Raw genomic sequence first — 253,767 nt, 5'->3', positions numbered from 1 at the left:
CCTATCCTGTAGTCGCCTCTTACGAACTGGGAACCACACGGTATCAAGCATAAATACTTATACAGATAAACATCCAACATCGTGGTAAATCAGATAAAAATAGTGTCGGGGATTTTTAAATGTTTAATTATATATGCCGTGTGGTTCCTGGCAGCAATAAAAAAAAGAATAGGACCACTCCGTCTCGTTCCCATGGATGTCGTAAAAGGCGACTAAGGGATAGGTTTCTAAACTTGGGATTCTTCTTTTAGGCGATGGTCTAGCAACATTGTCACTATTTGAATCTCAATTCTATAATTAAGTCAAACAGCTGAACGTGGCCTATCAGTCTTTTCAAGACTGTTGGCTCTGTCTTCCCCCGCACGGGATATAGTCGTGATTATATGTATGTGTATGTATGTTATAATTAACATTATTATTTATTATTAATTATGTTGGTACATGTAAAATGTGCACGGGCCCATAGGGACCCGGTCATTTGGGAGGCGTTCATGGGGCCGAAGCCAACATGAAGAGGCCCTTTGGTACCTTTTGTTCTAGAGTGAGATGGCTGCAGCTGTGGAGATCTGTCCCTTGATGAACCATTGGGATACACCAACGGACAGCCCTCCCCAACTGCCAAACTATTGCCAGGTAGGGATTTACTTAGTTATTATTGTCAACAGCTGGAGTTGGGCACAAGAGAGACGGCGACCTCGTGTCCGAGCCGCGTGGCTCTGAAACATTCCGCGGCCGCGCCGCAGCTGGCGCCTTCCTTCGCTCCCAACAAGTGCACATTCACACTGCACATTGGCACACTCGTGTTGTCCGACGAGGTTTATAGTTTGATATTAAAAAGAGGATACTACTCTTCAGGTTACTACAGGATACTAATGACTCACATATCAACGCCGTGCCGTTTAGTGCCGTGTGGTACCCGGCATTACAGAATAGGGCCACTTCTAATCGTTTCCATGGATGTTGTAAAAAGCGACTAAGGGATAGGCAAATATGCTTGGGATACTTTTTGTAGGCGATGGGTTAGCGACCTGTCATTTTGATGATCTCAATTCCATTATAAAGCCATACAGCTGAACGTGGCCTTTCAGTCTTTAGACTATTGGCACTGTCTACCATGCAAGGGATATAGACGTGATAATATGGCTTTGGAATGGAGTTGTGATTCAAAAAGTGGCAGGTTGCTAGCCCATCGCCATACTTTTACGATATCCATGCGAAAGAAATGTGTCCTATTATTCAGTGCCGGGAACCACACGGCACACCACCAGAAGAACTGCCTAATAATAAAATCTAGCGCAATCAAAAGTTCGTGTTCTTCCCGCTTATATTTTTAATTTCTAGGACTAATTCTAGGTTATATTTGCAATAGTCTATAATTTCTTAAATAATTCCCGAATTTAACAGGCCGTAGTGTACTCCCGAGACAAATCTCTGCTGCTGACGTGGAAGTTCTTCGACCAGCATGTGGCCATGACGCGCATGCGCAGCGGACGCGTCATACTGTTCGACTTCACCACGGAGTACGACACATATTTGGATGAGCGGTTCACGGATTACCTGAAATACGTGAGTTTTGTTTATTATAGTAATGTTACATACATACATATGGGTCACGTCTATATCCCTTGCGGGGAAGACAGGGCCAACAATCTTGGAAAGACTGATAGGCCACGTTCAGCTATTTGGCTTAATGATAGAATTGAGATTCAAATAGTCACAGGTTGCTAGCCCATCGCCTTAAAAAAAGAATCCCAAGTTTGTAAGCCTATCCCTTTGACGCTTTTTACGACATCCATGGAAAGAGATGGAGTGGTTCTATTCTTTTTGTATTGGTTCCGGGTACGACACGATACGTATATTTATGTATTTGTAATGTATTTTGTATGTGTTTTATAAATATTTTATGTATTTTGTTTATAATGTATGTATTTTGCAGTACGCATGTGCACTTTATACTCGTAGCACCACCAACTTAAAGTTTTTCTTATTGGTCAGCTGGTTGACTGGTAGAGAATGCCAAACGGCATTAAGTCCGACCTTTGTACATTATTTTTTGGGCAATAAAGTGTTAAAATAAATAAATATACAACTTTCTGATAACAACAAGATTGTTACAGTAGCATTTGTATAGTTTTTCATATAATGGTCTTCGGCCAAAAAAAGGAGTTCACGAATAAAGAGTAAAATAAATCTACTTACCACTCTCACCGACTAAACGTCTATTTCGAGACTCGTGTTATACTATTTTATATATTAAACGACCAAGCACAAGCGAAAAATAAAGTTTTGTCATCATGTTTCGACCGAGGATTGAACTCCAGACATAACTGCCCAGGGCAGGACAACATTACGCGTCGATAATGCGATTAAAAACATGGAAATTTGAATCTCAATTCTATCGTCAAGCCAAAAAGCTGAACGTGGCCCGTCAGTCTTTTCAAGACTGTTGGCTCTGTCTACCCCGCAAGGGATATAGACGTGATTATTTGTATGTATGTACCACTCATTCCACAGATTGCCATTCCAATTCGGTTAAATTTAACTTTTTTATTCACACCTAAAATTAGAGACTTGAAACATACTTGCGTCTTGATTAAGCGATAAGTACTTTCTTCATCAGTAACTATTGACTTTATTACAGTAATAGTAAAAGAAACCTGTCATTGGCCTTATAATAGCATAAGATTAATACTGTATTAATATTTAATGTATACGCTGTTGGTTTCTTTAATAAAATAAAATAAAATAAAGTATGAAAAACATGGAAAAAAGTGGGGGTTGAATTAACCTGACGGTCATCCGTCGCGTTCCGAGGACTTTTAATCTCACACATTTAGTCGACGAGTATTAAATCTTCGAGTTAAATTGAGCGATGGCCACCTTCTTCCAGCGTGGCCCACTGGCTACCCTGGAAACGACTGACCCCCCGGGGGGTGAGGGGAACAATGACGCATTTATCCGTGGACATTGAGAAAATTTTGATAGCGCGATTCAGGTTTTGTTCGTTTTTGGTATTGATGTGGAGTTACGAAGAATTGAACAGATATTGATAATTGAGTGTTGTGTAGGTATTAATTTGTAGGAATGTTTTTTGTTTATGCACTGTATTATTTTAGAATTTATTATTGTTGTAATTTATAAAATCCCAACATCGGTATAATTTAGTGCAGCGAAAGGTCGGATAATATTTATTTTATATTAAATGAGGGTAGTTTAAATATTAGTTGCTACTTATTTGTGACATTGTGAAACGAGAATATTTATTTGTTGGTGTACCACTTCAACAATGCGTTCAATCTACATGTTTGCTGGCACATATAAACAGCTAAATTGATTTTAAAGGGTTGGTCGTCGTAAAAAATTAAGTGATTCACAAAGGCTTAATATGATGTTCCCGTGAGAAACCAGGTTGAGGAACAAGTATGTATGTATCTATTTATAAAATGTACTACTTCAATAATAGTCGAATTATTGCAAGTATTGAAATTTTGTAATAATTTTTTTCGTAAATCCGTTACCGGCATTTTAAGATAAGACAACTCCATCTCTTTCCCATGGATGTCATAAAAGGCAACTAAGGGATAGGCGTATATACTTGGGATTATGAGAAAATAACTTTTTCTGATTGGCCTGGGTCTGGGATGTTTATCTATATAAGTATTTATTATAAAATATAGTATCGTTGAATTAGTATCTCGTAACACAAGTCTCGAACTTACTTCGAGGCTAACTCAATCTGTGTAATTTGGCCCGTATATATTTATATATATATTATTCTTTTAAGGGATGGGCTATCATCCTGTCACTAATAAAATTGGATCAATAAGACATACAGCTAAACGTGACCGTCCAATCCTAAAAACGGATTGTATGTATCTATGTATGCTTAAGTGTATTTTTATAACTGCCAATCATCATAGTGTATTCTCGATCCGATTAAAAACGTGGCATTAACTAAGACAAAATTTAAGTAACACCTTTAATTTTGTTAACTGTCTGGTTCCTTAACACACATATATTAAGCTAGAGCCTTGGTTGCTATTTCTCGTACGAAAAATGGTGACCAATCGACCTCTTTTAATACTGAAGAAAGAGGTCCATTGATCATTGTTTAAGCTCAAAAGTGTTACTCGTATAAGGGCTCATTCTCACCAGCGGGGAGGTATGGGAGGGCCATTATAATCAAAATAGCTAAGTCTACTGATGAAACTATGCGAAAACCAATTTGAATACATACATACATATAATAAAGTCTATATCCCTTGCGCGGTAGACAGAGCCAACAGTTTTAAAAAGACTGATCAGATCAGATCGTTCAGCTGTTGGCTTATTGATAGAATTGAAATTCAAATAGTGATAGGTTGCTAGCCAAATCCCAAGTTTATAAGCCTATCCCTTAGTCGCATTTTACGATATCCATGGAAACGAGATGATGTGGTCCAATTCTTTTTTTTTATCAGCGCCCAGAACCACACGGCACTAAAGGGTGACGGTAATATTGGGTACTCTTTACTTAACGTCGCATAAATGATACATCCATGAGAAAGAGATGGAGTGGTCCTTTTCTTTTTGCTAAAAGTGCCAGGAACCACAAGGCACGATTATTTGAAAAAAAAATACAAATTAAGTATATAATGTGGTGTTAATTCCAGGAGGAGATGCCTATAGTGATCTGCGAGCTGAACAAACAGAACTTCCCGTTTGCCACGTGCTCGCTGCCCTTTAGAGATGTGCTGCTAAATCCCAATCATCGCGTCGATATGTCGCTGGCACTGGTTAGCTGCCCTAATCCGAACTATTCACATTTACCTAAAATTTAATCATCGCGTCGATATGTCGCTAGCACTGGTTAGTTGCCCTAATCCGAACTATTCACATTTACCTAAAATTTAATCATCGCGTCGATATGTCGCTAGCACTGGTTAGTTGCCCTAATCCGAACTATTCACATTTACCTAAAGTTTAATCATCGCGTCGATATGTCGCTAGCACTGGTTAGTTGCCCTAATCCGAACTATTCACATTTACCTAAAGTTTAATCATCGCGTCGATATGTCGCTGGCACTGGTTAGCTGCTTTAATCCGAACTATTCACATTAACGTAAAGTTTAATCATCGCGTCGATATGTCGCTGGCACTGGTTAGTTGCCCTAATCCGAACTATTCACATTTACCTAAAGTTTAATCATCGCGTCGATATGTCGCTGGCACTGGTTAGCTGCTTTAATCCGAACTATTCACATTAACGTAAAGTTTAATCATCGCGTCGATATGTCGCTAGCACTGGTTAGTTGCCCTAATCCGAACTATTCACATTTACCTAAAGTTTAATCATCGCGTCGATATGTCGCTGGCACTGGTTAGCTGCTTTAATCCGAACTATTCACATTAACGTAAAGTTTAATCATCGCGTCGATATGTCGCTGGCACTGGTTAGTTGCCCTAATCCAAACTATTCACGTTCCTAAAATCACGCCCGCAGGGGTAGGCATAGACTACATCTTTCCACTTGCCACGATCCCTGCATACTTCATTCGCTTCATCCACATTCATGACTGTCTTCGTTCTAGCGTCTTCATTTTACATTCGGCGGTTTCGGGTACTCTTAATCCGAAGTAAGTATCGAAAGTTATTCCAATTAGTGCAATGGTCAAAGTGATTTTGAATTGTATACCTATTCGCTTTGCTTATAAATAATTTTCTTATGCCGTGTGGTTCCTGGCACCAATAATAAAAAAAAAGTAGGACCACTCCATCTCTTTCCCATGGATATCGTAAAAAGCGACTAAAGGATAGGCTTGCAAACTTGAGATTCTTTTTTTAGGCGATGGTCTAGCAACGTGTCACTATTTGAATCTCAATTCTATTATTAAGCCAACTGAACGTGGTCAATCAGTCTTGTCAAGACTGTTGGCTCTGTCCACCCCACAAGGGAAATAGACGTGACCATGTATGAATGTATACAAGGAGAGTGTGGAGGGAAAGGTCGGAGTGGGAAGACCTAGACGAACGTATCTTGATCAAATTAAGGACGTCCTGGTAAAGGGTCAGGTCAAAAGTACCCGAAACCGCCGAGCTTGCATGAAGAGAGCTATGAATGTGGATGAAGCGAAGGAAATATGCAGAGATCGTGGCAAGTGGAAAGAGGTAGTCTCTGCCTACCCCTCCGGGAAAGAGGCGTGATGTTGTGTATGTATGTTTGTATGAAATGAATGTATTCCCAGACGGTAGGTCCGGATATGCGGCGCAACATAAACACCCACAGCGTGGAGAGCCTCGTGACCAGCGACGAGGTGGGCGTGCTGGACCTGTGGTGCATGCTGCGCAGGCGCTCCCTCGCGGACGACAGGCCGGTGTGTCGTGTCATTGTTCTTCCTGACATCTTTACCGTGCCGTGTGGTTCCCGGCGCGTATGTAAAAAAGAATAGGACCATTCAATCTCATTGCCCATGGGTGTCGTAAGAGGCGACTTAGGGATAGGCTTATAAACTTGGGATTCTTCTTTTAGGCGTTGGGTTAGCAACCTGTCACTATTTGATTCTCAATTCTATCATTAAGCCAAATAGCTGAGCGTGGCCACTCAGTCTTTTCAAGACTGTTGGCTCTGTCTGCCCCGTACCACCGACCATATGTATGTATATATGTATTGGATCCGACCTACACGCGTTAATCTTAGATCGAAAACTCTGCTGCCTTACCATTTCCAGAGATTTTGAGTTTAATGAGTCAATTTATAGATTCTAGATAGACATATTATTGAAATCTGTCTTTACAAAGCTATAGGAAATACAACTTCGAATAAAACAAACCTATCAAGCCGCGTACGATTAAGATGATATTTTTTTTGTTCTCAGAGCACTATTTAGTCTTAGTTTGTTTGTTTGTTTATAATATCTTTATTGCATAAAAATTTACACAGTAACAAGAAAACAGTAAGTACATAGTTATAAAAGAAACAAATCACTTGCAATGGCGGACTTATCCCATGAAGGGATCTCTTATCTCTTTTATTAAATCAAAATTCAGTACACTCTGTACATAAATCTATTTAAAATTGGCAAAAAAAAAACAAAAAGAAATATATATATATTTATTATTATTATTAAAATCTCATATAAATATATTAATCTGAACAATGTATTCTCTCGTCCACATTCTATTCTAAGTTTGGATATTTGTGAAGTTGACGTTGTTAAAGAAAATGCTGCAGTGCAGTTTGTTACCGCTTCTTCCGCACTGACGCTTTGGAAGCGGCAGAGTTTTTAAGTAATTTATTTGACGTCAACCAATGTTGTTAAACTAAACGTTTTGACAATTATTAAGCGATATCAAGTATCCTATAAAAATGAATAAAAATTTTGAAATTTTAAATTTTTTTGAATAAATGTTATTCAACTTCACCAGCCACTAAACTCAATGCCAAACGCAGACCACACTGACGCCCTGATGGACACGAGATCGGACGAATACAGAATGTCTGCGGAACCATACGGCAATGCACCTTGTTTGTCTAACACCACGCCGTTCGCCATTAGCAGAGTGAGTGTGTTCTTTATATATATATAGGTAGGTATACTAATATTGTAAAGCTGAAGAGTTTGTTTGTTTGTTTGAGCGTGCTAATCTCAGGAACTACTTGTTCGAATCACCCCGCCGTTCGCCATTAGCAGAGTGAGTGTATTCTATATATATAGTTACACTAATATTGTAAAGATGAAGAGTTTGTTTGTTTGTTTGTTTGAGCGTGCTAATCTCAGCAACTACTTGTTCGAATCACCGCGCCGTTCGCCATTAGCAGAGTGAGTGTGTTCTACATGTAGGTATACTAATATTGTAAAGCTGAAGAGTTTGTTTGTTTGTTTGAACGCGCTAATCTCAGGAACTACTTGTTCGAATCACCGCGCCGTTCGCCATTAGCAGAGTGAGTGTGTTCTACATGTAGGTATACTAATATTGTAAAGCTGAAGAGTTTGTTTGTTTGTTTGAACGCGCTAATCTCAGGAACTACTTGTTCGAATCACCGCGCCGTTCGCCATAAGCAGAGTGAGTGTGTTCTACATCTAGGTATACTAATATTGTAAAGCTGAAGAGTTTGTTTGTTTGAGCGTGCTCATCTCAGAATCTACTTGTTCGAATTGATGGAAATTCTTTTTGCGTTGAACAGACCATTTATCGAGGAAGGCTTTAGGCTATATAACATCACGCTGCAACTTTTAGGAGCGAAGAAATAATGGAAATTGTGAAAAAAAAAAACGGGGAAAATTATTCATCCTTGAGGGCTTCAATGATGCCCAAAATAACTATTCCACGCGGACGAAGTCGCGGACACAGCTATTGTTAACTAATCAACGAGTTCTATAGTTTTATTTAAAGGCTATTCTTTGCCTTAACGGTTTTTATTTATTGTTTAAGCTAAACAGCTGAACGTGGCCTATCAGTCTTTTTAAGACTGTTGGCTCTGTCTACCCCGCAAACGAAAAGGACGTGATTATATGTATTGTATATGTTAATGCCACTTTGATTTATTGTTTGATTAACTGTACGGAATTTTATTATCCGGGTGTTTTAAAGAAACAAATAATTATAGTTTTAATCTTGTGATTTGATCACCCAGGTGATTTGCTATGACACAAAAATGAGAAATTTAATCACCTGGGTGATCAATCACACAGCATTTTTATTCCATTTACAGGCGTCGCAACTATTCGACGACAGCAGTTTAGCAAAATATTCAATCCACGAAAATAGGGTAAGAAAAATTTGAAACTTAATAATATTATGTTCTTCGTGATTTGAAGGTCCAGCCTTTTCTTCTGAGGGTCCAGTATGGCACGCGCGACGCCGTTTTTATCGCGCGATAAACTATTACTGTCCCGTTTCACGTCGTTATAAAAAGTGTAACAGCGATAGTTTATCGAGCGATAAAAACGGCGTCGCGTGTGCCATGCTAGCCCCGCTGGTCCCAGACACTTAAAAAAATTCAAATATATTTTTAATTTCGTTCGATGCTTTTCATAGTTCTCAATATGTACCTATGCAAAATTTCATGGAGATCGGTTCAATTATTTATTTATTTTAATTTTGTTTAAAATACCCTGATAATTTTTTCATTCCTTACAGTTGAGTTCCGTTATCCCGAATGAAGTGGTAAGTAATGATATTTTAATTTTTTGTGTCTATCAGAACGCACTATTTAAATCTCTTTTTTCTTTTTTACTCCGTCCGTCTGAAAATGTAAATAAATAAATAGCAGACGACAATTTGATATTGGATTGTCATAAGATCATTATTTTATTGGGTTTGTTTTCATTCGGCGTTACATACATACAATCACGTCTATATCCCTTGCGGGGTAGACAGAGACAACAGTCTGATGAGCCACGTTCAACTGTTGTTTGCCTTAATGAGGGAATAGAGATTCGAATAGTGACAGGTTGCTAGCCCAGAGACTACAAGAGGAATCCCAAATTTATAAACCTATCCCTTATTCGCCTTTAACGCCATCCACGGGTAAGAGATGGAGTGGCCCTATACTATTAACGTGCCGGGAACCACACGGCACCATTGGGCGGTAGATTCCGTTATTCCGTTTTATTTTGACGGCCTCTGTGGCGCAGCGGTAGTACGCTTGTCTGTGACACCGGGGAGGTCCCGGGTTCGAATTCCGGCCAGGGCATGATTGAAAAAGAACATTTTCTGATTGGTCTGAGTTTTGGATGTTAATCTATATAAGTATTTATTATAATTTATTATAATATATAGTATCGTTGAGTTAGTATCTCGTAACACAAGTCTCGAACTTACTTCGAGGCTAACTCAATCTGTGTTATTTGTCCCGTATATTTTTATTTATTTATTTATTCCGTGTCATCGGATATTGCCAATGCGTCGTATCATCGTAAAAGGTGGGTAGTACCGATCTTGTGTTAATAATGACCGTAAGATGGCGACCATAATAAAACAGCACTTTTTTTTTGTTACAGCCTACAAACATAAGGACTTCAAACGAAATGAGAAAAGCAATGGACGATAAGGTTTTCAATTTCATTACACAAGTTTAATTTCACTTTTTCTTACTTCTATGAGTCACTTTTCTATATTTCTATGAGTGTTTGTCAGCTTTTGAGTTTTAACTTTTGCGCGCATTGGTGGTTTTTAAACATTGGGAATACAAAAAAAAAAAAAACTATATTTTATTCAGAAAATAGGCATTTTTTGCGTCATTTTAAATTTCTATTTCTATAAATTAAATTTAAGTTATACATAATATAATTAGTATTTGTCAAAAAGCTAAAAGCTATCATTTTATCATTAAGCCAAACAGCTGAACATGACCTTTTCAAGATTGTTAGCTCTGTCTACGTCGCAAAAGATTCAGACGTGATTACAATGTATGTACATATGTTGTTTCAGAGAAATGTCCCTCCGGTTGAAATGCAGTCTATCAAGGGATTAGAGAAACTGGAAGATGTTAGTATTTTTAGTCTTCATAATCATGTCTTACAAGCTATCACTTTCTGTGTCTGTCTGTATGTATGCGCTATCTCGGAAAGTTGTAAACGGATTTTGTTCCTGTTTGAAATGTTTGGGCAAGGTTTATAATTCTGTTGCCCGCGATTTGAATAACAAACTTAAATCTTTATTAATTTATTATTATATACGTATATATTAATTACTAGAGGCCGCCCGAGACTTCGTCCGCATCGAATCCCTATCAATCCGCGGGAACTCCGGGATAAAAATATAAAAATAGCCTATATGTTATTCCGGGTCTTCAGCTACCTACATACCAAATTTCATCGTAATCGGTTCAGTAGTTTTTGCGTGAAAGAGTAACAAACATCCATACTGATATACTCACAAACTTCGCATTATAACATTAGTAGGATATAGCTGTATTATTGCATAATTTCACGAACATCTGTTCAGTACTTTTTGTATGAAAGTGCACGAAATAGCATTTTTACAATCTTACACATTTATTGTATCAGTGGAATTCCAATGAGGCTTTGACCTGCATTTCATGGTTACCGCTGAACGTTGCATTTCAGTCTTCAAGACCGTTGGCTCTGTCTACGCCGCCATGGATATAGACATGATAATATGTATCTTTTAGGTTTATATGAGGATATAATATTTTTTAATATTCTTCGGCTTATAAGAATAAATTAAAAAGATATAACCCGCTTATAATAAATCTAAAATTTCAAGTGGAATAATTCCACACTAAAAATGACGAAGTTTCATACAAACTTGCAACCCCTATTTCACCCCCTTAGGAATAGAATTTCCGAAATTCCTTTCTTAGTGGATCCCGCCTAATTAAAATCATCTTTACTGGCTCATTATTTCGAGATTTCGTGATTCCGAAGTGAGTGTTTTTCGCTTTTATATACATACTAGCGACCCGCCCCGGCTTCGCGCGGGTGCAAAAAAAAGTGCAAAAAACCTTCCTCTTGAATCACTCTACCTGTTACAAAAAACCGCATCAAAATCCGTTGCGTAATTTTAAATATTTAAGCATACAGACAAACAGACTAAAATAGCGACTTTGTTTTATACTATGTAGTGATATAGATAATTTTTTTTATAATTTTCGGCTTACAACAGGACGTGCTCTCGAGTCAACCCCGCCAAAGCGTCAGCTCTTGGGTAAGAAAAGATCAGAAAATTGGACATCACGTACATTGTAGGTGTATAATGAAAGGTTAGATTGTAGATCTGTCTGTCTGTCTGTATAGTATCTTCTATGATATAGTTTATTTTTCAATTAATATATCATGTAGTGTTTATTTTCATTCATACTTGTATATGATCAGGTGTATATCCCTTGCGGGGTAGTTTGAGCCGACAGTCTTGAAAGGACTGATAGGCCGCGTTCGGCTGTTTGGCTTAATGATAGAATTGAGATTCGTACGTATTCATATGATTGCAACGCAAAGGCAGAATTTGCGCGTGCACAGAATAGAATAGATTTATTTTCAAAATTGGATACCAGATATCACTTATTGACGTCACATCACTTAAATCTAATTATAACTTCCAAAGCGCATGTGTAGAAGAAGCGGCGGAACAAACTACACTGCAGTTCTTGCATACTTCAGGCTTATTGTAACCATAATTTAAGGAATAAATGATTTTGATTCTGTATAAAGATATACATATATAGTCACCCTCTTTATTTCTGTCTTTATGTACCTACGCTCTATCTCGGAAAGTTCTGGATCATTTTGTTTCAGTTTGAAACATTGGAAAGAGGATTATCTGAGGAAGGTTCACATCTATGAATACAAATTATTTTTTAAAATAAATTTTGAATTGCAGGCAAAATTCCTAAAGCGACAGTCCACGTCCAAGAAAAAGGCGGTAAGTTATTTTAAGAAAATATTTTTAATTTTATCACCATTTTAATTCTACATCTCTTTTCCTTTTACGTGATTTCATACATACATACATACGGTCACGTCTATACCCCTTGTGGGGTAGACAAAGCCAACAGTCTTGAAAAGACTGATAAGCCACGCTCAGCTTTTTTTATTAATGATAGAATTGAGATTCAAATAGTGACAGGTTGCGAGCCCATCGCCTAAGAGAGGAATCCCAAGTTTATAAGCCCTATGTCGCCTTTTACGACATCCATAGGAAAGAGATGGAGTGGTCCTATTTTTTTTGTACTGGTGTCGGGAATCACACGGCGATGATTTCATACATTGCTTATTATTTTTTATTTTATTTACCAAATACAATATTAGGAACATATCAACGAGCGTTGGTGGTCGAATTGGTAAGGTGCTTCCTATAGAAAGTGACGAGCTTAGTGGAAGGAAGTACCCAAAGGTTGACTGGAAGAGATCGCATTAGCGATAAGTCCGCCTTTGTACCATCTCTATCTGCTTTCTGCTGTTTTGTATGTTTTACTCTTATGGTGCAATAAAGAGTTTTATCTATCTATCTAAGTAAAATATTTTAAAGAATCGTAGTAAGTATTTATCATATTTATTGGGTGCATAAGAAAAATTTAAAAAAAATATTGTTATTTTCCTATTGTTTTCAGAGAAAAAACACAAATTCCAGTGAAGCTTACGAAACGATTAAAAACATTAATAAACCTTGTAAGTATGAATAAACATTATTATGTATACAATAATGATTGTTATGAAGATCAGACGCGAGTCACTTCATAACATGTAAACATAAATACATAAAATCACGCCACTTTCCCGGAGGGGTAGGCAGAGACTACCTCTTTCCACTTATCACGATCTCTGCATACTTCCTTCGCTTCATCCACATTCATAACTCTCTTCATGCAAGCTCGGCGGTTTCGGGTACTTTTGACCTGACCCTTTACCAGGACGTCCTTAATTTGATCAAGATACGTTCGTCTAGGTCTTCCCACTCCGACCTTTCCCTCCACACTCTCCTTGTATATCTGCTAAGTCAACCTGCTACATGTAAACTTAGGATAAATCTGTTCTTATAATTCTATTTATCGATCTACATGTCCAATCTTGGATAATGCGGACACTGATAGGAGACTGCATCAAATTGTAAATAGATTTATACGTCTATATCCCTTGCGGGGTAAACAGAGCTAACTGTCCTAAAAAGACCGAAAGGCCACGCTTAGCTGTATGGCTTTATAATGGAATTGAGATTTAAATAGTGATAGCTTGCAAGCCCATCGACTACAAGAAGAATCCCAAGTTTATTAACCTATCCCTTAGTCGCATTTTTACGACATCCGTGAGAAAGAAATGGATAGTTCGATTTTAATGCTTGATCGAAGTATACCTAGGTCATTTTTCTTAGTGCCGGTAACCACAAGGCATTAAATTTATATCTACCTACGATGTTTTGCAGCAAAATCGTTTAAAATGAACACCCCGGGGCCACCCCGCGGGGACGAGTCAGCTGACCCAAACAATGACAAAAGTGAGTTAATAACATACATGCATACATAAAATCTCGCCTCTTTCCCGGAGGGGTAGGCAGAGGTACCTCTTTCCACTTGCCACGATCTCTGCATACTTTCTTCGCTTCATCCACATTCACAACTCTCTTCATGCAAGCTCGGCGGTGAGTTAATTCTTTACAAAAATAATTATTTCATTTATTTATTTATTTATGTACACAAAATTATATACAGGAGCATTCAATACAGTAATTATAGTACAAAGGTGCTACTTATTTCAAAAGAAATCTCTTCCAGTAGACCAATGAGAGGAGATTCATCGTTTGGAAACTTCTTTTTCCTAATTTTTAAATGAATACTACTGTAGAAAGTATAGTGGAAAGTACAGATACATACTAAAATATAAAAACAATGATAAATATATACGGGACAAATTACACAGATTGAGTTAGCCTCGTAGTAAGTTCGAAACTTGCGTTACGAGATACTGACTCAACAATATTTTATAATAAATACTTATATAGATAAAAATCCTAGATCCAGTCCAATCAGAGAAAGTTCGTTTCTCATCATGCCCTGGCCGGGATTCGAACCCGGGACCTCCGGTGACACAGACAAGCGCACTACCGCTATTTGTTATAAAATATAGTATCGTTGAGTTAGTATCTCGTAACCCAAGTCTCGAACTTATTTCGAGGCTAACTCAATCAGTGTAATTTGTCCCGTATATATTTATTTATTAATCATTATTTATTTATTTAACTAATTTTACATCAGATCTGCATCAAAGAAAATCTGTATCAATGAAGCCGAGATATTCACAATTTGGATGGGAACAGCCGCAGCAGGTAAGATCTTTTCACGTTTCCCAAATTTGAAATGGGTATGTTAACATATTCCTATTATGGAAAAGTAACTTGTATGTAACTTCTTGTGGTATATTTTAATTTCAGTTGCTAGCCTATAAGAAAAATCACAAGTTTATAAGCCTATCCTTAAGTCGCCATACAACTTTGACAACAGGACAAGGCCAAATAATAACAAGTGCCGTGTGGTTCCCGGCACCATTACAAAAAAGAATAGGATCACTCCATCTCTTTCCTACGGATGTCGTAAAAGGCGACTAAGGGATAGGCTTATAAACTTGGCATTCCTCTTTAAGGCGATGGGCTAGCAACCTGTCACTATTTGAATCTCAATTGTATCACTAAGCCAAACAGCTGAGCGTGGCCCATCAGTCTTTTTAAGACTGGTGGCTCTATCTACCCCGCTAGGGATATAGACGTGATCATATGTATGTACATACATACATACCTACATAAAATCACGCCTCTTTCCCGGAAAGGTAGGCAGAGACTACCTCTTTCCACTTGCCACGATCTCTGCATACTTCCTTCGCTTCATCCACATTCATAACTCTGTTCATAAGTATGTATGTATGTAAGCATAACAACAGGACACAGACAAAGCGAACGAGTTGCCGAAAGAAAGCATCGTGATAACGATACTGTGGCTCGCACTGAACGAGGAGTGCGGCGCTATGTCGGACTCCGCCGTGCAGCGGCTGTACGTCGCCTTCTCACTGCTGGGGCGGAGCGGCGCCGAGCTGGAGACACCCGTCAGCCTGCCAAAGCCCAGGAATTATGTGGAGAAGTGCATCTTCAATTTTAGGAAGAGTATGTTCATCTTATGTCTTGAACTTGATAGATTGATTAACTGCCGTGTGGTTTCCGGCGTCAATAAAAGAAGAATAGGATCACTATTTCTCTTTCCCATGGATGTCGTAAAATGCGAATAAGGGATAGGCTTTTTAATTTGGGATTCTTCTAGACTAGCAACCTGTCTCTATTTGAATCTCAATTCTATCATCCAAATAGGTGAACGTGTCGTATCAGTCTTTTCAAGACTGGTTGTTGGCTCTGTCTACCCCTCAGGGGATATAGACGTGACTATATGTATGTATTAATTAACCTTTGAGCCCGCTTCAGCGACCTAGCCTGCTTAAGAGAAGTAGGTAAATAACTCTTCATTCTGGACTTTCTGCAAAGTAGATTGAGTGATTATTTGGTCTTCTTAAGAGTGAGTAACATCTTTAGTTTTATCTCCTAGATAGCCTCAAATATATGTAGACCTTTTGACCGTCTCTAATTAGAATAAAGATTTTTTTAAAATCTCTACTTAGAGACACGAGGTACATTTTATCATGACATGACTTCAGTAACAACACATTAAAATTTTTATCACACAGGTATTCAGCTCCGGCAATGCGACCTGCCCCAACTCGGTCATATGGGGCGCTGCAAAAGCAACGATTTTCGGAAACATGATCCCAAGGACTGCATCGTGTTCACCGTCATCAGCGAGCCGGCTGAGGACCCCCTGGGGTTGGCTGATTGCGAGGATATTGGGTAGGAGTCTATTTCCGAAGCTGAAATAACTCCATCACCACTCCATCTCTTTCCCATGGATGTCGTAAGAGGCGACTAGGGGAAATGCTTAAAAACTTGGGTTTCTTCTTTTAGGCGATGGGCTAGCAACCTGTCACTATTTGACTCTCAATTCCATCATTAAGCCAAATAGCTGAACGTGGCCATTCAGTCTTTTCAAGACTGTTGGCTCTGTCTACCCCCCAAGGGATATAGACGTGACCATATGTATGTATGTATGTATGAAATAACTCCACGCGTATAGTGGCCTCTTTTGACAGTAGTTCAAACGAAACGATGTTAGGAAAGTTGCCTCCAAGGACTGCATCGTGTTCACCGTCATCAGCGAGCCGGCTGAGGCCCCCCTGGGATTGGCTGATTGCGAGGATATTGGGTGAGTCATTCCACAAATCTGGCTTATCCTCAAATATTTGGAGGCATTGGTTTACTTAAGACAATGGAAACATCCCAAGGACTGCATCGTGTTGACCGTCATCAGCGAGCCGGCTGAGGACCCCCTGGGATTGGCTGATTGCGAGGATATTGGGTGAGTCATCCTTCAAATCTGGCTAATCCTCGAGTATTTAGAGGCATTAGTTTACTTAAGACAATGGAAACATGCCAAAGACTGCATCGTGTTCACCGTCATCAGCGAGCCGGCTGAGGACCCCCTGGGATTGGCTGATTGCGAGGATATTGGGTGAGTCATCCTACAAATCTGGCTTAGCCTCAAATATTTGGAGGCATTGGTTTATTTAAGACAATGGAAACATGCCAAGGACTGCATCGTGTTCACCGTCATCAGCGAGCCGGCTGAGGACCCCCTGGGATTGGCTGATTGCGAGGATATTGGGTAGGAGTCTTATTACGAAGCTGAAATAGCTCCAGGCATATAGTACCACCTTCAGATAGTGGTACGAAGATATGATGTTCAGAGACATGATGCCAAGGACTAACATGTCAGTACAGGTGTTCATCAGTGAGCCTGCTGACCTGCACTGATAGTGAAGATATTGGCCACGTCTCCTTGTGAAATCATTATATTTTTTAGCCTGAACGCTCGTTCACAAACTACAATTTTTAATGGCTTATATCTATACTAATATTATAAAGCTGAAGAGTTTGTTTTGTTTGTTTATTTGTTTGTTTGTTTAAACGCGCTAATCTCAGAAACTACTGAACCGATTTGAATAATTCTTTCACTGTTAGATAGTCTATTTATCGAGGAAGGCTATAGGCTACATTTTATCCCGGATTTCCTACGGGAAACGTCAACAATGCAGGTGAAAGTTGAATGAGTCGGCCATCTGCGAGCTTTCCACGCGAACGCTGCGCAAACCAACAAAGATATAGTAAAACAATGTACTAAAGATGTGAAGTACTCATTTTTTGCCACAAAAAAGTCCGCGAGAGCATATATCTATCTCTTAAGGTTTACTTACAATAACCACTTTTATGTTCATTTTTTAAGATTATTTTTTCATTATAAACATAAGTTATTTTAAAACCAATTTTCTTTAATTCAGTATTAATCCTTATCCAAATAAATATGTTTATTACTTTCGGCTTTTAATGTAGACTAAAATTGCCATTTACAGTATATAAATCAGACGAATAGGTTTTGAGATATAGTCGTTATAAGCAATTTGCAGCGAAACATTTAATACGGTGAACCAGCGTTCTTTCTAATACCGCCTGAACCCCCCCCCCCCCCCCCCCCCCCCCTCACACCGCATATTTCGATCGCCCTGCTACATATAGATAGGTATCATTCTACTTATAATACTTCCTTTGTATGTTTGTCTGTTAACTGATTATGTCTATCTTTTAAGATTGTTGTTGATTATATGAGCATTTCGAGTGTTGATTATATCACTTAATTTCAATGAACATCTTAGAAGATAGGTATTACTATTTTAAAGTAAAGTATCAGCCTGTAAGATCCCACTACTGGGCAAAGGCCTCTCATCTCACTATACGGTCTCCGTTCCGTCGCGGGTAATGATGTGGGCCAAGTCGTCGCAAAGTCGCATAACAATTAGCAGCTATAATTGATAAAGCCGAGGAGGATGTTTGCAAAAATAAATATGATGCCCAAAATAACTATTCCACGCGGACGAAGTCGCGGGCACAGGTAGTCTGATATATGTATGCAATAAATATGTCAAATATGACTCCAGCGAAGTGATGATGAATAATCATGATTTCATAATGGGGAATAATTTAAAAATACATGTACTTACATATAGTCACGTCTATATCCCTTGCGGTTGAGACGGAGTCAACAGTCGCAAGACCATTACTGTTAGAACTTATAATACATACATACATACATAAAATCACGCCTCTTTCCCGGAGGGGTAGGCAGAGACTACCTCTTTCCACTTGCCACGATCTCTGCATACTTCCTTCGCTTCATCCACATTCATAACTCTGTTCATGCAAGCTCGGCGGTATCGGTTACTTTTGACCAGGACGTCCTTAATTTGATCAAGATACGTTCGTCTAGGTCTTCCCACTCCGAACTTTCCCTCTTCTTCTTTCGAACTTATTATAAACTATTCCTACAAATTTCTTTCTTTGTCAGATACGCATACCTGTATCTCGGCGACGTGTTGTCTATAAGCGGCGGTGACACGTACGTGGAGGTGGTGGCGGTGCACTCCGCGCGGCGCGGGGACGTGGTGTGCGGCGTGCTCTGTGTTCAGGTCGGCGGAAATCTACATACGTACTTACATATGGTCTCGTCTATATCCCTTGCGGGGTAGACGGAGCTGACAGTCTTGTAAAGACCGATGGGACACACTCAGCTATTTGGCTTGATGATAGAATTGAGATTTAAATAGTGACAGATTGCTAGCGCATCGCCTAAAAAAAAGAATCCCAAGTATGTAAGCCTATCCCTTAGTCGCCTTTTACGACATCCATGGGAAAGAGATGGAGTGGTCCTATTATTTTTTGTACCGGTGCCGGGAACCACACGGCAAAAAGCGAAAATCTAACCTAAACGATATACATGCATAAAATCACGTCTATATCCCTTGCGGGGTAGACGGAGCCGATATTCTTGAAAAGACCGATAGGCCATGTTCAGCTATTTATTTGGCTTTATGGTATAATTGAGATTCAAAGAGTGACAGGTTACTAGCACATCTCCTAAAATAATAATTTCTAGTATATATGCCTCCATGGAACATCCATGGAAAGGAGATGGAGTGGTCCTATTCTTTTTTGTATCGGTGCCGGGAACCACACGGACTTTCTCTTTGACACAAATTAGTTTTTTCGACACACTAGCATCCAAAAAAAGAATAAAGTTATTGTCCAGTTGGGCTAACATGGCACGTGCGACGCCGTTTTCATCACGCGATATACTGTCGCTGTTTCGCTTTTTATTATGACTTGAAACGGGACAGCTTTATTTTATCGCGCGATAAAAATGGCGTAGCGTGAGCCATGCTATCCCAGCTAATAAGATATAAGGATAAAAGTCTTTGATTGAACACAGGTGGACGGGTTGGAGGTGGTACGCAAAGCCAGGCTGCTTGACCTGACAGAATATTAAGGGTAAGTGTTGATGACATAACATGTGATGACATAAGTATGACGGCCTCTGTGGCGCAGCGGTAGTGCGCTTGTCTGTGACTCCGGAGGTCCCGGGTTCGAATCCCGGCCAGGGCATGTTGAGAAACAAACTTTTTCTGATTGGCCTGGGTCTTGGATGTTTATCTATACAGGGTGACATTTAAAACAATTGCATCCTTTTAAACATAGACTATACCCATGCTTCTGAGCTGTTTGAGCCTATTTTAATTTAAATTAAACGTCATCATTTTCACATTTAAAAAACCCTCAAAAACTAAGTCACACGCTTTATTAAAGACCAATACTACAAAATAAAATTAAAACTAAACATGTAAATAAATGTCTTAAAAAAAATATATTTTTCTAGTATCAAGATCGAGGAAAGTACAGAATTGTCGAGATCACTCAGCTGAGTGAATTGTGTTGTTGACCTCTGAATCTTACGCGTCGCTTTTCCGCCGGCCGGGGTGATATGACGTATTTAGGATCGTGGATTTTGATACTTTTATTTTTTTTCGTACTTTCTGAAATATGAACCGATATTTTTCTTTTAACGTTTTTAAATATTTAGATGAGTACACTTAACAGTTAAATTAATGCAGTTAAATTAAAAGTCACCCTGTATATGTATTTATTATAAAATATAGTATCGTTGAGTTATCATCTCGTAACACAAGTCTCGAACTTACTTCGAGGCTAACTCAATCTGTGAGAGATATTTTGTTTGTCGATTTTCGTATTCGATTTTCGAGACAATTTTAGTAGCTACTCAAATTATGCAAATTTAATAATTTTAATAATATTCTTTACAGATAATCGTTGACAAGTTTAGAACTTCCGTTAAGAAATTTTCCACAATGAATAATATTACATATATATTTCTTTTATTATTTTTTTTCCTGTATTCATGTTTGTTAATAAATTAACACGATTTGCACATTGTTTTTTGTTTTAATTTTTTGTTATGAATTAGAAGTACTATATATGCGTAGGATGTAAATTCTTGTCTCAAATTAACAGATATTTTACTTTGATTTAATTATACTTTTCCATGAAGTTGCAATGACTTTGATGTGGCATGTAATTAACCGGGTGGATGTGAGCGTACATACATACATACATATATGTAGTCACGTATATATCCCTTACGGGGTAGACAGAGCCAATAGTCCCGAAAAGACTGAATGGCCACGTTCAGCTGCTGATGTGAGCGTCCAATTATAAATTCTATAATACCTACTTAAAATTCAGAAACATCAATTCCGTCAATCAGGATGTCAGGATAATCCCGCGCAAATCAAATTATAAGCAATCTGCGCCGATCGAAATACTCGTTTATCTTAACTGCGTACGCGCACCGCAGTCCGTGTCCCTCGCCGTACAAACGCGCACGCGGCGACTCGCGGCGACCGATCGAGAATCGAACCCGTTTCGTAATACATCCCAGTTTTACAATCGCCCCATTTTACCCACGTGTAAATAACCCTAATCAGCCATTGTTTACTCACATGGCACAGTGGAGTGACGGAAACCTTAAACAAAATACAGTAAACATAAATTGTACAGATCAAGAAAACGATAATGCTGAAATTCATAAAATTTGAAGCACGCACATAAAGTTACATGGCACAAAGTATTAACAATTACATACAGGACCTACAGTTAGATTGCAAGTTGGTCATAAATCGGTCGATTTAATTACTTTTTTTGCGATCCATAATTTGTGGGATCCTAGAACAATATTAAAAAAAATATTAATTAAGATCTCCAAAATGCAAATAATTACAAATCAACAAACATATGATAATAATTCTAGATTATTTATGACTAGAAAATAATAGCAAACCTTTGGCAAACTATATTTTAATATAGTTTAAATATTATAGATATAGAATCTATTATTCTGTTTGATTAGTTTATTAATTTTTTTTCCTAATTTTTGTAATTCTCGCATTTTCAATCATAAATATGAATTTGTTATTTAACTTATTAATCTGCAAACTGACACATTCGACCGCGAAACTAATGTTTTCAGCTAGGTGAAGGTTAAAACAGTACCTATTTAACATGAAAAATCTTATTTTTAACAGTGTCCGTTTCAGTTCTTGGTAGTTTTTTAGATTTGTCACCCAGCAAAGTTTAATCGGTCAATCAATCTGCCGGTTGCATTGGCGCTATGCGTCCTTGCCCCAGTGCCGTGCCAGAGACGTGGACGCTTTTAGACCATCCTATCCGGCTTCCAAACAAACTTTCTTCCAATCACTGTCACTCAATTCTAAACTCTATTCTTTTGGATCACAGTCTTCATCGATAGTAAACTTAAACTTGTCAACTATAAACCCGGCAAGCTTTCCTCTTATTGAGTAATGGGATTTCAAACCTTACTCGTTTGAAATAAAGTCCGTTATTTGAATGAGTTATTTATCGTGGTGTAGTAAACAGACAAGAACGCGGAGCTGATTGGCGGGACCTCGTGCGTGCACTGACATTTGAACGCTGAAAACTCTTTCGAAAAAGACATTATCATTTATTTCAGCTTTGAAAAATCCCTTACTGTCAGCTTCTTCCAGATTCCTAAAGAAAGAGACGTTCATCTGATATGTTTTATATAAAAGTATCTATATTTTCTTTGGCGCTTCTTGACAAGTATAGTCAAGTATAGACAAGTGGGTTTACCTGGAGGTATCACCGATTGTGACTACAACCAGAAACAACAAAAGTTTTCAATCCCACTACTATTTTCCCAAAATTCTACCCTGTTGTCCTCCTCTCAAGTTATTTCATATGGACACTATAGATTGCCGTCATTGTTCATATTGTTAGCAGGATCTTCGAATTCCAACGTTTCAATGGTGTGTAATATGTTTTCTTCATTTAAAGTTCTAATTTTATCCCATTCAAGATTTCAACCTCTCGAGATTGAAAGCGTTTTGCACAACGCATGTCTGTTTTGTATATTTACAAATGTTTCGGCTTGTATAAATCACTTAAGAGCCGTTTATCATGCGTAAGCATTAGCGATGGTAAAATGAGCGACTAAATTGATAGATTCTACTTTATCGGTCTAATATTTTTTTCTTGTTCAAGAATAGGACAAACTAAAAATATATGTAACAGTTTGAGTAAGTTTAGTAAACTTAAAGTGTAAGATAATAAAGTGTTCAGTGTTAATTGGACAAAAGTTCAAGCTGAACGTAATGTGCTTTCAGTTTTTTTTGTTCCAATTACTCGTTAAAGATCTCTTAGAGAAAAAAACATCATGAGGACAGAACGAAACGCATTCCAGTCAGCCATGCTGATCTGATCCAATAAAATTATTATTTAGTATATTCGGCACGAGAAAAGAGAGGTGTTGACAATTATTTGTATTATGTCATTACGCGAAAATTTGTCAATTAGTGTTTCATATTGTCGGCTTCATCCCAAACAACAAACTAAGCTCATGATTCATACGTTCGATTTATTTTCTCCCGCGGTTGACATTTCTGCGCTGGGGCCAGTGAGTGATTGGGATTTATTGCTTTCGTTAAATCGATTCGCGCACCTCGATATTAACTATCGGTATTTTTTTATCTATGAAAGGATTTCCTTAATTATTATAATTATTTACTAGATAATATTTCGATTGGGTTTCTTCCGCGTTAGAATTCTTCGCTACTTGAAGTGCCTATGGTGTTTTGTTTTCCTTCTTGATGAGTATTATAATCATAGTTAGTTTTACCTTGTATGATTTTACCGGTATTACTAAATATGTTTTATGTAAATCCACACTGTTGTATATCAATCAAATCATTGAGTATGCTTACGTCTGCATAATATGAGTCAGTATACTCGCCGCGATATTTAGAAGCGCGTCGTAGGTGGCTCTATTTATACTTCCAGCTATTTCAAGTTCATGCATTTAACATCTTCCCTTCGCCACTGTTTATTTTGACTTATTTATTTTGGTCACGGTTTTCACAATATTTGTGGCACTTTAATCGAATAGTGTTTGTTTTGCAGTCATTTCTTTTTATATATCGGTCTTAATATTATTTACATATTTGATTGTCTAAGAAGTTCTTTTTCAAACTATACGTCGCTTGTTTTTGTTTTTTTGTTTTTGTTATCATATTCTATTTCATATCATATTTTAAATTATCATCATACACTTAAACCAAATCTTCAATTCGATCTATTATGTACAAATAGACAAAAATTTCATTTTTATATCATTGCTGTTAATAATTAACTCAAATTCGTCCCTGTTTTGGTAGACATTGCCAGCTCTCTAAGTATTAAATCACAGGCGGAAAAATTATGACTGCAATAATTGCGATGACATGAGCTTATGATGATATATCGATGCAGACATTTACGGAAGGAATAATTTTGGTCTTAGTCATGATATTGGAATGTTAACAAATCGCTTTGACGGCCTGTTTATCGCAGTTGTCAGATTATCGCCTCTGAACCAAAAGGACCCGGGTTCTATCCCCAGTCAGGTCACGATGGGGAAAATTAACTTTTCTGATCGGCCTGGGTCTTGGATGTTTATCTATATGATTATTTATTATAAAATATAATATCGTTTAGTTAATATCTCGTAACAAAAGACTCAATCTTACTTTCAGGCTAACTCTTACAATGTATGTAGTTTGTTCCGTATGTATTTGCTTTATTAGAATCGATATGTTACTCTTCCTTCTGAATTTTATTAATCGATGGTTTATCTTATCTATTTTTTTTAAGTCTTGACTTTCTGGTTCTTGCAAATAAAAGAACCTTCGCATGTCATGCTACATGAGAAGGTTCTTTTATTTGCAAGCAATCATTTGGTTAATTCACATATTTCCCTCACCTCATGGTTAGTTTCAAAGCTTTTTAGCAAATAAATAAAAAAAAGCTCAAAAAAATTATCTTATGACCTTCTGATATTTCCCGACTGCATATATTTGACGTTACGCGATGTTTGTCACAGCTATTTCTTCTGTCGCCAAATCCAATAAACCGGATGTCACTATCGACTCATCTAGCTCTGAAATACTCCAGCGCAGGTCATCAACCATTGACTTATTTGATTTGTTCAACTAGACTGTCAGCTCTTTTTTATGTTGATCTACGGAATAGTATAAAATATTGATGTCATCTTATTTGATACAATGGGAAACATACCCTCGCTTAAGACATCATCTTAGGGAAACTAATGGTGTGTGATAAAATTATAGCAAAGTTTCTTTTTTTGGGCTGCTTGTCTAAAGGAATTTTTAGTCCGCTCGAGATGAATACTTTTATCCTTTGATGGATCTGCATAAAAGCAAATACTTTTGATAATATTTTTGATTTTGATAGGCTGACAACATGAAATGTCCTAAACCTGAACACAGAATAAATTCTCATCTGTAGTTCAATCCATTTTTGCGTCATAAAATGCAATAACGGTTTGAATTCTTAGTCGTAAACTCTATATTATGCACTTAACATGTATGTACTGTGTATGAGTTTTCCGAACTACTTTTGAACATAATAATACCTTCTTATGACTAAAGATATTCAAACCAGCGTTACGTTAGTTATTGACGTCAGTGCGCGCTATAAATCGAGGTGATGGAACGTAGAACCTTGTCACATAAATTCAGATATATAACTTTATGGAAGTAGAAAATTTTGCTCGTTAGAATTGATATTCGAGGTTGTTTCATGACAGACTTACGTCTAAGGCCTTCATGCGAATAGTTATGAGTTGTAGCACAAGTTTAACAGTGTTTGCCAAATATATTTCAACAGCAGCCTTTTTTAATAATGATATAGGAAATGGGAAATTGGTAATAAGCTGGGTTGGTACGGATACATCATGAGAAGAAAGGAAGGTCATGTTACTAAAAGAGCCTTAATGGAAGTGGAAGGTTTAAGAAATAGGTGAAGACCGAAAAAGAGATGGATGAACGGCGTGAAGGATAGTATGAGTAGAAAGGAAATGACAAGTAAGATGGCAAGTGACATAAGTAGTTTGATAAAACTTACATACATACAGTATCTTTAACTATTGTAAACCTTAAAACCAATTTTGGAACCAGCAGTCGAAATTACAATCGGTAACCTGGGAGCACAGTGGCATCAGAATCAGAGATTATTCGACAATTTGTCAAAAATACAACAGGCCAAATGAAGCATAACTGCCAAGCGGTATTTGGCAAATGTCAGTATAATGCACCTGCATTATGTGATTCCTTCAAGAATGATGTGCATCTAGCGCGGCCAGTTAGTTGCGAACGTGTGGCGCAACCACCTGTCAGCGGGGTGCCAACTAATGCATGCCAAATTGCTATACTTGAACTTGTAATTTTGGATTTTGGAGACTATTTGTATTTTACTATAGGACTACATGTTTGGATATGAATCATTAAAGTTTCTATCCCATTTTTGCATGTTCTTTGTCGCTTTGTTTTGGGACTTTCAGACAGTTCTCTTTCTATTTCATCCGGTCCACAGCATCAACATTCAGTTTTAACAGCATTTATTTACAGAGAATTAGACTATTTGTATTGTACTATAGAACTACATGTTTGGATATGAATCATTGAAGTTTCTCTCTCATTTTTGCGTGTTTCCAATTCCACCCTTTGCCGCTTTGTTTTGGGACTTATATTCCGTTTCAGACATTTCTCTTTCTATTTCATCCGGTCTACAGCATATTCAGTTTTAAGAGCATTATTTTATTGAGCTGTAATTTATGGATGTTCTTCTTTTCTTCGTAGCGTTCTTCTTGACTACAATCTCAGCCCCAGTGCCCTTATATGATCTTCTTAAGACGAAGTGGAAAAAATTGTTCACATGTTGCGAACACCCAAGAAAATTTGGTTTGTCGAAGATTGCGATTCAGAAGTGGAAAGCTCACATTTTAAATTATATTCATTTTTTATTACGTCTACTATTTATTTTTTTCAACTAATAAAATTTCTAAGGATCTCACTTATTATTTAAATTGTAATTTAGATTTTTTAATTATATATTTTTAGCATATGATTTATAAACGGAAACTTAAGTTAACGAAAACGACCGATATATTATTGAGTAATAGTGGATTGATATTAATGTGATGGTGATAAAGTTGAAAGTGTGGTGAAAACTGAAGACAATCATAACATATATACTATTATAAGTAGTGATACAGACGCACACAAAATGGATACCGCACACAACACACAAGATATCATGACAAAAGAAGCGATAGGTCAGTGGTCACAAATTGGAAAATTGTAAGATGAACAGTTACAAGAAATTGCATAATTTTAGTTTTCGCGCAATCAATGTTTTTACCAGTATCATAATTTTTATAGATGATTAGCAAAAGAGACATGATGAAGCAATTTCTAATGAACTTTTATGATACTAAATTTGTTTGCTGATAAAACTTTAATTGGTAGTAAGGCTGCAAATCTACATAATGTTTCCATCATATGGCCAGACCATATTAGTATATAAAATAGTCACATAGCTTAAATATATCGTGCTAAGTATTATGACAGTTATGTTTTACTACACATTAAATTATTATTTAGGTGTCTGTAACTGTTCATTTTATTAAATGATTCAAAAATACAAACACAATACAATTGGCATGTCTGATATAACTTTATAGCTGTAACTATAAAGACATTCTCATTTAAATCTGCATAAATCTAATTATATGTTGTTTCTAAATTTCATATAGAATTTCCATTAATAAAATTCTTTTTCTTATCAATTTAAAAGGTCTTTTTGGTTAACACTTCGTTTGTGATAATAATTAGTAAAAAAAAATTTGCATGTTTTTATATATATAGGATGATCATAAATCTTTGTAACAATGCAATATCATTTAGATATATCGGAAAACTATATACAAATAGTTTCTCAAGCCATAGCAAACTAATCTAATAATGATCTTAAGTACTTTATAAATGAGGTAAAATAATATTGACTTTTTTCTACTAAATTTTAAGACGCTGACCGTCTAAATTCTTATCCACAGAGCCTGAAAGATCACGACTGGGCGTTCTGTGCTCTGTTTTCTATAGCTACACTTCTCCAAATCACACATCAACTAAATGGCTTAAATAACACAAAAATAATGGTACAACACAATATTGTTGCAGAACTTAAGCACTATACGTATTCTATACTTTTGTAACAATCTTTACAACATTCCTTTTGTCTTCATAGTGATATAATCTTGTGGTCATATCTCCATTCCTTTAAATATAGTTGCAAAGTCTGTACAGTCACGAGTATACATTCAGTCAGAAAAGTATCGGGAATGGATTATTTATTTATGGTTCCAAATTCAAATTTTTGTTTTTTTTGTTGTTGTTAGATTGGCACAACTGTTTTCCATTTTGGCGCGGAGTTTGAGTTGCATCTGTTGTTTACATTAAATACAGTGCTATTTTTAGTTATATCATATCTAGTGTGTATTGCTAATTTCATAATGGATAAAAACATCGAACAAAGAGTTTGTCTTAAATTTTGCATTGCCAATGGAATATCGTGTTCGGAGTCACTGAAAATGTTACAGAAGGCTTACGGTGAATCGACTTTATCAAAAACTCGTGCTTATGAGTGGTACAAAGCGTTCAAAAGCGGTCGAGATGTGATGGAAGATTTGCCTCGCTCTGGTAGACCATCAACGTCTGCAACTGAAGTTAACATCGCAAAAGTGAAGGAAATAGTGACTGAAAATCCTCATTCAATTTTGAGAGAGATAGCCACCGAACTTTCTGTATCTCACGAGTCGATCCGTACCATTTTAACTAATAATTTGGGTATGAAACATGTTGCCGCTCGGCTAGTCCCAAAAGACCTGAATTTTTTTCAAAAACTCAATCGCATGAGAGTCGCTGAGGACATGCTAGAACGAGTCAATTCCGACCCAACATTCATGAAACGCATTGTTACTGGTGACGAGACGTGGGTTTACGAGTTTGACATGCAAACTAGTCAACAAGCTTCGGAGTGGCGCCTTCCAACTGAACCGAAACCGAAAAAACCACGCCAAAGTCGTTCAAAAGTCAAAGTCATGTTGACTGTTTTCTTTGACTATCGCGGTGTTGTGCACTCGGAATTCTTGCCGGAAGGTCAAACGGTAAATAAGGAATATTATTTGAGTGTTATGCGGCGTTTAAGAGAGCAAATCCGACGAAAAAGGCCAGATTTGTGGAAAGAAAATTCTTGGATTTTGCACCATGATAATGCACCTTCGCACAAGGCCATCATTGTGAACGAATTTTTAACCAAACACTCAACAAATACCATCGAGCAACCACCATATTCACCAGATATGGCTCCAGCCGACTTTTTTCTTTTTCCTAAACTCAAATTACCACTTCGTGGCACCCGTTTTCAATCGGTAGAAGACATAAAAGAGAATTCGCGGCGAGAACTGACCTCAATTCCGGAAACAGCGTTTAAAAAATGTTTTGATGATTGGATTATTCGTTGGCGTAAGTGTATCGTTTCTAAAGGAGCATATTTTGAAGGTGATAAAATAAATTTGGATGAATAACAAACAGTTTGTGTATTATTGATCTTTTCCTGCTACTTTCTTGACAGAGTAGTATATACATTTTTATTGGTGAAATTGTTAAATTAATCTTTCCTGGATATAATAATTTTCATATTCAGTTCCTTTAAGTATTGAATTATTATTATATTTGACGGCCTCTATGGGGCAACGGTAGTGCGCTTGTCTCTGACACCGCAGGGCTCGAGTTCGAATCCCGGCCAAGGCATGAGAAGCGAACTTTCTCGGATTGGCCTGGGTCTTGGATGTTTATCTATATAAGTATTTAATAAAATATCGTCTTTTTGAGTTAGTATCTCTTAACACAACGTCTCGAACTTACTTTGAGGCTAACACCATCTGTGTTATCTGTCCCGTATCTTATATATAAAATTCTCGTGTCACAAAGTACGTTCCCGTACTCCTCCAAAGCGGCTTGACCGATTCTCATGAAATTTTGTGAGCATATTGAGTAGGTCTGAGAATCGGCCAACATCTATTTTTCATACCCCTTAGTGATAAACGTTGTCCAAACATAACATTTTTTTTAACTAAAAATTAAAAAATATTTATATGGTAAAACAACGTTTGCCGAGATAGCTAGTATATTCATATTTATTATCAACCAGGCAGTAACCATTGGATCGAAAAGTAAGCTGATGTCAATCGTTTACAAACAATTTTTGCTCTTGACTGTACAAGTCTTGTCATTTGTATATTTCTATTTAAGTTACTAACCGGTAGTTAGTTTGGCATTGTTTTTAGTTTTAAATTAGTTAATAAATTAATAAATTTCATGTTCCTACTTAATTTAGAATCTTTGAAGTAGTTTAACCTTTTAGTCATTTATGCTGCGCGAAGGAGGATTATGTTGTTTTTTTGCTTAAACGGATATAAATATTTTGTTCAAATACATCTTATGTTTTAAAGGAATTTTTAATAGAATAGAATAGATTTATTTTCAAAATTGGATACAAGGTATCACTTGTTGACGTCACATAACTCAAATCTAATTATTACTACCGCTTCTAAAGCGCATGTGTACAAGAAGGGGCGGAATAAACAACACTGCAGCATTTTCACCGGACATCAATTTACAAATATAGTCAATTTACAATTACATTACCTATTAAAATTTTAAATTTCAATGGCGTCAGGATTTTAATAGTAAATATTTTTATTTGCTCCAAAATGTTTTGATAAATGTTATCAATGAATAACAGAAACCAAAATTTTAAACCTTAAAGGATATTATTTTTAGATGTTTTGTATCCACATCACATACAGCTATCATAATCCTTCTTTAGGGCTCTGTTAAAGATATTTTCCACACACAATTTTTCATCATATAAATTAATAATCACTTCACCTGTGCTAACATGCCGTTAAGCATGTGCTCACGTCCTGACCCGTGACGGTGTGTACAGAGTTCGGTGAGTGGCTGAGCCGGGTAGCGGTGCCGGCGCTGGCTCGGGGCCGGCGGCTTAGCGAGCGGGAAGCCAGGGCGGCCACCTTGCGGCTCATCATGGAAGTAAGTACAAACATTTGTCTACCTACTACTTGTTTCGTTTTCTTTACATACATATGTATAACTAGCTTCCGCCCACGACTCCGTCCGCGCGGATGTCGGTCTTCGCGTGGATGTTTTATTTCTCCATTTTGAGTAACTCTGACAATGACATCTTATAAATATCTGTTGGACCCAAATACGGCTAGGCTTCGCCTAGCATGTTTCGATGTTTTAGTAAGAGAAGATCGCTAAAACTGTAAAGTTAAGATTTTTATTATACGTATTTTTCCAGGATAAAAAGTATCCCAATTTATGCCCAGGATAATAAGGTATGATTATACCAAGTTTCATCGAAATTGAACCGTTAGTCTTCACGTGCTGCCTGAACATACAGACAGACAAAAAATCGGATCGATAACAAACCCAAATATGTGATTAAAAAAATCACATATTTGGGTTTGTTATCGATCCAGTAACACCCCCTGCTATTAATTTTTTCAATATTTTCAAAGTACAGAATTGACCCTTCTACAGATTTATATTTATAGATGCTGTCGTTATCCCTTACGGAGTAAATAGCGTCTGTCTGAAAAGACTGAAAGTCCACGTTCAGCTGTTTGGCTTAGTAATCTGTTTGAGATTGAAATAGATAGATAAAACTCTTTATTGCACCATAAGAGTAAAACATACAAAACAACATAAAACAGATATATATGGTACAAAGGCAGATTTATCGCTAATGCAATCTCTTCCAGTCAACCTTTGGGTGGAAGGAAACCAAACAGGAGATTGGCGTTGGCGCAGAGCAAGATAAATAAATGTTTTAACAAGATAAAAAGTAAATAGTGACAGTTTGCCAGCCCATCGCCTCCAAGAATCCAATAAAGCTTATTAGCCTTTTATAACATCCATGGGAAAGATACCGTGTGGTCCTATTCTAAGTGCTGGATACCACAAGTAATTTTTTTATTGGACATCAGTTTTCAAAGTATAAAAGACTTGCACGCAGCCGGCATAAAGCAAGATGAACAATAACTTCTTTCGCCACAGAATAGCTATTATCTCTCGTTAAAAGCCACAGAGTACCGCATGAAACGATTTACGCAATTTCGAATAAAACGAGTGTTGTGTTTGGCGTCGTAAATCCTTCGTGTAGTTAGAAACCGTAATAATAGTTTACGATCGCCAATATATCCGGCTGTGGAGGGTTTAATATACTTGTGAATATTTTAAGCCATAGTCTATTTACTATATATAACAATGTTTGTATGTACATGTATACATATAGTCACGTCTATATGCCTTACGGATAGAGGGAACAAACAGTCTTGAAAAGACTGTAAGATCACGTTTAGCTGTATGGCTGAATCATGGAACTGAGATTTAAATAGTGACAGATTGCTAGCGCATCGCCAACAATGGAAATCCTTAGTTTATGAGCCTTAAATACTTAAAAAAATATTGCCAATAAGTCGATATGGGGAATCTATATATATATATATATATATATATATATACGAGTATGCTTAGAATTTATATTTGTCACTCTGTCTGCTGCATGTTTGTAGGTACTTGCAACCAGTTTTCTTAGATATGTTTAACTTGATTTATCTTAAAAAACTAGTAAAAATATCTCTCCTCACCCCCAATTATTATTATTGGTTTATTGACAATCTCAATACTCAATTATACCTATGCGTATGAAGTCGCGGGCAATAGTGAGGTAGTGATAATCATTCACATGGCAAAATATCGATAATTTCTGTAAATATATCAATAAATATATCCTAATTTAGTAAGATATACAATATGTTACACAGACAAATGATGAAATAAATTAAATTGTGGTTTATGTAATTTTGTAGGTACTTGGATTGTAATAACATCGTAACTAATTTCGTATCGAATCTGTGCCCTTTCTGAAAATAGCATCGTGAAAAGCGACATCTGTTGGAAGTCGAAGAAGACATTACTGAAAACTACTTGCTTACAATTTTAGAATCGAACCCAACATTCAGTGAATTGTTCCTTTAGTTACGGCTTATGATAACAGATGGCGCTATATCTTTTTTTTAATAAGACAGACATCGAATTTAGAAAAATATGTACCATGGCGTATTTATGTCAAGTAGGATTTCTATCAGTAAACCAAAATATGTATAAAGGAAAATCCATGATAAAAAAAGGCAGCGGACGTAAAATAAATTTCTAATTAATTAATGATAAACATACATAAATAAAATAAATAAAGTCACATAAATATGAGAACACTCAATTGTAAGATGCATCAGAATACACTCTTTTATGGTGTGCCCAGGAGATATCTGTGCCAACTCGCCCTGATTGGTTTATTGGAGGTATCTCCTGAGCCGTGTGGTTTTCGGCACCAATAAAAGAATAGGACCACTCCATCTCGTTACCATGGATGTCGTAAAAGGCGACTAAGAAATAGGCTTATAAACTTGACATTCTTCTTATAGGCGATGGGCTAGCAACCTGCCACTATTTGAATCTCAATTCTATCATCAAGCCAAAAAGCTGAACGTGGCCTATCAGTCTTTTCAAGACTGTTGACTCTTTCTACCTCGTAAGGGATATATACGTGATAATATGTATGTATGTATGTATCTCCTGAGCCATATGTACTTTGGACATCTTCTTGCGTCGTATTCCTCATTACTGAGGGTCGTGAACTCCCCGGAGACAAGTCAGTTTAGAGCGCACCACGTCTCTCCACCTTGCCCGGTCCTTAGCGGTGTGGAGCGCCTCATGTAGGTCCTTATCCAGCGTCGAACGTATCTGGTCAGTCCATCTAAGTCTAACTTTGGACATAGGATAAAAACAAAATGTCTTCTCTCGCCTGTCACTTGCAATAGTATAATTAGCAGGGGATCACGACCGCGCCCACCTCGCTAACGACGCGTATACATCATTCGTCAAATGTTTGGTACATCTCCGTGACTTGTTCTGACCTGACGGGTTTATTTTAGACTCGTTTATTATCGAAACGAAAATAAACCCCCTGGGAGAGAGTGTACACTTATTTTCAGAGGCAGGAATTGAACGTAGAAAGGTAGGAGGGAATCGACGAGCTTGAAGGGAGTTATCAACGTGGATGAAGCGAAAGTAGTATGCAGGGTTCGTGGCAAGTGGATAGATGTGGTCTCTGCCTACCCCTCCGGGAAAGAGATTTATATATGTATTATATGTAGGAAGGACGGTAGTAGTACACCTATTAAAGTATTTGGCAAGGAATTCTTATATAACAACAAAATAAAATCTTGACAGTCTTCATTTCAAATAAAAAGGACAAATAACAAGTATAATATGGGCAAGAGACAAAGAAGTTACTTACATAAACAAACAGGTTGAAGAACATTAAAATAGAAAGACATGTCGTCAAGTTAATAAAATATACATAGGTTTTACTTATTATTATTATATATATAGCATGGGCGTAATCTGCTATATATATAATATATATATATGATTACGCCCATGGCTCCACCCGCGTAAAACGTAAATTTTTCCCGTGGGAATTTCGAGAAATCATCTCTTGGAGTAACCGTAGACCATATTTGGACTACATGCCAAACTTCAAGTTTCTACAATGAGAACCACCTCTAAGACAATTTTTTTTTTATAAAATAAGTATTACCTTTCGCCCGTGGTGCCGCCAGCATTAAAAGTAGGTACTCTTTGTCCTTCTCTGTACTCCTTATATGTATGTTAAATTTCGTTAATATCGGTTCAGTGGTTTTGACGCGAAATACAAATAAACAAATACACTTTCACATTGCATGCATGGAATTTGTAAGTTGTTGTCTTTTAAGAATGTTGTGGAGCTACGCATTGGTTTAGTAAAAAATATATAAGGCTCGGCTATCATGAGTTAATTTCTAAATCGGATAATTTCTTAAAAATTTCAATCGCCACGCAAACTATTGGAATTCACACGTGATACGTGGGGCTCGTGTATAAAGCTTGCAATCCAATGCCAGCTACGAGTAAATAAGTTCGCTTACCTGACAACGCTATCAAATAATTCATTATTTTATGTCAACAAAATCAGGAACTCTTTATTAACGAACTACCCACCCTGGCTTCGCACAGGTAGCATTTATACATTATAAACGTTACTCTTGAATCAATATACCTATCTATAAAAAAATAAAATATTAATCAAAGTTCTTTACTTCATACTTTAAAAGGTAGGACAGACTTTTTATTATTTGAATCAGAAAACCTAAAATATTATCATCGTTAATAACGTTATATAATTTACATATCCAGATAAACTATGTAGGTACTTCAAAAAACAATTCATTTCTCAGTTGTATGTATTGAGCGATGACCATAGTTATTTCATTTGTCAAAATTATACTACACAATGTTTTAGCGGTTCTTTGAGTACACCAACTTCCATATTTCAAACTAACAGTTTTAGTCCCTGTATAAAATGGAGTTTAATTTTTGAACCATAAAAAAGGGGAAAATAATGATCGCGATGATTGGCGTTAGCTTTCCTGGCAATGGAACACCGCCCTGAGGAATCCCACGGGCTCTGGCCCACAAACCTGTCGTGGGCGGAATTAATCTAACGCCGTGATATTTTCAGATCGCATTTCTTGCATTCTTCACTTTGTTTGTCTATAGGTTTTTTTTTTATTTTATTTTTTAATGTTTCCACCACTGTTACATACCAGAATTTGTGTAAAATTTTAGTTTAAATTGATTATAAGCACATTATAAAAATCAGCAGCACCCATGAACTTGAACTCAGTCTCTTTATGGATGGTTTTATGGAAAGAACGCCGAAAAAATTCTCATGAACGTACTCAGATAAGCATAAGACTATGTTTGCTTGTCATCCTTGAATAGAAGTTGTTACAGACTTCAGTACTGTGGACAAAACACAGAAAAAGTATTATTGAATAAATCCCAATTTTGAGAAATGTTTAAATGTTCAAACTATACCTATATTTTTTTTATATCTTCAAGACTGTTGGCTCTGTCTATCCCTTTAAGGATAAATAAACTTGTAAAGTAATAATAGAAGAAATTAGGTAAATGACCTACTAGGGCTTGTTCCCATTAAAAAGCGATATATCCATCTGTAATCTAAAACCCTAAGCCAGATCTCACTGAATCCCAAGTGGCCGCATTTATTACAATAACAAACGTAATCTCACTCTTCATTGCATAATTAAAATGTTCTGAAGAGTGTTTCGGTGACGTCACGGGAGTATTATTAGTTAACTGGTTCAGGGCCGGTTCAACTGGCAGTGGAACCGTCCGTTGTAAATAGCGGTTTCTCGGAAACTCCTCTTAGCGGGGTTCCTCGGTTTTAGACCGGTGGTGACAGGTGTTGCCAACTTGACTGTTGTTCAGTTTTTTATTATGTTTTATTTTTTTATGTCGTCCCATTTCTGGCCTGTTTGCTACGTTCCCTTTGGTGTTACCAGTATCTGATTGAATAAGTTCATGATAACTTGATATTTTATGATCCTAATTTGATATTTTATCTTATATATAAAATTCTCGTGTCACATTGTACGTTCCCGTACTCACGTTTTGTGAGTAGTAGTAAGTCTGAGTATCGGCCAACATCTATTTTTCAAACCATTCAGTGATAAGGGTTGTCCACCCTTAACAAATTTTTTTTACTAGCAATTACTTAAAAATTGCGAAACAGCGTTTGCCGGTACAGCTAGTGTATGCATAATGTATTTATGTATTTTATTTGTAATGTACGTATTTTGCAATTTATCGCACCACCAACTTAAAGTTTTTCTGTTTGGTCTGCTGGTAGATTGGTAGAGAATGCCAAACGGCATTAAGTACGCCCTTTATACATTTTTTGTGCCTTGGAAGCGGCAGTAAACTTAGTTTTTAAGTAATTTATTTGACGTCAACCAATGTTGTTAAACCATACGTTTTGACAATTATTAAGCGATATATAGTATCCTATAATAATGAATAAAAATTTTGAATTTGAATTTGTGCAATAAAATTTTAAATAAATAACTTTAAAAAGTTTTTTTTGACTAGGCTTGACACTTTGTCACTGTCACACACTCTTCTCCAAGCTTTCCCTTTGTCCAAGCGTATTTTCGGGATTTATAAAGTACAATAGGCGGACTTAATGTTAATATATCTAACAGTCTACCGTTGGGTTAAGCAGAGAACCTTAATTTAGTTATCATTTCATATAAGCTCGTCGATTTCAGATACTTCTGACCTGACCTTTTGCCACGAAGTTTCTGATTTGATCAAGGTTGGGTCTTCTGTTACAATGTCACAGGCAAGCAATTCAACAAAAGTATAACACCCCTCTTTCAAGTTAAGGAGGTTAATAACAACCAATACTGACCGTCGTCTGTCGGCTGTTGTCAGCGTACGTATTACGCAAATGTCATCGTGGTTCTTTGATCGGCTTTAGAACGCTCCCGACATATGTGGTGCCCTTGGCTGCACGTATTTCTTATTAATTTAATTTTGCTGGCCGTGATGATCGCGTGTCGTGAACAAAAATAAATCCCTGACGATTAAAGATACCAGTAGATGATTAAACCTTATTTGCTCCTTTCAAATGAAAGTTAGTTTGTGTTTGCCGTGTGGTTCCCGGTACCAATACAAAAAAGAATAGGACCACTCCATCTCTTTCCCATGGATGTCGTAAAAGACGACTGAGGGATAGGGATAAACTTGGGATTCTTATTTAGGCGATGGGTTAGCAACATGTCACTATTTGAATCTCAATTCTATCATTAAGTCAAATAGCGGAACGTGGCCATTCAGTCTTTCAAAGACTGTTGGCTATAGACCCCTCTACAAGGGATACAGACGTGACCATATGTATGTATGTATGTTAATTTGTGTTCTGTGATATTAACGACTCTCAAATATAATTGCCGTTCTCAAATATGGTTTCATGTACTTAATAATAGGACCACTCCACATGTTTCCCAACAATGCCGTATAATGCGACTAAGGGAAAAGCTAATAAACTTTGGATTCTTCAAGTAGGCGATGGGCTGGCAACCTACCACTATTTGTATATGTTTATATGCAATTTCATCATAAGCCATGCCTGAAGGTGGCCTTTCGGTCTTTTCTACACTTTTGGCTCTGTCTACTCCGAAAGGGATATAGACTTAATGATACGTATGTATTTATATTAAATGGAATTGAAAATGCCAAAGCCCCATTTTATCAACTAATTATTGTAAAATAAGATGATGATTATTGTTTTAACTGTGTGTTTGAACTGATTTTTCCAAAGAAAATATAATAAAATAATATTTTATCCCATTGTAATATTAAATGTGCGCTTTTTAGGTTTGCAAAAGTAAATCGAAATAACTCCAAGCAGCAATATGCGATCTGAAATGAAAAATTTGCATCAGAACATAAAATACGAGGGCACTAAACGACCTGACAATACCCGTGAGTTATGTCCAGCTAAGTGACATAAATCTGAACACGAATTAGGGCAGACTCGTCCTGATGAGGCCATGCGTCCCGGTGCAGTCTCCAAAAGACAATCTCATTGATATATTACAGAAAGTAACTTGATTTATACTTGGAACGTGTAATTTTAGTGTAGTGCCGTGTGGTTCCCGCCACTTAAGAATAGGACCAATTGTCAAAGTATACTTCCTAACTAAGTATTACTAATCACATCTTTACACTATCTTATACGATGTGATTGTATGTACATAGATACATACAATCACGTCATATCCCTTGCGGGGTAGACAGAGTCAACAGTCTCGAAAAAACTGGAAGGTCACGATCAGGATGGAATTGAGATTCATATAATAATAGATTGCCAGCCTGTCGCCTACAAGAAGAATCCCAAGTTAATTAGACTTTTCTTAAGTCGCTTTTTACGACATCCGTGGGAAAGAGATGGATCTGTTTAAAAAATTGACAACCCAATACAAGGCAATGAGGTGCAACGCACCGTAGTTGAAAATAACGTTCTTCCTGGAGATGACAAATTCTTCAGCAGATAATTTGCCGTCAGCCGTCCCATTAACAAGAGCCACGCTTCCTCGTCGCTTTTTGATTTACGAGCTGCATTTGCAACCGCTGGCTGTTCTAATGTAAAGATTGTTGTACACATGGATTTCACTTCTTCTTCTTGTGGTTTCTCCTATATTTATTTTTCTTTAACGTCAAACGAACTTCAATGCTTATATACCGTGAACAAATCCTTTGAGGCGTCTTTTTTCTTATAATTTCTTAGTCACATAGTCATAGCTCAGCAAATAACTAAAGAAATTTCTAATAGTGTAAAAAGGGCTTAATTCGCGTGTTATAATTTTGGATGGCGCCCAACTCGATGCACCGGCCCTAATGCAGATTTATCTGATCCAATGTTTCTTCTTTGAGCTTTACGGCTAGTTAAAAGAAATTTTAAATGTTTGTTTGGGGCGTTATTAATGGCCGAGTTAAGCTGGCTAAATATATGCAGTCGTAAAAATTCTAACCTAATCTGCCGTGTGGTTTCCGGCACCAATAAAACAAAAAGAATGGGACCACTCCGCCTCAATCCCATGGATGTCGTAAAAGGCGACTAAGGGATAGGCTTTTAAACTTGGATTCTCATTTTAGGCGATGGGCTAGCTGTCACTATTTCAATCTCAATTCTATCATTAAGTCAAGCAGCTGAACGTGGCCTATCAGTATTTTAAAGACTGTTTGCTCTTTGACCCCGCAAAAGATATAGACGTGATCATATGTATGTGAAATTCTAACTAGCCATTTATTTGTGTTAGATGTAGATTTATCTCGTCTGATGATTGAAAGTTTTATTAAAAGCCGGAATAGGAAGGATCTAAAAAGAATCATCATTGTAGGTACTAATAACGATTATTGAATTTTCATCTTATCAAGGGAAAGGCTAATAAGCTTGAGATTCTTCTTTTAGTATTACTATACTACTACCCATTGTATATAACCATACATAGTAGATCTATTACTCTTTGAATCTCTATTTCAACATTAAGCCATACAGCTAAACATCGTTTTCAAAACTGCCGGTTTCGTCTACCCCGTAAGGGATAAAGACGTGATTATACGTATGTATGTTATATTGAAATGAAGCAAGTGCATAATTTAGACGTTATACCGTTTTGTTATTCTCAATCTCAATTGAATCTCAATTCTTTCATCAAGCCAAAAAGCTGCAGGTGGCCTATCAGTATTTCCAAGATATACTCGTAGAAGTGTATGTATATATGTTTGTATGTTATTCTCATTCGTGTCACATTCTAAAGGGATACGGACGGAAACGAAACCAATGCAGACGTCACTGGTCGATGTTTGAATGCAATAAACACCTGGACGAGAGCGCAAATATTTTGCTATACGCCAACCTTACGCCGACGTAGAAATAAACCAAGTTATAAATGTGGGCAAGATATCTGGAGCTGACATGCGAAATAAACTTTTTGCGATTTGCATAAATGTATTGAAAGTTAATTTTTTCGTTCAATGTTTCAGTTTCTTTGGTTTTACTTGTATCGTTGACAATCTTGCTTTTATGAAGCTTAATCCATTAACTTTTTTCATTTCCTAACTGAAGGATAAGATTTTGATACAAATTTTTTAAGATAAATAAAATTCCGAAAATTTTCTGAAATCAGATAAGGGTTATAATAACCTCTCAAATGCAGAAAAAATCTAAGATTTTTTTTTTAATTTGTCACAACAAAAGAGTGTGCTTTACCTCCTTCCTGATGTAATCATTCCAAGCTTTCATTGTACATATATCTCACCTATATATGTGCCAATTTTATTTTGTTCCATTTCCTCACCTTAATACTTTGTTCTTCTTTTCTTCTTCATCTTTTACATGACGCTGCTTTTTACTCAAATAACAATGAAATGACAACCAGAAAACATCCGTACAATTTATATGACAGTTTGTACAGCTAGTAAATTGCGATTGTCTCATTTCGCAAAGATGCACGCTACTTCTAAACTTAGTGAGTCTGTCGTCAAGGTATTAATACCGAGCATTCAGACGCCAGATAGCATATTCGATGAAAGATTTTTCTTAAGAATGTGTGTGTGTGTGTGTACATAAACTAAACGTCCTCCAATCGTATTGTTCTTCTATCTCTTTTTAACTTTTAGTGGTACTTTTAGTACTCCATGGACACTATTAATTACCGTGTGTTTCCCGGCACCAATACAAAAAAGAATAGGACCACTCCATCTCTTTCCCATGGATGTCGTAAAAGGCGACTAAGGGATAGGCTTATGAAATTGCGATCCTTTATTTTTGGCGATGGGCTAGCAACTTGTCACTATTTGGCTCTCAATTCCATCATTAAGCCGAGCAGCTTAACGTGGCCATTTAGTCTTTTCGGGACTACTGGCTTTGTCTACCCCGTAAGAGATAAAGACGTGACTGTATGTATGTATGTTTGTATGGTTTTATGGTTGTAAATGCCCGGTTAAAGGGATAACACGCGGTAATATGTAGCTTTTTAACTTTGATGTTTTGAATAAATTAATCGGGATGGCTGTTCCCTATTTATTATTTCTGAAGTTTAAAGCAAGAAATGAATCTGAGTAATGCATCATGGAGTATTAAATGTGAGATATCTTGGGTGTCAGATTTTTCCTGATTTAGTTTTAAGTTTTTTTCATACTTACTTAACATACATACTTATGACGTCTATATCCCTTGCGGGGTAGACAGTGCCAAAAAACTGAAACGCCACGTACGTATGGCTAAATGATGAAAATGAGATACACTAAAAGGTTGATAGTCCATCGCCTACTAGAAGAGTCCCAAGATAATTAGCCTTTCCCTTAATCGCCTTTTACAATACCTTTTACAATACCATGGGAAATATATGGAGTGGTCCTATTCTAAAGTGTCGGACGGCACATTTTTCATGATTAGAAAATGACTAGAATTGTTACATGTTGGGTAACTAACAATAATTATAAGCACCTAAGATGGTTGTGGATGTGCCGTGTGGTTCCCGGCACCAATAAAAAAAAAAGAATAGGACCACTCCATCTCGTTCCCATGGATGTTTTTAAAGTCGACTAAGGGATAGGCTTATAAACTTGGGATTCTTCTTTTCGGCGACGTACTAGCAAGCTGTCACTATTTGAATCTCAATTTTATCATTAAGCGAAATAGCTCAATGTGGCCTTTCAGTCTTTTCAAGACTATTGGCCCTGTCTACCCCGCAAGGGATATAGACGTGATTATATATATGTAAAGAAATAGTAGATAACAATCCCAGTCGAAGCTCAAAGTAAGCTCTGTATAGTTAGTTGCCAAAGTTCCTGTAACCCTATTAGAATTGTGACATTTCGTGTATGATTGCACAAGAATCGTTTCCATTTGTAATGCATCGCAAAGAGACAATACAAATATACTGGAGAGCGGACTCCGCGAATCGTTTCCACGAAACCTAGAAATAGTCGCACTAAATCTAAGTCTGGCCGTTTATATTTGAACCCCTCGAAGCGACGAGAACATTTCCAACAAATGCTATTTAGTCGTATATATATAGTACTTATTGACGTCACATCACTTAAATCTAATTATACCTACTACCACTTCCAAAGCGCACGTGTAGAAGAAGCGGCGGAACAAACTACACTGCAGCATTTACACCGGACGTCAATTTACAAATATAAGCCAAATAGCTCAATGTGGCCTATCAGTCTTTTCAAGACTGTTGGCCCTGTCTACCCCGCAAGGGATATAGACGTGATCATATGTATGTATGTCAATTTACAAATATAGATCTCTAAAAACCTAAATCGTTGACGAATGTGCACATTTATAAACATATATTTATAGAAAGTAATAAATACAATAGCTCTAAGAACAATGTCTCATTTTAACTGTTTTAACAATAGTTGTTTTTGTTTCTTTCGTGTTGTTATTTTGACGAATTGCCCCTGTTTCCGACACCTAACTGACGGCTTTGCGTGATGCAATTCTGCACACTCTTGCCAATATTGCTTTGTTGATTTTCCTGAACGTTTACTTTCAGAGTGAAGTTCTTATGTATAAGACAATGGCAAGCGTTCTCATGTATTTTACAAAAGACGAGATCTTGTCTTGTTTTTAGTCTTAGGCTGCAATTAGTTAAGTTTTTTCTCAAGAAATGAAGAATCAAATTAATCTCCCTTTGTTTCGCTTTAATATTTTCTACTAGCTGTGCCCGCGACTTCGTCCGCGTAGAATAGTTATTTTGGGCATCATTGAAGCCCTCAAGAAGGAATAATTTTCTCCGTTTTTTTAAACATTTTCCATTATTTCTTCGTTTCTAAAAGTTTCAACGTGATGGTAAATAGAGCCTTCCTCAATAAATAATCTATTAAACACAAAAATATTGTTTCAATTCGAACCAGTAGTACCTGAGATAAGCGCGTTCTAACAAAAAAACAAACTCTTCAGCTTTATAATATTAGTATAGATTCCTGCTTATATTAATGTGGGCTTTTTCAGATTTAATTCGTTGTTAGTTTCGCCACTATTTAAATAAGTCAAGTTTAACCATTAGGCACCCTTGTCACACGATCGTTGCCAAAATAAATAAAAATTACTTTTTGGAAATGAGGAAAGTCGTAAAAAATTTCCTGTAAGCGTTACTCATGTATCGCGCAGTCTATTGTCATTAAAAATCCTATATATATTTTTCGAGATTTTTCCTTGTTTACCGTTCGGTTATTTACTATTTATAAAAAAGGTAAGAAGGGTGAGGTAAACTGTTGCTCTAACGAAAGCTATCGCCACCTGTCACCAGCACATGAATCTTATGCGTTTACCTTTTAAAGTATAATATACAAAGTTTCCACCGTGCTGTTTATATATGATATATATATATATATATATAGGACATGGATGTCGTAAAAGGCGACTAAGGTAAAGGCTTATAAACTTGGGATTCTTCTTTTAGGCGATGGGCTACCAACCTGTCACTATTTGAATCTCAAATCTATCATCAAGCCAAATAGTTGAACGTGGCCTATCAGTCTTTTCAAGACTGTTGGCTCTGTCTACCCGCAAGGGATATACATACATACATAAAATCACGCCCCTTTCCCGGAGGAGTAGGCAGAGACTACCTCTTTCCACTTGCCACGATCTCTGCATACTTCCTTCGCTTCATCTACATTCATAACTCTCTTCGTGCAAGCTTGGCGGTTTCGGGTACTTTTGACCAAGGGATATAGACGTGACTATATGTATGTATGTATGTCTGTATGTAAAAAATTCTTTAGCAGCGACATTCTCAACTTCTGAAGAACTTCTGCGGCCTTGATATCAAACCATAAGTTAACATCACAGCAGACGGTAAATCAGGGCAGTGCGATACTGATGTACTTTGATCACTGGCTTTAAGTACGTTAGCTGTGGTCGTTAATCAGGAAGGAAGGCCAGGTGTCTGTTGTATTTATGGTACAATATGTTCACTCAATAGTGCCGTGTGGTTCCCGGCACCAACAAAAAAATAATAGGACTACTCCATCTCGTTTCCATGGATGTCGTAATAGACCACTAAGGGATAGGCTTATTAACTTGGGATTCATCTTCTAGGCGATATGCTAGCAACTTGTCACTTTTTGAATATCAATTCTATAATTAAGCCAAGCAATCACCAGCTGAACGTGGCATATCAGTCTTTTCAAGATTGTTAGCTCTGTCTACCCCGCAAGGGGTATAGACGTGATTATATGTATGTGTGTTCACTCCTTTATCCAATGTAGTGAGACCTGTTCATGTGTGTAAAAGGGACAAATAATCAAAATAATTGAAACGTTGATGATAACAAAGTACAACTTTGTTAAAAAAAAAGTCGTACCTATATACATACATACTTTAGAACGAATACGCTTTTTTGAGTTTCCCATCTAAACCACTGATTACCGATACTCTGGTCATTATCTTGTTGTAATTTAATTTAAATTTTGTTCATACTTCACCGCACATCGTCGTTCATTTTCGAGGAAAACACATAAAAATCAACCGATTTAAGAGCCCAAAGTTGTACCCACAAAATTATTTAGAATTTGGAACGGAGTACCGGAAGCTGAAACCTCAGTGGAAGCCACCTGGCACAGCGTTTCCGGCCAATGGGATTTATTTAGAATGACATTGGTCCAAGTACAGCAATCAGGTGGAAACAGTAACCTAGTTATAATCGTACGTGAAATTGGACGAAAATAAAGTTTAAAATACATATGGTCACGTCTATATCCCTTGTGGGGTAGACAGAGCCAATAGTCTTGAAAAGACTGAATGGCCATGTTCAGCTATTTGGCTTAATGATAAAATTGAGATTCAAATAGTGACAGGTTGCTAGCCCATCGCCTAAAAAAGAATCACAAGTTTGTAAGCCTATCCCTAAGTCGCCTTTTACGACATCCATGGGAAAGAGATGGAGTGGTCCTATTCTTTTTTGTATTGGTGCCGGGAACTACACGGCACAGTTTAAAATATTTTTGATATATTTTTGTTACAGTAATAGAAAAGTTATGTTAAGGGGCTTTGGTCATGTGGAGAGGATGAATGAAAGTTGTGTGTTGGTTGACTAAGCAGATATGCAAGGAGAGTGTGGAGGGAAAGGTCGGAGTGGGAAGGCCTAGACGACCGTATCTTGATCAAATTAAGGACGTCCTGGCAAAGGGTCAGGTCAAGAATACTCGAAACCGCCAAGCTTGCATGAAGAGAGTTATGAATGTGGATGAAGCGAAGGAAGTATGCGGAGATCGTGGCGAGGGGAAAGATGTAGTCTCTGCTTACCTCTCCTGGAAAAAGGCGTGATTTTACGTATCCTACTACTATTATAAAGGCGAAAGTTTGTATGGATGTTTGTTACTCTTTCACGCAAAAACTACTGAACCGATTACCATGAAATTTGGTATGTAGGTAGCTGAAGACCCAGAATAACACATAGGCTACTTTTTATCCCAGAGTTCCCGCGGGATTGATAGGGTTTCCATGCGGACGAAGTCGCGGGCGGCCTCTAGTGTATGTATATTTTTTATTAATTAAGTTATTGAAAGGGAAGGCTAACAAATTTGGGATTTATTTAAGCGATAGGCTAATGCCCGCGCATATAAGGCAAATTGTGAAAATTCCCAATAAATGCCCAAAGAGAAGGAATATATAGGCATCTATTGGGAATTTTCACAATTTGCCTTAAATGCCCGGGCATTTGCCCATCTCTACTAACAGTCTGTTACCATATGAATCTCGATTCTATCATACAGCTGAACGGTCTTTCAGTCTTTTCGAAATTGTTCACTCTGTCCGTAAGGGATGAACACGTGATTTTATGTATGTAGAAAGAAGAAAAGTGCACGTGGCTAACTCAAAGGTTGAAATGGTTGATGGTAATAACTTTATGTATGATAAGAAAGTCCCTAAGCCCACGGTAACGGTAACTTATTATCAAGCCGCATTTATCTGATAGTCCATAGAGCACTGTTCCATGAAAGTACCTAAAATGAGATGAGAAATACATACATACATACATACACAAAATCACGCCTCTTTCCCGGAGGGGTAGGCAAATGAGATGAGAAACCCACTTGATATTTCAGAAACTTTTCATTTATTAATGCCGCGTTCTACTTTTTGTCTGAAACTAAATTGCGTTATTAGAGAAGCTCTGAAAAGCAACCTTGATGAGAATGTAAATGCACTTGATCTGTTGGCCTATTTAAAAATATATATTTCAAGTCAATTTCAAGAAAAATAAGCAGTTCCCGTTTCAGCTCAGGAGAACAATTACAAATGGCTGTCGGTGTTAAGCGTGGTCTCAAGATCTTGTAAACATTTTAAAGAAACCATTAACAAACTAGCTGTAACCCGTGGTGTTGCTCGTGCAAGTCCTTGGATAGTATAACAAGATAATTTCTGTTTGTTATGAATGTTTACAAAGCTCCATTCGCCATGTTTCACTTCGTTTCTTCTCGGATTCCTTTTGAAGACGATGGGCTAGCAACCTGTCACTATTTGAATCTCAATTACAACATGAAGACATACAGCTGAACATGGCCTGTTCAGTCTGTTCGAGACAGTTGGATCTATATACCCCGCCAGGGATATAGACGTGACTATATGTATGTATGTATATTTTGATATTTCCTTCTAGATTTATTGCTATTTACCATTACCTATCAATATTTTCCAGGTCCATTTGTTATTCAATTTGCAGGAAATTACGCAAGGTATCTCTCGCGTTTGAAGATAAGTGATATTTATTGAAAACATGAAACCAAAAAGATCAAAAGTACAGCACACATTGCGTAAGAAGCACTTTTATTGATTCAAGGTCAATTTATTGCATTAAATGTTTTCACGGACGAGTTTTTCCACGCATTTGTGCTTACTAAAAATACGGAACGTCTGATACCTATAATTAATCACGCCTCTTTCCCGGGGTGGTAGACAGTGACTACCTACACTTTTCCACTGACTACGGTCCCTGCAAACTTCGCTTCTTTTTACTAATCTATTTATACTTAGCCGTTAAATGAAATGTAGCAATAAAATGACTTGATAAAGCAGATTACTTACCTCCAGACATAGGCGAGGTGACCAGTCTTAACACTTGGCTTCTGGACTAGTTACTTTTTATGGCAGCTTTGTCTCTGATAACCAACTTAGGTATAAACAACCAATAGATGTTGCGAATAATGACAGTCGGAAAATATGACTGAAGAGAGCGTCGACTGTCGAATCGGTAAGGTTTCCGGTTCAAAATACGCGCTGCGCAGAAAGGCACAGGTTCGAATCCCACCTCGGCCATTTTCGAGGTTATGTACATTAGTTGGAAAACTAAAACTGATGACTGCTCTTACGGTGAGGGAAAACATCGTGAGGAAACTGCATATTCAGGCAACTGGATGTGTGATCATGATCGATCCAATACGGGTTAGTTTTACCTGCAAATGTTGCGTAGGTCAGATTGGAGACGCTTTGTGTAAAAACCTGACTCATCCAATCCAGGATTCATGGTCAAAGGTATATCCCGGGCTCCTCGCCAGAGTGGTGAGGATGCAACAGGGACTAAAGCCAGGAGGAAGAAGAACAGTAAGACTGTAATTTTTATATTCATATCTTTGATGTGATCTTTCATTATGTCTGATGGATGTCATCCTGTTTGTCTCTGGCTCTGATCAAGACTGAAATATTGTTTCCGCTTTTGTTTTCACCTGTACCAAAAATAATATCGTCACCGAACCACTTATCAACATAAATTATTAGGAAAGCGTATATTGGTCGTTGTTAGTATAAACAAAATTTTCGATCCTTTGAAATAATACATATTTGTATAAATATAACATGTGAAAATTTAAATGAAGAGTCTCCGATTTGCTTTTATTATTCCCGCCATTTGTTTTATATTATTTGTAATGTGCAACATTTTGACGACAATAAGTTTTATCTACGAAATAAAAGATATATACATAAATCACTACATTGTATAAAACAAAGTCGCTATTTTAGTCTGTTTGTCTGTATGCTTAAATCTTTAAAATTACGCAACGGATTTTGATGCGGTTTTTTGTAACAGGTAGAGTGATTCAAGAGGAAGTTTTTTATGTATAATTTTTTCCGAATTATGCACCCGTGCGAAGCCGGGGCGGGTCGCTAGTATATATATATATATATACATACATATAATCACGTCTTTATCCCTTACGGGTAGACAGACAGTCTTGAAAATAAAAAAGCCACGTTCAGCTATATAAATGCTTTTCGGTTTCTTATGGTTTTATCTTAAACTACCTCAATGCGATTTATACAACGTATAGTAGCTATATCCATAACCACGGCCAGCTATTCTAAACTTTATTTAAAAAAAATCATAAATCGACCAAAACAATGTCATACACACGTTACAATCGTATATCTCCGCCATCACTGTTTCAGACCATTTGACGGAACCGAAATAGTTATACGAATGCAAGGCGTGAAGGTCCGGACATTTAAATTGAAAATTTTAAATATAACAGCGCGGCACGAGGTTATCTTTTAACGCGACGTCAACCCGTCCGGCCGAGTTGATCTACTGATGAAAAATCACTTATTTTTTTTTATATTTTCACTAAAACTTTTACTTTGAAGAAATTACATTTAGTTATTCGTCTCGTGAATGAAGTAATCATTGGTTAGTTCGCTTTTTTGTTACTGATTCTTTTTTCTATTTTCTTTGTGAATGGAGAACTTCAGTTGGTCTATTCTACGATTAAACTAGCTGTTGCCCGCGACTTCGTTTCTGACCAAGAAACTGACCTTTACAAGGGTTGCGGGCTATGGTAGTGTACTAGTTTTTAGTAAGACCAAGCCAAACTCATTTGCGATTGCCGCATTATTTATTTAAATAATAGTTTTCGCGTGATGCGAGTACAAACATACAGACAAATTTTTTTATTCAGATTTTTTCATTTTTAGGTCACTAACAGATAGGTTCCTACCTCACATCGATTTTTGTCAATATATTTTATGTACAGACATCGGTTGGTTACAATTTTATTATGTGTATGTAGATGAGCTAACCTAACTAAGCCAATTTTGTTGATTTTTACTACGTTAAACCTCCGAATTTCATGTAAAACAAAGTTGAACAATATCTTAGAAACTGTTGAATATTAATATTGTCGGAATAGGATAGTAAGTGGTTTTTTTAAACTAAGTTGTAACCAAAACACAATGAGCCTCTGTAACTAATACTCTCCTAACTTTCTTTTCAATTCTTTATTTGATTTGAACGCTTAAAACAAGTCTTTAATTTATAATAAACTTTTGTCTGCTGTAATAAAAAGTTCAGGTGAGTAATAAAACTCGTGAAAACGTTACAACGTGACGTTATTACGAAAGGCAATGAACCTTTTGTCACGGGAATCAAGCATAATGGCTTTGTGTAACACTCGGTGAAATATGAATCACTAGCCGTTGTCCGCGGCTTTGTCCAACTTGAATCTCTGTAAAAAAAAATTCATTGTCTAGGCTATATTACTAAAATCTTTCATCGTTAAGGGGTTTTAGCGTGTAAGAATAACAAACACACACTGATTCTTACAAACTTTTGCATTAGTAATATTTGTAGGATAGTTCACAATGAATTTCTGTGTTATAGTCTGAGGAAGAAAATAGAAAAAGTAAATTAATTAATGGGTTTGTAAATTTCCTTCTCATCTCCTATATAAGCATTTTCCCCAGGGGATCCATCCCGAATGTAACTTGTCTTTATTTTTAATTTTATAGGCTTATACATATTTTTATACCGCCAAGTTATTACTTTCAAATAAAGTCAAATAATAACCGGCCAAAAATAATTGTTCGTACTGCTATAACAAAACTGACACACAATTCGTCGTGCCGTTGTTTTCCATGAAACTGTGTCATATATTTTGGCTTTGAGAATAAATTCATCTTTCTTTTGTTTATAAATAACCTGTAACCGGAACAAGCCGCGCAGGCTCACCGTCTGCGTCTGTGAAGGTGCGAATCGGCCGGCTTAAGTTCAGTCAAGGAGCCGCATCCCGCCAGTCGCCCAGCACCCGCCGTCCCGAGCTCACGCCGAGAACAAAAAACGCGCGCGCGAAACGAAACGCAACGATCGCGACACTAAAAACAAACAAACTTCATCAAACAGTGATATAAACAAATATGCCGGCTTAAAACAAACAAGATGTCGTTCTGCAGAATCACAGGCCGCAGCAGGGGGCTGCCAAAGCCCAACTACTTCCCGCTCCTCGCACCGATCTCACCTGCAGACGCCAAGCGATGCTGCAGGATAACCGGCAAGTCCTACGGTCTGCCGTCGCATCATTACATTCCAGTACTACTCACTGCCAGGTCGAGCAAAACGAAATGCAAAATCACCAACGTATCGGGTGAACTAGGACCGCACCACTATGCGCCAGAAATTAATTATGGAAATCGGAAACATGAAATGCTACCGGACTACAGATATATCTTTCCGGTATTGGACGGATCTACGGAAGCTCAGAAAGCTTTAATGGATATGCTTTTAACGAAACAAGTGACGGATGATAGGCGCTATGTTTACACGGTACAAGAGAGAAGATGCAGTTTAGTTTTTTCCGCTCGAATGGAGGCGGCAGTGCGTGATGGTGATGTTCGTGACGTCATGCTTGCGAAAGACTCGGACACAGTTTTAATAAAAACAAAACAGGGTCGTAGTGTATCTATGGATTTCAAAGATTTTACTGAAGATGTGGAAATTTATGAAGGTGAGGGACCAAATGCAGAAGTTTTGAAGCAACGAGAAATTGAAGAACTAGAGGAGAAAAAGAAGAAAAGGAAACGTGCTGCTGGTTTATCGTCAATGAAGAAAATATTTGAAAATAAAGAAAAATTGGCCGAAGTGCAGGAATTAGAAGAAGAAAAACAGCGTCAGGAACGTTTGGCAAAGAAAGCAAAATTTGAAGAGTACAGACATGAAAAACATGACGTGAAAACTTTCAACTCTCATAATTTTGACGTAACTCACATGCGTACAAAGTCAAGTATTGCTATGTGCAGTGGCGATTGGAAAGATCAAATCCATCCACTGATTGAATCCTGGGACTGGGATGATTTTGAAAAAGAGAATTATAGAAATGATAAACAACATATCATCCCTAAAGCTTCTGTTTTACCGGCTCCGTTAAAATTAACTCCACATCACTGCGATGCAGAAATCTATGAAGTTGATCGAAATATTAGTGAAATATCTGCTTCATTAGAAAATGTGCCCTGTGTCAATCCACTAAAGCCTGTAAAAGCTCGGCCTTCTGAAAAAATTTTGAGCGCAGTCAAAGAACTATCAAGTGAACGCTTAGCTAAGACTTTACATGTCGCTGAAAAATTAAGCGAAGAAAACAAAATAGACATGTTGCCAACGATGGATAATTTATGTGATGTTGTCAAAAACATAAAGAAAGGCAAAAGGGAAAAAATTGCTAAAGTTTCCGGGCTCACTCTGGATATTAAGAAAGCGAAGAAATTTATTCCAGGTCAACATATCAACACGCCACAAGGACCTGTTTTTGTACCCGGCCAAACTGTTGAAACTCCTGTGGGACCCGTTTTCATACCTGGCTTAAGTGTAGACACACCTACAGGTCCAGCTCTTATACCAGGTCATATTGTGACTAATGAATCTACTAACGAACCATTTTTCCTTGCTGGACAAGTATTACCAACGTCAAACGGAGAAGAATTCGTTTGTGGACAAACAATTAAAACTAAAGATGACTCCTACCGCTTTACTGAAGGTCAAACGGTTATGTCGGAGGAAGGTTTGAAATTTGTGCCAGGAAAAATAATAAATAATGGTAATGAAGAAATTTTTGTTCCTGGTCAAACAATAATGACACCTGACGGTGTTCAATTTATTCCGGGTCAAACAATAACAGAAACAAGCGGAAATATTTTCACACCTGGACAAAATGCCAAAATAAATAATGAATGGCAGTTTGTGCCTGGACAAGTAGTCCATCAAGATGATGAGTTACATTTTGTCCCTGGAGCTACGTTAGCAACGCCAAATGGCCTCAAATTTGTTCCTGGCCAAACAGTTGCTATTAATGGAGAGACTTGTTTCATCCCTGGTGTAACTAAAACAACTAGCAGTAATAAATTGGAATTTGTTCCTGGAACCACCGTTGATACAGTTGACGGTCCAAAATTCATTGAAGGACAAATTGTACATACTGAATATGGAGAAAAGTTTATGCCCGGAAAAACTATTGTAGATGCAAATGGACATGTAGAATTTTCTGTAGCTAAATCGATGGAAGATATAATATTTACTGAAAGTACGCCTGTAGGATTGCCAATAGATATAAAATCTTGTTCTGTATCAGAGGAATCCTTGTATGTGTTTGGACATATGGTGCAGACAGGAAAGGGTATAGAATTTTATCCAGGGCCTAGAACACCTAAAATAGAAGGAAAAATTGTCCCTGGCAGGCTTGTGAAAAATGAAGCCAATGAGTCACGTTTTGTACCTGGTATGATGGTAGAAGGTATTTTCGTACCTGGCCAAATAGTTTTTACCGAAAATGGAGAACAATTTGTTCCTGGCCAGGTTGTTGATACTGCTGAAGGACCTAAATTTGTTCCTGGACAAGTAGTTAATACGAGAAATGGACCTAAATTTGTACCTGGTCAAACCATACATACAATCGATGGCCCTCGATTTGTTCCTGGCCAAATTATAGAAACTAAAGCTGGACCAACCTTCATACCTGGACAAGTTATATCTACTGAAGACGAAGGTTCCCGGTTTGTACCAGGTCAAGTTGTTGACACAGAGGAAGGCCCAAGATTTGTACCAGGACGTGTTATTGAAACTGATAATCATGGTGTGACATTTGTGCCTGGACAAATTGTGCAAACACCTGAAGGATTAAAGTTTGTCGCACCTGATCTTACTGAAGGTGAAGAAGGTCTCGAGTTTTCTGTGCAAAGTTTTGTTGTGACTCCTGAAGAACTTAAATTATTAAAAGTAAAAACAAATCCAAATGACACTACATCAACAAAAGGCGAATTGACAATTGATACAAATATGTTGAGACAGCTCTCTGAAGCAGGCATGTCTATTGGCAGACAAGTGCCAGCTGAACTTCCGACGATCAACGTTATTATGAATGAAACCAGAAATAAAGAAGCCCTCAAAGCTTTTGTTACAGACTTCGGATTAAAAGATGACGTAGCAAATCAATTAATGGATGTCATAACATCAATTATTGAAATGAGTGCACACTTAAAATCTGAAATACATCAAAAATCAAATGGCTTACCAAAAGAACACAAAAAAGAAAAACTAAATAAAAAGAAACTTGCCATGCAAGGTCTACACTGCGAAGGGGAGAATGAACAAAATGCACATGAAGAACATGTCAAAAATTCAATAGCTGCTGCAGTTTTGGCAGCTTTAGTCACAGCTGAACAGTTTGAAGAAATAAATAATAACAATAGCAAAGAGAAATATCAAATAATCTTAAAATCTATTGATACAATTTTGGGAAAAACTATCGATAGTGATTTTGTATCTGCTATGTATAGTATACTTCAGAAAGAAGAAGACAAAGAAATTCTTTGTGAAGAAATTTTAGAAAACACTACTCAGCCAAAGGTTGAGCTTATCAAAATTGCTGTGAATAGCACACTGCATAAACATTCCTTGACTAAAGAAGACATAATTGAAAAGTTTAGTGATTTCTTGACCAGTGAAAACGAAGTCCTTGGACCTGCATTTAAAAATATTGCTAAGAGTGATACAGATCTACTTCGCCACGTATTAGATCACATTTCGGATTCGGTGATCTTTATAAAAACAGATGTTGAAGCAACTGAAACATTACAAAAAGCTATTGTTAATGCGGTACAAGAATCTAGCACAAAAGAGTTAGATGAATTGTTCCAAGAAAATAACAAAGAAAACTTGAAGGAACTAATTGTACAATCTATTGGCCTAGCCAAAATTCTCGGCATGCGCGACGTTGCTTCTAAGTTACTCACATTTATGAATGACGAACAATGTATGGAAAAAATTTCAGCTGATACTACTAGTCTCAGCATTCTGAAGAGATTAACAGTCATGAGGAAACTTGCGGATCAAACACCTAATTTACATTCTGCACTTCGAAAACTAGAAAAAGATCCAGAGCTGGCACGTACTGATCCTAAACTCCGAGATTTGGTTCGCGAAAGTGGGGCGCTCATGATTATACCCGAAGAAACCCCATTGATGACGTCGGCCGATGTTCCATTGAGTTTGCTTGATCCAGAAAATAGTCTTGCAATGGAAGATTTCTTATATCAACGTAAAAAACATCGCGGTGCTTTGCTAATCATGAAAAGAGGTCTGCAAGCAGTCGTGCCTCGTGAAGCTAGTCGTGCGGTTTTAACCGGCCAAGTCGCCTATACTGTTCTTGATGAAAGCGGAATAAGACATTTTGAACCTTTGCACGTATTCTCAGCACTTAATCTGAGCCAACCAACAGCTCATCGTTTCTCAATGTATAGTTGCCCTGTCGTAGATAATAATGATGAAGATTTAGAGACGTTCAATGGCTATAGTAACATAAGTAACAGTCAAGTAATTACAAAACTAGGCGGTTGGGGTAGAAGATACAGTAATGTATTCTTGGATAGAGAAAATACTCGAAGCAGATTGAGTAGTTTGGAAACGACGCCTAGTTACAGACGATATTCATCCCGTTCTCTATCCAGATCTCGTTCTAGTTGTAGCAGAAGTCCACCTAAGGTAATCCTTATTTAAAAAAGAAGATTAAAAAAAAACAAATTTATTGACTAAAGATTAAAGTAAAAATTTCTTTGGTTGCAGGTAGAAGATGTGATTGTGGCATCTACAGACTACACCGCCGTCGCAGACGACGAAGTATCCCTAAAAGCTGGAGATATTGTCGAAGTTCTCGATACCAAAGCAGCGTTAGGCTCAAAGTAAGTACTGACAAGCATTGGTTTATTATTGGCATGCGCTTTACACAACCGTGTTCCCGTCGATGTATTTCTCGTCGTATAAATAACTAAACGGACAAGCGCGCCTTGTAAACTGCACCCGTTACTCAAACTCTAAACCCACTTGGCTATAGCCAATAGGTCATAATAAAACCAACAAGCAGTACTAATACGTTTCACTCTAATAATATTATCATAAAAATAACGTTTAACAAAGTGTTACAAATTTTTTGAAAGAAAAACAAAAGGTCTGATTAAAAGTGTCAGATTATTTTCGTTTGGGAATCTGGGTTAGACAAGGGAAATGTCAAGAATGCGTTTTAGTTGTGGTTTTAATATCTGATGATGCGCTGAACATACCGCATGGGGCAGCGATACTGGGTAAATTTAGATCGGGGTCGTTGCACCGCGCTTACGTAACGCTTCGGATTTTGCCTATAAATCTTCACCATCATCTATTCCTAACTCGTCACACTTCACCTAACCGTCATCACCACTCACATGATCACCTGATGACGTAATAAGAGGTAATTATTGATGCAGGTACAGAGGACGCGTTTATAGTTACGAGAACCATTTCTTCCAGCCGAGGGGCCTGTCTTTAGACTATGTATTTAGTGTGCCAACCTACAAAATGTACTATCATTAGTATCATGAAGAGCATTGAAGATTGAGGACTCATGACATTAGCGATTTCATTGTAAATATCTCGCTTGGAGGCTGTAGCGCCTTTTTATGTTGTATCCATTACGTGTTGTGATCCAAATTTAACTATTGTGATAATTTTCGTACCACGCCTTATGTCGGCATTTCATTGGTATTCATTAGTGTAATCGATATTTCTTCATATACCATTATACTTGTATTGCGTTTTTTTTATCATATCTACGTTTGTAATAAAAAATAATAAAATTAGTGGAGTTTCTTTTCGCCCGGTTTATGTTATGTATTTAATTTTTTAAGCTAGAAATTCGTAACTATAGCAAATATTTTAGAATCTATAAGCAAAGTTAATTTCTATGCATAGTTAATATCCATCTCATTTAGATCCTTAATAATCGGGGTCCCTGACAAATTTATACAACCTTTACAAACAGCTTGCAAACAACCCGAAATTTTTACACTTCTTGAGCTGTCTTGTAAAAATTTAATGACGGTGTCGCCATGACAGTTTGTTCGCTAACTCCGACTGACGTTACACATTCTGTCGTGACAGCTGTACAACTAAATTAATAGTATTTTTAGATTACGTCTGAATTACATGTATCTATTAAAAATATCATCCTTTCCATGGTCTTATAATAAGGACTTAGTATTGCTGGGTTTAAGTTTTGGTAAAATACTAGCGTATTTTATATTTTCCCGAAAGAAAAAACATTTTTCCAAATATTCGTCATTGCTTTTTATTTTTTATTAGAATTATAATTATTAAGCTGTTAGTTATTATTATGATGATGTAAGTATGATGTTTTTAATTTTTATTTCTACAATTTTTATCATAATGACACTTTACAACTGTGGGTGTTATCAATGTCGCAATTTTTTTGACATAACCAGAAAAACGTAATTAAGAATATTAAATTATATGAAATTAGCGAACAAATCCACGTTCCCAATACTATATCTTATGAAGTGTTGCCAGTTGCCAATCTAGTTTTGGCGGGAAGCCAAGCGGATCCAGGTAGAGCTCGAGCACTTCAATTTTATGAATCCTATTAATTAAGTGGTTATGCCAAAAGCTACAGTTATTTAGCTCTTTAGATCGTGAATATCGTTATAAAGATTGTTTAGATGTCATCTGTTATGTGTATCTCTAAAATATTATTTGTAACTATGTTCTGATAAAGCTATGAGAAGAGAGACAAAGTATAATAAAATGAAGGCTACATGAATACTGATATTATAAATGCGAAAGTCTGTCTGTACCGATTTTACACCTAGACGGCTGGACCAATTCGAAAGGAATTTGTAATGCATATAAATCAAAATCGGCATACTAACATAGTATCCTTCTTTTTTCAAAAATCAATCCTTCTTTTTTCAAAAATCAACTTCTAAATACGGGCTGAAAGTTTCGAAGAAATCATGTATCTTCCGCTTTCACAGCTAAACCGCTGGATCGATTTGAAATTTATCAAAAATGCTACATGTACGAAGTCGGGGCGGGTCGCTAGTATCTTAAATAATGAAGACACAAATGAACTTACTTTAAGTATGAAACACATCATAGATACGTATTAGAAGTGAAATTAATTGATTTAAAAAAAAAACAATTTCTATACGTATTGCTGTTTCTATGCTGGTCTAGTAGAATCAACATAATTTATGCCACTTGCCGCTATTCCCGCGGATTATTGTATAAGTTAATATCACCCTGACTTGGAATCTTGTGACTATTGGCCCTGTCTGCCCCGTAAATTTGGTATCCCGTAAGTTAGGTATCTTTGTTTTTATTTTCTACCTAGATGACATTATTCTACTGGAACGTACCAAATGATGCCTTTATGAGCAGTCAGAAACTATCCAAAAAGGTTCGACTGGCTGTGCACAGGGGCGTGTTGGTCCCGACATTAATGTATGGGAGTGAAAGTTGGGTATGGCAAAAGAAGCATGAAAGCAGAATAAATGCAGTGGAAATGAGAGCGTTAAGGAGTATGATGGGTGTGAAATTGAGTGACAGGATAAGGAACAGCGTGATAAGGGAATGTTGTGATGTGAAAAAAAGTTGTAGTTACAGGAATAGAAAAGGGTATGTTAAGATGGTTCGGTCATGTGGAGAGGATGAATGAAAGCAGGTTGACTAAGCAGATATACAAGGAGAGTGTGGAGGGAAAGGTCGGAGTGGGAAGACCTAGACGAACGTATCTTGATCAAATTAAGGACGTCCTGGTAAAGGGTCAGGTCAAAAGTACCCGAAACCGCCGAGCTTGTATGAAGAGAGTTATGAATGTGGACGAAGCGAAAGAAGTATGCAGAGATCGTGGCAAGTGGAAAGAGGTAGTCTCTGTCTACCCCTCCGGGAAAGAGGCGTGATTTTATGTAGGTATGTATGTATGTATGTATGTATGTACGTACCAAAAGTCACATTGATTCGCTTTTGTGATGAAAAGGAACTGGAATAAAAAACACATGGAGTACATCACATTCGTTATAACTCTAAATATACGTCAAGTTTCGCAATTGTTTGGGCCAGATGACCTTTTGACGAAGATTTATGCGTCCGTTGCTCTACTAAATATATATTCCAGCGTACGCGCAGAGAATCATAATAATATCTATCAATATAAAATGATTAGGCACGAACCGCCATGATTATAAAAATTAAATTTACTAAATCACGTCACATTATAACGAAAGTTAGCAAAGATATGACAGCATTATAAATTGTAAGTGTGAAGCTACAATTAATATTTCAGATAGGGTTTTACACGAAGCAAACAAACAAATTTAATATCTGGATGTGTAACGTATCTTGATCAAATTAAGGACATCCTGGTAAAGGGTCAGGTCAAAAGTACCCGAAACCGCCGAGCTTGCATGAAGAGAGTTATGAATATGGATGAAGCGAAGGAAGTATGCAGAGATCGTGGCGAGTGGAAAGAGGTTGTCTCTGCCTACCCCTCCGGGAAAGAGGCGTGGATGGGTATTCCGTCTATGCCAAGCCCATAATTAGATCTCTTACGGCAAATCCTCATAAAAATATATATCAATTATATATATTTTAAGCCCAAGATAAACTTGAAACTGTTCAGTTAGGATTGCTCATAGCGGAAAATCCATCGGGTGTGAGTAATCTATCACGTTCGAATCCAAAATCCAAGATGACGTTGCTACCTGTCCGCCCCAAATATAAACGGAACTAATTTATGTTTAAGAAATAATGTTGGTGTGCGAGTATAGTGTTATTAGTTTGTGTATGTATGTGTGTGTATAATAGTGTATATGTACCTACAGTTATGTTGTTAATATATACAAGAAAAGTGTGGAGAGAAAGGTCGGAGTGGGAAGGCCTAGCCGAATGTATCTTGATCAAATTAAGGACGTCCTCGCAAAGAGTCAGGTCAAGAGTACCCGAAACACCGAGCATGCATGAAGAGAGTTATGAATGTGGATAAAGCGAAGGAAGTATGCAGAGATCGTGGCAAGTAGCAAGATGTAGTCTCCGCCTACCCCTCCGGAAAATAGGCGTGATTTTATGAATGTATGTATGTATGTTGGTGTACGTGAAAAGAATAATTGTACTCCTACAGTCGTAAATAGTTATTCCAATCAAACACAATTTATCCCAAAACTTAAATATAGATAGATAGATAGATATGGCTATCACACGATGGTTTCCTCTTTTTCATCATTCTTTGAATGAGATGTTGGGCAATGTGACAAGAAGAGGGAAGCTTGACAGCTTATGTGGAGCAGCGGTAGTTCGCTTATCTGTGACGGTTCGAATCCCGGATCCCGGGTTCGAATCCCGGCCAGGGAATAATGAGAAACGAACTTTTTCTGATTAGCCTGGTCTTAAATATTCATCTTTAAAAGTATTTATTGTAAAATAAAGTATTTTACAATAATACGTTGACTTAGTATCTCGTAACAAGTCTCGGACTTTACTTCGGAGCTAACTCTGTATAATTTGTCCCGTATGTATTTATTTAATGAAAAGTTCCAGGCCAGACAAAAGCTAGTTGCTTAATACATACATACAGTCACGTCTATATCCCTTGCGGGGTAGACAGAGCCAACAGTCTTGAAAATACAGAAAGGCTCAGCTTAAGCACGTTCAGCTTTTTGGCTTTATGATAGACTTTGGATTCAAATAGTTGTCACTATTTGAATTTCAAGTCTAACTTGCTAACACATCGCCCTAAAAAAAGAATCCCAAGTTTATAAGCCTATCCCTTAATCACTTTTTACGACATCCATGGGAAAAAGATAAGAGTGGTCCTATTCTTTGTTGTATTAGTGCCGGGAACCACACGGCACAACAGTTGCTTAATAACTGTTTAAATCATGTATAGTGTAACTAGGCCCCGTCAGATCCTGCCAGTCGTTAAAGGTTCCCGCTATTTGAAGCCGTTCCAGAAACATTGTGACGTCAATACCGACACACTTTCCACCATCATCGTCTCAGCAGTGACATGTTGCTATATTCAGTTTTGAAAATTAACATATTGCATGCATATAGTCACGTCTATATGCCTTACGGGGTAGACAGGGCTAACAGCCTTGGAAAGACTGAAAGAACATGTTTAGCTGTATGACTTAATGATAGTATTGATATAATTAGGTCTACATTCATTCATGTTTTTTAATGTAGACAATGTGTATTCGTCCACGATTTAGATTTGAGAGATCTATATTTGTAAATTGACGTCCGATGAAAATGCTGCAGTGTAGTTTGTTCCGCCGCTTCTTCTACACATGCGCTTTGGAAGCGGTAGTGGTTATAATTTAATTTGATATTGACGTCACATCATATGATATAGTTTTGTAAAAATTAATCTATTCTATTCTAATTGAAGTTCAAATAGTGATGGGTTGCTACCACAACGCCCACAAGAGGAATATTTCAATCCATCATTAATCCGTACAGCTCAACGTGGCCTTTCAGCCTTTTCGAGACTGTTCGCCCTGTCTACCCCGTAAGAGATAAAGACGTGGTATGTGCATATGTACGCTCAAAAAGTTACCCGAAATAGCCCCATCACATGATGTAAGAGGAGCCCGAGGCCGGGGCGAAGCCCTGACATTGGGTTGTCAGTCCCCTGGCAGTGTCCGGTGACGCCTGATTGATGTCTCCACAGATTATAAATAAGAAAAGCGAATCCGAGAACGGAGTTACTATTTTTAAAATAGCGAATGTTTTTCACAAAGCTGGAAGTTATGAATTGGAAAGAATAATTTGTACAATACAAACTGAACTTTCTATCTTTTGTTACAGAAAACAACATAGAAAGATATTATAAATATATATAAATTTATGTGCGGTGTGCCGTGTGGTTCCCGGCCCCAATATAAAAAAGAATAGCACCACTCCATCTCTTTTCCATGGATGTCGTAAAAGGCGACTAAGGGATAGGCTTATTAACTTGAGCTTCTTCTTTTAGGCGATGGGCTAGCAACCTGTCACTATTAGAATCTCAATTCTATCATTAAGCCTAGCAGCTGAAACTTGCCTTTCAGTCTTTCAAGACTGCTGGCTCTTGTCTACCCCGCAAGGGATATAGACGTGACTTTATGTATTTATGTATGTATAAATTTATTTTATCAGAGTATACAAATAGTTAAGTAAGCTCAATGAATGGAAATCAAAATAAAAATATTGAGCCTTATTTATTTTTCATTTTACACTCCTGCAGATCTACCTATTACTAAATTACAAAACAAATGATTAACCAAAATCAAAATAAGCTTAAAAATATCCTGGTCTGTTCGGTATTCGGCAGGCTGTCGACCGAAAAATCTTATAAAGTTTCGTTTGTATAGGCAACTCACTGGAAACCTTCAAGACTTGAAGTACATATTAGACTTGAAACTTCACTTGAAAACAAACAAAAAGTATGCAGGGATAGTGGCAAGTACAAAGATGAAGTCTCTGCCTACCCCTCCGGGAAAGAGGCGTGATTATTTGAGTATTTACTAATTCCATACATACATACATATGGTCACGTCTATATCCCTTGCGGGGTAGACAGAGCCACCAGTCTTGAATAAATGGCCACGTTCAGCTCTTTGGCTTAATGATTGAATTGAGATTCAAATAGTGACAGGTTGCTAGCCCATCGCCTAAAAAAGAATCCGAAGTTTGTAAGCCTATCCCTTAGTCGCCTTTTACGATATCCATGGGAAAGAGATGGAGTGGTCCTATTCGTTTTTGTATTGGTGCCGGGAACCACACGGCAATTTATTGGTGCCGGGAACCACACAGCACGAACGGCACTAATTCCATAATGAGAAAGAAATAGAGTAACACTGCTCAAGTTGCCCCATACCCTTGCTCAACTTACCTCACCTATGGGGTAAGTTGAGCATACTGGACTTTCTTCGTTTATACAGCTGTAACTTTTGAACTTGATCAGTCAGAAATAAATTACTATGGGCTTTTTTGTAGGAGAATAACTAAGGAATCCATCGGTATGCCACACGAGCTATTGAGACTTATTGTGGAGAAGCTATAATCACTTGAGTAGAAAATTGCTCAACTAGCCCCGCCCTACCCTACTAGAGCAAGATCCCAGAGCCGTAAGACACAACTTATTTTCTAAAGAATGGATCTTTCGATACTCAGTAGTCTTTCATGTACTTTTAATACCTGCATGTTTGTGAGACTTGCCCGGTGACACCTGCGCAGGTACCAGGCGAGAAAGGTAACTAAAAATCACAGTTACTTAACTTAAATTTTTATGACTGATTTTTATATATATTTTATAGACTATTACTCTGAAGTCATATCAGAGAAGTCAGACGCTTTCCATGCGCCAAAACTTTTGTCAGACGCTTTAAAGCTCTATCAAAAAAAAATTAACTTAATTTATTTTTAAATGTCTGACTTTTATATATGTTATTCAGATAACTATTACAAAGTTGTATTAAAGCAGTCAGACAGTTTGTAATGACCAAACACCCCTTAAACACAAGAATTACTCGGCCTCGAGTATGAGCGCGATAGCACAATGCGCATGCGCGTCAGAGTAAAATATCTAATATTTGAAAAGTACTTACTGTTTTCAATTTCATATTTTTGCATATCTATTCAAATACGATGAAATTTATAATTAAAATAATAATTAATCATTTTTAAAATAATATAATATATTGCATACTAGCTGTTGCCCGCGACGTCGTCCGCGTAAAGTTCGAGTTGAATCTTAATCATACAGTCTGATACAGACAGACAGACAAAAAATTTTAAAAAAAATTCTCTATTTGTTTCAGTCAAAATATTAAATGTACAGACAAAATATTTTTACCGTATGATTATATGTAGTATTTTGATTTTCAGTTTTTTTAATAAATACTCAAACAACACAAAAAAAAAACATTTTTAATAAAAATTAATATATATCTTGTTATTGTTGGGACTCGAACTCGGACCGCCAACTTCACAGTCTCACGCGCTAACCAGTGGACCATCGAAGCCGTTGCGGTGGTGTCGAAATTAAAGAAGACTACATACATATGGTCATGTCTATATCCCTTGCGGGGTAGACAGAGCCAACAGTCTTGAAAAGACTAAATGGCCACGTTCAGCTATTTGGCTTAATGATAGAATTGAGATTCAAATAGTGATAGGTTGCTCGCCCATCGCCTAAAAAAGAATCCCAAGTTTGTAAGCCTATCCCTTAGTCGCCTTTCACTTATATTTATATGTTATAGGTTTACTATTACTATACTATTTTTTAATTGTTTATGATTTTATTTTTACGGAAAATTCTGCCAGCAACGACAATCTAACTGATGATGAGGACGATGACTTGAGTGGACAGTATAGAGATTTAATAAATGATGAAAATTCAAATGATTATTTTGATGATGAAGATGATAAAGAGACAATAAAATAAATATTCAATTGATTAATCATAATTAATTATTTTTTTATTGAAATTATTATAATAGATATATTTTTTTAAATAAAATAAAAATCATTCTTTTTGAAAGGCTATTGCTACAAAAAAATTCATTTTCCCCTATTTATAAACAAAAACAGTAAGTACTTTTCAAATATTAGATATTTTACTCTGACGCGCATGCGCATTGTGCTATCGCGCTCATACTCGAGGCTGAGTAATTCTTGTGTTTAAGGGGTGTTTGGTCATTACAAACTGTCTGACTGATTTAATACAACTTTGTAATAGTTATCTGAATAACATATATAAAAGTCAGACATTTAAAAATAAATTAAGTTAATTTTTTTTTGATAGAGCTTTAAAGCGTCTGACAAAAGTTTTGGCGCATGGAAAGCGTCTGACTTCTCTGATATGACTTCAGAGTAATAGTCTATAAAATATATATAAAAATCAGTCATAAAAATTTAAGTTAAGTAACAGTGATTTTTAGTTACCTTTCTCGCCTGGTACCTGCGCAGGTGTCACCGGGCAAGTCTCACAAACATGCAGGTATTAAAAGTACATGAAAGACTACTGAGTATCGAAAGATCCATTCTTTAGAAAATAAGTTGTGTCTTACAGCTCTGGGATCTTGGACCATACTCCCATGATACAGATTTCTATAGGAACTCGTTAATACCCATTCGTTAGTGTAAGTCCGTATATCACAATAGTCGTAAACCGTTCACACATATATTTCCCTTTTTATGGCTTGTTTTATGTTATTTTTAGTGTCTGTTGAAATAGTTATGACACGAGTGACTCAATTATGTAATGATATTTGGTTTAAATTTTAAATTTAAACCTAATTTCGTTAAATTTGAATAAACGTTATAATAGTATAATGTTTATTATAGTAATTTTGTTAGGGTGCTTATTATTGGTTCTTAATGCTGTCTATAACATACATATTATAATCACGTCTTTATCCCTGAGGGTAACAGTCTCCAAAAGGCTGAGAGGCCACGTTCAGCTTTCTATTCTTATTTATATTCAAGGTTGACTGCAAGATATTGCATTAGAGATAAGTCCGCTTTTGTACCATCTCTGTCTTTTTTGTGCTGTTTTTATTGTTTTTTTTTAATATGCTTTGAAAAAGAAAATACTTAGAAACCAACTATAAAAACTGTTTCTGTTACTAACTGTTTGTTCAGATAAAAGCACGACGCCGTTTTTATCGCGCGTTAAACTATGCCTGTTTCGCTTGTTATTATGACGTGAAACGGGACAGCGATAGTTTATCTACAGCGGCAGATCTAACAAAAATTAAAACAATAATATATTATTAATGCTTTCGCTTTCACTCGCCTCACGCCGACTGCAAATAATCACTTTGAATTTAATGGTTATTAAATCATTAGTTTTATGGCGTGTTTAAGGCATCATTTATACCTACCCGACGCGATAGTAGGTACATTACTGGGCACGTTAGTTGACCTAAACACAGTCCATAGAAAGTTTTAATGACTGGCGACAATAACATTTGAATTTTCGTTCAACTAAGTGTATATAACTAGTAAACATATCTGGCAACCTGTCACTATTTGAATTATAATTCTATCATTAAGCCAAGCAGCTGAGCGTGGTCTCAGTTATTTGATGACGGTTGGTTCTGACTGCCCGCAGGGGATGTGGACGTGTTTATCTTTGCTAATATTATAAAGCTGAAGAGTGTTTGTTTGTTTGAACGCGCTAATCTCAGGAACTACTATACGAATTGAAAAATATTGTGTTGAATAGACCATTTATCGAGGAAGGCTATATAACATCACGCTGCAACTATTAGGAGTGAAGAAATAAATGTGAGTGAGTGAAGAAGAAAATGTGAAAAAAACGGGGTAAATTATTCACCCTTGAGGGCTTCAATGATGCCCAAAATAACTAATCCACGAGGACGAAGTCGCGGGCACAGCTAGTATGTTATGAATGTTATGTAGATATCTCAAAAACGACTTAACCTATTATAAAGTCCTACCGAAAAACAAAAATTCTATCGACATGTCCTATTTACATTGTCAATTTCATCAAATCTGACCAAAACGGTTCGAATGATATCGCGTTACAAACATGCATACATACAAAAATGTATTGTCAAATTGATTTATAGGCCTCATTCGCCTCACATTTACTAAAAGAGTTAGCGTTTTCCACCTTAACGAAAAACACCATCCAGTATGTTCAGTAATAACTTTTATTTTCCATCCATCCATCCATCCATAAAATCACGTTTATGTCCCTTGTGGGAAAGACAGGGCCAGGAATCTTGAAAGGCCACGTTCACCTGTTTGGCCTAATGATATAATTGAGATTCAAACAGTGACAGGTTGCTAGCCTATCGCCTAAAAGATGAATCCTTAGCTTATATGCCTATCCCTTAGTCGCCTTTTATGACATCCATGGGTAAGAGATGTAGTGGTCCTATTCTTTTTTTATTGGTGCCGGAATCCACACGGCTTTATTTGTCAAACACGCAAATTTTCATATTCCCTCTGAATACCCTGTTTGACCCTTGAGTGACTCATCCCCTCCCCCAGGAAACCCCGGCTAGACCCTGAGCTGGACGTGGAGGCAGTACTCCTGGATTCCTCAGCAGCGAAGCACAAAGCTGCCGTGCGGCCAAAGAAGAACCACCCACGAGGGGGAACTGCGAAGGCAGCGACTGAAAGGTACTACCTCACCTCTTCCTAACTTTATACATATATATACATATATACAGGGTGACATTTAAAACAACTGCATAAATTTAACTGTTGAGGTACTCATCTAAAGGATATTTAAAAACGTTAAAAGAAAAATATCGGTTCATATTTCTGAAAGTACGAAAAAAAATAATATATATATAGTTATGTCTATATCCCTTGCGGGTAGACAGAGCCAAGAGTTTTTTAAAGACTGAAAGCCACGTGCACCTGTTGGGCTTCATGATGGAATTGAGAGACATGCCTACAAGAGGAATCCCAAGATCATAAAAACCTATCCCTTAGTCGCCTTTTACGATATCCATGGGAAAGGTATGGAGTGGTTCTATTTTTAAGTGGCGGAAACCACACGGTATGGCAACCAAGACTAGAGTAAAATGGGAAAGTCAGTATGTTTGTTATTTTTCAAAGTTAGCATACATATAGTGTGGAGTACGGAAAAGGACGTACGACTAACGTGGCTCTGTCTACCCCACAAGAGATATAGACGTGACTAGTTTTACTCCTGTTTATTCGGCATCGTTAATCAAACACACAGTACGGACAAACCAAAAACACATCTTTTTTGATGAATGGTTCAAAATAATGGCAAACAATGGCCGCTGCTACGAAATTTCGTAGCTTTAGTCTTAGTTCCTTGAGTCTACGAGCTACAGTGCTACGGCGTAGCGCTACTACGATTTTACAATCAAGAAAAAGGGGGGTTGGTGGTATAGTTAAATACAGTCTATTAAAATATAGTTCTAGCGATTGCCCAAGGATCTGCTAACGTGGAAATTTCCTAAAATCTGTTTGTCTATTTCTAAAAAAAATACAAGTAAATATGTGTGTGCAATCTGCGCATGCTTCTGGAGAAAAATTCAGCTAAATTTCTTAAAGTGTATTGTGGTGTACCTTTTTTTATGCAAATCTAAACAGAAATTTTAATTTTGACATAAACATCATTAAGTGGATTCTCCGAAAGTAAGCGTCGTGCGAATTTTTATAAACTTGGCCTATTTTATTTGAGATCTATTTCGTGTACGAATATGTTAGTGTCAAACATTTCTGCACTAGATCGCCGAAACTATAATAAAGTAATGAAAATAAATGTGTGCTCTCTTTTTGGGTTTAGCGATTACGTAACAACTAGATTTAAATTATATATATATGATTTAAATCTAGTTGTGTTAACTAGTGTGTAAGTATCTAGTTGTGTATACATACATATACATATATCACACGAGAAGAATTTAAAGTGAGGTATTGGAACGGGTGTTTTTTCAAATGGGGGAAGGTCAAAAATGGGGTTAGTTGGTATTGTAAAGGACATACATACATATAGTCACGTCTATATCCCTTGCGGTTTAGATAAAGCCAACAGTCTTGAAAAGACTATAGGCCAAATTCAGCTGTTTGGCTTAATGATAAAATTGAGATTCAAATAGTGACAGGTTGCTAGCCCATCGCCCAAAAGAGAATCCCTAGTTTATAAGCCTATCCCTTAGTCGCCTTTTACGACATGCATAAGAAAAGATGGAATGTTCTTTTTTTTTTCTATTTCATTTATAATATCATCTCCTTTACGATATGTGCCGTGTGGTTCTCGTCACATATCGTAAAGGAGATGATCTATATGTATGTGTATATATGCAGGATTAGAGTATAGTGTAAGAAGATGATAAAAAGAACTAATTGAAGAAGTTTGCTTATATTATACCAACCTCATATTCCAATGGTATACCTAATAAACCCCACTTGGATTTTATTTAAAGAAACAAGTAATTATATATTTGTCGGATAATGGGAGCATCTCTGTAGCATAAGTTTCGTATGATCGTCGATAGATGGCGTAGCTAGATGGATTTTCCGCTAAGAAAACAATTAATGGCGTTTGTTAACTTATTATTTGTTATTGTGTTAAATTAAAGATTAATCAGTACTCAATAATTATGATAATTCATGATTTGATTTTTGATAGTAATTTCTGCATTGTTTACGTAATAGATAACGGTTGCTATTTTTTTAATGTACTGCGCCGGAAACGCAAGCGCGCTTGTTGCACCCAAACGCGTTTGGACATGGCCCTCGCAGTCGTTGTTTAGAGCCGTGCCTTTACACATCGATTTTGAGGAACTTGTCTGTGACCGGGCAGTGACTATTTTTCTTTATTTAACTGTGGGGTAGTTGCGTTATTGTTATTCGATTATTAAGTACTTTTGTATCTCGGAATAAAACTGTTTAATAGTGAAAGTGTTTTTCGTTGCCTGATTACCCACTCAACGCCCACGAAATGAATAATGAGGAAACAAATGTTTACAATGAGCCTCCGAAGTCGCCTCCGGCCACCGTCGACGCGACATCAGAAGTGGGATACCTTCAGGCACGAAATAATTCCACGAGTTTACCCGGATTAGACGAATCTCTTCTGCGTGTTCTTCTGGAGTCGCAGAACAGGAATATGATGAGCCTGATCGATGCAATAAAACCGTCTGCATCTGCTCAAAGGATTTCTCTGCCCGAATTCGACCCGGACAAGTCCGATAACGACCCTCGTGCATGGTGTGATACCGTTGACCTCTGCGTGGCTGATCGTGATCTATGTGGCAGTGCTTTGATAATTATACTGAGTAAAGCGCTAAAAGGAAGTGCCTCACGATGGCTATCGCAAGTGTCTTATGCTGGGATAACTTGGCCGAAATTCAAGGACATTTTTAAGGCGAGATATGACTGTATCGAGACACCAGCAGCAACGCTGATTAATTTGCAAAATAGTCGCCCAAAGGAAGGTGAATGTTATGCCGCTTATGCTTCCCGGTTGATGACTTCGCTATCGTCACGTTGGCAAGGTATGAGCGCCGAGCAGATTGCAATTTCTATGATACTTGCTCATGTATCTCGATTCGATGATAGATTGCAACGTCTTGCTTTTACTACCGAAATTACTTCGCGTGATAAACTCCAACGAGAGCTTCAGGCATTTTCGCATATGAAACGAAAGAGCAATACCGTGTCATCGGCACTCGACGGGCCCAATGACAGCAAGCGCATGAAGCCTTTTTTGCCAAATACCTTCAAATGCAACTACTGTGGCAAACCTGGACACCGAGCTGCAGACTGCCGTCAGCGACGCGATGTGAAGCGGACCACCAGCGGTCCTTCGGCAACGCCTTCAACTAGTACCGGACGAGAGAAGCAGGACCTGACATGCTTCAAATGCGGTGGCAAGGGTCACTACGCATCAAGGTGTACTCAGCGAGCAACCAACGGCGGCGGCCAGGGATCGTCGAGCAACGGTGCATCAACCAACGCGGCCAGCCAACGACGGGTGGATGTGTGCTTCGTGAGCAATCCACGTGGTCACTTGATGAATAATGGTGAGTCGTTCCTTTTTCACTATGACTCTGGGGCCGAATGTTCTCTCATCAAAGAATGTGTTGCTTCCAAGTTTACGGGAACACGATTTGATAATGTGATAACCCTCACGGGTATTGGGCAGTCTTCAATTCAAAGTTTAGTTCAAATTTTGGCTGAAGTTACAATAAATGCTATATCTATAGAGATACTTTTTCATGTTGTTCAAGACAGTTTTCTTAGGAGTAACATTTTAATTGGAAGGGAAATATTGGATCAAGGTTTAACAATAAACATGAACTCGGATGAAATAATTTTGTCACGTAGGGTAGAAGTTAATACTTGCCTTGTCAACAATAACACCAATGAGCTTCCTGACTTTAGTTACATTAAGACTGACATTCCTGATCAATTTCGAACACAACTTCATACTATTCTAGACATGTTTTCGCGCTATTTTCCTCAAAATGTAGCAAGGTCACGAGTGACTACTGGGCAGCTCGAAATACGTTTAGTTGACCCTAATCGTGTGGTGCAGCGCCGTCCTTACAGGATGAGCGTGGAAGAAAAGGCAATTATTCGAGAGAAGGTAAGGGAGCTTGAGGATGCAGGTGTTATTCGCCCGAGCTGCTCTCCATTCTCTAGCCCAGTGTTGCTGGTGAAGAAGAAGGATGGATCAGACCGCATGTGCGTCGATTACAGAGAGCTCAACGACAACACTGTGGCTGACAGGTACCCTCTTCCTTTAATATCTGACCAGATCGATAGACTTGGAGGTGCTAAGTGGTTCACCAGCCTCGATATGCTGAGCGGCTACCACCAGATTCCAGTTACTGAAGGGTCTATCGAGAGGACCTCGTTCGTAACTTGCGAGGGACAGTGGGAATATGTCACAATGCCTTTTGGATTGAAAAATGCGAGCTCCGTGTACCAAAGGGCAATCGTCAGGGCATTAGGTGAGTTGGTTAATGACTATGTGGTCTGTTACATCGATGACGTCCTGATCCTGGCAGATTCCGTGGAACAGGGTCTAGAGCGTCTACGAATAGTCCTTAGGGTACTGTCTGAAGCTGGATTTTCCTTTAACCTTTCCAAGTGCAGCTTTCTAATGAATCGAATAGAGTTCCTTGGCTTTGTGGTACAGGATGGTAAAATTCAACCTAACCCCGGTAAGATTGAGGCTCTTACTAGGTTACCACCTCCACAAACCGTTACCCAGCTTCGCCAATTCATAGGCCTCGCATCATATTTTCGACAATTTGTGCCGCAATTTTCTACTGTGATGGCTCCGCTATTTAGATTAACTAGTGGTAAGAGTAAATACTTAGAGTGGAAGCCCGAGCACGAAGAAATCCGTCAGAAAATCATTTCTCGACTTGTAAATGAACCAGTTTTGATGATCTTCAATCCAGCTCTTCCAATTGAGCTACATACGGATGCAAGCTCGGATGGATACGGTGCTATGTTAATCCAGAAACTTGAAGGTAAGCAGCATGTAGTAGCGTACTTTAGCCGGCGTACATCAGCACCAGAGTCAAGGTACCATTCTTTTGAACTGGAGACTCTGGCGGTTGTCAATGCGATAAAGCACTTTCGCCATTACCTGCAAGGCCGTAAGTTCACCGTAGTAACCGACTGTGCATCAGTTCGAGCGTCAAAAAGTAAGACTGATCTTTCTTCGCGAGTTCATAGGTGGTGGGTTTATCTCCAGTCATTTGACTTCGACATTGTACATCGAGCTGGAAGCCGCATGGGTCATGTGGATTTCCTATCCAGAAATCCTCTGCCGATTACGAATACTTCGCGTAAGATTGTTCGTGAGGTAAGAAGGGTAGATCTCGCTGAACTCTCAGACAACTGGTTAGTGGCTGAGCAGGAGAAGGATGAGGATATTTCTAAGATTGTTTCGGACTTGCGTAATGAAGAAATGTCTGAAGATCTTAGAAAAACCTACGAGTTGCGCAAGAACGTCTTGCATCGAAAGATTCAGCGCAACGGTCGTACGAGATGTCTGCCTATGGTTCCGCGTTCACTATGCTGGTCAGTAATTAATAACATTCATGAGTCTGTCATGCATTTAGGTGCGGATAAAACCCTTGAGAAGGCCTACGAGCACTACTGGTTTCCCGGTATGTCCAAGTATGTGCGAAAATTTGTAGACAATTGCATAACATGTAAGATTTCTAAATCCAATAGCGGGAGGGTCCCAGCAGAGCTACATCCGATTCCCAAGGGCACGATTCCATGGCATACTGTTCACATAGATGCGTCTGGTAAGCTGAGTGGCAAAAATGATGTCAAAGAATATGTTTTTGTCATGATTGATGCTTTCACAAAGTATGTGCTTCTAATACACTCCAAAAACATCGATAGTACTAGTAGCATAAGGGCACTCAAGCAGGGCATTTCCTTGTTTGGGACCCCTAACAGAGTAATTTCCGATCAAGGTCGATGTTTTACTAGTAAGGAGTTCTCAAATTTTTGTAGTAGTCATAACATAAACCTTCATTTGATTGCTACTGGTGGTTGTAGAGCAAACGGACAGGTCGAGCGCATCATGAGTACGCTAAAAGGTATGTTAACCTCTGTAGAGGTTAGTAAAGATCGCTCCTGGCAGGATGCTCTTGGTGATATTCAGTTGGCAATAAATTCGACTGTCAATCGTGTAACTAAAGCCAGTCCCTTAGAATTAATGATTGGGAAGGTTGCCCGACCGTTGAACTTAATGACTATTGATGAAGAGCCTATCGAAGTTGACTTAGATATGGTGAGAGAACAGGCGACCCAGGGCATAAAGGATAACGCTTCCTATGACAAGAAACGGTTCGACTCCAATAAGGCTAAGGTGCATAAGTTTTCTGTAGGAGACTTTGTGCTTCTTGAAAATGAGGAAAGGAACCAGACTAAGCTGGATCCTAAGTTCAAAGGTCCCTTTAAGATTATTGAAGTTTTAGATGGAGATAGATACCTACTGAAATCTCTGAACTCTAACAGAACCTATAAGTATCCTCATGATCGTGTTAGGAGGATATCAGACCATCAAGTTCCCAAAGAGTTAGATAATACCGATGAAAATGATTTTGTTGATGATGATGATTGTTAGTTTGTTTGATGATACATGTCATGGTGCTGCTGATGGTACGGGTAACCGATGGACTGGATTACTCATGATTTAGATGGCCGATGGACCGAGCCATGTTAGTGTCCGATGGACTGGATACTATGAGTGTTCGATGGACTGAACACTGATGATTTGACGAGACATGATAGTATCCGATGGACTGGGTACTGAGTGGGCCGATGGACTGGCTCAGAGCCGATGGACTGGCTCGGAGCCGATGGACTGGCTCAAGTATGCGTACCCAGACTTGTGTCATTGATTTTTTTTTTATTACTGTAGATTAGTACCAATTGGAATATGGGAACTTGTCGGTCAGATGTTTTAAATTAATGATTTTAGTTTTGTAAACAAAAGCCCTTGAATTATTTCTGGTAGGGATAGCCGAACGGTTTACTCTTTGTGTTTCGTTTTGTTCTCAGATGCAACACCCGAGGACGGGTGAAGACCATCAGGATGGCCGTGTCGGATAATGGGAGCATCTCTGTAGCATAAGTTTCGTATGATCGTCGATAGATGGCGTAGCTAGATGGATTTTCCGCTAAGAAAACAATTAATGGCGTTTGTTAACTTATTATTTGTTATTGTGTTAAATTAAAGATTAATCAGTACTCAATAATTATGATAATTCATGATTTGATTTTTGATAGTAATTTCTGCATTGTTTACGTAATAGATAACGGTTGCTATTTTTTTAATGTACTGCGCCGGAAACGCAAGCGCGCTTGTTGCACCCAAACGCGTTTGGACATGGCCCTCGCAGTCGTTGTTTAGAGCCGTGCCTTTACACATCGATTTTGAGGAACTTGTCTGTGACCGGGCAGTGACTATTTTTCTTTATTTAACTGTGGGGTAGTTGCGTTATTGTTATTCGATTATTAAGTACTTTTGTATCTCGGAATAAAACTGTTTAATAGTGAAAGTGTTTTTCGTTGCCTGATTACCCACTCAACGCCCACGAAATGAATAATGAGGAAACAAATGTTTACAATGAGCCTCCGAAGTCGCCTCCGGCCACCGTCGACGCGACATATTTATGTTCATCAAGGAAAATAAGTATAAAATTTAAAATTAAGAGAAATTCAGTACAAGGGCACTACTTATTTCTAGAGAAATTTCTTCCAGCAGGCCCTCGACATACGAGTATATTTTATGCGGAATAAAATCCGGTTGATTTCGACCACCTAGATGATTTGTCATTAGATGATTTCAGGACACAAAAATGTGAAATTTAATCACCCAGGTGACCAAAGTTAAAAAAATCACAATAAGGTGTTAGAGTTTAGAGTAACGGATATTGAATTGATCAGGAGAATTTTTCGTAGCTTTAAATTTATTTTAAACTATAGGCCGCCCGCGACTTCTTCCGCATGGAAACCATATCAATTCCGCAGGAACTCCGGGATAAAAAGTAGCCTATATGTTATTCTGGGTCTTCAGCTACCTACATACTAAATTTCATCGTTATCGGTTCAATAGTTTTTGCGTGAAAGAGTAAGAAACATCCATACTGACATCCTGACATACTCACAAACTTTCGCATTTATAATATTAGTAGGATAGAGCTTTGATTGAAAATACGTTTTGAAAATTGCTTATGAGATCCATAAACAATTTGTCATGTGTGTGTGTGTTTGTGTGTGTAACTAAATACCTGGGTGACCGAGCCTAACTCTGTATTTATGTTCGATGTTTCAAATGATATCAGAAACACCACAAATAATCCCAATTTGTGAATCTCTTAGTCTAGTAAATGTGCTTTAATATACATACATACATACATAAAATCACGCCTCTTTCCCGGAGGGGTAGGCAGAGACTACCTCTTTCCACTTGCCACGATCTCTGCATACTTCTTTCGCTTCGTCCACATTCATAACTCTCTTCATACAAGCTCGGCGGTTTCGGGTACTTTTGACCTGACCCTTTACCAGGACGTCCTTAATTTGATCAAGATACGTTCGTCTAGGTCTTCCCACTCCGACCTTTCCCTCCACACTCTCCTTGTATATCTGCTTAGTCAACCTGCTTTCATTCATCCTCTCCACATGACCGAACCATCTTAACATACCCTTTTCTATTCCTGTAACTACATCTTCTTTCACATCACAACATTCCCTTATCACGCTGTTCCTTATCCTGTCACTCAATTTCACACCCATCATACTCCTTAACGCTCTCATTTCCACTGCATTTATTCTGCTTTCATGCTTCTTTTGCCATACCCAACTACAACTTTAATATACCAGTTAGCTTTTTATCTGAAGCTTTTATATCCAATAAAAATTGTTTTTTTTTTTTCAAAACAGGATACAAGGTATCGCTTATTGACGTCAACATAACTTATGTACCTATATTTATATTTACTACCGCTTGCAAAATGCCGATAAAAAAATGAATAAATAAATACGGTTTACTACCTGTCTATGAAAAATCGATAATATTTTGTAATTCTTTCGGCAAAATGATTGTAATCGCCACAAATAATATATATGAAATTTAATTCAAACAAAGCATTTGCAATCTATTTAAGTCATCGGATTGATAAATAATAATTGTGAGAAATTCGGCTGTAAATTAGAGCGGGGACAGATAAAAGGAGCTGTATCATAAATTGACAAGAGAAGAGAAATGGCTATAAGTTTTCTTACAAAGTAAAAGAATAGGATATAATAGATTTGTTTTCAAAATTGTATACAAGGTATCACTTATTGACGTTACATCACTTAAATCTAATTATATGTAATCTATCTAATTAGAACTACTACCGCTTCCAAAGCGCATGTGTAGAAGAAGCGGCGGAACAAACTACACTGCAGCGTTTTAACACGCTACTGGTTGTTTTTTAGTGTGTTATTGAAGTTTTGTCAGCATAGTTCAGTTTACTGTATGTACGTACAAAAAATAATTTGTTACGAATGCAGTGCACGGTTTAATTGTATATTCAGGTTTATTAAGTACTTATCACAGACATTGTACACATGACAAATTAATGACATTCTAGCGGTGAGTTTTCAAACCATGATAAGATTATTATAATATACCTTTGGTGATTTTGCATAGGACAAACACTATAGTTGAAAGGGTCAGTTCTGTTCTTTCATTAATTTGTATCGTTCGTGAGGTATGTGCGCCAAGTGAATTACTCGGCCGAGCAACAGAAAAGCCATTAATTTCAACTCGGCGGTAAAGATTTATTCAACAACGATTTACTTCGTCTAAGATATTGTAGTGACGAGATATGTGTGTCACTTATATAATGTGTGAGTTTTGGTCACTAACCATTTATCAATATGGGTCACACTGTTGACGTCAAAAATTTGTATTATTAAAGTTACTACAGCTTTTAAGTGCAAGTGTAGAAGATTAGGCGCGGAACGCACTACTTTGCAGCGTTTTTGTTAACGAACTTTTAAATACTCATTATCAAAAAAGAACATACATACATAAAATCACGCCTCTTTCCCGGAGGGGTAGGCAGAGACTACCTCTTTCCACTTGCCACGATCTCTGCATACTTCTTTCGCTTCGTCCACATTCATAACTCTCTTCATACAAGCTCGGCGGTTTCGGGTACTTTTGACCTGACCCTTTACCAGGACGTCCTTAATTTGATCAAGATACGTTCGTCTAGGTCTTCCCACTCCGACCTTTCCCTCCACACTCTCCTTGTATATCTGCTTAGTCAACCTGCTTTCATTCATCCTCTCCACATGACCGAACCATCTTAACATACCCTTTTCTATTCCTGTAACTACATCTTCTTTCACATCACAACATTCCCTTATCACGCTGTTCCTTATCCTGTCACTCAATTTCACACCCATCATACTCCTTAACGCTCTCATTTCCACTGCATTTATTCTGCTTTCATGCTTCTTTTGCCATACCCAACTTTCACTCCCATACATTAATGTCGGGACCAACACGCCCCTGTGCACAGCCAGTCGAGCCTTTTTGGATAGTTTCTGACTGCTCATAAAGGCATGCAAAGCTCCATTCACCATGTTCCCCGCGTTCACTCTCCTTTCAATATCACTATCATACTTGCCATCTGATGTAAACTTTGATCCTAGATATACAAACTCTTTCACTTGCTCCACTTTTTCTCCTCCAATCAAAATATTACATGCTGTCATTTCTTTCTCCATTTCAAAAACCAGTGTTTTAGTTTTACTTACGTTCACTTTCATTCCTTTCTCTTTTAAAGCTTCATGCATACAGTTTACCATCTCCTGTAACTCCTCCGCTGATGACGCCAGTATAACCTGATCGTCGGCATAGAGCAGACATTTGACGAGTAACTCATTCATCCTTAATCCACTTTTAGACTCTTTCAAATCTGTCAAACAGCTATCCATAAATAGGTTGAACAGCCACGGTGACGCAACACATCCTTGCCTAACGCCTTTCTCAATCTTAAACCACTCAGTGTGCGCTCCGTTTATCCTGACACAAGCACTCGAATCCTCATATAAGGATTTCAGTGCTCGTATTAAGAGACTGCTCACCCCATGCATAGAAAGTGCTGACCACAATTCATTCCTCTCAACTCTGTCATAGGCCTTTTCCAGATCTACGAATGTGCAATAGACTTTTTGACTCTTGGCCAAAAACTTTTCGGCTATGCACCGCAAGGAAAAGACCTGATCAGTACATCCCATTCCCTTTCGAAATCCCGCTTGAGCATCCCATATTTTGTCATCAGTTTCATTCCTGACTCTATTAATCAATACCTTAGCATACAATTTGCCGACGACGCTAAGCAGGCTTATACCACGATAATTTTTGCAGTCCAGCTGTGACCCTTTTCCTTTGTAAAGTGGCACGATAACAGCCTTACACCAATCTTTTGGTACTCGGCCGCTTCTCCAACACAAATTGAAAAGGCAGTACAACTGACTAGCTACTACGCCTTTTCCTGCTTTAAGCATCTCGACCGACACTCTATCACACCCAGCAGCCTTTCCCGCTTTCATACTCTTAAGTGCTTCCACAATTTCGAACATTTCAATTTCGCCTTCCATCTCATTCTCTTTTTCTTCGCTATAGCAGAAATCTTTCTTATTTCCTTCCTTTTTTTCAAATAAACTTTCAAAATAGTCCTTCCATATCTTTAGTACACATTCTTCTCCTTTCACAACGCTACCATCCTGGCATCTGATCCTAGTCAGCTCTCTGGTTATAGTATTTCCTCGGGCTGACCTTACGGATTTCCAGAATACTTTCAGATTTGACTGAAAGTCTTCTGATAGCCTTTTATCAAAATCCTCTTTATACTCTTCTTTCTTTCTAATCACAGCTTTCTTAACCAAATCTTTCATTTTCTTATATTCCTTACGTGCTTCATTCACATCTTCATCTATAACCTCTTGCATTCTTAAGTTAGCTTTTGCTGCTAACAAATCCAGCCATGCTTTCTTCTTTAATCGCACAAGTTCTTGCACATCTTTACTCATCCACGCATTTTTGTGATTTTTCCCTTTCCTTCTTCTACTTACACCACACACTTCAACAGCTACTTTCACAATTCTTTCTTTAAATTCCTTCCATCCATCTTCAATATCGCTCATTTCCTCTAAATCTTCAAATTCATCCTTCAGTCTATTAATATACTTCTTACCTACATCCATATCTTGCAAATTTTCTACTTTTACTCTTTCCAAAGCGCTGGTTTGCTCCCTTACCCTGTGCCGCCAGCGATTGAAGATACCCCTTATCCGGGATATCACCAGTAAATGGTCCGAGTCAATGCCAGCACCGCGATATGCACGGGTATCCAGCACTTTGTTCTTCAATCTTTCATCTACAATCACAAAGTCTATCATACTTTTTAAAATACCTTCCACTCTTGTGTAGGTGTGGATCTCTTTATGTTGAAACATTGAGTTCGACACAAAAAGATCCCACTCTAGACAAATTTCTAATACACTTCTTCCATTATCATTCACCTTTTCGTCACCAAACGCACCAAGCACCTTTTCATATCCATCACGCTTTACACCCACCCATCCATTAAAATCACCTAACATAATAATCTTCTCATTTGGCTTGGTAACTTTCAATACTTCTCTTACACTATTCCAGAACTCCTCGTTTTCGCTTTTTGCTGATGTTGTACCCCTCGAACCCACATCCCAAGGTGCATAAACACCTAGAACGAAGATCCGAGTGATTCCAACTTTCAGCCTAATCCATAGAAGACGAGGGCTGACACACTCATACTCATTCACGCACTCAGCCATTCGTGCAGAAAGAATTAGACCGACCCCTTGACAGCCTCGGCTGGTACTGGAAATTCCAGACCAATACGCCGTGTAAGGGCCGTGCTGCGTCGCGTCGCATCCTTTCCGCTTCGTTTCATTCACGCACAACACATCCAAACGTCTTTCATCCATCATCTGGCATACTTCCTCAATCTTATCCTTCATTCCTCCTCTTACATTCATCGTCGCAAAGCGGCTTTCAGCAGACCGCATACCGCTCCCGCCGGGAACGAGACGTGATGGGGTGCGGACACCATCGCCGCCATCTAGGTGCTCTTTCAAAAAATTTGCATCCATGCGATTCCCACGAGACGCTAGGGAAAAATTTTGTCCGCCCCAGCAGAGCCCCGCATGCCAGGGTAAGGCTAGCCATTACCTGGGGGTCGCCCAACCCCATGGCGGAAGTGGCACGCTCGAGACTAGGCTCGCCCCTAGCCATGCATCCATCGGCGCGGCAGACCTTAGATTGGCAGGGATTTACATTAAAGAGGAATCCCAAGTCTATCCCTTAGTCGGCTCTTACGACATCCGTGGGAAAGAGATGGAGCGGTCCTATTCTTTTGTAATGGTGCCGGGAACCACACGGCATAAATCAATCAAAAAAGAAATACATTCGAATTAAGAATCTACTCCTTTTTTGAAGTCTTTTAAAAATAAGACTTTTTTCTCTCATTATTTCAGATTTTTATAAATTAGTGTAAACAATCCTAAGAGTCTCGTCAATTTCTATAAAAAAACATTGTAACCTTTGCAAACATAAAAAAACCGATATGATTTCAAATGCTGTCCATAATGCACCAAAGAACTAAATTAATTTCACCTTTAACTAAACCAAAACTAAACTAAACCTTATTTCAAAATAGCATTGAATTCAACCGTTGCTACATGCTAATGTGCTTTAAGTTTAAAAAAATAAAACAGCTTGTTTCAACAAAACTTATAGATAAATTAAAGTTTTCCTTAAATTTCACAACCAAGATTGATTGGGTCAACGTCCCTCTTTCTAAGAAGCTCGTAACTAGTCATTTTGCGAATACATATACACGGCTATAACCAAATTATCTAGAACCCTCAAAATCTATACATTTTCTCTAACATTTGCAGCGAGCAACAGAGTTGAGTAGGTCATGTTAAACCGGTCAAAAAAAATTGGCGTGGCAGCCGTTCTAGAAATAATCTACGTACATTATTAGCTTTATTAACTTGCCTTTTTTCCTCCCACGCTTTTTTTTGAACAAATAGACAACGATATACAATTACAACAGTCGTTTGCCTTGTGTGTCCCAGTTCGCTTCATGTTACTACTAATTTAGTTTGTTGAGATTGACATCAAACATCAGAAATCGGTCAAGTCGAAAAATTGTTTTGCGCAAAAAATATTTAAAATGTTCTTAACATATTTTCATGTCTTTTTGCATTGCCTTAGATTCTTAAGTTTGTGGGATAGTCTTTAATTTTTTTTTGATTTATAGTTATCATACGACACATTTTTTTTCAATTTTCTGATGATGGTTATGATACCTTTTTAAACTTCTTCGTTTCTAACAATTCCACAAAATTAAATTTTAAAACAAACATTTTAGATATAAAATATTTAAAAAAATATATATTTTATGTATTTCTACGAAAATTCTAGTAAACAATGTTATTGTAGTCTTAGTTATTTATAGTATTGTTCTTATATAGGTTTAAGCATACAATACACCAATAAAACACAAGCAAATTATAAGAAAATTTCATTCTCTGTAAAATCTAGAAAACAATTTTATTGCAAAACATCTAGTTTCCTAGAAACTAGACTAGTCAAAGAGAATGTGCTTCAAATCACCTGTTAGGCAGCTATTTCTATAGAGTTTTACAGCATTTTAATAGCTAGTAACGTTAACGAGTTACGAAACGACTAACCATGCTTGTTATTTCATCCCACTTCAATTACTTCTCTATGTAGTTTTTATAGGTTTCATGAACAGTTTTTTTTTTTCGTTTGTACTGAGAATAATTTGGGATATTTTGAAATCTTTTATTTTTCTAATTTTTTTTATTATATTCTTTATTTTTGTTATCGTGAAAATGCCAATGAATTGTTTATCTAGTTTTTTGACTGGTTTAAATAACGAACAATTCATGTTGATTTTTGTTTATTAAATTTTCTATGCCTTAGATTTTCTTTAAACCTTTGTACTTTTCATCATGTTTTGTATTGCTGCAATTAATATTTTTTCCCCAAAACATTTTTTGACGATAACTTTACTGATGAAAATAAAATTAAACTAAATAATTCCAGGATTACGTTTTCAAAACTCATTTCAACAAGAAAACCTAATTCAACAAATTCAACATGTTTTTGTGTTGACAAGACTTGATTACTTTCAATTAATCTATTATTCCACATTGCGCCATCCATAAAACTTTTTAAATATAACTGTCACATCCTAAACCTCATTAGAGTTCATGGCGCAGGGTCAGAAATAGCCTCCTTGGTGATCAGCTTCAAAGGAATTGGAGTTCATAAATTTTCTGGACATCGGTGTATGGATTTGTGGATTAGGTTTTGAGGTTATGTTGGCGATTTCGACGGTAATAATTATTATTGTGGCAGTGGGTTGTGTAGACCTGGATTATAGTCGTGTTATATAAATAAAACATAAACCTTACTTGGATCATTATTTGGTTGGTTAAACTTACGTTAAACTGCTTGTGAAAGCGACACGTAATAGACATGAAATATTTTATTTTTTAGTTATAAAATGCCAAATTATATTATAAACAAGAAAATAAGTTTGTTTCTTTCTAACCACTTCACGCGTTATATACTGGACTAATCTTATTGAAATATTGTACTTACGAGTATCTATATAATTAAGAGTATGGAGAAAGACGTAGGGTAGTTTTCATCCCGGTTAAAATAATCGGATTTACGAGAAACCTAAATTCTTTGGTAGGTGGCGCTAAATTCGCGAGTGTAGGTGGCGCTAAATTGGCGCGGGCGAAGCTGCGCATAAAAGCTAGTTCACCAAATAAATGAGTTCTAAAATTATAACAATCGTTTTTGCGTAGTCGTCAAACAATTGACGTAAAATACCGTTTGTCATAACTACGAGTCTATTTTGCGTGGGAAACCTGTCTACTGTGTGACGGGCATGCAGAATAACATTCACTAAATGTTGTTGTCATAACCGCTATGTCTCGGCGAGTGACATTTCCTGATACAGCCAATTTGGAAGTGATACGGGGAACATATCTATTACATTATCGTGAGAAAACATTCAGGAAACTGGATGTGTAACCATGATCGATCCAATACGGGTAAGGTTTACCTGCAAAAGTTGCGGACGTCAGATGGGAGTCGCTTCGTGTAAAAACTTGTCTCACCCAATCCAGGGTTCATGGTCAAAGGCATACCCCGGGCTCGTCTCCGGAGTGGTGAGGATGCTACTGAGACTAAAAAGCCAAGAGGAAAAAAAATCAATTAAAGGTATTCTATTTTGTGTTATGTGTATGTAATATTTGTATGTATGTTCAACAATATTGAAGAAATAAGTTTTTCTGCACTTCACTAGATGCTCTCGGCATCTCTCACAACCCCACCTTGCAGTCTATTTAAGGAAAATGGCACTGTACATCATAGTTCGATTAATTTAGCTCACAAAGTAGAACGATGTATGTATACAGCAATGAATACGATGTGTTTGTCCGTCTGTCCTAATTACAAACGCCAGCGCCTTCCGCTGGGATTTCAAGAAGTAGGGTGGCGATGTTCGAATGGTCAAAATGTTGTAAATACGTAATTTTGTTTTATGTGATTGAGTGTCGATGTAATCCTTACATTATTTAGGATTTGTGACCTCGATTTAAATCTTATTTATTTGCTCTAGAAAGTTTCAAATAATCACTCAAAAGTCGGATATAACGTAGTTTTATGGTAATGTGTGCCATTTAATTACTTTCTTATTTTATGGTAAAAATAAGTATAATACCTGTGTTTATTTTTATGTTTGGTAATTTAAATAAAATGTAATTGATTTTGTTGTAATATATTAAATGCTTAATCATTGTCACCATAGACGTTTTTTTTTATTAAAATACATAAAATCACGTCTTTTTTTTCGGAGGGGTATACTACATCTATCCACTTGCCACGATCTCTGCATATCTACTTCTTTCGTTTCATCCACACTCCTAACTCTTTTCATTTATTTAACCTGTTTAAAAAATAATAATGCCATCCGATTTGTTTATGGTTTTACTTACACGTCTCTTTCTTGTGTCGCTTAATTATGCGGACAAAGAGAAAGCGTGTTTTTTCACTATACAATCCATTAACAGATAACCGCTGTTTAAATTAGCCTCATTAGAAAAACACAGCAAAATAACACATGTCTACAATTAACTCCACCCACGGTTTTGGGTGTTTTGACAAATCAAGAAATTATATTCATTTCGATGTTTTCATCAGCAAGAGTCATTGGTCTGTGCGTAAAAAATGTGACATCTATGTTTTGTTAAGCGTGATAAGGGAATGTTGTGATGTGAAAGAATATGTAGTAACAGGAATAGAAAAGGGTTAAAATGGTTTGGTCAAGTGGAGAGGATGAATGAAAGCAGGTTGACTAAGCAACTACAAGGAGAATATGGAGGGAAAGGTCGGAGTGGGAAGGCCTAGGCGAACGTATATTAATCAAATTTAGGACGTCCTGGCAAAGGGTCAGGTCAAGAGTACCATAAAATATGTAGTTAGTAGGTGCTTACCCCTCGTGGAAAAAGTGTGATTTTATGAATGTATGTTTTGTTTGATTGTCAATTTGGAAAATCAATAGCTTTATCTTTCAGCCGTTCTCTCCTAAGTTTCATATCTGTGGGTCTGGTGTTTAATCTGGAATTCGTGTAGTTATTACTCCCTGATTTAACAATCGTTTACCATAAATTAACTTTTAAAATAGGATAACTATTTTAAAAAAAACACCTAAGCGCACAGTAATCTTTTTTAACCAGCAATACGTACTTATTATACATGGTGGTGATATTAAAAAACTGGATAGATTTTAGTGCTTCTGCCCTTTGCGCTCTCCTACGTCATCAATAAAAAGAGAGAGTGGTCCTTACTTATCATAAAACCACACGCCTACGTGTTCATCAACTCACACTCAAGGTACAAGTTTGGTTTGTATAAAGAGGCGTCATGTTTCTTTGCAGGCGACTGTACATGATGATGTAGGGCTGTTTATAATTACAAAAGCCACTGTATACTTTGATCTGTATGTTTGTATATCATAGAATGCAATGCAGGTTAACGTTCTGACGCAAGGACTAGTCAGTTATTTTTAGGTGATAAACTCTTTGATTATGTGAACTAGTCATTGCCCTTAATTACGCGCCCTAACTTTTAAGATACCCCATTGAATTTCGTTTTAGTAAGTTCTAAGAAAATAAACTTGTTAACTTGGGATTCTTCTTTTAGTCGATGGGCTAGCAACCTGTCACAATTTGAATCTCAATTCTATCGTCAAGCCAAACAGATGAACGTCAGTATCAATATTTTCAAGACTGTTGGCTGTCTACCCCGCAAGGGACGCGGACGTAATTATATGTACGTATGTATAAATGAAATAAAAAATTAAAAACTGTTTTTTTTCTTCTAAATACTAGCGATAATATGTATGTATAAATGAAATAAAAAATTAGAAACTGATTTTTTCTAACTACTAGCCCAGTAGACCTACCTAGAGAGCGGCTATTACAAAAATGAGATCGTTTTCAAAGTGAAATATTATTGTATGACACATTTATATACCGTTTCGCAGTAACTATTTATTTAATATGACTTATTACGGTCACCCACTGTATTTCAGTGTCGTAATAAACATCACGAATGTGAAGGAATATATTTTAATGTTGTTGTGGTAGAAATATAACATTTATATGTGAAAGTAGGCGTTAGAAGGTGTATGTTGTTTACTGCTTACCTATTTTCACAGATTTTAAGAACGTATTTGTAACATACATACATACATACATATAATCACGTCTATATCCCTTGCAGGGTAAACAGAGCCAACAGTCTTGAAAAGTCTGATAGGCCACGTTCAACTGTTTGGCTTAATGATAGAGTTGAGATCCAAATAGTGACAGATGGCTAGTCCATCACCTAAAAAAAAAGTTTATAAGCCTATCTTTTAATCGCCTTTTACGACATCCATGGGAAAGAGATGGAGTGGTCCTATTCTTTTTTAATTAGTGCCGGGCACCACACGGCAAGATATATACATTTTTTGATAATATTTTCAGACTTGCCAGAATACCATCTAAAAACTTCTCAACTAGAAAGTCCTCAATTATAAAGAAGACGATGAATTTCCAGAATTTTCCACTCACTTCCTCATATATTGGCACTGTTTAAAAATATCCCATTGTTATACGCCGGAAGCTTTTAGAAGCTGTCAGAGTGACTGCCGTGACGTCATATGTCTGAAATGGGTAGGTCATTGACCTGCCTAGGCTAGATTTCCAGATTTTCGTTGGTCCAAATGTGCAAGATAAATAAATATCAGTGAGAAGACAAGTTGAAACTGTATTTAGATAGCAGTAAAAATTGTACGCCGTGTAGTTCCCGGCACCAATAAAAAATTTATAGAACCACTCCATCTCGTTCCCGTAGATGTCGTAAAAGGCAACTAAAGGATAGGCTCATTAACTTAGGATTCTTCTTTTTGGCGTTAAGCTAGCAACCTGTCACTATTTGAATCTCAATTCTATCATTAAGCCAAACAGCTAGACGTGGTCTTTAAATATTATCAAGAATATTGCCTCCGTCTACCCCGCAAGGGATAAAGACGTGATTATATGTATGTAATTTTAATGAAAATTATGAATTTAATAAATTGATAGGTACTTGATAGTTGATTTCTAGTGACCAATTTGCGAATCATTGAAATCATGATATAAAACTGACGTAGCTGGAACATTACTCAGATACATACATATGGTCAAGTCTATTTCCCTTGCTGGGTAGACAGAGCCAACAGTTTTGAAAAGGCCATTCAGGCCACGTTTAGCTATTTGGCTTAAGGATAGAATTGAGGTTCAAATAACGACAGTTTGCTAGCCCATCGCCTAAAAAATAATTCCAAGTTTTACATTACTCAGATGACTAACAAAATAATTTCATCCCATTTCAGATGGCTGGTCAGAGTGGTGGAGGATGTGGACGGTGGGGAGATCCGTACCCGGCAAGGGTACGTACCCTCGGGGGTGCTCCACGAGAAGAAGACTCAGGAACAGGACCAGACGGCTTTGGCGGCCAGGAGGCAGTAAGTTTACTTTTGTTCATCCATAATAATAAAATTAAGAGTAAACGATTTGTATTTTTGCTTGTAACGAATAATCTCGAAAACAAATGGGCCTTTTGTGCCAAATTGGCACAGAGAAAAAATTTAAGAGACCTTCTAGAGTAACATAGACAGTTTTTTCTAGAATTTCCTAAGGGGGAGTCCCCTTCGAAAAACTAGTTTTGATATGAAGTAGTTAAGCAAATCAGAATCCCCAGGGGTATCCGTCGTTGCCTCGACGGTGAAACGAATAGCGGTTAAGAAGTAGGTATTTATTAAAAGAAGAGGACCACTCCATCTCTTGCCCATGGATGTCGTAAAAGGCGACAAAGGGATAGGCTTATAAACTTGTGATTCTTCTCTTAGGCGATGAGCTAGCTACTTGAATCTCAGTAATATCATAAAACCAAACAGCTGAACGTGGCCTATCAGTATTTTCAAGACTGTTGGCTCTGTCTACCCCGCAAGGGATATAGACGTGATTATATGTATGTATGTTGTATGTTTTACTCTTATGGTGCAATAAAGAGTTTTATCTATGTATCTATCTATCTAAGTTATCTTAAAAAATATATGATAAACCTTCTTGTTCTCTCGTCCCTTTACGTCACTACCTCACATCCCATATGTCTCCATTAGGCCTGTATCTCGTAAACTGTGCAAATTATTTTATTGCGTGTAAAAATATTAATGCCCCGTTGTCTTTTCCAATGTTCGAAGCAATTAATTACGAGATTTATTTCGACAGCTGCATGATTTTGCGTTCGTTTGAGTCACAGATGTCTTTTTGTACCGTTAAAGAAGGAGAGATGAAGTAAAAAGTAATCAATACTTTTAAACCGTTGTTTCACGGTTTATTTGATAGTACAGTCAACGGCATATCAACATACCAAAATTAAAAACAAATTCGCCTCAATTACCGCGCCATCAAATTCCAACTTGATATGCGGTTGTCTGTACTTTAGCATAGTCAATAACTCCGCGATGTTATTGTGCTTTTTGATTGAAGTATACCTATATCGTAATCATCACCTTGATATGTTTATCCGGTCTAAGCTTTCCATGATTGTTAGGTCCTTGGTCACCTTTGGGAATGATGCAGGAGTGATATAAGATCTAGTTATTACATGAGGGACAATGACAAATGAGTGACAATATGTATGTATGTCATTCCGTGCAGGAAAGACATACATACATATTTTCACGTCTATATGCCTTGCGGGGTAGACAGAGCCAACAGCCTTGAAAAGACTGAATGGCCACGTTCAGCTATTTGACTTAATGATAGAATTAAGATTCAAAAAGGGACAGGTTGCTAGCCCATCGGCTTATAAAGGAATCCCAAATTCGTAAGCCTATCCCTTAGTCGCCTTTTACGACATCCATGGGAAAGAGATGGAGTGTTTCTATTCTTTTTTGTATTGGTGCCGGGAACCACACGGCACCCGTGTAGGAAATACTGTGAAAATCTTGAGGTGACATTGTGAAATAATATTGAGAAAAGCATTAAGTATTATTAGCAGTCTATTCTATGTTTGGATAGTTGTGAAGTTGACGTTGTTGTAGAAAATGTTGCAGTGCAGTTTGTTACCGCTTCTTCTGCACTGACGCCTTGGAAGCGGCAGTAAACTTTTAAGTAATTTATTTGACGTCAAAGATTTAAGTTTGTGTTATGTAAGACAATTAGTAAGCGATATGAAGTATCCTTTAATAATGAATAAAAATTTTGAATTTGAATTTATTTATGATGACAAAATATGGGATGCTCAAGCGGGATTTCGAAAGGGAATGGGATGTACTGATCAGGTCTTTTCCTTGCGGTGCATAGCCGAAAAGTTTTTGGCCAAGAGCCAAAAAGTCTATTGCACATTCGTAGATCTGGAAAAGGCCTATGACAGAGTTGAGAGGAATGAATTGTGGTCAGCACTTTCTATGCATGGGGTGAGCAGTCTCTTAATACGAGCACTGAAATCCTTATATGAGGATTCGAGTGCTTGTGTCAGGATAAACGGAGCGCACACTGAGTGGTTTAAGATTGAGAAAGGCGTTAGGCAAGGATGTGTTGCGTCACCGTGGCTGTTCAACCTATTTATGGATAGCTGTTTGACAGATTTGAAAGAGTCTAAAAGTGGATTAAGGATGAATGAGTTACTCGTCAAATGTCTGCTCTATGCCGACGATCAGGTTATACTGGCGTCATCAGCGGAGGAGTTACAGGAGATGGTAAACTGTATGCACGAAGCTTTAAAAGAGAAAGGAATGAAAGTGAACGTAAGTAAAACTAAAACACTGATTTTTGAAATGGAGAAAGAAATGACAGCATGTAATATTTTGATTGGAGGAGAAAAAGTGGAGCAAGTGAAAGAGTTTGTATATCTAGGATCAAAGTTTACATCAGATGGCAAGTATGATAGTGATATTGAAAGGAGAGTGAACGCGGGGAACATGGTGAATGGAGCTTTGCATGCCTTTATGAGCAGTCAGAAACTATCCAAAAAGGCTCGACTGGCTGTGCACAGGGGCGTGTTGGTCCCGACATTAATGTATGGGAGTGAAAGTTGGGTATGGCAAAAGAAGCATGAAAGCAGAATAAATGCAGTGGAAATGAGAGCGTTAAGGAGTATGATGGGTGTGAAATTGAGTGACAGGATAAGGAACAGCGTGATAAGGGAATGTTGTGATGTGAAAGAAGATGTAGTTACAGGAATAGAAAAGGGTATGTTAAGATGGTTCGGTCATGTGGAGAGGATGAATGAAAGCAGGTTGACTAAGCAGATATACAAGGAGAGTGTGGAGGGAAAGGTCGGAGTGGGAAGACCTAGACGAACGTATCTTGATCAAATTAAGGACGTCCTGGTAAAGGGTCAGGTCAAAAGTACCCGAAACCGCCGAGCTTGTATGAAGAGAGTTATGAATGTGGACGAAGCGAAAGAAGTATGCAGAGATCGTGGCAAGTGGAAAGAGGTAGTCTCTGCCTACCCCTCCGGGAAAGAGGCGTGATTTTATGTATGTATGTATGTATGTAATTTATTTATGTACACAAAATAACATACGCGTACGCATTTAATAAAGTAATTCTAGTACAAAGTTGCTACTTATTTCAATAGAAATCTCCTCCAGTAGACGCATAGTGGAAAATTCTAAAAATTTCAACGGAAATTGTAGTTTTTTTCACCATGTTCTCTTTTGACACTTCTTTCACTCACTTCATCGCAACAGTATTTCTCAGCTTAAGAATCTATTGACTCAACAATCAAGACTGCCTACATAACCGTAGTCTTAGAAACTTGCAATCAATCGACAGTACATATGAATATAATCACGTCTATATTGTACTGTCGTACAATTATAATCGTTGAGATTTACAACAACTTGTACAGTGAATTCGGGTAACTTTGGTCCTTTTCGGGGTAACATAGTCCCACGTATTTATCGTTATCTTCCGTTTCAAGTACTTTAATCATCATTTTTCCATCGTATTTCATATCAACAATTTAAATTTCAATATTAATTCATACTTTTTATCGATAATTTAATCAAAGTAATTACAAAAATATGGATTAATGTTACCCTGAGAGGCCAAAGTTACTCCAATTGACTGTATTACTGCACACACCCGCTCTAGTCTGGCGTACGCCGTTAAGTGACAGAACAATCCGTGCTGCCGCTCCACTTTCTAACGTCACACCACAACTGTCATTTATTAATGTAATACATTACATATATCCCATTTGTGCCATGTGGTTCCCGGCACCAATACAAAAAATAATAGGACCACTCCATTTCTTTCCTATGGATGTCGTAAAAGGCGACTAAGGAACAGGCTTACAAACTTGGGATTCTTTTTAAGACGATAGGTTAGCAATCTGTCACTATTTGAATCTCCATTCTATCATTAAGCCAAATAACTGAACGTGGTCATTCAGTCTTTTCAAGACTGTTGGCTCTGTCTACCCCGCAAGGGATATAGATGTGACCGTATGTATGTATGTATGTATATCCCTTTTGGGGGTAAACAGAGCTAGCAGTCTTGAAAGACTAACAGGCCACGTTCAGCTGTTAGGCTTAATGATAGAATTGACTGATCGACTTGTACCATATTCTTATACTGTTACGTGGATAAATATACCTATATAAGTTTAATACACTTTTCACAATTATGACCCCTTTTTTTATTTTTGTTCGCATACTCATAATATATTTCGTCTCATAACAAACAAACCCTTTGTCATCTGTGACCCAACCTGGTTCTGTTTTGGTATCATTAATAACTGTGAGTGTTGAAAGTAATCCAAGATAATGCGAAACTCGTGCGCCGAAATATAATTGCGACTTGGCTCCATTTTCATTTTATTTTGTTAGGGTTTTGTTTATTTGTTTTAAATTTTTATCAGTCTTTAAGCAGGATTTTTATAACGTAGAGTGTGCAGATCAAATGAAACAATACATATAAAATACGAGAAAATATATAACATATACATATTTAGCAAAAATTTACACCATGACACATGAACCACAACATTTGAAATCTGTTTTTAAAAAACGAATAATTCGCCTATTTCTTTTTTTTATTATAGTACGGGTACAATTTAAACTTTCGTAAGGAGATCTTACTCAAAAATTTTTCCTCCAGTCCTTAAATAGATAACAGATAAGGAATCAAGGGACGTACGACAAAAAAAAATGAAAACATTTTTGTTTAACGAACGCATCTTGAGAAATCAAAGCTGGTACTAATCCCAAGTTAAAAATACATAACAAACGTTACATTTTATCTGAAAGGAAAATGAGTATGGTAAATAAAAAATACAGTTTTATAGTGCTAATTTCTTCAAAAGAAACATTATCAACATTATATCTTTTTCATCGTGTCGAAGAGTGTACTGTATTTTTGGACACTTTAAAGAATTCTTGAAGTAAAGTTATTTGGAACGAAAATTAAGCAGTCATCGAGTTTTTCTGAAATTCTTTTCCGGCATTTATCCACTGTTATATGTATATACATGACGTTAATGAGCAATGTCAATGCAGGTTTATTACATACATATGGTCACATCTATATCCCTTGCGGGGTAGACAGAGCCAACAGTCTTGAAAAGACTGATAGGTCACGCTCAGCTATTTGGCGTAATGATAGAATCCAAATAGTGACAGGTTGCTAGCCCATCGCCTAAAAAAAGAATGCCGAGTTTGTAAACCTATCCCTTCGTCGCCTTTTACGACATCCATGGGAAAGATATGGAGCGTGGTCCTATTCTTTTTTGTACTGGTGCCGGGAATCACACATAGTGCCGTATGGTTGCCTATACTTGACAATATGACCGCTCCATCTCTTTTCCGAGTAAGCGTAAAAGGCGACTAAGGGATGGGCAAATAAACTTGGGATTCTTATAAGCGATTACAACCTGTCACTATTTGGATCTTAATTCCATAATTAAGTCATACAATTCAAAGTGGCTTCGCAGTCTTTCTGAGACTTTACTGGCTCTGCCTAGTTGTCAGAGATGAATATGTGAATAATCACATACATATAAATGTATGTATGTATGTATTACGCCTTATATAAAAAAGTATGATCAAAACTTTGCTCTTAAGTACTTATGTAGGTTTCTAAGAGCTGTTATTACATTTGTCATCATTATTTTGATATAAGTCCACGTTATGCCTTTAGACAGCACGTCTTAAACCAAAATGTGCACCCAATAAATAGTCATCGAGCTGACGCCAAGACTGGTCATTAGTTTCACTAAATGTCTGTTTGTCTGGCATGTATGAACTTATGATTGTAAACATTTTGTCATTAATATAGATTTGTCGTGTGCGCTTAAAATATTGGTTTCAGTCTTACCCTTGAGTTTCAGTGCGTTGAGGTAAAAACTAACAATTTTTATCAAAGCAATTAATTATCACGTCTATATATATATATATATATACCTTGTGAAGTAGATATAGTCAGCAGTCTTGAAAGACTGATAGACCACATTCCGCATATAGAGAATTAATAGAAAAAAATATGTATTGAAGACTTGGAAATGTGACACTTTGTGTGATTTTTTAAAATTTATTATCCGAAATAGCATCACTTAAAAATAATTCAGTAACTCGTACCGTGATTTCCATAATACTCTTATTTAAATTCATACTATCACCATTATTATTTATTGTCAGGTTTAAATTTTGGATAATGGTACGTGAACAGCGTCTTCTTCAAATCTTGTAATATTTATGATGTAAGTAAGTGACTCAGATCTTTGATTAAAACTGTACGAAACCAATCAAACAATCTGTGACTGACAAATATAGTTATCTATATTTGTCAGTCACAGATTGCCAACAAAGCCGTACAAGCGCACCTGCATCCACACTTCCAGAAATAAGCGTATGCGCGCGCGCACATCCGCGTCTTGACGCCTATAAATCATTATGACACCCAATTACTCGTTTGTCTCGTTACAAGCAGCGCCAGCTGAAACAACATGTCGCGATTAACATGTTTACGTGATTTTGTTTGTCATTAAACTATCTATATATATAGCTGTCTCGTTTTACGTCATAATAAAAAAAGAAACAGCGATAGCTTTTTACAGGTTAAAATGTTTTTGTTGCATTCTCCCTGTGAGGAGTCAAGCCATGGGATATGAAATATGTATCAAGTACAGACAGACAGAAAAAAATCCAAAATAATATTTTCGTTGTTTTATATTATTGCTTATGTTACTCTTATTTTACTATCGTTATTCAAGTCTTATTTAATTACTTAAATAAAGAGTAATTACAATTTGAATCTAAAAAAATACAAACTGAGATACCTAAAACGCTTTTCAATGTATAAGTGTATGTTCTATTCTAAGTTTAATTAATATTGTAAATTTGACGTTGTTGAAGAAAATGCTGCAGTGCAGTTTGTTACCGCTTCTTCTGCACTTGGCAGCGGCAGCATTTATTTGACGTCAACCAATGTTGTTAAACCATACGTTTTGACAATTATTAAGCGATATTATAGTATCCTATAATAATGAATAAAAATTTTGAATTTGAATTGAATTTGAATAAACTTTGGTATAGAAAGAAACAGGTAGGTACCGTGTACCTACATCGCATTCTCTCTCTTATCTCTTACTAGCTGTTCCCGCGACTTCGTCCGCGTGGAATAGTTATTTTGGACATTATTGAAGCCTTCAAATATGAATAATTTTCCCCATTTTTTCACATTTTCCATTATTTCTTTGCTTCTTATAGTTGCAGCGTGATGTTAATTAGCCTAAAGCCTTCCTCGATAAATGGTATATTCAACGCAAAAAAAAATTCCAACAGTAGTTCCTGAAATTAGCGCGTTCAAACAAACAAACTCTTCTTCTTATAATATAAGTATAGATATGAAAAGCACACGGCACATAACGATGTATTATTGTGATTTCTGGATTCATTCACAATTCTAACCCGCCCACTTCTACCTTTTGGCACCTGACTTGGTACATGCAGATCCTCTGAGTCACAAACTCGTACAATCCGGTATTTATCATTCCCATGACCTTGCGTAGTGTATTTCTGATTTTGGATCTAATCCCTCGGATATTAATTGTATATTTAACTTGGAAAATGTTGACTCGATGATCACGGGGCACGATGCTATAAAAAAAAGTGTGGTCGCTCGACAAACAATGCAATCTAATTGAAAAGTTTAAGTTGAAAATGACCTCGCAAATATTGTCATGTTATTTGTAGCCTTGAAGGGAAGAAAACTTTATTGCGAATTATATTGGCAATAAACTAGTAATTCTTAAAGGCGATGGACTAGCATCTGGTCCATAAAGCCATATATCTGAACGTGACCTTTCATCTTTTTAAAGACTGTATGCCCTGCCTACTCCTGAGGTCGACTCCGTAAGGGATAAAGACGTCATTACATTGATATATATTAATAAGTCTTAATTTTTTTCAGAGCCGTGGTGCGCGAGCTGATCGAGACAGAAGAGGAGTTTGGTCGCGACATGCAGCAGGTGGTGAAGCGGTACATGAAGCCCATGGACAAAGCCATCACCCCCAAGCCGGTGTTCGACAACCGGGAACTGCTGTTCTCAAACTTCAAGCAGATTGCCGAGTTCCATAATACGTGAGTCTTCCTCACGTGCAATTTGGAAGTCTGCGAGCGATGTTTTGTTATAAATGTATTTCTCTCTTGTGCCGTGTGGTTACCGGCACCAATTAAAAAAAGAATAGGGCCAATCCGTCTAGTTCCCATGGATGTCGTAAAAGGCGACAAAAGTATAGGCTTATTAACTCTTTTACGCGATGGGCTAACAACCTGTCACTATTTGAATCCCAATTCTATCATCAAGCCAAAAACCTGAACGTGGCCTATTAGTTTTTCAAGGCTGTTGGCTTTGTCTACCCTGCAAAGAATATAGACATGACTATATGTATGTATGTATTTCTCTTCTTGGCGCTCTTTGCCACTATGCTCCGGAACCTTTATCCTAACTGTCCACCTTGTATATGTGTATATGACATGTTTATCATCAGGAGTCAGTACCATTTAATCAATATTAATCAATATTAGAAGGACCTGTAATCGTCGAAGAAGCGTGAAAAGAGTAATGAGTGTGGAGGCCATAGTCTCTTCCTACCCCAGTGGGAGACAGGCATGATGGTATGTATGTAGAAGTCAATAGGAAGTAACGTATATAACGGACGGTCCGTGGGGCAGAGAGGTTCTAGAATAGTGTCCATATACCGGCAAGATGCAGGCAGATCTCATTACAAAAGCGAACAAAACGGACAAAGACTAACGGTAGAATATTTTTGTCCTTTATGCTGTTATTATAACATCTGCTACAAACAGCTGACTGCTAATAAGATGCTGAATTCTCATATAGGGACTTCCCTATATGAGAATTCAGCATCTTAGTTGTATTTTTGTATTGTTGTAGTCATCTTATAGGACTTCCTATACTCCTTAAAAACAATTCAACAATTCAATTTACTTTTCATACGCAGGGCACTACTGGAAGGCATAAAGTACTACGCGGGCGAACCGCGCATGCTCGGGCGGGCACTCCTGCGCATGGAGCGGGAGTTCGACAAACACGTGGCGTACTGCCGCGACGAGCCCCTGGCGCAGCATCTGTTAGCCACGGACCCTGTGGTGAATGAATACTTCCAGGTAAATTAATGTCTTCATCATAAAATGAATTAAAAACTAGTAAATATAGTAAAAACAACAAATTTTATTTCATGCGACATCTATGTTTTTCGTGTGGAACTAAAGTATAAATTTGAACAGCGACATCTATTGTTAGTAGACTCAAACCATTTCATCCGCAATGAAGTGGTTCGAGTCTGATATGTATAAAATATTCATTTGTTTTCTTTCATTTCGAGTTAAACAGATAGCGTTACTCTCACCTCTTGAAAATTATGTTTTGCTAATATAATCAACTAGCGACCCGCCCCGGCTTCGCACGGGTGCAAAATTATAAATGTTATTATACATAAAAACCTTCCTCTTGAATCACTCTACCTGTTACAAAAAACCGCATCAAAATCCGTTGCGTAATTTTAAAGATTTAAGCATACTAACAGACTTAAATAACGACTTTGTTTTATACTATGTAGTGATGCTTTATTAATGAAAGGACCAATTCGTAGTCCAATTATGGATGTCACTAAGTAGGTTCTATAAGTATTCTTTTTTATTTATTAATTTAATAAATATATGTTCGTTCTCTTAGTACATTAGCTTATTAGCGTATGTACCCTAATGATCTTCTTTTCTGGTAATAGGAAAACATCATGAGTAAACAGATATCTTTACAACCGTGATCCAATCTGGGTTAAGCTTTCCTGTAAGGTTGCGGTTGTGGAGACCGGCCGGGAATACCTTATATACCCGACTCACCTGCTTCACGATCTTAGCCACTTGCAAACCCCAGGCTCCTCTCCAAACAAGTGAGAGAGCCCTGTATATTCCTGTCCCATTAACAATCGTATTCTTTTAGTGGATCAAGCTTATAAACTTGGGATTCTTCATTGAAGCGACGGGCTAGCAACCTGTCAGTTTATATGAAACTCAGTTCTATCAGTAAGCCAAACAGCTGAACGTGGCCTATCAGTACTTTCAAGGCTGTTGGCTTTGTCTACCCCGCAAGGGATATAGACGTGATTAATCAAGCATTTCAGCATTCCATTCTGGTCGCTCTATCTTCTTTCACATCATTAAGTTCCCTTTGCACTAAGAGGGATTAAGATACAATACCCCTAATACGAGTATTCTGATATTTATTCATACATATAATCACGTCTATATCCCTTGCGGGGTAGACAGAGCCAGCAGTCTTGAAAAGACTGATAGGCCACGTTCAGCTGTTTGGCTTTATGGTGGAATTGAGATTCTGGTATATAGTAAGATAATATTTGGTGTTCGTTGTGGGATAATCCCCGATTCTCCGGACCGGCCACCACGGCGGCCGGGCGCCGCTGGGCACCGCGCCAAAACCAGAATAGTTCGCGTGCGCCGCGTTATCTGTGGCATTATTGCTGTCAATTCGAACTCATATGGGGGGCAGACGTTATTAAGTCATAATTTGATGTGTTTGCATTGGAGCTTTCCAACAGAGAATTATATCGCAGAGATCGAATCTCAATACAGAAACTAAGACAATCATAATATTTTTATATGACATACCTATATAAAAAATGATCCAAGACCCCACCAATCGGTACAAATTCATCAGGGACTGGATGTGCAGACTACGGTGCATACAATACGGGTTAGGTTCCCCTGCAAAAGTTGCGGAGGTCAGACGGTACCTGCTTACGGTACACCTGCTTAACGGTACCTGCTGACGCTACCTGTAACCTGACTCACCTAATGCAGCATCCATGGTCAAGGCATACCCCGGGCACCTCTCCAGAGTGGAGAGGATGCAAGCCAGGTGGAAGAAGGAGTTAATAATAGTGTACCTCCGGTGAGTTTTGCGTTCTAGTGAATAACCATGTAAAGATGAATGAGTAAGATAGTCATAAATAGTGTGTTTACATAAGCTTTGCCAAATAAACTTGGTTCCACTAATTATTTCATCCATTTCCTTGGCGGTCGCGCCTTGCCTAATGCCAAAAAACAACATTATTTACCTACCCGTATAATTATTGTTATGACAATGTCTAGGATTGTTGCTGACTTGGCAAAAGTCTAGGACTTGATTAAGGTCACTGACTCTTTCATTGTCATACACGAAGGTACTGTGATCTCAGAAATAATTATGTGTTTTGACAGAGCGAGCGTGGACTACCTTGGGGCCATAAAACAATCCCTTTAATCCGTGTTTGTCGTCAATTTATGAATAAAGGCCTTTAATCTAGACCGTGAATGTATACATTTGAAAAATTAATAAATAAATTTATAAATAAATATATACGGGACTAATTACACTGATTGAATTAGCCTCGAAGTAAGTTCGAGACTTGTGTTGCGAGATACTTACTCAACGATACTGTATTTTATAATAAATACTTATATAGATAAACATCCAAGACCCAGACCAATCAGAAAAAGTTATTTTCTCATCATGCCCTGGCCGGGATTCGAACCCGGGACCTCCGATGTCACAGGCAAGCTACCGCTGCGCTACGGAGGCCGTCTAATTTGAAAAATGTTTTAATGATTTCAATACATATATTAGGTATGTGAATTAAAATAACAATAATATTTACCTACATACTACCTATACAAATTATGTCAAAAACTTACATAATAAAAATATTATAATGAATCCCATTTCTATGGCAGTTCAGAGTACCTACCTTGAAAGGGTATTCTTGTCTATCAGCTTTAAGATGACACATCTTCTAGTCCTTTCCTTCCTCCATGAGAAATAACCTATAAATAGTTATAAGTTGAATATTTTTGTACAAAAACCACGTAAACAGTACATTCAGCTATAACAGTGGTATCCTACGCATTAAGATGGCCGTCACGCACTTGACTCAAATCCAGAAATAAGTTTATTCGCTCACTTCCTGCGTTATGCTATTAAAACACAACATTTCATAATTGTTCAAATATTTGTTTGTTACTTATGGTTACACCTACTGAATGTCGGTTTCTTTGGGACTCATATTTTTATCTGTTATAAGTAACTAAAATTAAATTGTTAATATTTTGTACACTCTTATCATTCTAAGTATTTACTATAAATAAAGTATCGTTGAGTTAGTATCTCGTAGTAAAGTTTCGAACTTACTTCGAGGCTAACTCAATCTGTGTAATTAGTCCCGTATATATTTATTTATTTATTATTTAATACTCTTATCATTCGGTATTGCATTCTTTACTATTGGGTTCCCTATGGATAGCTGAGGATTTATTAAAAGGCTGTCTCCTAGGGAATAATCGGGAATTTTGATGCACCTACAATACACCTTGTGATTAAGGGTGGTCCCATACTTTGCTTGACCGTCGCTACGTACTCAATGAAAATAAACCTTTATTAGTAATCAATGTTGGTAGGATAGCCTACGCTGAGCGTGGACTGGTAAGAAACAAACTTATTAATATTATAAATGCGAAAGTTTGTGAGTATGTCAGTATGGATGTTTGTTACTCCTTCACGCAAAAACTACCGAACCGATTACGATGAAATTTGGTACGTAGGTAGCTGAAATTCCAGAATAACATATAGGCTACTTTTTACCCCAAAGTTCCCGCGGGATTGATAGGATTTCCATACGGACGAAGTCGCGGGCGACCTCTAGTATGAAATAATCAATGATTGTAACATTACCTTTTTAATAAAACGCCTTAAAGAGAACGATATTTCTGACATGCCTAGATTAAAGAGACAAGTTGACTAGATGCCTGCAACCCAGTCTGCTCCACCAACCCGCTACGTCAGCAGGACTTCCCAATGCGACCTTGCCGGCTGACCGTGGCTCAGACACCAGCGACGTCACATCAACATCATTATCCTCACCGCTGGGCTATGTTTAGCGGTGGACGGCTCAGGCACAGCCGAAGACCAGTCGTTTGAGAGCCGCGGCTGCGAACACCACGCACGCTCCAGCGATACCTCGACCTTCGACCACTCGTCCGAGTGAAGTGTGTGTCTGTGATAGTGTTCTCGTGAAACCGATGATAACAACCAACCCTCAACACCCAGGTATAGTGACTACCAAACGTGTTATATTTAGCTCGCGAAAATATCGTGATTTTTTCCCCCATTTCAATGTTACGCGTCGGTGTAGTATTACAGCGTCTGGTTTATTTTGAGGCGGAGGCGTGGGTGGATGAGTTAGCAATGCTATATTTCTTGTTCTGTGCGAGTTCTCGTATATCGGATGGTGGTAAGGATCTCTTCTGGTGTGACGCCTGGTGACCTTGACCTACTTCTCACACGTGCGCGGGATTAACCCGTTTAGATGCAGATGATTGACCTAATTATAACGTAGATCAAAACGAGAGAGTGAAATTCTTGATCATTGATACCTGAAATGGTATTTGTATGAGAAAAGTTAAATTATTTAAGAATTAACGTAACTAACTCGAATTAAACATTTCAGGACAACAGCTGTTTGTCAATATATTTATCGTTTAATTCAAATAAGTCTTATAACAATTTACAATATATCATTCGTGTTGAACGGAATTCCACGAACGTTCTTACCAGGTTAAAAAATGAAATGCTTAATTGAAATTTGTATCTAACGTAGGTAACATGAACAGATGCGTGAATCAAATCATCTGTCATGATATTTTAGGATAACTGACGCAAGCGCATATGATTTTGTTTGATCAGAAAGCTAAATGTAAGGCAAGAAAACAAATATTACTCAACTCTCAATTAGTTTAATAGCAATTTGGTAGCCAAGTTTTACTAACTGAAGCTTGCCAAGAATTAACAATCGACTGGCATTATTAATAAATTCGGAAATTTTACTATGTCCTAGCAACAAAGACTCTTACGATGAAACCACCAGAAAAATACACAACAATCGACTTGCGGATAAAAATTGAAATTTAATTTTTTAGTCAAATATTTTATACGTTAACAAACACTAACAGTAAATAAATTACAAGTGTTACTATTTGAGTAAGTCGTAGGGTATTTTGCCTGCAATCAGAGGCAATTCATCATTCTATATGCAATTTATGCACTATTTTTCTGCTTTTAAACAGAAAAATAATGCATTTAAACTCAGAATATTGGTCTTTAGTCTAGACTTTGTTCTGTTCTAGATCTTGCCTTAAAGTGTAACTTGACAGAGCACCGGCCATTTATCTTATATTAGTCTAGTTAGTTTCTTCCAATTTGTTCTAACATTTGCCATCTCACTCCCACACAGCCACCCTTTTCCTGTACACTTCTGGACATTCATCTTTTTTTCAATATTATAAACGCAGTAAGTGTTGTTCTCATTGTGACCACGACCGCTCTGCCAAGAGCGAAACGACAAAGATGAAGATTATGAACTCGGAAACTCTTGTTGAAAATGAACACTAACTAACCCTAACGTGTTCCCAATTCCCACCAACACCAATACTGACGATGTCAAGGTGCCCTAAATTCATTTCTGTTCAACGGCCCGCTTTCGGAAAACATGTTTATGTTCCATCGCAGCTTCAATAGCAAAGTGTGCGAATCGGATGCAATGTTTATCATTTGGAATAACAATAGATGCAACATGAAAGTTTACACGAAGTGTTTCTTGAAACGTTTTCGATTTATTTAATTTAACTCGACCGCCTGATAGATATAACATCTAAAAGAATTGGAAAAACCTTTAGAACGGTTTCAAGTATTGATTAAAATAATTACAAAATTAGAAGGTTTTTGTGAAATTAATACGTTATTGCAATATTCTAATTGCATATTTCCTCGTCAAATAGCCTAGGTTTGAAAGTGGACGATCTCTAAAGCAATTATAGCAACATCGGTAACACGCGCAGCTGATTATATTTAAAATGCGTCAATCAATAATTTTGTAAAAAGAGAACCGCCTCCAATCGTTATCCTCCTTTTTTGAAATCTTTAGCTTTCTCCTTGGTGTGCCAACAACGCTTCCCTGAAAACCGCATCAAATTCGGTTGAATTAAACGCGACATAGGTAATCGTGGACATATAAGAGATGGATGGATGGCGTAAAGGATAGTAAGAGGAGAAAGGGAGTAACCAGTGAGATGGCAATTGACAGATGTAATTGGAAAAAACTAATAAACTGTGCCGACCCCGCGTAGAAAGTGGGAAAAGGTTACGACGAAGAAGAAGAAGAATCGTGGACGTTAAAACATACAAATAGGTCAAACTTTGAGAACCATCTTTTCTCCTTGAATGCAGTTAAAAAGAAACTGTTGTTTTGAAATGACAAGGTACAGAATAGAATGTGTTATCGCTCATCATACTTTACGACTTTGAGAATGCATCTCATTCCGCGTCAATATCTGGGTTGATTGACTCTGGCGTTGTGCCAAGTGATTAGGGAGACTTGCAACGAATGATCCTTCACAGCTTCAGCAAATTTATGGTGTCACTATCTCTTCAATATGTTAATTGCAACCTGCGTGGTGAAATATGAACTATGGTGGTGGTGTGCCGTGTGGTCTCCGGCACCATTCCAAAAAAAAAAGAATAGGACCACTCCATCACTTTCCCATGGATGTCGTAAAAGGCGACTAAGGGATAGGCTTACAAACTTGAAATTCTTTTTTAGGCGATGGGTTAGCAACCTGTCTCTATTTTAATCTCAATTCTATCATTAAGCCAAATAGCTGAACGTGGCCATCAGTCTTTGCAAGACTGTTGGCTCTGTCTACCCCGTAAGGGATAAAGACGTGACCATATGTTTGTATGTATGTAGATAGATATATAATTCATTTATTTGATTTGCTACACACAATTTAAAATATACATATAAATAAAAAAATAATAAAGGGTGTAAGTTGCAGCAAAAAGGTCATAACGAATTTGTTGCTATAGAGCAATACGCTGATTTTCAGTTAGGTATGACTAGCGTTGAAAATTCCGAAAGAAACAAATTGTTTTTTTCGGTGAAAGAAACGTTTTTTCGTTTTTTACCGTTTTATTTGTTTGTTACATTGAATTATATCAGAATAAAACCTTGGGGAAAAAACGGTTTTATTGAGATTTTCGTCGTTTGTTTCGAAAAATAAGAAAAAAACGATTGGAAAACTATATATATATTCTATGTATAATTACCAATTTTTAAAACAATGATGCATATTGTAAGGAAATCAATACTTTTCCTATCGTATTTTTCCGTTTCTTTCATATTTTTCCGTTTTATTGATAAAAAACATGAAATATTTCATTCTTATCTTTCTTGAAACTTTCGTAAAAAACTTGTATAAAAACGAGGGAATTTGAAAAAAAACGGAAAATTTCCCGCTTTTTTCAACCCTAGTTATGACCTAGGTGCTAGTGCAGGTCAATCTGCGCACGTAATAACAAAGTCTCGTGGTTGGTATGTCTTGTTGTTCTGTTAGATATTGTATACCTGTTTCATTCTCAGCCGTTTGCTTCATATTTTAGGGTTCGCATAGGAGAGCAGTATCTAAATATCAAATATTTTCTGTCTTGACATTCGCCCTGATAATTATTGAATTGCATCTTCCGATGTCTATATTTGCATCTAACTAGACTTAAAGAAAGAATAATACTTATACCACTTACTGAAAAAGTTTAACATTATTTGAAAATATATATCCCTAAGACCGAACTCAACCAGGCAGAGTCTTTCAAAATAATATATTTATGGTCAATTATGACCTAAAGATGATCTTATTGGCCACAACACGACGTGAAAACTATAAGTATAATGGAATCAATCCCGCGGGAACTCCGGGATAAAAAGTAGCCTATACGTTATTCTGGGTTTTCAGCTACCTACATACCAAATTTTATCGTAATCGGTTCAGTAGATTTTACGTGAAAGAGTAACAAACATCCATACTGACATCCAGACATACCTACCCACAAACTTTCGCATTTGTAATATTAGTAGGATGAATGCGATAATGACGAGGAAAGATTCAAATAAAATGAGATACGGCTAGGCAAAGTAACAGATATTCCTGAAAATGTGACGGCATTGCAGTTCTGACTTTGACCTAGAAGAGTGTCAACATAATCATTGCATTGCTGGTCTTTGTCAAGGGTACATTTCATTATTATAAACGCATTTCCCACACAAATGTTATTAAACTCATGTGTCGCCTGGCACTTGCAGCACGCTAAAATATAATGTTCGTAACACTCGAATATTTTAATTAAATCTTTGTTCTTCGTGAGTTTATGATTTTTTTAATTTAAGTAGGTAGTTAAAAATGGCTATTTAGATCGTAAAAACGATGCCCAAAACAGATTTTTTCTAACCATAAATTATAATAATAAATATTTTTTTTCAATTGTGTATTTCTCTCAATCAATGTTCGCGCCATCATAACACTGCTGGCCAAAGATAAACAAAAAAAAAAAAACAAAAGAAAACATATTTCAAATCAAATCAATTCATAATGGCGGGAAAGCACTTTTACTCTATATTTATGGCATATTTTATAAAAACTAAAATATCAGAAATGTTTTTTCTGAAGTCTGTAAATATTTTTCTTGTTTGTCTGTAGGCCTTAGCTGACAAACTCGGCGACGACAAAGGCATCACCGAACATCTGAAGCTTCCCATACAGAGGATCAACGACTACCAACTGTTGTTAAAGGTAATTTGTTTCTTTTTTTTGTTTTTTTTTATCGCATTATTAATACTTACATAAATTAAATCACACGTATTTCCCAGAGATTTAGGCGGAGACTGAATATTTCCACTTGCCACGATCCATAATTGCTTCTTACACTTCATTCACATTCCTAACTTATTTCTTGCAAACATACATACAATACATATGGTCACATCTATATCCCTTGTGGGGTAGACAGAGCCAACAATTTCTAAAAGACTGATAGGCCACGCTCAGCTATTTGGCTTAATGATAGAATTGAGATTCAAATAGCGACAGGTTGCTAGCCCATCGCCTAAAAAATGAATCCCGAGTTTGTAAGCCTATCCCTCGCTTTTCTTGCAAACTCGGCGGTATAGGGTAGTTTTTTTTTTTTGTCTTCCTTATTTTTATCATAATAACACAAATCTCGAACCTACTTCGAGGCTAACTCAATCTGTGTAATCCTATCTATCATCGTGTTATCGGTTGCATCCTCCACTACTATGCTTCAAGCCCGTGGTCCGCTTCTCAAATTACTCTTTCCACTAAGTCCGGTTTACAGCAACCTAGTTTTAAGTCCACGAATTCACATGACATCTTCCGTGATGCCAAGCATGGAAAATTTTTCGCGATTTCATCCCACTCTTTATTTACTTCCAGTTATATCTATCTATTGCTTTCTCACTTCGTATTTCCGCTTAAATGTTACTGATTTATTATTCACCATAGTAAGGTTGATACTATTAGAAATCACTGACTGAAACTATTGAACCGATTACGATGAACTTTTGTATGTACTAGGTAGCTAAAGACACAGAATAACATATACCTAGGCTTTTTTTATCCCGGAGTTCCCGTGGGATTGATTCCACGCGTAAGAAGTTGCGGGCGGTCTCTAGTGTACCATATGATAGATAAAAAATTAAAAGGAATAACTGATTTACGGGTTGAGATAAGAAGTTAAGAAACAAATGTTTATACATTTAGCTAGGCCGATGACCTTTCAATCTTGTATAAAAACTATCGGCACTTAACTACACATGAAATAAAAATAAACTCTTTGTAATCGAAAGTTTGGCAAACGATCCAGATAATTATAAATAGATAGGCAATTGTTTACACTGAATTTGCTGTTCCACGTCGTTATGCGTTTTGGAATTATGATCTCGGAATACAAGTTCACAGGCTGGAAGAGATCCCTTCATGGGATAAGTCCGTCATTGCAAGTGATTTGTTTCTTTTATAACTATGTACTTACTATTTTCTTGTTACTGTGTAAATTTCTATGCAATAAAGATATTACAAACAAACAAACAAGAACGAAAGCGAACAACTAGATCATGGAGACAAATATAAATAGTTAGACTCGACCTTTGCAAGGTTTGGTATGCAGGAACGCTTATAAACATCATTGGATTAATATGTTTGCCCTTTAAACACGTGTTTGTAATAAGACAAATCATTTCACTTTACATTTCATAAACAATGTATAATATTTGTGTGCCTAATATTTTCACATGCGTTGATTTTCCGTGGAGATTATCACGATGGAGATAATCTTTACATATTTGTAATACTTTACAAGGTTTACATGAAATAAGTTTTTCAGGAATCGCTTCCAACTTACGTTACTTATGACAAGCTTTGTACTGTTTTTTATCTTTATATTGCCGCATTCCGCCACTTAAATAATAAATAATTTACAAAATTTATTAAATTAACAATTTCCGCGAACTTACACTCATATAGGCTTTTTGGGAAATCCACTTTTAGTATCCCCAAGAAATTTGTATGCGAAATTCTGCCTGCTATCAATATTTTGGTCTGTCCGCAACGATTTTCCTATCAGTTTCTTACTCAAAAGGAAACTAATATGATTTTAATAAATAACACAATCAATTTATTCCACAGGAACTAGTCAAGTACTCGAAACGTCTCGGCGACGACAGTAGCGACCTCCAAAAGGCGTTGGAACTCTTCCTATCTGTCCCCAATCGCGCCACAGACAACAAATTCCTTGCCAGCATCGAAGGCTATCGTGGAAACATCTACAAACTCGGACGACTCCTCACCCACGACTGGTTCACTGTCACAGATAGTGAAGGCAAGTCCAAGGAGAGGTATCTCTTCCTCTTCAAAGCTAGGATCTTGATCTGCAAGGTCAAGAGGGTCTCCGAAGATAGGTCCGTCTTTGTTCTAAAAGATATCATCAAGGTAAGAAATAATTTTTCTGGAAGTTTCATATTAATTAGTTGTAAAACTGATATCGTGTCAATATTTAAAAAAATATCTTGAGAAACAAAAAATATCGAGAGTGGACTCTTTTTTTATAAAAGTTTGAGTGTCACAAAGTGCGTATTATTCAGACAAAAATCATCACCTAACGAAGTAAAGCAATAAATACAATCAAAACTCTAGCTTGTTTACTATTACGCAATCAATTCGCTTTGACTTTCCCTTGCCAAAAATAGCGCAATATAAGAAACCATCTATCTACATTTGGCCTGCATCCAAACGGGTCTCTGTTTACTCCATTGAGAATTCTTTTGTAGCTCCCTGAAGCGGAGGTCAAGGACGTTCCAACTGAGAAGTTGAAGATAGAGGTTCGGCAGAAGTCTTCTCCTCAATTTGTGACCCTTTCGGCTCATAAGGAGCACGTGAAGAACGCGTGGCTAGCGGAGATCGGTCAACACCAGAGCGACCTTGGTAAATATATTTTTACACTGTGATTTATATTTTTGATGTGAACTATTTTATACTCCAAGTGTTTTCAACTGGTCCGTCCAGTATATGAAAGTTACTTTACGGATACAGTTTCATTTATAATCAAATTTATTATTACTAGGTATTTAATGTATATTAACGACTTATTCAATTTCCTAAAAATGCATTATCATTACTTTTTCTACAGTCGCTTTAGCTGAGCACGCCGCAGACGATCTTCAAGTTCTTTCCCCACCTCAAGTCACCTCTCCAGAACCTCCTGAAGAAAACAAAAAGAAAAGAGAACGGCCAGACGACGTACAAGAAGTCAAAGAGAAACGTTCGCGAGTCGAAGAGGTTGAAGTATCGCAAACAGGACAAACCGTCCAAAAGAAACGAACACACGTTGAAGAAATCGAAGTCTCTCAAACAACAGCAGAGACTGGACAACAAATACAAGAAAAACGTGCTCGTGTAGAGGAAACGCAAGTTTCTCAGACAGAAAAAGAACAAGAAGTTCAAGCTGGGATAACTATCCAGTCCGAATCTAGTGAGGTTTTAGTTAAAACAAAAACACGTGTCTCAGTCACTGAGTCATCACAGGAAACCCAACAGTTTGAGTCTAGTCAACAGACTCAAGTCAAACAAACAGTAGCTGGTGAAGTTCGGGGATCTGCAAAAGCTGAACTTCAAACAGAAGCTACTGAAGTCAAAAAAGTCAGCGAATCTTCAAAATCAGAATCACAAAAGGAAGAAACCAAACAATCCAAACTTGAAAGTGTTGAGACCAAAACTCAGCACGTAGAAAAAAGTCACGAACAACAATCTACAACAGGAAAATTTGAGGCAACTGTTGAAAGCAAAAAGTCAGAAACACAAAAAGTCGAACATACACATTCTGCTGTAACTACAGAAACTAAAGCTGAATCTAAGGTCGAAGTTAGTAAATCTGAGGAAACAGCGCAAGTTGAAGCATCGAAAGTAACAGCTAAGACTACACAAAGCGAAGCAGAGAAAAAGTCTCAAGTTAGCAACGGTGACATACCTAATGTTTCTACTAGAGAAGATTCATTGGAACAATTGAAAGCTTTAAGAAGAGCATCATTGGATGCTGCAACTAAATCTAAATCTGAAGCAAGTGTAACTGTCCTAGAGACAAGTGAAGTGAAAGTTGAAAGTTCTAGCGCAACTGGCGCGTGTTCTGAACAAGAAGTTACTTCAAGCAGTCAAGCTGTAGCGGAAGAAGCCACAGACGAACAAATGTCGAGATATAGTCGCAGTTCTCGACTCTCGGGGGGTAAGTAATAAAACATAGTAAGCATTTAAATTGGCAAAATAGTATAGGTACATTTTAATATTTGTCTAACTATGTATGAAGAAAATTTGATTTCGGTCTTGGCTACTTATTTTTCTTATTGTAAAGCATTATTAAAACATGGAATCTCTTACAGAATACTCCAGTAGCGCCCGTAGTGGTCGCTACGAATCGTCTAGTTATGATAGTACCGGAGTATCTTCCTACTCCCGCCGAGAAAGCGGCTCCCGGGTCGAAAGCGGGAGGTACGAGACCGGAGGCTCCATAGAGGGCAGTGCCTCCTCCAGATACGAATCCAAATACTCCAGCTCCAAAATCGAGGGTTCGGAAGAGTCTAAGCTTGATGCCATCGCATCCAAATATGGAATCGAATCTAATTATGAGAGCAGCAGCAAGCGAGACAGCATCGCTGCGAAATACGGAATCGGCTCGTCTGATGAGAGCACTAGGATAGAAAGACGATCCTCTTCGAAATACGGAATTGGCTTATCTGATGACAGCTCTAATATAGAAGGACGCTCTTCCAAGTACAGTCTAGAAACAAGCATCGATGGAGGCAAAATCGAAGGAGTCACCTCCAAGTCTGAAACTAGTTTCAGCGCAAAGAACGGCGAGACCGCGTATGAAAGCAAATATTCCAAAAGCGCTATTGCCAATGGCTCAATCAGTGCTGGCGAATATGAATCCGTTAAATCTGTTTCGAAATCCGCATCCCAAGATGGAAGACCTGTTTTCAATGTTACGTTGGAAGGCCAGAATATTGAGCGTAAGTCAAGTAGACTAGCAGAAAAACACTCTAAATGAAGTAGATACACCTTAGTGCTTGTATATACGCTTTTAGAATATAACCTACACGACACTGTACTAACTCGGCTTCACGATCTTTTATCATATTTACTTTCTTCAGTGAGAGTTCGTATATTCTTACATTAAGACGAAAATATAACAAAATTTTTGGTCTACATATTTTGACTGGTAGTTAAATACTGGCCACAATTTTTTTTTACATTCAAAAGTAGAACTATACGAACTCTCGCACTGCTAACTTTCCTATGACTCCCCAGCTGGCGAAAATGCTACGTTCCAATGTACGCTCCGCGAATCCCTGGACTCCGTCAAGGTGACCTGGCTGAAAGACAACAAGCCTCTTACTGACCGCCTGATGGACCGGGTCACGATAACTTCTGAGGAAAATGGAAACCATCGTCTAGAATTGCAACACTGCCGGGAAGACGACTCAGGATTGTACACGGCTAGAGCCGAAAACGTGAAAGGAAACGCGCATTGCACCGCTCAGTTAGTCGTCCACGAGCGTAAGTTCTTTTTTTCAAATTTTGAAGAACTATTTATTCTTTTTTTTGTCTTGGACCAAAGAGTATACTTTGAAGATGTCAATTTTCTTTTTTTTTCGTATCTATAATCGTGCATGTGCCATATCATGAATAAGACATTGTAAAGCGTATTTAACATGATTGTTATAGTTAGCATTGTACGGCGCACTGCGTATCACTGTCGTTAATGCATGTTGATGTAGTCTCAATTAAAAGTATATCGTTGTTGTAGTCAGTATTTATCATTAGAATAATATTTATCTACGTGTCATTTTAATTAGATTTAAAAAATACTTCGAGTATTTTGGACCTTAAAATATCTTGGAAAACAGAGAGTTAAATGTCTCTTTAACATTCTTGTCTATTGACCGAACTATATTGGATTAATCTCCGGTCTAAATTTTTTTCTAAAGACCATCCAACTTCATTGACTTGTCTGACGCATAGATAAATAATAATGACTTTGTACATTGATTGCAACAGCTTTCAAGAAAAAATAACAGAATATATACAAAAGATATTATATCTTGGCTTCCTTAAATGTTTTAAGTTTAATTTGTTGCCAAAATCTATATTCTACAACTTAAGCTACTGCAATCAATGTGTCAAACAGATAATGACGTCACTTTACTACATTCAAATGACATTGCGATCTTGTAGTGACCCCAGAAGAGAGGAGGGCCCGTAACGCGCTCAACGCACCATATTTCGTGGTGGCCTTGAAAGATACAGAGATTCTGCAGAATACCTACCTTCGGTTCATGGTCAAGGTCAAGGGTGACCCCAATCCTGAGGTCAAGTTGTAAGTAACTCGAATTTATAACAGTAACTTAGTTATAAGTGTATTTTTATTTACTAACGTAGTTTACGCGATATTTATAGTGTATAGGCGACTAAGAGATAGGCTTATAAACTTGAGATTCTTATTTTAGGCGATGGGCTAGCCACCTGTCACTATTTAAACCTCAATTCTATCATTAAGCCAAACAGCTGAACTAGGCCAATCAGTCTTTACAAGATTGTTGGCTCTGTCTTCCCCGCAAGGGATATAGACGTCACTATATGAATGTATGTATGTAATAGTGTCTACTGTAAAGAAAAATCTTCTCTGATCTGCCTTGGACTTGTTTGGTAAATAATTCATTAACTTGATTTCCTTCAATCTACTGCTGAAGCGCATAGTCGAGGTACTGGTGACATGTCTACGCCGTAGACGTTGAATAACCAAGGCTTGTAGCACAAGCTACGGCGTAGCAGATATTTGTGCTACGGCGTAGACAAATGGTGAAGTTGATTACAATTTATAGACCTAGGTTGTCTGTTCCGAATATTTTCATAATAAAGCTATAAATAACTTGCATTGAGGATCAGCAAAGAATCTAAGATGAAGAAAGTTTTATATTTTTTAATAATCTACTTTCCAAATATGTATATAAAAGAAGAAAGTAAATGACTGACTGACATGACAAACCTCTGGGTCAAGAGACTTTAAATTTGACGAGAAAGTTCTTTATGTGATCTAAGGGTGCACTAATAGAGGATTTCCCGAAATTCCCACGAGAATTATGATGATTTTTCATTCTACGCGGGCGCTCTCTAGTAATTTAATAAAATATATATATTTTTTGCAGCTTCTACGAAGGCAAAGAGATCGTGAACACGTCTGAAACGGAACGCATCTCTATAATACGCGCACGCGCCGACCGCGGCTGCTACGAGCTGGTCATAGCCGACGTGAACCCCGCCGACGCCGGGAGGTACTCCTGCAAGGCCATGAATATTTATGGAGAAGTGGAGTCGCAAGCAGTTGTGACAGTTGTTGGTGAGTTGCGCACTTAACATTTACATACATACACACATATGGTCACGTCTATGTCTACGTATTGCGGGGTAGACAGAGCCGACAGTCTTGAAAAGACTGAATGGCCACGTTCGGCTGTTTGGCTTAATGATAGAATTGAGATTCAAATAGTGACGGGTTGCGAGCCTATCGCCTAAAAAAGAATCCCAAGTTTGTAAGCCTTGGGGTAGGCAGAGACTTATCTACTGTTGTAATTATATATTATATACTGATTTTTTCTTTAGTTTAAGTTCTATTCTTATTTTTTTCCTTGATGTACATAATTATATATATATATATATAAATAGGCATCGCCATCATTAATGGTGATATTGAAATTTGGGACAATTATGGGCACAATGGATGGGTGGGTCTCCACTCTTTCCATCTCTTTCCCATGGATGTCGTAAAAGGCGACTAAGGGATATGCTTATAACCTTGGGATTCTTCTTTTAGACGATGGGCTACCAACCCGTCACTATTTGAATCTCAATTCTATCATTATGCCAAACAGATGAATGTGGCCTATCAGTCTTTTCAAGACTATTGGCTCTGTCTACCCCGTAAGGGATAAAGACGTGATCATATGTATGTATGGATGGGTGGGAAAGCGAGAGAGAAGTATACCGACAACAGATAGCCCTCTTTTTGTGAAAGGCGGTTGAAAAACAAAAATTTAGTAAGAAAAACATCAATTGAGTTAAGTATATTTTTGGCAAGGCGCTCTCGAAAACTTTCAGCTTTCAGCATATATTCAACATTCTGTGGGAACTGTTACAGGGCCGTGTCGTTTCCTCTGCGCGAAGGCCGGTCACTAATGGACTGGCTGAAGAAGCATGACTGACCTACTTAACTTACCTAAATAGAGAGAAGATAAAGATTAAAAATTATAAATTAGAGTGTCGTGTGGTTCCCGGCACCAATAAAACAAAAAAGAATTAGGACCCGTCCGTCTATCTTTTTCCCATGGATGTCGTAAAAGGCGACTAAGGGATAGATTTATGAACTTGGTATTCTTCATTTAGACGATGGGCTAGCAACCAGTCACTATTTGAATCTCAATTCAACATAAAGTCAAACAGCTGAGCGTGGCCTATCAGTCTATCCCAGACTGTTGGCTCTGTCTACCCCGCAAGGGATATAGACGTAATTGTATATATGTATGTGTGTATAGATTAAAAAATACCAGTATTTTGTGATATTGACTGATCTACTGTTTTCTAACTCCCTTTAGTTTTGATCTTGGTAATGAGATTTTTTTTTGTAAACTTCATTGTACGCATATTCTTATATTCGGACTTATATATTTATATGTATGTATGTATTTATGTACCTCTCTCCTAAGCATAGTGAACACTCGGGTCTAATTTCAACTCATTATGTTTAAGTTTCATTATAGTATTGATGGAAGAGCGTTTTTACGGTTGCGTCCTTTCTGAAAATGTACCTGAATTAATGTGACTGTCTTAGGAGGAGGTTAACTAAAAGTTTGACCCAGGGGAGGCCAGTTAAAAGTATTTTAATAATGTTATTTAAGTTTAAGTCGTAAAAGGCGACTAAGGGATAGGCTAATAAAATTGCGATCCTTTTTTTAGGCGATGGGCTAGCAACCTGTCACTATTTGAATCTCAATTCCATCATTAAGCCGAGCAGCTGAACGTGGCCATTCAGTCTTTTCGGGACTGTTGGCTCTGTCTACCCCGTAAGGGATATAGATGTGACTATATGTATGTATGTTATTTAAGTAGCAAATAGTCACGTGACCCACCAGGTGGTAATTCGCGCATCTTAATAACTCACGTCTAAGAATGATATACAGTCAGTTCTATAAATAAGTACGTGAGAACCACATTTTTACGATGTTTGGACGCCCTCCAGTTTATTTTATGCGATGGTTATGAGGCTATAAATAGTCCGTGGTAAATAGATTTCAAACTGATTGGTTGCACATGACATTAACATTCAAATGTTTAAGACTGTGATTAGTGCCATGTAGTTTTCGGCACCAAAAGTCTTCTCTTCTCAGTCTTTCCTTTGATAAATGTTGCTATGGATGTCGTAAAAGGCTAAGGGTTAAGCTTAAAAACTTGGGATTCTTCTTTTAGGCGAGTCAGATATTAGTCTCTCATTGAGGTTAGATCCGCGACTGAACGGGGACGTCCCATCCCTTCTTATTAATTTATATATTTTTATGTACATCAAGGAAAAAAATAAGAATAGAACTTAAACTTAAAGAGGTTATTACAAAGGTACTCTTCTTTTTCGCTTCTGGTCACTATTGCAAAGATATCCTTTATCCTATATGGTGGTGTACCTTGTGTGTACGAACTACATACATACATACATATGGTCACGTCTATATCCCTTGCGGGGTAGACAGAGCCAACAGTCTTGAAAAGACTGAATGGCCACGTTCAGCTGTTTGGCTTAATGATAGAATTGAGATTCAAATAGTGACAGGTTGCTAGGCCATCGCCTAAAAGAAGAAACCCAAGTTTTTAAGCATATCCCTTAGTCGCCTTTTACGACATCCATGGGAAAGAGATGGAGTGGTCCTATTCTTTTTTGTATTGGTGCCGGGAATCACACGGGTACGAACTATTATATATTAAATACTTTATTACTTGCCTCGAGCAGATGATAAGAACATCTTCTTTGAGCTGCCGCCTGGCGGGGAAGGACTGCTCGCGAAGGGAGAGAAACCTTCCTTCACGTGGAAAAGGGATGGGCATCCCTTCGATCCTGAGGAGAGGTTCAAGGTACGTTTAGTACTCACAGTTTTGAGTTTATAAAAACTTAAAATAAAAACCAAATAAAGCTATATCTATATTTTTTTAAAGTAAATGTAGTTTGTAGTAATAAGTACTACATCACGTCTACTCATTATATAAATTCGAAAGTAAGTCTGTCACGCTTAAACTACTGCACCAATATCATGAAATTTTGCAGAGTACGTTATGTGGAGTACAACAGTTCAGTCTACATTAATTTACTCAAATTCCTTCAAAAGATGACGACCTCTACTTCGAGCATAACAATTATATTTTCTGTGCTTACAGGTGCTTCTAGGAGACGATGAAGACTCCCTGGCGCTGGTGTTCCAGCATGTGAAGCCGGAGGACGCAGGCTTGTATACCTGCGTGGCCAAAACAAGCACCGGCAACATTTCCTGTTCCGCCGAGCTGACTGTACAAGGTATAACAGCTTTAGTCTTCTTTTTATTTTTGCATAAAAATTTCATTAAGTCTAGTCATCAAGAAATAAAAATTTATCAAGTGTCAAGTTCTTTACTCAGTAAATCCATCTTGAGGTACTACATTATACGGGCGATACTCAATCATCATTACATCATATAAATTCAAGAACTTCTTCCATAATTCCAAGTTCGTGTTTAAATTCTCACACCAACTAACAGTAACACTTTGATAAAAGTTTGATTTAGATTTCTTCTTAATTTCCAGGTGCGGTCAACGAACTTCACCGTGAGCCAGAAAAACCAACATTAGTGATCGAGCATCGCGAAGCAATCGTCTCTATCGGCGGGTCAGCCATGCTGGAACTACAGTGCAAGGGCTTCCCCAAACCCAGCATCCTGTTTAAACACGATGGGAAAGTCATTGAGGCTGATACAAGGCACAAGTAAGTGAGAAACCAACTGTGTTGACCTCTAATAAAATAATAATAACATGTGTTGACCTCTGATCGTGAAGTGATTGTATTGAGCCGTGGGTCAGCGATGCTGGAACTACAGTACAAGGGTGTCCTAAAACCCAGCATCCTGTTTAAACATGATGGAAAAGTCATTGAGGCTGATACAAGGCACAAGTAAGTGAGAAACCAACTGTGTTGACCTCTGATTTTCAAGTGATTGTAAGGAGGCGTGGGTCAGCGATGCTGGAACTACAGTACAAGGGTTTCCTAAAACCCAGCATCCTGTTTAAGCACGATGGGAAAGTCATTGAGGCTGATACTAGGCACAAGTAAGTGAGAAACCAACTGTATTGACCTCTGATCGTGAAGTGATCGTATTGAGCCGTGGGTCAGCCATGCTGGAACTACAGTGCAAGCTTCTCCGAACCCAGCATCGTGTTTAAATGTGATGGAAAAGTCATTGAGGCTGTAACAAGGTAAGTGAGAAAACAGCTTTTTTGACCTCTGATTGTGAAGTGATTGTATTGAGCCGTGGGTCAGCGATGCTGGAACTACAGTGCAAGGGCTTCTCCGAACCCAGAATCCTGTTTAAACATGATGAGAAAGTAACTGAGGCTGATGCATAGCACAATTAAGTGAGAAACCTTACGCACGATATTTACGGGGCATAATTACAGGTTGCTGGGTAGATTTTGCCATGGAATTCCTCAAACCTGTTGCAATAGAGCATCTCAAACACGAGAAACTGATCCTGAGAATTAGTTACAACCAATAGTTGAGAATGCAACCTTTGTTCTAGAATTAACTGAATTTGGATTGAAATACTGCCGCCCTCGTTTTTAATGTGTATTACAAACAAGAGCGGTGCTAGATAAATTTCAATTGACGGTTTTTTCATAGCTTTACTTTGGTATTATCTTTCATTCATTTATATAATCAACTCTATATCCATTGTATGATATACAGAGCCAGCAGTCTTGAAAGACTCTTAAGCCACGTTAAGTTTAATGATTAGAATTTTTTAAATGATAAAATAAAATACATATTATTTCAGATTCCTCTACGAAGATGACGAGAGCATGTCTCTAGTCATCAAGAACGTTAGTTCAGCTGATGCTGGTATCTACCACGTGACCGCTAGCAACGAGTTGGGAGAAGACACCACCACCATGGAACTTATTGTGAAAGCAGCTCCCAAGATCAAGAGGAAGGTGGAGAACCAGACTTGCATGGTAAGAGATAGATGAGAGTATTCTTTACTTAGGTTACTTGCATGATGATAGGGTCAAGGTTTGATATGGACTTGCATGGTCAAGTTTTGGTGGTATAAATTGGAATTCAGCCCCTGTAGCATGCCACGAGCGACGCTGTTATTTTCGCGCGATGAAAACAACATCGCGCGTGCCATGCTACGAGGGCTGGAGAGGTGGTATAATCTACCATTGAATTGTGGAGAGGAACTACTCTCATGCACTTTTAATGTGAAACAAGAGGTAGGTAAACAAGCAGACTTGTATAGTAAGATCTAAATTTTATTTCCTTTTTTATTAATCAGGTTTCTCTGTGTAAATAATAAGATCATATAACTTTCTTGGCGATCAATAACGATCATCGTCATTATCCAGCACTGTTAGGAGAGATCAATTTGTGTGATTTGAGTAAAGTAATCTTTAGGTACAGTCACATGCAGAGAAACATGACTAACCAAAAAAATCAAAGGTAGTTCAAGTTTCTCTGCTAACGACTATACTTAAGTACTTTCGTATTAACTTCTCAACTGCTTAAGCTTTGAAAGTTCCGAATTACTCCTTTCTGGATCAAAAAATTAATTTCCCGCGGCAAATGAGGGTGAACATTGGATTGGAGGTTCAGCAGCTAAGAGGTTAAGGTAAACTTCTATTTACACTTGCTACTTCTACCAACTCCAATTATATGAAATACTTCCAGGCTGGCAGCACCCACACTGTGACCATAGAGATCGAAGGCGCCCCCGCCCCAGACGTGAGCTTCTACAAAGATGGCGTCGAAATCAAGAGTTCAGAGAGAATCCAGATCGTGAAGGAATCCAACGAGGTGTACAAGATCATCATCAAGGATGCTAAACTGACTGACACCGGATCTTATTCTGTGGTTGCTAAGTATGTTTATTACACGCATATACATATCATCACGTCTATATCCCTTGCGGGGTAGACAGGGCCAACAGTCTCGAAAAGACTGATAGGTCACGTTTAGCTGGTTGGCTTAATGATAGAATTTGGATTCAAATAGTGACAGGTTGCTAACCCATCGAAGAATACCAAGAGGAATTCCATCATCCATGGGAACGAGATGGAGTTGTCCTATTCTTTTTTTATTGGTGCCGGGAACCACACGGTAAGTATTGCAGTCAACACTTAGATGGGACGTCAAGTGACACAAAATTTTAAACCAATTGCGGTCACCCACACAAACGACACGGACGCTACCCTACCTGTCTACCCCGCAAGGGATTTAAACGTGATTATATGTAACGTTATATTATAATGCCCTTCCAACCCTTAAACAATCAAATCGATCATAACAGGAACGAAGTGAACCAATGCTCTGACTTCTGGCAATGGCAAGTGACGTCACCGCCGCGCGTGCTCAAGAAGCTGGGCGGCGCCCGCGTGTGCGACGAGAAGGAGACCGTCACCTTCCAGGTGGAGGCCGAGGCTGAACCGGCGCCTACTGTCAAATGGTGGGTAGTTTGTTTGTTTGTTTGTTAATACCTTATTGTATATAACAAATTTATAGAAGTACATAGTATGACAACGGTGGAGATATCCTTAGTAGGGAAAGTCAACCAGTCATCCAAGTATCTGAAATGATTATATCTAAGTAAGTAGTAATATCTACAGCTAGTTATAACGTTAAAAACTTCATTAACAAAAATGAATACTAAAGTACAAGTAAATATATGTTTTTAAATAAATAATAATGGCTTAGGTAACAAATTCAAGAAGCACTTATAACTATCCCCTCTGCATAATAGTCCCCTACACATTTTATGGTTTGAATGCAGAGATATCATGCAGAATTATCAGCCGACATTTTCACAATGAGAGTAGACATATAGTTTACAGCAAAATTGACACTTCTATTTGTTTATAGGTTCAAGAACAAGACTGAGCTGGTTGAGTCTTCAACGGTGAAGATCTCATCATCCGGGTCTGCTCACTCATTGGTGGTGTCTTCAGCCGCCAGGTCCGACGCTGGGGAGTACTCCTGTGAGGTGGGTACATGCTCATTACATGCCGTGTTGGCGGGAATACAGACCTCAATCGGCGCCTTCCTAGCCTTAATATACATAATAGGAGGATCACATTTTAATTGATGATTGATGATAATATAAAAATTTGACTGTTAAGATTATTGTTCCATAACAAGGAAAATGTACTTATTATCAAATTAATGTAACAAGAACAAAGTTACCAGTTTACAAATATCATAAAGGTAAATTCGTTCTTTAAGCTAGGGTTACCACCTTACTAAACATTGCTCCAGTAATTGATAAAGTTCAATCGTAATTTTATAATATGATTAATCCGTAGAAGTCGCCATTCAGCCTATTTCAATATTGATATCATACGAATTTGTACTAATTTATTACACATGCACACAAAATTGTAACACATTGGTATCATGTTTGATGATTTTCGAAAATAAAACGATAATACCTATTATGTATTCCTCTTCCTAGAAGCCAATTTTTGAAAACTAATGAACCACTCTTTAATTACCTCCGTAATATTAGATAAAGAAATATATCTAACGGTGAGGGGAAACATCGTAAGTAAACCTGCATATTCAGGCAACTGAATGTGTAACCATGATCGATCCAATTAGGGTTAGGTTTACCTGCAAAGGTTGCGGAGCTCCGACTGGAGTAGCTTCGTGTAAACACCTGACCAATCCACGATCCATGGTCAAAGGCATACCCCAGGCTTCTCTCCAGAGAGGTGAGAATGCAAACGGATCTAAAGCCAGGAGGAATAAGAAACATATTACAACCATATTATCATTCTGCTCCCCAGATCCGCAACGTCCACGGGAGTGCTTCAGACTCGTGCCAGCTGAACGTGCGCACGGGACCATATTTTACCCAGAAGCTGAAGGACACTGTGGCCAGTGAAGGAGATGTTAATGTCGAGTTCACAGTCGCGGTCGATGCCTACCCCGAGCCCAGTGTAAAATGGTGAGAGTTAGCGGCAGAGCAAGTCTCTTAGTGAAGTCGAAAGAGATGGAGTGCCCCTATTCTTTTTTGTATTGGTGCCGGGAACCACACGGCACATCATATCACGACTCTATTTAATATTTTTCGTCCTTATACACAGGTACCTTGGCGACGTGGAGATCACGGAAAAGAAGTCGGTGTTCACGCGCGTGGACAGCGGCAACACTCACAAGCTAATCCTGAAGGAGGTCTCCGCGGAGTATTCTGGAAAGTACACGTGCAAGGTGTCCAACGAACTCGGGGCCGACCAGTGTGAAGCCACCTTTACTGTCAAAAGTTAGTATATTAAGTATTAATTTACTTAATACAACTTTTATGACCTTGCAATCACTCTTTTATGATTGATCTCTAAATAATCTAACCTAACCTAAGAAGAATAAAATATAGTGTTCGCGAAATAAATTGGAAAGTACACGTACATATCTAGCTTCATAACATTTCTTACCTCTGCCGAAAAACATATCAATGGCGTTATAGATCTCCCATGGATAAACGGATATTGTTTTTTTTTTTTTGTTGGTTTCAATTTATTATTACAGTTTGAAATTATGGTTTGATTAAAAAAAATTAAGTAACCATGCACACGGATTGGCTATATTTTGTCCCAGTTTGGCAAATACCAATTTCAACGTATTTTACAGGGAAACCCCGCATCACCAAGAGTTTGGTCGACATGACAGTAGATATCGGAAGCACTCTTAAACTGGACGTGGAAGTAGAAGGCTGCCCCGAACCCAAGGTCAAGTGGTTCAAAGACGGCAAGGAACTAACTACTGACGCTAGGATCAAGATTGAGAGAGACACACAGAGGTAATGTACTTCGCTTTCTTCTATCTCTCTCTTTTTGTGATCACGTTGATACCATTCTTTAGGCGTGGAAGTAGAAGGCTTTTGAACCCAAGGTCAGGTGGTTCAAAGACGGCAAGAAGCTAACTACTGACGCTAGGATCAAGGTTGTACTCTAAATTGTTTTGCTTGCATCCCAATCACCGCATAAACTGGAAGAGATGAAGTGCATCCTCTTCCAAACCGCACGGTTATGTTCAAGATTATGTGTATGAAAATTGAGTTGCCGGATAAGAAACAGTGTGATAAGGGAATGTTGTGATGTGAAAGAAGACGTAGGACTGGAATAGGAAAGGATATGTTGAGATGGTTTGGTCATGTGGAGAGGATGAATTAAAGCAGGTTGACTAAGCAAATATTCAAGGAGAGTGTGGATGGAAAGTTAGGAGTGGTAAGGCCTAGACGAATGTACCTTGATTAAATTAAGGACGTCGTGGCAAAAGGTCAAGAGAACCCGAAACCGCCAAAAGAGAGTTATGAATGTGGATAAAGCGAAAGAAGTATGCAGAGACCATGACAAGTGGAAAGATGTAGTCTCTGCCTACCCCTGTAATGTATGTAATGTCTAAATGTTGCAGACAAATAAAATTATATTCTATAAAAAAAATTTAATTGTCATTTCCAATTTTTAAAATACAGATTGGAAAACTATCACCTGACCGTGACCCTGGTGAAAGAGGAAGATGGCGGCGATTACGAAGTGCGCGCCGAGAACGAAATGGGTTCCGTTTCGTCCAAGAGCACCGTCACTATACACAGTAAGTTTTGGCATTCATCTCACAAACACCGATTACCGATACCGATTACCGATACGATTGAGTACCGATTGGGTAAAAAATTCGAATAAACTTAAGTTGATATGTGTGGGTATCTCTTTTCTTCAAGTGAAATTTGAACTAAAATTTCGAATACAAGTTAAAATCACTTGCAATACAAGATAAGAAAAGAAGTAATTTAATAAAAAGTTGATAGATACAAAACTTGTGTATCTTTCAACTTTCATACAAAAATGTACAACATTTTTGTTTCCCAAATTCTTACACTGTACACACTATAGTTTAGTTTCTTATGTTGACATTTTATTTCCAAGAAACAAAGTCACACTTGAAACATTTATTATTAATATGCTTGAAACTAGAAATGATTATGTGGCTATAGGTTTTGTAAGAAGAACGTAAAATTCGTTATTTCAAAAGCAAACATAATTGAGGCATTCCAGACACTAACCAACACAACACTTGAACACAATATTTTCGTCACAAATGGTAAGCAATCTTCAAACGTTTCACACATTGGCGATTCGATGGCAAACACCCGGTAATGTAGTAGTTTGCATTAACTGTATGATTTTATTTAGATTACTACCGCATCTTATTCGCACGGTATTTTGTTGTGGTGTCCCTAGATGCCATGAGGAATTGGTAGATTTTATATCCATTGAAGCATTCATTAGACTAGAATGCTGTAGTATGCACTTATGAACATCAATGCACCTGATCCTGCATTTTTTCACCAATCATTTGTGCTGTCCTTAATACATACCATCATATTTAATACAGTATTTATCATTTAGTTTTTTTCATGTCGTTTAATAGCCAGAGAAGTTCACACGAGATTGTCAAAGGAAGAAGTAATAGAAAATGAAGTTGAAGAAGATAGTAAAGCAAAGCAGTCTTTGGAAGAAAAAGTAGATGGGGAAAAGCAGGTTGCCAAGGAAGGAAAAACGAAATCGGAAGAAGCCGAAGAAAAATCTTTCTGGGATGACGATAAAGACGCAAAGGCGAAGAAGGTCGTCATTGAGGAAGTAGAATCACCAGCTCCAGTCAAAAGCCAAAAATCAGTAACTGAACCTGAAGAGGCCAAGAAGAAGTCATTTTGGGATGATGATGATGATGGAAAGCAAAAGAAACCTAAAATAGAAGAAGTCGATACACCTGTGAGTGGCAAAGGCGAAAAATCGTTTACAGAATCAGAAAAAGCTGAAGAAAAATCTTTCTGGGATGACACAGATGACGGCAAACAAAAGAAACCCATAATAGAAGAAGTTGATACGCCTGTGATTGGTAAAGGCAAAAAATCTCTCACAGAACCAGAGGTTGCTGAAGAAAAGTCTTTTTGGGATGAGAACCACAATGAGCAGATTAAGAAGCCAATCATAGAAGAAATTGACGTGGAAGAACAGACCAGCAAAAAGGGAGTTACCAAGCCTGAAGTTATTGAAGAAGTGCCTATCGATGAAGACCTTAAAACTTCCAAACGCAAATCGGTCAAAAAACAGTCTGTCAAGGAAGAACCGTTAAGTGCTGAAACAGAAGGTATAGATCGTAACGCTTTAGGCTTCATTCTTCAACTCTGCAAACAGCTTCTTGGCGAGAACTTTACATTATCGCATACAAATGTTGCATGCTTTTAACTTGTGTTTTAACAGTCCAAGTGTGATTTGTTATGTTTAGGGCGGGTTTTCGAAACTGTAACGACGTTCAAGTCAGGCAAGGATGGTTCGATTATAGTGTCTAAAGTCAGCAGCCATAAGTCCCACGACGCAATTATCACAGGTCAGTATTTAGCTTCCTCCTTTCTCTTCCTAGTTCTAACCTCATTATGTATATCGTAAATCTAACACCACAAAATATAATCGTTTAATATTAAGAACTATCTCTTATAAATAGAAGGATTAAAATTAAACGCATTAATTTTCATCGCATGTCTAACCTTTTAATCATTCATATCTCTAGATTATTACTCTGGATTTGAACATATATTTTAACTGGTAGGTCCAGCAGAAACGCGCACGTTGCATAAAATGACATCATCCGCTGTTTTTTACGATGACGATTACGGTGGTAGAAAGATCATTGAACCCACTAAACCTCATACGACTTCATTGGAAGTTGAAGAAATAGCTAGCCACAGCTATTTCATGTCTGACCTGGGAAATTACACGATACCTGATCACATCAGAAGAGGTGTCTACGGTATCATTGAAGAACCACAAACTGACTCAGAAGCTGATAATAACTCTAGATGTGGGAGAACACATGGAAGTAGAACCATATCAATTATGTCTGTTTCCGAAGATGAATCAAGTTGGCATAATGATTCCCTTTCACGAGATATATCTATTGAGGACCTATCAAAATCTATTTTCGATATTGATGATACTAAAAAAGTATTCAGTAAAGATTCATACGTGCGCCAGTCATCATTCAAAGAGGACTACTTCACGGACGAGGGCGAAGAAGAATCCTTAATTTACAAAGAAAAAAGTCACAAAATATACGAGAATGATATCACTGAGAAACTAATTAATATCTCGAAAGAGTTTGACGAAAACGAAATCAAAAACATAGATGATAGAATTAATGATGTAAAGAATCGTATCATAGAAGAGTTAGTATTAGGGCCTGTAAAAAATTATGATTATATAACTAAAGATATAACAGAATCTACTGTGGAGAAAAAGAAAAAACAAGGAAATAAACTATTTAGCTTAGAGGAAGAAGTAGATGAAGATATAGAGGAGCTGTTGAGGCGAAGTCGGAGACAAAGGAGCATTCTCGATGAGATACTAACCGAAGAAGACGAAAAAGGTAAATTCCATGTCAATATGGTAATCCAAAAGACGAAATAACGGTTTAAAGAACGGCTGATTTGATAACGCTAGTCAATGTCTCTCGGGGGTCGAGTGATAACATCGCTTATGAATCAGATTTAGAAATTGCTATATTCCGCTTACTGGTCTGCCATGACACGGAGATCGTCCATGCATTTTATCTTCAAACCTGACACCAGAATTATTAGGGATACTAGTTTGACAACTCATTTTTGCCATATTAGAAATGATAAAATTCCGTGCGTCTTATTATAATTCTATTTTCATCTGTTTCTTCAATTTCATCTTATTTCAAGACTCCACATCGAACATTCATAACCCCTTATTATTTATCTGTCAAATTAGTGTCTTTAATTCTATAGTCGGGTATAGTCATTGTATTTACTAATGCCCTGTCGTATGTCTGTTTTAGCGCGCATGCGTAATAACATTCCCTTCTGGCATACTAATACTCGGACTTGGAGACTGAGGCATTAAGATTGGCAGACACCAGTACATCATCCAGGTAAACAGATTTGTTTATGTTGCATGGTGTTGCTGCATGAAAAAACAACGCTTTTTTATGTTCTCACTGGTCTTTCAAATCCGTCGGTTCAAGGTATGTTAAATACAGATAGACACAAAAACAGATTTACTCTTTCAAGCAGCTTTCTCTTATCTACAGGTATAGGTGAGTTTTCGGTTTCATCGTCAATAAATTTCCAAATAACTGCTGTATATACTGCGACGTCTATAATGATTCTTTGTAAATAATATGTTTTCTTTTAGGCGCTTCAATCTGTTGCTTTACAAAGGTATCTTCGAACTGTCTGTCCGTCTTGCGAATTTTGTACATAGGCTCTGTCGTTCGACTGTTATATTTTATAAGTGTTTCTTATCGAGTAAAAAATCTTTTTACACAATAAAAGCAAGAAGATTACCATCTTCACAAAATTGTCTTTTTAAATATTCTTCAGTTTAGTATCAGTCTACAAAAAGATTTCGTATTAATTTTTGTTTTATCAGTCACATTTGTGTTCTAATTAATCTCGACTTTCCAAATTTTTCCTGTCATCATTTCCACTTCTAACTCCTGATTACCTTCCAGCACCCCCCACAATCAACGGCAGCAGTATGAAGGACGGTCACGCGTATGAATCTCTTCCCCTAGTCTACACGGTACAAGCCTCAGGGTCTCCGAAGCCCACAGTGCGCTGGCTCCTCAACGGGCAAGAAGTGAAGCCTTGCAACCGTGTCCACATCACCAATGACGGTGATGAGTATAAGCTGGTGATTGACAGTGTGGCGATGCAAGACGCTGGAACTTGGCAGTGCGAGGTCGGCAACGATTTGGGCAAGAAGGTCCTGCAGGCTGAACTCTCTGTCTCGCGTGAGTGAGATTTATTTACGTAAAATTTAAATGGCTATAATGACTATCATTTGGTCGGACATTTGAAGAAAAACTTGCTATGTTCTTAAAGATTCATGAGTATCATTATGTATTTTAGCTTGACCCTGTAAGTAAATAAAACTAATAATATGATCCTAGATTCAATCTGCATCTGCTGTCCTTTCAAGTTTAAATTTGGGCTTAATTTTTTTGGACCAATATCGCAATATAGAAACCCAATCTACCAAAGGTGACCCATTATAATTCAGGTACCCTTTAACAGTGAACTGAAATTACTCTTTTTAACAAAATCATCATCTTCACAGCCGTAAGCGAGTACCGTAAGCCGATCTTCACTACCCCATTAGAAGCGCAAAGCGTCATGCAACGCGAGCCGGTCACCATGAAGGCCGTATGCACAGCCGATCCACTACCTCACGTGGCCTGGCTTCTCAACGGAGTGGAGATCACGCCTGACGCGACAGTGGTCACCGATGTAGAATCTAAGGAACTGGAGCACGGCCTTAAAGAATGCACCTTCACTTTATCTATTCCCACTGGTAAGTGTCTCATTTCTTTTTGTAATATGAGATCGTTAGGATAAAAGATTTGGACGAACTGTATTTTTTAGCAGAAACTGTCGATAAGACCACTTTTAACTTTTCAAATAATGTATTACCAAATTTTTCAATTATCTAGGTTTAGGTAAAACGACACAGAACTTAACACCTGTGCAATCAAATAGTCATAATTTTACTAACATTTGTTATTTCGTAGGTCGACACGCCGATACTGGGGTGTACACAATCCAAGCCAAGAACAAATATGGCGTCGGCGAAAGCTCCGCTCGTCTGGACATCCTTCTCAGACCGGAAATCGAGGGTCTTAGTCCTGACCTGATAGCCCAACCTTATGAAGAGACCACTTTTGTCGCTAAAGTCAGGGCCAACCCTATCGCCGAGGTCAAATGGTATGGTTATGTTTAATAATTTTTTTACCAATATCGTTCGGGTTCTCCAGCAAATGTTAGGAAAGTCAGGCTCCCGCTTCGTAGCTTCGCGTCAAAAGCGCATTCTAGGCTCCTAACAGTGGTAATTTAACCAGGATTTACTCTACGAGAAAGAAGATTCTGAAAATCGCATTGTAACTACGCTACCTTTGTATAATATTACGCCGTGATAACCATCACGGCGCTTTTCATGTCATGCGTTTGATCGCCCGCGTTTGAATGCTTACACGCTCCTGGCTAGCCGCAGGAACAAGTTTTAGCAGTGTCGTGCATTTCGCCAGTAAGTCAATTTTGTTTGCGTATAATAATATAAATCTATGCGCACTCCATGCGACTGACCCGCGTCACAGTAAAAACAACACTGAAGGCAGAAGAACTGCCCGCATCCGAAAAGCACGCACGTGGGATGCGCGCCCGCAGCTAATCTGCGTTCTTCTGCCTTCTATACGCGTGATAGGAAAACCATATAAAAAATGTTTGGTTGCAGGCAGACGAAAAGGGCCCTATTTTTCTGATAATTTCCCATTGAAATAACGCACAACGATAGAACTTATTACTTTAATGTTTCATTCCATGTATAGGAGCAAAGACGGCTACGTTATTCAGCCATCGTCAGACCGCTACGAGATCGTGGAAGACAAGCCTTCGGAGACCTACTCCCTGGTGGTGAAGAAAGTGAGCATGGAAGACGTTGGTCTTTACACCATCACGGCCACTAATGAGCATGGTGAAGCGTCGAAACAGGCCAATCTTTGTGTGCATAGTGAGTGAATCAACTTGTAATATTAATAAGATAGTTAATGGCATAGACGTAGTAAAAAAGGCGGATGGAGTGTGGCTTGAAAATAATTGAAGCATCGTAATGGCGGCGTTGTACACATGTGTACACATGTGTAGCATATTATTGGTGCTTCATTTTGCCGTATAGTAAAACTCCGTCTGCTTTTTTTCTACGTCTTTTGTTCATGGTACTCGTATAATGGTTAACTTCAAAGCTGCTAGGAATTCTGGAAAACGTCATCTTTTTTATCTTCTTAGCAATTAATTTTCAACATTTTCACAGCCGGAGAGCCGGTCTTTACTAAGCCGCTCCAAAGGCAAGTGGTCCGCGACTACGAAGACTGCACCCTGAAGGTTCGCTGTGAAGGCGTCCCCAAGCCGGAGATCCAGTGGTTCGTGGACGGGAAACCTGTGGAGAATGATGACAGGCACACCATCAACACTGAAATTGAGGGGCAAGTGAATAGTACGTTGGAGATCAAGCACTTTAATGCCAGCGACGCTGGGAAGGTACAGTATTTTTAATAGTCCGTTTGATATTGTGTCTGTGGTCGGACCTTGCAGCAAATTCAGACGATTAAATAATTATGAATAATATTGCTTAGTAATGGGATAAATTACGTCTAAAACATAATTCACCAACACTTCGAAGAGTTTGAAAGAAAACAATACTCCACATAAAAGATTCTCCAATGGTCGGTCAGGAGATTGACCGACAAGATGTTTCTTCTAACAATCGCGTCTGTCTCTATGTAAGTATATATGTACGCTTCGATCTTTAAAACTACACAACGGATTTAGTAGCAGTTTTTTTTAAGATACAGTGATTCAAGAGGAAGATTTATATGTATTGCTACCCATGCTAAGTCGGGGCGGGTCGCTAGTTCTCATATAAGAATTTAAAAGTAAATGTCACAGTTCTTTTTTAATGTAGACAATGTGCATTCGTCCATGATTTGGATTTAAGAGATCTATATTTGTATATTGACGTCCGATGAAAATGCTGCAGTGTAGTTTGTTCCGCCGCGTCTTCTACACATGCGCTTTGGAAGCGGTAGCAGTTATAATTAGATTTAAGTGATGTGACGTCAATAAGTGATACCTTGTATCCAATTTTGAAAATAAATCCATTCTATTCTATTCTACTATGTATAACTATATCTCCACAGTACAAAGTGCGCGCGGTGAGTTTAGCCGGCGAGGCTGCCTGCGAGGCTGAGATCAGCCTGGCCCAGGCCAGCCCCAGCTTCGTGAGGAAGCTGGAGCCGCAGAAGGACGTGGATGAAGGAGAGCCTCTCGAGCTGAAGTGCAAGGTGGACGGCAGCCCTATGCCTACTGCTCAATGGTGAGATTTGGGTCTATAAATTTTATTAATTTATTTTTATTTTATTCGGAATACATACAGTCATATGTCTTAATTTAAAAATATAAATAGCTAAAATTGTTCTAGTAATAGTTATGGTCTACCCGAGAGAATACATTGTTACGATCAATTGGTGTTCGATGTTCAAATGCATTGTCCAATTGATAGGAGTTGTCATTATGTGAATCAGTTGCAAATAAACAATCATCCCGTCTACACGTTGGTTTTCCTTTAAAGAGTAGTACAAACCATAGTAACCCTTATTCAACCGTACATATGGTCGCAATTCGGCCGGATGTTATCGATACATAGACCAATGACTGAAGCTCTGCGTGAAAAATTGAACTATCGAAGTGAAGCTATTTTATAAAATAAATAACATCAAGTGATTTGTCGTATTTAAATGTAAAGAAATAATATATTATCAAGTGATTGCCTTGTGATTTCGTAAGACTTTATTGGTAAAATATAAAGACATTTGCAATTTGACATTGTGACATTTTATAGTGAGTTTGCAATTACGCGTATGGAAAATGTTTTACATTTATGGACATATTAAACAAAATTAATGTAATTACCGTTCATCGCATCAAGTTATGTGTGGACTTAGAACGTGAAATATATTGTTGGATAGTTAGAAGTTCGCTAAGACAACCGAACCTTTCACTCACTCACTATGGAACAATTACGTGTCATAGAAAATCTTGCAAGCCAGTTAAAGAAAACCCAATCAAATCTGAAAAAATGTCCTAAAACAAGACTCACAAAAGGATATATAGAGAGTAAATTAGAATGCATACATGAATATTGGGAGAAATTTCTCGAGGCACATTCATCATTGATTCAAGAAACGGACATAGAAAAGCATGACAACATCCCGTATTTAGCCAATGAGGAATTTGACATAATCGAAGAACTTTATTTATGTATCAAAGGCGATTTGAAAGATATGCTGGAAAAGTTAACGCCGACAACGGTATCACAATCTGCGCGTAGTTCTCCTCAACATCCCTCGCCCTCGAATTTAAGCTGTGCAAAGTTACCAAAAATAGAACTTCCAAAATTTTCGGGGAAATATGAAGAATGGGCTAATTACGACGATTTATTTTCATCGCTTGTAGACAACGACAATTCACTGAGCAAAGTGCAAAAACTACACTATTTGAAAGCGAGTGTCACTGGTGAGGCTGAGGCATTATTAAGGCATATTCAGGTGACTGAAGCTAATTATGATCAAGCACGAGAAATTCTTAAAAATCGTTACGCCAATAAACGCCTAGTTGTGAATTCTTTACTCAAACGTTTATTTGGACAAAAGAAATGTGCTAGTCAGACTGCAACTCAAATCAAGATGCTTCTAGACACTACCGAAGAATGTTTGAATGGCCTTATAAATGAAGGAATATCTACTACTTCGTGGGATCCAGTTATTATTCATCATGTGGTGCAAAAATTAGATTTTGAGAGTCATAAGTCATGGGAAGAACACGCTTATAAATTGAAACCTAATGAATTACCTAGTTGGCGTGACTTGAAACAATTCCTAGAAGGGAAATTTAGAACACTGGAGCTGGTTACTAACACAAACAATCCGATAACTTCCATCACAAGAGAGAAGACTCAAGCATTTAAGGGCAAGTCATTTCACGTAGCGGCCGCAGCAACATCTTCGGTCCAGACCTGTATTAACTGTAATGAAGACCATACCTTAAGTCACTGCAAGGTATTTGGTAAACTGCAGCCGCGGGAAAGAAGTGAATTTGTAAGAAACAAAAGCCTATGCTTCAATTGTTTAGCTGAAGGTCATTCAGCATGGAAATGTCGTTTGCCAGTTACCTGTCGTATCTGTAAGAGAAAACACCACACTTTGCTTCACGAAAAGAGGGAATCCCAAACTACAGACAATGTACAAACTCACCACAGCCAACTTGATGACACAAAAGATGAACAACAGGAAGACGAAGAAACAAACGACGCAATAGCAACTCATTTCACAGCGAAGAAGTCTACAGCTTTGCTCGCTACCGCATTGGTCCCTGTAAGAGATGAGAAAGGATACATAACAATATTGCGCGCGTTAGTAGATCCGGGATCCCAAGCTAATTTCATTAGCGAAAGAGCAACTCAAACATTAAAAGTAAAGAGAACATTGGCTAAAGGAAACATCACAGGTGTGGGTTCAACCAAGACTACAGTTAAGCACGTGGTACAGCTGGAACTTTTATCCAATCATAATGATACGTTCAAGCTCGGTATGAAAGCCTATGTTATGGCCACACAATTGACCACACACCTGCCAACAAAGACTATTAAGATACCATCAAACAATTGGACACATTTACGAGGACTCACCTTAGCTGATCCCAACTTTAATGAAGTAGGAAGAATCGACCTTCTTCTCGGTGTTGAAGTTTGTTCCCAAATTTTGAAGAATGAATTAATCAAAGGTCCCCTAGGTTCACCATGCGCTCAAAACACACACCTTGGTTGGATCTTATTTGGAGCAATACAAGACACATCTTCCTCTGAAGAAATAATTGTCATGCATCATCAGCTAGACATAGACAACATGCTGAAGAGCTTCTGGGAAATAGAGCCTGACACAAAGAAGAAATATACAAAGGAGGAAGAGAGATGTGAACGTCTATTTGAAGAAACATATAGTAGACAAGAAGAAGGGAGATACGTGGTAAAATTACCATTTAAGACTGATAATCCTCAATGTCGAAACGGAAACACTAGAGAGATAGCTATTAGAAGATTAGAACAAATAGAAAAAAGAATTAGGAAGGACAAATTATTGAAGGAAGAATACACAAAAGTATTTGAAGAATATAAAACATTAAATCATCTAGAAGAAGTTCCGGAAAATGAAAAGAACAATCCAGCAGTATATCTTCCTCACCACGCAGTGATAAAACTAGATAGGGATACGTCTAAGGTCCGTATAGTGTTTGATGCATCATCAAAAGGTTCAAATCACGTATCTCTTAACGATGAACTGATGGTTGGACCACAAATACAGGAAGATATGAGATCGCTTATTATAAGGTGGAGAATGAAACGAGTTTGTTTTACGGCAGATGTCCAAATGATGTATAGGCAAATTTTAGTAACAAAAGAAGACGCAGACTTTCAACGCATTCTCTGGCGAGACACCACTGGAACAATAAGAGACTATCGCCTTTTAAGAATTACTTTCGGCACAGCTTGTGCTCCTTACTTGGCGGTGAAGACGCTCCAACAAATCGCAAAAGATGAAGGCAAGGAACATCCAGTGGCAGCAAAAACGATCCACGAAGACTTTTATATGGATGACCTGATGTCTGGATCAGATACTGTGCCTGAAGCTTTAGACACAGCGATGAATATAGCTGAAATTCTTAAAAGAGGAGGTATGAATCTACAAAAATGGACATCTAATAGCTCAGAATTTCTTAAACAGATTAAGCCGTCTAACAGAAGTATAAAAGTTAAATTAGATACCAAGTTAGATGGGATGACGAAAGCACTTGGAGTTTCCTGGAATATGGGGGAAGACGTGTTTCAGTATAATTTTCAGTTGCCTCATTTAGAAAAAGTCATAAATAAAAGAACTATATTAGCAGAGATCCAACGCCTCTTCGATCCGCTCGGTTGGCTGGCCCCTGCATTGCTTCCTGCAAAAATATTAATACAAAAGTTATGGTTAAAAGGAGTCGGCTGGGATGATGATCTCGATTCTGAAACAAAAGAGGAATGGATTAATATAAGAAATAGTTATGAACACCTAAAACAAATAAAATTAAAGAGATGGATGAACACTACTCAAGACAATTTAAATGAGGTCACTGTGCATGGGTATTGCGATGCGTCTAATAAAGCTTATGGAGCAGTTGCTTACCTTAGAGCCCGAACTGATGATGGAAATTTTAAGATAAGCCTCATCGCTGCTCGAACAAGAGTTGCGCCAGTTAAGCCAGTATCTTTACCGAGGCTGGAATTGTGTGGTGCAGTTCTTTTATCGCAATTGCTGAAACAAATTAGTGAAGCTACTCGAATACCTAAAGATCAGTTTTTTGCATGGACTGACTCCACGATAGTTTTAGCATGGTTGGAAGGGGATCCGATTCGATGGCAAACTTTTGTCAGAAATAGAGTGATTACAATTTTAGACAACATTGGAAACAAATGGTATCATGTCCGAACTGATGAGAATCCCGCTGACCTGGCTTCTAGAGGTTTATTACTACCTGATTTACAAAACAATCTATTGTGGTGGCAGGGACCAAACTGGCTGAAGAATGAAGAGCTACCTGTGAAGAAAATGAACAACTTAATAACAGAATTAGAGATAAGAAGAGATATATTAGTAAATACTAAAGTACAAGATAATTATATAGAAGATGATAAAGATAATAAAGAATTTTTACTTACCAAATTTGAAGATTTTGACACGTTGATAGAACTGTTAAAAACAATAACTTACTGCAAAAGATTTCTAAAGTATAAAAGTTGTGGAGTTCAAACTTTAGATGTACCTATAACAACGGAAGAGTTGGAAAGCGCACTCGATGTGTGCATAAGAATTGTACAGAAAAAGGATTTTGAAGAAGAAATGGTTGATCTAAGGAAAAGATGCAGGGTTAAAAGGAGAAGCAATCTTAAATCCTTACATCCTTTCATTGACGCAAATAATATTCTCAGGGTGGGCGGTAGGATTCGCCATGCTAATTTGAATAACTCGAAGAAGAACCCTATAATATTAAGTGCAAAGAATCCTTTAACATTACTTCTTGTGGCAGATGCTCATGTAAAGACATTACACGGCGGAATTCAATTAATGTTGACATTTCTGAGGGAAAGGTACTGGATTATCAATGCTAAAAGAACAGTAAAATCCTGCATTCATCGATGTTTAATTTGTGCCAAACAGAGTGCTGCTACTAGAACACAACTCATGGGTGATCTACCGAAAGAACGTGTGACTCCAGCTAGACCCTTCTGTAATAGTGGCGTTGATTTTGCCGGTCCTTATCAGGTACTAATGTCAAAAGGCCGAGGTGCAAAAACCAGCAAGAGTTACATTTCAATTTTTATATGCATGGCTACGAAAGCTATTCACCTAGAACTTGTAGGTGATTTAACATCAGAAGCCTTTATAGGAGCTTTTAAGAGATTTGTAGCAAGAAGAGGCAAATGTACCAACCTGTGGAGAGATCAGGGACGTAATTTCATCGGCGCCAACAAAGAATTAGCACTGGAATGGAAAGAAGCTAAATTAGAGTTTGAAGGAGAAATTTCAGAAAAACTTGCATTGGACGGCACTCAGTGGCACTTCATCCCGGCGCATAGTCCCACCTTTGGCGGACTTTGGGAAGCAGGCGTCAAGTCTCTGAAATATCACCTGAAAAGGATACTTAATACCCACCTGACTTTCGAAGAACTGAGTACAATTTTATGTCAGGTGGAGGCTTGTTTAAATTCGAGACCACTGTGCCCAGTTAATGATACAAATCCAGATAGTTTTGAAATTCTTACCCCTGGACATTTCTTGATTGGTGAGGCCCCTATAGTAGTACCGTCTCGCCAGAAAAATTTCACTTCTATGAGTCATTTATCCAGATGGCGTTATACGCAGAAATTACTTAATGAGTTTTGGACCAGATGGCAAGATGAGTATTTGTCTCGACTTCAACAAAGACCCAAATGGTTAAGAAAGGTAGACGAGTTTAAAATCGGTCAAATAGTTCTCATCAAAACTGATGGGCTGCCTCCCGGTAAATGGCTACTTGGACGAGTAACGGAGAAACATCCCGGAACTGACGGTATAACCAGGGTTTACAGTGTTAAAAGCGGTGATAAAATTGTGAAAAGACCTATCACCAAGTTATGTCTATTGCCTATTGATAGTGAATAATGAACTTTGTTTATTTCATAGAATTATTTTCATGTTTAGTTTCATTTAACGAAAGGGCTAAGTTAATTTCATTATTTAGTTACAATATGGCATGTAGGTTTTACTTATAAATTGTTATAAGAAAGTTAAATAAGTAATATTTAGTTTTATATACTTTTTGTTTAAAGTTTATTATAGCTGTTAGGTACTTAATGCAAATGTTGATTCTAAGAATAACATGTTCTTTCATTATTTTTGTTATTTAAAGGCCTGTAACAGCCCTTTGGCGGGCGGAATGTTCGATGTTCAAATGCATTGTCCAATTGATAGGAGTTGTCATTATGTGAATCAGTTGCAAATAAACAATCATCCCGTCTACACGTTGGTTTTCCTTTAAAGAGTAGTACAAACCATAGTAACCCTTATTCAACCGTACAATTGGTTTATACGAAATTTGAAAAATAGAAATTAACGGAAACGGATTATAGTAGACTAGCTGTTCCCGCGACTTCGTCCACACGGAATAGTTATTTTGGGCATCATTGAAGCGCTCAAGAATGAATAATTTTCCCCGATTTTTATCACATTCTCCATTATTTCTTCGCTCCTAATAGTTGCAGCGTAAAATATATAGCCTAAAGCCTTCCTCGATAAATGGTCTATTCAACACAAATATAATTTTTCAATTCGAACCAGCAGTTCCTGAGATTAGCGCGTTCAAACAAACAAACAAACTCTTCAGCTTTATAATATAGATCTGAATCGTGTCCGCTCGCCCCAGGTTCAAAGACGGCGTTCCCATCGCGGAACACGACGCGCGCGTCGCCGTGAGTGCGCAGGCGGACGGCGCGCTGCGGCTGGCGGTGGCGCGCGCGCAGCCCGCCGACTGCGGCGCCTACCGGCTGCTGCTGTCCAACGTGCACGGCGACTGCAGTGCTCTGTGCGCCGTCGCCGTCAACCGTCAGTATACAATCTGTCTTTTTTCCATTTTCTTCTTTGTTATTTTTACATACATACATACATACATACATATCATCACGTCTATATCCCTTGCGGGGTAGACAGAGCCAACAGTCTTGAAAAGACTGAATGGCCACGTTCAGCTATTTGGCTTAATGATAGAATTGAGATTAAAATAGTGACAGGTTGCTAGCCCATCGCCTAAAAAAGAATCCCAAGTTTGTAAGCCTATCCCTTAGTCGCCTTTTACGACATCCATGGGAAAGAGATGGAGTGGTCCTATTCTTTTTTGTATTGGTGCCGGGAACCACACGGCACATTTGTTATTTTTTTTATAATAATTAGTTTATTATAATAAGTATTAGTTTTTTCACCTTTCTTTTCGTTGTGACAATCGAACCGCTTGAAGACTTTTAATCAGTCTTCGTTAAATAATATTCATGTTGAGTTTCGTGTGGTTCCCGGCAATAATAAATAGGAGCACACCAAGTATTTTCTATGGATGTCGACTAAGGAAGGACTCACAACCTTAGTGAACAAGATAGCCCACAGCATAATGTTCCTCTTTTGTCAACATTTTGTTTTGACAAATATTAAACTGGTTGCCTTTCTCCTAGAAAATCAGTTTATCTCTTAGTAAACAATCGCAATACACGTTTTTTATCTCACCGTACCTATCAAAATATTTTTATTATAGCAACTCCAAGGAAACCATCGTTCAGCCAGGAGTTGGAAGACGTAAAGGCGGTGGTCGGGCAGCCTTTGAAACTTGAAGCGAGGGTCATGGCGTTCCCCGCGCCGGAGGTCAAGTGGTTCAAAGATGGTCAGTATTACAATTCTGTACAGTTTTATGTATAAATTGAATTGAAAATTATAAATCCACCATTTTATGGTATATCAATAATATTTTTTTGATTATCAGCAACTCTGTCATCTTAATTATAAATATTTGACGGCCTCTGTGGCGCAGCGGTAGTGCCCTTATCTGTGACACCGGTGGTCCCGGGTTCGATTCACGGCCAAGGCATGATGAGAAATGAAGTTTTTCTGATTGGCCTGGGTCTTGGATGTTTATCTACAAGTATTTATTATTAATATACAAATATCTCGTAACACAAGTTTCGAACTTACTTTGAGGCTAACTCAATCTGTATAGTTTGTCCCGTATATATTTATTAAAAAAAAATATTTAATGTATCAGATACTTTTGAGGAAAGGGGAAAAACTAACGGGAGAACTGATTGTATTCTGTTTCTATCCTGATTCCAGATTAAAAAAGGGAAATACTTTAAAATGGATCCATAATCTGTAACCATTTGCCGAAGCATCATATTAAAGAACTTCTGTAAAAAAAAATGACTAAATATGTCTCTTGAAAATTTGACGTACCATTTTTTTCAATGTATATATATGTATATACAAACAAACAAATCGGTTCCTCATCATAACGTTCTGGTTCCAGGCCTCCCCATCCGCCCCTCGCAAGCGGTGAACTTCATCAATCAGCCGGGCGGCGTCATCGGTCTCAGCATCGACAATTGTAAGCCCGAGCATGCTGGACAATACTCCTTGACAGTCACCAACAAGTTGGGAGAGGTAAATAGCGTTCCTAGACTCTGATAGGTTACTTACTCCACATCATTACCACGGTGATGATAATCTTACGAGACATATTTGTAACCTGACTAACTAACTCATATACATTATATATAATCACGTCTATATCCCTTGCGGGGTAGACAGACTAACTTACTCATAGAATACAATTCGCATTGAAATAACTAGTTCTACATTCATTCAATGTTTTTTTTATGTAGACAATGTGCATTGGTCCATGATTTAGATTTAAGAGATCTATATTTGTATATTGACGTCCAATACTCCTTGACAGTCACCAACAAGTTGGGAGAGATATATGGCGTTCCTAGACTCTGATAGGTTACTCCACGTCTTTAGCAGGCTGATGAAAATCTTACGAGACATATTTGTAACCTGACTAACTAACTCTTAGAATACAATTCGCATTGAAATAACTAGTTGTACATTCATTCATGTTTTTTAATGTAGACAATGTGCATTCGTCCATGATTTAGATATAAGAGATCTATATTTGTATATTGACGTCCGATGAAAATGCTGAAGTGTAGTTTGTTCCGCCGCTTCTACTCATGCGCTTTGAAAGCGGTAGCAGTTATAATTAGATTTCAGTGATGTAACGTCAATAAGTGATACCTTGTATCCAATTTTGAAAATAAATCTATTGTAGGTATTCTATTCAATCGAGTTTGGATAAATCATGGCCATAGCTGAACCAGGGAAAAGAAGGCTTGCTAGTTTGTTTGTAGTATCAAGATGGAATGTTAGTTGCTTCATCGTAATAAAATTATCCTCGCCCTGAAATAAGTTCATGGACATAAGGTGGCCCGGAAAATATTGAGATCATGTTTACCTCATTATGGCCTCTGTGGTGCAGTGGTAGTGTGTTTGGATGTAACACCGAAGGTCCTGGATTCGAATCCCGGCCAGGGCATGATGAGAAACGAACTTTGTCTAATTGGCCTGGGTCTTGGATGTTTACTTATATAAGTATCTTCTATAGAATATAGTATCTCGAACTTTCTTCGAGGCTAAATCAATCTGTGTAATTTGTCCCGTTTATATCATTTTTTTTTATTTATAAGGAATAGAAAGTTCACAATATTTTGTTACCTCTGTTTAAAGGAAAAATGACTTAACATTTTTTTGTTATCCTTAAGGTGGAGTCAAAAGCTAAAGTAGAAGTGACGGAGAAGGAACGCAAGCCGGCCTTCATAGCGGAGCTGCAGCCCGCCAACGTCATCGAGGGCTTCCCCGCCAGGCTCGAGGTCAAAGTGCTAGGTCACCCGCCTCCAGTCATCAAATGGTCAGTATTTACTATTAAAAACATACATACATACATAAAGTCACGTCTATATCCCTTACGGGGTAGACAGAGCCAATAGTCCCGAAAAGACTGAATGGCCACGTTCAGCTGCTCGGCTTAATGATGGAATTGAAATCCAAATAGTGACAGGTTGCTAGCCCATCGCCTGAAAAAGGGATCACAATTTTAAAAGCCTATCCCTTAGTCGCCTTTTACGACATCCATGGGAAAGAGATGGAGTGGTCCTATTCTTTTTTGTATTGGTGCCGGGAACCACACGGCACTATTAAAATCGTATAGAGAATCAAGTCAAAAATCAATCAATCAATATTAAAAGTCATATACAGATAGTATAAAATAGTTAATTGTCCGCCGTTGCTTATCAAATGGTCACTGTTCCAATTACAGCCTTATATTGCTTGTATAAAGAAGGGAGAAGAATATCGGCTACGAGATAAGCATTCGTAGCACTTGCTATGTCGTAGCAAATACTAAACGATACTACACAAAGTTAAATACATGGTTCAATTGTTTAGACATCACGTCCAATCATAGAATGATCGGTATTGCCTACTTAACCAATAGATGTTCTTAATAAGAGGGAAAAGCACTTACTGTTCTAAAATATCCACTACGAGCTATCGGCTACGAGTTGTGCATTCGTAGCAGTCTACCGAACCGCATTTGGAGCACTTGCTACGACGTAGCAAGTACTACATGCTATATACCAATATGGCCACAACGGTAAATATATGGTTCAAATGTTTGGACGTCACGTCCAATCATCGAATGATCGGTTTTTCCTTTCGTGCATTCGTAGCAGTCTAGCAAACCGCATTTGTAGCACTTGCTACGACGTAGCCATCATGACTGGGCGATTGCTGTAGCTTGGTTCTCGTGTGTCCTGCCATCACTTCTTTGAAATACCTACCTTAAATCTCATTTATTTCCCTTTGGTTTGCTTCCACGGGCTAGGACTAATTATTTTTATAAAAACTTGAGATTTGAACACAGCGACAGGTAATGTTAATTTAGATGACGTTATGACGGAAATAAGAGAAAAATTTCCAATCTATTCAATTTTGAGTTGTTCTTTCTCAGGACCCACAACGGCAAAGAAGTGGTTCCGGACGGCAACCACGTCAAAATCGTGTCTCTTCCCGACGGAACTCACGCTCTACTTCTGGACAAAGCCACAGCAGCCGACGCCGGGCAGTATGCCGTCACAGCTATCAATGATAAGGGGGAGACTACTAGTAATGCTGTCCTCACTGTAGCCAGTAAGTACACGTCCTTGTTTCTCACGGGGTAGACAGTGACTTAATCATGAATAACGCTCTACTTCTGGACAAAGCCACAGCAGCCGACGCCGGGCAGTCATGAATAACGCTCTACTTCTGGATAAAGCCGCTCAGCAGCTGTGGACGGGCAGTATGCTGTGACAGCTATCAATGATAAGGGGGAGACTACTAGTAATGCTGTCCTCACTGTAGCTAGTAAGTACACGTCTTTGTTTCTCACGGGGTAGACAGTGTCTTAATCACGAATAACGCTCTACTTCTGGATAAAGCCACAGCAGCCGACGCCGGGCAGTATGCCGTCACAGCTATCAATGATAAGGGAGAGACTACTAGTAATGCTGTCCTCACTGTTGCCAGTAAGTACACGTCCTTGTTTCTCACGGGGTAGACAGTGTCTTAATCATGAATAACGCTCTACTTCTGGACAAAGCCACAGCAACTGACGCCGGGCAGTATACCGTCACAGCTATCAGTGATAAGGGGGAGACTTCTAGTAATGCTATCCTCACTGTAGCCAGTAAGTACACGTCCTTGTTTCTCACGGGGTAGACAGTGTCTTAATCATGAATAACGCTCTACTTCTGGATAAAGCTATTATACTATTTATGAATATCGTCGCACGGATCATTATGATATGATTCGAAACGTTCGAGATAAAATAAAGGTACGTTACGTGCGCGTTTCATACCTGTATTACTTAAAAATTGTTCAAGCTTTTCAAACTAGCGCGTCAGTTTAAGGTACCTAAGCTGATACTCTTGATCTGATCTCACACCAGATTTTTTACTTACATTGTGAGGGTCAAACTGGGAATAATTCTATTTATTATAGTGGTTCTACCATTATATCAAGGACACATCCATCGACTGTATGTGTCCTCGGTATAATCCTTGGTACACCAAGGACACATACAGTTAATGGCAGAGTAACGAACCAATGACCGGGGTCAAGTTTATCTGCAGTTGATTGTACTTTCAAACCTGTTTACTTTGAAACAGTAAGATACCAAGTTGATAACTTTAATCACCCGACCACCGAAGTTTTTGTAAGACTATGAACAAATCTTCTTGATTCCTCAGGTCGTGCAGACGACTCTTCCCCACAAGAGCGTCCGCAACTGATCCACGGTCTCCGCGACATCTCAGTGGAAGAGGGCCAGCCTCTGTCTATCTCCGCCCCGTTCCGCGGTAACCCAGTGCCTGATGTGTCCTGGACTAAGGACGGAGAAGCCCTGGTGCCCAGTGAGAGGCTGGTGATTACTTGCGATGGGAAAAGAGTGAGTTGGAATTTATTTATTTTATGTATTTTTTCGGTCAGTCTTTGTGATGCAGTAGTAATGTGCTCGCCTCACGCTTTTTCTGGTCATGTCGTAAAAGAGACCTTTTTTATAGGCTCTTGGATATTATATTGGTCGCATCTTTCTAGGGCAGATGAATAGGACGTCCTGCAACCGTTATTTAGTGGGATGATCTATGTATTTGTGAATAAATGAAAACGTCATCAGAAAATTTCCAAACTGCACATTAAGACAATTGAATCTGACACCGCCATCCCAACTGGCTTGGTTAAACTGATTATAGCATAACGGTGATCACCCAGGTTTTAAGTAATTAACTGACTTACCCTCTTCTGGATAACGTTCATGAGTATACCCTGGGACTCATCATCACCATTGTTTACCATAGGTGGGATTGGAGATCAACCCAGCGGCGATGTCAGACGCCGGTGTGTACGGAGTCAAGTTGATCAACCCGTTGGGGGAGGATTCTTCTCAGGGGAACGTGGCCGTCAGGAAGGTGTTCCAGCCGCCCAGTTTCTCGCAGAAGTTCACTGACCTGCAGCAGGTAATCTTTGATTACTTGATGAAGATACGTATAATTGTTTAAAAAAATCTTGATTACGATTGTTTATTAAATGGAATCATGGAAAGGTTAAGTAATATGTATAATTGTAAAGAATCTTTATTACAACTAGATAAAATTTCGGGTCGTAGCAAGTGGAAAGATGTAGGTAGTTTTTGCCTACCCCTCCGGGAAAGAGGTGGGATTTCGAGTATGAATTCTTAAAATGTATATCATTTAGAATCTCGTGATTGAATCACCGATTATTACAAATATACATATTTTCATACTTAGACAAAGGTGCGCTTGTCTGTCTATCACTCAAAATTTTTATTTCCCTTTTCTTCACACACTCAAAGTCGTTCACGTATTCAAGCTACATTTTTTAATATGTCACTACACACACTAAACAATTTCAGTAAAAACTTTACTATCCAATGAACGCAGCTGCCGACATTCGACGCGAAATTCCCGGCGCGCGTGATCGGCGTGCCCGCTCCAGACATCACGTGGCTGAAGGACGGGCAGCCGCTGCAATCCGGCCTGAAGTATAACGTGAAGCGGGACGGCGACGCGTGCTGCCTGTACGTGCGCGAGCTGCAGCCGGGCGACGCCGGCCGCTACGCCTGTGTCGCGACGAACAGGGAGGGGGAGGCGAGGTGTGAAGCGCAGTTGGAGGTCGTCGATAAGATGTGAGTTTCTCGCCTGTTTTTTAAGGGTTACTGCGATTGTGCATGTTCACGCAGATTTTTGTACACATGCGCTGTGGAAGCGGTAGTAGCAGTTTGATTTAAGTGATGTGACGTCAATAAGTGATAACTTGTGTCCAATTTTGAAAATAAATCTATTCTTTTCTAAAGGAATGCTCATGGCTTGTATTAATTAGTTGACGGATGATCAGACATTTTACTTTGTGATAGTGAGAAACATGGACTAGGAAGAATAGCCAAATGCAAAGTGAAATCTTTTCATAATAATTTTGTAAAGATTGACTGGTAAAGAATGCTATTAGCTTAAACCCACCTAATTGTACCTTTGAAGCTTGATAAAGTAAACAATAAATAAAATAATACTATATCCATTAATGATTTTAATCCGCTCCCTTAACCTAATGGTTTCTTATCCAATGTTTTATTTTTCTCTCAGTGGCAAACGCCAGAAGATGGAGCCACCGGAATTCTTGAAGAAAATCGGCGACACGGAGGTGTTCCGCGGCATGAGCGCCAAGTTCACCGCCTGCGCAACCGGCTCGCCCGAACCTGACGTGGAATGGTATGAATTCTATTAAATGTATTTTTTTTTATTAAATTATTTATTTATTTATTAGTATTTAAAATATTTACATTATTTATTATCACCCACAAAAAGGTTCTCTGCTTAACCCAATGATTAGACGGTTAGATAATGCTATTAGCATTAAGTTCGCCTATTGTACTTTACAAACTGTAATTGTTACAATAAAGAATATATAAATAAATAAATATTAAAAAATTAAATACTGATTTATTCCTGCAATTATCTAGAAATATTTTTGTACGTTATATTCATTTGCTATCCAAAGTATAAGATGACGCCATTTATGTTGGCCTTCTTATATCTAAATTTGTGCTAAATAATATTGTGTACCGATAATTTAATGATATTTCGTTATATTCACTGTTAAGAAAAGGCTTCCTCCTGACTAAGTAGACTTTTGACATGTTGCAAACTGCTTTCAATCAACCTAAAAAATCCTTGAGAATAGCCCATGAAAAATGAGAAACTATCCTGTATGCTATATTTCAGATAAATCTTATATAAAGGTTTTAATTTATTGTTTACCATCATTTCATAGCCACCTAAAAACTATAAATTTCTCACTTTTTACGTTGCATACTGCTAGATTACGTCAATCAATCTGTTTCCCCACCCAGGTTCCACAACGATGTGAAACTGTTCCCGTGCGAGAGGATCCGTATGGACAAGGAGAGTACCGGCCTCCTACGTCTCACCATCAGCGGGGTGGACGTGCCTGATGTGGGCAGCTACCGCTGTCGCATCTACAACCCTCACGGGGAAGCTAGTTGTACGGCTCAACTGACTTATGATAGTAAGTATTGAACTTTGACAGCTTTAGCGTTGGAAAGGAGGCCTTTTGTGAAGTAAAACCTACCTGTTATGCGCTTCAAAAGGTCATATCTATTTGTTATTGAAGTTTTTAGCAGACATACCGCGGTTAGGATTTTTCTTGGAAAGTTTCTCACTTTATTTCATACTTTATAACCGATTTTTCAACTAGTTTCTCGAGTCATCAGTTCAAAAGACTGAAAGGCCACGTTCAGCTGTTAGGCTTAATGATACACTTGAGATTCAAATAGTGTTAGTATCGACACATGTTGTATAGTTAACATGTTGTTAGTCTATCGACTAAAAGAAGAATCCTAAGTCTATAAGTCTATCCCTTAGTCGCCCTTTACGATATCCATGGGAAAGAGATGGAGTGATGACAGCAAACTTATGTCCTCCTCCATTTTTAAATAAATCGTGACATACAGCTAGACTAGTTCTGTGGTTGACATATATATATATATATATATATATACATACTCGTATATATAGCACATTCATTTGCATAGGCTAATGAACAAGACTGTTGGCTCTGTCTTCCCGGCAGCGGATATAGACGTGATTATATGTACATAATTTACCTAAGTCTGCTAGAAAGGCTTACAACTGGTACTCTTGATACAGCTCTAGAACCTCAAGCGCACAAGCGCCCCCTGGCGGAGCAGTACTCGGACTTCGACAAGATGAAGAAGACCGGCATCCCGATGCCGCTCGCCGACAAGCCCATCATCTCGCGCATGGCCGACCGGCATCTCACGCTCTCGTGGAAGCCCAGCATCCCGCATGGACCACGCTTCCCTGTTACTTATCAGGTTGGTCACATGATCTACAGGAATTATTCAGGTCAAAAGAAACTAATATATTATTGTGTGTGTGTTTGTCACAGTGGCGCTATACTTTTACCTTATGTTAAAATTATGACAGAATCAAGTTTTACTTTTTCTGGTATAATTGGGAAGAAAAAATTTAAAATATACAGTGTCATGGTTTTACATAAAGTTGTTTGAATGTGCAGTTGTACACATAACCTTAGACTGTTAAAAACTAATAAAGGTATAGTCGTCTGTAGAGAACCTTGAACTCCTTATAATTTGGTTTGTACGAACAGGAAGTCATGTGCCTATTTAGTACATAACTCAGACATACTAATTTGTAACTTGTGCATCACGCTTCTCAATCCGTAAACCTTAACCGTTTGACCACCGACCCTCTCAAAGATACAACATTTGGAGCTATCTGTACAATTTATCTCCGTCACCCAGGTTGACTAAGCAGATATACAAGGAGAGTGTGGAGGGAAAGGTCGGAGTGGGAAGACCTAGACGAACGTATCTTGATCAAATTAAGGACGTCCTGGTAAAGGGTCAGGTCAAAAGTACCCGAAACCGCCGAGCTTATATGAAGAGAGTTATGAATGTGGATGAAGCGAAGGAAGTATGCAGAGATCGTGGCAAGTGGAAAGAGGTAGTCTCTGCGTACCCCTCCGGGAAAGAGGCGTGATTTTATGTATGTATGTATCCAGGTGGAGATGTGCTCGGTGCCGGACGACGCTCCTTAAGTCGTAAACCTTACCCTCTGACCACCGACCCTCTCAAAGATACAACATTTGGACTCTATCTCTACAATTCGTCTCCGTCACCTAGGTTGACTAAGCAGATATACAAGGAGAGTGTGGAGGGAAAGGTCGGAGTGGGAAGACCTAGACGAACGTATCTTGATCAAATTACGGACGTCCTGGTAAAGGGTTATGAATGTGGATGAAGCGAAGGAAGTATGCAGAGATCGTGGCAAGTGGAAAGAGGTAGTCTCTGCCTACCCCTCCGGGAAAGAGGCGTGATTTTATGTATGTATGTTTGTATGTATGTATGTATGTACCCAGGTGGAGATGTGCTCGGTGCCGGACGGCGACTGGTTCACGGCGCGCACGGGGCTGCGCTCGTGCGTGTGCGACGTGCGCAACCTGCAGCCCTTCCGCGACTACCGGCTGCGCGTGCGCGTGGAGAGCCGGCTCGGCGTCAGCGACCCCTCGCCCTTCGCCGCCACGCACCGCGCCAAGCTGGAGCCCGACCCGCCCAAGTTCGTGCCGTATCTGGAACCAGGTTTGTGTCGTTTCTGTCTCTCTTATCTTTGCGTCTGTCTCTTTTCTCTCTTTTTCTCGTATTAGCGTATTCCTAGTTGCACCGTCCGAAAAGTTTCGGAACTTAGGGTCTGCTTTCCGACTGCTCCCTTTCCATTTTGTTAAGCCTCTACCGTTATCAAGCCAGGATATCTTACGCCTGCCTGGTCGTGGCGCTGGTGTCAAAGCCAGACAGTTGTGTCTCTGATAGTAGTAAAAAACACAGTAAGTTGAAAAACATAACGTTCCGCGGCTACAAACACCGCGTGTGCGTCCAGAACAAGAACGGCGTCAGGGACCCCTCGCCGTTCGCGATCACGAACCGCGCCATACTTGAGCTTTAATTCATGCCTTGTTTCAAGCCAGGTTTGTTATTGTTTTCTCACGGTTTCTCAGCTTAGCATATTCCCAGTTGCATCCTCCGCTGCTTTGGGTCAAAGCCTGGAGTTAGATTTTGTCTTTGTCCGTTCTATAGCGACTTGAGCATCTTTAGCGAGGTCTGGGTTATCTGGCCGGCAGACGAGACATAGGCGCCTGCCTATGTCTCGTCTTCCGGCCATCACAACACAGAAATATCTGGGGAACAAATGCCTATTTGTTCCCCAGATATTTCTGTGTTTACTGTGGTGGCAATATCATTATGCTTGACATACCGTCTGGGACTACGAGTTCTAATGTACCCTTCTTATTCTCGACGAAAACTGGCCCATCACAAAATCAATTGTTAACAAAAGTTTCTCTCTTTACTACTAGATGATTCTCACCAAGATCGACACATAATTTTTTCCAACAGGCATAGACTTCCGCCCGGAAACGTCACCATACTTCCCGAAGGACTTCGACCTGGAGCGTCCCCCCCACGACAACTACGCGCAGCCGCCTCGCTTCCTGCGCCAGGAACACGACGCACAGTATGGGGTCAAAGGCCACAACGTCAATCTCTTCTGGTTCGTGTACGGCTACCCCAAGCCAAAGATGACGTATTTCTTCAACGATGAGCCGATTGAAGCCGGCGGAAGATACGACTGGAGTTACACGAGGAATGGGCAAGCTACGCTGTTTATTAATAAGTGAGTTGTTTATTGGTTTATAAGACATAGAACATGTATTATGAGACACGCCATGGTATTATAACGAATTCATAGCGAGTTCATACACAATCATCTTTGAACATAACAATTGCGTTCGCTCTTAGAAGGTTGTTCAATTTGCATGCTATTTTGTTTTTAATTTAGTATGCAACCGGTTAATGAACTATCTATTAACTAATATTATCTACAGCAATCACCATATTAGCAAGCATACTCGTATTTTTTAAAAAAAATCTATGTAAGATGAATATCATTAATTGTCTTCGGGATATTAAGCTATAAATGTTTTGGTCATGTGGAGATGATGAATTTAACAACAACATACATATTTACTAAACCAAAATACAAGGACAGGTATGAATGAGGACGTGGAAAAAAAAAGTCTTTGTAGACCCATTCGACCGCGTACGAAACTTAATAACTAGTGACTTGTAAACTGTTAGACGTTTCAATCAATTTGAATTTTTCGAAGTCGAATGCAACGGTCCGACATTACAGAATGATGGACCGCGACGCCGGCTACTACGAAGCCGTGGCGACCAACGAGCACGGCCAGGCGCGGCAGCGAGTCCGCCTCGAGGCGGCCGAGTACCCCGCCTTCATCCGGCGGCCCGAGGAGGCGGTCGTGCTGCAGAGGCGGACGGTGCGGCTCGAGGCGCGCGTCACGGGCGTGCCGTACCCCGACATCAAGTGGTACAAGGACTGGCAGCCGCTCGCGCCGAGTGCCAGGTTCAAGGTATACGCTGTGTTGGTTTTTAACTATTTTCGAAACATTCAATAGGAGTGATTAAGACTATGTTGTTTTTTAACTATTTTCGAAACATTCAATAGAAGTGATACAACAAATTTTTATTTAATAACATACATAAAATCACGCCTCTTTCCCGGAGGGGTGGGCAGAGACTACCTCTTTCCACTTGCCACGATCTCTGCATACTTCCTTCGCTTCATCCACATTCATAACTCTCTTCATGCAAGCTCGGCGGTTTCGGGTACTTTTGACCTGACCCTTTACCAGGACGTCCTTAATTTGATCAAGATACGTTCGTCTAGGTCTTTCCACTCCAAGGTATACTCTTTGTTATTTTTTAACTATTTTCGAAACATTCAATAGAAGTGATATAACAAATTTTTGTTTAATTAAATATTTATCAAATACTGCCATGCTGCGTTGTGCCAGGCAATCAATAAAAAATAGAATAGGACCACTTTGGATGTTGTAAAAGACGACTAAGGTATCAGCTTATAAACTTGGGATTCTTCTTTCAAGTAATGGGCTAGCAACCTGTCTCTATTTAAATCTCAATTCTATCATACTACACTCTAATATTACACTCTGACCTGCGTCAGAATATACACATACATATAATACATAATCATTTCTCACTCCATAGATGCAGTTCGTCGAGCCAGACCTATGCATTCTGATAATATCGGACGCCATCTTGAAAGACGAAGGTTTATATTCGATCTCGGCGCGCAACGTCGCGGGCTCGGTCAGCTCGTCCGCCATGTTGCATGTGGAGGAAGACGAACACGTGTACTCTGACAGGTGAGTTCAATAAACATTGGTCAATCAATCAATACTTCAACCAAATACCTCCATTGGCAACAAATCTATTCTAGATTTAACGGTTCGCGCCATTTTCGTATGTAAGTTATTTTCTTAAGAAATTTGTTTCTTCTTTTGCCATTTCCTCCTGGCGTTAATTCCGATTGCAATGTAACCTCCCTGGAGTGTAGCTCGGGGAAAAAATCTAATTATTTTGTTTGTTATTTTGAGGTCATTTCGAACAACATTTAATAATGTCATACCTTCTGAGGAGTTAGTGCGAGTTTCACTCGATCAAACGTGTCGAGCAAGCAAACGCGAATTTGTATGTGATTTGATCAGCGCCACCTAGTGGTAACGCGATTGCACTAATGCAATTCCATACAAATTCTTGATTACATGCTCGACGAGTTAGATCGAGTAAAACTCGCACCAACCCCTTTTGTATAAGACCAGCGTTGTGGTATTATACCACGACAAATGCACCATTTTGGCACAGAAGTTGTTATAGATTTTATTGACTTGACAACGTCTTATTTCTTTTAATTCGATTGAGCCGGCTGCACGTACGAAAAAACATGACTCATGCGGCGTTACCTCGCTCTGAGGCGCTCCATGTAAGGCTTGAAGTGCAAGCGAGAGCGCGGAACGAGCGACAAAGAGGCACAATTGGCGTTCGCGTTCCGCAGCGTATACCTCCTTCTCTATATACATACAAATCTATTAAACAAATACATGTTTCATAGACCATTCTATCAGCATTTTCTTAAGACGTTGTCACGTTCAACTATCGTCAGAAAACCGACTTTACAGACAACCGATTTTTTTCTGTTCTGTTCTAATGTACTAAAACATTCTTTCTCTTTCACTCACTCAATACTATTTGTCAGGATCCGCGAGCACCCGCCGCGCGTGAAGGCCGGCGCGCAGCCGCTGGGCGATCGTTACGACCTCGGCGACGAGCTCGGCCGCGGCGTGCAGGGCGTCGTCTACCACGCCGCGGAGAGGCTCAGCGGTAGGCTCACGACTTCTTGTAATAACACTTCTCGTCGGCGTCTGTATGTCTAAAACACATTGAACTTTAGCTTGTGACGTCGTGTGTCAGTTTCTCCGGCGACCCTTTTCACAGCCCTAGAGTTCTATAAGAGCCTCACCTTTGGACTATCAGTATTCACCAAGTAGCTAGTTATCCTCTAGCGGCTACTTGCTGGATCTCGTGTCTATAGCTACACCCACGACCTCTCTACCTTGTAAAAGTAGTCAAAATAAAGTGTGTCTTTATTCTATAAATTTTTTAATCAGCTATTATCTCTCTTACCTGCTCAAGATGAAAAGATGTCAAGAATCAAAGAATAATAACAAAATAAATATATATCTTTAGTTTTAGAATTTTTACGAGAGCGTAGGTTTAGCCTGAGAATAGCGAGCTACTTAACTTAGCGAGCGTTGAAGTAAACCAAAGAAGGTCCGAAGCGCGTGTGCGGTGAAGTGGGACGCAGGGGAGTCACGACGTAACAAACTGTCAAGACATACGGACTGATAAATAATAGTCTCATCCTGATAAAAATTAAGTGCCGTGTGGTTCCCGGTACCAATAAAAAAAGAATAGGACCACTCCATTTCGTACCCATGGATGTCGTAAAAGGCGACTAAGGGATAGGCTTATAAACTTGGGATTCTTCTTTTAGGCGATGGGCTAGCAACCTGTCACTATTTGAATCTCAATTCCATCATAAAGCCAAACAGCTTAACGTGGCCTATCAGTCTTTTCAAGACTGTTGGCTCTGTCTACCCCGCGAGGGACATAGACGTGATTATATGTATGTATGTATGTATCTAAGTCTAAGACTTCATCTATATTTGTATATATTTCGCTAACAGGTCGCAACTACGCCGCCAAGATAATGCACGGCCACTCCGAACTGAAGCCGTTCATGAAGAACGAGCTGGACATCATGAACATGCTGAACGACCGCCATCTTGTCCGGTTACATGACGCCTACGAACATGACCACACTTTGGCTTTAGTCATGGAGTTGGCGGCTGGCGGGGAGCTGGTCAGAGATAGACTGCTGAGGAGTCAGGGGTACACGGAGAGGGAAATAGCTGGATATATTAGACAGTTACTGAGAGGATTGAAGTATATGCATGATAACAGTGTTGCTCATCTTGGGTTAACGGTAAGTGGTCATAATGTCTGTCTCTTTTATTAAAACCATTTGTCCCAGGATTCCACCCTCGAATATTGACAAGAAATATGTTCCTTCCTTCTGTGTAGGGTATGCCTAAATATAAACGTTCATGAATCATATTTATTAGGCATATTTCTTATCTTCTTTCGCTTTCCATCACTTAAGATAAAAAAAGATTTGGAAACTAGTAGAAAGAGATATTATAAATCATATGCTTCATTAATTTAAAGAAAGTAAACCATCCATTATTTCCTAAAGTTGGGGTAACTTTTTGGATTAAAACATGTGGAAAGATCAGTTTTCGTGCTATTTTGACATAACAGTTTCCACTTTTGATCTTTTCTTACTCAGATCTATGCCAATTCAACCATTTCTCAAGAATCTCAATTCTACTTTAAAGTCAAACAGGTGAACGTGGCCTATCCGTCTTTTCAAGACTGTTGGCTCTATCAACCTAGCAAGGGATATAGACTAGATATATGTGCCGTGTGGTTCCCGGCACTAATACAAAAAAGAATAGGACCACTCTATCTCTTTCCCATGGATGTCGTAAAAGGCGACTAAGGGATAGGCTTACCAACTTGGGATTCTTTTTTAGGCGATGGGCTAGCAACCTGTCACTATTTGAATCTCAATTCTATCATTAGGCCAAATAGCTGAACGTGGCCATTCAGTCTTTTCAAGACTGTTGGCTCTGTCTACCCCGCAAGGGATATAGACGTGATCATATGTATGTATGTATGTACCATTTCTAACAGATCGGCGAACTCCTCCTCTCCCACGTGGGCAGCGACGAACTCAAACTGTGCGACTTCGGGCTGTCGCGCCGCATCCAGTTCAACAAGCACGCGTCCCTGGACTACGGCACGCCCGAGTTCGTGGCGCCGGAGGTCGCTGGCGGGGAGGGCGTGTCGTTTGCGGCCGACATGTGGAGCGTCGGCATCATTACCTACATTCTGCTGAGTGGACACTCGCCGTTCAGGGGGATTAATGATAGGGAAACCTTGACCAAGATTCGGTGAGTTTTTGTTATTTACTAGCTTTTGCCGGCGCGAAGCTGCCGCGCGATTTTAGCGCCACCGTAAAAAAAGATTTGAGTTTTGCGAAATTTCTTTGATTTTTACCGGGATGAAAAGTAGGTACTCTATATTATTGTCCAGATTCTAAACTATATATATGGAAAATTTCCGCAAATGACACGTGAAGAGGTTAACAAACAAAATTACTATCGCATTTTTACGCGTATGATTCGGTGCTAATATATGGATTGTCAGTATTCAATTGTCAGCTGTCAACCTATATCTTGCTGAGTTGATACTCTTTATTAAGAGGAATTAATGAGGTTACCTTGACCAAGATTAGGTAAATTTTTATTATTAAGAAATGTCGGAGTTTTTGGTGCCATAGGTTGGTAATGGGGAGGGTCAGCATTATTACATATATCTTGCCGAGTGGACATTCTACCTTTAGAGAAATCAATGCTATAGAACCTTGACGTCCGTTTGTCGGAAGTCGCTAGTGGCGAGGTTTTTTTAACAATGTACAAATTAATAATATACGAAAAGGCAGATTTCAAAATAGGGTAATAATACCACACGTACTGAACAATATTCATTAACGTTGAGGAATCATATATTTAAAGTCATTATTTTAGCCTTAATTTCTTAGCCAATAAAACTTGCACACTACATGTGTCATCGAAAAATATGTTTAACACAAAATATTGTTCATAAGATCACGATTTTTAGAAGAAGCTTCTTTATAATTTTATTAATATAATCATTTCCCTCCAACAGAGAAGGGAAATGGGAGTGGCACGACGAGGAATGGTGGTCTCGCCTCAGCACCGAATCCAGGGACTTCATCTCCAAGCTCTTGGTGTACAACTGGCACACTCGCATGGACGTGGACACGGCCCTCGCCCACCCCTGGCTGACGCTGGCCGACAGGATCTACCAGGAGGAGTATCAGATCACCACGGACCGCCTGAGGAACTACTATAATCTGTACAGGTGACTGTCTATTCCTATTGGTAGGTAGGTAGATTTAAGTGATGTGACGTCAATAAGTGGTACCTTGTATCCAATTGTTTGTAAATAAATCATTCTATTCGATTTTCTATTTAACGACCGGCCGACAGGATCTATTGAGGAAGAGTGTCTATATTTCTCATTGGTTAAATAATGTAAAAATTATTCAAAGTGCGAAAGGATTTTTAACCAGAATTAGAAATCCAATTTCTGGTAAAAAAAAAGGCCGTTAGAAAAAAAATCTAACAAGAATTCACTGCTTTTTTAACGTCGATTGAGAATTTCAAATGATTTGTTGTTTCATGATTATTGAACTAGTTGTTTCTCTCAGACCGCCAAAACTATAGCTTATATTGAACCTTGAGACTACATTATTATACATACCCATACCCATATATATATAAAAAACAATCTGTCAATTTGTAGGGACTGGACGAGCAACGCCCAATGCCGCACGTGGTTCCGGCGGCGGCCGCTGAGCGGCGCCTTCGAGCACCCCTCCAAGATGGTGTACCCGCCCGGGGAAATTTATACACCTGAAGGTTATTATATTATATATTATACTAGCTGTCCCGGCAAACGTTGTTTTGCCATATACCTAAATAATTTTTAAGTAATTTCTAGGTAAAAAAAAAATGTCAAGTGTCACTGGACAACCCTTATCAATAAGAGGTATGAAAAATAGATGTTAGCCGATTCTCAGACCTACTGAATGTGCATGCAAAATTTGGTTAAAATCGGTAAAGCCGTTTCGGAGGAGTACGGAGACAAACATTGTGACACGAGAATTTTATATATAAGATTATATTTACATATTCAACTAGCTCTTAATGGCAGGTTCGCACACGCGATGTTAGCGCCACCTACAAAAGATTACAGGTTTTTCGAAAACTTCTCGGGAACTATTGTTTTTACCAGGATGAAAAGTGCCCTATGTCCTTTTCAAGACTTCTAATTTTACATACGCAAATTTTTTAGAAGCTTGGTTTAGTAGATAACGCGTGAAGAGACAACAAACATATATTATAGTAAACGTTTCTTTCGCATTTATAAAATAAGTTGGTATTTAATTGCTGGGTCACGTGACTTTTATATGATTATTATATTATGCTAATAATTATTTTATACTTTGATACATTTTGTTTCTGTGTCTGTATCAGGTACCCACAAACGTTTACTTTGCAAGATAGCATAATTGACCGATTCCTTATTTCGTATGACACACTAGAGCGGCTAAGTCCTCGTGAAACGCAAAATACCGTTTATTTCTTATCCCGGATGTTGTAAACTATTATACATTCTTTTGTCTTTTTTGTTAAAAAAAATCTATTATCAATCAATATCTCTATATGTATTTATTTGATTGCTCTATATCAAATATTTTATTGAACGCACCACTCATTGAAGAATACAAATAAAAGTATTATTTTTCACTGTAGATACTAATTTAGAATATATTTAATGTGCACAGGCAGCCCCGAGCGGGAGTCCCGCGAGCGCAGCGCGGGCGCATGGGACCTGAAGTTCAAGCAGTGGGAGCACCCCGACTGGGAGGTCTCCGCCAAGTCCGAGAGCCAGTCAGTATTTATTATTCTACATACATACATATATAATATTGCATGTATAAATAAAATATTTTGTATGTCGTATGGCCAAACATGTTCAGTCACAACAATATGCTTCTCCATCTGCAATACCCATTTATATGTATGTAATGTAACATGTTTTACAAATAAATAATCTTGAATCATATAGTCACGTCTATGTCCCTTGCGGGGTAGACAGGACCAACAGTCCTGAAAAGACTGAATGGCCACGTTCAGCTATTTGGCTTTATGATTGAATTGAGATTCAAATAGTGACATGTTGCCAGCCCATCGCCTAAAATAAGAATCCCAAGTTTAAAAGCATATCCTTTAGTCGCCTTTTACGACATCCATGGGAAAGAGATGGAGTGGTCCTATTCTTTTTCGTACAAAGCTAAAAGCTGAAAGCTATATACCATGCATAAAATTTACGACCTCCTTTATTTTAGCCGAGTTTTATTATGCCCGAGAAAATCCATATCATTTACTATTTATACTAGTTTCTCACTATGCAAACTTATAGAATACAATTAATTATTGATTTATCATTAAATAAAATATATCCCCCCCCCCCTCTCCCCCACAGCTACCAGAACGGCCCCGACACGTATCTGCTGCAGCTCCGCGACGTGCAGTTCCCGGTGCGGCTGCGGGAGTACATGAAGGTGGCCTGCAACCGCTCCCCCGCGTACTACATCAGCGTTCACGACGTCTATGATCCCAGGGTAAGACACGCTATTATAGTTTCATCAGAAATTGTGATACATACATACATACATATGGTCACGTCTATATCCCTTGCGGGGAAGACAGAGCCAATAGTCTTGAAAAGACTGATAGGCCACGTACAGCTGTTTTGGCTTAATAATAGAAATGAGATTCAAATTGTGACAGGTTGCTAGCCCATCGCCTATAAGAAGAATCCCAAGTTTATAAGCCTATCCCTATCCTATCCTCTTATCACGTTAGACCTTATTACCGAAATGTCCTGTCAGGTTGTCTGTCGCCTAAAAAAGGATCCCAAGTTTGTAAGCCTTTCCCTTAGTCGCCTTTTACGACATCCATGGAAAAGAGATGGAGTGGTCCTATTCTTTTTTGTATTGGTGCCGGGAACCACACGGCACACATAAATTGTGATTTTGGAGCAAAATCCTTAAGGCAGGTCGGAGACAAGTAGGTGTAACGGGAGCGATGATTCGGCTCGGCCGCCACCAAAGGGAAGATCTTCCGCCAGGCTAGGTGTTATGCCTGGGGGTTCCCCGGCCATTCGGAGGTTGTATATATATGTAGCTCCAATCCGTCGCTGCTATTGGTTGAGCTCGTCAATATCTTCGCGATGACTGACAGTTGTTGTGTGATTGGATGTTGTGACGAGTGGCGTAGAGATGTCGCCACATAGGTATCCCTGAAATCTATCGATGTGAAAATGTGCAAAAGAGCAGATTTATGGTAATGTATATATAGGACACAATAAGCGGAAAAATATAAATCGCACAAGCAAATATTAAATTAAATTTGTCAATTTTAATTTAAGGTTATTAAGAATATACCTTATTGTATTATAAATTTTAAATTCAATTTTATACAAGCAAGTTTTTTTACTTCCCCACACCTTGCCTGGTGGATGATCTTCCCTTTGTGACGATCGAACTCAAAATATATCTCACGCTACGCTTAATACTATCGAGACATATACAATAGGGTTACAGTAATCGTCGCAAGGACCAGCGAGCGTGGCAAGCGAGCGTTGAAGTGATAAGCTACCTTTAGGGCTAATCCAGATTATTCATGAAAGTAAATTAAAAGCACAAAATATAAGTTTAAAAGTACTAATCCTCTACTACTTTTTCATTAACGACATTGAGTAAAAAATTTAGTTTCTTAAAAAAAGAAAGCAGAAATAGGTCAAGTTTCTCAGATCTTATTAAGGTTCTGGTTCTATATTTTATTATGTAGGAATACGTAGTCGTGTCTGTAGTCGGGGCTGTACAAACTGGTTAATAGCGTATTCAATTCATTACAGACTCCCATAATCCGCGAGCGGCGCCGCTTCACAGACATCATGGACGAGGAGATAGACGACGAGAGGAGAGACAGGATCAATAACTACGGCACCGAGTCCTACACCATCCGGCGGCTCAGGCACGAGCTGGGGACCAGGCTGGACTCGTACGCGGAAGCCCAGGTGAGGATCATGGTATATGGACCTTAGAAAAAACGTAACATAACATAAAATCACGCCTCTTTCCCGTAGGGGTGGCAGAGACTACCTCTTTCCACTTGCCACGATCTCTGCATACTTCCTTCGTTTCATACATACATACATAAAATCACGCCTCTTTCCCGGAGGGGTGGGCAGAGACTACCTCTTTCCACTTGCCACGATCTCTGCATACTTCCTTCGTTTCATACATACATACATACATACATAAAATCACGCCTCTTTCCCGGAGGGGTAGGCAGAGACTACCTCTTTCCACTTGCCACGATCTCTGCATACTTCCTTCGTTTCATCCACATTCATAACTCTCTTCATACAAGCTCGGCGGTTTCGGGTACTTTTGACCTGACCCTTTACCAGGACGTCCTTAATTTGATCAAGATACGTTCGTCTAGGTCTTCCCACTCCGACCTTTCCCTCCACACTCTCCTTAGAAACCTGACAGGACATTCCGGTAATAAGGTCTAACGTGCTAAGAGCATAGGATAGGGATAGGCTTATAAACATGGGATTCTTCTTATAGACGATGGGCTAGCTACCTGTCACAATTAGAATCTCGTGTGTAAAGTACGTGGCGTATCAGTCTTTTCAAGACTGTTTCCTCTGTCTTCCCCAAAAGGGATGTAAACGTGATTATATGTAGATATGTATGTATGTGCCGAGAGGGTATGGAACGCCCTTCTTCTTTCTCTTAGCTTTAGCCCCGGATGCATCCTCATCTCTCTAGAGAGAAGCCTGGGGTATGCCTTTGATCATGATTCCTGGATTGGGTGAGTCAGGATTTTACACCAAGCGACTCCCGTCTGACCTCCGCAACCTTTGTAGGAACCTGACACGTATTGGATCGATAATGGCTACCATGGTTAGACGTGACTGTATGTATGTTTACTATACAAGTGAGACCAAGCACAGGACTCGACCGGGACAAATTCATCGATTTCCTAGATATATATAATGATTTACTTATTGTTTGTTTGTTTGTTTGTAAACTCAGTCAACCAAAATAAAAAGAAAATCCATAATCAAAGAGGCAGCGCAGATTAAAAGCATTGAGGATGCGTTACAACAATCAACTTATTCTTACTTATATATGACCAACATCAAATGTTACAATCATTACATTAGCTTATAAAACATACATTCAAGACCCAACAACAGCTCTTCCTTAATAAAATCAGTATAAAAAAAATTATTTTCATGTTTTCTTTTGTTGTCATAGGCTTTCATGGAAACGAAAAAAGATGGTCACATGCCGTTCTTCCGAGAGAAACCGCAACTTCTGCCTATCCGCGAGGGGGAGACCGGCCAGTTGTCTTGTTACGCCGTCGGAGACCCCAAGCCCGTGATACAGTGGTTCAAGAACGACATGGTGATAGCTGAGGGCCAGAGGATCAAGATTATTGAGGATGAAGACGGCAGGTAAGAGAACTTCTTCCCAAAGAAGAGAAGAATCGACGGTAACAGTAATAATACATCGTCAACAAAATTGAGAAAAAATTGTTCTTCAAATCAATTTCTTTTTAATATACTGTGTGTGTGACATATATCGGTGTTGAAAAGATATTCACGACTTTCTTCGTCCAATAGTAATCCAATTTCATATGTAAAAAAAGTTCCCGAGAAAGCCAATTTTCTGAATACAGTGTTGGATTTTAATTTTTTGAGTATATTAATTTTAACTGATAATGCAATCGCATCTCCTCAGATCCACGCTCAAGTTCGAACCGGCCATGCACCACGACATCGGGTATTACAAGGTGGTCGCCCGGAACAAGGTCGGGCAGACAGTCGCCCGAACAAGAATCGTGGAAGCGACCACTCCCGACGCGCCCGACAGCCCCGCCGCGGCCGAAGTCTCCGACACCGAAGTCCTGCTTCGCTGGAAACAACCGAAATACGATGGAAATTCACCAGTAGTCTGCTACAGCCTCCAATACAAAGCCGGGGACAGCGTGGAATGGATCACCGCCGCCGAAAACATAGACCACGAGTTCTTCCTCGTGAAGAATCTCAACCCTGACACCAGCTACCAGTTCAGGCTGTTATCGAGAAACCGAATCGGCTGGAGCGATAAAGGAATACCGACACAATTGGTCAAAACCAAAAACACTGGCGCGCCCAAAATCGAAATGACCAAGGCCATGAAGCATCTTCAACAGATCACAGAATCTGGACAAGAAATAGTTTTGGACGAGGACAGGCCTAAATTGGACTATGGCACTGAGGAGAAACCGATCGAATGGGACACATCCGATGCTTTTACGGAAAGATACAGTTTCATATCGGAGTTGTGGCGCGGCAAGTTCTCCATCGTGGTGAAGGGCGTGGACAAGCGCAACGACAGCGTGGTGGCGGCCAAGGTGCTGGAGAGCCGCGCCGAGACCGAGGTTCAGATCCAGCGCGAGTTCGAGTGTCTGCGGCGGCTGAGGCACGAGAGGATAGCCAACTTGTTAGCGGCTTACCACGCGCCAGGTGGGTGGGGACTTATTTATGACGTGTTATGGCTACCGTAGAAATTAAATTTGTGATTAAAGTTTAAAAAAAAGTAGTTTTGTGTCTGTAAAAATAAATTTTAAAATATCGACTTTGATGAAATTTGGTACCTACACAGATAGAATAGACTTTTAGAAATTCCCATGCAAGCTAATATCCTTTATTTTCATAGTATTTGCCAAAAGTAAATTCAAATTCATTTTTAAAATAATCTTCTTTAGTTGAGGTAAGCATGAGCATATTGAGTAGGTCTGAGAATCGGCCAACATCTATTTTTCATACCCCTTAATGATAAGGGTTGTCCACCCTTACCATTTTTTTTTTAACTAGAAATTACTTTAAAATATTTATATAGCAAAACAACGTTTACCAGGACAGCTAGTAGTAGTAGTAATTGTAGAAGTAGTAGTATCTTATATATAAAATTCTCGTGTTACAATGTTTGTCTCCGTACTCCTCCAAAACGGCTTTACCGATTTTAACCAAATTTTGCATACATATTCAGTAGGTCAAAGAATCGGCTAACATCTATTTTTCATACCCCTAAGTGGATTGTCCACCCTTAACATTTTTTAACTAGACATTACTTATAAAATTATTAATATGGCAAAACAACGTTTGCCTGGACAGCTAGTATATATACATATATTTCTTTGCCAGGTTCCCCAGTCGCCGCCCTAATAATGGAGAAACTCCAAGGCGCCGACGTCCTAACTTACCTATCCAGCCGTCACGACTACACCGAGCAGATGGTAGCCACCATCATCACCCAGGTCCTCGACGCGCTCCAGTACGTCCACTGGCGAGGCTACTGCCACCTGGACATACAGCCCGACAACGTGGTCATGGCGTCCGTCAGGTCCATCCAGGTCAAGCTGATCGATTTCGGATCCGCGCACAAAGTCACCAAGTTGGGCACCAGCGTGCCGCAAGTCGGCTCTTTGGAGTATAAGGGTGAGTTGGAAATGTTTAATTTTTAACCGACTTCGAAAAAGGAGGAGGTTGTCAATTCGACCGCAGTTGTTTTTGTGTTTGTTTCTAGCATAAGCAACAAAATTGAATTAACTGCTTCAAGTATTCTCATTGAAGTTGCAAAAGGCGGCTGAGGGAAGACAAGCTGAACAATTCATAAATAATCATAAAGATCTCTCCGAGTCCCAACTTCTATTCATTCATTCATTCGTAAGTATATATCACGTTTATATCCCTTGCGGGGTAGACGATGCCAACAGCCTTGAAAATACTGATAGCCACGTTCAGCTGTTTGGCTCAATGATAGAATTTCAAACTTCTAACTGCCCGTAGTACCTTTATGTATTACATAGCCTTTTCTATATCTAAATACTGTAATTTGTGCAAACATACATACATACATATAGTCACGTCTTTATCCCTCGCGTGGTGGACTAAGCCAACAATCTTAAAAAGACTGATAAGCCACGTTCAGCTGTTTGGCTTTATAATAGAATTGAGATTCAAATAGGGACAGGGTGCTAGCCCATCGCTTAAAATAATCCCAAGTTTACCAGCCATTCCTCTGTCGCCTTTTACAACATCCATGGGAATGAAACGGAGTGGTCCAATTCTTTCTTTTATTGGTGCCACGAACCACACGACACCATTTGTGTGCAAAATAAGTATTCTAATTTACATACATACATATGGTCACGTCTGTATACCTAACGGGGTAGACAGAGCCAACAGTCTTGAAACGACTGAATGGCCACGTTCAACTATTTGGCTGATTGATAGAATTGAGATTTAAATAGTGACAGGTTAGCAACTTTTTGTGTGCAAAATACTCTAATTTATAAACATAACATAACATAAAATCACGCCTCTTTCCCGGAGGGGTAGGAAGAGACTACATCTTTCCACTTGCCACGATCTCTGCATAGGTACTTCCTTCGCTTCATCCACATTCATAACTCTCATCATGCAAGCTCAGCTGTTACGGGAAAAGTTTATTTTCCGTTTTTCGGTTACTCTAATTTCTATTACTTAAATATGACCAATCCAATCACAGAGCATTCCCTACATCAACAATAACAATTCCAGCGCTATATTACTTAAAAATGAACAATCCAATCACAGAGCATTCCCTACATAAACAATAACAATTCCAGCGCTATATTACTTATAAATGAACAATCCAATCACAGAGCATTCCCTACATAAACAATAACGATTCCAGCGCTATATTACTTAAAAATGAACAATCCAATCACAGAGCATTGCCTACATAAACAATAACGATTCCAGCGCTATATTACTTATAAATGAACAATCCAATCACAGAGCATTCCCTACATAAACAATAACGATTCCAGCGCTATATTACTTAAAAATGAACAATCCAATCACAGAGCATTCCCTACATCAACAATAACAATTCCAGCGCTATATTACTTAAAAATGAACAATCCAATCACAGAGCATTCCCTACATAAACAACAACAATTCCAGCGCTATATTACTTAAAAATGAACAATCCAATCACAGAGCATTCCCTACATAAACAATAACGATTCCAGCGCTATATTACTTAAAAATGAACAATCCAATCACAGAGCATTCCCTACATAAACAATAACGATTCCAGCGCTATATTACTTAAATATGACCAATACAATCACAGAGCATTCCCTACATAAACAATAACGATTCCAGCGCTATATTACTTAAAAATGAACAATCCAATCACAGAGCATTCCCTACATAAACAATAACGATTCCAGCGCTATATTACTTAAAAATGAACAATCCAATCACAGAGCATTCCCTACATAAACAATAACGATTCCAGCGCTATATTACTTAAAAATGAACAATCCAATCACAGAGCATTCCCTACATAAACAATAACGATTCCAGCGCTATATTACTTAAAAATGAACAATCCAATCACAGAGCATTCCCTACATAAACAATAACGATTCCAGCGCTATATTACTTAAAAATGAACAATCCAATCACAGAGCATTCCCTACATAAACAATAACAATTCCAGCGCTATATTACTTAAAAATGAACAATCCAATCACAGAGCATTCCCTACATCAAAAATAACAATTCCAGCGCTATATTACTTAAAAATGAACAATCCAATCACAGAGCATTCCCTACATAAACAATAACAATTCCAGCGCTATATTACTTAAAAATGAACAATCCAATCACAGAGCATTCCCTACATCAAAAATAACAATTCCAGCGCTATATTACTTAAAAATGAACAATCCAATCACAGAGCATTCCCTACATAAACAACAACAATTCCAGCGCTATATTACTTAAAAATGAACAATCCAATCACAGAGCATTCCCTACATAAACAACAACAATTCCAGCGCTATATTACTTAAAAATGAACAATCCAATCACAGAGCATTCCCTACATAAACAACAACAATTCCAGCGCTATATTACTTAAAAATGAACAATCCAATCACAGAGCATTCCCTACATAAACAACAACAATTCCAGCGCTATATTACTTAAAAATGAACAATCCAATCACAGAGCATTCCCTACATAAACAACAACAATTCCAGCGCTATATTACTTAAAAATGAACAATCCAATCACAGAGCATTCCCTACATAAACAACAACAATTCCAGCGCTATATTACTTTAAAATGAACAATCCAATGACAGAGCATTCCCTACATAAACAATAACGATTCCAGCGCCGGAGATAATCAACGACGAGCCGGCGTACCCGCAGACGGACATCTGGTCGCTGGGCGTGCTGGCGTACGTGCTGCTGTCGGGCGCGGCGCCCTTCCGCGGCGCCGACGTCGCCGAGACCAAGCAGAACATCTCCTTCGTGCGGTACCGCTTCGAGCACCTGTACAAGGAGATCACCCAGGTCAGTATGTGGCGACATCTGTGTTACACCGAAATAACTAACACTCTTCTTTTTCCTCTGGACTTTAGTATGCATTTGACCATGGACCCTCGATCGGGCAAGGCAGGTTTTCACACGAAGCGACTCCCAGCTGACCTCCGCAACCTACGCAGGGGAACCTAACCCATATTGGATCGATCATGGTGACACATACAGTTACTAAGCAGAACATCTCCTTCGTGCGGTACCGGTTCGAGCACCTCTACAAGGAGATCACCCAGGTCAGTATGTGGTGACATCGGTGAGAACTAACACTCTTCTCCTTCCTGCTGGCTTTAGTCACACTCTTGGATAGGAGCCCGGAGTGTGCCTTGAATCCTGGATTGGGTGAGTCAGGTTTTAAACGTTTGATCTCCGCAACCTACGCAGGGGACTGACCTACGTATTGGATCGATCATGGTGACATATCCAGTTACCAAGCTAAACATCTCCTTCGTGCGCTAACGGTTCAAGCACCTGTACAAGGAGATCACCCAGGTCAGTATGTGGCGACATCTGTGAGAACTAACACTCTTCTCCTTCCTGCTGGCTTTAGTCACACTCTGGGATAGGAGCGTGCCTTTGACCATGGGTCCTGGATTGGGTGAATCGGATTTTTGACACGGAGCGACTCTCGGCTGATCTCCGCAACCTTTGCAGGGGAACCTAACCCGTATTGAATCGATCATGGTGACACATCCAGGTTCCAAGCAGAACATCTTCATCAACATCTTCGTAAATAGTAATTGGCACATGGCCGAAGTGTAATCCGAATCCAATGTCTTTCTTCTGGAGACCAAGCAGAGCATCTCCTTGTGGTACCGATGTGACTGGGGATTTTTTGTTTGGAAAATTTTGTCTTAATTATGACTTTTGTGTCTCAAATTTCATAAAATAGTGATGCAACATTATTTTTCATTACAGGAGGCGACACGTTTCCTAATGTTCCTGTTCAAGAAGGTTCCCCTGAAGAGGCCTTCGGCCGAGGAATGTTACGAGCACCGCTGGCTGACGCAGAGCGACTTCATGATCAGGAAGCGGGAGAGGGCCGTGTTCTTGGGGAACCGGCTGAAGGTAACCATGTCATTTGCAAATAAGGTTCCTCATGAGGAATGCTGTAATGCGATTTTATAGGCAACGAGAGAGATAGAGAGAGACGTGTTTTTTAGGGAACCGGTGGAAGGTACATTAAGAATCTTTCTCTGAGAGACAAATAGACCCTACATTCTTGGTTAGTCTTCTTCCCCATGGCTTTAGTCCCGGTTGCATCCTCACCACTCTAGAGAGGAGCCCGGGGTGTGCCTTTTACCACGGATCCTGGATTGGGTGAGTCAGGTTTTTATACGAAGCTACTCCCATTTGACCTCTGCAACCTTTGCAGGTAAACCTAACCCGTATTGGATCCGTGGTTACACATCCAGTGTCCTGAATGTGCAGGTTTCCTCACGATGTTTTTCCTCACAGTAAGATCATCGCTTAGTGTTCAGGCTTAATGTACATAACTTTGAAAAGAGTCATTGGTACATCGCCGCGGTGGGATTTGAACCTGTGCCTTTCTGCGCATCACGCATTTTAACCGGACACACTACAGACTCTCTTAAAGTAATAAACGTCGGTAAGAGTAAATAGGCATTGTTTGAGCTTTACGTGTGCCAATTTAGACCTCATTTTGCTTAGCAAAAATCGTAGACACATTAAAAGAAAGCTACATTAATCCAACTCGTTCCACAACTACTTACAAACGTCAAGATAATTATGAAGAAATGTATTAGTCCTGGTAAAGGATCAGGTCAAGAGTACCCAAAACCGCCGAGCTTGCATGAAGAGAGTTATGAATGTGGATGAAGCGAAGGAAGTGTGCAGAGATCGTGGCAAGTGGAAAGAGGTAGTCTCTGCCTACCCCTCCGGGAATGAGGCGTGATTTTATGTATGTATGTATGTAATGAATTGCATTCTTCACAGGAATTCTCCGACGAGTACCACGAGAGAAAGTCGCGCGAGTCGTCGGAAGCGGACTCTGTCTCCGCCGCATTCGGCGCGGCGCGGCATCTCACTCGCTCCAACAGCATCCAAGACGAACTGCTCACTACTTTCTCCACGCACTGATACAATCATCATCCATATACAATCATGTTCGTAGAAATCGGAATGCCATTTGTATTTGAAACTGTAGAAATGATTCTTCGTCACGCTGATTGAATAAAAAATAAAAGACGTCTCACATCTCATTCTTTACGTCATTTTATATGCAAAATGACGTATGAAGTCCGATTACTCAAATCATCTATAACTCAATGATTAAATTCTGCTCGTTCATTATCTGTAGTTTTATATTTAGGGATTATGTGCTTTATTTCAATATAATTAAGATCCATTTTCAAACGGACGGACGGACGAACATTTTATCTAATAAGTTTAATAACACTCAGAATTGAGATGCAATTTGAACAATGAAGACTTGTATAAATCTTATGTTATTCCAATTTCTACGATCTTTATCACTGTTGTTGGTAACGTGGTGCGCGGTTGGGGGTTGCAAGACTAAAACTAGTATAAAATACTACATATTTAAAATAAAATTTAGTATTTTTATGGTCGGCATAAAGATTTGGTGTCTTATTTCGTGGAGTACCGGCCAAAAGTATCTAAACAAATTTTAGCCCTACAAACACAAACAATATTAAATAAGGCGCTGTATATAAAAGATGATAAAATGCTTAACTGTTATTGATGACCACGATTGATTTCCTATAAAAGTGAAAAATTAATAAAAATGCGCAATAATTTAATTTTTTTTAAGAACGCGATAGATTTACTTTAAAAAAAAAGTAAATTAATTTACACCAAATGTAAACTTAGTTTAGAATAAAATGCTACTTTAATTTGCGGCCACAAACTGCACACCACTTTACACTCCGCCCATTTTTTCACGAATCGTGTATATTTTATAACGCCCAAATTCTAGTCATACAGAAATTTTGTTACGAAAATTGTTATTGTTAAGCTATTTATTGTATTTATACAACTTTTTTCTATTTATAATTTTTACTAATTGGTACGATTTTGATGCTCCGTTATTAATGTTGTTAATAAAGAGCATTGATTTTATTCGTTTTTTTTTTAATTCCTCACCCGTATAAACAAACAGCGAATGTGTTAATGTATAGTGATTTATTTTTAATAATTGTTTATAAAGATCGTTTAAAGCCAGGTGGTTCCCGTGCACTATAGAATGTGACCATTCCATTAAATTCTTGTAAGTTTCGTAAGAGGCGACTAAGGGAATAAACACTTTCAGGTAGTAAAAAATACCTGACCAATCCTTGATCGAATCTTCGCAAAACTCTCTTTCCCATAAAATAGACGTAAGATGGAATTCAAATTTATGACCACGGATTACAGACTAGTGACCTAAAAGATTCCTAAGTTAACAAAAATAGTAATAGATTTATTTTCCTTTGCAAGCCAAATTCGACGACAACCAATGTTATTAACAAAAAATATGACAATTATTATGTTGAATGAATGAAATATAAAAATAATGAATATTTTTTTTTTAAATTTCAATTTCTTCCTTTGGCTTTCACAGGTGGCAGTCTGGCAGACTGTAAGGAATGTAATAAAAGTCAAATTTCGTTAAAACTGACTATGTATATTGTATATTACAGAACAGTTTTAAAATTCTTTATTGCAGCAATCTCACAGTCACGTTTGATGCGCGTGCTCATCGTGTGGTGTACAGGAGGATATAAATAAATATTACCTATATTTTATTACAAACAGAAACGATTTACTTACAAAAATGCATCATTGAGGTAGCGCCGCATCGCGGTACGTCCATACTGCATTTTTGTAAGCAGCGTGTACAAAACATTCATTAATCACGTCTTTACTCCATACGTAAGGCCAACATACTGTCTCTCACGTTCAGCTGAGATGTTCACCTTTATTTGGATCGAATTTTTAGGTTACATTTATTCTGAAAGTGACAGTTTGCTAGCCCATCAGGTAAGAAGATTTTCAAGTTTATTCCAAAATTTCTTCATTGGCTATTAACCTTGATTATAGCTACGCCCATGTTTTCCCTGTAGGTAGCTATTAAATGTCTTATTGACATTATCACCAGAATCCAGATCGAAGAAATTCATAATATTATCTTAAAATAAAAGGGTCTAGTGTCGGGTGTGGTAGTACTCATGTTTTTAAAAAAGAATGTCAACAATTTAGATTATATTAGAAATCGTGTTAATCAAAATATGTACATATGTCAAATTAGTTTATCTACGTTTTAATCAAAATATGTCAAATTATTTACTACATTTCAATAATTTGATTATATTCATAAATTCATAGGATAACAATATATAGTACATTTCAAACCGACACTTACCCAGCAGCAATCACACACTCAAAACTTTGACACATTAGAGATGAGAAATATCTACAAAAAGGCTATTACCACAAATAAAAGATATTATCACGATTTTGGAGTATTCATTACAATATATCTACAGAACATTGCATTATTAACTTTAGTATGGTCTTAATTAAATATCAGTAACAATATATAAAAATTCTATTCTCTATTGTAAGAAAGATTGGTAAAAATATGTATCTGCCTTTTCAGCAGAGGGCTCTTATTACTCAAATTTACAAAGCCGAATAAAATTATGTTAAAATACATTTCTAGCTTCTATATTGTTCTATATACGTCATACAGTATGTATGTATGTTAAGGCAAACAAGCTTTCAAATCCATTATTATGGTGTGCGAGTGTTAAATATACTTTTAACTTGGCTTCAATATTAGACATACAAAGTTCATTTCGAAACCTTTAAAATTAATAAAAATATTAAATACAAAAAAGAGGTATAGCAGGAGTAATTCTTAAAACCTCCATAAGTTAAATCAATAATGACATTAAGAAAATGGTAATTACAAAATCAATTTAGTAGCTGGTCAAATCGTCATCTAAAAGGTTTAAATTCAATAGGAAACAATAATTTGTAATATGTTCCAATTTTTATTGTGCCATTTAATTAATTAAGAATAAGACCAGTAACTAAGGCCAAGAAACTTAACAATTCCATAGTTTTATCTTATTCTGAAGCCTAGCATAACTTTATCATGCTACAAGTGATGTAAGCATAGCATGTTCATTCAAAGCTAAACATTACGAGTGTATATGTTTTGTCACCCTGCTGTGTTCTCGTTAAATTATTCTAAATTAAGTAGTACCTAAGTATATCACATACTCGATAGCTAACATTATTAAAAAAAGAACTATGTATATATAGATGAGAGGCAAAGCACAGTGCGCGACACGTAAGTCGACACCAGTTTGGTTCAACTTATAATCCGTGTACTGTAGGCTAAGTTAGGAAGTTAAAATTTTTTTAAAGGAAATTCTCATATATTATTTATCAAGAATGTCATAAAAAAGGAAATTTTATAAATAATAAAGGAAGCACAGTTGTTTACTTTGCCCATAAAAGCCATCAGTTGCTTCTGTAACTGTTTCGATGTACGAATCAACCAGTTTCCGCCTGGGGCTATGCCCGCATTATAAGTGTTTTTGTCCATACTTCACACTATGTAGTTTCATGGAGATTGACGGCTCAGTGTTTTTGACATGAAAGGCAGACAAACAGACACACACACTTTCACATTTAATAACATTAGTATGGATTAAGTGTTCATGTGTCCAGTGCACCTATATAGCAGGTTATGCTGTTTTGTTAAAAGAGTCTTATAATTTCTAATAAAGTTTATCTTCTAGAGAATAAAGTTATTGTGGTATTTCATTATCATTATATTTTCTTCCATGCTTGTGGTTGATTAGGCTTTCATGTTTAATGGTGTATGATAACATTTGGTTGATATCATCATTTAAATGAATGAACTGATAGATTATGGTACCGCCATAGAAGAAGTACTGTACTTATAACCAATACTACTTTCATGGACAAGGGCAGACTTTATACAGACAATTTTAAAAATGACAATAAATTTTAAATGACCCACAAAATAGAGGAATGAATTTAAGTCGTGTGGTTGCCGGCACCAATACAAAAAAGAATAGGACCACTCCATCTCGTTCCCATGGATGTTGTAAAAGGCGACTAAGGGATAGGCTTGCAAACTTGGGATTCTTTTTCACGCGATAGGCTAGCAACCTGTCACTATTTGAATCTCAATTCTATCATTAAGCCAAATAGCTGAACGTGGCCATTCAGTCTTTTCAAGACTGTTGGCTCTGTCTACCCCGCAAGGGATATAGACGTGACCATATGTATGTATGTATGTATGAATTTAAGTCCAAAACAATTTAACGCTAATCACTGATATGGTGTTTTCTCTCATGTCATTTTTGGGCCACACTGATTTGTTTCAATAATTTTTTTAGGCTAGAGTGACAAGCATTTCTTATTAAATGCAAACTTGAAATTGCACGCCTGACTGGTACAACTTTAAGTTTGCATGTATATCCTTACGTCCCATCACACAAAATATAGAGATCAAACACATAAAAAATTCATTCCTCTATTTTGATTACCTACTATGACTTAGTATTTTGAATGTTGGGTCACCGCGTTGGCGGTTTCATCTCTTACCCTTAGCAATGTATTCCTGTACCTTTGCTTGGAATTCTGTCTTGTTTTTATTATACATCTCCGCTGCTTCAATGTTAAGGGGATCCTCAAAGTTTAGAAGGTCCTGGAAACAATTAAAATAGAATTATACCCTTATAAGGAAGAGCCAACCAGCTGAATGTGGCCTTTCAGTTTTTCAAGACTGTTGGCTCTGTTTACCCCGCAAGGGATGTAGCTGTAATTAAATGAATGAATGAAGAAAGAGGTATTACTAAATTTGTGACTTCTAATGAATTCTTTAAATTCTTACTCAATAACTTATATAACGTAAACACACTTATAATAGATATCCTGGGCTGATGTTAAAAAGGTTTTTTCTAACTGTTCAAACCACCAAAACAAAAAAAAAAATATATTTTGTCTCTTGTATTTTTAAACTGTGGGATACATACCGTAAATAAAGAATTTAAACCCCAAACAACATCCTTCAATCTCCTTGTGGGCGCCCAACCGTGCTCGTCTATTGAAGTTTGTCGCAGCAGTGACAAACAGATATCTCCGTCGGTGTTGATGTTAGGGTGCCAAAGCCTTGTCAAACACTTTACTTTTGGAGGCTGAAATTTTTTACATTATTATTAATTTTTTTACAACCAAGTGAAACACTAATTTAGAGAATACCTAATTATAAATAAACATGCGCTTTAGTAAATAAACGGTTACTTACGGCCATATTATAATCCTCAGTCACGAATACACTAAATTTGAACTTTCCTCCTACCCAATAACCTTCATCAGGTGCCACCGTCAAAACAAACTCACTAAGCACATTGGGATCCTGAAAATGCACACTACATGAAGCAGGGAGGTTCTCATTCATCTCTTGGACTTCTTTCACGAGCAGTTTGTCTCTTACTGATATTCTTCTCACAGGGTCACTGCTAATGCCATTTGTAGGCTCGGGGTGATCTTTCTTCAACCTTCTATTGAGCGTAATCATTTTATTGAGTATGAGAGTTTGAGTTATTAAAACCTAATGCATGCCAATGCTGTAATGTGGATATCACTGTATAGCCTGGGTAGAATATCACGAAAATCGTAGAAATTGATAAAAAAAATAAGTAAAAAGTCTTCGAACTTATCCATCAAAACAATGACAGCCAGCATTGATTTGACAGTGTCAATCTATCAGTGTAGTGTCTAGTGTAACTTAACGACAGCACCTCACAGCACAGCAGCGGTTGATATTGTCAAGAAGGAAATGGCAAAGTAAGCAAGCAATCTTGGTACAGTGCCTAAAAAGTGGAAAAAAACTGCACTGCAGCAATGTCTTTTTCATTTTATTTTTCTAAGGTTTAGTAACTCGATTTACTAATTTTGACTTCCATATTAAAAAATATAGAAGTGTCTATTCCACAGACATAAAAATGAATAGAAATATTTATAAATCTGTGACTTATTCATTACTTTAGATAACTATCTATCTACCTCTTACCTAACTATATACATATAGGTCTGTATACAGGCATACATTGGCCATCTTTGGGTCCTGGGAAGAAAAAGAACCAAATTAATTGTTGTCATTGTCACTGTCATTGTCAAATGATTATCAGCTGAGCTGCTAGGACAAGTGTAACCTCTGTAAATATTTATTGTAAGTTTATTGAATTAAAAACACACATACATTAATATTTATACTTTACATCAAACGTTAACCTTGTGTCCTTAAAAGATTATTATTATGGCAGAAATATCGTGGCCTTGGCAGTATAACTTTCCCCCATTTTTTACGTAAGTAAATCTTGTTTAAATTTGTTCAGCATCCGTTTCTTACCTATTAGGTGCTGCGAGATGAGTTGGAGAGATTTTTCCTGGAAATATATGGGAGAAGGTAACGCCCACGTAGTCCTGGAAATACTTAACTCCAATTATGTGCTTCGACTTATTAAAAAAAAATCTACCACAGACAAGATTGATGTAGAAAAATCTGTTGAGTTCGTCAACAAAATTATGGTTCCATTGTTATTTCATCATTCACTTGAGCTTTGTGAAATTGTTACACTAGAACCACATGAAGTAATAAAATTGAGTGAGGAGTTGATGTCACTTCGTCCAGAATATAGGAGAATCAAATCTTCATTCAGCCACCTTGCTATCAAAGCACCAAATTTAAGCATAGTTAGTCCGAAATTTGTAACAAATTACTGTTTAGAAATCAAACCAAAAGAAGGTTTTTTGTCCAATAATCTGCGAAGATATTCAAAGTGTTATTTCTGCTTGAAACAATACTTGAAATTACAAGAAAAGAAAATTGACTCTGTCAGTCATTATTGTCCACTAGACTTGTTTTCCGGTGACAAAGTGAGAATGAGAAAGGCTCTTCTGAATCTCATTAGCAATCCACAAAATAACTTGAAATTCTTTAGAAATGGAATGCTTATTTACCATGAAAAATCATCAAGAAATCTTTTTGATAGCATATTAGAAGAATCATCTATCTTTGGAGGCAATATGACTTTATTTCTTGATAGTATGATCAAAATATTACTCAGTGGTTATGAGGATAAACCTACAAATGTACCTGAATCAAGTAATCATGTTATTGAAGGCAAAGACGCAGGTTCCTGTATTGAAAGAGATAACTTACATCCGGAATCTTTCTTGAACAATTTATTGGAGATACAAAAGCTATCAGAATTAAATTCTGATGATTCACCTTTTGAAGGCACTGAATATGTGTCATCAATATTGCGACTCATAGATGAACAAATCATTGATTTGAAAGAGAAAACAGATAGGAAAAGGTTGTACTCGCTCTGTGATCCAAGATACTTAGCGTTAATATCAGCCGTTGCCAAGGATTGCTCCATAATGATCAGTTTCTCTCAAAATCATGAAAACAATATTCCCGTCATAGAAATAGGGGATCAAAAAGTGTCATATAAGTTATCCGTGACAGATTTAGAGCCTAAATCGGCGCAGACATTGTTGAAAAGAAAAGAGACAGAGAATAAATTGATAGAAATTTATAAGAAGCATATCTGTAATATAGGATATTAAGAAAATTTTTGTAAGTATTCTCATCATAGTGTATTTTCGTACCTATCCAGCTTTTGGCGACACATCTCTGGATCTGCTTAATGCAGCATGAGAGTGACCTTACATACAAGGTTTTATCTTCATAAAAATATTTGTCAATGTGTAAATTTGACCTACCCAAAAGTTTACTGGAAGAGATTGCATTAGCAATAAGTCTGCCTTTGTACTATCTCTGTCTGTTTTGTATGTTTAACTCTTATGGTGCAATTAATTATCTATCTATCTAAATTTGTGATCCCCGTCTTTGATGTGCAAGATGTGACCCTAATTTTACTCTACACCATCTTTTCCCTTCTATACTTATATCATGTACATCTTAAATAATCACAATTCCATTGTTTCAGCATCCAGCCACACACGGAAACAAGAACGAAACAACTAGAGGCGTGGCAACAACTCATAGCAGAATACTCGCAAGCAACAAAACAATCGACCATAGACATTAGAGAATCACAGAACTGCCCACTTTTCAACAACACTAAAATCAACAGAAAATTATCACAAGAAGCGATATTGACTATATTAGAGTATATGTCAAAAACTGGCAGAGCGGCTGCCGTGGACAAAAGTAAAAATGTTTGGGAGATATATTGGCATTCGCTGGATGAATGGGGCAATATGATATACAATTGGGCGAGCAGTAACGGGTTAAATAATGCAGTTTGTACGATATTCGAGTTGAGGGAAGGTGAAAACACTGTAGATGAAGGTGTGTATCTAATTTTTATTTGTGTAGGACTGACGCATGTTGTTTGAACTAAAACTTTTCGTCTCTGCATATTTTGATTGTATATTTTTTTTTATTGCATAGAATCTTAAAAGTGAACTTAATGCTAATAGCGTTCTCTACTAGTCGACCTTTAGAAAATAGCAATCCGATAATATAATCAAGTGATAATTTGATCCACTAATTATAGCTCTCTGCCATTGCATCCGATTAAAAAAAAGACAGCATGTTAACATGTCATTATTTTGGCGCTTGTGCTGTCTCGGTCTGCCAATGACACGCCTATGACCACAATACAGGAAGACAGTGCCAAGAGGCTTAAAAAATAACCATATAACGATCAGCTGTTCTGCTGATCCCATATTCCATTCACATCCTAAATTCTTTATGAAGGTAGTATCTATCTACATCTTTCAAAGCTCTATTTTAAGCGAGTATCTTCTTCAATTTCAGAATTCCACGGACTAGACATGAATGTGTTAATAAAGGCGTTGAAATCACTACAAACGAAAGGCAAGTGTGAGCTCATGGAATTTGATGACAATCAAGGCGTCAAGTTTTTCTAGAAAATTCTTATAATTATAAGTTGATAAAAGGCATGTTGACGATTTCTTGAATTGTGTTTTAAGAGGCACCATGTATATCAAAAATGCGCATGCATTTAAGAGGCCGTAATACTCGGGCCACACATGTTTATCGTTTACATAATCCTCCATGCTGGAAAAGGCTTTCCTACAAAGCATTTACATTTTGAATTTTTTAAACCATAGTTTTAAGCAGTTCTTCTCTGCTATCTCTACCTGCGATTCCATTATTAATTAGATAATTTCTTCAAGATGATTTCCTTTAATCCACGTTCTTGGTTAATTTTTAGTAACCAGATATGAACATAGATTTTTTTTACGAAAATGGAATCGTAGATAAATTTTAACCATGACAGTCGAGGAGGGCCGCTAGTTATTTCATACATTGGCAATATGCCTAAGAAAAATAAGCACTAATTACAAAGACTTAAGTTTTTTTTTTAATGTAAATAACTAAATATACAATGATAAAAATATACTGCATTATGACTGATACGAAGACGAGGTGCTGACGAGACAAAATTAACGAAAAAACACACGAAAATGAACCAGAGAAACTGAACCTTACCTAAGTAACAATGCGCCCAATTCAATTGTCTGGACGTGCAGATTTCCTCACACAGAACTTAACTGCTATATTATAGTAGAAAAAAAATTGCTTGCAATTTGTCACAAAAAGTCCATGGAACAAATGTTCCATAAAAATTTATGGAACAATAGAAGATTTTTTTTTTTGTACAATGCTTAAATATATTTAAAAAAAAAGATTTTCATTTTTCAAATTATGTCTTTAAAATTTACGAGACTCAATATGGCCTCTGACGCAAGTACTGAAATAAACGCTCTTTAGAAAATCACATAAATAAAATGTACTGGACTGAACAAGATATACCTACTTTGACCAAACCACTACCTTGTGTACATGTATATTTGCAATTAAGTTTTGTCTTTGTATCAACATTATTTACAGTTGTAATTATAGTACATACATACATCCAAAAAATAACGTCTGTATCCCTTGCGTTGTAGACAGAGCCAACAGTCTTAAAAAGACTGATGGGCCACGTTCAGCTGTTTGACTTAATGATAGAATTGAGATTCAAATACTGACAGGTTGCTAGCCCATCGCCTAAGAAGAATCCCAAATTTATAAGCCTATCCCATAGTCGCCTTTTAAGACGGAGTGGTCCTATTCTTTTTTTATGGGTGCCGGGAACCACCGGAGTATGGACATGATTACCTATATATAAAATGCCTCAATGTTAGATAAAAATCAAAATCGAATAAACGAGACTTACTCTGCGTCAGTTGTTTATATATCTATCTTCTTAGATATGAACTGTTGGATGCATTTTGTTAAGTTATTGATATTTTAATGTTGCAAATATATTGCTTAATATTTTTACAACTTTTGTTTTATTTAGTAACTATTAATAGCAGAGCGTTCTTCTTTAAAGACCATTTCTATAGGCACTGAAGTGAAGGTAACTTTTACAGCTACTAGTTTACTAGCGTTTCTCACAAGTTGACTTTGATAATTTCCTTTTTTTTTTAACCAGTAATAATAGTGAAAGCATATTTTGTATTAACAGGTAGGTACAAAAATGAAAATCGTTATAAAATTAGAAATGTTTAATTTAGATCAATCCGTGTAAAATTGTACAATTTCAAAATTGATTAGCTTACATTACGAATTAACGCGCGAAATTCATAATACCAACCTACAAATAACATTAGAAAAATGTAAAATTTACAAAAACGTTGGATATTATCTACCCACGTTGTACTTACTTGAAATATTTAACGAAAACCGTTTTCTTATCTTCCCATGTTTCTTTTTAGTTTTCTAAATAGTAACTAAGTAGTTTACAAAAAAAAATCGTAAAATCTCAACAATTTTTTTTTCCATATTGAAATTATTTTTAATATTCCAAATTGACAAGTGACACAATTTGATTACATAATTAAAAATCAGATTAGAAGATTTAACTTTTACAGGTTGGAAAATTTAAAAACCTTTGGTCAGACATTATGTATCGCATAGGTAAATAGATAGGTACCTACTTTATTCATAATTATTTTTGGTTGTTGCACATTCATATTCTCAACACTGAAACAGATTATTATAGACAGCTCAATTTTGACAAATATTATTAAAACTTATGTCTCCTGATATAAGGTTGGTAAAATTACGAACAAATATTTTGAGTGTAGATGCAATAATTATGCAAAACTTAATTCCCAGTCATTTTAAAGAAAATATGAAAGAAACTGGTAAACAATTTATATATTTTAATTTTACTAATTTTCAAAGCCGCGTTTTTGTTACATATTAAAATCAACGATCTTAAAAAACTGAAAAACAAATTCTTGATTTTTGTGAAAGTCAACTTTCTTCATATTTTGTTATGCATAGATGTACTTACAACCTTATTAATCTGACAAATAAGAAGCAACCATGCTTCAAAAAAAAAAATTAAGCCATCCATAAAAAAATTGTGCTAAATTAATGCGTTTCTTGTTTACATAATAGTTTCATCATTTTACATAAGAATATTTGCCAAAATGTTATGTAACATACGCAAGAAGAGAGTTATTTCTAATTAATTTTAATTAATATCTACTTAATCTATCAAACAATCAGTCTTTAACCAAAATACACTTCAACAACTATTGACCTCAAATTCAACAAATAAGGTAAACACTCGTGTACACGATTGTACTTAATGCTAGAACTCGTGATGTGGGAAACTACTGATTTTATCAAATACATACATAAAAACGGTAAATTTCAAAAATTGTGCCTTTAGGGTTGTACTCCAGGATATATGATAGGAACTAGGAAATTATTATACAAACATGGATGTTCTTTTGACTTAACAAAGTAGGTTAAAATTAAGCATAAATTAATAGACGTGTCCAGTCCACCTGTAGGTAGCGGCAGAATGTTTTGTTTATTTTACTTGCCACTTGTGGCAAATAACCCTTATTTTTTCAAATATAGCGGCAAGAAAATTATTTCTTATCTTACTACCAACAATGGCAGTACCTATATTCATTTTTATTAAATGGCCACTGTTGGAAGACTGACACTTTTAAATATATTTTTTTTTCATGTTCAATAATATTCTGATAATAGGATTTTTTTTTAAATTTGTAAGTGAAGAAACCTGAATAAAATTAAACAGATTGACCTACCCCCAAAGAATTAACATTAAAATATGGTATGGGATATCGCCTTTATGATATTAGAATAAATTTAGTATTAGCCAATGATATTTACCGATCGAACATGGTCCATGAAGTACAATAATTTCTTAGTGTCTTGTTTATTCTAATTCAAGCCTTAATGTCTTGTAATTATTCTACCTTAAATAACTTTAAGCTTGCTTTATTCTACCTTAAATAAATTTAAGACTACAACATCACAGATAATATAATTTACAACAGAATTAACTGGAATGCTTCACATCTACTCTCTCCACAGACTAACATCTAAATAGAAAACGCAAGGACATTATTTACATAAGTTGAGAAAAATTGACAATCATTCAAAGTAACGTAATTTGTAGAAAGTTTTGTAAAACATATATTTCCGGTAAAAAAAATACATAACTATTTTGTGATGAAATCATAATCCATTTTTCACTAATTTACAAAACCATAGCCTGGTGGATAGCTGATTTTTATTTTAAAAGCAAATAAATTGCGTGATCTATTTAAATAAATGTCTACTAACAAAATAAAATCTAATATAAACAAACAACATGTTCAACGTTTATTCTTTCATCAAACAAAAAATATAAATAAATTAAATACTTAAATTCATACACTGGTATGCTGCAAATTATTTCAGGATAATTAAATTCATTAGAAAATAAAAAGATATCTACAATTAGTGATGCGCTGTTATTTTACTAAATATGTAATTATTAATAATTTCTTTAAGCTTAATATTTATTTTTTGTATAAAAACTAATTTCACAAAAATTGTTGTTTACGACGTGCTTCTTTCATAGTTAAACATTTTATAATGATTTTATATAAATAAAAAGTTATTTATTGTCTAAAATACTTTCGGTTCGAGACGTTCGCAGATTTTAAAAGTTAGTAGCAAATTGATTTACTACTTAAACTCATATTCTCAAATTTGGCTGTATATGATAATGATAACGCTCACTTGAATTAACTACTTATTAAATTGGTACATAGGTAATATAGGCAGAACCTATCTATTTTATTATGTATTTGTTTTGTCAAAATAATGGTTACATAATGTTCTTTATTTCTTGCACATGTCATACGCATTATACCTACCTACTTATTTGAGACAGCTGAACTAAAAACAATTTAAAATGTATTAACTACTTTTGTCATCTCTGACATTTACCGGTTTTAGATATAGGTTTTTCACCTCACCTAAAGAGTTGATCACTTTATGATTGATTTGTTTTTCTAACTTTACAAATGTTCACTGCATTCCAAAGCAGCGTTGCAGTAACCATTCACCCTTTCCCCGCCATTTCCGACTGCGCCATTTGCGACGTTGCCGTTCTTCTCGCTGCACACGACAAGGTCCACGGAGGGGAGTACAGCGTTGCCGCTCTTACCGCCCGGTGGACGGTAGAACCACCATGCGAGGAAGAAGAACAGAATGGAACATAGTTTGCCGATAAGAGCTAATGCTAACATGTATCTGAAACAAAATGATCGATGATTATCTATTTATTGACTTTGTCAAACTCGACCTTTAAGCTACGTGGATATAGGGCTGTTTTTAAAGTGAGTGACTTTTCAGACGCAACAGACAATGTCCAGGAGACAGACGCTAGATGGTGTTTTTTTTTTTAAATGCTATGTGTTTTGTAGGCAAAAATATATATATGATAAGTATTCTACATTTAATTGTCGGAAGATTAGCGGTGATGGGTACCTGCTATTTGATACAGGTACGCTGGATGGTATTATTAGATATTATAGCTTTGCATGCCTACCAAAACAGGATAAAATGTTTATTTTAAGATTAGACTTCAACACCGCAACCAAGCGTTAAAAACAACTGAAAAACTGTAATTCGCCAAAGTGACAATACACACGCTAACTGGAAAAAATTATAATCTTTAGAGGCTTGAGTGGATATCGTGCAACTGAGATGATGATCCACTAATAGTAAGCTCTAAGAAGATTTACCTGCTCATGTTAACATTGTCGTAAAGCAGACAAGCCCCCGTGGTAGAACAGGCGCTGGCCCATAGAGAACACGACAGATCTATGAGGAATCCAAAGAGCAATGGCGCGGGGATGGTGCCCAGGAGTCGAACCTTGATCCACTGGATCCCGAGCGCGAACGAACGTTGATCCTCACGAACGCATCTGGAAGCGATAATCGTTTGTTTATATAGGAGGTCATGACGATTAATAATTAAGATGGAAAAAATATTTTCTAAATTGGAATCCGCAATTGTTCTCCACCGGTCATTGATATCAACTTCTTCTTGAAGAAGTTGACGATGTTGAAGAAAATGCTGCAGTGCAGTTTGTTACCGCTTCTTCTGCACTGACGCCTTGGAAGCGGCAGTAAACTTGGTTTTAAGTATTTGACGTCAACCAATGTTGTGAAACCTAAAGATTTGACAATTATTAAGCGATATGAAGTATCCTATAACAATGAATGAAATTTTTGAACTAGAATTTGAATTTATCTCAAATCAATCAGGTACTTAGAACTTATTACTCTCAGCTAACCAGTGACGATACGAGTAGATAATTTCCATAGCATAAGCAAATTCTGGATTGCTTACTTGAGAATCAGGCTTGTAATTTTATATGATTCATGAAATTACAGGGCAGACACTGTCTATTAGTCTGTGTGGAATGCACGTCACTGCAATAAAGATGCTTGTGTAGTAAATATAAGTAAAGAAAAAATTTACAAAGAACTTGGAAAGTCGTTATTTTTCGCTTTTGTGACTTCAAATATTATCGGTTTAGTAGCGAGCCACTTCGTAAAAAACGCTGTGGTTATTCTAGTAACAGTGACGTACTTTCCTTAATTAATTTAAATCAAGTTTTATAGTGCCGTGTGGTTCCCGGCACCAATACAAAAAAGAATAGGACCACTCCATCTCTTTCCTATGGAAGTCGTAAAAAGCGACTAAGGGATAGACTTATAAATTTGGGATTCTTCTTATAGGCGACAGGCTAGCAACCTGTCACTATTCGAATCTCAATTCTATCATTAAGGCAAATAGCTGAACGTGGCCATTCAGTCTTTAAAGGGAGTTCTTGGAAGGGATATAGACGTGACCATATGTATGTATATATGCATGTTGAAATCAAATATAATCTGCAGGCCAACTCTTGACTTTGATTCGATCTCGATATTCGATCTCGATTCGATCTCGACAAAATCTGATATTGATCACAAAACGGTACTCTTGAGCCGAATCGAATCGAAATCGAGATCGAGTTGAAATCAACCTAAGATGGCGATCCGTTAACCATTTCCGGGTGATGACGTAATCTACATCGAATGAAAGGTTCTTTATAGTGACACTACTATCTAAAATTTTAAATTTACAATGACTTCTTTTCTTCCAAAAACACATATATTTTGTAATGTTTCTGTAAATATAAGCTATTTTACATCAAATAAAGGCACAATAACTAGTGAAACGTTACTAATTTTCGATCAAACTAAAGAATTTTATTGGATTAATAAATACCTTTGCACAATTTTTAAAAAAGAACTTTGACAGTGACACTTCATAGAAAAAGGGGCGCGCGTTTATAAAAAAATTTAGTAAAAACAGAAAACTTTCAAGTGCTTGGAATGTTTGAAAAAATGTTTAAGTGGTTTTGTGTTGCCTTTTTAACAGAATTTATGTTATTTATTGATATGGGTTTTATAAGTAAGTCGAAGAGTGAGCTTCGTTTGTTCACACGTCTAATATTTTTACTTCATCTGTTATATTTCCTTTAATACGCTATCAAAACTTTTTGAACATGAGTCAGAATGCAAGGCCTACATATCCCCAGTTGGAAGCTTTGGTGAATTTTTTGGAGGAAAATCCAGGAATAGCTAAAGGTCATCTGCGTTCCGCTCAAGCAAAGTGGGAGACTAAAAGAAAATGGGAAGAAATTACGATTACGCTAAATGCTATGGGAGGGACGCAAAAAGATGCCAAAGGTTGGACAAAGGTAAGATGTTTAATGCATGATATATAAATAATTAAATATTGCTAGTAGTTTCATTGTGAAGATAATGTTGATGCATTTTTCTATGGATATTTACAAGTTTCTTTATTCAATCATAAATGTTTTATTAAAAAAGTATCAATATGCATAATGTTAATGGTTATTTATTCGTTTTCAGTTTTGGACTGACAAAAAATATGCCCTAAAGAAAGTTTTAGGGCAGCGTAATGCAGATGCCAACCGAACCGGAGGTGGTAGATCTGCCAACTTACCTCCACTCACATGTATAGAGGAGAGAATGGTGGCTATTCTTGGTGGCAGGGGTTTTGCAGAAGGGGACTCTCAGTTTAGTGTTCCAATACTACCATCTCAGGTGATAATTTTTATTAAAGAAGTTAAAATAGCAAAGAGAGATCGCATAAAATTTTGCATTTAAAATATTTATTCCACAATCCTTTGCCCCTCAGTGCTAAATTAAACAAAGAACTTATTGGAACATGCAGGTTAGAACCATGGAGTTGATAAATTTGTTTTTCTATTGTTAAACTAATTCTGAATTATTGTAATTAGGACCAACCATCAACCAGCCAGCCATTGCCAGCCAGTGTAACATCAACACCACTAGGACAACAGGAAGATTCTATCGTCTTACCTCTACCGGGAACTCCAGCCCACTCTCCACCTTTAGCCTCTATGCAATCTAGTAAGTTTGTATTTCTATTTTATGCAACGGGAGTACAAACTTTGGATTTCTTCCCCTTTTTCAACTAGATGAAATCTATATAATTATATATATATATAATATGAAATTAATTACCTAAAGATTTATGTTATGTTAGTTAATAAATAAAGTTTACCAATATTATGTTTTAATTTTACAGCCCCGAGAAGAAGCCCTCGAATTCGAGCCAGGTTGAGTTGTCAAGCTGCCAGAACAACAGGAGAGCGAGGTAGGCGATCTCAACTTCAAGTTGAAAGAGATCGCCTTGTTTCCATTGAAGAGAAGTGGGTGGAGGCAGAGCTTCTTCAGGCTAGAGCATTGCAAGAGAATATGGCTGGACTTGCTGCAGCTTGCAATAATATAGCTGAAGCCATATCAATATTTGGGGAAAGACTGGTTAATGTTGTAGAAACTTTTATGCAATCACATTAAAGTTTCTACAATTAAACGTAAAAGTAAAGTAAATTAGTTTTTGGATTTATGGATATGGATGGTATTGCTGTTTATTTGTTGTTTTTCTTTTTTATTCCATGTTATAAATAGTAGATTACATTAGTATTATTTGACAAATACCAATGTTAACAGAAATACTTTGTAATGTGTACCATATTTTTAAGTGTTACAATTATGTTTACTTAATAATTTTTGCAATTAAATTAATAGCATAGAGTAGTAGTGGTAGTATAAATGTATAAAATAAAACAATATTAATATGATATATCTTTATTAATTTGTTCGTCTCCTTGTCCACAACATATTCACTATACGTTGCCGGGCTTCAACTCCTCTGCGCAGTTCCAGCGTGGCTCCAGCGCTGTGCGCGGCGGCGCTCGGCGCGGGCTCCGACGATGGCTGCTGCGCGGTGCCCGACGACAGCGAAGGGTTAACTTCGCTGGGGGAGGGGATGCGTGCTGTGTTACACATATTATGTAGCACACAACATGCGTTAATTATTTTTGAAACCATGTCTGGTTTATAATGAAGCACCCTATGCTTCAGCAAACACCGCCAACGTGCCTTTAATAACCCGTTCGTTCCACTCTGTTACGAGCTGAACAGTGTATTTGTGTATAGAATTCTTCTGGAGAACCAGCTGCAGCATTGACAATTGGTGTCATCATGTACTCTCTTTGTGCATACCCCGAGTCACCTGCAAATATTAACAAGATGTCATTATTTAACTTCAGCTTAGTACCTAGACTGGGCACCTATGCTTAACAGCTGAGGTAGCATCTAGGAAAATATTCTAATGAAATTTTTCCAATCATAGAAATGTAAATAAATAATAAAAATAAACACTTACCTAACAAATACACTGTCTCCCCTTGGTTCACTAAATCAATTAGGTGATTTTTGATTGCATGTTGGTTAAAGATGTGTGAATCATGGGTAGCACCACCAAAACATGCATCTACACTTATAATATTTAGATCAAAATCACATATCTGAAACAATAAAAAAATTAATATATCTTTTAACAGTGGCAACCTATACATTCACAAATTACTTCATTTGGTAAGGTATAGTTAATTTAAATGATCTTACAATTTGCACATTTCTGGAATGGTAGTGTTTTCGGTTGAAATACCAATCCTCATTCTCTGATGGTCTTACCATGGCCACATGTGTTCCATCTACACAACCAATAACACCGGGTATTCCATATTTTTCATAGAATCTAAAAGTTAAAAAAAAATTATGAAATGTAATATTTATTATAAAATTTATGTTTCCTACAAACATTTTCCTATAAGAAAATTTTATTGTAACTACTTACTTCATCTTTATAGCATTCCGTTCATTAACATTAGTAGGGAACTTTATATATTTTTGTAGAATTATTATTTGGTTGAACGCATTGGTCACCTCTTTGATACACCTTGACACTGACTGCTGTGACATTGCAGTACCATAGTTCCTTCCTACGATACGTTGATAACTGCCTGATGCATAAAAAGAGAGAGCAACCAATATCTATAACAAGAAGAAAATTTAAAGATTTAGGTATAGATTTTAGAACTAGAACGAAAAAACTATAAAGAACTCAAATACTTGCCTTAAATTTTATGGGAATATCACTTCTGCGAGAAGGTGCCTTTAAGTATGGGGAGAGCACCTCCACAAGCTCCAAAAAAATTTCTTTTGTTATTCGATAGTTTGCCACAAATTCTTCATCGCCAATTTCTATAGCTGCTGCACAATAACGTGCTATTTGCGTTCTTCTTCTTCTTTGGCGTGCGTCAACTCTCTCAGCTTCATCCAATAAATTTAATTGTGCTGCAAGTCGAGCCATCCTGCTATCAATCCACAAAACAGAAAGTTGTAGACAAAAAATTGCAAATATTTCCCAGCACTTTCACTCACGAAGAAAGATTATTGTTTCTCAAAGCATTATTGTTAAAGAAACTTACCTATTTTCTATAATTTAATCTTGAAAACACACTTTTGATTTCAAAAAAGTAGCGTCTTGTGAATCGTGTGATTTGACGTATGTTTTCGATTTAAACATGAGCATAACTCGATCTCGATAGTGTCGAGAGTAAGACATAACGGCGGTTTTCGATTTCAAGTAGTTCACTATTCGACCACAACTCGATTGGCGCTTCGGTCGTTTTCCAGAGTACCAAATTACTGATTCTCGATGTCAATTCGATTTTGATCGTAACTCGACCGCGTCAAGAGTAACCCAGCTGATTAGCAGCGACTACTAATAACTACTTCGTAAAGGTTATTACAGTAACGGCGACGTGCGCTCCTTAATTAATTAAAATCAAGTTTTATGTATCTAGCTTACCTGAGAGTAGCTGACAGAGCCGGCATAGTAGCCAAGAAAGTGAACAGCATGACTAAGAAGGTGAGAAAGACGAACACCCAGAGGTATGGGCAGCCCGTACTGCACATACTGTTGGTTGCTTCGTATGATATCGAGGTGTTGGTTCCTGGAATTTGAAAGAAACTAATGATTAAAAGTTACTACAGACTGTATTAAGTTCATGCTCATGGGTCCAATATAACCCATACTACAGAATATAGCGAACCACAGAAATATATCTGTGAAAACAAAATGGTGCTTTAGTATATAACTAGTACGAGTATATTATATTTATTTAATTTTGTGTCGTGTGGTTCTTGGCACCATTACAAAAAAGAATAGGACCACTCCATCTCTTTCCCATGGATGTCGTAAAAGGCGACTAAGGTATAGACTTACAAACTTGGGATTCTTTTTTAGGCGATGGGCTAGCAATCTGTCACTAGTTGACTCTCAATTTCATCATTAAGCCAAATAGCTGAACGTTGCCATTCAGTCAAGACTGTTGGCTCTGTCTACCCCGCAAGGGATGTAGACGTGACCATATGTATGTATGTATGTAAATTTAGAAAATGTTAATACTAGTATACTACTAGAAAACCGCCGAGCTTGCATGAAGAGAGTTATGAATTTGGATGAAGCGAGGGAAGTATGCAGAGATCGTGGCAAGTGGAAAGAGGTAGTCTCTGCCTACCCCTCCGGGAAAGAGGCGTGATTTTATGTTATGTATGTATGTATGTAAATACTAAAATAAATAAACCCACCGTCTACATTGAACGTCGGCAATGGAGTGCCTTCCGGGGGCGTGACACAGCCGCAGCGATGGAACAGCTGCTCGGCGCCTGACACGCTGCGGGCCCGACAGCCGGCGTGACACGCCGAGTAGTACACCACGCCGTCGGCGCCGCACACCGGCGCGTACGCAGCATTCGCGCAACCGCAGCCGATGTTACACGATGACAGTAAGCGGTCACCGCTGTAAAATGAAGATGTCATTATTCGATCTGTTTTAAAACTGGAAAGAACGGACGAGAGGTTCTGCTATAATAAATAAATAATAATAAAAAAAAAATATTTTCTCTTTTCAAAATCTAAGACAATATGCTGTTTAATAACAATGTTGATGTGTCTAGCCTGACTAGAGCAGTACCAACTGCTCGGGTCTTTTATATAATTTGATATTACAGGACTTTTAAGGTACTTAGTTTAAATGGTACTGAATAACTAAAAGAAAAAAATTGGATTTGGTTTATTTAGGTATTATCAAGAACCGTGTGGTTCCCGGCACCATTACAAAAAAGATTAGCACCACTCCATCTCTTTCCCACGGATGTCGTAAAAGGCGACTAAGGGATAGGCTTATAAACTTGGGATTCCTCTTTTAGGCGATGGGCTAGCAACCTGTCACTATTTGAATCTCAATTCTATCACTAAGCCAAACAGCTGAGCGTGGCCTGTCAGTCTTTTCAAGACTGGTGGCTCTGTCTACCCCGCTAGGGACATAGACGTGATCATATGTATGTATGTATCAAGAAAACACACTTCAAAAGCAATACAACTGGGGATGCAACTTGGAAAGATAACAAACAGCTGGTTAGCTACATCCTAGCCTCTTTTTAGCATAAAGAAAAATAAAGGTACATTCTAAGAATTATTTACCCAGGTACCGGTGGAGAGTTGTACATAACAGTGACGCCAGCGAACGGATAGTCCTCACAGGTTAAGATAAAGCTGAATGTGAAGACTCCAGCGAGGATGGAAGCAGCCACACACAGCTTGATGATGCCGGCGCAGGCCAAATGCCAGCGTTTGACCAGCCAGCCACCGAGGAAGGTGCCACCGCCTCCCGCCGGCACCGTGATCACACCTTTACACGAAACGAGAGCAAATTGGTCGTAGGTAATTGTAAAGTCGTCTCAATTCGCTAGAGGTATATCGGCCTTTGACTATAATTAAGACGTGGAAAAGGTTTTCCAATAAGGGTTTAAGTTTTGTTAGAAAAATCCTGAACAAAAAATCTATAGGAGTTTATAACTATTCTGGGGCGATATTCTTGGCCTTTCAAATTCAAATTCAAATTTTTTATTTAATTATTATATTATAGGATACTATCTTTCTTGTATTATGTTTATTTATATTTATAATTTTAACAGCTAAACGTGGCCTATCTTTCAGTCTTTTCAAGACTGTTGGCCCTGTCTACCCCGCAAGGGATAAAGACGTGATCAAATGTATGTATGTATAATTTTAACGCGTGTCGTAAACAAAATGACTTAGTAGGTAAACAAAATAAAATCTTTATCTCACCTAACAATAGGGCTGCCTCTGAAGCGTTCACCGCGAACTGGTTCTCAATGAGTTTGGGTAGGAAAGCTGCGAATCCCGATATCAGCATGCCCTCGCTGGCTCCGGCCAGGTTGAGGAACATGAACGTGGGATTCTTCAGCAGCGCTGCAGCGGCTTTAGGCAGCTCGTGTAGAGCGCTGAAAGCGGCTGATTTGGATGCAGCACCTTCGTGGGCCTCCGACACTTTTGATGCTCTGATTTCGTCGGCCCCTGAATTAAAAAGTAGCTTTATTAAGTCTTTTAGAATCGAATATTTGTTAAGTCTTTTAGACAATTGTTAAGTTTTATAATTTGGTTTCTCTAGAACTTACTAGACTTGTACAATCAAAAATGCAATCTTAAGAATAGTAAAAAAGGTTATATACTTATTAAATCAGTGCGTACCACAAATTAGAAATAACCCTTTCCATCATGTCTCTTATCTCGGGTCTGCTGGAAGAGATTTCTTTTGAAATAAGCAGAACCTATGTATTTTTGTTTCTTGTGATTATTATTACCGATGTTTTCTGTGTACATTAATTAGTAAATAAATAATATTGGACTAGGTATAGGTCACTATAGGTATTATTCCGATTACTTCCGAGTACTTTTGGAACCATTTAATTGGGAATAATTTAAAACCATAATCGGATATATCTGTTACCGATAAAATGCCTGTTAATTTTCGGCAAAGTTTTCATACGAGTAAGTAGGTCCCACAGGACGATTTCATGATCAAACGATTTATATTCAATATAATGTTACTTTTTAAGCATTATCATAAATCCAATTATAATTCTCTTACCGTGAGTGCCGTGTGGTTCCCGGCACCAATACAAAAAAGAATAAGACCACTCCATCTCTTTCCCATGGATGTCGTAAAAGGCGACTAAAGGATAGGCTTACCAACTTGGGATTCTTTGTTAGGCGATGGGCTAGCAACCTGTCACTATTTGACTCTCAATTCCATCATTAAGCCAAACAGCTGAACGTGGCCATTCAGTCTTTTCAAGACTGTTGGCTTTGTCCCCGCAAGGGATATAGACGTGACCATATGTATGTATGTATGTAAAGCTGTAGCTAGCAACCTATCTATCACTGTTTGGATTTCAATTCTTATCACTAAGCTGTATGTGAACTATCAGTCTTTTCAAGACTGATGACTCTGCCAAACCCGCAAGGGATATAGACGTGACCATATGTATGTATGTATGTATTCTCTTACCAGGCAACTCGTAAGGGAACGCCAGTAGAGGTACAGCTACAATGAGACACAGGACTGCAGACAGGATGAACCCGACCCACCACGCGCCGATCCAGACCGAACTTAGCGGGGTTATGCCTATCCTGCGAAGATATAGAACTAAGTAGATTATTTTTTAAATTGGTGATAGGATCGTGCCGTGTGGTTCTCGCCACTAATAGAAAATGAATAGGATCACTCCATCTCTGTCCCATGGATGTCGTAAAATGCGACTGAGGGATAGGCTTATATAGGTACTTGAGATTCCTCTTTTAGGCTACGGGCTAGCAACCTATCTATCACTGTTTGGATTTTAATTCTATCACTAAGCCAAACTGCTGAACGTGAACTATCAGTCTTTTCAAGACTGTTGGCTCTGTCATACCCGCAAGACATATAGACGTGACCATATGTATGTATGTATGTAAAGCTGTAGCTAGCAACCTATCTATCACTGTTTTTATTTCAATTCTATCACTAAGCCAAACAGCTGAACGTGACCTAACAGTCTTTTCAAGACTGTTGGCTCTGTCCACCCTGAAGGAGATATAGACGTGACCATATGTATGTATGTAAAGCTGTAAAAGTGCAGGGGGCCATGTTAACCTGCCATGCGGCGTATCCTATCATTAAGCCAAACAGCTGAACGTGACCTATCAGTCTTTTCACGACGTTGGCTCTGTCCACCCCGATAGAGATATAGACGTGATTATATGTATGTATGTAAAGCTGTAAAAGTGCAGGGAGCCATGCTAACTTGCCGTGCGGCGTATCCTATAATTAAGCCAAACAGCTGAACGTAACCTATCAGTCTTTTCAAGACTGTTGGCTCTGTCCACCCCGAAGGAGATATAGACGTGATTATATGTATGTATGTAAAGCTGTAATAGTGCATAATGCCATGTTAACCTGCCGTGCGACGTACCTGGCATACAAGGCCCCGTATTTTAATATTTCACGGGACACGGCGGCTTCATTCAGCCTCTCGCTTTCATCTCATTGTGTGCAGTACTGCCAACTTTTCAGCCAAATTAATACCAGTTTTATACTTTCATGGCTTCCGTGAAATGTGATTTTCCGCGGCGCGAGTTCTCAACGACCTCCCGCGCTGCTAAGTATGGCTTTTGTACGGCATGGTTGGTTTTTATATTAAAATTTAATAGCGAATTGGATTATTGTAGGCAAAGACGTAGGTAATTTATTTCAGGTATTTGAACTTTAAGGGTTGGTAATTAGCGGGCTTGGTTAATTTTTCTTTTTTTTTTTTTCAACTTGTACCGGCGTAGACTTTTGAACGGTTTATATTTTTTTATAAAAGTAACTAGCTGTGACCGCGACTTCGTCCGCGTAGAATAGTTATTTTAGGCGTCATTGAAGCCCTCGAGGATGAATAATTTAGAATTTTTCAATTCGAACCAGTAGTTCCTGAGATTAGCGCGTTCAAACTCTTCAGCTTTATAATATTAGTATAGATTATCGTTATTCGTTTCGACTGTGGATTGCCAAAATTTACGGTAAACTACGGTAACATTTAGATAATTCCATAATTAAGAGTCAAAATTAGGTTACTTGACATGTTGTAAAAATTTGAACAATTATTAAGTAAGTCTTTATTTTCACATTTGCATTAGACTAATACTTTTTAGTCCCGGTTGCATCCTCATCACTCTGGAGACCAGCCCGGGGTATGCCTTTGACCATGGATCCTGGATTGCATTATACTAATACCTATAATATTTACTAAATGTGCAAGGAATGGACTAAATTTGAAGGGTATAAAACCAGTAGGTAAGCTTATAGTTGACAGAAAACTACATACATACATATAATCACGTCTATATCCCTTGCGGGGTAGACAGAGCCAACAGTCTTAAAAAGACTGATTAAAAAACGGTTAGGGCTAGAAACAATATTTGGAATTATTGTCTCTGACTAAATAAGGGCGAAACCCCGGGCATAGAGTTAGTCATAAAATATGCCAAAAACCACCTAATTTATTTCTAAGAATCTGAAGTCGGGTTATGAAAACTTACAAACCGCATTAGCAATTCAATTTTGGCCAACAAAACCAGCTGTACCCTGTATTATTTCAATTCATTAAGGGCCATCCTGGCAGGACTTTGTTTTGGTAAGGGCACTCCACGGTTTGGTCTGCCCGCGATTTGCATAGACAAACAACCATAGACATGATCTAACTAGATCTCGTGGCCCGTCAGTGTATGTATGCCAAATGGCACGGCACAGAATCTATGTATTTGAAACTATGTTTTTGTAGTGAGTATCAACATGAATTATCGTTTGCTATTTTGTAAAATATAGGTATTAAAAAATAAATAGTATTAAATCCGCATTTCTAAACTAACCGATGTTTCCTGAATTGGGTAACTCAAGTTTTTACACGAAGCGACGCTCATCTGACCTCCGCAACCTTTGCAAGTGAACCTATCCTGTATTGGATCGGTCATGGTTACACATCCAGTTGCCTGAGTGAGAAGGTTTCTCATGTTGTGATTTTTTCCCTCACCGTAAAGAAAATGAAGAAGAAGAAGAAAATGCTGCAGTGCAGTTTGTTACTGCTTCTTCTGCACTGACGCCTTGGAAGCGGCAGTAAACTTAGTTTTAAGTAATTTATTTGACGTCAACCAATGTTGTGAAACCAAACGTTTTGACAATTATTACGCGATATGAAGTATCCTATAATAATGAATAAAAATTTTGAATTTTTTTTTCGTAAGAGCATCGTTTAGTATTTAAACTAATGTACTTAACTTGGAAAATATTCATCGGCCGATTCAGTGGGATTCGAACCTGTGCCTTTATGCGCATCACGCCATTTCACCGGGCACCCTACCGTTTCTATCACCGACGCTCTTGGGAGAGGATGGATGAACTGTCGGTATCTAGCGGGATCTATGTCTATGCGAACAACGCTAGATCTGCTGTGGTTGAGGAGTGTTTTGTAAATACGCAACCGGCTAGGAGATATTGGTGCTGACGATGTATGCTGCTAGTTTATGTGAGACAGACGGAGTCTGTGTCTGTACAAATCTATCGTATTCATCTTGTAAGGAGAACGTACATACAGTCACGTCTTTATCCCTCGCGGGGTAGACAGAGTCAAAAATCTTGAAAAGACTGAAAGACCACGTTCGGCTGTTTGGCTTAATGATAGAATTGAGATTCAAATAGTGACAGGTTGCTAGCCCATCGCCTGAAAAAGAATCCTCAAGTTTGTAAGCCAACCCTTTTAACGACATCCATGGGAAAGAGATGGAGTGGTCCTATTCTTTTTTGTATTGGTGGAACCACACGGCACCCGGCACGGGAAAAGTCAAAGGTGACTAAATATCGTTTAACGCAATGCTTGTTTGCGTTAAACGATATTTAGTTACGTAGTACGTTAAATTGTTCCAAAATTTTTAACTCACGTTTCTGAATCGACGGTCGCGAAGTCAGTGTAAATCTTGAGCATCTGACCGCCCAGCACATAGCCCAACGCTGGGCCTACGACAGCCATTGTGTAATACACGCCTGTAATAAAAATTCCATATTAATTTACTACCTAACTACCTTTTCTGCAATTTTTTTTTTGTATTTACGTACCTACCAGCGTTACCTGTCAAGGTCTGTACCTAAGAAATGTAAAGCGTCTCGGTATATTTCGTAAGGTCCATATGAAATTATATTTTTTATTATTTAAATCTATACTAATATTAGAAAGCTGAAAAGATTGTTCATTTGAACGCGCTAATTTCAGGTTTGAATTGAAAAAAATATTTTTGTGTTGAATAGACAATTATCGAGGAAGGCTTTAGGCTATTTAACATCATGCTGCAACCATTAGGAGTGAAGAAATAATGGAGAATGTGAAAAAACGGGGGAAATTATTCATCCTCGAGGGCTTCAATGATGCCCAATATAACTATTTCACGCGGACGAAGTCGCGGGCACTGATAGTTTCTTATAAATCAATTAATCATTACCTACAATGTTTTATCACGTTCACATTTCTATTCTAAGTTTGAATCATTGTGAAGTTGACGTTATTGAAAAAAAATGCTGCAGTGCAGTTTGTTACCCATCCCGCGGGAGCTCCGGGATAAAAAGTAACGTGTTATTCTGTGTCTTCAGCTACCTACATACCGAATTCGTAATCGGTTCAGTAGTATTTGCGTGAAAGAGTAACAAACATCCATACATACTCACAAAATTTCGCATTTATAATATTACTAGCATAAAATCATAAATACTATGATTTATGATGATATTTTAAGACCATTGTCTTACCCCCCTTTTTCAAGCCCACAAAACTCCGAGTCATCCAATGATATCGCAGATTCACATTCCAAAGCAACTTCACACCTGTATTCTGAAAAGCCTTTACATTTACAATACAAATCGTGAATCACGGTCCCAAAGGTGGTACATTAGGTACTCAGCAGGAATCTCGCGACACCAAATGTTTCCACGAACGTATCGCATTTCTTATGGAACCCTCAGGACCCCTGCATTTTCACAGTTAAAAGCGCCAGCTTTGAAGGGTTAAGCCGGTAACATAGTAGGAGCGATTTTAAAAGCAGCTATTGTTTTTTTTTTTTTATTACTTTTATATGTAAAAAAATGTACATATAATCATGCCTATATCCCGCGCTTAGAAGGCCACGTTCATTTGTTTGGCTTTATACAGACTAACACAAACTTTCCTATAATTAAATTATTAGTATCTTTTTCTTCTTTTTTAGAATAAAAAAGAATAGATTTATTTTCAAAATTGGATAAAAGGTATCACTTATTGACATCACATCACTTATATCTAATTATAACTACTACCGCTTCCAAAGCGCATGTGTAGAAGAAGCGGTGGAACAAACTACACTGCAGCATTTTCATCGGACGTCAATCCGTCAATCTTCGTCTATCTTCCTGGCCATAGTCCCGGTTGCATCCTCTTCATTCTGGAGAGGAGTCCGGGGTAAGCCCTTGACCCAAATCCTGGATTGGATGAGTCAGACTTTTACACGCTGCGACTCCAGTCTGACATTTGTAACCTTTGATGGCCTCTGTGGCGCAGCGGTAGTACGCTTGTCTGTGACGCCGGAGGTCCCGGGTTCGAATCCTGGCCAGGGCATGATGAGAAAAGAACTTTTTCTGTTTGGCCTGGGTCTTGGATGTTTATTTTTTATAAGTATTTATTATAAAATATAGTATCGTCGAGGTAGTATCTCGTAACACAAGTCTCGAACTTACTTCGAGGCTAACTCAATCAGTGTAATTTGTCCCGTAGGTATAATATATTTATTTGAAGGGGAACCTAGCCCGTATTGGATCTTATGGTTACATATCCAGTTGCCTGAATAAGCAAGTTTCCTCACGGCGTTTTCCCTCACCATCGAGAGTTAGAACATCGGTAAGTAATCAAACTAATGTACATAACTTCGAAAATAGTCATTGGTATATGGCCGCGGTGGGATTCGAACCGGTGCCTTTATGCGCACCTGCGTTTTAACCAAGCACTTTACCGATTCGACCACCGACGCTCTAATCAAATTTATTAGTACATATATACATACATATAGTCACGTCTATATCCCTTACGGGGTAGACATAGCCAATAGTCCCGAAAAGACTGAATAGCCACGTTCAGTTGTTCGGCTTACTGATGGAATTGAGATCCAAATAGTGACAGGTTGCTAGCCCATCGCCTTAAAAAGTAATCACAAGTATGTAAGCCTATCCCTTAGTTGCCTTTTACGACACCAATGGGAAATAAATGGAGTGGTCCTGTTCTTTTTTGTATTGGTGCCGGGAACCTATCCAGTCCATGCTAAATTTTGTTCTCTCTTTATTATATTTATCGCTCTCCTATCAGTGTGCTACAAGCCGAAACTGTCGATATCCTGAGTGAAGTGGCGCACATTACTCGCCGCTGAAACGTATCCACTTTCGAATCGAAGTGAGTGACGCCGAGCGTCGCCAAGTATCAGGCGCCTAGGACCCGCGGTTTTCAATTTTTTTTTAAATCGATTTAATCGAATAGTTCGATTTACAATTTTTTTTTTCTATATGAAATTAACGGAAGACCGACTGCTGGTATTAGTTCCTTTTTTAAAAAAAAAACATGACGCACAGCACAGGTTAGAACATCAAATCTGTTATAGTAGGTAAAGTTTTGAATTGATAAATAAATAAAAATAAGTAATTAGAAATTAACAAATTAGAAATGTTTATAAGTTAATGAATTTAGTAAAAATAATAGTTTCATCCTAGTTAATCACAAATTTCAAAATTATTTCAGGTTTAAAAGTCTCATTATACGTAAAGCGGTTCTATAGTAATTCTAAGCCTTTGCTTAGGCAATAGGCTGTGAAATTTCCCAAGGGAGCCTATGTGGCCGACATAGGCTTCTTTACAAAAGAGCACAAAGTGTTTTGGACGCAAAACGACCCACTAGGTAGATGCCGTGCGAGGTAGTATACATAAACACACTTCATATTTTGTATGAACTTGATTCATAATCACGTCTATATTCCTTGCGGGGTAGGCAATGCCAACAGTCTTGAAAAGACTGATCGTCGACTATCGATAGACTGTCGTTAAAGGCGACTAGGGGATAGGCTTATAAACTTGGGATTCTACTTTTAGACGATGGGCTAGCAACCTGTCACTATTTGAATATTCAATTTTATCATTTCGCCAAATAGTTGAACGTGGCCATATCAGTCTTTTCAAGACTGTTGGCTCTGGCTAACTCGCAAGAGATATTGACGTGATTATATGTATGTATGTATATTTCTACGGCCTGCCTGACAAACATTCCGCCTCGAAAGAGTGTGTTTAAAAACTGTTCCCCATAATAATAACCCCCTATATCGCCTTGCTTACCGTTTACAGGAGTGCTTTCTCGTGTTATATTATTATTGAAGTGTTAGACACCACTTAGAGTATGTAGGTTATGAATAAAGAGCGCGTTATCTTGGCTAGGAAATTATTATTATCTGTATAAGATATTTTTTTATAAGAACTGCATAGATAGAAGTTAAGTGACAGAAAAATATGATTGACGGAATTTAGATTAGTAAAGATGGACATAAAATAAACAGCATATTAACACGTGTTTTAATTAATAGCTGTGCCCGCGACTTCGTCCGCGTGGAATACTTATTTTGGGCATCATTGAAGTCCTCAAGGATGAATAATTTTCCCCGTTTTTTTCACATATTCCATTATTTCTTTACTCCATATAGATGCAGCGTGATGTTATACAGCCTAAAGCCTTCCTCGATAAATGGTCTATTCAACGCAAAAATATTTTTTTTTTAATTCGAACTACTTAGTAGTTCCCGAAATTAGCGCGTTCAAACATACAAACACTTCAGCTTTATAATATTAGTAAAGATTAACAGTCTGGAGAAGAACATAGGTACTTTTAATCCCGGTACAAACTATAGTCCCCTGGAATTTGTGAAGAACCTGTATTCTTTTGTAAGTGGCGCTAAATCTGCGCAGCCGCAGCTGCGGTTAAAATCTAGTTAATAATAACACTTACCCAAATACACCGACGACATCTTCTTGGACACGTTCTCGTCTATATAAGTGACGCCGAGCGTGAATAGCGGGGTTGCGCCTGCGCCGTGTAGCAGCTGAGCTAACACGAAGATGCCCACCGCCCACGATCCCCCTTCTGATGTCGTGTCTCCGGAACAACTCGTCTGTGGAAAGGACACATTTATTGTTGTTTTGATGAAATAAATAGTTTGTTACCTATTTTGTTGCAGTCCGGCTGCGCCCGCGCCGTTTAATATTTTAAACCTATAAACAAAATAATAAAAAATACAAATCCCTATTTTGATATTAGAATTGAAGTATAGATAGTTCCGTGTGGTTCACGGCACCAATAAAAAAAGAATAGGACCATTCCTTCTTTTTCTCAGGGATGTTGTAAAACGCTGCTAAGGGATAGGCTTATAAATTTGGGATTCGTCTTTTAGGCGATGGGCTAGCAACCTGTCACTATTAGAATCTTAATTTTATTATCAAGAAAAAAAACTGAACGTGGCCTATCAGTCATTTGAAATCTACCCCGCGAGGGATATAGACGTGACTATATGTATGTATGTATAGATAAAGATGTTACAAACACTAAATACGAATATAAACATTACAAAGAAACGTTTTTCGTTGATAGCTCCCCGTTAAATCCATTTAATCGGTATTTATTCCCGACAATGCTCAACAAGTTCCCGGGGCGTTCATCCAGAATAATTCGTGGACAATGCGTCAAACTCGAGACGGGACCGGGATTGCAAGGTTTCGACGCGGGCGCACCTATTGTGCAGAGGGGCTAGTATTGCCGGGAGACCAGGTTTATAATACGCCTGTTAGAGTGGAAATTATTGGCGTGTACTTGAGTTATCATCGGCCTCTGCTGTATGTACATACATATAGTTGCATATAGTAGGTGTATATAATAACTAGAGACCGCTAGACTTCGTCCGCATGGTTCGAGTTGAAAAATTCTTTTTGCGTTGAATGGACCATTTATCGTGGAAGTCTTTAGCCTATATAACATCACGCTGCAACTACAAGGAGCAAAAAAAATAATGGAATATGTGAAAAAAACGGGGAAAACTCTTCATCCTTGATGATGCTTCAATGATGCCCAAAATACGCCGAAGGTATAATATCACCTTCCACGCGGACGAAATCGAGAGCACAGCTAGTTCTTCATAAGGCTAGTTGCGTAATAGAATAATCACCATTGTTCTGTTTGCGGAACAGAGGTCATCTGGTTCCTCCCCTGCTACCCTGTAAGGAGCGACCATGAAGTGGGGGAGGGCGAACAGAAGAGACCCAGTGCCCATGAGGAGGACGCCCCAGCCCAGCCAGCGGGGCTTGGAGGAACCGCTGCGACCCCCCAGGTATGTCACTGGGGCCAGGCATGCGAATGATGCCATATCGTACCTGTGGAGGAATAAATTGATTAAGTATGAAAAAAAATGTGCCGTGTGGTTCCCGGCACTATTACAAAAAAGAATAGGACCACTCCATCACTTTCCCATGGATGTCGTAAAAGGCGACTAAGGGATAGGCTTATAAACTTAGGATTCCTCTTTTAGGCGATGGGCTAGCAACCTGTCACTATTTGAATCTCGGTTCTATCATTAAGCCAAATAGCTGAACGTGGCCATTCAGTCTTTTCAAGACTGTTGGCTCTGTCTACCCCGCAAGGGATATAGACGTGACCATGTATGTATGTATGTATGTATGAAAAAAAAATTTATGAAATAGTCAGTCTTTAAAAATGAGAAGAGACATTTGCCCACCCTGATAGTTAACATACTTAAAATCACGCCTCTTTCCCGGAGGGGTAGGCAGAGACTACATCTTTCCACTTGCCACGATCTCTGCATACTTCTTTCGCTTCATCCACATTCATAACTCTCTTCATGCAAGCTCGGCGGTTTCGGGTACTTTTGACCTGACCCTATGTTAAGTTATTATGGAAAACATTATATTAAAAGTGATAATCTATAAAAATGAGAAGAGACATTTGCCCACCCTGTTAGTTAAATTTAACTTTATTTCAATAACGAAAATCTGGAAACATTTATCAAAACTTTTATAACGTGGCATCACATAGTGGTATGCTTCTTTTAGATCTTCGATCTTCTTCCTCTCTATGCGTTAATCCCGATTACATCTTTATGGAGTAGAGTTTTCTGGAGAAGAGTCCAGGGCGCGCCTTATGACCATGGTTCTGGACTGGGGCTGTCAGGTTTTAACACGAAGCGACTTCCGACTGACCTCCGCAACTTTACAGGGTAACTTGACCCTAATTTTATCATGATGAAAGCAGCACTTGATCAATGTGCCCATTCTCTTTAAGTCGCCTTTTACAACATGGAAAGGATTTGGATTGATCATTTTCAAATATGATGGGGACTGAACTTCATCTTTCTTTTGTCTTTGACTAACCTATTACGCACTAGTTAAAAAAAAATTCAAAATTTATTTTACTTTTCTCTCTACAATCTTATAGTTAGTGTATAAACAAACAAATCACAGGTAAGGAATATAACAAAAGATTGCGAGAGATTGGTATCTGAACTAAGCAGAGCCTGTATCTCAGTGCACCAGCCTCTCCCCACAAGGTCTAAAACAGATAATCAAAAGTAAGATATATAAGTGCCGTGTGGTTCCCGGCACCATTACAAAAAAGAATAGGATCTCTTTCCCGTGGATGTCGTAAAAGGCGACTAAGGGATAAGCTTATAAACTTGGGATTCCTCTTTTAGGCGATGGGCTAGCAACCTGTCACTATTTGAATCTCAATTCTATAATTAAGCCAAATAGCTGAACGTGGCCATTCAATCTTTTCAAGACTGTTGGCTCTGTCTACCCCGCAAGGGATATAGACGTGACCATATGTATGTATGTATGTATGTGTAAGTTATAAAAAAGAGAATGAGTGCTAGGTAAAAAAAGTTAGATATTGAACAATGTCCTTACCCTCCAGCGATGACTCCTGTCTGCATGGACCTCAATCCGAACCTCTTCTCGATGGTGGTGATCACCACGTTCACAAACCCGTTCACCACCATACCTGGATCAATATACAGAATTCAGATTTAATCTATACTTATATTATAAAGCTAAAGACTTCGTTTGTTTGTTTGTTTGAACGCGCTAATTTCTGGAACTACTGGTTCGAATTGAAAAATTCTTTTTGCGATTAATAGACCATTTATCGAGGAAGGCTTAAGGCTATAAAACATCACGCTGCAACTATAAGGGGCAAAGAAATAATGGAAAATGTGAAAATGACGGGGAAAATTATTCATCCTTGAGGGCTCCATCCAGGCATCCACGCCCAAGTAACAATTAGGCGATAAAGTAAGATTTATAATTTATAATAAGTCTATAAAAGCGCTAACTAGATTCTAAAGTGGTTTATGGGTGTTTCAAATTAGTGTTAGAGCGCGCTCTAACCCTACTTTACCCCCGAATTAGGCACAATTTTTATATTACTTAAGGTTGTATAATGACGGTAAACAAGAGTTATGGTAATTGGCTAAGAGGTACAATCAATGCTATAAGAAAGTTATGATAGCGGTAACAGGATCTCTTAGCGATACAAGAGTGGTAAATAAGCGAAAATTAACTCTGTTAGCGGTAAAATGGTATTATATTATCTCTATGGGTGCTAAGCGGGCTACAGGTAGACGTCAACTGACTCCTTAAGCGGTACAGTAGAGATACAAAGGCGTAACTTATATTTTCAAGCGCTAAAAGGGAGGTAAATAGGTGTTTTGTAACGGTCTGAACGCTATTTAAGATCCACAAAAGGGATAAAGTTCTTTCCCGCACGAGGTTTTGATGACCGGAAAATATTGTTTCTAATTTTGCGATCTAATAATCTACATTAATCTTTAATGATGTTTATATTAAACAAGAAAAAGTGAAATTGTTTTATGGTGCGTAAGGAAGCGTATTTTTGCTGCGAAGGTAAGTACACTGTGAATATGTTACATATTTATTGGCAAATAATTCGAGCGCCCGATGTATGTTGTCTATTTACTGAAAACAAATGTTTTGTCTAATATGGAGTGACAAATTTTTCTTGTAAAAAAGTTCTAAAATATTGCCTTATTGATCTTATAATACTTTACTAGTAATATAAATACGCTAAAGCAAAATACTTCATGGAAACCTTGTAAATATTTGTTTTTATAACCATAATCTAATATTTCATTATCTCAACATGGCGAGCAAACGAATTTAGGGATCCGTAGTGCTCAAAACTTTAAACCATGTATTGATATTATTATTCGAGTAGAATACAAAGAAGTAGGTAGATATAAATTATTACATTGTTTTAACAATTTATATTATATTATATAGAGGCCGCCCGCGACTTCGTCCGCATGGAAACCCTATCAATCCCGCGGGAACTCTGGGATAAAAAGTAGCCTATGTGTTATTCTGGGTCTTCAGCTACCTACATACCAAATTTCATGGTAATCGGTTCAGTAGTTTTTGCGTGAAAAAGTAACAAACATCCAAACATCCATACAAACTTTCGCCTTTATAATAGTAGTAGGATTATGATTTAAATACAATATTAGGTTTATAAACCTGACTATAAGACTATTAAATATCGTGTTTGTTTACAGATAAGACGAAAGCGTATAAAACTTACAAAAAACGCAAAAAAAATGAAAACCCAAAAGTACAAGGAGATGAACAGAGAGTAGAAAATAACAATATTGAAAATGAGGCAAGTTCCAGCGCAGACCAGCAGCATTTCGGAAGTGCTGAACACGATCAACTAGAACAGCACTGTCTTCAACTAAATACATATTTAGATACGATTACTTCATGGGAAGCACAAAAATATCGAGCTTGTTCTTCATTTTATAGCCATAAATATGAATAATATTAAATGGTGACAATGACTGAATTTCTTTAATTTCTACAATATCATTATCTTTCGTAAGACAGTATTTATCTTTTGATTTGGTCCATGCGCGATGAGATCTTGCGCTTCATTGCTTTCCATAGGAATCTTCATTATCACTTGTAGTAATAGCACAATCATCATTTTGAAAAGCATGTACGGAACCTTCAAGCTCACAGGAAACTCGCGGTTCACTGCTTTCCATAGGAATAGAGGACGTATTTTCAATAGGAATAATTCTCTGATCAATTTCTGCGTATTTCCACCAGTCCTACATTGATTTTTCCAAGTATTTACAACAATTTTGGTTTATTTTGGTTGCGACGCCATTGTCAAAAACAAGTAGTCAATATAAGAAATACAGTAGTGACCTTAAGCGCTATTACTTTACCTTTAGTTACAAAAAAGTAACAATAGACGCTAGAGGATCTGTTATAGCGAAAAATTTTACTCCTATTTGACTTAAGGTAATGCAAGAGAGTTTTGTATAACTTCAAGCATTTGGTTCTATATAAGATTAAATAAACACCATTGTAAGGCTGGTAGTGCTTATTAACGCTATTGTGTAACTTTAGGTTCTTGTAAAGAGTTTATTATCACCTGCATAGCACTTTTGGAGGTAGTAACTAATTCTTATTCTTATTTAGATCTTAGAGTTCTAAGATTCACTTAAAGCTATAACACAAAATGCTGTGCATGCAACAGTGTTAACATTTGCCATAATACATCCATAATAACCTTTAAGCTCGCCTAATTGTCGCGCTTGTAACTCTGTATTATAAGTAGAAGTGATATACGTTACTTGCTTACGCCACTTTATCGCCAAAAGTCATAAGTGCTGCTACTGTAATGCCTTTCTAGCCCACTAAGTAACAAAATAAGCTCTAATCGTCGCCTAAATGTTTGTTGGGCGCGGACGAAGTTGCGGGTACAACTAGTATGGTATAATACTCATGAGACGAACAAGAGCGTTGGTGGTCTAATCGGTAAGACACCGGTTTAAATCCCACCGCGGCCATGACCACCAATGACTATTATCAAAGTTATGTACCTACATTAGATTGATTTTACGTGCATAAATTTTAAATAAATAAATAAATTTTGAGTCTAATTAGAATATGTATACGTAAATAACCTCTACGTATACCTACATAGCCTTAACATAAGACTAAGAGAAGTTTATTAGCAATCTGTCATTATTTGAGTCTAAATTCCATCAACAAGCCAAACAGCCTGAACATGGAATTTCAGTTTTTTCAAGACTTTAACTTTCCAGTAAGAAATGTATGACCGTAGTGCTTTCGGTACAATACGCGGCAGAAGTAAATTTTAGTTAATAATTGTTTTGTTCTAGTGAGTCTAAATCACCATAAAGAAAAGTTTCTTGTAAAATTATCTAATGTCGGCGAAACGATGCTGTGACTGAGTCGACCCGCTTCATTATTTACATACAGTTATTCAAACAATGTGTATGGCACGGTTGCATATATTTGCATTCTTTTGCATTGTCGGCGGTCTCTTAACAGGATCGGACGGTGTCTGAGGAAAATTAGCAAAATAATTATTGCGAAATGTGTCAACATCATAAAACTTATATAGACAAATAAAACTCTTTATTGCACCATAAGAGTAAAACATACAAAACAGATAGAGATGGTACAAAGGCGTACCTAATCGCTAATGCAATCTCTTCCAGTCAACCTTTGGGTGGAAGGAAACTAAACAGATGATTGGCCTTACATACGTACCTACATATAATCACGCCTTTACCCCTTGCGGGGTAGACAGAGCCAACAGTTTTGACAAGACAGATTGGCCACATTCAACTGTTTGGCATGATCATTCAACTTGGCTTTCAAAAACAAATTTTCGTTTTCATAAATTATTTTTAATGGCCGGCGCGTAACTATATTAGTATTATGGGCCATAATTTTCGGCTGTGTTTCCATCCAAGATATGTATAATTTTTTCCGCTTAATAAACAGTTGAGCGTGGCGTATCAGGCTTTCAAGACTGCTGGCTATGTACGGGATATTAACTCGACGATACTGTATTTTATAATAAATACTTATCCAAGACCCGTGTCGATAAGAAAAAGTTCGCGTCTCTTCACGCTCTGGCCGGGATTCGAACCTACTGTGTCACAAACAAGCACATTACCGCTGCGCCACAGAGGCCTTCAAAAGCTACCAAAAGTGCATTAAAACCTGATCTAAGTACTATTCACGGAGACTGTACCAATCAATACAGATTAAAAAACCATTAATTCAACAGCACGATTCAATTGAACACTGAAAATATCTTCAAACAGACTCGTATGAATTCAGAAATAAATGTTAGACCACCGGCTATTAAAGTTTCACGTCCGGCAGCCGGACAGCCGGACAGACGGCCGGAATAGACACGCGTCCGGTTTTTCATTTATTTTCGGACGCGACTGGACCTGACATGATATCACTGGTGTAATTTAAGAATCAGGTTGAAAAAAGCCCGGCTGGATTTAAAATTCCCCATGATGCGGTCGCAAATGATATTGGTCTTCTTAATTGATGATGATCCCCTAGTCTTCTTCCCCCTGGAGTCCCGCTTCTTCTTTTGGGCGATGGGCTAGCAACCTGTCACAATTTGAATTTAAATTCTATCATTAATTCAAATAGCTGAACGTGGCCATTCAGTCTTTTCAAGACTGTTGGCACTGTCTACCCCGCAAGGGATATAGACGTGACTAAATGTATGTATGTACCACTTCCAATGTGCACTAGGAGGAAGTTGATGAAACCACTGAGGCGGATTAATGATTTCCGACGACATATAATATTTGTACAATAATTGCTAATGGTGGAACTGACAACATAAATTGTTATCAGTTGCCATCAAAATCGGAAGGTTTCCAGCGTAACCTTTGGACACCGGAAAAGCGGGCACGGTTCAATGATTCTTATTGAATAACTAGCTGTTGCCCGCGACTTCGTCCGCGTAAATTTCCAGTTGAATCTTGTTCATACGTCATTCAGTCAGATACAAACAGACATAAAATTTGTAAATAAAAACAATCTCTATCCATTTCAGATGACAAAATATTTTTACTGTATTATATTATATGTATAGATAATCTATCCTCATTAAAATACATGAAATTACGTTTGTTATCTACACGGGGTGGACAGAGACTATGGATTTCAATTTGTTACACTCTTTATTGATTTCACTTTCCTACACAGTCATTACTCTTCAGCGCCGTGGTTACAGGCATGAAAAAAAAATTAGGACCACTCCATCTCTTTCACATGGATGTCGTAAAAGGTGACTAAGGGATAAGCTTATAAACTTGGAATGCTTCGTTTGGCCTAACAACCTGTCACTATTAGAATCTCAATTCTATCATTAAACCAAAAAGCTAAACGTGGCCTATCAGTCTTCTCAAGACTGTTGGCTCTGTCTACCCCACAAGGGATATAGACGTGGCCATATGTATGTATGTACAAATTCTGGTAGAAAAGTTGTGTTCATTTACCATTACAAAACAGTCTAGACTGCAGGTAATTTTATGTACTAAGTAAAGATAAATAAGAAAATCCATAAGTAAGTATATTATAGTGTGAAGGCCACCTTGTTTCTTAGTTATCAGAGCATAAACTAAGTCTGTGTAAACAGATATATAATTATTATTGTTAAGTGATAATTCCACTTGATATTTTGTATTTGTAACTTGTATAGGTACACTAGCTTTGTTTTAAATGATTGTTGTAACACGTCTTTATCCCTTTCTGTTAGGTTTCTTCTGTCCTCCTCTGTCCTCTTCTGTCCCCTTCTTTTAGACAGAGCAAATTAACGTCACCATTTTCTCATCATCACCAAATACACAAATATATATAATGCCGTGTGGTTCCCGGCACCATTACAAAAAGAATAGGACCACTCCATCTCTTTCCCATGGATGTCGTAAAAGGCGACTAAGGGATAGGCTAATAAACTTGGGATTCCTCTTGTAGGCGATGGGCTAGCAACCTGTCGCTATTTGAATCTCAATTCTATCATTAAGCCAAATAGCTGAACGTGGCCATTCAATCGTTTCAAGACTGTTGACTCTGTCTACCCCGCAAGGGATATAGACGTGACCGACCATATTTATGTATGTATGTATGTATGTATCGCTGAGTTAGCGTCTCGTAACATAAGTCTCGAACTTACTTCGAGGCTAACTCAATCAGTGTAATTTGTCCCGTATAATATTTATTATTAAGCCATACAGTTTAACGTGGCCTTTCGTTCTGCGAGACTGTTGGCTCTGCCTACCCGTAAGGGATAAAGACGTGATTATAAAAACGTATAAAATTATTCTCATTTTAACGCATTGCAGACTGTTTTAACAGGTGTTAGTTTTCAAACAGCATGTGTCATGTAACCTCAGTTTTATTTATATGCCCTGAAAAGATGCGGTCATTTTAACATTTCAACGTGTATCCCAACTAAGAAATATTATAAACTAGCTTTTACGACCTTTGCCCGCGTGAAATAAGCGCCACCAACAAAAAAATGTGAGAAAATTTGCACTACCTACGAAAACAAATGGAATAAACGCCACCTACCAAAAAAATACAGGTTTTTCGCAAATACCACGGGACTATAGTTTTTATGTTCTACTCTACTTTTGTTTGTTACCTTTTCACGCGTTATCAACTGAATTAATTTTCTTGAAATATCACATTTATATAATTTAAGAGTCTGGAGTAGGACATAGGTTACCTATCATCCTGGTAAAAAAAAAGATCCCGTGGAATTTGTGAAAAACCTGTATTCTTTTTTTAGATGGCGCTAGTAGTTGCTATTTGGTATTTGTAGGCTAAATAAGTCGCTTTTCGTAGGTGGAGTTTCACTCACGCGGGCTTTGAAATACATACATACATATGGTCACGTCTAGGTATATCCCTTGTGGGATAGACAGAGCAAACAGTTTTGAAAAGACTGATAGGCCACGTTCAGCTATTTGGCTTTATGATAGAATTGAGATTCAAATAGTAACAGGTTGCTATCGCCTAAAAAAAGAATTCCAAGTTTGTAAGCCTATCCCTAAGTCGCCTTTTACAACATCCATGGGAAAGAGACGGAGTGGTCCTATTCTCTTTTGTACTGGTGCCGGGAACCACACGGCACACGCTTTGAATTAGGAGATAATTTTTTAATTCTTCCAACAGCACAAAGACGCAGGCGATATCTCAACATCACTTTGTAAAGTGCACGCTCATTGCCACAGATTGAATAAATAAATAGATCCGGCATTGTACATTATCCGGCCAGGGTGTGCCGGGGCACACTCGGTTTGGGGCACGTTCCCCCACTTATTGTGCGGATGCGAAAAGAGACAATGTGGCCATGGCATGCCACGGCACGCTTGCTGAAAGTGAATACAAATAAATAATTTAAGAAATTGTTTTCCGAAGTTTTTAGGGGCAGGAAAATATCTATACCTATTCATATTTCCTGACGGCAAAAACAGGAAATAAATTAATTAGTGTCGCGTGATTCCCAACACTTTAGAAAAGGACCACTTCATACATGTTTCACATGTATGTCGTAAAAGACGACTAAGGGATAAACTTGGGACTAATAAACTTGAGATACCTATTTTAGGCGATGGGCTTGCAACCTGCCACTACTTATTTGAATCTCAATTATATACAAGACCAGTCTTTTCAAAACTGTTGGCTCTGTCTACCACGCAAGGGGTATAGAAGTGATTGTATATGTATGTATTTGTATAAAAATTGTTGTGGTTCGTACTACACTATATTAGACATACATACATACACATAATCACGTCTATGTCCCTTGCGGGGTAGACAGAGCCAACAGTCCTGAGCGGACTGATAGGTCACATTCAGCTATTTGGCTTTAAGATAGAATTGAGATTCGAATAGTGACAGGTTGCTAACCCATCGCCTAAAAAAGGAATCTCAAGTTTGTAAGCCTATCCCATAGTCGCCTTTTACGACATCCACGGGAAAGAGATGGAATGGTCCTATTCTTTTTTGTATTGGTGCCGGGAAAATACCACACGGCATTATACACTATATTAGAAGATATAATATTCTATGAAGAACAAAACAGCGTACAATAAAAAAGAAAGTAAGGTATGATGGCTAACTTTATGCGTTTTGTTTCACAGATGGAAGACTCAAGTTCAAACAAGAACCGGTTTTCTAAGCATTGACAAGGTTAACTCTTAAGTCTTAGTAAGGTTAACGACACCACGTTTTCGACGTGGACCAACTGATATGCACAACTAGTGGTGCCATTAGGATTTTTCTTTATTAACTAGCTATAAATAAATAAATATACATACATACATACATACATATGATCACGTCTATATCCCTTGCGGGGTAGACAGAGCCAACAGTCTTGAAAAGACTGAATGGCCACGTTCAGCTATTTGGCTTAATGATAGAACCGAGATTCAAATAGTGACAGGTTGCTAGCCCATCGCCTAAAAGAGGAATCCTAAGTTTATAAGCCTATCCCTTAGTCGCCTTTTACGACATCCATGGGAAAGAGATGGAGTGGTCCTATTCTTTTTTGTAATAGTGCCGGGAACCACACGGCAAAAATAAATAAATAAATAAATATATACAGGACAAATTACACAGATTGAGTTACCCTCGAAGTAAGTTCGAGACTTGTGTTACGAGATACTAACTCAACGATACTATATTTTATAATAAATACTTATATAGACAAACATCCAAGAACCCAGGCAAATAAGAGAATGTTCTTTTCTCTTCATGCCCTGGCCGGGATTCGAACCCGGGACCCCCGGTGTCACAGACAAGCGCACTACCGCTGTGCCACAGAGTCCCGGCAAATGTTGTTTTGCCATGTAAATAAATTTTAAGTAATTTCTAGTTAAAAAAAAATGTTAAGGGTGGACAACCCTTATCACTAAGGGGTATGAAAAATAGATGATGGTCGATTCTTACACCTTCTCGATATGCTCACAAAATTTCATGAGAATTGGTCAAGCCGTTTTGGAGGAGACAAGAATCTAAGATGATGTTTAGCTGAAAAAAAAATTAATAACCATTCTATTGTTATTTTTTGTCCTTAACTTTGTACCAAGTTTGTAAAGTTAAACCTTTTAATCCCGTCATTATTATGATGATTAATTAGAAAAATCTCCTTTTTGCACCGTCATTGTTGTAAAAGTTATTTTGCAAAATCTGGGGTGATATGGTCGCATAGCGTAATTCGTCAATAAAGGCTTACTCTTTACAAGAAAGCCAATGATAATGATAACATTAATTAGTGCCGTATGGTTCCCGGCACCAATACAAAAAAGAATAAGACCACTCCATCTTTTTCCCGTGGATTTCGTAAAAGGCGACTAAGGGATAGGCCTTCAAACTTTGGATTTTATTTTTTAGGTGATGGGCTAGCACTATTCCTGTCACTTTTTGAATCTCAATTCTATCGTAAAGCCAAAGAGCTGAACGACTGTTGGATCTGTCTACATCGCAAGGGATATAGACGTGACTATATGTATATACCTACATATTAAACCTTTATATCCTGATAACCCTTATGGGATAGGCAGATAATAGTCATAAGACTCTAATACTACCTACGTTCAGCTGAATGGCTTAATGATGGAATTAATTTACAATTAAATAATCTTCATTATTCTCAAATTAATTTATTAATGTTCTTTATTTTAAGTAACTACGCTAATTCTGAGACTAAACCTTGTAAACGATGCGCTGAGTTCAATTTTAAGCGATATTGTTCAAATTTAATATTCATCGCTTAGGAAAATATTTTTTTAAGGCTTCATGTAATAAATCAGGGTCTTTAAAAGCGTTCATCAAAAAAAAAACGAATCTGCCAATCATGATGACTTAAAAGTGTTTAAATTATCTTTCTTTAAAAAGAAAATGATTTTCAATGTTTAGGAGGCTTTATGTACAAATGGGGAGACGAGAAGAAAGAAACATAAGAGTTTATGTTTACATACATACAACAGTCACGTCTATATCCTTTACGGGGTAGACAGAGCCAACAGTCTTAAAAAGACTGACAGGCCACGTTCAGCTATTTGGATTAATGATAGAATTGAGATTCAAATAGTGACAGGTTGCTAGCCTATCGCCTAAATATAAATCCCAAGTTTATAAGCCTATCCCTTAGTCGCCTTTCACGACATCCATGGGAAAGAGATGGATTCTTTCTTGTATTGTCAGACTTGTGTAGTGAACCTCCATGGTGCAGTGGTAGTTGGTTGGACTTTGACCCAAAAGGTCTCAGGTTCAATCTCTCTTCAGGACAAGATAAAATTACCTGCTTTATGATCTTAATCTTAAAAAACTCTGCAACAGAAAATGAATTTAAAAGTCTGGAATATTTTTCGTGGCAAAAGGAATTATATTCTTGTTGGAATTGTATCAGCGAGTCCCAGTCGTGTCATCCCGTGAATTCCCCTGTAATCGGCTTGCGGGATTACTGTACAGTACAATGCTCGCTGCATTCAATATCTGAAACTATCCCGCTTTTCAGCCAGCAATGTATTTAACTCCCTAAGGTCTTGGAAGATATGATGTGATCTTAGAATAGAATTTTATTATGATGGCCGTGTGGTTCCCGGCACCAATATAAAAAAGAATAGGAGCACTCCATCTCATTGCTCGTGGATGTCGTAAGAGGTGACTAAGGGATAGGCTTTAAAACTTGGTATTTTTATTTTAGGCGATGGGCTAGCAACCTGTCACTGTTTGAATCTCAATTCTATCATAAAGCCAAACAGCTGAACGTGGCCTGTCAGTCTCTTTAGGACTGTTGGCCCTCTCTAAGCCGCAAGGGATATAGACGTGACTATACTATATGTATGTATGTATGTATAGGTTGAATAGCGATTTTGTTTTGAACTCTTTTAAAGTAAATACCAAATCAGTATTAATCAGTTTTTACCTGACTACGGCGCAGCAAAAAGGAGGGTTATGCTCAGTATATATGTAGTTTCATGCACACATACATACATACATCACACCTCTTTCCTGGAGGGGTTAGGCAGAGACCTTTATAGTTTCATTCGGAACATTTTTTGACCTTGACGCATTCCTAAACTTGGGAATTGAGTGAAGGTTCTTCAGAATGAAAGATAGTCTGTTAATGTTCTTTTTATTACTGCTGTTTACGCAATTTTTTAAAGCAGATATAGATCAAACAAGCTAATATACAAACTCACTATCATGTTAAAAGTTAATAACATTTGAAAGAATTCTTAGGATAGTGAACATAATTACAGATATCTCCGTTCCGAAAAACTAAACCATCGCTCATAGCATGACACAGGCGACGCCGTTTTCATCGCGCGACAAACTATCGCTGTCCCTTTAGTGACAAGTGACACAGCGATTTCCCGCGCGATTAAAAATGGCGTCGCGCGTACTGTGACAGGAATATTACTAGGAAAAACGGTATGAACAAAAATACCCTTTATCGCTCACGGGACACATTACCCCTTAATCCACAGATTTATATTAATAAAGACCAAGAAAGTCGGACTCCCTCGCCTCCCGTTTGAGCCTAACTAATGTCGGGTTTATATCCAGGAAGCAATGGACTGGAGATTCATTGCTGCAATATCTTGGGTTATGTGTGGTACGTTTTTATTAACTTCTAGATTCAGTATAAATAATAAGTAGTTTATTACACTTAATAAGGTACAATAAAAAATTGGATACCTAAATTTCATGTTGTTGGTGCCTTCCATAGACTACAGCAGTCATGTATTTGAAATAAGGCCAGTCCCAATCTGAATATATGAAAGAATAAAGTGAATGACTGACTGATATCAACGCACATCAAAACGCTAGATCTAGAGACTTGAAATTTGGCGTGTAGTTTCTACATGTGGTCTAGGGTTGCACTAACAAACTATTTTCCGAAATTCCCACGGGAACAGGAATAGTGGTGATTTTTCATGATCAAGTTTAATACAAAAATCATTTAATGAAATATTAACCGGAAGGCAATTCTTACACATACGATATATAGGTATACCAGGGAATTATACCAAGGTTCCCATGGAAACAGAGAAAAAACGAGATTTTCTATTTTTAATGCGAGAATTAACCGTAAACATAATCTAGTGTACTATTGGCTATTTAAAATTATAAGTACAATGCATATGTCTTCCAAGTTTAGAACGAATAATTTATTAATTAATTAAATCCTAAGAGGTACCACTCAGCGTTCTATTAGGAGTAGAACAGACATTATAATATTTCCAACCTTAGAAGTTGGACAGTTTAATGGCGTCATATTTCCCCTGCACCTGAGCACTGCATTACCCTGCCTACCAAGGTAATGTAACTACTTTTGCAAAGTTTCATACATAATGAGCTTAAGAAAACATGAGAAAAATTAGAGATAGTAACAGAAAATGAACAGATAATATGTATATTTGAATGTGACTCGTGCAGTAAAATTGGCAGGTATTTTTTGTTTGGGTATTAAATACTTTTGTATGTAGCTTGAAAGTTTAAATAAATATCAACAGACACATATTTCCCCTGCACTTGAGCAGTACATTAATCCTGTCTACCAGGATAATGTAGCTACTTTTGCAAAACTTCATACATAATGCACTTAAAGAACTATGAATAAAAAAAAATGAGATGAAACAGAAAATGCACTTTGGTGCATGTACTATGTGTTACTAGTGCCGTGTGGTTCCTAGCACTTTAGAATACAGAATTTAGAAGACAGAGCCAACAGTCGTTCAGCTATTTGACTTAATGATAGAATTGAGATTCAACTGGTGACAGGTTGCTAGCCCATCGCCTAAAAAAGAATTCCAAGTTTGTAAGCCTATCCCTTAGTCGCCTTTTACGACATACATGGGAAAGAGATGCAGTGGTCCTATTCTTTTTTGTATAAATATCTCTATATATCTTTCCCATGGATGTCATAAAAGGACTAAGCGACTAATATTGTCGGTATACTTCTTTTAGGCGATGGGCTATCAACCTATCACTGTTTTTGCAAATATAAATATATACGGGACACATTATACAGATTGAGTTAGCCTCGAAGTAAGTTCGAAACTTGTGTGACGAGATACTAACTCAACGATACTACAAACCTATATTTTATAATAAATACTTATATAGATAAACATCCAAGACCCAGGCCAATCAGAGAAAGTTCGTTTCTCATCATGCCCTGGCCGGGATTCGAACCCGGGACCCTCGGTGTCACAGACAAGCGCACTACCGCTGCGCCACCGAGGCCCACATATGACAAAATGACAGACATATCACGTTTTTGCTACTTATCTAAAATTACGCTAGCTTTAAATTGTATAAAATCAATCGGAACAAATTTAAAAAAAGAAAAAAAAATACCAAGAATACCTAAATTTAATTAAAACCAGTTCTAGCATAAATTTGCTTACTTTTCTGATAAGCATTGGCTGGCAACAATATTAGCTGCCACTTCCACGGACAAACTCTTAACACAAAATAAGAAGAGCACAGAATTAAAGGTCCATAAAATATAAAATTAAGAATTTCAAATAATTAATAAAGTATTATATTAAAAGATGTGTTTTATTAAAGGATGCTTAATGTAAGGGATCTTATGTTAAGTCGTATAACGTCACTGACAACGATAATACAATTATACACTTACTTATTGATTTTCTATATCCCTGACGGAACAGACACAGTCAATAGTCACAAGATTTGGAAACTGTTATTAACTAGATGTATTTACGATTCAGGTATTGTGAAAGGCTATAATGTTAACTCATCTTCAAAAAAAGGAGTTCGTAAACTTTTTCTTTGATTCCTTTTTTTTTAAATATAAGTGGGAGAAATGACTGGCCCAGGCAATTATTTCTATGCTACTGTGATAAAACCTGTATTTATCTAGAAAGCATTGTGTTTACCTGACTAATCAATTTATAATTATTTTTATGTGCCGTGTTGTTCCCGGCAGTGTCGAGTGGTTCCCGGCACCAATAGAAAAAATAATAGGATCACTCCACTCTTTCCAGTGGATGTCATAAAAGGCGACTAAGGCTTATAAACTAGAGATTCTTCTTTTAGGCGACAGGCTAGCAACCCTTCACTTTATATGAATCTCAATTCTATCAGTAAGTCAAACAGCTGAACGTGGCCTATCAGGACTTTTTTTTTACTTTCAAGACTGTTGGCTCTGTCTGTTGTTGGATATAGTCATGATTATATGTATGTTTGTATGTATGTAATCAGTTTATGGCCCTCCACTTAGTGAAAATGTCTAAGCTTTGCAGTTTGGTTGCATCAGTTTAGCATTGGTTAAGCTGTGTTGTTGGTAACCGCGATCAACAAGAATGTTAGTTTCTCTCAACCTGTAATAATATTTTCGGTGAACATAATGGATAAATTCGCTCGCTCGCAAATAGCCTCACAGAACAAACGCCAGGAGAATGACGATTTCGTCACATCTGTACTCTCGTTAGAGCATGCTTCTGTGTCGGACACTTGTTTGTGTCGCGTTCGCGAAACGACACACGCTTCGATAACCGCGCGGCGCGGGCGCGGTTATATTTTAAAATTGGTCGAAAATTTTAAATTAAGTTTTTTATAGATTGAAAATAACATGAATTTCAGTTACTTTTCTAGTTTGTTTTCCATTTAAGATTATAAACACATATATACTTACGGGGTAGACAACTCAACAGTCTTGAAAATACTACTCGTAAAAGGCCACGTTTAGCTGTATAGCTTCATGACAGAATTGAGATACAAATAAAGACAGGTTGCTAGCCTATAAGATTTTTAAGTAACAAATTTATGTTGATTTAGTTTTTATTCAGATGTTAGTGAGGTGTTGGTACGTTTGTACGGTCGATAAGCCTTGTCATACCAGGGTTGGTGCGAGTTTTACTCGATCAAACGCGTGGAGCAAATAAACGCGAATTTGTATGTGATTTGATCAGCGCCCCCTAGTGGTAACGGTATTAGAAGCGAAGAAATAAAGAAAAATAAAAAATAAAATGCGGGAAAAATTTATTCATCCTTGAGGGCTTCACAATGATCCCCAACATAACTATTCCACGCGAACGAAGTCGCGGGCACAGCTAATTTAAAATAATATGGAACGTCAGCGTAAAATAATAATTACGGCTGCCCGGGCGCAGCAGACAAGTTTTCACCTTATGCATAACTTATTTTTTAGGCGGCTACCTTAATATGCATACATACACATACATATGGTCACGTCTATATACCCTGCGGGGTAGACAGAGCCAACCGTCTTGAAAAGACTGAATGGCCACGTTCAGCTATTTGGCTTAATGATAGAATTGAGATTCAAATAGTGACAGGTTGCTAGCCCATCGCCTAAAAAAGAATCCCAAGTTTGTAAGCCTATTTCTTAGTCGCCTTTTACGACATCCATGGAAAAGAGATGGAGTGGTCCTAACCTTTTTTGTATTGGTGCCGGGAACCACGCAGCACTGCCGGGAACCACACGGCACATCTTGGTGATGATATATTTAAATAAAAAATATGCGACGCGAATAATAGCAAGGGCAGTTGCCTGCAGAATTTCACCCACCGCTCACTCAGGAGACATCAAGACATTAATCAAAAGTTGGTGTGTTAATTTACACACGTTAATTAGTACGCCACCTCTGTAATAATTAAAAAAGTTTTACACCGGATGAGGTTTATTTTAGAGTGGTCGAGTGTATGCGAGTGAAAGGGCGAGCGTGTAAACTGAACATTTCAAATTAGGTATTTGAACTACAGTTAGTTCAATATCCTACTACTATTAATAAAGGCGAAAGTTTGTATGGATGTTTGTTACTCTTTCACGCAAAAACTACTGAACCGATTACCATGAAATTTGGTATGTAGGTAGCTGAAGACCCAGAATAACACATAGGCTACTTTTTATCCCAGAGTTCCCGCGGGATTGATAGGGTTTCCATGCGGACGAAGTCGCGGGCGGCCTCTAGTTCATAATATAATAAAAAATTTACTCGGTAACAACAATTTGTTACCGAATAAATTTTTCCATTTTCAATAAGATAAATTATTTAAAGTGCCGCGTGGTTCCTGGCTTTAATAGAAAAAAGAATAAGACCACTTCGTCTCTTTCCTATGGATGTCGTAAAAGGTGACTATGGGATAAGCTCATAAACTTGAGATTCCTTTTTTTTAGGCGATGGACTAGCAACCTGTCACTATTTGAATCTCACATCTATCAACAAGCCAAAAAGTTGATTACGCTGTCAGCCTTTTCAAGACCGTTGGCTCTGTCTATCCTGCAAGGGATATAGACGTGATTATATGTACGTTATATGTTAATTGTTTAAAAATGTTTTTGTAAATATTCTAATGACAATAATTAAAATACATGAAATTTTGAATATCTTTATACACGTCATATGTTTGTTCGTCTTGTACAAAATTACATTTTGTAGTCTTTATGAATTTTTTTTTGTACACATTATTAGAATCTCAATTCCATTATTGAAGCATAAAGCTGAACGTGGTCTATCAGTATACAAGGTTCTCATTTACATCGCAAGGGATATGGACGTGATTATAATGCTCGTTCAATGTGCACATCGCCTGACAACAGGGGATCATCGAGTCATTTATTTAAGGGGATATCCCTGATTTTGCCGTGATTAAATAAACACCTGTCCGAACTTCCTGTGGGGAAGCCGTGTCGTTTCATTTTAAGGGATTACCGTAAACCGGGATTTATAATGTGGCTTACTGGCGTTCGTTCGATGCGATTAATTTTGGCGCGATGGAAAATAATCGTGATGGAAATTTATGACAAAAGGTGAATATAATTTTGCCGGATAAAATGTAGGTAGTTATTTGGAATAAAGAAAATTGATGTTTTCTTAAATGATATATATATATATATATATAGCCAATTTTTTTATCCATATATGTATATGTTTAGGAAAAGAAAATATTTTAAAGGTAATTATGAACAAACTAAAATAGAGATACAATGAGGTAAATCGGAAATAAAACTGAATAGTTTTTTTGTATGTTAAAATACGCAAAATAAATTTGCTTTAATACTATGTTATCGTCAGATATGCGTATATTAAGCTTAATAAGATTATTAATGGAATAAAGATTCAGATTATTCTCAAAAGAACTACGCAAAATTAATTTGCTTTAGTAAACTATGCTACCATAACATACGCATATATTATGAGTGTGTGTGCTTGACATTTGAAAGGTATATAAGGCGGGGTGCGCAGTCAGCACCGGTCAAACTAGAGATGGGTCGGCGCCTCGCAGTCTTGTTCACCTTGACGCTCCTCGCGGCTGCTTTGGCTGTCCCAGGTAAATTAATTCAATATTTTTATTCCGTTTATTTATTAAGGTTGATATTCGATTCATTAGCATGCTTTTGCTTTTTTAGACTGTGCCCATAAATTACTATCCTACTAGATATTATTATAAATGCGAAAGTTTGTGAGTATGTCAGTATGGATGTTTGTTACTTTTTCACGCGAAAACTACTGAACCGATTACGATTAAATTTGGTGTGTAGGTAGCTGACGACCCGGAATAACATATAGGCTGCTTTTTATCCCGGAGTTCCCGCGGGATTGGTAGGGTTTCCATGCGGACGAAGTCGCGGGCGGCCTCTTGTATAGTATAAAGCAAAGTCGGTTCCCGCGTCTGTCCCTATATCTGTCTGTCTGTATCTTTAAAACTACACAACGGATTTTTGATGTAGTCTTCTTTTATACTTAGATAGAGTGATTCAAAACGGAGCGAAAGTTTTCGCGAGATGAGATCTCAAACGTACAGACAGAATTCTATTGCTCTTAAATGTAGCATATCAACTTTTAACTTAGAAGAAGAGAATGATGCCCTTTTGGTTTGTATGATTTAAGAATCAGAGAAAGAACCATTCAATTTCTTCAGATCAGGGAAAAGGGTAGATATAACCCTTGTCAACGTTCTCGAATAAACCCTTATTGTTTAAGTCTTTCTGCCGTTGACTGTACTTATGATTCTAATGTACTTATGTCGTCTAAAACAAAGGGTTTTGTTTACATTAAGTACTTACATCTCGTACTTTCACTTTCGGTCGCTTATCGTAATCGTCCTTCCGAACTCGTCCGAATTACACAATACGACCAGTTCTTTCAACACAACGAAATTTTTCCATCTATTTTTTTTTTTATAATTAATAAGTAGGTATCTGATTACCTGTAATTTTTTGTCGATAAAGAAAGATACCATCTTGAATTAAAAGGCGCCAATTTTTCATTTTGTGAAAATAGATAAACTATTTTAGGCGTGTATTATATGCGTGTTACCTATACGTTTTTGTTGTCTAGAGGGCCATTAAGCAAATTCCTGCGGGAATGGGAATTATGGTGATTTTGTTTTACGCGGACGGAGCCGCGAGCATCCTCTAGTTAAATTAATAACATACATACATATAGTCACGTCTATATCCCTTGCGGGGTAGACAGAGCCAACAGTCTGGAAAAAAACTGATAGGTAACTTTCAGCTTTTTGGCTTGATGATAGAATTCAAATTCAAACAGTGTCAGGTTGCTAGCCCATCGCCTAAAAGAAGAATCCCAAGTTTACTTGCCTATCCCGTAGTTGCCGTTTACGAAATCCATGGGAAAGAGAAGGAGTGGTCCTATTCTTTTTTATTGATTGGGCCAAGAACCACACGGCACGGAATTAAATAAATAAATTAAATTAATAAAGTTTATAAAATTTAACAATTGTTTCCAGATGGCACCCGTTACGGGGATGGCAACAAAGACGGCACCCACGGGGTAGGTAGCGGCGACCATACCCACGGCGGGTTGTACGAGAAGAGCGGCGCCGTGGGTGGAGCCGCCGGCGGGTACGGCCACGGCGCGGACGGGAAAGCGAACAGTTACGGGGGATAATACTAGTGAATTTTTCAATAGGATGATAAATTAAAGATAGATTTTTAATACGGCCAAAAGTTAGTGTCAGTGGTGAATTATTCGCTAAACTTTTATAAATCAAATCAAATCAAAACATCTTTATTGTGAAACACAGGTGAAAAAATAGTATTATATAATTAGTATAGTATCATATATAGGAAGGTATTAGTAATAATATAATTGGTCGTATTGCAAATTTATCTATCAGTTTATCGGCCTTTAGAAAAACTGGTTCTCGGAATTTTATTCTTTGTCTCTATGAGATTCTTGATGACAAAAAATCTGTGTTTATCCTTCGATTCTCGTGCTTTTGTTATTTAGGGCGGACTTGATTAAATGATTAATCAGTTTCACCGTCGATTGGCGTTATATGCTAAGTAATTATAACCTAAGTTATAGTCCTAAAGTAAGGAGTCGAAGGAATTGCTGTGCACTTGTATGTCATGTCTACTGTACTTTTTATATATATATATTTTTAGCTGCTAACTTGCAATCATCAAATATAAGTATGAAATACATACATATAGTATATTATTAGTTGTGTGAGTGGAGTACACGCCTGTCACCCTTTCCATCACGTCTCCTATCTCGGGTCTGCTGGAAGAGATTTCTTTTGAAATAAGCAGAACCTTTGTAATTTTGTTTCTTGTGTTTATCAGTCTCGATGTTTTCTGTGTACATAAATTAGTAAATAAATAAATAAATACATACATACATAAAATCACGCCTCTTTCCCGGAGGGGTATATAAGTATTAAATAACGAATATAATTTAAAAAATAAAAATTTCTTTTTATTCCGGTATCATTCTTCCTTTTTTATCTTTGTAGCATTTTAGGTATATTACGTCTGTTTTCAAACGTATAGTGACACCACAGATTAATTAAGACCTATAAGACGTAATCCTTTACTTTCAATAAAACACACGCGCGGAAATCGTAATTTAAATTGATGATGAATAGGTAAGAATTTAAAAAAAAAACAATTCATTCGAAATTTAAAGTTTAAAACAAAACATTTTCTTTTTGGCAATAGTAGAACACATAATATAACATCCCGAGAGTGTACACCTGTTGGCGAAGCAGGCAGCGGGCTCACTTTATGTAGATTTATAGGGTAAACGAGTTTCAAACGAAGACATAGTGCCACTGGATATGATTATCAATTGTATCACTAAGCCGTGTGGATACCGGCACCAAAAACAAATAGGAAGGACCACTCCATCTCGTTCCCATGGTTGTCGTAAAAGGCGACTAAGGGATAGGCTTATGAACTTGTGATTTTTCTTTTATGCGATGGGCTAGCAACCTGTCACTATTTGAATCTCAATTCTATCATTAAGCCAAACAGTTGAACGTGGGCTATCAATCTTTTCAATACTCTCTGCCCCCCTGCTCTGTCTCTGTCTGGCTCTGTCTACCCCGCAATATATATAGACGTGATTATACCTATGTATAAATATGATAATATTATATATTTCCTTATCCTCCTTGTAAGTCCTAGATGATACTATCCTCTGGAGAGGACCCTGGAGTATCGTAAAGTAGGTAAGTTTGCTATACTAATAGAGATCCCCGTCTGACATCCGCAACCTTACCTTACACAGATTGGATCCTGGTTGGACATCCATTAGCCGAGGTGTAAAGTTTTCTATGCATTGTTTTGTCTCGTAAACAAGAAAGAACTGGAGAAAAAATTGTAAACTATAATATCGATTATAATTGTTACACTAAACTAAACTATTAATTTATAATTGTAATCTGAAATTAAGATACCTACGACCCACGTACCATAACAGGTATTCTTAAATGCGCATCATAATCGGTCATTAGTAGATTCATCGGGTCTATTATATATCGGGTATATTCATTAGGTCATTTATTGTGAAAATATAATAAAGACCGTAGTAAATTTTCAGAATAAATGTGTGTTTTTTTAGGATATTTATTCTGCAAAAACAGAAAAAATTAAATAAAAAATTATTTCCTCTTTATAACATTAGTATTAAAATGAAATTGTCACGACACATCTAGTAATACTGTATCTACGACGTAATATCAGGTTATGAAGGCAGCATGCGCGCCGCAGCGGCGAGTAGCCGGGTAATGGCCGAACGCCGGTGTGAAGTAACTTTTGTTTTGAAAACACTATGCTTTTTGTTCGTGAACATACCGGGAGAGGATTACTTACATGAACCATTTTTGGGTTGTATTATTTTGAGTATTGAATATTTTGTGAAAATTTACGCGGTTATCGGAATATCTGAGGGGACGTAAATTATACATATGTATTTTAGTACATACATACAATCACGTCTATATCCCTTGCGGGGTAGGCAGAGCCAACAGTCTTGAAAATACTGATAGGCCACGATCAGCTATTTTGCTGACTAGATAGAATATGAATTGAGATTTATATAAAGTGACAGATTGCAAGCCCATCGCTTAAAAGAAGATAAGTTAAGATTTAGTAAACATGTATAATGTATAATTATGATTTTAAATCAAAATGAAGAAATTTATAAATTGTTCAAGTAACTCTCCTCTTAGTTATTCTAATAATAGTAGGTATATAATAGTTGACTAAAAGGGATCCCTAAATGGGATAAATCCGTCGTTGTATATTTTGTGTTACAAATATACTGTTTTTTTTTTAAGTGTTCTTTCGTTTGTTCAATAAAGATATTACAAACAAACAAACTAACTAACGAGCGAGAAATAACAAAGTTACGTTACGTGCGCGTTTAAGACCCGTATTATATAAATACTTTATTTACAGTACAAAATAAAAAATCTTGTAAATATTGTTTTTTTTTAAATATTATATAAATAAAGAGAATCTTTTTATAAAATATATTATAATAACATAAAGAAACCGGTTACATTGAAATATACTTCCTGAGGAAATTACCCAACACAAACGGATAATTTCAATATTGCAACACAATTTATAACCTACAATATAAATACGACGTTGTGTTATTAGGAAATCGTTACATTTTGCATTAAAGCGATCGATATTGTAAAAATATTTGATGCGAAAGTTTGTGAGTATGACAGTATGGATGTTTGTTACTCTTTCACGCAAAAACTACTGAACCGATTACCATGAAATTTGGTATGTAGGTAGCTGAAGACCCAGAATAACACATAGGCTACTTTTTATCCCAGAGTTCCCGCGGGATTGATAGGGTTTCCATGCGGACGAAGTCGCAGGCGGCCTCTAGTACCTATTATAAATGCGAAAGTTTGTGAGTATGTCAGTATGGATGTTTGTTACTCTTTCACGCAAAAAATACTGAACTGATTTCAATGAAATTTGGTATGTAGGTAGCTGAAGACCCAGAATAACATATAGGCTACTTTTTATCCTGGAGTTCCCGCGGGATTGATAGGGTTTCCATGCGGAAGAAGTCTCTAGTATAATACAGATTCTTAAAGTTATACTTAAAGTAGGTATCTATAATTAGTACCTAAGTCCAACTATCATTGCTATCTTGAGGCGATTAGTTTAGTACCTAGAAAGCCATAATACTTCGGGAGTGTGTGGAGTTGAAGAGACAACATTTTATTTTCATTATTACATCAACAGACTTAAGAATAAAAAATCGATGTGCAACTTTATAATTTTTTTATTTAGGCACGTTAAATATAACAAATCATGTTTAAACATACACACATATGGTCACGTCTATATCCCTTGCTAAAAAAGAATCCCAAGTTTGTAAGCCCTTAGTCGCTTTTTACGACATCCATGGGAAAGAGATGGATTTGTCCTATTCTTTTTTATATTGGTGCCGGGAACCACACGGTACATATCATGTTTTAAATATAATTAATTAAAATACGTGTGAAAAATAACAGGTATTTCAAAATACGCGTGCGAAGACAGTCACGGATACTTATTACTGCATTAATTTTCACCTTGAATTCGATTTCGCGTACAAATCGCACGACAACAGTTATATGTAAATCGCTGTGAAAATTGAAATTATTGCATGAAAAAATGCGTTACGATTACGAACACGATATTGTGAGATGGTAAACACATTTAAAAGACTTTATTCGCTTGAATTGTGCCGTGTGGTTGCCGATAATTTAGAATTGGACCACTCCGTCTCTTTCCCAGGAATGGCGTAAAAAGTATACAAGTATAGTATAGTATGTTTAATGTGTAAGTAGTGCCGTGTGGTTCCTGGCACCAATACAAAAAAGAATAGGACCACTCCATCTCTTTCCCATGGATGTCGTAAAAGGCGACTAAGGGATAGGCTTACAAACTTGGGATGTATTTTAGGCGATGAGCTAACAACCTGTCACTAGTTGAATCTCAATTCTATCGTTAAGCCGAAAAGCTGAACGTGGCCATTCAGTCTTTTCAAGACTGTTGGCTCTGTGTACCCCTCAAGGGATATAGATGTGACCATATCTATGTATGTATGTATGAATTCAAGGATATAATAACAAGTACAGGCTAGCACACAACTCTAAACGTAAGTTAACTGTTAACAGGTTCGATGTAATTTCCCCAGGGGGCGCCGCGCGCGGGACTGTGATAACGGCTCCCATCTCAAACGCCGATTAAGGGATTCGGGAAAATCTTTCAATGGAAATGTGCCCATGATAGTCGTTTAAATAACTTTAACTACCATTGTAGGTATATAAGGAATCTATAGTTCGTAAATGAAAAAAAATATTTACTTCTAGCTGTGCCCGCGACTTCGTCCGCGTGGAATAGTTATTTTGGGCATCATTGAAGCCCTCACGGATGAATTTTTTCCTCGTTTTTTTTCACATTTTCCATTATTTCTTTGCTCCTTACAGTTGCAGCGTGATGTTATATAGCCTAAAGCTTTCTTCGATAAATGGTCTATTCAACGCAAAAATAACCAGTAGTTCCTGAGATTAGCGAGTTCAAACAAACGAACAAACAAACTCTTCAGCTTTATAATATAAGTATAGATGTATCTACAAATGCATACTTTTATCAGCAGGCAGATTAGCGCTGTCTGTGTAGCATATTGTTTACAACCAGCATTCTACTGAGGGTGAACCTATTATAAAATCCAAAAGCTCACCTTGTATAGCGCCAGCCCAGCACAGCCAGAACAAAGCCCACTTAGCAGTTCTGAACCTCTGCAGGAAGGCGGGGCGGAACACCCCCCAGCCGCAGCGGAGCGCCCGCGCCTCCTCTGGAGCCCCGGACATGGGGGACTCCGGCTCAGGCTCCGTGTCATTCTGGAACAAGAGATTTGGATACTTTTTAAGTATGTAATTACGAGTATTTTTATTTATTTATTTAAACTTCATGCATACATACATATGGTCACATCACGTCTATACCCCTTGCGGGGTAGACAGAGCCAACAGTTTTGCAATGACTGAATTGCCACGTTCAGCTATTTGGCTTAATGATAGAATTGAGATTCAAATAGTGACAGGTTGCTAGCCCATCGCCTAAAAAAAGGATCCCAAGTTTGTAAGCCAATTTAGTCGCCTTTTCCGACATCCATGGGAAAGAGATGGAGTGGTCCTATTTTTTTTGGATTGGTACCGCAACCACACCGCACATTTTGTTTGATGCCATTATGATGACTATATAAATACATACGTCTTTATTCCTTAAGGGGTAGACAGAGCCAATTATCTCGAAAAGACTGGAAGGCTACGGCCATATTAATTAACTATATATTAATGACTATAGTCATATACTACATACAAATAACACGTTTATGTCCTCTACGGGGTAGACAGACCCGATTGTCTCAAAAAGACTTGAATGGCATACATATAGTGACAGGTTGCTACCGCTAGCCCATCGCCTAAAAGAAGAATTCCATGTTATTCCGTAATAGGTGCATCCATTCATGAACGTGATCTATCAATCTTTTATGGACTGTTAGTTATTTCTACCCCATAAAGCATAAATATGTGAAATATGCATGTATTGAAACAAATTTTAACATAGACATAGACAAGCACAGTCTCTCTAAAAACTTCGTGAGGATTACCTGCACATTCAGGCAACTGATCGTGTACCGGTTACGGGTAGGTTCCATGCAAAGGTTGTGGAGGTTACATTGGAGTCGATTCGTGAAAAAACCTGACTCACCCAATTCAGGATCCATGGTCAATAGCGTACCCGAAGCTCTTCTCCAGAGTCGTGAGGATTTGACCAGGACTACAGCCAAGAATAAGAAGTAGAAGGCCCATCTATACTAATATTATAAAGCTGAATAGTTTGTTTGTTTGATCGCGCTAATCTCAGGAACTACTGGTTCGAATTGAAAAATTATTTTTGTGTTGAATATACCATTTATCGAGGAAGGTTTTGACTACATAACATCACGCTGCAACTATAAGAAATAATGGAAAATGGGAAAAAAAGGGGTAAATTATTCATGCTTGAGGGCTTCAATGATGCCTAAAATAACTATTCCACGCGGACGAAGTCGCGGGCACAGCTAGTCTCTCTATAAAAAGCACAGTCATCACATAAATCTGAACAGCTCTATCCTCACTAAAACCTGCCTACACTTATAAAAACATTAACCATGATTCAAGCATTTAGCGGACAGTCGGAAACACCCACACTCCTGACTGTAGCGTGGTAAGTGACCATCGTACCAGTACGCATTAAATCTTGATTTGAGTCCGGACTGTCAAATATATATGCTGTCTATCCGGCAGGCGATCATTTAATTACTTCACATTCTGAAATGGATTGGATGATGTGACTGTTGTGTGAGAGAGAAGGATGTGGCTTTTAATATCAGTAATAATTTTGATAGTGCCGTGTGGTTCCCGGCACCAGTACAAAAAAGAATAGGGCCACTCCATCTCTTTCCCATGGAGGTCGGAAAAGGCGACTAAGGGATTGGCTTACAAACTTGGGATTCTTTTTTTAGGCGATGGGCAAGCAACTAGTCACTATTTAAATCTCAATTCTATCATTAAGCCTAACAGCTGAACATGGCCTATCAGTCTTTTCAAGACTGTTGCCTCTGTCTACCCCACAAGGGATATAAACATGACCATATGTATGTGTGTATGTTTCAAACAAAAATCGCGTGCCATAAAGCTTATTTTTGCGACACAAAGACCAGGATATCAGCTGTTGGTCACCACTTAAGACCTGAATGGGCTTTGTATGGCTTGTATGAGTTGTATGAGACGACGTGCCAACTCAATAGAGAAGGGAGATTTGTTAAATAGGTATTGATTGGCGAAGAATAGCGTCTGATGCGTCGGTGGTTGAGTGGTTAAAGTATCCGAGTTCAGAGTGGATGGTACCGGGTTTGATATGTCGAATTACATTGTGGATCAATTATTTTCGGAATATAAACATTTGGTTAAAATTGATTTGATTTCTAAATAAATTTTGACAAAATTGAAAAAGAAAACAACAAGCCAATCAAATAAAAGGCTTATAAATTTGGGATTCTTTTGGGTAATTAGCTAGCAACCACATTGAGGAATCGAGATTGAAATAATGACATTATTTGACTCTCAACTCTATTATTAAACCATTCAGATGAACGTGACCTTTCAGTCTGTTCAAGACTGCCGGTTCTGTCTACCCCGTAAGGGATGTGTGTACACGGAAATCTCAGCTCAAGGATTTTAAGAAATGACCAACATACATACATATAATCATGTTTATATTCCTTGCGGGAAAGATAGAGCCAACAGTCTTAAAAAGACTGATAGGCCACGTTAAACAATTTGGCATTAAGATATAATTGAGATTAAAAAAGTGACAGGTTGCTAGCCCATCGCCTAACAGAAGAATCCCAAGTTTATAAGCCTATACCTTAGTCACATTTTACGACAGCCATGAGAAATAGATGGAGTGGTCCCATTCTTTTTTCAATTGGCACCGGGAACCACACGGCCCTCTAATAAATAAATTCATTCAACGATAATGTGGAAAGAAAACGGAAGAAAAAATAAAAAATGGCGTCGGCGTACTGAGGTGATCGTACTTAGAACAAAGGTGACCAGTAATTGGTATTTTACGTACTAACAGCATTTAGCCGACATTAATAACAAATCGATCATGTTACCAGCGAAACAGACTAAATATAAAATGTCATTGACCGGTCACAGTAGTTTATCCTACTAATATTATGAACGCGAAAGTTTGTGAGTATGTCAGGATGCCAGTATGGATGTTTATCTCTTTCACGCAAAAACTACTGAACCGAGACTTAGCTTATATGTTATTCTATGTCTTCAGCTACCTACATGCCAAATTTAATCGTAATCGGTTCAGTAGTTTTTGCTTGAAACAGTAACAAACATCCATACTGAAATCCTAACATAGGTACTCACGAACTTTCGCGCTTATAATATTAATAGGATAATAAACTGTGACCGATTCCCGCTGGATTGATAGGATTTCCATGCGGACGAAGTCGCGGGCAGCCTCTAGTGGTTAATAACAATTTCCATTTTTAATTCTACCCCACAAGGGATATAGACGTGACCATATGTATGTATGTATGTTCCATTTTTAATTCTACCCCAAAAGGGATATAGACGTGACCAACAGTCTTGAAAAGACTCAAATAGTGACAGGTTGCTTTATATATATTTAGCGGACCCCAGGCCCCAGGCCAGGCAAAGAAGAAAGCGAAAGTGTGTATTGTTTTGACTAGCGTGAAATAGTTTCTTATTTTTTGATAGAAGACTACATATTTGTAGGAAAAAAAAAACACTAATAAGAGAATAAGAGTTGGTATTTCACATCACTTTTCATTGTACTTATAATGACTCATGACAATATACGATGTTAATTCGCCTTAATGTTGGCAACACCGTACTTTGCAGTGAATTAATGTTCTTAAGAGTAAATTAATGTACTTAATTTAGGCAACGCACATTTAAGTTCGCATCGTAGACTCGTAGCAATTCGTAGCTTTCCGTAGCACGTCTTGAAAGATGAATTTTTAAAGGATTAAACATACATATAGTCACGTCTATATCCCTTGCGGGGTAGACAGAGCCAACAGACTAAACTGGCCACGTTCAGCTGTTTGGCTTAATGATAGAATTGAGATTCAAATAGTGACGGGTTGCTAGCCCATCGCCTAAAAGAAGAATCCCAAGTTTATAAGCCTATCCCTTAGTCGCCTTTTACGACATCCATGGGAACGAGATGGAGTGGTCCTATTCTTTTTTTATTAATGCCGGGAACCACACGGCATTTGTTGTATACATATAATCGACTATGCGAGGTCACTGAATTAGTCACAGTTCAATCCATCAGGTGTTACAGGCTGCTATTATAGTCGCATTATGGAGAGATTGACGTGATCAAATTTATAGGTATAGTACAAGTATGTATATAAGTAATCTATAAATAGATTATTAAAGTCGTTAAAACGAATAACTAGATTAAAGTACTAAGTTAACAAATGAGTTTTAGTTCAATTTACTTTTTAAAGACATAGAATACTTATTTTTGTACCATTATTTTTTATTTATGTTTGCTTTTTTACGTTTTATTCTTTTTAATTTTCGAATTTCGTAATTTTTTTTAATATACTTATGATAATTTTAAACAAAAAAACAATTTTCTTCTTGATCTTTTTTTTACTTTTTAGTTTAATTCCGCCCTTGGGTTGTCTGGAAGAGATTGTAACAGCTATCCTTTGTACTCCATATGTATACTGTTTTTTTTTTGTGGTAATTTTTTTATTGCACTTAAAATTTATCCTTAACTTTTGTTAAGATAATGTCTTATTGAATTATGGGCTTCTTATTAAATTAGTTAAGAATCGTATTAGCTACTATGATTGCGATTTCGATGCTTAGAATGCTATTGAGAATATTATAGGAGAATATGGTAAAAGTGAAAACCATGTCTTAACCTAAAAATAATTTAAAAAAAATATAAGTCACAATCATTCCATACCATGTTCACATCAGCTGTCTTCCAAATTCGAAATTAAAACACAAAATTCAAAACATTTCAGTTCAAAATTCGAAGCCGCGTGAAAAGTTTCGTAAGGTTGGCACCGGTGGCGATCGTGTCGACCCCTCAGGACGACCCTACGCGGGAAACTGAGGGTACAATGCCCGTGGAGTCCTTTATAAACAACAGGGAATGTAGTATGTGTAGCAATTTAAGATAAATCTTTGTAGTTGCGTTGTCCCAATCTTAAGATTATAAAAGCGAATGTGAATTTATAGTTACCGCCTCGTGCTTTACTGATTTCGGGATATTGATTACTTTTCTCCCTGAAAAATGTACTGTTCTCGACTATATGCGTGCTCAAACCCTTAATAGGAGCAGAAAACACTACACCTGCCAGTCTAGGGTAGATCAAGCGAGTTTAATATAGATAGGTATATACTATATAATTTCAATTGATTGCAGATTAAAATTGGGTTCGACGGGTTTAACACCGACGACTTCTCGAACGATGATCCTACCCATCACTCTGACTTAATAAGATTTTAAATCTTATAAAATTATTTAAATTTGTCCATCATCTAATTTTGCACCCGCCGCGTTACATTTCCTCGCATAATTACCACGGAAGCCGTATCAATCCGCTCTGTTGTCCAAAAACTTAATACAGAAGCACATCTATTTTTATGGAATCCTAAATGGACAATTTCGCCTAATGCGGCACTCTGTATGTAAACTGACTGACTACTCTCATTTCGTTGCATATTCTACACCGCTCTGCGCACGTGCGCGAAACTTGACGTGACTTTAATTTGAATTTAGAACAAAATTAAATTCGCACCATATTTATGGCTTTTTGGGGGAAATCGTGAGTGGCCAGTAACAGCCTCTTTCTCTTTACCGGAAGGGAAAAAAAAAGAAAAATTCCCCGATACATTTATTGAATGGCTTCTAATTGAATTTAGTTGGGTAATATTTATTTTAAGTAAGCTTAATGGATTTTTCCTGTACATTGAGGGCGGATACCTTAGATCCAGCAAATTGGATCTTATGTAACAAGGTTATTGATAATATATTGAATTAATTTGCTTTTATATTTATGGACTCAAAATTTACTTGTAAATATTTTTTCCATTGTAAAAGGAGGGTCACATTACCACGCTATATTTATAAAAAAAATTCAAAGCAGCTAAGACAAGTATATTTTACGTAAACACTAGGTTTTGCCTAGAACTTTATTCGCGAACGTATGTATAAAGCCTATTTTGTATATTTGTTTAGTTCTTTCTTATCTTGGCATTTCCCAGTTGCATCCTCCGCTACTCCATACATTAGTTACGACTGCCTCTGAGGCGCAGCGGTAGTACGCTTGTCTGTGACACCGGAGGTCCCGGGTTCGAATCCCGGCCAGGGCATGAGAAAAGAACTTTTTCTCCCTGGCCTGGGTCTTGGATGTTTATCTATATAAGTATTTATTATAAAATATAGTATCGTTGGGTTAGTATCTCGTAACACAAGTCTCGAACTTACTTCAAAGCTAACTCAATATGTGTTATATGTCCCGTATATATTTATTTATTTATATTTATTAGTTAAAATTAAGCTTTCACCCGCTGTTCCGCCTGCGTAAAATTCCTCCGTACTCCACATAGTTAGTTATGCAAAATTTCACGGAAATCGGTTCAATGATTTTAATGTGATCGTTCAATCACACTTTCACATTTATAAATTAGTATGGATTAACCAAAATCAACGATGATAAACATCCACGATTAATTTGTACCTGAGACCAATATATTTTTTTACATCAATGCACAAAGCCGTACTCCATAGCAATAGAATGCATTTTTCTTTGACACATTTTAACCTGTAATTAATGAGCAGATTATTCCTAGCACGAAGATGTATAGGCAGTATTGTATTGTGTAACACTATAAAGGCTTGATTTATCCGGTCGTTTGTAACATGACAGCGTTTTTAGGGTTATAATTATGACGTAAAACGTGTTATGTGAGTTACAAGGACGAACGAGACGAACATACAGTCAGAACTTAGAATTAGAACTCTTGATTTACATACGTATACATAAGGTCACGTCTATATCCCTTGCGAGCAGACTGAGCCAACAGTCTTGAAAAACCTGAATGGCCACGTTCAGCTATTTATATCAATGATAGAATTGAGATTCAAATATTGACAGGTTGCTCAACCCATCGCCTAAAAAAAGTTCCAAGTTTGTAAGCCAATCCCTTAGTCGCCTTTTACGACATCCATGGGAAAGAGGTGGAGTGGTCTTATTCTTTTTTGTATTGGTGTCGAGAACCACACGACACTATTATTTATGTACACAAAATTATTTACAGGAGCATTTATTACAGTAATTCTAGTATAAAGGTGCTACTTATTTCAAAAGAAATCTCTTCCAGTAGACCCATGAGAGGAGAGATGAATTTTGGAGCGGTATGGATAAATATAGTTTAACATATTTAACTAAAGATAAAAGCTAACACTTACATAATTAAACATGGAACAATTAAATAAATGACAGTAATAAACTACATAAACATACCAATAAATATATACTCGTATATATATGTATATGTAATACCTAGTGACGGAGAAGTGAAGTCATATAGTTCTAACTCGCAGACAGAGTGTGACAGTAATTCTGTCACCCATTTACCTGTGATGTGCCGTTGTGGTCTTCCCTGCGGTTGGAGCGAAGGTCTATGGTCTGGAAGCCGTCATCAGCACCCTCGAACGCCTTGTTGACCACTCCACCTGACTCCGCCATGGTTGGTACTCTGAAACAATTAACAAAGTTAGATGTAACTACAGGAAAAACAGCGACCCACGCATATAAGAACACATTGTTATTTGAATATTAACCTAATTCAAATAACAATGTGTTATTTAAATTTATATAATAATCTTCCCAAATAATAAAAGAGAAAGTAGTAAAGTCAGTAAGTAGCGTAATTATCATAGAAAATGGTAGAATACTGTTTTCAAATTTTTATATAAAAATCTTCGTAAGTTTACAAAATTTTGTAGACAATGGTATGGCCGTTGTAAGTTTATAATTATCGACTATGGCGGCATGCGCAATTGTATGAACAACAATGCGTATATTTCTCTAACACAATCGTAGGCTATGGGAAAATGTTTTCAAAATTGTAGGAAAATGGCATTCTTGTTTACAATGCGAGTCTCTATTCTATGTGAACGGCTTTCGAGTGTGACTTAGTGTTCAGAATGTTTGTAAAATTTAATTTCGATAACTATTTTCTATAAAAAATACTGTCTGTCAAATTAAAATTAAAAAAAATTCTATATTTTTCCGTACATAATATTGATTGCATTTATAAAATTATAATTTTCGACTACTTAATAGAATGTTATTTATGATGTCTAGATTTGAATTTGGTGAGAACATAGATTTATTAAATGTATCATAAATTCAAATTCAAAAATTTTTTTCATTGTTATGGGACACTTCGTAATCACATAATAATTGTCATATTTTTTGGTTTTACAACATTGGTTGACTTCAAATAAATTACTTAAAACTGAGTTTACTGCCGCTTCCAAAGCGTCAGTGCAGAAGAAGCGGTAACAAACTACACTGCAGAATTTCTTCTACAACATCAACCTCACAACTATCCAAACTTAGGATAGAATAAAAATATCAATACAAACCATATGTTTAAATGAAATTTGTGCACTAATATTCATTACTAGCTGTACCCGCGACTTCGTCCGCGTGGAATAGTTATTTCGGGCATCATTGAAGCCATCAAGGAGGAATAATTTTCCCATTTTCCATTATTTCTTCGCTCCTAATAGTTGCAGCGTGATGATAAATAGCCTAAAGCCTTTCTCGATAAATGGTCTATTAAACACATTTTTTTCAATTCGAACTAGTGAGATTAGCGCGTTCAAACAAATAAACAAACACTTCGGCTTTATTATATTAGTAAGTATAGATTCTTATTGAAAACAAGACTGTACCAACTCTACTGCAATACTAGGCTTTAACTAAGTACCTACACAAAAAGTGTATTGTATCGATGTTACCGTCATTAATTGTGTACGTTCTGGTCTAGTCGCCATGTTTAAAATGACACGCCCGTGATGATTCTTCCTGTATTCTGTTACCAGTAGGAAAGAACAAATAATAGGTACAGGATATCAACGTTTCTGATCCTACTAATATTATAAATGCGATAGTTTGTATGTCAGGATGTCAGTCACGCAAAAACTACTGCACCGATTACGATGAAATTTGGTTTGTTTGTTTGTAAACTCTTTATTGCACATAAAAATAAATATAACAAAATCAGAACAGTCATTGGATATAAAAGAATATGTACAATGGCGGACTTATCCCAATCGGGATTTCTTCCAGTCAACCAAATTGTATGTAGGTAGCTGAAGACCCAGAATAACAAATAGGCTTTTCATCCCGGAGTTCCCGCGGAATTGATTTCACGCGGACGAAGTCGCAGGCGCCCTCTAGTCAGTTATAATTTGCCTTGTGGTTTTCAACACCCAATAAATGGTGTCAAGACAAAATGTTGTTAGGAATTTTGCGCAACGTGCCGTGTGGTTCCCGGCACCAATAGAAAAAAGAATAGGACCTCTCCATCTCTTTCCCATGGATGTCGTAAAAGGCGACTAAGGGATAGGGTTAAAAACTTGGAATTCTTCTTTTAGGCGATGGGCTAGCAACTTGTCACTTTATGTGAATCTCAATTCTATCAGTAGGTAAGCCAAACAGCCGATCGTGGCCTATCAGTATTTTCAAGACTTGTTGACTCTGTCTAACCCGCAAGGGATATAGACGTGATTATATGTTTCTATGCATGTAACCCCGTATGGGATAAAGACGTGACTATATGTATATACGTAATAAACATATGTATAAAAACGTATGAGATTGAAAATCGTGAAATTGTTTTAAAAGTTCTATTTCTACAGTGTATTTCTGATTACATTGTGATTTCTACCTATCGATAGATAGTAATATTTTATCGTTTCTATAACCTTAACATAAACACGGTTTATTTTGGCAAAGACGGCGTGACGGAAGGCAATTTGCCACTATGACAGAGCCTTCGCGTGGGAGAACATTCAGTGCTCCGGAAAATGGCGTTACCCACTTCTGATAGAATAAATACATGGTTGGATGATGTGCGGAGAAAAACTGGCTAAGTTCGTGTCGGCCCACGCGCAATGAAAGCTTTATAATTTTCCTTTATAGACGAAGAGAGATGTGTGAACAGTTTCGTCATGTCCGTCTATAAATTAGGTTTTGAAAATGTTACTAACTTACTCAGATTTTGTTCATACATGCAACCACTATTTGACTGTGCCGTGTGGTTCCTGGCACCAATAGAAAAAATATAATAGGACCACTCCATCTTTTTCCCGTGGATGTCGTACAAGGCGACTAAGGGATAGGCTTTTACACTTGGGATTCTTCTTTTAGGCGACGGGCTTGCAACTAGTCACTTTATATGAATCTCGATTATATCAGTAAGCCAAACCGCTGTTCGTGGCCTGTCAGTATTTTCAAGACTTGTTGGCTCTGTCTACCCCGCAAGGGATATAGACGTGATTGACGTGACGTATGTATGTATGACCACTATGTGAGGATATTCAAAATGGGAGCAATCACGCAAATTTAAATTCAAAATTTTTATTAATTAAGTATTACGGAACATTTCAAACATCAGTCAATAATTGTTATATCTTTTGGTAACACGTTGCAATGATTTCAAACCTCCTCATTTCTAGCTCAATTAAAATTTTAATAAAAAAGTTTTTTCATCAAATGTAACATCGTTCTACATCGTTCTTTCTAGACATTCCCATGAGAGTGACACCTTAGTGCAAATATAGTACACACCCACATACATACATATAGTCACGTCTATCACGTCCTTACGGGGAAGACAGAGCCAATAGTCCCGAAAAGACTGAATGGCCACGTTCAGCTGCTCGGCTTAATGATGGAATTGAGATCCAAATAGTGTCAGGTTGCTAGCCCATCGCCTAAAAAAAGGATCGCAATTTTATAAGCATATCCCTTAGTCGCCTTTACGACATCCATGGGAAAGATATGGAGTGATCCTATTCTTTTTTGTATTAATATTAATATTGTGAAGTTGACGTTGTTGATGAAAATGCTGCAGTGCAGTTTGTTACCGCTTCTTCTGCACTGACGCCTTGGAAGCGGCAGTAAACTTAGTTTTTAAGTAATTTATTTGACGTCAACCAAGTTGTTAAACCATACGACAATTATTAAGCGATATAATAATATCCTATAATAATGAATAAAAATTTTGAATTTTGAATTTTTTTGAATTTTATTGTTGTCGGGAACAACTCACCCACATAAATAACATTTTTTTGGAAAAACCTCATGTATCGAAGCTATTACAATAAAACTAATCTAATATTATTTAACACTTGGAAAATACACTACACCTTCTTTACTATGTGATTATTCTAAGCCTACAGATAACAAGATGTACCTACTATGCAAGTAAGTATTGTAACTAGTACATTATCTGATAACATTTTCAATGACAAGTTAATATCTCGTGTTTTGCTCAGATTCCCATTAATGAATAGTTAATTACAGCGGTGTTAGGTTAATCAATGGTTATCTGAATACAATCACGTCTTTATATCTTACGGGGTATATAGAGCTGACAGTCTTGAAAAGGCCACACATAATGGCATCCCTTTTCATACATATGGTCACGTCTATGTCCCTTGTGGGGTAGACAGAGCCAACAGTCTTGAAAAGACTGATAGGCCACGCCCAGCAATTTGGCTTAATGATAGAATTGAGATTGAAATAGTGACAGGTTGCCAGCCCATCGCCTAAAAAAGAATCCCAAGTTTGTAAGCCTATCCCTTAGTCGCCTTCTACGACATCCATGGGAAAGACACGGAGTGATCCTCTATTATTTTTTGTACCGGAGCCGGGAACCACACGGCATATCTTTGAGGTACACAAAAAAAATTAAGATTATATTGGTAAATATTTATTTAATATATCCCCTATAATCGTAATAGTGTAATTTTAATTAATTTATTACTCCGGGACATAAGAACTTATGTTCCTGAGAGTTCCAAAAACGAATACTTCTTTCGCATTCATATGAAGTAGATAAACTACCTCTTTCCACGCTTTACATTACATTGTAGGAACAACTAAGCCAAAACTGAATGACAAACGATTGCGCGTTTTAATATCGAACAACGCCATCTGTTGGCGATTCCTGCCGTTGACTTTAACGCAGCTGGCTCGCACTATATTTTTTCTTCGCTAAACCAGACCAGCGTGGAAGCTATTCCAATAATACGTTTATTTATTATCTTCACATTTATATCACCTACATGATAAAATCATTTATTATTTCCTTTTCTTTGATATTTGAATTGAATTTTTTCTGATGCACTCCGCTACAATGCTTCGGTATGCTTTCCGACATTTTTCCTTCCATTTATAGATTAGACGGCCTTTGTGGCGCAGCGGTAGTACGCTTGTCTGTGACATCGGAGGTCCCGGGTTCAAATCCCGGCCAGGGCATGATGAGAAAAGAATTTTTCTAATTGGCCTGGGTCTTGAATGTTTATCTATATAAATATTTATTAGTACAGAATATAGTACCGTTGAGTTAGTATCGTAACACAAATCTCGAACTTACTTCGAGGCTAACTCAATTAGTGTAATTTGTCCCGTATATACTTATATATTAATTATTTATTTTTATTTCGTCCAGTTCGTAGCGTCTTCAGTTCTAAGACCATTAGCGCGCATTATTAATAATAAGGCAATGAGACTGATCTGTCGTAATTAAGCTTATATTATGTAGGGTGTATAAGATATCTTTTGCGATATCAACCCAAAATCCCTTCGGCTTGCCCCTTCTAATTGGACCCGACGGAGGCGGCATAGCCAAACATCTCATCATTAATGTAGACAATGTGCATTCGTCCACGATTTAGATTTAAGAGATCTATATTTGTAAATTGACGTCCGATGAAAATGCTGCAGTGTAGTTTGTTCCGCCGCTTGTTCAACACATGCGCTTTGGAAGCGGTAGTAGTTATAATTAGATTTAAGTTATGTGACGTCAATAAGTGATACCTTGTATCCAATTTTGAAAATAAATCTATTCTATTCTATTCTGTGCCCCAAATAGTCAGCAGGCTTCTGCAAGACGTGGCCGTTCCAAAGAAGCTTGGCTTGGATATCTTTTTAAATTGAAGAGCTAACTCTTGTTGACGGAGTTAAGTGGAGCGTCCTCCATTCATCTCCTCCATCAAAGGACCAATCCATCTCTTTCCCATGGATGTCGTAAAGGGCGACCAATGGATAGGCTAATATACTTGGGATTCCTGTTTTAGGCGATGGGCTAACAACCTGTCACTATTTGAATCTCAATTCTATCATTAGGCCAAAATAGCCAAAGGCCACGTTCAGGTGGAACGTGGCCTTTTATTATTTTGATGAGTATTGGCTCTGTCTACCCTATTTTCTATTTCTATTGGTGCCGAGAACCATAAGGCACGACCTAGGTGATATATTCATTATATCCGGTATGAAGAAAGTAGAATTTTTGTTTCCACATTTCATAATTTGATTCTAATTTCAAAAGTTATGAATCACAACAAAACAAAGTCGCTATTTTAGTCTGTTTGTCTGTATGCTTAAATCTTAAAATTACGCAACGGATTTTGATGCGGTTTTTTGTAACAGGTAGAGTGATTCAAAAGGAAGGTTTTTATGTATATTTTTTTCCGAATTTTGCACCCGTGCGAAGCCGGGGCGGGTCGCTAGTATGAAATAAAATTAGGCGGTGTTTAAAAAGTCTACTATGCATTCCTTTTTTTTTATTAGATGCTTTGCTGGTACCTAACACCTGCTTCAAAATCTGTGACTTATCAAATGTCATTTGAATAATTAATGTTTAATTACCCGCATTATGTATTAAATAACCTTCTTTTTCTTACTACGCAGTGCCAAAGGAGGCGGTTTTTTCCGATTTTATAAATGATACATACGTACCTAAATTCATCTAAATTGGTAATTTATCAGACAATAAGAATAAAATTAAAAGTACCTAAAGGTAACAATTTACATACAAGTTAAAGTTATGTACTATAAAATATACTAAGCTAGATATAGATTTTTTTAAGATACCTAATTAAAATAAATATCAAGTTGTTATACTTACATTCAAAGTTAGCAAATCGTACAAACATCAATCCATAATCGTATCCACAACACAAAAACCACAATTTCACTTATTAATTTCACACAACACTAGTAACACCAAATATTCGATTAAAAATGGAACTATTACAAAATTGACGTGACGCAACCGCGAAAGTAAAAGTTCGAACGTCCGCGTTCGAAGTTTGAAAATTTGAAATTACGCGCGACGCGTTCGCCGTCCCACCTGGCGCGCGGTGTACTGCGCGCGCGCCGGTTGGTCAAGGAGCAAGGACCGCCAACCTGCTTGGCCGGATATGTAGGGTTGGCAACGTTGTTATGGCAGTATGGTGCAAACTTAATTATAGTTACAAAAAGTGGACCCGCTCAAGCTTGACGAATGGGTGCCAGAGTCGGTCTATGACCTATAACTTTTTATTGTTCAATATATGTAGTTAGATCGTTTTCGTTTGGTAAGATTGTAAAATAAAGAAAGGCTTTTTAAAATCGGTTCAGTAATTGTTGTTTAAAACATGAGTCAGTTATTCATTGTCGAAAAATTACGAAGAAAAGATTTTTATTTTTTATTTGTTATATTTACGGATAAATTCAAAATCTACAAATTCGATTTCGATTAAATTTTACAAACTAGCAGATTAAACTCTAAGAAACAATTAAACAAATGCAGGAGCAAGGCTCCAAGAATAATTGTAGATGTCAATATTTCCCGAAAGCAAATTTTAATATCAATCTTTATCATCTATTTTGAATGAATAAAATTCATGCGTACGCGCAAAGGAAGCCGACGTCTATAAAAAGAATCATAAAATGTTCTACGCAAATCGTTTCCTCATTCATGACTGTACTATCATCATTACGTTGTTACCTCGCCTTACCTCACCTCGCTGTTCTTGGTCTACTAGTTGATATTGCTACGCAGTTATTCATAGTACATTGCACACAGAAATGTTAATCCTATCCTTAATTATGCATACGTTATTACACAGAGAATACAGGTACTTTTCTATTGCAAGACTTTCTCAAAAATTACATGCATACATACATATAATCACGTCTATATCTGAAAAGACTGAAAGGCCGAGTTCAGCTTGATGCCTTTATGAAAATGCTTGACCGAAATCATCCAAACATATAATAACATCTATATCCTATGCGGGGTAGACAGAGCCATCAGTCTTGAAAAGACTGATATCGATTCCAAAAATCTTTCTGATCTGACAAATTGATCCATTGTTATTCCGAAATATTCAAGTGTATTTTACTTATTTTGGTGACATTTACAATAGTGTTTGTCTTCTGCAGTTATTAACCTTCTGAACAGAGACTGAGCATCTTGGAACCGGAAAACATCTCAAAAACAAGCCTTCAATTTCTCTGACCACTAGAACATACAACGGTTGTTAAGTTACAACAATATGGTGTATCATTATGTAACACCGCAATCTATAGCGGAAATGTCATGCGTGTAGTATTCTGAGAGAAAAATGGTCAATTAGTGCAGTTCAAAATGAATGGTATCATAGTCTGTGGTTGTCTATTAAATTCTAGATTTTTTTTCTCGTGATTTTATAATTAGAAAGTGAATTTTGATATCTGTATTGAGAATTAATTATTGATTTAGAAAGTAAAATTTAAATAATAATTTAATATATTATACATACATACATAAAATCACGCCTCTTTCCCGGAGAGGTAGGCGGTAATTTAATATATTATGTAGAATTTAAATAGTATTGTATGTGATTATGTAGGTACATATATTTTTATGTTTATTTATTTGACTTCCTAACACAAAACATGCCCGATTTAGGAATATAGAAATTGCTTTAAGCTAAAAAGCATTATATCGGTTCAGTCACTCGATAGAATATTTTTTTATTTAAATTAATATACAAATTATACCCAAAAAATATACTTGCTTAATTTATATGCACGCAGAGATGAGACAGAGGTTAGATACCAACCCACTTAACGCCTTAGTACGACGTATTGTTACTTATTTACACGTGACTTATTTACGTATGTACCTATGTAATTGTTTAACTACATACGTAAATAAGTCACGCTTCTTTCCCGGAGTGGTAGGCAGAGACCACATCTTTTTCCACTTGCCACAATCCCTGCACACTTCTTTCGCTTCATCCACATTCATAACTCTCTTTATGCAAGCTCGGCGGTTTCGGGTATTCTTGACCTGACCTTATGCTAGAACGTTCCCGATTCGATCAAATTACGTTCGTCTAGGCCCTCCCACTCCAATAGTCCTATTCATACTTCCTTTGTATATTTGCTTAGTCAAGCTGCTTTCATTCTTCTAAGCATTCCCTTTTCTATTTCTGTCAGTTTATCTTCTTTCACAATTTAGTTACTAGTTTAATTTTCAATTATTTTTAAATTTTTTGTGTTTTTATAAGTCAGTTTTAATATTTTGTTTTTCTGTCCATGATTTCTTGGTGACCCTACCGGAAATACCAAAAGCGTGAGAACTCGCGAGTTCATGATCAAAGATGGAGGACAAAAAAAAACTGAAGCTCAACAATAATTCGTGAAGTACCTTTTGAATTAATTGTACTTTTTAATATGATTTTTACTACGCTTTTATTAGCTTGGGTTGTATGTATGTATGTAACGGAATCTTTGAGCTTAATTTTTTACTGGTTTCTAATTTTATTCATTTTCTTATGTAGACCAATTTCGTTTTGAGTCAAAGTTTAAACTAATTTAATGTTTAAGCATGTTTTGCAGAGTTAAAACAAATTTTAATTGAAGATCCGTGAAAGTTTTAAGTAAATCGGTTCTTATTAAATAAAATTACATGACTTTACCACTACACGAAATTAAAATCACATCTATAATATTAGTTAAGTGTGCCGTGTGGTTCCCTACACCTTTAGAATAGGACCAATCCACATCTTTAATGATGAAATGAAATGAAATGAATGAAATGAAATGAATAAATTTATTTGCAGGCAAACACGGTAAAAAATACATAGTAGGACAAAAGTATGTCTAGGTTTAACCGAGCAAGCGTGTTGCACCAATAGTTGGCATGCAAATGTTGAAGTCAATAATGTCTATTAAAATAAATTACAAATACGATAAAAATTACGTCAATAGTTACAATAATAAAAAAGCATTAATTAAAATTATTTGGTGGCGCTATAACATGGAAAAGGCTTAAATTAACTTAAGATTTTTCTTAAAGGCGATGGGCTTGCAACCTGTTACTATTTGAATCAGAAAAAACTGAAAGGCCACGTTCACCCTTTTAGTCTTTTCAAAACCGTAAACTCTGTCTACCCCAAAAGCAATAAATACGTGACATATGTTTTTATATACTTTTTCCAACGTGAAATGGCACATGTCAAATGAACCGAAACTCACTGTATGTCTCATAAAAATACGTAACTAAGCTTCTAGAAAGCTAAACATAGGTTCTCATCTCAACCAACAAAGCCGGCTAATACGACTCCTGAATGAGAGCCGAGCTCGTCACCTGCGTTATGATGAAGGGAAAGGAAACTGGAGCAATGGTAACCAACTCCTCGTTTTTATTCCATTTTTATTCGCATGAATTTTATTTTATTTCTTCGTAAGGCTGCTAAAGTTCACGTCTTCTAATAGCTCTCAAGAATGTATAATTTTCCCCTTTTCTTTTCACATTTTTCATTATTTCTTTGTTCCTTATAGTTGCAGCGTGATGTTATACAGCCTAAAGCCTTCCACGATAAATGGTCTATACAACGCAAAAATAATTTTTCAACTCGAACCAGTAGTTCCTGAGATACGCGTTCAAACAAACAAACAAACTCTTCAGCTTCATAATATTAGTAAAGATACAGAGTTAGCTCTAAAATGTAAGGAGTAGTAAAAATGAACAAGTCCTGAAAACCTTCAACATTCGTGGTCACCTTGATAGGGCTGCCACATGCCTCGATTTGTCCTACTTTTGTTCCGCGCTCATAGTTTGAAACGAATGGGATATGAAGTAAACAAACATTGTGTTGTGTAAGCCGATTGTTGAAGAAGCCATACATACATATGGTCACGTCTATATCCCTTGCGGGGTTGACAGAGCCAACAGTCTTGAAAATACTGAATGGCCACGTTCAGTTATTTGGCTTTATGATAGAATTGAGATTCAAATAGTGACAGGTTACTAGCCCATCACCTAAAAAAAGAATCCCATGTTTTGTAAGCCTATCCCTTAGTCGCCTTTTACGACATTCGTGGGAAAGAGATGGAGTGATCCTATTTTTTTTCCGGTTATCCATACAATTTACAACAACAATTTACCTTTCAGTCTTTTCAAGATTTCTCTGATTTATCGTAAGGGATATACCTACATGTGACTACATGTACATATGTATGTAATATTATAAACGTGGAAGAGTCTTCATGAAAGCATACATGTGAAAGTGTATGTTTGTTCACGTCAGAATCACTCAACTGATCATCATGTAATTTTATGTAGAACTAGCTGTGCCCGCGACTTCGTCCGCGTGTAATAGTTATTTTGGGCATCATTGAAGCCCTCAATGATGAATAATCTTCCCCGTTTTTTTTTACATTTTCATTATTTCTTTGCTCCTTATAGTTGCAGCGTGATGTTATATAGCCTAAAGCCTTCCTCGATAAATGGTCTATTCAACGCAAAAAGAATTTTTCAATTCCAACCAGTAGTTCCTGAGATTAGCGCGTTCAAACAAGCAAGCAAGCAAACTAACAAACTCTTCAGCTTTATAATATAAGTATAGATATAGAGAAGGACTTTTCAAGCAAACACAGCCGCGCGAGTTTAACTAGTGTATAAAAAGTTCAACGGACAGACAGTCTCATTTAACATGTTGAATTCTTTTTGGCGTCATTGGAACGACCCATAAAACAAACGTTACCATGACTCCCGCGCTATTGACAAAATCTTTTCGAAACAATTTTTACTGAAAACGAAAAACAAATTGTAAAAATGGTTTTGTTATTTAAACATTTATAAAAAATAATAAAACATATAACGATGAAGTTACTGAAGTTCCACCTGAGGTACCATCCCCCGGGCATCATTCTGGAGTATTCTCAGAAGGGTGTCATCAAGAACAAAGATATTGATCTTTTGGACCTCAACTCCAAGTAAGTTTTCCAATTCATTATTAACAAGTGACGCGGGAAGCGACTTTGCTTTATACTATGAAGTGAAGATATAGTTAAGAGAACATAAATCATGCCTTTTTCCCGGAGGGGTAGGCAGAGACTACTTCTTTCCATTTACCACGATCTCTGCATACTTCCTTCGCTTCATCCACATTCATAACTCGCTTCATGCAAGCTCGTACCTTTCGGGTACTTATCTATGACCTGACTCTTTGCCAGGACGTCCTTAATTTGATCAAGATACGTTCGTCTAGGTCTTCCCACCAGTGAAGAAATAGTATAAAATATCCCTACATGGTGTTTATTGGTCCGCCTGTGAACACCATCCAGGGTTGGATAAGTTGGAGAACCTCCAATCTAATCGGGAACCCATTACCCAGATTCATTCATATATAAATTCATATGTTCTCACAATTTACTATATCAAAACTAACACATAAATACATACATGTCACGTCACGTCTTCATCCCTTACGGGGTGGTCAGAGCCATAACATGACGGCCTCTGTGGCGCAGCGGTAGTGCGCTTGTCTGTGACACCGGAGGTCCCGGGTTCGAATCCCGGCCAGGGCATGATGAGAAACGAACTTTCTCTGATTGGCCTGGGTCTTGGATTTTCATCTAATAAAGTATTTATTATAAAAATACAGTGTCGTTTACTTAATATCTCGTAACACAAGTTTCGAACTTACTTCGAGGCTAACTCAATCTGTGTGATTTGTCCCGTATATATGTATTTATTTATTTAATAACAATCTCGAAAAAAAGACCACGTTCAGCTTAAGTATCAAAATCTAGTAATCAAAATATTTTCCAGTTCGGACATAAAAGAAATAGCACTGAGACTCCACAAAAAGGAGGTTCTCATAACTGAGGAGGTCCGCGAGCAGTTGGAGCAGTGTCTGGAGACGCTGAAGAAGAGGATAGAGCATGAAGGGCCAACAGGGAAGAGGTTTTACATCTACAAGACTCTTATGACTCATGTGCTGCCGCTAACCAATGTGGCCTTTGACAAATCTGGAAGAAGGTATGACTTTTAAATAATTCTTCTATCTCTCTCGCTCTCACTCTCTCTCATTCGTGTTCGTGCACCAAATTGTAGCAATAGTTTTCGAGTGATGCGAGTACAAACATACAGACAGGAAGACGGACACAGAATTTCTGGCTTCTCTTGGTAAAAATATAATGACGTCTACCTATGTACCTTGCGGGGTAGACAGAGCCAACAGTCCTGAAAACACTGAATGGCCACGTCCGGCTGTTTGACCCAATGATAGAATTGAGATTCAAATAGATACAGGTTACTAGCCCTAAAAGAAGAATCCCAAGTATATAAACCTATACCTTAGTCGCCTTTTACGACATCCATAAGAACGAGATGGAGTGGTCCTATTCTTTTTTTTATTGGTGTCGGGAACCAAACGGCATAAATCTCTTGGTATTAATACCATTATATTGATTTTTGAAAACAACGGTCAGTTATAATTTATTGTACCTCCATATCTAGTAGGAGTTTTACAAATACATACATACATACATACATATATAGATAGATAGATAGATAAAACTCTTTATTGCACCATAAGAGTGAAACATACAAAACAACACAAAGCAGATATATATGGTACAAAGGCGGACTTATCGCTAAAGCAATCTCTTCTAGTCAACCTTTGGGTGGAAGGAAACCAAACAGGAGATTGGCGTTGGCGCAGAGCAAGATAAATAAATGTTTGAACATAATAAAATACACACAGAATATATATATCTACATATAATACTTACAAATACGCATAAATACATACATAAAATCACGCCTCTTCCCCGGATAGGTAGGCAAAGACTACCACTTTCCACTCGCCACGATCTCTGCATACTTCCTTCGCTTACTTTTTACAAATAACAATATGTACCTACCTATTAATTATTATATTATACCAAAAAGGCTCGACTGGCTGTGCACAGGGGCGTGTTGGTCCCGACATTAATGTATGGGAGTGAAAGTTGGGTATGGCAAAAGAAGCACGAAAGCAGAATAAATGCAGTGGAAATGAGAGCGTTAAGGAGTATGTTGGGTGTGAAATTGAGTGACCGGATAAGGAACAGCGTGATAAGGGAATGTTGTGATGTGAAAGAAGATGTAGTTACAGGAATAGAAAAGGGTATGTTGAGATGGTTCGGTCATGTGGAGAGGATGAATGAAAACAGGTTGACTAAGCAGATATACAAGGGGAGTGTGGAGGGAAAGGTCGGGGTGGGAAGACCTAGACGAACATATCTTGATCAAATTAAGGACGTCCTGGTGAAGGGTCAGGTCAAAAGTGCCCGAAACCGCCGAGCTTGCATGAAGAGAGTTATGAATGTGGATGAAGCAAAGGAAGTATGCAGGGATCGTGGCAAGTAGAAAGAGGTAGTCTCTGCCTACCCCTCCGGGAAAGAGGCGTGAGTTTATGTATGTATGTAGGTATGTATGTACCTACCTATTACACGTGCGTTCTTCCACAGATGCCTCTCGGGCAGCTACGACAGGACCTGCAAGGTGTGGGACGTGGAGAGCGGCAACGAGATGAAGACCCTCGCTGGCCACCAGAACGTGGTGTACTCCGTGGGGTTCAACTTCCCCGCTTGGTTTGTTTGTACTGGCAACTAACATAATAACGTGGCCATTCAGTCCTTTCAAGACTGTTGGCTCTGTCTACCCCGCGAGGGATATAGACGTGACCATATGTATGTATTATATTGTCGGCCTCTGTGGCGCAGCGGTAGTACACTTGTCTGTGACACCGGAGGTCCCGGGTTCGAATCCCGGCCAGGGCATGATGGGAAAAGAACTTTTTCTGATTGGCCTGGGTCTTGGATGTTTATCTATATAAGTATTTATTATAAAATATAGTATCGTTGAGTTAGTATCTCGTAACACACGTCTCGAACTTACTTCGAGGCTAACTCAATCTGTGTAATTTGTCCCGTATATATTTATTTATGTAACTAACATAATAGTATATAAATCATCATTGCAATGTTCGAATTCTGGACTTGTTTGACAACAATTGTGACGTGTGGTTCCCGACACCAACAGAAAAAAGAATAGGACCCCTCCATGTCGTTCCCATTGATGTCGTAAAAAGCGACTAAGGGATAGGCTATATAAACTTGGGATTCTCTCTTTGCGCGATGGGCTGGCAACCTGTCACTATTTGAATCTCAATTCTATCTTATAACAGCTGAGTGTTGGCCTATCAGTCTATTCAAGGCTGTTGGCTCTGTCTACCACACGGGATGATGAAAGAAAATGAATGATGTCAGGGTCAGGGTCAAAAGTACCCGAAACCGCCGAGCTTGCATGAAGAGAGTTACGAATGTAGATGAAGCGAAGGAAGTATGCAGAGATCGTGGCAAGTGGAAAGAGATAGTCTCTGCCAACCCCTCCGGGAAAGAGGCGTGATTGTATATATATGTATGTAAAATGAATGATAATCACCTTTATTCCTCTGACAGCAACCGTGTAGTTACTGGTTCCTTCGACAAATCAGCCAAAGTCTGGGACCCCACGACTGGGGAATGTCTCGCCACGCTGTGGGGTCACAATGCGGAGGTGGTGGCCGTCCAGTTCAACGCTAAGAGTGACCTGGTCGCCACTGGGTCAATGGACCACACGGCGAAGCTGTTTGACGCTAGGACTGGTGAGATCTTCATAAGCATATCTATCTTTTTGGGTTTGACAAAGATTTCGTTCGTGCAAACTAGAGCGTTTTATGAATAGAATAGATTTATTTTCAAAATTGGATACCTACAAGGTATCACTTGTTGACGTCACTTCACTTAAATCTAATGAACTACTGCCGCTTTCGAAGCGCATGTGTAGAAGAAGCGGCGGAATAAAATTACACTGCAGCATTTTCATCGGACGTCAATCTATACTAATATTATAAAGCTGAAGAGTTTGTTTGTTTGTTTTTTCCTTTGTTTTTTTGTTTGTTTGTTTGAACGCGCTAATCTCAGGAACTACTGGTTCGAATTGAAAAATTCTTTTTGCGTCGAATAGACCATTTATCGAGAAAGGCTTTAGGCTATTTAAGAGCCCTTGAGGGCTTCAATGATGCCCATGATAACTATTCCAAGCGGACGAAGTCGTGGGCACAGCTAGTTTACAAATATAGATCACTTAAATCTAAATCGTGCCTCTGTCTTAGTTCTTCATACCGGATATTTATTTAGTTTGTTTGTACCAGATATTTTCTTAGCGTTCTTCATATTTAGCTTCTTTGAAAGCGACCTAAGAAGAGCCGTCCGTGAACTCACTAAAAAAAGTACCCTAAATGTATAGTAATGGTTGGTACAGTTTTCAAAGGAGACTTTAACAGTTTACAAAAAACTGGTCTTAATACAGTTTCACTATATTTTGGAATCACAGGACGATGGTAAATGTTTTCGGCAGGTCAAGAGATCCATAATTACGAAGGTCACACGGCGGAGGTGATAGCTCTGCAGTTTGACCCCAACGAGGGTCAGAGGCTGATAACGGGCTCCTTCGACGGGACCATATCGATGTGGGACACAAGGGTCAGCGAGTGAGTTAATCAGTCAGATTGATCATAATAATTTAACAAACTAGTCCCGCGTAAATGTACCTAAACTATGTTTAATATTGCTTCTTGAACTACCTTGTACTACTTACATACATACATATGGTCACGTCCTTATCTCATGCGGGGTAGACAGAGCCAACAGTCTTGAAAAGACTGAATGGCCACGTTCAGCTATTTGGCTTAATGATAGAATTGAGATTCAAATAGTGACAGGTTACTAGCCCATCGCCTAAAAAAAACCCAAGTAAGCCTATCCCTTAGTCGCCTTTTACGACATTCATGGGAAAGAGATGGAGTGGTCCCATTCTTTTTTGTATTGGTGCCGGGAACCACACGGTACTACATACTAACATAGAATCACACCTCATTCCCGGAGGGAAGACAGAGGCTACACTTTTCACTTGCCACGACCCTTGCATACTTCTTTAGCATCGTCCACATTCATTATAATTAATGGCTTTACGTATATATTAGTTTGAAGAGCAATTAGGTAAGTAGTAAGGCTAATGCTTCTAAAAATAGCTTTTTATAAAAATATATATTCCAATGATTTTAAATATAATCTTTCTATATCTTTAGAAGGTAAATCTAGGACCTACAATAAACAGACAATGGTAATTTTAATGTTATTTCAAATATAATCTGATGTTTCAAGCCACGCAAAGCGCTTGTCTCCATTGGAGGTCATTTAACCTTGTACCTAAAAACGTCACAGACCATCATGATAAGAAACTATGATTGATAAAGCACATAATCGTCAATCATTTCTATTGTAAGTAGTTTACATTCACTGCTAATTTGCTATATCGTTAGGCAAAGAAGCACCTTTATAAAAAGAATAGCAAAAAATAACTCTTTGATTAAAATTTCGTTTTCCCATTTTTTTCACACACTGAGAGTTTTATCGCTTGACAGCTTTTTATTTATTTATTACTCGTAAAACTCTCTTTTTTAACAAGCCTAGATTTTCTGGATACCTAGTGCTAAATCCCTAGGTAACCAAAGGTATCACATTCGTATTTTCTCAGCCGCAAAAGCAATTTTTTTACATCTAAATTTGCCGTAGAGTTTTTACTGATACTAAGTTTTAACTGATTTTGTTATAAAATCACTTTTTACTCCATTGTAGATATTAAAGGAAAGAGAAAGACAGAGTTAAAAATCAAAAATTTATAATTCTTCTATACCAAGTTGACCATATGACTTAATATCAGCAAAAACACTTTTCAGCATATTTGCTCTTAGTTTTGTAACAGGAGTATATTTCTTATTCCAGTCGTGTGTCTGTCTTTCGCGGTCACGAGGGCGAGATCTCCAATGTCCAGTTCAACTGGGACAGTTCTCTAGTCGGCTCCTCTTCTTTGGACGGCAGCGCTAAACTCTGGGACGCCAGACAGAGCTCCTGTCTTGCTACTGTCGCTGGACATACTGATGAGGTTTGTGTAGCTTGGTTCCTATTGGTTTTTTATTTCATAAATACCATCATCTTTCGGCCTTTGTCCCGTCTTTTTCTTTGGAATCCATGACGACTTCCAGGAGAGTTTAGTCAGAAGTCAGGCCGTATTAGATTAGGTTTAAATAAGTACTTGCTCAATTTAGGGAGTAACCTAATGAAGGTTTTCGGAACGGTGCCACGAAGAAAAGCACTTCGGATTGATTATATCGACTTGGAGTCAGCAAGGAACCGTATCCCTTTTTGGATCATATTTACGCTACAATACCCATTCAGTTGAAACTTTGAAATGTTTATGTGTGTAGTCACTCAGAAGTCTTCGATTTGTTTAAACGGCCATCACGGCCATGTGCAACCATGTAAGGTACATATAAGACTATGCTATCCGTGCAGTCTGTAGGAAGATAGAATTAAAAAGGTTTTATCTCCACAGGTCCTGGATATCTGCTTTGACTGGGCTGGCCAGCGCATGGCCACCTCCTCCAGTGACTGCTCGGCGAGGATCTACGACGTCAGATCAGACTTCAAAGAGCTGGCCGTCATGAGAGGACATCGCGAGGAAGTCTCTAAGGTACTTTAATTGGAAGCCTTAAAAAGCTGGTCCATCTAAGTTTGTCCATCTATATGCATACAAGCATCACGTTATAACATAAGAATTAGATTAGATGCTGGATAATTACGATGTCAGGGCCGACTTTGCGACGCTGGCTATGATGAGAAAGCATTGCGAGACTAAGACAAGACAAGACCTTCCTTTTGGCGGTCGACCCTGAATCATCACTCCTTTTACACATGCCTACTTACCTCGCTGGAGAGGAGTCTGGATAAAATCCACCTGGAAAAAAAAGCCTCTTTCCCGGAAAGGCTGATAAAGTCTTCATCTTTACACTTGTCACGATCAATTCTAAGATTGGATATTTGTGAAGTTGACGTTGTTGAAGATAACGCTGCAGTGCAGTTTGTTAACGCTTCTCCTGCACTGACGTCTTGGAAGCGGCAGTAAACTTAGTTTTAAGTAATTTATTTGACGTCAACCAATGTTGTGAAACCAAAAGATTTGACAATTATTAAGCGATATGAAGTATCCTATAATAATGAATAAAAATTTTGAATTTGAATTTCTTTCGCTTCATCCACGTTCTTAACTCTCTTCATTTTCCTTTCGCCAAAGATTTCGATACAATGACTCATCTACTTAACTACCATTATTTCCAGGTGTGTTTCAGTCCAGCGGGCGGTTGCTTGCTGACCGCCTCGGCGGACAGGAGCGCCAGGGTCTGGAACACCACCACCGGGAACTGCATCCAGGTAGAAATACCACACTATCTAGAACCCACACTCTTCACATCTGTCTCCAGGTGTGTTTCAGACCAGCAGGCGGGTGCTTGCTGACCATCTCGGCAGATAGAAGATGCAACCAGAAACAGAGGCAAAGACAAAAAAATATTGCGAAAACCACATACATACATATATACCTATGGTCACGTCTATATCCCTTGCGGGGTAGACAGAGCCAGAACAGTCTTGAAAAGACTGAATGGCCACGTTCAGCTATTTGGCATAACGATAGAATTGAGATTCAACTAGTGACAGGTTGCTAGCCCATCGCCTAAAAAAGAATCCCAAGTTTGTAAGCCTATCCCTTAGTCGCCTTTTACGATATCCATGGGAAACAGATGGAGTGGTCCTATTCTTTTTTGTATTGGTGCCGGGAACCACACGGCACCGAAAACCACCATCCTATTAAACGTATAATTCCAGGTGCTCTCCGGCCATCAGGGGGAGATCTTCTCCTGCGCGTACTCCTACGCAGGCGACGCCATTGTGACGGCGTCCAAGGACAACACCTGTCGCATTTGGAGGTGATTGGATTGGTGGCTCTAGCCAGTCACCGTCCAACCTGATTTTAGAAGACAGTTTTTGAAAATTTAAAAATAGAATGGAACATTTTGTGTGTTGTTAGGGATGTTGGTTGCCAGGATTCAAAACGATATTAATATACTTACATATTGCTTTTTTATTTAACCAATGATGAGTATCAGTTATTATGTATTCATAAAAAGAGTCTTTAAAAGAAGATTGGCGAAACTGGACCGCATTTATTTACAAAAGCGTGCCCGAACGAAAATGTATTAAATAAAAAGAGTTTAATTCGTATTATTTATTACCACAAAATCGTGATTTAAAAAGTAGGGATTATTAAGATGAATTAGTTCATAATTTTATTAAGACCAATTAAAACAAAACGTATTGAAGTGCAAAAATCATGCACAACTAAACGTTTTTCTTTTCAATAATGTATGCTCCAATCAGCGTAAAGCAATAATTGTCATGTCATTACATACATTCACGTCAAACGTCAAATCGCTATTCAAATCTACTTTCGTGACTTTCTGTGATCGTTCATGCTCGAGTTTTATTAGTGGTTTTTAAATTATTTGACGATTTAACGCGTGTTTTTGGACTTCAACGATTCTTGATTTAATATTAACATTTAGCATTGCCTTCTGGATTTCGATTTGCAAGTGATTGGTTTAGTAATTGCATATTGCAAAAGTTACTTAACCACCATTATCGCAGATTAAGTTCGTCGTATAGAAACAGTAGACTTGCATATTATGTATGTATTCATTACAAATTCATTTTAAACAACAATATATTATAACGAATAGAAAACCACGATTTAAATAATAACCTCACTTGTTACATTCAAGTGTAAATATTTTTGAAATCCCAACTTTAATATAATTAACACCATTAACTTTTTTGTTTGTCTAGATTAGTTCTATAAGTATCAATAGATTTCTTTCGTGAACGGGACTCCTAAGTCCAGGTCTGAAATTATATAGAAGTTCGCCATTCTTCTTTTAAAACTAGAATTAATCTCTTAAATATGCGATGATAAGGTTGCTAGCTGTCAGGATTTAAAAAGGTATTAGGCTTTATATAACCTATGATGAATGATGAATTATTCAACTACCTACTGGTACTTTTCCTACTTGTACTGCCAATAAATTTATAATATGGTGGTTCTAATGAGAAATAATGACCTTCGTTCAGGTTTTTGTTTTGCAATATTTGAATCTTTAGAACTCCGGCATCACCATTTCAAGCGAGTCGAATACTTATTTTAGATACAGAACTGGCAAGTTACTAAGTAGGTCCGTATTGTCCCTGATTTAAGAAACAGTTAAAAAAATATTTAAAAAATATTATATGATAGAAGAACATGCAGTTGGTGAATATAACCGTCGTTAATTATGGTAATGGGTGGTACTAGATTAACTATAAACCGAAACAAATTCGCCGCAAAATAAATTAAGTACCTACCCTACCCATGTTCCCGCAAAATAACTATCTAGATTCTAGACATATCTTAGTACTGTGTTCAATTAGAATAGTTAGTTATCTATAATACATAATTTTAAATCTGTTGGTTGAGTAAAATTTTTATACGTAGTTTTTCACATTATTATGCACAATTTAAAGAAAGATAGGTAAGACCTGTACGTATAGGTATCTACTTAATTTTTTTTTTCTTTCACCTTGCATTTTTTATTGCTCATAATTTTAACAAAATAGATACGTCGAATGGCATAATAAATTTTAATTTACAACTTACCGTAAAAATGCACATGTCACAAAAACTATTGCAAATAATAGTTACTTTGGAATGTAGTTAATAGGTATCACAAGCCCGCTTGAACATTGACTACAATAGTAAAATTATTTCAAATTAAATAACGCACAGAAGTATTTGTACCTACCTACATTTTGAAACCAAAAAATAACAATTATTTATTGCTATTTGATAATGGTGGATGTATCACAAGGTCCGATGGAGGAATGGTTAAAGTTCTATTAGCTCAAAGAGATGCCTTTGCGCACTCTCCAAAATGGATTAATGGATACTATGAAACACAGATAAATAAGGGACCTTGCAATGATGCTCCAAGGATTGAAGTTTATTTTTTGTGGGCATATTGTTGTTTATAATCCCTTAAACTCTCCTAAATACTTTTCATAATTACATACTTACATATAAACACGTCTGTATCCCTTGTGGGGTTGACAGAGCCAACAGTCTTAAAAAGACTGATAGACCACGTTCAGCTGTTTAACTTAATGATAGAATTGAGATTCAAATAGTGACAGGTTGCTGGCCCATCGCCTAAAAGAAGAATCCCAAATTTTTAAGCCTATCCCTTAGTCGCCTTTTACGACATCCATGGGAAAAGGTTGGAATGGTCCTATTAATTTTTCTATTGGTGCCGGGAACCACACGGCACATTTCATAATTACATTAGCTGATTATTTCGAAACATTAATAATTGACACTTAAATGTATTATGACAGCAGTTTCTTGCATAAACTTATTTATTAATGCAGGTACTATTTACCTAAATTATTTAATAATACCTACCAGTATTTATTACATGCTAGACTAGCACCTTACATGATTTCCATATATTTATTGTAATAAACATATTTGCCGTTATAATAAACTAGATTTTATAAACAAACAAAACTTGTTTCATTTACAATTCAAACTTTGTAGGTATGTATGGTACATCTGTGGCGAAATATCATTGAGTATGTAACAGTATTTATAACATTGTTTTTTTTTTTACCTTTATACCTCCTCATATAAATTTAAAAAAATTGCTTTGGCTAGCTGGCTAGCCCGCGACGTCGTTCACGTGGTGGCGGTGGATGGGTTTCCATTTTATCATATAGCCCCTGTTTTTTTCTAATTTTACCCTTTTATTCGCAATAACCCATGTTCTTCCCCAGGGTCAATCCTATCTCTGTTCCAAATTTCATCAAAATCGGCTCAGTTTTTTTTCAGTGATACGGCATGAAGCTGACACAGTTACTTTCTCATTTATAATATAAGTAGGGATAAGGAATAAGTAGTCATGCAGCTTATGCATTTAAAATTTTCTTGCAACGCATAGGTCAACTCACGCGCCGCCTATTTGTTGTTTACGATGACGTCACAGGCAAGGAGAGCGCGTTGCATCTCAATTTCTTTACGAACAATACGAAGCGATGTAATCGAGAACATCCTGCCTCGGAGACGGGGGTCAAATGGACGTGATAAAGAGTACAGGCAAGCACAGCTATGTCATGTCACTTCACATTTTTTTAATGTAGGTAGACAATGTGCATTTGTCCACGATTTGGATTTCAGAGATGGATATTTTTAAATTGACGTACGGTGAAAATGCTGCAGTGTAGTTTGTTCCGCCGCTTCTTCTACACATGCGCTTTGGAAGCGGTTGTAGGTATGATTAGATTTAGGTAATATTTAAGTTATGTGACGTCAATAAGTGATACCTTGTATCCGATCTATACTTCTATACTTATTTTATAAAGCAGAAGAGTTGTTTGTTTGTTTGAACGCGCTAATCTCAGGAACTACTGGTTCGAATAGAAAAATTCTTTTTGTGTTGAATAGACCAATTATCGAGGAAGGTTTTAGGCTATATGACATCACGCTGCAACTATTAAGAGCGAAGAAATAATGGAAAATGTGAAAAAGTACGGGGAAAATTATTCATCCTTGTGGGCAACAATGATGCCCAATAAAATTTTACTTACATATTATCACATCTATTCCTTACCTACGCACAGATAGAGCCAACAGTCTCAAAAAGACTGAAAGACGTCGTACGAAAGCTTTATAGAATTGAGATTCGAATCGTGGCGGCCTTATTTATTAGCCTTTCCCTTGATTGGCTTTTATAATTTGCACGAGAAAAAAGGCTAACACTATATTTTTTTTTCGTTACCAAGTCAGCAAGCATGAACGTATCATGATAATGGAGCCGACCCTCGAATCATAATACTTTGATATTTTTTACAGACTAACACCAAACTAGGCTAGAAGTCTGCATGCCAGGTCGCCAAAT

General features: G+C 37.6%; 8 protein-coding genes and 1 pseudogene across 15 annotated transcripts; 6 read left to right on the top strand and 3 right to left on the bottom strand.

Moving 5' to 3' along the window:
- Positions 1-16,204: 16,204 nt before the first annotated feature.
- On the top strand, positions 16,205-19,906 carry LOC132902621 (uncharacterized). The gene is made up of 3 exons (XM_060948514.1): positions 16,205-16,323; positions 18,929-19,049; positions 19,850-19,906. The coding sequence occupies exons 1-3, from the start codon at positions 16,205-16,207 to the stop codon at positions 19,904-19,906; spliced, it is 297 nt and encodes a 98-aa protein (XP_060804497.1).
- Positions 19,907-21,290: 1,384 nt separating this feature from the next.
- LOC106133368 (obscurin) lies at positions 21,291-165,878 on the top strand. 7 transcript variants are annotated; one of them, XM_060950165.1, is made up of 65 exons: positions 21,291-21,359; positions 26,925-27,139; positions 30,874-30,977; positions 55,328-55,443; positions 66,599-66,730; positions 86,656-86,787; positions 94,748-94,918; positions 95,803-95,968; positions 104,441-104,533; positions 106,445-106,747; positions 107,086-107,239; positions 107,445-108,533; positions 108,688-109,317; positions 109,616-109,864; positions 110,543-110,684; positions 111,514-111,704; positions 114,360-114,481; positions 114,782-114,917; positions 115,184-115,361; positions 116,428-116,605; positions 117,321-117,511; positions 117,940-118,095; positions 118,509-118,629; positions 119,432-119,592; positions 119,732-119,907; positions 120,273-120,441; positions 121,117-121,235; positions 122,073-122,792; positions 122,931-123,032; positions 123,252-124,067; positions 125,178-125,459; positions 125,786-126,019; positions 126,237-126,429; positions 127,050-127,231; positions 127,532-127,758; positions 128,418-128,593; positions 135,271-135,449; positions 136,147-136,272; positions 136,912-137,045; positions 138,206-138,351; positions 139,453-139,631; positions 140,732-140,928; positions 141,338-141,496; positions 141,941-142,185; positions 142,640-142,765; positions 143,407-143,582; positions 144,224-144,411; positions 145,479-145,698; positions 146,509-146,785; positions 147,305-147,542; positions 148,201-148,358; positions 149,249-149,373; positions 150,240-150,538; positions 151,309-151,568; positions 152,347-152,562; positions 153,007-153,122; positions 154,052-154,157; positions 154,753-154,891; positions 156,190-156,351; positions 157,607-157,806; positions 158,093-158,859; positions 159,541-159,834; positions 162,571-162,752; positions 163,695-163,844; positions 164,733-165,878. In XM_060950165.1, exons 2-65 carry the CDS (start codon positions 27,091-27,093, stop codon positions 164,874-164,876), a joined length of 14,268 nt encoding a protein of 4,755 aa, XP_060806148.1. In that variant the 5' UTR covers positions 21,291-21,359; positions 26,925-27,090; the 3' UTR covers positions 164,877-165,878. The 7 variants fall into 7 exon arrangements, with proteins under 7 accessions (XP_060806148.1, XP_060806149.1, XP_060806134.1 ...); XM_060950166.1 differs by lacking the exon at positions 66,599-66,730 and having other exon boundaries at positions 21,304-21,559; XM_060950151.1 differs by lacking the exons at positions 21,291-21,359; positions 26,925-27,139; positions 30,874-30,977 and adding an exon at positions 50,518-55,246.
- Positions 165,879-166,429: 551 nt separating this feature from the next.
- LOC106133384 (NEDD8-conjugating enzyme UBE2F) lies at positions 166,430-170,515 on the bottom strand. Its single transcript, XM_013333091.2, has 3 exons — positions 170,089-170,515; positions 169,817-169,978; positions 166,430-169,488 (listed from the first exon to the last, which is right to left on the bottom strand). Exons 1-3 carry the CDS (start codon positions 170,359-170,361, stop codon positions 169,375-169,377), a joined length of 549 nt encoding a protein of 182 aa, XP_013188545.1. The 5' UTR covers positions 170,362-170,515; the 3' UTR covers positions 166,430-169,374.
- A 453-nt stretch (positions 170,516-170,968) lies between these two features.
- Positions 170,969-175,172, top strand: LOC106133354 (vacuolar protein-sorting-associated protein 25). 2 transcript variants are annotated; one of them, XM_013333057.2, is made up of 3 exons: positions 170,969-171,152; positions 172,805-173,169; positions 173,641-175,172. In XM_013333057.2, exons 1-3 carry the CDS (start codon positions 171,103-171,105, stop codon positions 173,751-173,753), a joined length of 528 nt encoding a protein of 175 aa, XP_013188511.2. In that variant the 5' UTR covers positions 170,969-171,102; the 3' UTR covers positions 173,754-175,172. The 2 variants fall into 2 exon arrangements, with proteins under 2 accessions (XP_013188511.2, XP_060807358.1); XM_060951375.1 differs by lacking the exon at positions 173,641-175,172 and adding an exon at positions 171,203-172,431 and having other exon boundaries at positions 170,972-171,015; positions 172,805-172,934.
- Positions 175,173-175,423: 251 nt separating this feature from the next.
- LOC106133382 (solute carrier organic anion transporter family member 4A1) lies at positions 175,424-236,896 on the bottom strand. The gene is made up of 14 exons (XM_013333089.2): positions 236,667-236,896; positions 230,093-230,213; positions 222,569-222,728; positions 198,579-198,672; positions 196,826-197,030; positions 195,616-195,778; positions 191,498-191,600; positions 188,052-188,173; positions 186,809-187,057; positions 186,161-186,368; positions 185,266-185,477; positions 184,484-184,628; positions 178,962-179,144; positions 175,424-178,467 (listed from the first exon to the last, which is right to left on the bottom strand). The coding sequence occupies exons 2-14, from the start codon at positions 230,201-230,203 to the stop codon at positions 178,233-178,235; spliced, it is 2,190 nt and encodes a 729-aa protein (XP_013188543.2). The 5' UTR covers positions 230,204-230,213; positions 236,667-236,896; the 3' UTR covers positions 175,424-178,232.
- LOC106142089 (uncharacterized) lies at positions 180,121-182,428 on the top strand. The gene is made up of 4 exons (XM_013343716.2): positions 180,121-180,971; positions 181,147-181,341; positions 181,539-181,671; positions 181,850-182,428. The coding sequence occupies exons 1-4, from the start codon at positions 180,777-180,779 to the stop codon at positions 182,119-182,121; spliced, it is 795 nt and encodes a 264-aa protein (XP_013199170.2). The 5' UTR covers positions 180,121-180,776; the 3' UTR covers positions 182,122-182,428.
- Positions 182,397-184,078, bottom strand: LOC106142078 (putative nuclease HARBI1; annotated as a pseudogene).
- On the top strand, positions 215,796-218,226 carry LOC132903300 (uncharacterized). Its single transcript, XM_060951296.1, has 2 exons — positions 215,796-215,888; positions 217,311-218,226. Exons 1-2 carry the CDS (start codon positions 215,825-215,827, stop codon positions 217,469-217,471), a joined length of 225 nt encoding a protein of 74 aa, XP_060807279.1. The 5' UTR covers positions 215,796-215,824; the 3' UTR covers positions 217,472-218,226.
- Positions 236,897-241,679: 4,783 nt separating the features above from the next.
- LOC106133377 (dynein assembly factor with WD repeat domains 1) lies at positions 241,680-250,050 on the top strand. Its single transcript, XM_013333081.2, has 9 exons — positions 241,680-241,792; positions 242,631-242,840; positions 244,316-244,438; positions 245,309-245,493; positions 246,249-246,381; positions 247,676-247,835; positions 248,286-248,423; positions 249,068-249,160; positions 249,614-250,050. The coding sequence occupies exons 1-9, from the start codon at positions 241,680-241,682 to the stop codon at positions 249,716-249,718; spliced, it is 1,260 nt and encodes a 419-aa protein (XP_013188535.2). The 3' UTR covers positions 249,719-250,050.
- Positions 250,051-253,767: the final 3,717 nt, after the last annotated feature.

This window comes from Amyelois transitella, chromosome 3, assembly GCF_032362555.1.
Source record: "Amyelois transitella isolate CPQ chromosome 3, ilAmyTran1.1, whole genome shotgun sequence".
Classification (NCBI taxonomy): domain Eukaryota; kingdom Metazoa; phylum Arthropoda; class Insecta; order Lepidoptera; family Pyralidae; genus Amyelois; species Amyelois transitella.
The sequence above is the reverse complement of the archived record's forward strand: the minus strand, read 5'-3'. Positions and strand labels throughout refer to the sequence as shown.

Bases quoted from the DNA above. Each gene is read 5' to 3' on its own strand.
- LOC132902621 (XM_060948514.1), top strand. From the start codon at position 16,205: ATGGGGCGCTGCAAAAGCAACGATTTTCGGAAACATGATCCCAAGGAC. The intron at 16,324-18,928 runs GTAGGAGTCTAT...TTTCTTTGTCAG, and splicing joins GCTGATTGCGAGGATATTGG to ATACGCATACCTGTATCTCG. The intron at 19,050-19,849 runs GTCGGCGGAAAT...GATTGAACACAG, and splicing joins GCGGCGTGCTCTGTGTTCAG to GTGGACGGGTTGGAGGTGGT.
- LOC106133384 (XM_013333091.2), bottom strand. From the start codon at position 170,361: ATGATTACGCTCAATAGAAGGTTGAAGAAAGATCACCCCGAGCCTACA. The intron at 169,979-170,088 runs GTAAGTAACCGT...AAAAAATTTCAG, and splicing joins CTGAGGATTATAATATGGCC to CCTCCAAAAGTAAAGTGTTT. The intron at 169,489-169,816 runs GTATGTATCCCA...AATTGTTTCCAG, and splicing joins GTTTAAATTCTTTATTTACG to GACCTTCTAAACTTTGAGGA.
- LOC106133382 (XM_013333089.2), bottom strand. From the start codon at position 230,203: ATGGCGGAGTCAGGTGGAGTGGTCAACAAGGCGTTCGAGGGTGCTGAT. The intron at 222,729-230,092 runs GTAAATGGGTGA...CTCTTGTTCCAG, and splicing joins ACCACAACGGCACATCACAG to AATGACACGGAGCCTGAGCC. The intron at 195,779-196,825 runs GTGATTATTCTA...TCCTTTCCACAG, and splicing joins GTTCCGCAAACAGAACAATG to ACGAGTTGTTCCGGAGACAC.
- LOC106133354 (XM_060951375.1), top strand. From the start codon at position 171,213: ATGAGTTGGAGAGATTTTTCCTGGAAATATATGGGAGAAGGTAACGCC.
- LOC132903300 (XM_060951296.1), top strand. From the start codon at position 215,825: ATGGGTCGGCGCCTCGCAGTCTTGTTCACCTTGACGCTCCTCGCGGCT. The intron at 215,889-217,310 runs GTAAATTAATTC...AATTGTTTCCAG, and splicing joins GGCTGCTTTGGCTGTCCCAG to ATGGCACCCGTTACGGGGAT.
- LOC106133368 (XM_060950151.1), top strand. From the start codon at position 50,657: ATGTCGTTCTGCAGAATCACAGGCCGCAGCAGGGGGCTGCCAAAGCCC. The intron at 110,685-111,513 runs GTAAGTAACTCG...TATTTTTTGCAG, and splicing joins CCCAATCCTGAGGTCAAGTT to CTTCTACGAAGGCAAAGAGA. The intron at 158,860-159,540 runs GTGGGTGGGGAC...TTTCTTTGCCAG, and splicing joins AGCGGCTTACCACGCGCCAG to GTTCCCCAGTCGCCGCCCTA.
- LOC106142089 (XM_013343716.2), top strand. From the start codon at position 180,777: ATGAGTCAGAATGCAAGGCCTACATATCCCCAGTTGGAAGCTTTGGTG. The intron at 180,972-181,146 runs GTAAGATGTTTA...ATTCGTTTTCAG, and splicing joins ATGCCAAAGGTTGGACAAAG to TTTTGGACTGACAAAAAATA. The intron at 181,672-181,849 runs GTAAGTTTGTAT...TTAATTTTACAG, and splicing joins TTTAGCCTCTATGCAATCTA to CCCCGAGAAGAAGCCCTCGA.
- LOC106133377 (XM_013333081.2), top strand. From the start codon at position 241,680: ATGAAGTTACTGAAGTTCCACCTGAGGTACCATCCCCCGGGCATCATT. The intron at 241,793-242,630 runs GTAAGTTTTCCA...AATATTTTCCAG, and splicing joins CTTTTGGACCTCAACTCCAA to TTCGGACATAAAAGAAATAG. The intron at 247,836-248,285 runs GTTTGTGTAGCT...TTATCTCCACAG, and splicing joins TCGCTGGACATACTGATGAG to GTCCTGGATATCTGCTTTGA.